At 37.1% G+C, this 288,358-nt stretch overlaps 14 protein-coding genes across 18 annotated transcripts; 9 read left to right on the forward strand and 5 right to left on the reverse strand.

Annotated features, from left to right (window-relative positions):
* Positions 1 to 8,944: 8,944 nt before the first annotated feature.
* LOC149822778 (uncharacterized) lies at positions 8,945 to 31,322 on the reverse strand. Of its 3 annotated transcripts, none has more exons than XM_089981256.1 (8): positions 31,123 to 31,322; positions 22,936 to 23,218; positions 22,715 to 22,807; positions 17,514 to 17,658; positions 17,309 to 17,419; positions 17,143 to 17,225; positions 16,941 to 16,998; positions 8,945 to 9,326 (listed from the first exon to the last, which is right to left on the reverse strand). In XM_089981256.1, the coding sequence occupies exons 2-8, from the start codon at positions 23,197 to 23,199 to the stop codon at positions 9,247 to 9,249; spliced, it is 834 nt and encodes a 277-aa protein (XP_089837382.1). In that variant the 5' UTR covers positions 23,200 to 23,218; positions 31,123 to 31,322; the 3' UTR covers positions 8,945 to 9,246. The 3 variants fall into 3 exon arrangements, with proteins under 3 accessions (XP_089837382.1, XP_089837383.1, XP_089837381.1); XM_089981257.1 differs by having other exon boundaries at positions 22,936 to 23,252; XM_089981255.1 differs by lacking the exon at positions 31,123 to 31,322 and adding an exon at positions 24,275 to 24,621.
* A 6,934-nt stretch (positions 31,323 to 38,256) lies between these two features.
* On the reverse strand, positions 38,257 to 43,868 carry LOC149822779 (uncharacterized). The gene is made up of 3 exons (XM_089981258.1): positions 43,731 to 43,868; positions 43,436 to 43,593; positions 38,257 to 38,731 (listed from the first exon to the last, which is right to left on the reverse strand). The coding sequence occupies exons 1-3, from the start codon at positions 43,803 to 43,805 to the stop codon at positions 38,635 to 38,637; spliced, it is 330 nt and encodes a 109-aa protein (XP_089837384.1). The 5' UTR covers positions 43,806 to 43,868; the 3' UTR covers positions 38,257 to 38,634.
* Positions 43,869 to 67,709: 23,841 nt separating this feature from the next.
* Positions 67,710 to 75,559, forward strand: DEG15 (protease-like protein). 2 transcript variants are annotated; one of them, XM_089980049.1, is made up of 14 exons: positions 67,710 to 67,890; positions 69,175 to 69,221; positions 69,507 to 69,696; positions 69,785 to 69,832; positions 69,949 to 70,032; positions 70,551 to 70,697; positions 72,248 to 72,370; positions 72,457 to 72,560; positions 73,389 to 73,474; positions 73,564 to 73,658; positions 73,730 to 74,438; positions 74,560 to 74,761; positions 74,948 to 75,039; positions 75,238 to 75,559. In XM_089980049.1, the coding sequence occupies exons 1-14, from the start codon at positions 67,819 to 67,821 to the stop codon at positions 75,489 to 75,491; spliced, it is 2,253 nt and encodes a 750-aa protein (XP_089836175.1). In that variant the 5' UTR covers positions 67,710 to 67,818; the 3' UTR covers positions 75,492 to 75,559. The 2 variants fall into 2 exon arrangements, with proteins under 2 accessions (XP_089836175.1, XP_089836174.1); XM_089980048.1 differs by having other exon boundaries at positions 67,789 to 67,890; positions 69,931 to 70,032.
* Positions 75,560 to 96,301: 20,742 nt separating this feature from the next.
* LOC149822781 (protein yippee-like At5g53940) lies at positions 96,302 to 125,176 on the forward strand. 2 transcript variants are annotated; one of them, XM_089981261.1, is made up of 6 exons: positions 96,302 to 96,382; positions 96,491 to 96,687; positions 113,627 to 113,670; positions 114,296 to 114,404; positions 114,489 to 114,544; positions 124,894 to 125,176. In XM_089981261.1, exons 2-6 carry the CDS (start codon positions 96,592 to 96,594, stop codon positions 124,955 to 124,957), a joined length of 369 nt encoding a protein of 122 aa, XP_089837387.1. In that variant the 5' UTR covers positions 96,302 to 96,382; positions 96,491 to 96,591; the 3' UTR covers positions 124,958 to 125,176. The 2 variants fall into 2 exon arrangements, with proteins under 2 accessions (XP_089837387.1, XP_089837386.1); XM_089981260.1 differs by lacking the exon at positions 124,894 to 125,176 and adding an exon at positions 115,082 to 115,447.
* A 1,600-nt stretch (positions 125,177 to 126,776) lies between these two features.
* LOC149822782 (putative CCR4-associated factor 1 homolog 10) lies at positions 126,777 to 127,505 on the forward strand. The gene has a single exon (XM_089980375.1). It carries the CDS (start codon positions 126,777 to 126,779, stop codon positions 127,503 to 127,505), a length of 729 nt encoding a protein of 242 aa, XP_089836501.1.
* Positions 127,506 to 138,065: 10,560 nt separating this feature from the next.
* LOC149822783 (putative CCR4-associated factor 1 homolog 6) lies at positions 138,066 to 138,809 on the reverse strand. The gene has a single exon (XM_089980376.1). The coding sequence runs from the start codon at positions 138,807 to 138,809 to the stop codon at positions 138,066 to 138,068; it is 744 nt and encodes a 247-aa protein (XP_089836502.1).
* Positions 138,810 to 142,529: 3,720 nt separating this feature from the next.
* Positions 142,530 to 143,345, forward strand: LOC149822784 (putative CCR4-associated factor 1 homolog 10). The gene has a single exon (XM_089980377.1). It carries the CDS (start codon positions 142,530 to 142,532, stop codon positions 143,343 to 143,345), a length of 816 nt encoding a protein of 271 aa, XP_089836503.1.
* Positions 143,346 to 154,490: 11,145 nt separating this feature from the next.
* On the forward strand, positions 154,491 to 155,174 carry LOC149822785 (putative CCR4-associated factor 1 homolog 6). The gene has a single exon (XM_089980378.1). It carries the CDS (start codon positions 154,491 to 154,493, stop codon positions 155,172 to 155,174), a length of 684 nt encoding a protein of 227 aa, XP_089836504.1.
* Positions 155,175 to 163,109: 7,935 nt separating this feature from the next.
* On the reverse strand, positions 163,110 to 163,652 carry LOC149822786 (putative CCR4-associated factor 1 homolog 6). Its single transcript, XM_089980379.1, has one exon. The coding sequence runs from the start codon at positions 163,650 to 163,652 to the stop codon at positions 163,110 to 163,112; it is 543 nt and encodes a 180-aa protein (XP_089836505.1).
* A 7,328-nt stretch (positions 163,653 to 170,980) lies between these two features.
* LOC149822787 (uncharacterized) lies at positions 170,981 to 173,008 on the forward strand. The gene is made up of 3 exons (XM_089980380.1): positions 170,981 to 171,146; positions 171,849 to 172,147; positions 172,313 to 173,008. The coding sequence occupies exons 1-3, from the start codon at positions 170,981 to 170,983 to the stop codon at positions 173,006 to 173,008; spliced, it is 1,161 nt and encodes a 386-aa protein (XP_089836506.1).
* Positions 173,009 to 191,825: 18,817 nt separating this feature from the next.
* On the forward strand, positions 191,826 to 192,197 carry LOC149822788 (putative CCR4-associated factor 1 homolog 2). The gene has a single exon (XM_089980381.1). It carries the CDS (start codon positions 191,826 to 191,828, stop codon positions 192,195 to 192,197), a length of 372 nt encoding a protein of 123 aa, XP_089836507.1.
* Positions 192,198 to 240,634: 48,437 nt separating this feature from the next.
* LOC149822789 (putative CCR4-associated factor 1 homolog 10) lies at positions 240,635 to 241,492 on the forward strand. Its single transcript, XM_089980382.1, has one exon. It carries the CDS (start codon positions 240,635 to 240,637, stop codon positions 241,490 to 241,492), a length of 858 nt encoding a protein of 285 aa, XP_089836508.1.
* Positions 241,493 to 265,182: 23,690 nt separating this feature from the next.
* Positions 265,183 to 265,980, forward strand: LOC149822790 (putative CCR4-associated factor 1 homolog 10). The gene has a single exon (XM_089980383.1). It carries the CDS (start codon positions 265,183 to 265,185, stop codon positions 265,978 to 265,980), a length of 798 nt encoding a protein of 265 aa, XP_089836509.1.
* Positions 265,981 to 281,143: 15,163 nt separating this feature from the next.
* LOC149822791 (protein RICE SALT SENSITIVE 3-like) lies at positions 281,144 to 283,221 on the reverse strand. The gene is made up of 7 exons (XM_089981262.1): positions 283,096 to 283,221; positions 282,942 to 282,992; positions 282,697 to 282,825; positions 282,447 to 282,552; positions 282,306 to 282,347; positions 282,163 to 282,219; positions 281,144 to 282,077 (listed from the first exon to the last, which is right to left on the reverse strand). Exons 1-7 carry the CDS (start codon positions 283,215 to 283,217, stop codon positions 281,268 to 281,270), a joined length of 1,317 nt encoding a protein of 438 aa, XP_089837388.1. The 5' UTR covers positions 283,218 to 283,221; the 3' UTR covers positions 281,144 to 281,267.
* Positions 283,222 to 288,358: the final 5,137 nt, after the last annotated feature.

The following is a 288,358-nucleotide window of genomic DNA, read 5'->3' on the forward strand; positions in this document are numbered from 1 at the left end:
TGAGATTTTGGCCAAAACAGAAGATTTTAAATGGTTTTCTTCAAAGACAGGTAAAAAGGTAGTGAAAAGTAGAGTTTTGATCCGACTAAGACTCTGGAAAAAGAGTCCTGATCCAACTAGGACTCTTAAATTTTTTTGAGATTTTTGATAAGTGAAGGAATTCAGAAGCGACACCACCTAAATGGGCCTCATCTGAGAATTAAAATCAATTGAAATTGAGTTTGAAATGAATCCAGATCATTTTCTAAGAAAGTATTTCAAAATATAAGGTCCCGGAGGTTGGAAAATGACAGAATGTTGAATAAAAATCCAGGTTTTAAAATTGTTTTTGAAAGAAAAGTTTTAAAAACCCGAATCTGGATTGAATATTTTAAAAACAGAAGTGCTGGATCTCGAAAATGAGATGGGATGACATGCAATGCTATGCGATGCAATGAAATGGTATGTCGAATGCATGCAATGATATGCAATGACACATGAAATGTAAGTACTGGATGAGGGTGAAAATTTGGGGTGTTTACAGGTTGTCGTTCATACACAGAATGAACGACATCCAAGGCACCTCTGACAGTAATTTAACATAGGTGTCTCTGAGATAAGGCCCAACTCCTAAAGAGAGCTTATTAGGTTAGACCAGCTCTGATGTTTGGATGTCGTTCATCCATTTGATGAACGATAGCCAGAGCACCATGATGGATAGGTTGTTCCCTAGATGGGTCCCACATATTTTTTGAGAGCCATTCAAGTTTTAGATGAACTGCATCGATGACAAAATAATGAACAACAAAAAAAAAACATGATGTTCTAAGTTTGTGTCTTGGTGGTGGGACATTGCAGGTTCAAACCCCAGTGTGGGATGTTGGATAATAACTGGTGGGGTCTGCCTAACCCCAGCTTTACCTTAAAAAAAAACTGAGCTTGGTCTGTAATTAGATATTTTTTTTAAGATAATTGAAAAAAAAACTGCCTCACTCACCGAGTTCTTTGAGTTTTGTGCATAACTCAAAATCCATACTAGAGCCATAGGCTAGAAAATTTTCTTTTTTCTTTTGCCTAACCCATTTCACAACATCAAAATCCATACTAGAGCCGTATGTCAATTTTTATTTTTTATTTTTGAAATATTTTTTGGAGGTGGCTTTAACATCAGCCTCTAACAGGTTGAAAATATCAAGTTCACATGTTATTGCTACTGCCTCTTCGTCTACTCTTAGTCACATATAAGCCTCATATAGGCTTGAAAAAAATTTGTTTTTTATACCAGAGTTCGATATTTTTTTTTGATAAAAACTGCTCTCAGGATCAGGGACCTAGCCCCACTGGCTCTGCTGACTGTACTTACTATCACTGTCCTGGCAGCGCAAAACTCTATGCCATTAAGCCAAATTCCTTTGGAGCAACCAGAGTTTGATAACTGTTTTGCCATTTTTGGAGCCTATCAGGTTAAGTCACCTCTAACAGTAACCTGTCTGAGATCACCCTAATGTCATTCATCCATTCAACGAAACACATCCAAAACACCATCGTTGGACTTAGGATCTCTTAGATGGGTCTCACCTTTTCCTTTCCCTTTTTTTTGTTTAGAACCATTGATGCCTTGAATGAATGACATCTAGAGTTTGCAAAATGGTATTTTCAAGGTCAAGCACTGCATGCATGAAATGACATCAGGGTGACTGTTGACCTATGTCACATGGGTGCAGGTGCGGCACAATTTCAAAAATTTTGGACACGGAGACACGGTTATATATATGTATATATATATATTTAATATATATATATATATATATATATATATATATATATATATATATATCCAGTGTGTGCATATATGTGGATATTGTCCTCTAAAGTTTGGCACCAGCATGAGTGTTTTTACAAACTTTGCAAATTGTACTTTTGCCCTTGCAGAAAGGAAGGTTTGGGGCCTCTCTCGGTGCAAATTTTTTGTTCTAGAGCTTATGTTTGAAACTCATGCTATATATATATATATATATATATATATATATATATATATATATATATATATATATATATATATATATATTTAAAAAAATATATCAAAAGATTAATTTTTTTTTTGCCTTAAAAATAAACATTTTTGGACTCAGTTAATGTTGATCGAGTCCAAAACAAGGACAGACTCGGCCTCGACTCGCCAAGTCTGACTCGGTGTTGACCGATCGAGTCTGGCCCGTGTCCGAAGCCCCACCCGTGTCGGGGCATGTAGACTCGGGTGCGGCGCCTCCCTAGCTGAGTCTGTGTGATCACTTAACTGCTGACATGTTACTGTCAGAGGTTGCTTTAACGTGATACACACTCTCAAAGAATGATTGCAAGCTAACCACATGAGCGACTCCTTTTATATATATATATATATATATATATATATATATATATATATATATATATATATATATATATATATATATATAACCAGGGATCAATTTGAGTAAAAACAACAAAAAATAGCAGCTAAGGTAGGAGGAGCGGTGGCATTTTCATAAGCATAATGGAGAAGCTATGGCGTGCACTGTGCCAGAATGTTGAAATTTATTTACTGGTTATTTTAAGCATAATATCAACATAGTGACAAATACAGCCCTCCCTCTACTGCACATTGGCAAGTCTCCGGTTGGTAAACCCATGGGAGGCTCAAGAGAAGTTGAGGCCCTAGGCATATTTAATTGGAGGCCCATATTTCTCCATGTTTTTTTTTTTGTCGTTGGAGGCCCTCAGCATGAGTCCACATGCATGTGCTATGTTTCATTGGAGGCCTTCAGAATGTGAAATATAAGCGTTATATATATTTTTCATTTGAGGCCCTAGGCAGTGGCCTCAAATATCAAAGAGGCCAGCCGGCCCGGGGTAAACCCTTGAGGTTTTCCTTGTCAATCGACGAGTGCACCCAGCTTCGATATTAGCAAAGGACAATCTTGTGAGTGTCAAACTTGTGATATCTTGTGGGCAGTGTCTCCAAGTTGGTAAACCAAAAGAATAAAAGCAAATTGCAATGGAGAGGTCCTTTTCTTTGGGCAGTTTCAATAATAAATGTGGTCACTTAAGTTGTATAATATCTACTCACACTGTTTTTTAGTTCACATTTCTTTAGAGAGGAAAAATAAAGATATATAAGGACAAAGAAGAAGATATTTTCATTTGTTTAACTAAATCATACCTATGTAAAGGTAACCCTTCAGTGCCAGCTCAATCTTGACCAAGCCCAAGCTTTTTGAGGGGCCACCAAAGTTGAATAAGGCAATTGAAACTTAATTAAGAAAGTTTCTTTTGGTGGGTGCATGACAAGACCTGAATCTTTAATTAAATGTGACTTGATCAGCAAAGATTGCATCAATGCACACTTGATATGCTTGGCATCATGTGTTGCAAGATCTTTTCTTGCACTGTGGTGTTTCTACTGATTGAAGGAAGATTGGTTTTCAATGACATCAGTTGTGCACGCCAATACTCTATTTTGATACAGGATCAGGTCAGAGTGTGCTCTGACGGTATTCGGTTAGAGCATTTCTGGGTGCCGTTGATTTCAAGATGAACAACATCCAAAACCTGCAATACTGGCACAGTTCTGCACGAGTAAAGATATTTCAAAAAAAGAAGGATCCTTTACTGGCGAAAAACTAGGCCGGTAAAAAATGTTTACTGGCACAATATTATGCCAGAAAAGTCCTTTTTACTGACGTATTTATTGCGCCAGTAAAAGCACAAGAACGTTTTACTGGCGCAGTTTTTGCGCCAGTAAAAACTTTATTTTTTTTTTCAAAAAATAGTCACAGCTTTTGGTTCGAATATTTAATTATCCCAAGAAATAAAAAACAGGGTGGGTAGCAGAACATATTACTCGATGGAAAACAGTGAATAAACCTTGCTACTGATGAAAAAGATGATCCACTACCAACATCAACACGATTCAAGAAAAAATAAGACATGAAGAACCAAAATAATGAAATACAAAGCACTCTACAATTTAGAACCCAAGGCAATGAAATCATAAATTTGTATACCTACAATTTATAACAAGAGATGGCCAGCAATCTAAAAAAAAGGAAGGAATATTTATATAACATGGAAGAGGAAGGTGAATAAAGGGGAAAACACATGACAAAAAAATTACCAGATAAAGATGTTGCTAAGTGCCCTAGAGGCTGCTCTTTCTTATATAACAAATTCTTTCCTTGTATTTATCTCTCACATGAAGAGCTTTGCAATGCAGAATCCAGTATTTATAGTAAACCTGCAAATATTTGTACAATGGTGATATTAAAAACTAGTAACATACTTGATACAATATTGTTATGATACAATAAACTACAAAAATAGAAGATTTTTACTCATTGGTACAGGAAACACACCTTAGTTTTACATTTGACCTCTGGTGCCTCATGTGGATATATAGGAGAAACATGGAAAGTGAACAAAAATATACCACCTCTGGCACAAAATAAGAACATAAATTTATGCCATGCATAGATTAAGGTGATAGAATTGTGACATAAAGATTACCAAGAAATATGTTTCGTTAGTAAATTATATGGAAGAAATGAAGTACAAAAAATGTTACAACTGTTCACTATTATTTTATACATAGATTGTGTCTTCAATGAAGAGGCCTTGCAGAAAGTTGTAAAGTCATTTCAAAGTCATCTATCATGCAAAAATGAGGACATGGAGTCCTACACACAAATGATGGAGAACATAGGATACAACATCACACTTTTCCAGCAAGAAAAACAAAAAAGAGACACTAAAATCATGCCTACTAGGAAAAGCATTAACATTAACATAAAAATTGATGCAATCAAGAGGGCATCTTACTGATAATATCCTTCATCAGGCCGAATGCTGATCTCAAAGTTCACCAGGTCATCCTTCCCATTGGGAAATGATATGCTGGTGGTTTTGGGCAGGTTGAGCTCACTGATATCTGGTAAATGCATGCTGAAGCAATTAGAGATCTTCAAAAGAGAGAATCTCAAAGATTAAAAAATCTTTAGTATTTGTAAAAACATTGAACACAGTGTATAAATCAACATATTTGAAAAGTTAGTGTTCATCTTGACAAAAATGTTAATTTCATAACTTGGACATAGCTGATAGGAAGCAAATGAACATCCTTTAAAAGCTCTTGAAGATGTGATAGTAGTGACAATTTTGATGCTGTTAAAGCCCCCAAAATCACTAACATCTAAAATCATATTGAGGGAACAGATCATGAAAAAGATAGCACGAATCCCTCAAAGAGCCCATTCATCAGCACCAACATCAATCATATCCAGAAAGGAACCACTCGCCACTACTGAGGTCCAGGCAATACAGCGTCTACATTTTTTAAAACATCTCCAGAACCAGCCAAAGAAACGATGTTCAATAATAAAATATTAGAATATAGGAACACCTACCCAATAACTGACAAATATTTTCCTTCAAGTTCATCACTTTACACACAAACCCAGGCATGCACCCACATGCACCAACAAACACTAACTTTATTCTTTAAAAAGACATTTTAGGATGCAATATTTTCAAAATAAATCATCAATATTAGTGGCCATGTGTGAAATATTGGAATTAAAGGTAAAAAAAGAAGTTATTTGCCTGAAGAACAATTATCATTAAATATACTTCCTCCAAGATGACTCCTGTTTGAGTTCCAAGGCAATTATAGAAAAATATGAACTTAAACAAGGCCGTCAGCAAGATTCATTTATGACCTCACACTGCTCTCTTTATATTCAGTTCCCCACATTAGTAAAAAGAGTAGAAAGCTATTAGCAATCCCATGATGTGCCATTTTTATATAGTAGTAATCTTAGAAAAGCTTTGCCCCAAGGGGGGTTGATGTAGTGGTGTGAGGCCTTAGGCTACTAGACGGGCAGTCAAGGTTCGATTCCTATGGACATCGCCCCTCTGTGCAATCCAATGCGTAGCATAAGCCTTGGGGGTAGGGGTCTTAGCCTCAGAATTTTAAGCTGCCCGCACGACGATAGTAGGTATGGCAGGTTGAGCCAGTGCGATCAGGTCTTTGTGCCGGGTGATGTCCCTTCAAGTTATAAATTCAAAAATAAAAAAATTAGAAAAACTTCATGAAATTGACTGTGTCCGTGTATCTACAGTACATGCTATCCATCATCCATATGACTTATCATAGTTAACTTAAATAATGGTTATTATGGCTCTTATTACAATTATAGTTATTCCGATTGTATAAATGAGGGCACTTTTTATGCAGCAGCGCTGCATGATACAACGCTGCTGCTGCGGCCAGCCACCCATCTCAATATTTCTCGAGATGGAGATTACACCCATCTCAAGAAATGCCAAGATAGGTGGCTGTCAGTCGTGCTGCATATAATGTGAACACATATAAATTAAGGTGCATAAGTCAATGTCTATGGTTCTTAAGCAAGATTTCAAGTATATTGGTCAAGAATAATGATTGTGAACCAAGTGTACAAATCCTAGTTACTTAGAACTAAGCCACAGATTTGGAGTTTTATCAATACTAATTATAGCACTAGGAGAAAGGTACCAGGTTTCCATGATTTAGGTGTGCAGGCCCTGAGTGCACTATTGAATACCATAGATCTTTAGTGATCCAATTGCATGAGTGTGCTTGATATAGGTCATTTGCTAGGAATGGGCGTTTTCATTATGTATTTTTTTTTTTTTTGAAAAAATGATATTTTAAGATCTGAAATTTAAAAATTTGTGGACAGTTTTTTTATGTAAACCCAAAAAAAGATTTACAGAAAATTCTAACCAACTACAAGTTTATCTAAGGGAAACATGAAATATAATGAAAATTGTAGGAAATTAACTAAAAATTGTTGAAAATTAACTAAAACAAAAAATAACATAAATAAATTGAAAATAAAACAATTCTGAATTCTGATGCAACTGTCCCTCTAATCCTGCCTATTACCTATATATAAGAGAAGAATCTTAATCCAAGTAGTCCTAAACTACTATTTTTTATAAACATTGATTGAAAAACTTGTCAATCTTAATGGACTACTAAATTGGGATATGAATCAAGTATTTAAATCCGATATTCATTACAAGATATCTAAAAGAAATCCAGAAGTATAAAACGAATCCAAATGAACTTTATTGACCCGGATAAGTTTCACCCTTGCTCTTGCACCAGTTTTTTAAGCACCCTGGAGTCAAATGATCTAAAGTCAATTCCTACTAATTAAATCAATTGTATAAAACACATCTTTAAGGTCAGATTTTTAAAAATAATTAAGAAAAGATAGAAAATGAGCATGGGCATCTCCCAATTTCTCATGGCACCAATCTCTCTTTATGTTCGTATTGAAGATTCAATATTGCATATTGGCGATAAGACGCATGTTTTTTCCTATTTCCACTTTCCAATCCAGTGCAGTGGCCAAGCCACATTGAGGCCAAGGTGGGCACGTACTCACCTTGACCAAAAATCCCCTTAATAAGGGGGTTACCCAATGAAAAGTCAGTTCGTGATGGCAATGCCCACCTTAATTTTTAACGTGACTCGGACCCCTACTCTCTCTCTCTCTCTCTCTGCAGTGGCTGCAGCCCATCTGCCGTTCGGTAGCACCAACAGGCCTCTCTAGCAGTGTGCACTTGGTGCCCTTTAGTCTCTCTCTCTATCCCTGCAATAGAGGGGTTTGAAACCACACTAGATTAGATTCCTGGCTCAGCCTCTGCAATCCACCCACCTACAAGGGCACCACTCATCTCCGGTGAGAAGGACTTAGTGAACATCACCTAAGTGTTCCGCTTGTCTGATAGGAGCAGCTAGTGCACGTCACCTTGGGTTCAAAACCCAATAGTATAGTTGTATAACTGGTAGGGGTCTGCCTAACCCCAGCTTGCCTTTCAAAAAAAAAATGTTAGGGTGTCACGACTTCAATGCCCATGGTTATGGTAGGAATCTACCTAAGCCTAGCAGGAACGCAGGCCCATTAAGTGGCTTGGTTTTCCCCAAAGGGTTGCTCATCAACAACAAAAAAAGACATTTACCAACAGCTAGGGGGGGGGGGGGGGGGGGGGGTGGATTCTTTTTTATATATGATGCCTTTTGGAGAACGTTGCAGGACTCCACCACTTCTTTCTCTCTCAAAGTGCATGTTTTTTTAGAGTGAATGGCTACGTTAGGGTGAAAAGAGACGGTAGACTCCATTAAGAAGCCTATCATGATTGAAGGCATTTCACATTTTTTTTAATAATCCAAGGAAAAAAGCCCTATCATCGACTGCACATTGGCTGGCCTCTGGTTGGTAAAACCCTTAATGTCCCCCTTCTCACCAGGAAGTAAACCCAGCTTTGACCTTGTGGCAAGGGACGCCACCCATGGGTTTCGAAATTGTAACGCCCCACCAACTTGGTGACATTCACAAGTTGCACCCCACCAGATGAGCGAGCCCTTGTGGGATTCAAGGCATTTCACTTGAGATGTAGTACCTTTTAATTTTTAAGATCGACTAACGGGTAGTGAAACTTTGATGTACCAATATCAAACAAGCGTGATACAACTTAGCATCTGGAGTTTAACCAAGCCAAGTCAAAAAAAAATACATCATCTTTAAAGTTGATTAGGAGTTAACCAGAAAATGTGGACAAGCCAGAACTACTTAATCCAAGTCTTGACATTGAAGATAGGTAAACTGATAGAACTTAGAGCAGGTTCAACAAAGTATTATAGAAACTCATGATGGCTGCAGAGATGGTAAATCCAACATCTATATTGGTTTTGACAAGAATACTAATAGGACTACCGTATTTGTACTTCCTTCAAGTCGAATGAATGACTTGATTGATCACAAGCCCACGCACAACGATGCAATTATCAGGGGTGCAGTCTACCACTGAGCTAAAGAAGCAGGAGCTGCAGTGGCTGCCCAATCTTCCACCTGGATTCGATTAGTTTCAAAAAACTCAATTTTAAACTAAGATCTTCCTCATTTCCATGCTAACTTTCCAAGAGCCCTGAATCACTTTAAGTTATCACAAAAGATGGATAAAGATATCACAGGTCGAGGGAAAAAAGAAAAGAAATTCCCGAGAAAAGTAGAGCTCAGCAAGATAGACTACAACCTATAGCAGAAAATGCACGCCAAAATTAAAGTGCAGACCCACAGACACATCCTAGCCAATCTCCCAATTACCCGAGCGTGGAATTCCATAGTGGCAGCACTTAAAAAAGCAATTGTGGGTCTGAAACTTGAATTACATTGAGATGGTTTACAAGATCTTCCATTTCAGTTCCAATGCATTGCAGATCCGCCCAATACAGCATGCAGCACTAAGTGGATATTCTGAAACTGCAACAAAAAGGAGGAAAAATGAGAGAAAAAAAAATTTCAGCACATTGTGGTTCCAGCAACAAGGAAAAGAAGCACAAAAAATTCCTTTTTCTCTTGGAAAAAAAATTCCATGGGAAAATAATCAACAAACAAGATATGCAAACCCTATCAACAAAATTTTTAAAAAAGTCAACCCGTCATTTCACTTTTGACAACCATTTGAAAGATGAAACCCAGAATAACTGGGTCTAAGAACAAGGAAAATACAAGATGAGAAGTTCCTAAATTTTCAAACCACGGTTAGCAAACAGCTGTGAGAGATGCAAAATATTCAGGAAAAGCATGAAATTTAGATGATAGCTAAGTACCAGAGGGCAATGGATAATGAAAGTTTATTAATCAAGTTTATAGGAAACACAACTTGGTTATAATTATAAGGCCTCTGCATCCCATATAATTGAAACTAGTTGAGCAGATACAAAGAAGAGATCAGGAATTAACATTAAAGGATGGCCATCTTCATAGCATAATGGAGGACAAACTGTGAGAACATTACCCCTGGAATGAGCTAAGGGCCTGATTTAACTCCCTGGGTTTTAGAACTATGATACTTTAAATATACCTAACCAATGCAAATTTAAAATATAAAAGTAAATATGAGGCTGTAGATGTGCTTATAATCGTTTATTTACTAGAAAACATGTGGTGAATCAAATTGTTTTGATGACAAGCTTGGGTTTTTCATTGCAAATTTTGGTTTCAATAGACTGTTGACTCTTAGATTCTTTTAAAAATTTGCCTTAACATAAGAAATTCCCTATGTCACAAGGACTCAGCATAGAGGCCGCCGCACCCGCATCAACGCGACGCGGGTGCTGGTGAGGCACCCAGTGTGGTCAATGTGAGCCTGGGTGTCGTCAACCCGCACCTAGGGTAATTTCTGTCCAAAATAGTTACACTAAAAAAAAATAATTATTTAAAGGTTTGTCATACAAAGCTTTGAAAGTTTGAAAAGTTGTGCATTAAATGTTTTGAGCCAAGTACATTCTTTTACTGTTTTTAAAAAGTTTTGTCATAAAAAGTTGAGTCATTAAATTCTTTTATACTTATTATAAATCTTTGTGATAAATGCATTAATATAAAAAGTGAAAACTGCATTGGAATGAATTTCTATATTAAATGGGGAGAACCGAATAGGCCGGATTCTGTATTAAATGTACTTTTGTATTAAATAGGGAGAACAGAGTATGTCAAACTTTTGTATTAAATGCATTAATAAAAAAAAGTGCAAATTGCATTGGAATGGACTTTTGTATTAAATGTATATAAATCCAAATATGATTAAGCAATACTCGATTAAAAATTTGATTAAGCAATACTTCTAAATTTTTTATTGTTTATGGTGAAAAACAGATTTTTTTATTGAGAGTTTTTTTTATGGATAAGTTTTATATATACATATATTAAAATATTAAAATATATATATACCCTCCCGCACCCAAGTTTTTTTTAAAATGCCGCATCGCCGCACCCGCACCTATGTGACATAGGAAATTCCTCATCCAATAGATGTTCTCCACTAAATAAACTATAGAGCTCATATATGTAGAGGTTGATTTATGAAACATGCAATCAACATCAAAAAATAAAATGCCATATATATTTATATAGGGAAATGTATTTGTACAAATATTTATAGGTACAAAAAGCTCTAGATCTCCATGATGCATGTTGTTTTGATTCAATTGGACCTCATAGATGGGTTCAGCATGTCCAAAATAGTGAGAAACAACTTTTGAATTGTGTTTTTCTGACAAAAAACGTATGATTTTATGACCCTAGGAAGGTATGGCACATTGTAGACCATTGATTTTTGAAGCCTCATAAAATCCTATCCACATGTAATCAGATGATCTAAGAGCCGATTCCCAATAAGAAAAACATGTAGCTCACATCTGCAAGGTCAGTTTCATGAAAAAAAACTAAAAAATGAAAAAAGGAGGCATTGTACTTCTAAATGACTAGCAAATATGGTACCCAGCCCAACACACACACACACACACATGTTAAGACATATGTAATAATACATCTACATATATATATAAATATAGATGTATTTACCATAATACCCGATAGGGGTATTATGGTCTTTTCACAAGTACCCAATAGGGGTACTTGTTTTATTTCTTTTGTTTTGCTGTTTTTATTTTTTTGTTTTTTTATTTTTTAAAATGTATTTTGGGATACCGAAAAGGGGCCCCACAATGGAGTCGTTGGGGCCCCCAACGGTCACAATTGTGACCGTTGGGGGCTCCCAACGACTCTATTGGGAGCCCCCTTTGGTCTCCCTTCTCTTATATATAGGGGGAACCCCCCTTGTATTTTGCATGGCTCTTAGAGAGCTCCTCTTCAATAAAAGAAATATTCTTTTATGTGTGTAGCCTTATTATAAGGCCCTTCGTATATCCCTTGGTGGATTTTCTCTCTTGTGCTTGTTTCATTTGTCCGTGTTGGACATTGTGAATGCTTTGGCATTCTTGAATTCTTCCGCATACTTCATTACATGGTATCAGAGCCATACGATCTTCTAAGGTAAAATCGTGTCTCTCTTTACTTCCTTTCTTTCTCACATCTTCATTTTGTAGCAATGGAAGTCAAGATCGATCTATCATTCAAACTCAATGGAAAAAATTACATGATGTGGGCATCCGCAATGGAGAATAATCTCAAAGGCAAGAAGCTTTGGGGTTATGTAATGGGAACCATTCCGAAACCCCAACTTAAGCTCACAAAGATAGAAGGAGATCAAGAGAAAGCACTTGAAAGTGATGCTCGTCTCAAGGCCATTGAAGATTATAATCACCAAATGGAAGATTGGGAGAGCAACCATGCAAAAATCCTAGCATGGTTTATGAATAATGTCGAACTCAAGGTATGTGCAAATATTGCAAAATTCCGTCGGGCAAATGAAGTTTGGTTTTTTATGAAGGGTATGTTTACCCAAAAGGATCTTGCAAGAGCTTATTTTTTGCAAGAAAAAGTAAGAACCACAAAACAAGGTAACATGAGCATACAAGATTATTATAGTGCTCTAAATCCTTTGTGGGATGAATTGGCTCTTTTAGAGCCTAAATGGGTGGCTATGGAGGATGTGGTACTAAGACAAAAACAAATGGAACAAGATAGATTGTTTCAATTTTTATTTGAGCTTCATCCCGAATTTGAACAAGTTAGATCCTCACTTCTCCATAGATCTACGTTTCCTCCCTTAGAAGAGGCTATTGCCGAGATTACTCAAGAAGATACTAGGCATAGCATGGGTAAAAGCATAGAGGAAATTCTTGTTGTATCTAAACTCGGCAATCATGTTAAAACATACAAACCACCTCATTTTGGTAAGCAAGAGAGTGGTGGAAGAAAAATGATTATATGTCATCATTGTTATGAGCCGGGACATATTAAACCCGTTTGCCCAAAGCTAAATGAGGCATTCAAGCCAAAGGTGGCTTCCGTTGAAGAATCATCCACCAAAGAAGATGACGGCAAGAACGGGGATCTCAAAGATACTCTTGGACAAATCTCCTTGGCTCTCCAACAAATTCTAAAGGCTACTTCTTCCACCTCCGGTGCCGCCATTGCCTCATCATCACCTCCCGGTACGTACTCTTGGATTTTAGATTCCGAAGCCTCTTTTCACATGACTCCTCATGAAAATGCATTAACCAATGTGCACACCAATTCAAAAATATCTTGTGTCTCTACGGCCGATGGAACTTTTCTCAAAATAAATGGAATTGGAACTCTTGATTCTAAAAATGTTCAAAATTTTCTTGTTCCAAAAGTTAGAATAGTTCCTAAATTAAATCTTAACCTATTTTCCGTTTCTCAAATAGCCGACCATGGATGTGAAATATCTTTCTCATCCCAAGGGTGCTTTGTGCAGGATCTCCGGTCCGGGAAGCGGATTGGGCAAGGCCATAGGAAGAGAGACCTTTATTTTATGGATAACTTAATACTTCCAAATATCTCATTTTGTACTTATGTCCAAGACAAAAATATTGAAACTTGGCATAAAAGGCTTGGACATCCAAGTTACTCTAAAATGTATCTTTTTCCTTTTGGAAACAAGTTTTGTAAAGAAAAAGATATCAATTGCAAAGATTGCATTTTTGGAAAAATGAAGTCTACTCCTTTTCCTATTAGAACCTTTGTGACAACAAGACCTTTTGAATTGGTGCATTCCGATGTATGAGGACCATCTCTGGTTCTATCCAAAGGTGGTTATTCGTATTATGTTACTTTTATTGATGATTATACTAGATATGTAGGGATTTATTTTCTTAACTTTAAATCGGAAGTTTTTAACTTCTTCAAAGAATTTCATGCAAAAATTCAAAATCAATTTCAAAATCAAATATCCATTCTTAGATCTGATTCGGGTGGAGAGTACTTATCAAATGATTTTCAATCATATCTAAAACAACATGGCATTTGTCATCAAAAATCTTGCCCAAGAACTCCTCAACAAAACGGTCTAGCGGAAAGAAAACATAGACATATTTTAGAAACCACTAGATCCTTACTCATTTCTAAAAATATTCCTAAAAGTTTTTGGGCCGAAGCCGTGTTAACCTCCACCTATTTAATCAATAGGATGCCATCTTCAAAATTGAACAATATCTCTCCTTATGAAAAACTTTTCAATATGACACCCGACTACAATCGCCTTCGTATTTTTGGGTGTAAATGCTTTGTTCTTTTACATAAAAAAAATAAATTGTCACCTAAAGCAATAGAATGCGTATTTTTAGGATATGGTGAAAATCAAAAGGGCTATAGATGCTTTGACTATAAGAACAATAAATTATTTGTCTCCAAAGATGTGACCTTTTTAGAAGATGAAAATGGATTTGAAATTTTGGAAAAACCAAATGAAATTGATTATATGTTTATCAATGATCTTTTAGAAGACTCAAATGATGACCTTTTGAGTCATCCAGAATTTTTAGAAAATACTCATGATAATGGTGTATCACCAACTAATGGTGACAATCTCCAAGTATACACTCGGCGTGAGGAAGCACAACCTATTAGTGCTTTAGAAAAATTCTTGCGGCTTAATGAACCCCTAGAAGAAACATCCCTTAGGCGTTCTTCTAGAGAATCAATTCCACCTAATAGGTTTGTCTCATATGAAACTCTCTCACCTAAATATAGAGCTTGTCTAATTGCCTTGCATTCTTACTATGAACCTTCCCACTATAATCAAGCAAAAAATATTCCTCATTGGGTTGAAGCAATGAAAGTTGAACTAGATGCTTTAAATAAGGCTAAAACTTGGGAAATAGTTCACCTTCCTCCAAATAAAAAAGCTATAGGATGTCGATGGGTCTACAAAGTCAAAACAAAAAGTGATGGTTCCCTAGAACGTTATAAAGCTAGATTAGTTGCTAAGGGATATTCACAAGAATATGGCATCGATTATGAGGAGACTTTTGCCCCCGTGGCTCGCATGACAAGCATTAGAACTCTAATAGCGGTAGCATCATCTAAGAAATGACCTATATTTCAATTAGATGTTAAAAATGTCTTTCTTAATGGTCAGTTGAATGAAGAAGTATATATGGATTCTCCGCCGGGAATTAATGTTAACCAAGGTCAAACTCTTCGGTTATTAAAAGCTTTATATGGTCTTAAACAAGCCCCTAAGGCTTTGTATGATAGATTTAGTGCTATTATGTTAAAATTGGGATTTCGTTCATGTTATACTGACACTGCTCTTTTTGTTAAACGTGCAGGTAATAGTATCATCATCCTTCTGCTTTATGTTGATGATATGATCATCACTGGCAATGATGAAAGTGGTATTCTTAATGTTAAAAATATGTTAAAACATAATTTTGATATGTCTGATATGGGTTTTCTCAGGTACTTTCTTGGTATAGAAGTAGCATACTCTCCTCGAGGGTATATATTGTCACAGATGAAGCTTGCTGCAGACATATGTTCCAAATCTGGGATTTCAGATGACAAAAAGGTGGAGACTCCCGAGGTTATCAATGCTAAACTTTGACTGGAGGATGGAGTTCTGTTGGATGATCCTACGCCCTACAGGCAACTCATTGGCTCCCTCACCTATCTGACTATCACCAGGCCGGATATTGTTCATGTTGTGCACTCTGCAAGCCAATTTCAGCATGCTCCTACATCTGTGCATATGAGTGTTGTGTTCCGGATCATTCGATACATCAAAAATACTTTGACTAAAGGGCTATTCCTATCCTCACTCTCTTCCTTAGACTTACTGGCTTATACTGATGCTGACTGGGGAGGAAACCCAAATGATCGAATCTCAACTACTGACTTTTGTGTTTTCCTAGGAGATTCGCTAATTGCTTGGAGGTGCAAGAAACAGCAGAAAGTCTCATTGTCTTCTACTGAAGCAGAATACAGGGCTATGGCAACTACTACAATGGAGCTTGTGTGGCTTCGAAGTCTTCTTCAAGATATGGGAGTCGAAATTACCGGCGCTTCGAAGCTTTGTTGCGACAACAAAAGTGCCATCTACATTGCCAGCAACCACACCTTTCATGAGAGGACTAAGCATATTGAAATGGATTGTCACTATGTACGTGATGAATATCTCCGTGGGACAGTTACACTGCCATATGTCACTTCAGAATATCAACTTGCAGATTTCTTTACCAAAGCCCTGCCTGCTCCTCGCTTCTTGTTCCTTCTTGGCAAACTTTCGGTCATTTCCCCGTAAAGTTTGAGGGGGGGTGTTAAGACATATGTAATAATATGTAATAATATATCTATATATATATATAAATATAGATGTATTTACCATAATACCCGATAGGGGTATTATGGTCTTTTCACAAGTACCCAATAGGGGTACTTGTTTTATTTCTTTTATTTTGCTGTTTTTATTTTTTTGTTTTTTTATTTTTTAAAATGTATTTTGGGATACCGAAAAGGGGCCCCACAATGGAGTCGTTGGGGGCTCCCAACGACTCTATTGGGAGCCCCCTTTGGTCTCCCTTCTCTTATAAATAGGGGGAACCCCCCTTGTATTTTGCATGGCTCTTAGAGAGCTCCTCTTCAATAAAAGAAATATTCTTTTATGTGTGTAGCCTTATTATAAGGCCCTTCGTATATCCCTTGGTGGATTTTCTCTCTTGTGCTTGTTTCATTTGTCCGTGTTGGACATTGTGAATGCTTTGGCATTCTTGAATTCTTCCGCATACTTCATTACAACACACACACACACATCTGCAAGAGTCTGCTTGTAGGTTTTCAACCATGGAGATCACATCCGCATGGTCGGATTCCCCAAAAAACACATGCATACCAATTTTTAAAGGTGAGAACATGTGGGTGGACCATTTAGTCTCTCTCTATTATATTATATAATATATATATATAGAGAGAGAGAGAGAGACCTCACACTGATCTCTCAGTTTTATGAAACAGCCATGTCACACCCAACTATATCTTGTTGTGTCATGTACCTCTTTTCACATTCATGTGATATATTTAAACAACCAGTTTGTTCTAAAGGCAGTAAACTTTTGTAATTTCCAAAAAAGTTTATAGTAACATATCATAAAAGTCCCAATACATTACCTGAAATGAAATCATCAATATAATCTGGATTAATTTTCCCATGGGCCATCGCACCAACCTGCATGAATTACCAAATTCAAGCCGAGACTCATGGTAAAACATCATAATGGCTGCTGATTTAAAATAACACAAAATGCTTCGAAGATTTTGAAGTCCAAATGAAGTCATTTGTGAAAGAAGAATTGCAATTATTAAAGCATACCACAAAAACAAGGTGGTCGTCATCTTTCGATGAATTCACATAATCACGCAGATTGACTACTCGTGGTGCATTTCGTGATAGACCTATAAGATACAGCAATAGTAAAAATGGACGGTAGGAAAATGAAAATCCTTAAGTTGACAAGTAAAGCAGCAAACATATTTACCTATTCGTCGGCAGTTGGGGGGCAAATAATTAGTTACAGGTTTTTTTATTGTGCGCAGAACTTTATCAGGTCCATTACTAGCATGTATACTCAGTTTCTGAAGCAGCTGCACTGCAACAATTATCAATCAAGGGGCAAGGAAATATCAGCTAAAGAAATGATATGTACCAGTATCATGCAAAATGACACATAAATATCAACTTACACATGAGACTGTTAAATCGCTTAAACGTTCTTGGTATACGTATTTGAGGATTAACTTGTATAAGAACATTGTTTTCTGTTTGCACATAAACAGATTGTAACCTTCCAGATTTATTAAGTGGACTATCAAGTACTGCAAGGAGAGCCTGTAAAAACAATAGAAAAATAACTGTTCCAGTTCAAATATAACAAACAAACTGAATGCATGCATATACCAGGATGAAAAATTAAGTGATTTGGGGAAGACCAAGATAGAAACAATAAAGGAATTAGGAAACAGGAACAAATAAAATGAACTAAAACACCAATAGTGATGGAGTGATGGAACTGGATTACAATTGCAATTTTTTATCAACATGTTTGTAGTTAGCATGAGATAGAAAGACATAATGACCATTCTTTGCTTCAATACACTCCCAGAACATAACCAAAACCAAAAATGGCTAGTAAATTGGATAGTTGCAAATGGTTGCTGATCGAAGGCTCTCTCCTGCTCTAGGTGGAAACTGGAAAACTCCAGACCTCCTCAGGATAAAGAGAAATGCGGATAATGGCGAAAACTGCAGAATGAATGTGCATTGATGCCAATAAAGTCATATTGTTTATCTTTTATACTGAGATCAAGCAATTGCAACATCATAAAACCTATACAATAACAGATATCAAGGAAAATAGAGCAGAAAAGTTCATCTAGTCATTCAAACATGTCTACAGGTGAGGCATGTGGCCATCTAATATAAATATGACGTCTATTTTAAGAAATTGAATAAGCAAGTGGTTTGCATACTTATGTGTTACGGACCCGCACATGCTCCAAGTTCGACCAGCCAGATCCGCCCCAGACCCGCACAGTTGGAGTCTCGCCCATCTGGGATTGCGCAAGAGAGAGAGAGTTCCCCTTCTCCCAGGATTCTCTGAGTAACCCACCCAGCCTGGAGTCCTGCCCAGGCTAGGACTCTGGTGGGCCGACCGTCCCCATTGTAGATGTATTTTTACCTTTTTATCCCTCTTTGTTTCTATAAATAAGCATGTACAATTACTAGATTTATTGAGTTCAACTTCTAAATTTCGTTCTTGGTTTTTATGACTGCTTATTCAGAGAAAGACTGCTTCTCCCTTCCAGCCGACGCCATCACTGCCAGACTTTGCCATCTGGCTCAATTTTCGCTCCCGCCAAGTGAGATTTCCATCTCTCTCCCTGCAATATTTCTCTCCTTGGCCGAGACATTGCCCAAGACTCGCCTCTTTCCCTTCACGGCTCACGTGACCGTGGTCGGGGACACGACTTTGCTTTACGCTCGGCCACGTCAGCCTTGGCTATGTCCTCCTCCCTAGGACACGGTCTCCCCCTTTTCCTTGTTGTGCACTCGCAATGTGTCAAACGCTACTCACATGCGTCCCTGCCTCCATCTGTAGTGCAAATCACTGAGTCGTGCCTCGCTCCGTGCATTGGATCCGTATAACTAATCCTCCCGTAGTTCGAGTTCTATCATTTGGTATTAGAGCCTTGTTCCTGCGAGCCATGCCGACCAACAGATTGTTGTGGTCGACGCAGCAAGGCCCCATGCCCTTCCTGCTTTTGCTTAATTATGATTCGACGCGCGTGTTAAATTTTTGAAGTATATTTTCAATTTTGTTGCATCGTATTTTAATCGTCTGGAGTGTTAGATTAGATCCAACGCTAATCTAACTTGAATCCGTAGGATTCGATTTTGTTTCTTGTGCCCGTGACGTTTTTGGGTCTCCAAAGAGCTAGACAACAGTCTTGACGATTTTGTAGAAGTGTGGCTAAATTTTTTCTCAGCCTGCATCAAACCGAAATGTATTTTGGTGCAACCTAGAAACTTTTGGGAGGATCTAACCAACCCAGGTGCTTGATTATTGTTCCGGAACATGTTTGTCTTGTGTACGAAAAACCTACACCTACCCGACCATTGCATGCGCGACGCTACCGGTACTGTTATCGTAACTCTTTTCCGTATCACGAGTCTATTCAGTGAGGGCCCACGCCCTTCTTGTTTCTGTAACCCTGAAAACCCGTGATATGACTCGAGCACAAGAGATGTATCATGAACTTTGCACAGCGTTCGAAAAGAGATCTACTCGAGTCGATGAGCACCTCGCTCAATTAGCCAAAGGCATGGCTACGTTCAACAGGAAGTTGGATGAGCGATTCTGACAGCTTCTCATACGTATGAATGAACGTGATAACGATCAGGACGATTGTAATGAGAAATCTGGCTCGAGCGTCCAAACCTCGGGGTCCACCAACGGACCTTATCAGGCCACCAACCCCGGTTGGAATTTCCTAAATTTGCAGAGGCCGACCTTACGAGTTGGTTATTTCGAGCTGAGCAATATTTTCGGATTGCCAAGACGCCCGAGGAGGACAGGGTGGCCTTCGCCTCGATCTATCTCGAGGAAGATGCCATCCGCTAGTATCACTGGTTGGTGTCCCAACTGAAGATGCTTACTTGGGAAGGCTTTTTTAGAGCCCTAGTGATATGATTTGGCCCCTCTGGCTACACCAATCAGCATGTCTCGTTGTTCAAGATCCGTCAGATGGCCATCGTTATCGACTATCATGCAAAGTTTGAAAGGTTGAGTAACCTCGTCAGTGGCTGGTCCAAAGAGTCGCTGATTGGGATCTTTATCGCGGGCTTCAAACCAGACCTACAAATTGAGGTTCAGGCCGCAAGACCTATATTCTTAATGCAAAGTTTCAAATTGGCACGCGTGGCTAAGGAGAAACTGTTACGGATGAGCTCGCGTTAGACCCAGCCAGGTGGGACGTCCAATCAGAAGAACACATCCCAAGGGAACCCGACCTCTAGCAGGACCGCATCTTACCTCACACAGGAGGCTGCCCCTCCTAGGCCTACCGAGCGGGCCATGGATCGCTCCCAACTGCCTAATCGAGAGTCTGAACCACGACTCAAGATGTAAGTCAAGTAGCTCTCTCGCGAATACATGGAGGAGCGTTACAAGAAGGGCCCCTATTATCACTGTGATGATGTATGGAGCAGGGATAATAAGTGTAAGGTCATGAATCTGTACTTGGTGATAGTGAGACCGAGGACGATGAACTCAGTGATCCCGAGTTGACTGACACGAGTGATGACACTCTAAAGGAGGTTCATGCTTTGCCTTGCTCACATAGGTAAACAAGCCTACCCAGTCTCATGGGTAACAGTCTTGTCCATGTGGAGTGCTCCAACTGGGCACCACTTTTTAGGTGCTTTTTGCCAGCTGTTGGCAGCACATTTTTGGTGTTTTTGGAATTTTGAGGTATGTGTCCAGTTTTACGTTGTCAATTTTTTTCTTTTTGATGTTTTATTATTTGTAAAGTGTGATAAAATCACTATAGTATCGCAATAATATCATGAGATAATCAAATTAAACAAGATTTTAAAATTCTTGTTGTAATATTGAGATAACTATGTTTTGCAAATATCTCGCCATAATATTGCGAGATTTTCAGTTTTCCAACGATATTTCTGACTATGAAATGGAGAAGCTAGTGGGTTACATTGAGAATGATCCAAATTAGTATGTGTGCAGACTTAATAAAGCCATATACTGGTTGAAACAGGCTTTATGTTCATGGTTTGAAAGCTTTTCTTTCGAGATACACAAGCATAGGTTCTACAATCACCTTCGGATCACTCCTTGTCTGTTCATAAAGGTAAAGAATATATGATTGTTCTTCTTACTTATGTTGAACATATAATTGTTACAGGAAGTTCAAACAGTCACATCAAAGAAATAAAAGAGGTGTTGAGCAAATGTTTCAAGATAAAAGATCTGGGTCAATTAAAGTATTTTTTGGGTGTTGAAGACGATAGAAAGAAAAATGGATTAGTTATGACTCAATACAAATACACAACTGACCTTTTGCGAAAGGCAGGTATAAATGATTGCAAACCACTGCTTACTCCTGCACCAATACACCAACGGTTCAATGTTGATGATGGAGATCTATGTGAGGATCCAACTAGATATCGGAGCATAGTTGAAATGCTTTACGTCACCTTTACTCAACCGGATATGGTCTATGTTGTTAACCAAGTATCACCAGACAAGAACCAGTCACATGGAAGCTGTGAAACATATTTTAAGGTGTCTGAAGAAAACATTAGGAGATGGATTGCTCTGTAAGAAGAGAGCTCAAAGAGAGGATGTCATCTCTGTCATGGCCTTTTCAGATGATGATTGGGTTGGGGATCCTAATGAGAGCAGATCGATTTCAGGGTATTGTGTCTTTCTTGGAGGTAACTTGATATCTTGGTCTAGTCAAAAGCAAAGAGGCACAATCAAGTATAGAGGCCGAAAATTGAGCCATGGTCACCGCTTCCTCAGAACTAGCATGGATAAAGAGTTTGTGGTATGATTTAAAGAGAAATTTCTTAAGTCGGTCTTGTTTTGTGACAATTCAAAGTGCCATCAAGATCTCATTAAATCTGATCCACCAAGGAAAAACAAAGCATATAGAGATAGATCAACATTTCATTAGAAGTAAGATTGAAGATCGAGAGCTTGAAGCAAGATTTGTTGGTTCTGAAAATCAGATAGCAACCTTTTTCATAAAAGGACTAATCAAGCAGATATTTTGGTATTTAAAGTCCAAGTTATCCATGGTGATCACCATGTACAGCTTGAGAAAGGCTACTCAGAGATAACGTATTTGGATCTGGGTCCTGGATTGGGTCCAGATCCATATGCTTTCAGAAATGCTATTTTAATATTTTCCTTTGGTCTAAGTTGCCCTTCATAAGTATTATGCTGTAACTTGTTAAGTGAGGGCAGTTTTGTAACTTTTTGTAATATTATTGATTCTTTATTAATGGAGGAAGCATACCACGATTACGCCGTTAGGAATCGTGCAGTTTTATGGCCTCTCCATAGTCTTCTTTTTCTTCTTCTCTTGGCAGTTCTAAGAACCAAAGATACCTAAATATAATATATAAGGTATAGGAATGTTGAACAAATTAAGATCAAATAATCATGAAAATTTAAAGTAATCAATTAAATTATTTCCCCAAAAAGAAAAAAGAAACAAGCTCAAGATTAGTCAAATTACAACTATCAAATATACATTACATAACATATATGCAATACTAAACACAATGAAGGAAAAAAAACATAAAGATTTATACAACTGGAACAAAATCAAATTGCAAAACATTGAAAAGGTTCACTAACCTGGTGAATAATGTCAGGTCTATAAGCCTGAGGATCACGGTTGTGCCTTTTCAAGAAACTTGCGTGATCATTTGAATTCAAAATCTGGTAGGTCTGGATAGACAGGCAATGTAATAAGACAAGTAAAAAGTATAGTATATTATTCAGTGAAATCACTGAATGGGTGTAAATTAACAAAAACTACAACAATAAGTCATAAAAATATGGAAAGAAATATCTACCTTTCCGACTTTTGCAACCTCCAATGAAGCCCTCTCTAGAATAAAAGTAACCCTTCGCTTAGTGTCCTGTTTAGTAGGCTGAACAGGTATTCCCGCAAATTCCTCAACTGGTAAGTCATTGAGGGTTTTTTCATCTTCTCCACCAACCATGTTTTCTTTATCTGTTTCTTCATCTTTCTTCTGGTTTATTTGCTTTTCTTCATCTGGTATCTTCTCTTCTTCTTTCTCTCCATCCCTCTTCTTACGTTTTGTACCTTTAACCATGACCAACTGTATCCTTCCACTAAAAAGATTCAATCGAATCAATGACTCCAAACCTGAACTCAATGATGAAAACACTCAACAACCTAATTCCAAGAATATGTAATTATGTTTACTATGCAAGATAAAAATCAACATCATAAAGAAATATCAGAGATTAAAATCAAACTTCATAACAAAACCTTTCAATATCTAGATTTTCTATTTAAAAATCTTTTCAGTGGGTACACAAAAACCAATTCTCATTCTTATTTTTCTTGAAAAATACAGCTTAATAAATGTGGAGGACTAACATCATAAAATCAAAGAAAATTGACAAAAAATGAACTCATGCACACAGAACACCAAACCAGAAACGAATTCTACAACAATAAATACCAAAACAGTAGGCAAACTCTCAGGTTAGCCATAAGACTGATCCCTTATTGATAGCACGAGTTACGGTATCAAATTATTTCTTATGGGTATTGAGTAAATAACAACATTAACATCAAAAGATGAAGGTAGAACCAATAACAACTTGTGAAGGGACTTGACATAAGAAGAAAGCCAAAACAACAAGTAACAGAAATATACCAATTTGAGTGAGAGCCTATGTCACATAGGTGCGGGTGCGGCGATGCAGCACTTTAAAAAAACTTGGGTGAGGGGTGCGGGGAGTGTGTGTGTATATATATAACAGTTTTAAGTTAACACTAATGAAATAAAAAGAATTATCATATCACATATCATCAATTCATCATGCATAAATTCATGCAATAAATCAAATTAACAATCTACAATTTAAAATAAAATTCATAAAAAAAAGTTGGCTGAACTCAAAACCCAAACCAAGCTTGGGTTCGGTTTTAGTAAACCCAGACCTGAGTTCACAAGAGCCGAACCCAGCAGGCCTGGGTTCAGCATAAATAAACCCAGGAGCTGGGTTCAGGTTCTGCTAAACCCAACAGACCTACGTTCAGCGGCTTCAGCCCTTGTGCCAATGAGAGGAGGAGGAGAAGGAAGAAGAAGAAAGAGAGGAGGAGGAGAAGGAAGAAGAAAGAGAGGAAGAGAAAAAGAGAGAGAGAGAGAGACGTACCTCGGTTCGTCGTCGTCATTGGAAGAGGAGGTGGCCCTTCGTCGTCGCCTTCACTGTTGTTAGAAAAGGAGAGGGAGCCGAGGAGGTGTAAGATAGAGTATTTTGGTACTTAGTCATTTTATGAGATTTTCGAAAATTTGGCTAAGTCTGGAAGAAAAATCGTTTGAGGCTCAATTTTTAGACTAATGTCTTTGAGTCCGGGCTTGGCCCAGGTCCCAATGACAAGGTCGTAACAAGCCAATAGAAGTAAGATAAAAAGTTTTATTTCTGACCTTTAAATTCAAGCGAAATTTAGGTTATTTTTGGGCAAAATTCAGAATTTGATATGCATGTAATATATCGTTGGATGCGTCTCGGAATTCTGAGCGCAACGATATTTTACTTTTCTGAATTCGAGTTCCGGTTTGCTAGAAAATCCTGTTTTTTATGAAAATTGAGCAATTTGTCGAATGGATCCAGGGTTGGATCGGATTGGATCCAAGGCCTAGGATCTGAATTATTATGGATTTGGGTCCTACTCAAATCTGGATTTGATCTAGGTCTTGCTCCAATTTTTGTTTTGGGTATGGGTTTAGATCTTGGATCCAAATCCAAATCCAAACCCAATGTCTTCCCAACTTTAAATTCAATATAAAGCCTTAATTTGGGGTTTATTAAGGTTAAGAAGCCTTTAGGGTTAATTTGGTTATTTTTGAAAGTTTTTAGATAATTTTATTAAATTAATAATTAATAATTAATTAATATCAATTTTGAATTTTTATTTTTGGGCTGAGTGGGACACTCTAAAAGAGTCCCTATTCTTACCTAAGAGAGGTTAAGAGAGAGTTTTAGAAGGGTTGGGAGTTTTAAGAAAAAGAAAAGTCAACTTTCTTTTAGAGTTTCAAAAAAATTAAGAAACTAGAGTCTCGGAGAGAGAGAGAGTTTCCATCTTTTTGGAAACTCTCTTAGAGAGGGCTGGAGAAGGGGGGGCGTCACCCCCTCTCCCAATCATTATATAAAGAGAAAAAAAAAAGGAAGAAGGAAAAGAGAAAGAAAGAGGGAAAGAAGAGGAGAGAGAGAGAAAGGGAAGGAGAGGAAAGAGAGGAAGAAGAAGAGGATCTTCTTCTCCATCCATCCAACCCCTTGTTCCACTATTATTTTTCTCGTTTCGTCGATCCACGCAAGGTACGGGTCTCCTCTCTTGAAATGAGTGAGAAATCGATTACCGATTCAATTTCCATGCAATACCTTGGTCTAAAACCATGGTAAAAGAGTAGATCTATGTGATCACTCTAAAATACACGAAAGAGGATTTATGGATCCCCTTCCATGGATGCGTTTTGATTTTTTATACCCTTTTGAAACTTTATTTTCTGTACAGTCATTTTTAGATTAAACCAGAATTTATTTCATGGTAGAAAATGGTTCTTTTTGGTGTTTACATGCTAATATAGTTGATGCATGAAAAAGCATATGAAAGCCATGATGTATGAATGTATTTTTGTAGAAAACGTGTAAATGGAGGCATGTGTTGATAGTTATATCTACACGTTTGATGCAAATATGTAATGATGTGTTCTTGTAACTTGGTTCGTTGTTAGATGCATGTCTGTCCTGAAAAATCTGTAAAATCGTGTTTGATGGATTGTGAATCGTGCATAACTGATTTCATGTAGGTATACCCGTGCAGATTTGACTTACGAACCAGTGGAACTATGTGTTTATGCACACATGAGTGAGGAAATCCTATATACATGCAGCCTAAGCTGAAAGTGCATAGGTGTGCCTCTTTGAACCTAAGTATTTGTGTTTTTGGCATGCTACATGTATGTATTACCCTGTTCATTTTTATGTTTCAAAAGAAAAATTTATAAACCTTTGTACATATACAAGATACGTAGCCATGATGGGTGCCCTGGTGGGCTGGCTGTCAGGCCAGCCGAATCTGGCCTGACAAGTCAGGCCCTGCCAGGCGTGGCTGGGGTCCGGTCGGGCTGAACCAGACCCAGCCCGATGCTGGCTGGGCAACTGACAGCCCAGCCGAGCCACTCGGCTGGGCATGACAGGCCGTGCCGGGCCCGATCTAGCCTGCGGCTGGACTAAGTGCAAGCCTGGCAGCTCCCTGCCAGGCCGTGCCAGGTCTGCATCAGCTCAGACCCAGCTGATTAGGTTCAGCTGGGCCTGGACTGAAACCCCCCCCCCCCCTCCCACCGACTGGGTCGGCTGGGTACTGTGGGGTCTTTTAAAAAAAAACATAAAAAGAAAAAAAAAACAGTGTATTTAACAATATGTGTGCATTTCAAAATAGTGTATATGTGCATTTCAAAAGAATAATAAAACAGCACAATAACAGTCACATGTATTGCCATGTCTATCAGAATTTAATGAGAATATGCAAATTCTATGTTTATGCAGAACCTAAGTAGCACATGCATTTATCATGATGATGTTTATGTAGAAATTAATCATAACATATATTGCCATGTTTATGCAGAGTTTAATGTGAACATGCATTGTCATTGCTACGTTACGCAGAGTTTAATGAGAACATACATCGATATGTACATGCAATTTATTGATATCATGCAACTAACATGAACATGCACACTCGATGGGAATATGCATCTACATGAGCACGCACCCTCAAAGGAAACATGTTTTGGCATTAATATGTGTACGCAATAAAAAGTATGCATGTGACATGATTATTCATATGAATCGAATAAAGACATGCTTATGAATATTCTTGTTTCATACGCATATTAAAGGTTTGTATATATAAAAGTGCATTGGGAGATGTGATTTGCATCATATATGGCATATGGTTATAGTTTTTGCATATGGTGCATCGATGATCTAAATGGATCATCACAGGCCTGGAGAGCCTCGAGCCTTGATTTGCTCTTTCCTTATTCACTTTTAAATGCATCGCAAAAATCATATTTTTTTTATTGCACTGTTCTATGTGTTTCCATGGGCGAGAGTCCCGTAATGGTTCTCGCAGGGGTAGATGCGAGTTTTTGCCTTTGCTTTTGCATGCTGAATTACAAAACTCAATAATTGGCTTTTAATAAAAAAATAATGAATAAGAACAATGTAATATACGTTCTTAGATCTCTCATCGAAAGAATGAGAATCTTAGATATTCGATTTTGGGAGACCACAAGGATACAAAAACTCCATGTGCACTAATGTCTACCCATGAACCCGATATTGATGTTATTTCTCCTGGCCATGGTTTTAGAGAGAGTTCGTTACTTTACCTGGAGGTGGTGTGTAGACACAACTGTTGTTTTGGTATACCAAGAAAGTGACACTTATGGGCGTGGAGGATCCTTAGTATCCCGACATTAGATGTGGAGGTCTAATGTTCCGAAGATGATTCGGTCGAGAGCTAAGTTTGGAACCTAGTAATAAAATACAACTAGTATGCTAAGTTAACCTGGGAACCCTACTTGACCTCGAAAAATTTTACCCGTTTGGTGTATCCGCGGGCAATGGTAATTAAAAAGAGGAACTTCAATTGTATGCATTTAATAGGACATGCATATGAAAAAAGAAAAACTCTAATGAAAGATAATAAAGTGTTCATGCATTGCACATAAATCATGCATATTCCTGTTATGCACTAGATCATGCATGTTTACATATTTTCTTAACTGTTAAATGTTGGTAAATGCATAATGTGTTCTCTAAAACATGTTCAATGTCATGTTTACTTAAATTGCGATCTCTGTTATTGATTAATGTTCCTTCATGCTTAATAAATGCTCCTTGTTGCATGAATGCTTAATTGAATTATGTAATTGTCGTAATTGCATTCCTCTGAATTATTGCATGAAATCTTATATGTATTCTTTATGCTCATTTATTTCATTAGAGAGATTCGTACGCAAAATTTTTGGATTCTGACGCCCTACTTCTATGGTTTTTCGCAGCCGTAGGGGATCAGTAAAGCGATTGGCTTTTGGGAGAGCTACGGGTGTCACGCATTTGCCAGACAGTTCACAGATAGACAACGTGGCTCTTCTTTTATTTTCTTTTAGTTTCATTTAGTTGTTACTGCACTCTGAGTTTTTCATTATGCAATTGTCTCATGACTAACGTTAATTATTCAATAAAAGTTTGGTTTGGTTTTGTATGGATGATAAGTGTAAGCTCTCGGATGGTTGGTTGTTTTATCCAATTGGGAGTAGAACTGTAAAGGCCCCGGGTTTCTGGGAAGATTTCCGCAATGGTTTTAAAAAAAAAATCCGCATTTTCAAGAGGTATGAGTTGGGGTCGTTACGGGAGGAGGGGGATTCGGGGAGGGGGAGAAGGAGGGGTCGGGGGGCACGATCCCCCCCAAACCAATTTAAAAAAAGAGACCAAAATAAACTCAATTAACGTTGACTGAGTCTATTTTGGAAAAATATAACCTTGGGTGTGGGTTGACCGAGGGGGATTTGACCGCACCCGGTGTGGCAAATTTTAATTATTGTCGCACCCGTGTCGTGTTGTGTTAATGCAGGTGTGACGGCCCTTTTAAAGAGTTCTTGTGACATAGGTGAGAGCTTAAGTCTCATAAAGACTAATTGGGCAGGGAAGACTCAGCCACGAGGAGGGAGTTTCCTTTTTCAGAGAAGTGACTGAGAGAAGGAGAGTTGTTGCCTGTTCACCCCTTTCCTTATTATGTTTAGAGACAAAGGAAGTTGGTCATTGGTTGGCAACCCTCTAACCTTTTTCTTTGTAGTTTTCCCTCATAGAGATATGGGGGTCATTGGTTGGCGACTCATTGAGGGCATTTGTACACTCTTGGATGTACATATGGTGTCTGATTGAGTTAATCTTTGTTTATTTTGTTATTAATAAAAAAATTTATTTTATTTCTTGATGTTCTTGTGAATATACAAATATGTTATTTCCTTTTTTTGGTTAAATAAATAATGTTTGTGCTTTAGTTCCTTTTTTGTTTGTCTTTCGGTTATGTCTTGGGTTTTCGTGCCACTTGATGACAATCTGACCCCAAAAATGTGCTTGAAATGGTCAGAAACAATTCTTGGAATGTGTTTTTTTTACTACAAATTATTGAAGGATGAAATTTAGTATATTGTAAGTCATTGATTTTTTACTCTAAAAAAACGTATATACACATCGGAAAAACATGATTCAAGGCTGGTTATTAATCACCCCAGCATATACATCACACCTAGAGGATCCAACCTTAAGAAGAAATATCTTAAATGGCATTGTTCACTTGTGGGTTAACTATGGTATAGCCTTTCTTTTATTATTCACTTTATAACAAATATCAATTTGTGAATCACAAATAGCAACTATGGTTCGTGTACATGAGGTCTCTCTCTCTCTCTCCAGCTGACGTATTTATCGTGATTCTTTTGTCATAAATTTAAAATGTTGCTAATAGTTGTGTGATTTACACCTTCTTTAGAAATACCCTGAAAGAATGATTACTGATGAGAAACAATCATATTGTTTTGAGATGCTAGGATTGAAAATTTAAAAATGAGAAAAGAAAACCAATGCAAGAGAAGAAAAGGGAAATGAACCAATCGATGAACAGGGAGAGATTAAAAAATGACAGCATAACTTTCACCCATGGACACATGCTGGAAATTTGTCTGTTGGCTGTCCTTCAAGGAGGCTGCTGGAGCTCAGCTTTGTGGTTTGAAACCCCAAAAATGAATGTGTTTTCATTTTAAAAACCTTTGTTAAGGACACACCCCAATATTATATTGACAATTTTTCCCTTATCTATCTATCTATCTATAGAGTAAACATTACCTCATAATATATATATACATTATGGGTAACGTTCTACCCTCATGGATAAGGAATCCGCTAGTGAAAAAATGTAACATTTTTATTTTCTTCAGTTTTTTTGCACATCTGATTCTCCAGATGTTATATACATATTAAGTTTAGCAGGATTGGATCATGTTTTTCTAATGTATATGTCAGATTTTGCAAGGGTTGAAAAATCAACAGCCTACAATGCACCAAATTTTCAAACCTCAAAAAGATATATTTTTAAGTAAAAAAACTACGATCCAAGGGTCGATGCCTACTGTTTTGACCATGCTGAACACATCCATGAGGTCAGATTTGGTTAAAACAACCTCCCCCCATTAATTCCAACTAGGGGATTCCTTAGCCACGAGGGTAATATATATATATATATATATATATATATATATATATATATATATATATATATATATATATATATATATATATATATATATATTTTTTTTTTTTTTTTTTTTTTTTTTTTTTGAGGCGTAGCGAAGAGATAACAATTTCCCAAAAAGTGTCATGCTTTATTATTAATTCCCAATGAAAACAAAACAGAGGTGGCAACACTTGATCAGTAGCTTGACTTCTGAATTCTCTCTGTCTTCAGTGTATTATGATTCTAGATACTTCACAAAAACAACGAGAATGTTTTTCAACAGACAACTCTTTCCTTAAGCTAAAGCAAGCAGAATCACCAAAATATTAGTTAATTCAAAATAGTTGTTATGATGATCAAACTGAGCCCAAATTGGATTGATCAAGTTCAGAACCCGACCAAACAAATTAACAAACTAAAAGTCTACAATTGATACATCTTTAGAGAATTCATCCACCGCCTTTATAAATTGATTCTGTTAATTTGCAACCTCGTAGACAACATCAACCCAATAACTTATCGTGAAAGGAAAAAACCACATTTGATCGTCAAATTCCAAGGCCATGAACTAATTCCGGACGGCAATTCGAGAAATTCTACAGAAACATGCGATTCAGTTGAAACTTTCCATGTCTATCAACAAATATGATCATAAATGAAAACTAGAACTAAAATGAGATGGTAGAGTGATTCATACCTGAAACTCGACCAAAACGCTACGGCAGGAGAATCTGATGGGAGAATAAGAAGAGTCACCGGGAGAAGGATGGTTGCTCGGGTCCCCAACGTGATGAGAACCGCCGAAGAGCTCGCAGAAAGACTGAGAAAGTTTCGGCTAAACCCAAAGCTTAAGAATAGGCAAATGGGTAATGAGACTACAAGAGAGAGAGGTCGAGAGACGAGAGAGAGAGAGAGAGAGAGACGACAGGGATATTAGGGTAGGGGTGGGCAACGGACCGAACTGGCACGGGCCAGGCCAAAGGCCCTGTTCGGGCTGGATCATTGAAAAAATTCGGGCCCACGGCCCGCCCATTAGATCCATGGGCCTAAACGAGCCAGGTGAATATAAACACATATAATATATAACTAGTAATGATACGGTGCTCCGGAGACCTACTCTCACCTAATAGAAGTTTTGGATTGTCAAATTTCTTAAGCTTTTTAGTTAATCAGACCCTATAGATATGATTTATAAGCATTATTTAGTAGAAAACAAGTTTTGGATCATGTGATTATAGCATATATATATATATATATATATATATATATATATATATATATATATATATATATATATATATATATATATATATATGTGTGTGTGTGTTTTAAGACCTTTCAACGGCTCACAATGTATCAAAATTTCATGACTTAAAAAATCCTACTTTTATATCCAAAAAACATGATCCAAAGTATGATTATGTAAAATAAACTATGTTGAGTACATCTATAAGGTTTAATTGAAAAGATGCAACCTACCACCATGATTTCTAGTATGTGGGAGTAGGTACTCCCGAGCACCTTAGCATCTCTCATATATAATATATATACATAATAATATATATTATACATATATATACATATTAATATGTAAAAAAAATATAGAATGTGCCAAAAAAATGATTTAGTGATGCGCAAAAGCATTGATGTTTTTTTTTAATCGGGAGCATCATATATGGCATTTAGGGGCACTTCAAAAGTGCCGCTAAATGTATTTTTGAAGGTTTTATGCTTTTGACTTTGTTTTTGCTATTTTTTGCATGTTGATCCTCCATCAGCACCATCAAGTTTGAGTCAAGAACGCAATGGATCAAGCAGCTACGAATTTTATTATATATATTCGGGCCAACCCATGGCCCAGCTCGTGTCAGCCTTCTTCTGGCCAGGCCAAGTCAGGGCTAAATCTACCGCCCGAGGCCTGACCCATTTCAGGCTGGATGGGCTGCCCGATCCAATGCCCACCTCTATATTAGGGTTTGCCTCCCCTAATTTGGGCTAAATGAGGGCTTTGACCGCCATTTGACCCAAAAATTATTTTGAGCGTGCCTCGCACCGCCTCGCCCTGAGGTGTATGCCTCATACCCTGTGAGGTGCATGCCTTAGGACACGGCGCGCCTTTTACAATGTGATATACATGTTTTACTTAGTGGTAATCAACTCTTGAATCATCCCATTCTGATACATAGGCAAGATTTTACAAGGCTTCCAAAAATCAGGAATTAAAAAATAATAAGCTGCACATGAACCGGTCAAGTGAAGTGAATGCCTACTTGAATATTGGGACTTGGACTCCCCACTTTAAGTTCAAGGTTGGCAGCAAGCTTAGGCCGCAATCACAATCCCTATGAATTTCATTAATCAATCTCTCTTCGGACCTCTAGGACCCTTTAAGGCATAGTGAGGCACTCCATCCTCGAATATGGAATACTTTTTGGGGTCATAAAATCATGTTTTTTCCATGAAAAAACACGATTCAAATGCTGAATCCCACTGCATGTTGAAGCCATCCATGAGGTCTGATGGGAGATTCAGAGCCGTTTGTACATAATGGCGACATTACTAATACATTACCCAATATAAATGTGTGTGTGTGCTGCTTAAAGTAAACACAATCTACTTGGAAAATCATAGATGCAAGTTGCATCCACTCAATCTCACCTTAGAGATGTGTTCAGCATGTTTTGTTGGCTAGGAAACACATGCTGGATCATATTTTTTCAATGTAAAAACATGATCTTTTGATCCTTGAAAATCGGCACATTGTAGGCCATCGTTGAGACCCTTAGAAAACCTACTTACATGTTTCAAATACATGATCTGAAACATATTTTCTACTAAACAAACTTTGTACATCACATTTATCAGGCTAGATCCACAAAAAGAATAGCAAAAAAGTTGAAAAAAATGATGTTTCCTACTGGATTCTATGTACAAACAACTGTAGCAAATATTTATCACATGTATATATATATATATACAACTGCAGCAAATATTTATCTTACCTTTTGAAAGTATGATCTTTGTAAGGTCCTAACGGGACCTATCGAAAAATGGGATAGGACCATCTTTCTTTTCATTCTTTTGACAGATTTCACCCAGATTTCTGCATTCCAACTTTATATTATGATAACATCATAATTCTGTCCTATATAAATTTATGACATTTGCTTCTTCAATTCAATCTTTTGCCATTAGCTGGAAAGTGTAATTTTCTTAAAAATGTTCTTGGAGATGTAAATAGGTCCATATAGGCATTCGCCAAAATCCACACTAGATGGAGCTTCATTAGAACCAAATCCATTTTGGACATAGATGACAAACTTTTACTGAATCAAGATCAATTAGTTGTCTTTATGTATTAGAGTATGTGAGCTGTGGTTTTTTGTTAGATATCTATGTTGGATTAACCACCACGAAAATCGTGGTGGTTATCCACGATGTGGATTCATCCCCACATTAGGGATGATCTCTTCCAATAAACCTGCATAGGATAAGGGGGAACTGTTACGTGAGCCGTTCCCCACCCTATGCCCTATATAAGAGGGTATCATGAGCGACCCTCATTAAGGAAAAATACAGAAAAATCGAGAGAGAGGGTTTTCTTCCAAGTTCTTACCTCTCCATACAGTCGATTTTCGATGTCTACTCACTGGCTGCCTAAAGGAGTATGCGCTCGTGGTGGCTGCAGCCCGGCTGAGCAGAGATAACCCCTTTGGCCTGAACGACCATCATCCTCCGGCAACGATCCTTCTCTGCTCCAGCCGGCAATGGCTGCCTCAGGTACACAACACCTCCTCTCAATTGTTTTGTTTAACACAGTTTTGATGTATTTTCTCTGTCTCAGCACAGGCCACCGGCATCAAGGGAGACGACGACGCCGGACGAACCCAACAATCTAACCAAACTTAATCCACTTGATTCTTGATCCATCCTATAAGTTGGATCATTAATGTAAAATGACTTAACTATATGGATTTGGTTTGCTTCATTAGACCCAAATCCATACCATCATTAATGTGATTTGATATTTTTAATGATGTAGAAGATTGAACATAGAAAACCCTTAAGTTGTCAATGCGGCAATGAGCAAGATGAACCAGTCTGTAATGTTTACTGTCTTGATCTTAGTTCTCTCAAGAACTAATAGAGGCCCAAATGGATCTTTGATTGCAGGAAAGGAGTCTTTTACAGGCTTATGGAAGCCATAATGGAGAGAGAGAGAGAGAGAGAGAGAGAGAGAGAGAGAGAGAGAGAGACAGCTGTCAATGGATTACGGCAGATGAGAAGATGTGGCTAAATAACATAATAGCCAAACTCAGGAAGCATTTTCATCGGATTAATCGGCCAACCTAAGTTCTTATCCTTGGTAAATCGTGATTAATCGGCATAAAAATCATTATGAACATTTTAACAATGAAAAAGCTAGAATTGAAATTATAAATTCTAAAAGAATTTGAAAAAAAAAAATCTTAAAATCGGTGGCATATGATTAATAAATGTTCACCTTGTCTTCCAAATTTCTAGCAAATTGTGATTAATTGCCAATTGAGATAAATCATAATTAATAAATTCAAACATTTTTTAATATCAACTTTAAATAAATTTTCAAGTTCAGTTTTTTCAAAACTATAACTTGAAAAAAAATCATCCGGGTACCTCCAAACCACAGGACGGGCGCCTTCGACGTCTCAAAGTCTCCTCTGCATGAGGTAGGGTTCCCGGGACGTCCATACGGTCTGAACAGCTTCATCGTAGAAGGGGGTTGTCAGCACTTAAGGTGATCCCACAAGAAGCTGAATTAATGCAGGAATCTACAGTGGATTCAGAACTGTTATGTGCCTCAACAATTGCATAAAGCCAACTTCTTGATTTCACGTGGAAACACCTAAATTTGGGTGACCAACATTTTGTTTTGTTTCCACCCACACCCACACACACATGTAATAAAAATTACATGTAATAAAAATTACATGTAATAAAAATTTTGCAAATATGTAAGTAGCATATTTGTGATTTTGTTGGTCCCTCTAAGTGGAGTTTCAAACTTAAATTTATGTGATTTCAGTATATATGCGAAAGTATGTTGTTTGTGAAAGATGTTTCACAAATATTTTTATGCGAAAGAATAGGATATTTGCGATTTTGATGATTTTAGTTTCACCGAGATTTTGCAAATAAATTTATGCAAGTTTGTGAGGTCTAAATTCACATAAAAAAACCTGTGATTCTAGATTTAAGTGAGTGTTTGACATATTAGACAGGTAGTGCAATTTTATCACAAAAATGCATAAATTTATAATTGTAAAAGGTAAAAGTGTGTGATTTTGGACATAGAGAGAATATAAAAAATTATAAAGTTTTTAGGAAATCACATCAAATTAGCTGTACAGTACAGTCATTTTTTTTATTTTTTAATGTAAAAATGATAAAAAAATATTTTTTTATGGAATAAGGTCTGGATCTGATTCATGTAGTTGTTATCGGGTCCGAGTATGGTTTCTCTTATAGTAGACCCGATTAGACTTAGGTCCAAATCTGATACCAAAACTGCAATCTGGTTTAAGTCTGGTTAGGTCCAAACCAAACCCGACCACTTGACACCCCTAGTTAGAACCACTGCTTTCAGAAAATTGGAGGTAGGCTGCACCAGCCTTTTCTCTTTTTTTTTTTTGGATATTTACATGGAGAAACCATCCCTAGGATTGAAGACCCAGCGGCATTAGTTCTGCCTGTCATACTCGTGGTTGTTGTCCTCGTAAAACTCTATGGGCTTACTCTTTTGTCTTAGGGAGTCACCACGCTTCTGCTTGTGCAAAGGGTGACACTCATGAGATTTGAACCTCGATCGCTCGCTTACCGGACTAGGCCCCATCCCACTACGCCAATCCCTTTTGAGGCAAAAGCCACTTTTCTCTTAAAAATAAAAAGGCGGCAAAAAATACACATATTATTAAGCTCTGTTTGGAAGCTAGTGTTGGAGCATAGACAAGAATGGTGATAAGAGTGAAGCTGTCAACTACATCTTTTGAGAAGATGTAGTTGAAATGTGGGTATGAGAGGCCATCTTTATTCCCATCTCACAAATCTGGGTTACCAAACAGCAATGGGACTAAGGGATTCAATGAATCCTCCCCTCCCATCTACATCTCAAATACAGCTCCTAAATAAAGACTCAAGGGTGCATCTGAATACCTCGGATCTTTGAGGAGAACCAAAGTTTTGTGGATCGAGGCATGGAGCCCACACCTTGATCCAACTGCCTTGCCAAACACTTTCATTGGCTTAACTTGAAGATTTGGAGTGGGCCCTACGTCCGATCCTGCTTCAAGCTGTTAATCGCCCAGATCCAACTGTGGGGGTCAGGCTAAAGAGTTTTTAGAAGGTAAGGAATGCCAACTTCACCACTTCACTGTAGCTGGGATGGGCGTTTATGGAGTTTATGCATTTGAAGAAGTGGCAGCTGCCAAATCCTGGATTTGGCAGCTACCACCTTGTAATTGTCAAATCCATGATTTAGTGTAAATACAAAGGAGAAAGGGCCTCACTTTCCATCCCAAATGCAAAAACGCCCATCTCAACGCCGAGATTCAAAACAGGACACCAAGGTAGTTTGACCAAGATTTTACCTCAGGACCACCAAATGCATAAATGCCCATCCGAGCGCCGAGACTCCAAACAGGCCCTTAGGTATTTCAGACTTCTAGATTCCTAACTCCATTTCTGGACTTTGATTTTGCTAGTTCTTAAATGTATATTTGTAGAAGGATATTCGTTAGTCACAAATATCGGTCTCCGATATATCTCGGTAAGGCAATTGCTTGTGATAATGTATTTAGCCCTATCTTTCTTTGAGCCTTATAAGTTCCTAACCCCATTTCGGGACTTTGGTTTTCCTAGTTCTTAACCATGTATATTTCTAGAGGGGTATTTGTTGCACGCATAGTTACAAATATCGGTCTCTGCCAAAAGAAAGAAGAGATATTTTTAAGCTATAAAAAATAAGTAAAAATAAAAATAACTAATAATATCACAAAATTATTGGGCTAATATCATACTAGATATAAATTTATGAAAATTTCAAAATATTGCTAGTTTTAGCTTTAATACAGAAATACTATCATGATATTTTCAAAATATCGCCAATATCTGTTGCCACACATTACCCACAGGGGGTTTCTCATGAAATGGACATCTATGAGAGAAAGTGATTCATGCCAGCAAAAAAAGGTTCTCGTTAATGAGCAAGCGCTACTGCTTTCTCGTTAGACATTTTGTTTCTTCCCATATGAGAAATCTCTCCCTTATGAAAGAGGAGAAAGAGGAGAAAGAGGCAGAAACAAGCACCCACAAGTTTGCAATGCCCTATGATTTTTGGATTCTGTGAATGTTTAATCACAATCACCAAACTTTTTCAAGGTTGTTTTTGTTTGAATCTTGTGAAAGTAGGCTGCAAGGTTGACCTTGTGATTCACAATCACAGTTTCTAGTTTCTCAACCTTTACTTTTTTTAAGTTTCTACTTTCTCACCTGTGACCTACTTTCTTAAGCTTCTACTTTCTCATTTGTGACCAAAGCAAACATGAGAAAGGAACCTCAATAGTCATAATCGAAAAAAAGAGGGTGAATACACCAAAGTTATCCTTTATCACAAACTACAAAAAGTAAAAATAATTTTTTTTTAAACTTTAAATACAGACAAAAGCGTCCACAGCTTTCTGCTTTTCTTAGTGGAAGCACTGAGGCCACCACGTCAAAATCATTTTGGCATTATTCTTATCTTCCTTGTCAAGATAGTAAAGCGGGCATCTACTTTCCAAACTGGCAGTACAAGGAGGTTAATGCTAAGGGGCAAACAAAAACAGATGGACAGGAATTGGAGTCGGTGGTGAGAGAAGCAAGAACCAAGCAGAGATGAAGTTCCTCTTCCAGTGCCCCTGCTGCTCATGTTTCTGCTTCATGAAGACCAAGAAGAGCAAACCCAAGGAAAAGGAAGGAAAAGAAGGCTGAGTTAGAGCAGAGCACAACCATGTAGACATAAATGTGGGTATAATGCCTTTTCTTTGAGTTTATTCCATGTGTAATAACACGTTATCGGTGTTGGGCTGAAGACTCCTGTGTCAATCAAAATGATGTGCATTTTCTGATGTGAAATAAGATGACTCCTTTGAGCTTATTTGCTTAAGTGGTCGCTGAAACAAAAAATATCCTCCTAATCTTGCTTTATTTGCTCAGTCTGCTCATTTGCTGACATACCCATCTCTGCCATCTGTTGTTCAACAGACACCAGACCCGTCTGTGAAAGAAACCTGTAGAAAATCAGAAATAATTGCTGTGACTGAACATAAACCAACATAATCTGAGGTTATTTATCTTTTACTCTCTTACATCTGAAAAAACTTGAGAATTCTGAATCTGATGTGACAACATTTTTCTATAGCAATTGGTTTCTGATGGAACTATTTTGAAAATTCTTACAGTCAATAACCCGGTGACCAATTCAGGAAAGGAGCAAAGAACAGCCACTTTGCAACACCCAAACCAGATTGACAATCTCAGGCACTCTAGTTATCCAAAAAGCATGACTCTCTCTCTCTCTCTAAACACTCACTCGCAGGAGGAGACTTCCACATTTGGTGCTCTACACACATCCTGACTGAATGTGTCAGATGTAGACCAAGTCCAGGTGCTCCCTGGAGGCCTGGACACAGATCCTACAAGCTAGAGACCAACATGTGAGACTTCTTTTTGAGGTCTGAATCAGGACCAAGCTCGATTTTCTGGAATATGACAACAAATACAAGTTGATTCGACACCTTCATCTTTCACAGATTCGAATCTAGATCTCGCAATTAAATAGTCCCTACACCGGGTCCCTGGATCTTGATATTCAGAGACAGAGATTGATCCACATTCACAGTCTGACCTATTTACTGGCCCTAGCATAATCACAGGCAAACTGTCAAATGTTCAGCACGTACTGATGAATCGCTTAGCTAGGTAAGCTAAGGTGCTCACGGAAAGATGAAAGGCTACCAACTTAGTGCCATGATAGAGAAATGCTGGGGCTATTTGGCTGATGCACAAAATGGTGTTTTCGCAAATGAATTATTTCAAACTAGGTGCTTATGATAAAAAAGAGAGAGAGAAAAAGAAGCAAAAGTGACTGTGCCATTTTAGAGAAACTTTGGAGCTATTGAGCTGATGCCCCAAATGAGGCCAGGCAAATAATTTTTTCATTTTTCAAGGTCTGCTGCTGACACCACCAAGGAAAATCTTCCAAGAGAAAAGAAGATTTCCCTTTAAAACTGCAAGTTTGAAAAATTAGAAGATTTAGTTTTCAGAAAATAATTCAGAAGGCCCGTTTTATACTGCTTTATCTACATATTTCTCTAATTCTGCCTTCATACACCATTACCCTTCTCCATGTCAGGTTCCCTGAACCCATCCCACCACAGAGACGATGGAGAATGCAGGAAATGGTGCCATTCATATCAGATGATACCGATCTAACATGGGTGCTTCTGAACCTCAAGGTACCCATGTTGTACCCCACGTGAACCTATATAACATATGTATAAAATAACAAAAAACTTGAAAACTTATATAATTGTAAATGCGTTTATAAATATATATATATACATATATATATATATATATATATACACGCGCCCCCCTCACCCAAGTTTTTTGAAATTATAGTGTTGCACTGTTACTTGGCACGGGATAATTACCCTCTCCAGAATTTTCTAGCATCTGTAGATAGAAAATGCTGCAAACCCCTGAAAACCTTGGATAGAAATGGGTTCCAAGGTTTTCAGAACATTTTCTATCCAGGGAATTGCATGGAGAATGGTAGGAATAAGCCATCCAACATGGGCAAATTTTCTTTTCCATCCACCTCATGTCCAAATAATAACTATGAAAAGGATGCCAAAGACGATAATGAAGCAGAGAGAGAGAGAGATTTTATTTGAAGGGTCAGTGACGAACAAACAAAAATTTAGGAAAACTAATCATCAAACGCCAATATTGTTCAAAAGCAAGATCCAAAAAAATTTACCATCAGATCTGGTTAAAACAAATTGGGTTTTCAAAAAGGTGTAATCCAGACAGTCCCTTGGTGTCACAAACGATTATTCTCCAATCCTAATGAATATATTTGCAAGGAGAGCAATTTTTTCAAACTTAGGACAAAATGAATAGCCTTCTCGCTAAGCTATTCTTCTTAGCTTGTTTAGCAGGCATAACTATCAATCAAATAGTAAAACATGCTTCAAAACCCTCAAATGCTATGAAGAGGACAATACCAGATTTTGAGAAGAAACCATGGCAAGCTTGAAACTGAATATATAAGTGCATCAACCACAATATAAAGAGCTGGTGCATTTCACAATTAAGGAAAACATTTATCAGATTTCAACCAGGATGGAGTACAATCACCGAGAGAGGACACTGATAGCTGAAAAGGTTTTACAACGTTACCTCTTATCTAGCTAGTGAAGTTGTGCAGAGACATACTGGATTAGGCTTACATCAGAGATGAATCTGCTCACAAGCTTTATACATAATCGATTGTACTCATAATCAAGTTGGGGACTCCATGATGGAAGTTGGTTTGACTCAATCTAACCTCGTAAATGTGTTCAGTATGCTTGATTGAGTGTGCACCAACCGTTGGAGGAAACAGGAAAAAATTACATAGAATCACAAGACAGAAGTAAATCAATACAAGCAAATATGATCACATTGTAAAAGATGCTGATTGAAGTCAATTGTCCTATCTTGACTTTGTTTCCAATTGGCAGCATATCGGTCTTTCTTCATATCACTTCTAAAGGACTTAATTCTTGACCAAGCGCTACTCAGGATAAAGCTATTAATATCTCTCGCTCTGTTATGGCAACTTTTCAATATAGATCCATCACAAAGCGTACAACATTTTTCACAAAAATTTGACACTACAGCATGGCTTGTTACTTGTGATTCTTCACAACTCGATATCATGCACTCCATTTTTCTATTTACAACTTTTCCTCAGTCTCAGTTACAAAAGTGCATTTGTGTATCACTGGCAGCAAGCAATGCACAAGAACTTTGTTGATTTAAAAAGGTTCTTCTTCCTTGATAGAAGAAGAATGATGATCATCATTGATACAACACAACGAAGGTAAACTTGACATTGGAGCATAAGAAGGTGCTTTTGGAGGGAAAGATGCTTTGCAAAGAAGAATACTGATTATGACGAGATATCAGCTCAAGTAGTAAATATTATTGGCATTTGTCAATGTTCTCTCAAATTGATGCAAGAAGAAAAACTTATGTATGACAATTAAAGTTGTGACCCTTATCATCAAGTATGCAGTATATCAAACATTTAGGTGACCAAGCCAGCATGCTAAATAAGATACATAGCCAACTTTTGAGCTCTGATGGGTAGATCAGACACTTTCTTGTTGGTTGATGGGTTTCACTGGTGGTATCCCCGTGTTTAGACAGATCAATAAGGTCAACAGTGATCAGTCATCACTTGCAGCTATATTATAAACCATACAATAAGGATACCTAATCATTTACATTATTTCTCACACAGACTTCCTCAAATAATGTGCCTACACCGCTGGCTCTATCGTGTTTCACTGAAACCACCTTGAATAAGAATTCTACCATAGATTCACACCTTTCTTTCATGTTAAACTTGAAGCAGAGGATCGCTCTTTCATTTCTGTATGATGTTGCCTATATTTGATGTTGTGGTCAAACAACCAGAGGAATTGTAGCCTAGTGCAGGCTTTTTGTTGACTGGCATGTTTGATATGGGTATGCTTCTACCCCACATCCTTCTTCATTTCGGCAACAAAATGCTATGTTGCCAAGGAACTATTTCACAAGCATATTATGTGGCTCATCAGAAGTCCACTACCAGAACAATTTGCTTTCTTCAGTATTACTCTGCCTTGCCTCTCTGACTAGTTATCCAAACTCTCATTGCCCTCTCTGTCAGCAAATAGAGTCTGAGGAGAGGCATTTAATTGTACATAAGATACTTTTGATTGTGCACGCAATCTATCAGTAGCATATGCTATTAGTCTTTATTAGAAGTTATTCCTGCCACTTATTATATTGTAAACAGCATGTATCCTCAAATCCAATTTAGTTAATGAGAAAATAATATCTGCCAAAACTCCCTTCTTTACATTTCCAAGTATTCAATCTGTCTAACCAATGGGAAACCAATACCATATGCAAAATTGATCGATTAGGTTGGTTCCTGGGTTTCCCATGATGTTAGAATATTGCTTCTATCGCTAATGAAAATTGACCAAAATAACCTTAACCTAAGAAATGGTGTTCTACATCAGCAGATACCCTAATTTACAGTTTGATCAACAATTCTTAATCCAGTAAGCATAAGTTAACCTGGAATACTAGTAACCGGATCTTAAAGGTGTTCTCCTTTTGGATTGTAAACCAACCGATTTTCAAGGCCTAGAATCCATTCAATAAATATCTCCTGGCTAATGCTGCCTTGCAGATCTGCATTATTGTGCAGAACAACATGTATGTCCGCAGCAAATTATTGTCCTAGATCAAGTTTGTGGTATCACTACAGTATCTCCTAATGCGTCCTATCAGCCCATAAATTTGGCACACAACTCCATTTTATTCCGCAGATTAAAATTGCTTGTGAATTCCATGGAAAAAATATTTCCTTGTAATTCAACAATAGTGACAGAAGCTCCATAAAGTAGTGCATCCAAGATGGTTATGATGGACCAAACTCAACTACTTAAGGTCATGTCCTACAGGCTATCTGAACTAATGTGTCAGAAATTCTTATATAAAATTATAGAGAGGATGTCAGATCCACTCACAAGTTCTTAAGCATCAAAGAAGGAATTATGAAACCAAACGAGAGATCAAGACTAAATTAACTAAGATTGCATAGGAAAATGAAGGGAGCATCTTATACCAGTTCAAGAACACTAGCTAAAAGTAGAACCAGTGCTTACCAATTCAGGAGAATAAACAGAAGTGCACCAAGACCAACAAGTACGAGAACATGCAAAATCAAACTCGGGTCATCTGATGTGAATGCTAGAAACAGCATAGTAGCAAAGCACACACCGAGTGACAAAAATACCACCTTAATAACAGACCAAGTTGAAGCCTGCAAACAAAATGAGCATGATCTTAGCAAAGATGAAAAAAGAAAAGAAACACATCATCAAATTGTTACAATTCGACATGATGAAACTTATTCATAAAGATGTGAAGTGTGAATCAATATGGAGGAAATGTCCATACATTGACACCAGAAGCCAGAGCACCCAAAAGTACTGCTTCTGCTGTAGGTACGTTGTTTCGAGAAGCTTGCTCCATTCAGAAGTTTTTAAATTAGAATTCCATAATCATATCCATATATCTGCTTTCTGCCATGACATTTGAGCTCTTATCAATGATTCCAACAATATCAATTCTTGATTTTCTTGAGCATCCACACAGATTCAATAAATAGTACACCTTAGAAAAGAATAACAATAAAAAGGAAAATGTTACATCCAAAATCATGTACTAGTAAATCTGCAATGAAAGAAGGTCTCTGCAGGAACAGAGACTACTACGAAAAGCCATGTAAAAACACAATGTACCAATTATTCTTCTCTAACAATTCAAGATGGAAGTTCAGATATCATTGAGATCTTAAAATGTGGGAAACAAACTCAGGTTCATTAGATAACCACAATGCTGCATCAAGGTCATGCGAAAAAAACAGCATTTTTTCGTTTTTGGTTTTTTTCAATGAAATGATTGAAATTCAACCACGGATAGGATGACATTCAGAATAATTTCTAGCAAATGTTCCAACTACCAAACAACATAAATTAACCAATGAAAAATCCCAACTACGCTGAATAAAAGGCGCTTTCTACTTGCTTCTTTTTGCATATAAATGATTGAAATTGGACCATGGAACAGAAAACGTTTCGGTATAGTTTCTAGCAAACTTCCAACTCCAAAACAGCACAACCAATTCAACCATATAGATGATGACTAAATATAAGATGATGGTGATATGCAGCAACGTCAAGCTCTCGAGACCAACTTTTATCTTCGAGCATGTGATCAGAGTTTGACAGTAGAAGAACAAAACCAGAAAAGTAGAGAAACAAACAGAGAAACATGGATACAATTTGCAAAACTTTCCTTACAGAAAATCCACTACGAATAGTTGCGAAGAACATTTTAGAAATCTAGAAAGCAAACCTGCAAGAGGATGGAGATACTACAACGGAGAAAATTTTGGGTTTCAAGGGTTTATTGAGATTTTCACAAAGACTCCCATATACAACAAATTTGTGGGTTTTGAGAATCGAAATGGGACGCTGAAAATGAGGGGAGAGAAGATTTGGGAAAAAAGAAGAAGAAGAAGAAAAGGCACCAACACAGACACAAACAATGGGGATGGGATTGCTGAAATAAAAGGAAACCAGCAAAGAGGTTATCAAAGAATGAAAAAGGGTACAGGAGCGCTCACCTTAGGATGTGTTTTCCCATCTGGATAAAAATTCTCAGGATTTGGAATCCCACAAAGTTACAAGATCCTCGGTTTGGGTGAGGATTAACAAACATCTTAGGATGAAATTCGATTGCTTGGAAAGTCGAACTGCCAATGGTCTCGATAGACTAGCAGTGGACCGGGTGGATACGGGGCCCCGCCCAGCCTCGCCGGGTTTGGACCTGCTAGTGGATTTCTTACTCCTTGTTCTCCCGCGCGGGTTATAGCCTGAGTACCAAACCACGTAAATATTGTGTTTTATCTTGTTATTTTTATCTTTTCCTTGTGGTTTGCATAACACTAGGTGAAACAAGTCGAAAGCCCACCAAAATGGTTAGATTCATACTTGGATCCGACTAAGAGGTTCAATATCAGGTCATATATAGGTTCGATCAGACCTTTCGTAGATGAGATAAGCATTAGATGAACTAGACTTAGGTCCATACTCGTTACACTTAGTGATTCATATTTTATATATTTTTTCATTCATTTTTTTGTTTATATATTATGCTTAAAGTATATATTATACAAAGAAATATATATTTTATCTATAGGAGCCATGCAAGCTGAGCTGAAAACCATGTGTTAGGTCTTGACTCGTTTAAGCCAAACGACCGACGCGTGGCTCAGCTGGCCGGTTATACGAACTCGAGCCACTGGTGTCAATGGGTCGGGTTTGAGCCAGACCCATCCCCTACCAAACCCTATAGGATCAAGGTTTGGTGATAAAAAAAAAAGGTCCGATTAGAAACTGGGTAGAACCCAACGGGTCCGATTAGTATATGAGCTGGGTATGGTTTGTAAAATTTCAAACTAGACTCATGTCCTACCCAAGTTCCAATTAAGACCTGTGATTTTTTAATATAAAAAATAAAAAAAACTAATATTTTACGGGGTATGGACCTCGTCTGGTCAAGTAATCTTTATAGGATCCGGGTATGGTTTTTCTTATAGCAAACCCGATAGGATCCGAGTCCGGACCCATACCCACACCTCAAAACATATATGGGTTTGAACTCACCTGGCCGACTCCGACAGTGATGATGGCTGACTCCGATGATGAAATGCATTTTATTATATTTTTTGAATAGTAAATTATTTTTGTTGTTATACTCTTCGAGAGTCTTTCTCTCATGCATTGGCAACAGACATACTCTTTTAGTGCAGTGTCATATGCACTAGTGGTGCAATTAAACTCTCTCGTAACCAAAAGGGGCACCTCTTGTTTGGTAGGAGCAATTAATGCACGTCACCTTGTATTGGGACGTTGCAAGTTCAAAACCCAATGGTATGAGTTCTATATATGGTGGGGTGGTGCCGTGGTGGTCTACCTAACCCCAACTTTCTTTATATAAAAAAAAAGACACTCTCTCGTCGTCTTAGAAAAGTGAGGTGCCCTCATGCAATGTTGCCAGTATCAGTCTGAATCGCATATGTGTCGACGGAAAATCGATACAAAAGAACCCACTTCATATTTTTAAATAAATAAAAAAATGCTTAAGTTGTTTTTAATATTATTTTAGTATTTTTATAATGCAGTGATCTTCATCGAAATTTGGTTGGACTTGAGTTAAGTATAAAAGTTCATAAACTGTACCCGGCCTATATGGTCCAACCGTCAGAGGTCTAGCCTTTTTTTGAAAAGAACGTTGAGGGGTTACCAATTTATATTAACGAATAAAAAATTACAAAAGATCTTCAAAAAATACTAAATCTGGTGGCTTATTTTTTCATAATAAATTATTTGGTGGCCTAACAAAGAAAAGAACATAACCCATGACGAACAATGGCCCTTTAAGCAAAACACCATCATAAACGAAAGTATTAGACAAACTTAGCACAGGGGCTGATGTATGATGACCTTATATAGCAGTCCTCACCGAATTATATTAGGTTTTCCTATGGATCATCTGATCATTTATGGTATCATTCGATGCATATTTATTATCGTGGCAGAATTTTCAAGCATAATGCTTGATCTTCTTGAAGACATTTTGGAGTATTCGCTGGATAGCAACTTGTAGAAGAGTCCTCACAGAACGACGATTCAACTGTTTAGAGTTTTGTGGATCAGCGATTTGTGGTTAGTGCTTTAAGCTACATAGCAATTTCTTTCCGAATGAACCTTAACAAAGGTAGACATTCTTTTTCAACAAAAGCAGAATTTGAGGGTATCTTCCTCCCACTCCCAAGAATAAAACTTTGTCTCTAGAATAAACAAGAAATGAGAGAAGGTCATTGCTTATAAAGGAGCACAAAGCAAATCTGACTGCCAGCGAACTGGAATCATCTTAACAAAAAATTATCAACTATCAAATTTGTTTTGGCAAACAAGGGATATATAGCTCCTCTAAGATACCGTCCAATCAATCATAGTGAATTGTTCTATGCAAGATGCCCAAACGAGATTAGTTATTAATGATTTACTTGACAACACTCCCTGGTGATAGGATGCATTCTTCAATTTTCAGATATTTCATCAGACTATGTGGAATGCAATATCCCAGCAAGGCTTGAACCACTTCCACCATTTCAACTCCGAAATAAAATGAATGTGAGGGACTCTATTCTTCTCAAAGATTTTGCACACAAATTTTCAAATCAATTCAATAGTGGGATACAAAAACATGTGGGATTGAGTCCCTTCTGAAAGAGAAATGAAAACAGTAAAGAACTCTCAAGACTCACTTGTATACCGTGAGATGAGAAACAATAATATATATTGAATGTTGGTTACAAGGATGCGTCGTTTGGATAGACGTAATAATACATGAAAACAAAGAGATTATCAGATTTCAAATGTGGAGACATTGATCAAAATGAGATCACGCTCCTTTTCGTTTCCTGATAATGCATTGAGTTGGTTGCAACCCACAAGAGTCGGGATTCCTTTCTTCATTTGTCTTATTTAGTTGGATAGAGTCCAACACTTTCGTGTTGGATGCAGTTTGGTTTCCTCAACACATCCCTACAAGCTCAGCGTGGGGTCGCACATGTTGAACTTGGTACAAATAGCAGCAAATTTGGCAAGAAGGAGAGGCTATGTTATACCATCAACTAGAGGAGATGGAGTGAACTTGAATGTGACCTTTGCTGATATGGTCACGAACAAAGTGGAAGTCTATTTTCACAAGAATGGTTCAAGCAATAAATACCAAGTTTGCAGCTAGGTACAATGTGCCAATATGATCACACCAATGTATAGGTGGTGATTGAGATGGAAAACCAAGCTCACTAAGTAGTGCCTTGAGCCAATATTATCACACCAATGTACTCGGCTTCAGTGTTGAATCGAGCCACAGTTTTCTGTTTGCAAGATGATCATGAGACAACATTTGGGCCAAGGAACACCATAAATTCACCTGTTGATTTACGATCGTCTGGGAAGCTAGCCTAGTCACCATATAAATAAGCAACAAGTTGTGTAGAGTTAGACAGTTTAAACAAAAGTCTATGATTAATTAATGGTGTGCTTGAGATAATGCAAGATGCATTTGACAACAAATCAGTGAGCTATCGTGGGTAAGTGCATGTATTGGCATACTTTGTTGACTGCAAACACAACATATGGATGAGTGATGGTGAGGTACCGAAGACCACGGGCAATGTTGCGATAAAGTGTAGCATCATGAAAGGGAGGAAAGTCATCTTTGGTGAGCTTCAATGATGAGCTCATAGGAGTGGTCATGGGCTTGGCTTCAGCCATGAAGGCCTTCCAAAGACTATTGAGAATGTATAGTCACTGACATATATGAAGGCATGCTTGAGAGTGAAGTACTTCAATGCCAAGAAAATAACTGAGAGCCCTAAATCTTTGATGGAGAATGCTGATCCAAGTTAAGCAATGAGTTGTTGGATAGCTAAAGATGAGTTGCCGATAATGATGATATTGTCAACATAGACCAATAAATAAAGAATTATCTAATTGGCTTGAAGAACGAATAGTGATGCATTAGATTGAGATATCAAGGAGCCATTAGCAACAAGATAAGAGTTGAGCCATTGGTACCAGACACGAGAAACTTATTTGAGCCCATAGATAGCTCGATCCAATTTGCACACATAGTGAGGAGAGTGCTTATTTTTAAAATCCGAAGGTTGGATCATATAAATGTCTTTTGAGAGAAATCCATTTAAGAAAGCATTGTTGAAGTCCAGTTGATGAATGGACCAATGAAAGGAGACAACAAGGGAAAGGACCAGATGAATCGTGGTGGGTTTGATAATGGGGCTATACATCTCAAAAAACTCAATACCCTCCTCTTGGTGAAAGCCCTTAACGACTAGTTGAGCTTTGTAGTGAGCAATGGAGTCATCTGCATGTTTAATTCGGTAGTCCCATTTGGAACAAACCACATTGTAATGAGACTGAGGCAGGACAAGATGTCAGGTGTGATTTTGAATCAGGACCTCCATTTGAGATTTTGGTTTTCTTTCTTGACCGAGGTGGTTCGGTTTCAAGTAATACTACATTGAGGCAAGTTAGTGAAAGGAGTCTCTTATTTCATGGGTCTCCACGACGTGCCTGCGATTTTGTTTAACTAGCTCATTATGCTTAGCAATGTGTGGGCAAGATAACCTCTAAAAAATTTCACGGGTTTGAAGAAAGTTTGCAAACTCATGACTGGTGAGCTCACCACCATTATCAGATTGAAAAGTCTTAATGACACATCCTACTTGATTTTCAATAATGTTTTTAAAATTCTTGAAGCAATCAAAGACTTGAGATTTGACTTTCATTGAAAAAACCACGAGAATCAAGAAAAGTCATCTACAATTAATAAATAAAACCAAAAACCTTCTCGAGACGCAATCGGGGCTGCTCCACATACATCAGTGTGTAGTTCAAGAGGGTGAGACATAAAAGATATGAAGCGCCCAAAAGGAAGCTTGTGTGCTTTCCCAACTAAGCAACTTTCATAAACTTTTATTCAATTATTCCTACTAACAAGAATATCATTTTTTGAATTTAGAAAAAAGATACTCTTTTTATTGGCATGATCGAGCCTTTGGTGCCATAGATCAAAGATGTTTTCTGTCCCGCATAGGCTGCCATCATTTGAGAGTAACTTTGATTGGATAGACCCACACTGGTTTTCAGACCCTTCAGGCCTATTATGCTTGTTTGTCGATCCTTAACAATGAATTAATATGGGGTGAATATGAATATGCAATCATTATTTTCAGTAAATTATCCCACAAATAATAGATTTTGAGCAATATTAGGAACATTCACACTACAAGAAAATACATTGTTAGCAACGAACTTTAGCGACAGAATATTTCTGTCGCTAGTTAGCGACGGATTAACGAGCGAAAAACATCGGTCGCTATAATGAATGAAGCTTACGAAAATAGCGACGAAATATAGTCTGTCGCCAAGTCCGTCGCTAATTAGCGACAGATTTTGTGACATATTATTTTGTCGTTACGGCCGCACCATTTGGTGACGACGTTTGCGACAAAAGTTGTTCCATCGCTAATTAGCGACGTCGCTAATTAGCGACGTCGCTAATTAGCGACGGATTTGGCGACAGAATATAGTTTATCGCTCGTTTCGTAAATTTGATTTACGTTGAGACGAAATTAATCCGTCACTAATTTTTGAATAACCCTAATCCGAGACAGCTTTTCATTTTCTTCTTTCACTGCTCCCGTCGTTCGCCGCTCCCGCCGTTCGCCGTTCGTCGGTCCCGCCGCCCGAAGACAGGTAAACGACCCCCCCCCCCCCCCCCCCCCGCGTTTTCCGGCAGGAGGTCGACCCTCTGCCTGCTCAGGCAAAGGGGCGACCCCTGCTGTTCGCCACTCCCATCGTTCGTCGGTCCCACCGTCCGCCAGTCCCGCCGCCCGGAGACAGATAAACGACACCCCCCCCCCCCTCGTGTTTTTCGGTAAGGGGTCGACCCTGGCAGAGGTTTAACCCCTTGCCGGAACAGGCAGGGGGTCGACTCTCTGCCTGCTCAGGCAGGGGGGCGACCCCCTGCTGTTTCGGCAGGGGGGCGACCCCCTGCTGTTCCGGCAGGGGGTCGACTCACTGGCGGAAAGGCTGGGGGTCGACCCCCTGCTCGAACAGGGGGTCAGTTAACCCCCTATGTTCCGTAAGGGGGTCGACCCCCTGCCGGAATAGCAGGGGAGTCGACCCCTTGCCGGAACAACCTTTTTTTTTTGTGGTGACTTTATTTTAAAACAGCGTTTTTTTGTGCAGATTTTTCAACGGAACCAGCTCGTGCTTAGCCACCTGTGGTAAGTAAGTGACAAAAACAATGCAAATCGGGTAAATACCCGTGGTGAGTAAGTGATGAAAGTGTATCACATGTTATTTAATTTATTAGATGTAACACTTTATTGTTCACAACACTCACTTAGTTGTTGATATTTAGGGTTGCTTTGTTGGAGTTCGAAGATCATGTTGGGCATGATTTTAATGTATAAATATGGAAGTGTTCTTATTTTTGGAGTACGGAGTCCATGCTAGGCATGGTAGTAGTTAATGAGATATTGAAGTGTATTTGTTGTAGGTACATGTTTGTCATTTGTTTGATATGAATGATTACAATGTATTGCAATGCTTGATGTAATTGTATTCATGCTTGCATGTAGTTACTTTCAATTTGATTATGACTTCCATGTGAAATTGTATAATGTATTGTAATACTTGATGTGAATTATTTGAATGTATTGTATGACATATGTTATTTGTTAGAATATGGTTCGTGGAGGTTACAGTGGTCGCTCATCCAGTAGTAGCCAGGCTCAGCCTTCATCTTCACGGGCTCTTGTGATAGGTATATCATTTAACTAATTGGATACTTGATTAGTTCAAATGCGCATTCTCAGAATTTCTAACATATTTTTTACAGATGATGTTTCGCCTCTACACAACCCATCTACACCAGTTGATCACACAAGTCATGAGCCAACACAGGAAGCAGGGTCTTCTCAGTCTGGCACAAGAAGACTCATTTGAATAGTGTATATCGATAATCGACTGTAAGTATTTTGTTTTCAATTATTGCATATCTTATAAATATTTTATATTGATATTTACTGTGTACCAATTCATGTGCAGCACGAGGTTTGAGCCACAAGAAGTAGTACGGGAGATTAGGAATTCACTTCTTTAACATCTAGCAGAACCGGTTGCTCAATGGAAAGAGTACCCAAAGGAGGTGTTAGACAGATTGTGGTCCTCATTCACGGTATATAGTTGTTTCTCATAGTTACTGTGTTTCATATTTAATTTTTTTAAGTAATGTCTACTAACTTTTTGAAAATATTTGTAGGCTTCGAATCGCTTCGCAATACAGTGGAAGAAAATGATGCAAGGAAGGTGTAACAGAAGGTGGTTGTCAATCGATTTGCAGACATGCTGCACAATATGAAGGCTGCAGCAAAAAAAACATTTGGCGTAATAGATGATCCACTACAGTGGAAAAGCCATGACCCTATTACTATCAGAAGAGATTATTAGGATGAAATGTGCGATGAGTGGGCTGGAGATGCATTTCAAAATCGCTCTGCGAAGGCTGCACAAAATCAAGCAAAAATGCCCGAAGCCCATCTACACACAGGTGAATCTAAGACATTTGGGAGCCACCTGAAGAAAATGGTAACTCATCAATATATAATATTGATTTTATAAGTATTGTTGCAAACTTGTGAATTAAATCTTTTGTCCTTTAACTTCGCAGGAAGCAGAAAAAGAAGGCATTGTACCATATAAGGATGTGGTTGTTGAAACACATAAACGGATGACCATGGGAGTCTTCGTATCAGAGAAGGCGAGAACGACAACGATATGTATTTATTCTATTAATAATCGTTGCAATTTGCAAATTATCATAATGTTATCATTAATTATTAATGCATACTTTAAACATTATTTTGTAGGAGGCATATGAGCAACAGATGGTAGAGCGATATGGCGATGACGCTACTCAGCATCCATCATTTGATCCTGCAGCATGGGTGACTGCAGCAGGTGAACCCTAAAAAGGTCGCGTGTTCGGGTTTGAGAGTAATATGAACACTTCACCAGTTATTGCTTCTTCCAGTTACGGCTCACAGACTTCTTCTGCCGACATAAGCTCCAAGCAGCAACCTATTCTTTCCGGTGATGATGTACGTCAGATCATTAAGGACATACTGAATGACTACTTTCATGACACCGTCGCCCCCTTTCTCCGAGATGAGTTCAACAATTTTGTGCTGAATAGGGGATCTTCGATTGCAAGTCCCTTTCAGGTATAATCACATATTCAGTTTTTTGTCTGCCTTAGAACACATATAAGCATAATCGAATCACATATATAACTTTTTTCCTACCTTAGAGCACATATGAGCATGATAGAATCACATATAGAGTTTTTTGGCTGCCTTAGAACACATATAAGCATGCTATAATCACATATAGAGTTTTTTTGCTGCCTTAGAGCACATATGAGCATGATAGAATCACATATAGAGTTTTTTTGACTGCCTTAGAACACATATGAGCATGCTATAATCACATATTCAGTTTTTTGACTGCCTTAGAACACATATGAGCATGTTATAATCACATATTCAGTTTTTTGACTACCTTAAAACATATATGAGCATGCCAAAATCACATATAGAGTTTTTTTATTGCCTTAGAACATATATCATTCATGATAGAATCACATATAAAGTTTTTTGCTTTGCCTGCCTTAGAGCACATATGAGCATTATAGAATCACATATAGAGTTTTTCTGTCTGCCTTAGAACACATATGAGCATGCTATAATCATATATTCAGTTTTTTGACTGCCTTAGAACACATATGAGCATGTTATAATCACATATTTAGTTTTTTGACTGCCTTAAAACACATATGAGCATGCCAAAATCACATATAGAGTTTTTTTACTGCCTTAGAACATATATCATTCATGATAGAATCACATATAAAGTTTTTTGCTTTGCCTGCCTTAGAACACATATGAGCATGATAGAATCACATATAGAGTTTTTCTGTCTGCCTTAAAACACATATGAGCATGCTATACTCACATATTCAATTTTTTGACTGCCTTAGCACACATATGAGCATGATCGAATCACATATATAGCTTTTTGCCTGCCTTAGAGCACATATAAGCATGGTAAAATCACATATAGAGTTTTTCTAGCTGCCTTAGAACTCATCTAAGCATGATATAATCTCATATAAAAAAATTTTAATGCCTTAAAACACATATAATTCATGATAGAATCACATATAGAGTTTTTTGTCTGCCTTAGAGTACATATGAGCATGATAGAATCACATATAAAGTTTTTTTATTGCCTTAGAACACATATGAGCACATGATAGAATCACATATAGTGTGTAATTTATTTCATTATATTTTGTTTATCAATACTGACTCTTCTTTTCTTGTGTAGGCTGCTAGCGATAATCAACGTAGCGGAGCTAAAGGGATAGATAAAGGCAATGAACAAGAAGACGCACAAAATCTTGGCGATGATTAGAGAACTATGTTGAAGAAGTTCTATTTTTTTTTGTTTTCAAATTGTAATTGTTGAATTGTAAATAATTAAACTTGTTAATTTTAAGGTGGAACGATTAATTATTGTAGATTCCTTTTATATGGAATTTTTTGTGTAGTTTGTTTTTTATTTACAGGAAATATAAATCGTACATGAAATATAAATTGTACCATTCTCGGTATTTAATTTTTAAATAATTTTTTTTATTTTTTTTTCGTGTTTGCGATGGATTAGCGACGGATGTTTCCGTCGCTATGCATATAAATCTAGCGACGGCTTAGCGACAAACGTAAATCCGTCGCCAAGCCGAAGTCGTCGTTTAGTACCGACGGATTGGCGACGGAATACATCGCTCGTTATTCTGTCGCAATTAGCGACGGACCTGGCGACGAATTTATTTTATCGTCAGTTAGCGTCGAAAAATTCACGACGTAAGCATACCGTTGCCTCGTCGTCGCTAATCTGTCGCTAAGCCGGTTAGCGACGGAATAGCAATGGAATGTGGTCGCCGCTAATCCACTGCTTTGTTGTGGTGTCATGGCATTTTTTAAGATAAATTTTGAACCATTAGAAGATAATACTAAGTTACGAGTGTGGGATATAGGAAGAGTTATACCATTGCCAATCATTATCGACTCACCGCATTGATAATGAGACTTGTTGTAGAATTGTTGATTGTCCGTAGCCAGGTGATTGGTTGCACTGGTGTCAAGATACCAATAGTCATTAGTGCTTTGTTGCAAAGGCATAACAGAGAATGCCTTTGGTATATTCCAACAATTCTTGGCTATGTGATCATGTCTTCCACAATACTTGCATATAATGATGCCTCTCTGATATTGAGACCTTTGAAAACTCTTATTTACGTTGGTTTGATTTTGATTTGAAGAAAAAAAATGGTCCTTGATCGCAACCACGACCTCTATAGAACCCACACTCTCAACCTCGCCCTTTTGAGGCATTAAAGGCAGTTTGTGTGTGTAACGCCCTCGAGATTTTCAACCCTTGGAAAATTATATAAAAATTTAAATTTTTTCTTTTCTTATTAAAATCATCAGCGAAAACCTTTTCAAACAAAAGTTCAAAACCTCAGGCTGGATACTTTGTACTCAAAATGATTATACTAAATTCAAAAGAGGATAACATGACACAAATATAATACTTTTACTCTAAAAAATTATGTATCATTTAAAATATTACAAAACCAATATAATATCATGTGTCTGAATTCAGTGCCCGAAAAAGAAAAATAATTGGCTCATTGACAACGTGGCAGCATCCCACATTCGCTCTGCAGCTATATCATATTTCTTTACCTCCAATTATCTGCCCATAGAAAGGGTCAGACTTGTGACAGTCTAGTAGGTATATACCAATTTCAAGTAACTCGAGATATTAAAATATATTCAAGTGCCATAATTTATATCTATCTATGCAACTCACATGTCACAATACGTTAACAATTTTGCATAGATTTATTCCACAGAAAAGTACATACTTTACAATAAGCATGCTTAAGTAGGCATAATATGTCATTCACCTAATAAGTACATATATTCGTTTGTAGGCATGAAGTGCTATTCACCTAATAAGTCCACATTCATTTGTAGGCGTGAATTGTTATTTACCAAATGCATTAACATATTTATTCTAATCATACTGTGGTCTATAATTGATCCAAATTCAGCATATAGTCATGCTACCACAATAAAAGGAAAGTCAAATTCATAGTTTTCCCAAATGAGTTATCGCAACAAGCTCATGTAATTCACACAATCCTTCAGAATCATTTTATTTAACTTGTTCATCCTTACAGTGTTTTGTCGCATCTTGAAACAAGTCTCTTGTCGAATCACCTGGTTTTGGACATGTACACTCTCACAGAGGTCGAACCGGTCGCATCCCCTGGTCTTGGACATGTACATCCTCATAGAGACTGGACTGACTACATCACCTAGTCTTAGACTTACCCTCACAGAGATCATCCTCTAGGAAAATGTTCCTCGATGGGTTACCTGATCTTGAAAAATTCATCGAGTGAATTCTGATGTCGTACATGCATAAACACAATGGACTGCTCACAAAATCAAATTCCACTATTCGGCACAAGAATGTATAAATTCAATTAACATAAAATTATTGGTCACCTATTTGGGCACCAACACATATCAATTCAGATGACCAATCACAAGGTCATGAGCTACATGTCTAGGCTTGAATATTCAATGGATCACATATTCAAAATAATTGTTGCATATCATTTCTATCTTGGTATAATTCAATCATTTCATGTATGCATCAATCCACATGCATCACATCAGTTATCATCGAATATCACATGTTCATAAATTGAACCACGAAGCATGTGTATATAAAATTAGTAATTCTATGCATGCACAATCGATACATCACACAATTCAAAACATATGTATTCCATAATATGAATCATCTAAACCTCAAGTATATGTAATTTCTATGCATTTTAAGTTATACACACGTAATTTATACATGTATGATAAAAAAAAATCGTAAATATACGTAAAAGCTCATACACATAGGTAAAGGTTGTAGTACATGTCAAAAGCATATACTATATGTTGAAAGCTCATAATATCGGTCAAAAGCTCATAATACAGGTTGAAATCTCATAATATAAGTTAAAAGCTCGTAATATATGTTAAAAGCTCGTAATACATGTTAAAAGCCCATAATATCGGTTGAGAGCTCATAATACAGGTTGAAAGCTCATAATACAGGTTGAAAGTCTATAATACAAGTCAAAAGCTCATAATACAGGTTGAAAACTCGTAATACATGTTAAAAGCCCGTAATACAGATTAAAAGCCTGTAATACAGGTTAAAGCTTATAATACAGATAGAAAGTCCATAATACAGGTTAAAAAAGTTTGAAAGATCATAATACAAGTCATGTGAATAAGCTATTATTTTCTGCATTGTGAAGTACATGCAATAATACACGTAAACCAAGGTACGCGAATAACTTATTTATTTTATGCATAGAGAAAGAACATAAGCACACACCAAATATATTTTTCTAGAAACAAATAATAGCATATTTTCTAGGGAAATACAAACATACGAGGTATTTTCCAATGAAATTCATTATATATATATATATATATATATATATATATTCTTGATATATATATTTCCATAAATATATATATTTTTTCCATGTATTTTACATGCAAAAATATATATTATTTTTTATTGCATATCGAACACATGTGAGGTTATCGGAACATAAAGAAATGATATGTGAGTACAAGTGCAACAAGAATATGAATTTAACATTGAACTACGAGCATTTGGTATAGGAACCTACCCTATAGAGTGTATCGACAAAAGAGAAAATTCTCAAAATATCCTAGGAGAATTTTTCTCAAAATGTTTATTTCTGACGATCCTTACATATGTGTAAGTACGTTGATGGAGGTGGAATTGATTTACATGAACCGAGACAAAGCCAAATGGGTCAACTAGGGGGATGGACCGGCACTACAAGAAAAATGTTAATTAGCGACGGAAATTTGCGACGGATTTTTTCCGTCGCAAATTAGCGACAGATTAGCTAGAGAAAACTTTCTTAATGAATCCGTCGCTAAGTAGCGACGGATTAGCGATGAAAGTTGTTTCATCGCTAATCCGTCGCTAATTAGCGACGAATTAACGACAACAAATATTTCGTCGCTAATTCTCAATACAAGAAAAACATTTTAGCGAGGGATTTAGCGAGGGAAAATTTCCGTCGCTAATCCGTCGCTAATTAGCGACGGATTAGCGACGGAAAATTTCCGTCGCTAATCCGTCGCTAATTTTCGATTTAAACCAAGCGCGAAATTTTCCCTCTCTCCCTGTTTGAAATTTAAATCGACCGCGCTCGATTTAAATCGACCGCGCTCGATTTAAACCGAGCGACGTCGGAGAGCTTATTGGAGAGCATGTACATGAGAGTGGAGGACGGTGACGCCGGAGGACAGTCGGCGAACGCTGGAGGACGTCGGCGCCGGTTGACGGAGGACGACAATGCCGATTCACGGAGGACGGCGACGCCGGAGGACGGTCGGCAATCGCTGGATGATGTCGGCGCCGGTTCACGGAGGACAACAACGTCGATTCACGGAGGACGGTCGGCGATCGCTGGAGGACGTTGGCGCCGGTTCATGGAGGACGATGACGCCGGTCCACAGAGGATGACAGCGACGCCGGTTCACGGAAGATGACGGTGCCAGTTCATGGAGGACGGCGACGCCGGAGAGCACCGGTTCATGGAGGACGGCGACGCCGGTTCGCGATGAGGCAGAGCGATCGTTATGTGCATGCAATGCCTGTCGGGTGCGGTATAAGTCCGGCTTAGTGCTGCCGGAATACCGCCCGACAAGGATCAATTTTTTTTTATTTTTTTTTAAAAATTTAGCGACAGATTAGCGACGGATAATGTCCGTCGCTAATCTGTCGCAAATTAGCGACGGAATTAACGACAGATAATTTTTTTCGCTAATTAGCGAGCAAAAAATCGCGATGGCCTCTATCCATCGCTAATCCGTCGCTAAGCCGTCGCTAAACAGTTTAGCGACGGCTTAGTGACGGATTAGCGATGGATAGAGGCCGTCGCTAATCCACGGTTTTCTTGTAGTGCGGGTTAGGCTAGAGGAGACCGAACCAGGTTAGGCTGGATTAGGCTAGAGGGGACCAAACCGAATTAGGCTAGAGGGGGTGGAAACCACCAAAATGGTGGTGTAGCTAGGAGACATGGAAGAGAGGGAATAAGGCTAGAAAGAGTGAAGGCTCTCTATTTATAGGGGAGGAGAGGAGCTTTGGTGTTGCCAAGCGGCAACACAAAGCCATACAAGTGTTAAATTGTTTAATACTTGTTAATTCTTTGCAAATTCATGGGTTGAAACCATGGGATGTAAGGGGAGGAGATTTGGATATGAGTTTGGGGTGAGACCTAGGTCTGATCTAATATAAGAATTCAACTAAACCTAGTTCTGGTTTGGTTGGATTTCAACTCCTAGTTGGCATCTAGTTCTTATAAACTAGTTCCCTATATTTTAGTTAATTTTTAATTAAATTTAAAATAATAAATTTATTTATAAAAAAATATTTTGTACAAGTCATAAATGTTTATGGAGCCTGGTCAACCAAGGTATGGATAACCATGACTCTCAGGTCACCACGAACCCCGACTTTCAACCAAAAATTATTAATATACCCTTGAACTTGTCAGGCATATTTTGAGCTCATACAAAATCCAATTTTAATGAAATTACTTCCGTTTTCTTCAAAATTTTGATGCAAACACAATCGTGTATTAAAAAATCATAAAATAAGTAATAAAAAATGTCCAAAACATAGATATTATAATCGATCAGAAATACTAAAAAAATACTGATTATTGTAACGTGGATTCTTGATCCTATGCCGGTTTGATATATGGCATGAGAACCCATTTTTTCTAATTCACAAGAAGATCATAACGGTCTGCAAATGAGTGAGAGGAGGACCTAGTAGTAACTGATGTAATGAAATTCTCATACACGAGAGGAAGCTCGTTGAGGGCTATTTGGACTAGATTATCATCATCGACATGATGGTTGGCAGTCGCGAGAGAATCAATAAGAAAATTGAATTGATCAAAATATAATGTTCTCTTTTTTTATAAACAGAAGATCTTTCTTTATGATCATGAATCTTAACGGAGACTGTGATATGTAGGACTTCTCAAGCAAGTTCCATGCTTCTTGTGCAGACCTGGATCACATGATTTAACCTAGAACGGGTTTGAAAATGGTCGCTTTGATCCAGCTAAGAGATAGCTGATCAGAATGATGTCATGCATAAAATTCAGGATTTGTTGCTTGCCTGTCTCCTTTAGTAGCTGGAAGAAACTGGATGTGTTGTAGGAAGGACTCGTCGACGAATTAATTTGAGCAAGTTCTGAATGAGCATTTTCGACTCCAGCTGAGACCTCCAAAGAAGATAATTTTTTCGGTTCAGTTTGATTGAAACCAAGCTTGCTATGGCATTCCATTGAGTCGCTAGAACATTGGAGCCCATTGAAGAACTCGCTAGAGCTTTTCAACTCTAATACCATGAAAGAGAAATAAAAACAGTAAAGAACTCTCAAGACTCACTTGTACATCGTGAGATAAGAGACAATAACATATATTGAATGTCAAGGATGCATCTTTTGGATAGACATAATAATACATGAAAATGATAAAAGATTATAAAAAAACATATCTGTCAAAAATAGATTACAAATGTGACTACAAATGTGGAAACGTTGATTCAAATGAGATCATATTCCTTTTCGTTTTTTGATAATGTGTTGGGTTGGTTGCAACTCATGAGTCAAGATTCCTTTCTTCATTTTTCTTATCCAGTTGGATAGAGTCCAACTTCCATGTTGGATGCAGTTCTGTTTTCTTAACATCTTTATCTTTCAAAGAGAGAAAACATCTATTAGGCAACACAATACCAAAGCCTTTTAATCTTTCTTGAGTAAGAAGTTTATCGTGACTAGCCAAATATATAACTAGGGGTGGCAATCGGGTCGGGTTGGCGGGTCAGCATACCTCAACCCGAACCCGACCCGTTTATTAAACGGGTCAGCTGTGGCAAACACGAACCCGACCCGTTTAATAAACGGGTAACCCGACACGACCCGCCAACCCATTTAATAAATGGGTCGGGTCGGGTAAACGGGTTTTCAGGTTCGCGGGTCAGGTTGGCGGGTCGGGTTGACGGGTCGGGTTGGCGGGTTGGCGGGTTGACCCACCCGCCTAACCCGTTTATTAAACGGGTCAGCCGGGTTGGCGGGTTGGCATACCCCCAACCCGAACCCGACCTGTTTAATAAACGGGTTATGCGGGTCGACCCGTTTATTAAACGGGTTGGCTTAAGCCCAACCCAAACCCGCCTAAGAGGCGGGTTGGCGGGTCGGGTTGGCGGGTCGTGTCAGAAATTGCCACCCCTATATATAACCCAAGAAGCCTTAGCAGTGATTTTCTTGGACCACACAATCCCATACTAATAATACGTAGAGGCGTCTTCTCAAACTACATCCCAAATTTCTTTATGACAAACTTTCACAGTACATTTAGAGTCATTCGAGCAAAGACAAAATTGGGCCACATGCTTTCAAAACCTGTGAAAGGAACATGACACTCCACATAAAGATCTAAGTCTTTCTTGACTACCCACTGGTTGATGTCTAGCCTAAGAAATGGTCGACCAGCCAAAAAATAATAATTTAAAAAAAAAATGAAATGCTGCTTGCCATTTTTTTACTACCCACTGGTTGGGTAGCGAGAAAATGGTCAGGATTGCTCTATCCAGAGAGAGCAAAACCATCCCAACCATTTTTTGACTAGTGGGTAGCTAGAAAATGGTGACACAACCCAAAAACTAAAAAAAGGTAAAAAAAACATAGAAATATAGTTGGACATCAATTTCTTTTTTAAAAGTGGCCTGAATCTAACCAGTTCCGTCTAGTGATCAACCAAGATATGGTCAAAATGTCATCGCTTACATGACAATGCCAATTCATCCGTTGGAATGGCTAGATTCACGTTTGACTAGGTAAAAGACTTTGGGGTGTTACTAAGAAGAGGGGGGAGTGAAGGTCGTGACCCCCATAACTCCCAGAGCAAAAGGACCTAAGAGTTTTATCCATCAACCAACTACTGTGTGTCGCCCCAAGGGGGGTGGCGTAGTGGGGTGGGGCCTTGGCTGCTAGTCGGGTAGTCAAGGTTAGATTTCATGGGCGTCCCTTCTCTACGCAAACCAATGTGTAGCATAGGCCTCGAAGGCAAGGGTCCTAGTCTCAGAGTTTTACATTGTTGGTTTGACGATCATAGGTATGGCAGGCTAAGCCAGCATAATCAAGTCTTCATGCTAGGTGTAAAAGAATGATAGCAACAGGAAAAACCTGCTTTCTTTCACACATATTTTGTTAATGTAGGATTGGTTAAATAATGATATGGTAACTAAATGTTACCCAGTTTACAAGGCTAAAAATAATACGTAAGTTACAACTACAAACTAGGAAACATTCATTGTGTTTCCTGCTTACATGATAACTGATAGCTATTTTTCAGGAGGAAGTTAAATTAATAGCTATATTAGAGGGATCGACCAACACAATCTAAGGGGCCGATCAGGATAATTGTGATTACTCCAAGATTTATCCTGGAGGATTATCTTTTGGAGTTATCAATTCATTTGACGAGTTGGTGCTTATCTTATCACACCCCTTTAAGCTCAACCGGGGGGGAGTGGTGAATTGCGCAAATGAAAGTGGTTTGGTTAGTCCATCCGCAAGTTGGTCATGAGAAGAGATGAACTAAATTTAAAGATGGCCTTTGCGGACGTGGTCATGAACAAAGTGAGAGTCAATTTCAACAATCATGGTCTAAGCATGAAAAACAAGACTGGCAACAAGCTAGAGAGCACTGATATTGTCACACCATAACACAGGTGGTGCACGAGGAGGAAATCCAAGTTCATGGAGGAGAGAGTGCAACCAAAGTAGATTGGAAGCAATGTAGACCAGGGATTTGTATTCAGCCTCTGTACTAGAGTGAGGCTATCTTTTACTTGTGGGATCACCAAAAAATTAGACCAAGGAAAACTATAAAGCCTATGGTAGATTTTTTATCATCAGGACAACCAGCTCAGTCTACATCCGAGTAGGTGCTCAACTGAAGAGAAGATGATGATTGAAGTAACAGCCATGATGCAAAGTTTCCTTCAAGTAGCATAAAATTATTTTGAATGTAGACCAGTGAGTACCAGTTGGTTAATGCATGTACTGACATACCTTATTGACAACAAATGTTATGTCGGGATGTGTAAGAGAGATATTTCAAGCCACCGACAATGTTGAGATATAATGTGGGATCTTGGAACAAAGTCAATCCAGCTTTGGATAACTTGGAGTGGGAACTCATGGGAGTATAAGCAGGTTTGACGTCAACCATGCAAGCTCTCTGAAGCAGATTAAGAGTGTATAATCGTCGAGAGAGAGTCATGCCAGTGGAAGAATATAATACCTCAATGCCAAGAAAGTAACTTAACCACCCAAGATCTCTGATAAAAAGTCCATGCCAAGATTGGAAAGCAGGCGAGTGGTCTTCGTTGAGGAGTTGCCAGTGATTATGATGTCATCCACATAAACTAATATATAGATGATGAGACCACCCTATTGAAAAATAAACAGAGAAGCGTGTCATTGGGAAATAACGAAGCCATGAGAGACCAAATACGAGCTTAGACGTTGGTACTAGGCCCGTGGAGCCTGCTTGAGACCATAGACAATGCGATCAAGCTTGCAAACATGATGAGGAAATTATGGATTCACAAAACCAAGTAGTTGGCTTATGTAAACATCTTTATCTAAAAATTCATTGAGAAAGGCATTATTAAAATCCAGCTGATGAATATGCCACTTAAAAGAAACAACAAGAGACAAAACAATCCGAATTGTGCTGGGTTTTAATGACGAGACTATATGTCTTAAAGAAATTAACCCTTTCCTCCTGGCGAAAGCCTTTGGCCACAAGGCGAGCCTTATAACGGGCAATAGAACCATCTGCATGTCTTTTAATGCAGTATAAGTTGACAACATTCAACTGGGGTTGTGGTGGGACAAGATGCTAGGTGCGATTATGTAAGCGGGCAATATATTCATCCTCCATGGCAGAACACCAATGTTGATACTTGATGGTCTGCTTGTAGGTGGTAGGCTTAGTCTCTAGAAGTCGAGCATTGAAAGTAGTGTAGGCAATGAGGTACAAAGATGCAAAGAAGGATTTGGGTTTAAGCGAACCCATCATAGAATGGGTCACCATTTGATGAATATGATCAGGTGGATGGTCGATAGTGGGTGCGGATGCAGAATGGACAGGCTCAAAAAGAGGCATCAATGGGCCAGGTGAGACAAGCACAGGTGTAGGCGAATCAAGTAGGTAATGAGTAGTGGGACCAGGTGCGGGAGACTCTGGGGATGAGTGTAGAACAGGCTGGTCAAATGCAGGGTCGGTAGCGGATGATGTGGGGATGACATCAGAGGAGGAAAAATGATTTACAGAGACCATCATGAGAGAAATGACCCACCGTGCGAGATCAGGCTCAGATACAGGAGACGAAAGGCATGGTGTAGTAGAGAGGGACTTATCACAGTACACATGATGAGTGACATAGGTGCGAGAGGTTTGAAGATGAAAGCAAATATAGCCTTTATGTCCGGGGGGATGGGGTAACCTAGGAAAATACAGGATTTGGTTTTCAGTTGGAACTTAGTGAAGTTGTATGGGGTAACTAGAGGATAACATATACACCCGAATACCTGAAGATAATGATAGTCAAGTGACTAGTTTAGGAGAAGTTCATAGAGAGATTTACGTTTAAGTACTAGGGTGGGTAGGCGGTTGATAATATAGATCGTTGTTCGAAAGGCATCAACCCAAAATTCATAAGATAAAGTGGTGCCGCTTAATAAACTGAGACCTGTTTCCACAATATGCCTATGCTTCCGCTCAACCAGCCCATTTTGCTAGGGCGTGTGAGGACATGAGAAGTGATAAAATATACCATTGCATTTAAGATAGTTCTCGAACTCACCACTTGTAAATTCACCGTCATTGTCTAATTGAAAAGATTTAATACTAAACCCAATTTGTTTTTCCATAATATATTTGAAACTTTTGAAACAGTCAAATACTTGAGATTTGTTTTCAAAGGAAAGAGCCACAAAAAATGACTAAAATCATCAACGATTAACAAGTAGAATTAAAAACCTTCACGAGAGATGATGGGAGCTGGTCCTCAGACGTCGGCATGCAATAGTTGAAGAGGTTGTGAAGTACATGATAAGGAATGTCCAAACGGAAGTTTACGGGCCTTTCCAACAAGATAGTGTTAACAAACCTTTGTACTCTTAACATTATTAAAGGAAATAACATTATTAGTTTTAAGAAAAGAAACAATCTTCTTATTTGCGTGCCTGAGACACTGATGCCATTGATCAAATGTATGCATAGGTTGCCATCATCGAAGTGCCACTCACTTTAATTGGATAGAGTCTCGTGTTGGTTTTCGATCCCTGAAGACGAATCTTGTCTGTCTGGTGATCCTTGATAATAAGTTCAAACGGTCAAGCACGTGAAGGACATTTTTTAAATCAAATGTAGGGCCTATAGAAGATAAAACAAAATCACCTACGTGAGAAATAGGTAATGGCTTATCATTCCCGATCATGATAGATTTGCTTCCTTGATAAGATGATTTATTGATGAACTGTTGGTCATCCATAGTTAGATGATTGATTGCACCGGTGTTAGGATACCAATGATCATCAATAGTTTGTTGTAATGACATAACAGAAAACACCTTGAGAATATCCCAGTAGTTTTTCGTAGTATTGACAGGTGACAGGGCCTCGTTGATTGTTTTGATTAGTGAGAGATTGATTGGAGTTTCTTGAAGGACCCTGGCCTTGACCCCGACCTTGATTTTAATGATTCCTATAGAATCCATGCCCGCGACCTCTTCCTCGAGAGGTCGTAAAGGCAGTTTGAGAGGACTCTTGGTTATCTACCTGTTTGGGCACGATGACTCACTTTTCTTGATTAATCAGGAGATTATACAGATCAACAAAAGAGTGGCGAGTGACTCCGGTGGTGATTGAAGTAACAAAGCTCTCGTATTCAATGGGCAAACCATCGAGAATGATTTGCACGAGATCAATGTCAACAACTGGATTATTTGCAGCAGTTAGGGAATCAACCAGAAATTTGATTTTGTTTAGATAGGTGTCTATGTCCATGCTTTATTTCTTTATGAAGGTAAGATCCTTCTTTAGGATCATAATCCTCAGTGGCGATTGAGAACTGTGGGATTTCTCTAGCACGACTGAGGCTTCTCGTACTGTTTTGGTTCTCATAATTTGACTAAGCACGAATTAAAAAATTGTGGCTTTTATCTAACTTAAGGCAAGTTGGTCAGACTTGTGCTACATATCGAAGGCAAAATTTGCTTCTCGCTTTTCGCCTTCTGTGAGGACGAATTCAAGTGGTTCAGGAGAGGAGCCATCAACAAACCTGAGAAGATCTTGCCTCATCATAACTGATTCTAATTGAGATCTCCAGATAAAGTAGTTTTCTCTGTTAAACTTGAATGACACAAGACTTGCGACGATGTTCCACTAGGTTGCAACAATACTGGAAGCTATTGAAATACTCAAAGGAGCTTCGTGCTCTGATACCATGAAAGAATGATAACAACAGAAAAAACCTGTTTTTCTCTCACACATATTTTGTGAGTACAAGATTAATTAAATAATGATATGGAATGTTGCCTAATTTACAAGGCTAAAGATAATACTTAAGTTACAACTACAAAATAAAAAATGTTCATTGTGTTTCATGCTTACATAATAATTGATATTTACTTTTAAAAAAGAAGTTAAAACAATCACATTAGAGAGATCGACCAACACAATCTCAGGGGCCATCAGGATAACTGTCAAGATTTATCCTAAAGGATTATCATTTGGACTTATTGATTCATTGGATGAGCTGATGCTTATCTTATCGTGGCGTTGTATAAATTAAAAAAAAAAAACAGCTGTATCGTGATGGGGGTTTCAAAATTGACTTGGCTAAAAAAAAGGTAGCATATAAATACGAACATACATAAACGATTATCGCTTTATCTATTGAGGTTAGAGCTGTCAATGCGTTGTGTTTGACTTAGACTCAATACGTGCCAAAATATATAAGGTTGGGGTTTGGTGATAAAGAATGAGCTTCGATTAAAAACTGGTTCAAATCCAAGGAGTCCTATTTGGTATGGTTTCTGAAATTTCATGCGAGACTGGTTTTAAGACCATGATTTTTTAATATAAAAAAGGTTTATCGCAGAAGAAACCTAAGCGGATCCGGGTCCAGACCAGGTACCCATATATCAAAGTCAGATCTGAATTCGGACTCACCTGGGTCCAAACCAGATCCGCCCCATCGACAACCTAATCGAGTCTACCAACGTGTCCGTGTCCCTGTGATATGACTTTTGGATTGTTGGTTCGGTTCCGGGTAAGTACATGCATATCCGATCCGTTACATCACGTGGTGAGGGCAAGAACAGCAGTGATGATGATGTTTGTTTGCGGGCGACGAACGGGGACGGCAGATTCTGCCTTCTTCACCCCTTACAAAAGCGAAGAAGCGGCCCAGAGAGAGAGAGAGAGAGAGAGAGAGAGAGAGAGAGACGATGCTGCTGAGCCACCCTTCCCCATGGACGACGACATGCGGAGGATCGTCGAAGTGGCTCAGAGCCTTTCCGTGCTCGTTCGAATCTGTGGCCCCGTATGCTCTTCTCCTTATCCTTCTTTCCCAGAGAATTTTAGGTGGTGTTTGAGGATACACCCAATTGTTCTGGAGTCGATGCTTGGATGAGTTGGGATTTTGGGAGTCCATATCTCAACTTATCCAAGCTCGTTCGACCCAAAAAGAGAAAGATGGGAACTATTTTTTCCCAGAGAATTCAGGTGGTGTTTGAGGATACACCCACTTAGCCAAGAGTCAATAGTTGGATAAGATGGTATTTTGGGAGGCAATATCGCAACTTATCCAAGTAAATTGGACCCAAAAGGAAAGAAAGACGGGAACTGTTGTTTCCCAGAGGATTCAGGGTGTGATTGAGGATACACCCACTCATTCAAGAGTCGATGCTTGGATAAGTTGGTATTTGTGAGGCAACATCTCAACTTATTCAAGCAAGTTCGACCCAAAAAGAAAGAAAGAAGGGAACTGTTTTTTCCCAGAATATTCAGGGGGTGTTTGGATGCACCAACTTATCCACGGATCGATACTTGGATAAATTAGGATTTTGGGAGGCAAAATCTCAACTTATCTAAGTGAATTCGACCCGAAAAGAAAGAAAGAAGGGAACTATTTTTCCCAGAAATTCAGGGGGTGTTTGGATGCACCCACTTATCCAGGAATCGATGCTTGGATAAATTAGGATTTTGGGAGGCAATATCTCAACTTACCCAAGTAAATTTGACCCAAAAAGAAAGAAGGGAGCTATATTTTCCCAGAAAATTGAGTTTTTTTTTTATGCACTCACTTATCCACGAATTGGTACTTGGATAAATTAGGATTTTGGGAGGCAATATCTCAATTTATCCAAGTAAGTTCGACTCCCTAAGGGAAAAAAGAAAGAAAGGCAGGAACTATCTCTCCCTTCCACTATATAGTTTTTGCGATGAACGGAATACCGGTTGAACCTCATTCATATGAAAGAACGAGGATGGTGAGTTGAAGAAAGGAACGAAAGGGTAGAAAAATATGAGAAATTTAAAGGGATTCGTGGTTGGGGTTCTGCAATGTAAGTTTTCTATTCAGTGTGGATGGATAAAAGATCTCCCCATGTTATACTATTAATCCTCGACGATGAATTGATTTGATCGATAAGATGCCTTTATTCATGGAATTATAATTTGATTCAGTGTCTTCCTGATTCAATCACTCCAATTTCATTGAATTTTAACATTATGAAGAAGGATTTATCATCTCGTTGGGATTAAATCCCTAACAAAATGAAATTCAATTGTGAGATTAATGGCTTTTTTTTTTTGGGCGTTTCAGGATCCAAGGGGTCGCAAAATGCAGGGCCATGCCTTCTATCATGCAGAGTGAGTACTCTCATCATGGTTTCTCTTCACTAATTATGGTTTCTTCTTCTTTGGCTTTTGATAATAGGTGAGTAGGTGTAGTTTCTCTATTTTGAGGACTTTAGATGGTGGGTAGTGTTTGAGACAGATTCTGATGCAGTCATGTTCCTTTGACAATCTGCCACTTTTCTCTATTTTAAAAGTTATTTGCACTTTTGGTGGTCTGATCGAAGTTCAAGGACACTGGTTTTAATTGTGTAGTTCTTGTATTGTTGGATAGTTGAAGAAGCTCATTGTCTTATGCAGCTCTGGAAAGACGACGGTATCGGCATCAGGGCTTCTGTTGCCTGACTCCTTTGCAAACCAGTTCCCAATTGAGCACTTAATTAGGCGTGGAGGAAAGAATCCACCCATGTCGGCACTGGTTGTTACCATCGCATCCTTGGTGGAACCTTTTCTTTCCAGTGGGAAACAACATCTTCATATTGAATCACAGGTCCAATAGAGCTCTTTGCTTTTCTATTTTAGGAGTTTATTGTTTTGATTGTGGAGAATTAGTTAATTGATATCTTTAATTATTGCAGGGATTACCACAATTGATTCCTGGTGCACAAATTGATGTGCTTACCGAGGTAGACGATTGTTTATGCAAACCTATATTCTCTTCATCTTTGATTCTGTGCAAGAATTTCTCCCTTTCTTAATTTGATTAGAAGCTCCAATTTGAAAGCTAAGAGTGGTTTTCCAGACCAGAGGGAAAACATCAGACAAGCATGGTGGTACTATGGATTATGATGATCCATCCTGGCTACCAGCAGAGCTTCTTATGTTGGTACGTTCTCAAACGATTTTGATAAGGTATTTTATTTTATTTGTGTTGTTATGCTAATAGAATTAGGATCTTACATTAATCTTTCATGGAATTATGATTCGTTTATGGTGCAAAATGCTACAATTAGAGTGTATTTGAAGGCATCAGTTATAAAAAAAACTTGGGACAATTTGCCAACTTGTGTGCTATATAATGTAATTTCCCAATGTGTCCTACTTTTCTGGGTAAGTGGGTACATCCAAAACACCCCTTTAACATTCAAAATTTGTTAAACTCATCACTTTTTACGGCTGATTTTGTTTGATGTTGTTGTGGATATCTTTCTGGTCTTAGTTCATTTCATTTTTTTTGTCAAGTAAGCTTCCTTGAGAACCTGCCTAGAAAACTTCATTGACAAGATATGCATGAGTGACATGGTGAATTTGACCCAAGCTCATCATAGTTTGTCTATTCTTAATTGTGAAGGTACCGTGGCGTGTATTTTATTGGATCTAAACATGTTTTTTATATACTTATAGATGGATGTTCCAGCATCATCTATTGCACTTACTTCCCTACTAAAAGGACATGGTGGTCATTCTGTGGATGGTTCTTGGGAGGTGGGTTGGTCCTTGGTTTCATCAAAGAATGTTCCACAATCAAATATCCATTCCCTGCAAGTTCAGGTTGGCCCTTCAACTGTGTAACTAAATTTCTAGTTGTCCTTTTATATTTATATCACTTGCATACAGGTTGTGTTTCACTTTTTTATTGGCCAAGACTTGGTATTTGAGTTCTAGCTTGTTTCTGTCCCATCCAAATACCTTCCAAGACCTCTTCTTTCAATAATGATCTTTATAAGCATGGCCTAAAAAGCATAATTGGTCCCATCTAACTTCACTGGAATCAGTTGGACCGAATCACCTTTGTCCAGAATCACCTTTGTCCATAATGCACTCCTATGCTATCGACTTGACTACTACAGTTGACCTACAGGCTGCTACTAGAAAATAGTTGCCACTCCGTAAAATAATAACTTTCAAAGCATGCACAAAATAGTAAGGAGACATCCTTCAGCATTCCTCTACAAAAAACAACATTAAAGTAACCAATCTCAAGCAATAATAAGCCCAAATCTGTTCAGGAATAACTAAGTTCCAAATCATTTGAAAAGTTCCCTTGTAAAACAGAAAATCTTAGAAAATTTTGTATGATTCCAAATCATGTGAGAGTTGTTTCTGAAATCCTCTTTGTGAGTGTCCTTGTGAATGAAAAACAATCCAATTTGATATCTCGAAGTATTCTTCCAGGCATCCTAAATGAGAAAGAATCCAACTTGATATCTCTAGGTATTCTTCCAGGCATCCTAAAAGTTGCTAATGAAACTCTATTACAAAGATAAACAACAGACTTGATGACCACAAATAAAAGGATAAAGAAAAGACAAAATATATCTTAACTCGTACCCATGTGACTATTAAATGTCAAAGAGAATGTAAAAGATGAAAATGCCCTCATGCACTGCACTGCACATAAAAACAACTATATGTGGTGCTATTTTGACATTTTTCATTCAAACAATGTAGGCTAGGTTGGATAGGTTCTTTTAGTCCTCAAAAGTCAAAAAGTTTTTAATATTAATAAATGAAAATTATTTGGCAACTTATAACCAAGCAAAATTTTTTGTCAAATGTCTAAGTCTTAAACAAGGGGGAAAGAAGCCTTTTGACAAAAGTAAGAAGCCACAGGGATATCCCCTCTTTTGTTGCCTTGAAAAGGCGAATATGGTTTCTACTTCTTCCAAACTACCTTGGTGCTAGGGTCTCAAAAACTAGCAAATGAGGGTGTCAGCAACCCATGACTCAGCATGTGTAACCTACTTGGTAGTGGATTAGATGGGTTAATGTGGTAACTCTGATCACATCTAACATGTGGGTGCAAAGAGTATTCCTCCACTTTTTCCCACTAATAAAGTTGCAACCAACAATGTGGTTTGTGCATTCATGATATATTAAATTAGCTCCTATGTAAATGATGTCTTTGTTGTCGTAAAACATCTAAATAGGGAGCTTTAGATTAACTCCAAATTCCTCAAAAATAATTTAATTTCATTCCTTCACGTGTCATGTACTATGGCTCTATATTTTGTCTTGAAACCAAATTTTGCATCTATTGTTTTATTTTTAAATTTAATGTTGGAAATAGCTAATAGATGTCTAACTTTGGTTTCTTTCAGGATGAAAATAGAGCTGCATATTATTCGCAAGAGAGTCAAAGTGTGAGAGGCATAGACAGTGCAAATGTGGCCATATCAACTATGAAACTTGCTTTTCTTAGACTTACTGGGATAGACACCAAGGCAAAACTTTGTCTATTACTCTTCTCAGTCACTGGGTTCTGAATTCAACAGGACACCTTGATAAACTGTCAACAGTTTGGTTTCAGGATCGACCACATGTCAAGATTTCACTGAGTAATAAAAGAGGTGATATTCTTCTGGCAATGGGCTCACCATTTGGAATACTCTCACCATTACACTTCTTTAATAGGTAATGTAGCTCATCGGCTATTGTGCTTGTGTGGGCATTTTTTGAACTGCTATTGGATTGATTAATCCAATCATACATGCCTTTTTGTTTTTAAAAAACTGATTATGCATATGAAACTGATGTCTGTTTGATTATCATTGTAAACAAAAGTTAGTACATAAATTTGCATAACCCACACTCTGAAGGGTCATCTGTACATGAGTTTCTGGGTGACAGGAGCACCAAAACAAAATTTTCATGATATGTTGTAGGGCTGACCATGCTCATGACAATTTATATATTGTACTAGATTACATTATTTGAAACTTTGGCTTTAGACGCCAGCATACGTCTGGTGTGGTTATCTCCACAGTTGTGTCTGCTTGAAGAGCATGGCCAATGGAAATTTGAAATTCAAGTTAGTTTCTTCTTCAATTGGATATGTGCATTTGTTTCAAACACTAGTCATCTTTCTGTACAAACTCAAGTGTCCTTGCGTGCAGCGGAAGAGGATTCTGCGCAAGGGGTTTCCACAGAGTCTTCTCCCACTGAAATGGAGGGGGGCAGGGTTACATTGAAAAGGGCCCTTTCTTTCTACATGGGTAGAGAGGGCAGCGTTTGCATTGCCGCAGTGGGGCCCATGAAATGCAATGATTTTCGTGCATTTCCGCAGAAACCTGAGGGTTTCCGCAGTAGGCAAATGCACCCAAAATATCTATCCTGGAAACAGTTGGCATCAATTTATAGGTTCATTACTGGGGTCAGTTTGATTTACAGATTTCATATTCTAGTAGCTATTATCAGGTCTTGATGTGGAATTCATTCCTAGCTTTTTCTACTTTTAACCAGTGTCTCTGTGGGTGTGGTTGCGAATTGTTGTCCGTCAGTTGCTTCACGCAGCTCACTGCTGATGGCTGATATAAGATGCCTGCCTGGTGTGAGCAATGTCACAAAGTTAAGAATTCTGATTCAGGTTTCTTTTGCCATTCTACCGGTTTCATGTTTCTCTTTTGACGATGTCCAGGGATGGAAGGTGGTCCAGTTTTTGGTAAGCATGCTTGTCTTGTTGGTATTCTAGCCAGACCCCTAAGACAACGTGCTGGAGGGACAGAAATTCAGGTAAGGCACTTACAAAGTTGGCCAGTTCATTTTTTATGCACTTTGATGAAGACAAACTTTTCTGTTCACAGCTTGTGCTTCCATGGGATGCCATAGCAGATGGTATAGATGGTCAACTTCAGAACAAATCTACAAGCTTTGATTTGGAGTCGTCTAGGAGTATTGTTTCACATAGTGAACACCAAGCAGCTATTACCAATGACTCTATAATGTTATCGCCAGATGCTTATATTGCAACCAATCCCTCTTTATTTCAACTTCAGAAGGCTGTGGCATCTGTCGTGCTTGTGACTGTTGGAGATGGAACTTGGGCTTCTGGTATTGTTCTCAATTCTGAAGGTCTGATACTTACAAATGCTCACCTTTTAGAGCCATGGAGGTTTAGAGAAGTGCCTCAAGTTAGTGGACCAGTTACAAACAAACTATGGACATTCCCCATTCTTACTGGAACAAAAGAGGCAAGTGATGGCATCGCGAACAATCAGAATTTGCTGCCTGTGTCTGCCAAAGTGCATAGCCCTGGGAATGATGTAATGGCATCTGTGCAAGATCCTATTTACCAGGGTTATGGAAGAATACGTGTTCGGTTGGATCATATCAACCCAAATATATGGTGTGATGCAAGAGCAGTATATCTTTCGAGAGGCCCGTTGGACATTGCCCTGCTACAAATAGATTCTGTTCCAAATAGTATTTGCCCTGTCAATCCAGACGTTGCTTGTCCACAACCTGGATCTAAAGCATTTGTGATAGGACATGGCCTTTTTGGACCTCGATCAAGTGAGTAGTACATCAGATTCATGCCTAGTTCCATGTTAGCCTTTATGTTTTCTTCTTCTCAACTGGAACTTTCTTCTCTTGCATTGACTTGATTGTTCTTCTACTGTTCATCCTATTGCAGACCTCCGTCCATCTGTTAGTTCTGGTGTGGTATCAAGAGTTGTTAAGATGCACGGTCCTCCTAAGGCCTCTGAAACTATGAGCGCTGATATAGAGGGGGAATGTATAGCTGCAATGCTTGAAACGACGGCTGCAGTGCATCCAGGTGGAAGTGGTGGCGGTGTTTTCAATTCTAAAGGACATCTGATTGGGCTTGTGACCAGGTATGGATGAAAGTGTGACCACTGCACAATGACTATCCATCTTTTTGGAAGTGAACACAGCCATTAATCAGTAATTATGTCAGCATTACTGGATATTAAGTGTTACCTTAGTATAATGTTCAGGGTTTAGTTTCCAGGAGAAAGATAAATAGATAATCTGAATAGCTGTTTGCCTCTTGGATGCAGCAATGCAAGGCATAGTGGTGGGACTATAATTCCTCACCTGAACTTCAGTATTCCATGTGCTTCTCTCGAGCTCATCTTCAAGTTTGCATCAGGTAAATAAAAATGGTTTTACACATGCTTTTTTAATTGTAAGTTTGTCACCATTGTTGTCAAGTTAATCACCCCGTAAATTGCCAAGGACGTCAAGTTAATCATTCCGTGAATTGCTGGGTTATTATTTTCATATCTTAAGAAGGTTTGTGGTTGAGAATGTGCTGGGAATCATGCAATGAATTTTTGGCTGGGCATAGATATGCAGGATATGTCAATCTTACAGCCTCTTGAAAAATCAAAGGAACTTGCAGCAGTTTGGTCATTGATGCCTCCAACGAATGCAAGACCTTTACTTCCAGAATCTATATTGGAGAAGAAAGATGGGGAGAAGGGAAGTCGTTTTGCGAAGTTCATCAAGGAAAAACATACTGAGAATTTTCTACAACGTCCTTCAGATGGACAAAAACAGCTTGGTGGAACTTCACATTATTGTAGAGACAGTAAAATGTAACAGTAAAAAACCTGCAAATATTTACAGTGATATTGATTTATATTTATGATTTTTTTTGTAGCAGCAAATTCCTTTTTGGTGGATAACAATGCCCTTACAAGTTTTAAAATTTCAAATGCTACAATCTAGGTCTTCTTAGTTTATAATATATATATATATAGTAACTATTAACTATTAATTTAGATTTGCCAATATCATTTGAAGAGAATTGAAATTGAGGGGAACTTCGTGCTTTGAGATTAGTATGAGTTTTGGTACTAGCAAGAACAGGATATTGTTAACTGTATAACTGGAATTCACGCAGAATGTTGATCCGTTTTACTATGAAAAAAATGTTCTAAATAAGTTGCAACCAAAAAGAAGTTTTCCATTAATAGGCTTATTAGTTAAGTAATCTCAGCTAGATTTCGGCCATCAATGAACTGGTCAAAACTTGAAAGCTGTGCTGATTGGAGTTCGAAAAGGGTTCCAACATTACCAACAAAATCAATATGTTGGATAAGTCGGGATAACAATGAAAGGGAGGAACTCCAGTTATTGGAACAAAATCCAAAGAACTCCATTGTGAAATTAGGAATGAATTTTAATTCCTCTGTTTGGATTGAGTCATTGAAGTGAAGTCCAGACTTGACTTTTATGATTGATGTGTAAATCATTGTCATCAATTGCTTATCATCATCATGGGCTTTTTGATAGTCATCATTGTGATCATGATCATGATAATCATCTTGTTCCTTTTCTTTTCATCATCATTGGTTGCTGTCAACAAGTCTTATTTATCTGATGGAACCTCCCATGCCTGGACCCAACATGGGGATCCAAATAGCTGCTCATGTTATATATAAAAGGTTGGGATACTACTAGTTGATATGGTTTTTGTGTCTGTGACTAGACTATAGTCTGATAAGTTATTTCATTAAGCTGCACCGTACTTATATGTATCTTTTATAAATCAAGGTTGTGCCCAATGAAGGCGAGTGTATTCTTTCCTCATTTGATTAAGATCCAAATTTCACACGTTTTGGGGTTCTCATGATCTGCCTTCAATGATAAAAGACATCTTATCTCTTGTGCCAAATCGTGTGGTTGATGATCTACATTCTTTGTCGTTGGTGCCATAAGAGAACCATGAACAAATGTTTGGACCTCATGTGGACATGGCAGGATATGAGGTGATGTACACCAGTCGGATTCAGGTTGGATGTAGGCAATTACTGAATCTGACCCAATCTGATGTAAATCTATTACCAGATTCACAAAAACTACGCTGCGATCTGTTTTAGTTTAATTTACAAACTATGAAAAATGCAAAAAATTAAATGAAACATAATCAATAATTCATTCATGAACGAGAGGGGGGATTAGTGCAAGATTGCTGCTATTCATCGATGCTGAGTTCCATTCATTTCTTTCTTTTTTTCCCTTGGTGTTTGTGGTTTGTTTCTTCTCCATCAAGTTGGCATTTTGTTTTCTTTTTCTTGGTGGTGGTGTTTTAATTTTCGTGTTCTTTGTCGCGGCGGTATGTACTTTTTTATTCTTTTCTTTTTTTTTTCATGTAAATAGCTGTTGTGAGCCCCGGGGATTGAGGTGGTGGGGGTGGGGCCTTGGCTGCTAGATGGGCAGTCAAGTTCGATTTCCATGGACGTCACCCTTTTGTGCAAGCCAATGTCTAACATAGGCCCCGGGGACAGGGGGTCTTAGCCTCCAAGTTTTATGCAGCCAGCTGGATGACTGTAGGTATGGCAGGCTGAGCCAGCGTGACCAGGTCTTCGTGCCGGGTGTGGTTTCTTTGGGTTATAAATTCAAAAAAATGAATGTTTGTGATGTTGGTCTATGTTTGGAATATGAATGTTATCAAGTCAGCCTATTGAAGAATTGCGGAACAGTTCAATTAAAATCTTTTTCCTCTTCTTTTTGTTTTATCTTCATTAATTATGAGGGTTCAGTTTCACCCCCTATGTCATTGCCCATCTTCATATCTCTCTTAAATCTTATGATGCAAGCTGTTTTGGTCAAATCTGACCTTATATATGGATTTAGCATGGTTGCTTTAATAAAAAATAACTCTTGGATCATATTCTTTTTATGAAGAAAAATAATTTTTTAAATCACAAAATTTCCTATTTTGTCAACCATTGATTTTTTTTAATCATCGAAAATTCCTGCACACAAGTCAGTTTTTGACGGTTTAATGTCAAACTGAAGACAATTATATGACGTGGTATTCAAATCAGCCTACTCCAACTCCTCCAAAATACCCATTGATCTGGTTAAATTTTTTTTTACCTCAGTAAATCTTATATTCACCTATTTTACCTAATTATTAACTACAATAACTCTCAGTTAAGAAACTAGGTGTGGGCAATGGGCCCACCAGCCCGCTAATGGACTGGGCTAACCTAGCTGTCGAGCAGCCCAGTCAAAGCCTGACCCTAAATTGATGGGATGGGTACAGCCCACTTTGGGTAGTTTTGATGCCTCATTCGTTAGACTTTTTTACATTTTTTTAATTTTAAAAAATTAGGTATTTTTGGGGGGCAACAATTTGTTTTCACTTGTCCCCTGTACCATCCCCATCATCATACCCCATATTGGAAACTCACTGATGAAAGTTAATTTTTTATCCAAATTGACCCCAAATATGTGATTTGGTGTACATGGTTCGTTTAATAAATATCAGTATTTGAATCGTCAGAACCCGATCTATGTCTAATGATGATTAAAAAAAATCAACGGCTATAAATAAGTTTTATTTTTTAATTTATAACCTGAAGAAACTACACCCAGCATAAAGACCTGATCGTGCTGGCTCAGCCTAACCATACCTACGGTCATTATGCTGACAACGTAAAACTTCGAGGCTAGGACCCCACCCCCATGACCTACGCTCCGCGTTGGCTTGTGCAGAGGCTCGACCCCTATGAGAATCGAACCTTGACTACCGGTCTAGCAGCCAAGGTCCCACCCCACTACGCCAAACACCCCTTGGGGCTCAGTTAAAATTGATGCTATTCCTGCCAGAGCAGATCCACGGCTATAAATATGTTGATTTAGAAAATCATTTTTTTTGGTAAAAAAATGAAACCAAGGGTTAATTCCTATCAGATAGATCGTGTTGAATTCATTCTTTTCGAGTAACGATTGGAATCAATTAGATCACAAACATATATAGAGGATGAGTGGAACCATCCATGAGGTTCGTTTACAGTGCTGGGTAAAACAGGAGTGGTTCAGGTGATAAGGAGTATCACGATCAGCTTGTCATGAGACAATCAGCACCGTTCATTGCCGTCACCTTTCACCATATACTCTATTAATCAGTGGGACCCACTTTGAACGGAAAATTGGTGACATCACCGGTCTCCGGGCAGTCATTGCTGCAGTGGCGGAGCCAGGGGTGGGCATGGGTGGGCGATCGCCCACCCCAGAATTAGAAACCGAGTCGAAATATGATACGACTCGGGTCTTCTTCTTCATTCCGCACGATTTGGTGGTTGCATTCTTTCCTTGCGAATGCTTGTCGAAGAAGATTAGAGCAGGGTGGTGCAGGAGTGGAGATCAAGCCTCCCTGCGATACAGAGTACCCTATGGCACCTAGACGCAGGAGACGGTGGACATGGGATGGAGCCAGCCGAGGGAGTTGCTCCGCCTCATGCTGTGGCGAGGACCGTCCCCTCCGAGAGGGAGCTGAGGAGGCACCTCCGTTGGAAGACCTTCGGCTTGCTGTTGGATCACCACCGAGAAGGAGGTGGCTCAACTACCGAAACAGGCTTTCGATCTTGATCTATGATCTTCACCACCACGGAGGCTTCGAGCCATTGCGCCACCGATAGAGGTCGATCATCACCACCCGAAGTCTGCCCACCCAACGAAAAACTTCTGGCTCCGCCACTGCATTGCTGGCGAGGCCAATGATTCTGGTGAATCTGCCGATACCGATTCTCAAGTGAATCGTTCTGAATCAGCACAAAAACAATTAAAAAATATGACACATGTTAAAACCATTAAAATAATATTAAAAAACAATTTTGATTATTTTTGTATTTAATTATTAAAAAATAGCCGATTCAGGTTAGTATCGTATCAATTTTCTTCTGATATGATACGAATCGGCCAAGGCTGCACTGATATTGACAACATTGTGGTGATGACGACAAACCAATGTTGTTAAAATCAGTTTGAATCGGCCGATTAAGATCGAATCGACCCTTAGCCGATTCACGTGTTATTTCAATTCATATTTTTAAATATTTTTTAAAAGGTTAAAAAATTGTTTAATATTTTCTAGTATTTTTTGTTGTTTAATGACACGCGTCATCTGATGGTAAAATGTTGATTCACAAACAAATTTATTTGATTCAATTCTTATGTTTTTTATTAAGAAACTAATTCACCTACTGAACCTATTTTAAGAACATTGCCACTAATTTCACCCAAGTGATCTACCGGGCCAATCAGGTGTCTGGTTTTATCCGATATCTTACCAAAATTGACTCAATTTAATAGCATCAGTAAGCCGAAACCATATCTGATTATAATAGGATTCGGGTATGGTTTTCATTTCTTGCTACCGAATTCACAAAATATCTGAATTCGATGGATATTCGAACCCGTTTACATGTACAAAAGTGGATCTGGTATGAGCTTTTCACCATCCGAATTCAAATATGTTTAGCCATCCGATTGGTCAAATATGGTTTTTGCCACATCTGATCCGAATCCAAACCATTTACATCCCTAAGTGTGGCCTAAATAATAAACTAATCCAAGGTGGGTGAGCATGTGTCGTTATGCCTCAATCGATCCGATTTGGGTCAAATAGTTAACTGAATATGAATCCATTCGGTTCAGTTCAATAAAGGAAATAACATCTGTTTAATAATCGGATTTGGATTTGGTACATAATCCAAACTGTATTAGATTATACATAACATATCTTATTAATTGCCGGATCCAACTTTCAGCATTTTTTTTTCATCCCACCAATTCCGAATTTGAATCAGAGTAAGTAATGTCTCATTTGTTGGATTTAGTTTGGCCTCATTTGCTTTGCTGGACAAATGCCAGCCGGATGCGCGTCTGGTTGGAGCAGCTAGTGCAGGTCACCTTGTGTTGGGACGTTGCAGGTTCAAAACCCAATGGTATAGTTGTACAACTGATAGGGGTCTGCCTAACCCAAACTTGTCTTTCAAAAAAAAAATGCCGACCGAATGCGCTAGGTGGTCTCTGTCCAGAACACAAGTTCTCGAACCCAAGGGGACCGACTTTTGCGTCCCACGCTGACACGTTATATCCCATAGCATGGGACGTGCATTGTGCTGTGCTTCCTGTGGTGCCTTGCACGTATGCGCATATCAAACACAGAACTCCTACTTGGGGCTGCTTTGTCCCTGCAGCAGGATTTGTCCAGCACATAAAACATGACCTTAGGGGTGTAAACAAATTGAGTCAAATCAAGTTTTAAGTTGTTCAGGCTTAGTTTATTAGAAAATATCAAATTCAAGCTCGAGCTTGTCTCAATTAAGCCTAGCCTGCCAAGCTTGAGCTTGATTTGGTTTTGTTTGTGAGCCTCGACATGGAGTTTGAGTTTAATTTTGTGCTTATCCTCTTTATTATAGAAGTCGATGATTTTTTTTTTTAAGATAAAAAAAGTATTTGGTTAAGATAGAATGATAACCAAACGACAAAATCTTTCAAAGAGCAACAAATAATAAAAAAAGGACCCTTTTAGATGCATACCATTTTGTAAAAAATGGTTTCAAAATAAATTTAAAATCTTTGTGGGTTTTTTCAAAAATTGTTTTGAGGTTGTTTATGAATATCCAAAGTTTTTTTAGCTCCATCTTCTATTTTATCCTTTAGTGTGATGTTCTATTGTTGGCTTTGTTGTCCTCTTTATAGACCTCATTTCATACATATGATTTTAAAAAATTATCTAAAATATTTTCTTAAGAATTGAATGTAATTATTTGACAAGCTAAATAGTTTAGTCTCCTATTGAAGAATAAGAATTCTTATAGGGCTTATATACACTAGGTTTGACTTCGAGAACATGGTCCTTTGAGGGCTTGTTAATTACAGTTGTATTTGCCTTTGACTTTATCGATTTTTAGGTCTAGGTATAGGCTTGAGGATATGCTTGATATTATATTAAAAAGATTTTTTTAAAAGTAAATAAGGTTTTTGAAAATCAGACTTTTGAAAAATGTGGGTACTCGACCTACAAGTTGATCGTCATTCCTCCCCCAAGTGATGAAAAATCATCTTCAAAAAGAACTCTACTTTGTTGCTCGATTCCTTTGCATATCTATTTTTCATTCTTTCTTTTCAGCCTCTTGCAAATAAGAAACGAGACTTTCATGATACTAGGAACCACCAAAGCTTAAGAAAAATACAAAAATACAAAAATACACACAAAGAACACATAAGACAAAATTGAACTTAAAACAATAAACAAGATAAATGAAAAAACAAATGAAATAAAGGAAGAGGGAGCTCACCACGAGTTTAGGTAGCCCTCATAGATGTCTTGATGAGTACAAGGTGAATCAAATAGAGCTTCCGCACTGCTGAGGCTTTATGGACCTGGGTCCATTAAAGTGAATCCAATGGGCTAAGTAGGTTGACCTAGAATAGTTGGATTGGGCTACATGGTTCAACAAAATTGGATTGACTTAGACTAAGGTGGACTCATAGTGCAAAGGGGCTCCTTACTCCAGTTTTAGATGGTTGGAATGAGAGGGAGAGACTCTATTTATAGGGTACAAAATGAATTTTAGACCAAGACAAATAGAATTTTGGATCAAGATATCTATATTCAACTGCTATGTATCAAGTTGTTTTTAATTGGGTGAAAAGTGAGATGACAGACCATGTTTGGTAGGGATTGCATGGATTATCATAAGGAGTTTGCATATGGAAGAAAAATGGTTTTGACATGATTACTATGCTTTTTCTAAGGTTTTAAAAGGCCTAAACTCGAAAATCCATAATTTAGGTAAGTTCGTTTGTGCCAAGACACATTGTTCTAAAAAAATAGGTCTGAAATGGCAAGTTTTGGACAATTCTAGTTCTTATCATAATTCTTAAAATATAACTAATTTTAGTGTCAATTAATTTATTTAAACGATAACAAATTTATCTTCAACTTTTATTTTAAACTCAAGACCCAAAAAATGTAATATAATAGGCCAAAAACGCGTTCTAAGTGGGGCCTAGCTAAAAATTAGGGTGAGCCTTAGACAAAATTTACTATTTTGGCCATGAATCTTTCTTAGAGCATCCATTTTGACCCAAATTTATTTTATTTAGAAGGTAAGACATTCTAAAATATTCAACTTTTTGGTAAAAATATCAAAAATGTCATCTTGTAGCTGAAAATCATATTACAAATCAAGTTTGCCCAGTTTTCGGACCTGAAACAACTCATTTGAGAAATCCAATTTACCCAAGATCTAAATGGATTGAAATTATGGTGTACCCCTTATTGTTATTGAGCATGCAAAGTATGATTGCTAACAAAAAAGTAGACACATCAATATAAAAAGACAAAGGTTAACACAAACACAAAGCTTTTTTGAAAGTCTTTTAAAAAGGATAACATGATGACAAGCATGAGCTCTACAACTTAAGGCATGTATGAAGCCACATGTGAGGTCATATTTATGATGATCTTTTATATGAGCAAAGAGGTCTTGGCCAAATGACACTAGGCTAAAATAAAAGCTCATATTTTGTTTCACACGAGGGACTTTCCTTAAATTTTGTAGGTGAACAAGAAGTCTTTATTGAATGAGGTCAAACAACAGATGAAACAAGTGCCTTGTCACATAAGATTGCATAGATAGACAGTAGACAAGATTTTAAAAGATAAAGTCTTTCTTTTAAAAAAGATGAGGACATAGGCAAACTTTGAAAAAATGTTTGAAGTTTTGACCAAAAGCGACTAAGTGTGGATCCCGAATTTTTTAAAACAAAAGGAAGGGGTTTCATAAGAAAATTTTTAGAAATGGGTCTGAATGGCTGGATCCAAATTTGAGAGTTTTTGGAGTCCATTCTTCAAGGTTGCACGCCTTTCCTCCTTTATTGAGCATATATCATCTATATTAGAGCTCAAGATCTTTGTCTTTGGGGTTGTGGCTTGTGAGTGCACATACCTCGTATGCGGATCTCGATGACGAGAAATCCACCAAGACTTAAAAAAAGGCGAAACAAACAAAAAATATGGGGATTCAATACTTATAAAGTTGTAATAAATAAACAAAATAAATATCAAAATGAATCAAATCTTACCTCAAGCTTAAGTAGCCCTTTCTACATTGTTGGCGAACGTGGTGGAACACAAGTAGCACTTCAGCTAGGTGTGGACTCCTAAAGAAAGGTGAGATAGGGGATCTAAGTCCTAGGCTAGGCTAGGTAAGCTTAACTAAGTTAAGTTTAGTTGTGCAAGGATTTTGACAGAGTAGGGCTATAGCTAGGGACTTGGACTCTAGATGTTGAAATAAGGAGGTAACCTCCTATTTATAGTTTTTCTTGTGGATCTAGATATGTTCCCCAAATATTCATGATGTGTCTTTTCGGATTCACCCCGTATTTGGATGCAGTGCTCTTATTACCTAGTTTTTGAATGGAGGGTTGAGATTTGTCCAAGGTATACTGCCTTAGAGGTAAGAGCTGACTTTTGTAAAGAGGTTTATGATTCAGAATATTTCATCCTGAGTTTGAAAGGAGGGTAGGATATGATTTATCAAAAGGATATACTTTCTAGAATTTGGTGACAAATGTTGACGACAAACACTAAGTGTCTTTAACAGTAGGAGCTGATGACACTTCATGAGATGGCAAACTCTTGACAATAAGCATGTGTGTCGTCTGAAAACCCTTGAAGACAAACATGGTAAAATGCTAATTGTTGACAACATATGGGAAAAATGTTGACACTTCATGTGTTGTTAGCTACTCATGACTTATTTTGGCTATAACTTTTGATTTTGATATTGAATTGACCTGATTTTTTGTTCATTGGAAAGTTGACATCCTTCATTTTAATTCTTCTTGGCTCTAAAGGAGTTATTTTAAAGGTCAAAAATAAGATTTGAAATTAACCTTGTTTTGGTGTAAGTTAAAAACATGAATTATTTTGTATGTAAAATATCTCAGTAAAATGGGGTATCTATAAATGCCCCGCTTTGTTGTCGAGTGCACGAAGCTGAGTCGATAATAAAGAAGTAGACATGTTGATTTTGGAAAAGAGCAAAAGATTGACTTTGAAAAAGTTTTTTTTAAAGGGATCTTGTAACTACAAAGACATAAACGACTTGACAGTGCAAGATAATAGCTAAAGGCATGTACATAGCTCAACACGAGGGTTTCTCTATGATGCCTATATATATATATATATATATATATATATATATATATATATATATATATATATATATATAGGCAAAAAGGTCTTGCCAAATGAGGTTAGACTAAAGACTAAGCTAGTACCTTGTCTCACACAAGGACTTTCTCTTGAACTTAGTTGTTGTGACCATGAAGTCTTTGTCGAGCGAGATTAGATAAAAGATGAAACAAGTACCTTGTATCTTAAAATCACACGAAAGATGGTTGATATGTTTATAAAGACAAAACCTTCAGATAATTTTTTTAGAGAAAAACATCAAAAAGACAGAGACATTTTTGAAAATGGTATATGTTTCATAGATGCACTTTAAAAAAAAAGGGTTTGGGTAAGGATGATTTAAGCGTTCGTCAAATGGGCTTCAATTTGTTTCATCAATCAGTGGGACAACCTATGGACCTAATGTTCATTGATCTTGTAACGCCCTAACTTTTTATAGTAAATTTTTTGGAATAAATTTTTTTTTTGAAATAGCGGAAGTGCGAAAAACACAAGTCGGGCGCATTACAGGGTAAAACAGAGAAGTACTAAACATACCATTCATTAATTGAAACATTAATGCCATTAATTACATCCCATAACAGAAATGTAAATCTACTAATCAGAGTTCAAACATAAAATACTGAATAAATGAGATCTCTTGGCTTTATCCAAAACGACACCCCGATGCTCCAATTAGTTGCTACCTGAAAAACATTTAAAGCAGAATGTCAGACTCCCCTGTCTGCGTAAGAAGTATTATATTTATATGTGGTGCTCAGTGACCTGTGTACAAATATGTGCAAGTACTGCAGATATAACTAGCATGAAAGTTTATAACATTCTAAGAAGATGATTATGCTTTCTAATTCATGATACAGAGCAAAGGATGACTGAACTAGAGGTATATTTATCCACATTAGTACAAGTTGTAGGTTCCACAAGTTTTACTAAAGTCAACTCAACAGAATGTAATTCTTCAGAGATAAGTTTCTAGTCAACTTAAATTATTTAATGCTTATCTTACTCTTACCCTGTGGGTACGCACAGACATAGACCTCGTAGCGGATCGAGACCATACGGGGGTCTATTATTTAATAACCCGTATGACTAGCCGTACGGATATCCAAAGGGGACGGTCAGTGACCGAGAGAGAACTCCCCAGTGGCTAGAACAAAAATTAGGATGCACCCTGTACTTCTGCAGAAGACTTGGATCTACCACCTAGAACATACTGGTAGTCCTGGTCCCCTAACTTCGTGGACTGGGGACCGGGTGAGACGCCTAGCTCTCACAAGAACAAGAATGTCCACGAAGCTTGTACCACCTACCCTCTCCAAGGTAGACCATGGGTCCAGTAACATACACCATCTTTCAGGTATACCCAGAGCCCTGGGAAACCAGTAACATATACCATTTTCAGGTATACCCAGAATCCAACATATTTAATTTATGTGTATAAATTTTCATTCTTGTTTGTTTGGATCCAGTAACATACATATTCTTTCAAATGTACCCAGAACCCTGGGAAACCAGTAACTTATACCATCTTTCAGGTATACCCAAAATCCCATATTTAATTTATATGTGCATATTTTTATTCTTGTTTGTTTGGATCCAGTAACATACATTTTCTTTCAGATGTACCCAGAACCCTGGGAAACCAGTAACATATACCATCTTTCAGGTATACCCAGAATCCCATATTTAGGTTATGTGTGCATATTTTTAATTTTATTTATTCTTATATGCAAGTCATTGCACCACAGGGGACTTTCAAAACCCCAACTCATACTCAGGTTGATCTTAGTATATGCACATTACCCATCGAATGCCTAAAAGGCACCAACCACAATTTCTCATAATTCTGGTTCAACTTTGTGTCGAGTACTTAAACATTCGGCATTTTCAGTTTTGTTTATAAGCTCGAGTGTACGTTTCGTACCCCCACTGGTTATGCCGCAACATGACATTATCCAACTTTATCATGTGTGTTCCATGTATTGGACATAATCCTAAAGTCTATATGTGAATCATATATTTAGTTTACCATCGAAACTATTTCCTTCATAGACATTTCAATTCATTTCACCTAAAAAGTCTTTAGAAAAACTTTTCTAAAAAAAAAACCCTTCATGAAAATCAATTTAGAAAAACTCTTTACTCAATTTTTCATGTTTATTAGTCGACCAATATGCTCACCGGTCGACCATCCTTTTTTGCTTCAAATCTTCTAAGCAAAACGTTATTTTTTTTATAAAATTAGTCGACCGAAAGTTTTATCAGTCGACCGGACAGAATGTCTGTTTTCTGGAAAAACTTAGCAGCAGTCGACTGAAGGTTTTATCAGTCGATTGAAACAGAATATCAATTTTCTGGAAAATTTAGCAGCAGTCGACTGAAGGTTTTATCAGTCGACTGATCAAAATGCCTATTTTTTGAAAAAAAAAATTAGCATCAGTCGACTGAAGGTTTTATCAGTCGACTGATCAGAATGTTTGTTTTCTGGAAAAATTTTAGCATCAGTCGACTGAAGGTTTTATCAGTCGACTGATCAGAAAGTCTGTTTTCTGGAAAAAATTTAGCATCAGTCGACTGAATAAAATGTCTGTTTCCTGAAAATTTTAGCAGCAGTCGATTGAAGGTTTTATCAGTCGACTGAACATATTATCAATCGACTAACTATTATTTCAGTCGACTAATTTTGCCATTTTTCTGTAACTTTTAAAAGGGTGTATTTTTTTATTTTTCAAACATTTTGATCATTCTAAATGAACTGTTTTGCCACCCCTTTCATCCTCAATGTATGAAATCTTTCAACTATAGATATGAGTGCATTCCACCCTCAAAAACATCAAATCCAATCAAATTACCCAATATGAATGATATATCTTTATTTTACCATGATGTGAAATAGCAATCACGTATACATAACTTCAGACTTGATTAAAATCATTCAATCTACAAAGTATGAAAGGTGTATTGAACAAGAAAATACAACCAAACAATAATTTCATGAATAATAATCCGAGATACTTAAGGTTCCATGCCATTCGCCTACTTTATTTTTGTTTCGATCTTGAATCCGTCATGACTAACACCCACACCAAAACTATATGCATTTTCCTACATAGATTCGAACTGTAGGTTTTGATATGAGTACTACATATCACCAGGCATATACATAGGAACAAAATGCCCTTACAAAGAACACCACAGTGCCCTAACGTTGGCCAAGGGTGAGAACCATTGGCTGAGCCACTACATATTAACCTATTGGCGAGTAGGTGTTTCAACTCATGCCACCTGGGTTTCGAGACCCTAAACATACCTACATATAGGTGATGCTTGTCGCGTAAACTCCATGATATTGCAACATAGATGCGCAACAAGGCATCAACCACTTACATACAAATAGCAATGCTCCTTACCTCTTTGTTGGAGCGTCAAGCGAACGAAGCAACGCTTCTTCCTTCGTTGGAGTAGCACACTACGTTTGCCAATGAAAGTCCAGTCGTGCAGCAATAGAAAACTCCACCACCAACTATGGAGGTCGACCACCACCGTGAGAGAGAGAGAGAGAGGGATACGTCTAATGTAACTCCTTACCAAAAATCTCTCATTTAACTTCTCTATTTAGGGGGAAGTTACTAAATTTTTAAAGCATTAAATCTTCACCCAAATCTCACGTTTTTGGTAGGTGATGTCTATTTCCAACAATGCCCCCTCCTCTCTTTGGCATAATTTCCTCTAACTTTCCTCACTATTTGCTTTATGGGTACCCCTCTTCCATGTCACATGGGATTCTCCTCAATCCTTGGTAGAGCTGGATGGAAAAGCCAAAGATTTAGGCTTAACATAATCCCATGTTTTTACCCTTTTCACCAAGGTAGAAATCATCACTTTCTTGTGAAAAAAAAATTTTGTGCACAGGGGGTTTTGAATTGAGGTTGCAACTCTACAACACTGTGTGTCCTACCATAACTCCACTTCTCCACTTGTTGTTTACTTTTGCGAAAATATTCTTTTTATGTCATATTGGGACATTTTTCCTTGTTGATGGATTTCTTCCATTTTCAAGTGGATTTTTCACCCGTTGGTTTTAAACTTGTACTCGCTTACTTTAAATGTGCTTCGGATCTCACGCTATCCTCCCGAAACCATCGGGTTTCCTTACTTGGACTCGTGAACCGGGTCGGTTCATCGGATCTCGCCAAGATCCGGATCCAAAACCACTTGTGAGAGTTTGTTATCGGTTTCATTCTAGAAACCACAAGTCATAAAAATTGTACTGCCTAACTTAAAATCTTACTATTTCACATAACAGATCCCTTTTATTCATTTAGAATTTCATAAATTTCACGGGTTTTACCGATCTATCTATATGTTGATATTATAATTAAGACTAGGTAAGTTTTTTTAAGGGTTGATTGAGTTCCTGCAAGAAAATATGTTAGTAAATAAAAAATGCAATGCATGACGACTAAAACGGCTTCTTCTTCTTCTTCTTCTTTTTTTTTGGTGGGGGGGGGGGGAGAGTCAACTACTGACAACACAACATCTGTCGTTAAGAAGTTGGCGATGACAATTTAAAACTTGCTAACGATAATCCTTGTGTTGTTAGAAATAGTGTCTCTTTAATTAATGACAAATAATGTGTCATTGTTCAAACTTTCATTTTTGTTGACGAAAAACCATGTATTGTTATTCAAACTTTCTCTTTTGTTGACGAAACATCATGGCTTATGAGACATTTTTAGGAATTATGCTTCTTTTATTGATGGCAAACCATATGTTATTAGCTAAGCTTCCTATTTTGCCGATGACACATCATGGCTCTTGAGACCCTTTTAGGAATCTTGCTTCTTTTACTGACAACATATGTGCTTGAGCTAATGACATATAGAGTATTGTTTAAGACAATCAATGTGTCAATATTTTTTTATGTGATTTTTTAAGGCAGAAACCTGCTTATAATGCCCCAAAATTCTAACCCAAAAAACATGTAATTTTTTTATGCAATTTAATATGAGGTCTCACCTATTTCATTGCCTTAATTGAACTAAACTCTAAGGAGCTAGCCTACATAAGCACTAGCGTTTAATCTCTTTAGAATTGAGTTCAAGAAAAGATGTCCAATTAACAAAACCCTTTATCAAATAATTTTGAAAATACAACAAAAATCATATATTGAAATCGGTTAAACATTCTGGATCATTCCATCATTACAACTGAATTATAATATGAATAGCATTTATCATTTAAATTTAATTTAGTCCCCCAAAAAATAATAATTAAATCATAGCATCTCAAGTATGAAATAAACAAAAATTATTTTTTCAAAACAATCCTGAAAAGGAAAAATAATTAGCTTTTTCAAAACAATAATTATTTATTCATTCAGATATGTACTTCAATTAAGAATTTATCCCAATCATAACGTGGCATCAATTGCAAAACAATTAAGTAGTCATTTCATTCAGAACATGCTATCAATTTCAAATGCATGTCATAGTTTAACTCAAATGCAAATATTATAACTATGCATGAATAATTAAATAATGCATGTACTTACCAATATAGGTTATCTTTCTTAAATGATGTATGTAATGCATAAACAAAATGCACAACCAAACATTATTTCAATATCCATTATCTATGGATACTAACACAAATCCATTACTTAGATCGAGAAACAGTTTAAGAGGGGGTATATTCAAACAATTATGGCTTAACCTTAATCATGCACTATTAACCAATTCTGAGTGAGCTACAACCATTGTCGAGAGAGAAATCCCAATACCTCTAACCTATATATCAGACTTCACTCATGAGTTACATACCTACCATATCACGACTACACTAGAGGTCAATTTTCTTATCTTCCTGGTGGGGGAGAAGCAACCTTCCATGCTTTAATTAAACTTCTGACGAAGCTAGAAGTACCGCTTACCCTCTCAATGTAAGCATCAATAGAATTAATGTGCATATTCAATATTTATTTTATTAATTTTATTGTCATTTATGAATGAACACAATTAACCAATTTCATGCTTAATGCCTCCAATTTGAGCACAATCATACATAATTTCAATGCATTATCCATATGCATGCCAAGCATACTACATTATTATACACAAACATAATCCATTAACATTCATATGCACATTTTATTATTATGCATTGACATCTTATATATTTGCATATTACAATATCATGCATTGCATATTGCACTAATATAATTCAATAGCATGCATTAGTATAATTCAATGACATGCAATAACATATTTTAATTTTATGAATTCGCATAATTTAGTTACATGCATGGGTCATTAACATTCATACACTTTATCATGTTGCAAGCATGCACATTACAACATAAACTCATCATACTGGTCATGGCATATGGCACCACATTAGGCAATATATATACCATATATTCAAAATCGGTCAACAACCTTACTAGGGTTCAGTTATGTAAAAATTATGTTGCTATTACTGCACTTAACCATAAACGTACAATCTAAGTTTGGATACTAAATTTTTATCAGAGGTACTCACATACGTTAGCTTTCAAACCATGAAAACCTCATATTAAGATTTATAAATTAAAAATTGAAAACCAAATAATAAAACCTATTTTTATTTCAAACTATTTTCACAGGTTCAATTTTGGCACAAGACTATCATCAATATTTAGTCATTGTAAAATTTTCAAGCAGAAAAAAAATCTATTTTTTTATTGGAGATTCCCACATATCTTAGCTTTTAGACATTGAAAACCTTATATCAAAATTCAATGTTAATAATTAATTAAAATCCTAGAAACAGACACTACTCGTGAGATGAGACATAATCTGTTTCTTGCATAGTCTAGATTTTACCGAACTTCCATGACTTCCTGTTACTCACTGAAAATAAAAAAAAATCCAAGATTTTTATCCCATGCCATACCACGTCTCTGATACATGTAAAACTTTTGTCCCCAGATCACTTATATTCTGAGAGATAAAAATCAAATACTATAATGTATCACAACAACATTACAAATTAAGCAAATTTTTTGTCTCATTTTGCGATGACCTTCTCTCTCAAGTCGTGCACCCCTGGTTTCCAATTTTTTTCTGAAAAATATTCTATGTGTGTATAAGACCTCCAAAAAATTTTATGATCATAGGGTTTGTGAGATCTACATCCATCTTTCAGACTGTTCAAATCCAAAAACACCAACATCGTATAGTCCCTTAACACAAGTAATTTACTTATTCTAATTATGCCAAAAAATAAAATGAATCATGTACATACATGGGTACAAACCCAAACAAGGTGCATACACGATTCATTAACATCTTTCATAATTACTATACAAACCAAATTAAGAAAAAATAAACTCTTATCATAAACAATACCCAATCCACACATTTTTGGTATAATTAGTTATAAGAATATTTTGATTTGCAAAAGCATATCCAACAACCAGTAAATGAATTTTCAGACCTAATCTTATTGTTTCCATCATTTTAACATTTCCTAAATGCACCGTTAAGCATGCTGAAATCACTAAAGCAAGAATTCTAAAATTTTAAAATGTGAGCTATCAATAATATAGCACGTTTTATGCAAGTCGCCTTTCTCTCTCTTTGTTTTTTTTTGAATAATTTTTTTTCTCAAGTAGGCGTATAGATCTCAGATTCACTATGAATATGAATTCTATATGTGTATATACAAAACCTACCTAAATCAATTCAAAGATTTTATTTCAAACATTCTAATTGGTTTCTTTTAAAAAATTGGGTATATGGTTTTTTCAAAAACCGATTTACCTAAAGTCAATTTTATAATCCCATACCCCTATGATCTATATATGATAATTATAGAGGTCTCATAGGATTGATATATCCCTTATAATCCTTATGCATCCATAAACACATGATTACTATAGCCTCTGAAAAAGATTTCTCAAAAAGAATGCGTTCTTCTCAAAAAACCAATTTTTTTACTGAAAACATTTTTGAAGAATCTAACTCCTCCAAGACCCATATTGAATCAGTCATAAGCATGTCATAGACTAATATCAATATGCATATCATAATTTGAAATAACTACATCATGTACATGCATATTGGTCTTATGCTCATATACATGGGCTAAAACATTCCTACCTTGAAAGTCGAAACTCAAGTAGGGGGTCTAATTACGTGGGTACATTGGACAGATGGATTGGATCTACTTGCTGGTCCTCTTTCTCTTAGCAGCAACACCTCCACCCTTTCTGGAGGACTCCACACGTGAGGGAGAAGAAGAAGAAACAAGAGAGGGAGAGAGTAGAGATGATATTAGGAGAGAGAGAGAGTAGAGAGAATAGGGGGGCATGTAGACCCTTCTAATAAGTGATTTGGAATTTCCATCTCCCATACTGTAACTTTCTAGTCCCCATTTAACCTTCCTATTTTTCAAAAATTTTCTTGCCTATATGACATTCTCCAAATTCCTAGGCTTAATTGGCATTTTAGTGGATTTAAAATTTTTTCAAAATATCTAATCTTAAGGTCCTAGTTAAAATTTTGGAAAGTTTTGAATTTTCTTTGACTTGCCTCAAAGTAGAGGCTCGAGCTAACAAAGAGGGGTGCACTAGTCCTACCATAGGATTCATCTTTACTATTTTAATCATCTTAACATTTCTATGGCTAAATCCCTTGATAATTAGCCTTAATTTCAATTTAGGAAACTTTGTAAATTTTGTTGACTTTTGTTTAAATTAGGTAGTTTCTTAGAATTTTAAAAAATTTCTAAGTAGGGAATTGCCAAAGAGGATAGGTCCAAATAGGGGTTGTCCCACCCTATTGGACTCTTACTTTTCATTAAATTCCAATTAACTATTAAATTTCCATTCCATTTTAAATTTCTTATTTAATTTTCTATTTAAAATTCTAACCCGATTTCTATATTGGATTCCAAATCTATTGTAGATCCAAATTATTTTAGGTAAACCCATATCCATATTTAGTTTCTCAAATTCAATCTAAATAAAAAAATCCAAATTCTAATTAAATTGAATTCAAATTACATTAAATTCTAAATGCAAATTCACTCTTAATTAAGTTCGAATTCAAATTCAACTAAGATTCAAATTCTAATTGATACTAAATCAAATACTAATTTCACCTAAATTAATGATTAAAATTAATCATTTGAATTATTTAATAATTATAAAAAATCATAACTATTGCACCCTTGTTGTCTTCAGTCTATCAAAAATCCCTATGTGATTTGATTTCCTTGGGTTTTGTCCGCATTTCCTTGGCTTAAACCATGGTGAATATTGAGAAATATAATGTTTTTTCATGCTTCGACGTCCTGGGATCAGTGCATGAGTATCATCTCATTGAAGAGGGTGACCTGGTAAAACATGTTCCCTCTCTTTTATGTTTGGTTCCCTTATGCTTTCGTCCCTTGGGACCCTTTTCTACTTCTAACCCTTTTTCTTCTTTTCGATAAAATAAGATCATTGTGTGCTCTGATCCTTTGTTGGGCTGATGCATGTGACTAAGAGCATGAAAAGGAATGATACTTTCTTCAACATGGAATGAATTATCCTTTTCTCACAAACTTATCCACCTTGAGAATACACACACATATGTTTTTGAAAAAAAAGATATTTTTATTGACTCTTGACGAATATAAAGAGATAACTAGTCATAGGGATTTATAATCACATGCCCGTTGTACATGATTGCCATATTTGGTTTTTTCAAAGATTAGGATTCTATATGCAACCAAACATGAGAAGTACCTGAGAGATCTTATGCCCTTTGGAAACGATAACATTGGAGATAAGCCTAGGTTTACTCTAGGTCAGTTCACCTTTTCATGACTTTCCTTAACTATTGCCCTCCCCATTTCCTTGCTTAGATGCAACATGATTTTTTTTATGCTCTTTCATATGTGGCCCCCTTTTGGCTAGTGTGTGGCCACTTTGGCTCTTTCATTCTGCATATCTTTATTCATGTTTTGGGCTGGTAAAATTTTCCCGGTCCCCTTACCCATCAGGTAGCACACCCAACATTGACCTTGCGGCAAAGGGATGCTTCCCATGGGCTTCAAACTATGGCCATCCGATGTTAATTGATCACTAGGACACATCTTGTGGGTTTAATTCACCTATGACCATCTCATGTAAAGCGACCAACAACAGTTGCCCTTAGCTAAGAAGACGAATCATTATGAGTAGTAGTTTAAATGGGTCATATCTAGGGGTGTCAATGGGCCAGGTTTACACGGGCCCGACCCCGACCAAACCCTATAGAGTCCAGGTATGGTAATAAATAAGAAGACCCAATTAAGATCCGGGTCTGGACTCGAAGGTCCGATTAATACAGGGATTCAGATATAGTTTGTGAAATTTTATACTAGACCCGGTACCGACCTGAGTTTCGATTAAGGTCCACAAATTTTCAATGTAAAAATGATAAAAAATATTATTTTATCGGGTATGGCCCGGGTCTGGTTCACGCAGTTCTTATCGTGTTTGGGTATGGCTTCTCTTACAATGGACTTGATTAGACCTGGGTCCAAACCTCATACTATACCCAAAAATCATGTCCAGGTCAGATTCTACCTGGGTCCGAACCAAATCCGACCCGTTGACACCCCTAATCATATCCAACAAGGAGGTTTTGCAATGTTTAGCTGTTTTGGATTTGATTTCAATTGGAATCTCTAGGTATTTAGCTGTTCTGAATCCAAACCGTTTGCATCAAGTAGGGATATATATGAGTCAGAATCCAGGATGGAGTTTTTGCAATTTTTATTTGTTTTGGATTTGATTCTAATCTGAATTCTCATTATTTAGCTGTTTCTATGCCACAGAGATTCATCAAGGACAAGTGAGGTGGGCTCGACTTGCCAGTTCAAAAATCTTTTGAAAAACAAGACAGAAGGACACCATTTTTTAAAAAATTTTAATCAATAAAAGCTATTTTTTGATATTTTAAAGGTAAAAAATGCTTGTTTTATTGAAAAGATACTAAGAAGCATTAAATATTATTAAAAAGATCAAGATAATGCTTTAAGTGTCGCATCAGTGTCTACATGCCCTCTCGTGTCATTAGGGACACACCCCAAAATGGCGTGTCGCTATGATATAAGCTGTTTCGGATCCTAACTGTTTGCATCCCAACCTACTTGTGAGCTGTTCCGTTATGTGTCATTCTTAACGAGAAACTGCACAACAAAATAAAGTGTCTCGTATCCTTTCGAACTTGTCCATGTGACAGCCAGGTATCTCATTCGACCCCGCGCACACAGAGAATGACGAACCATGCAGATAATCGCCACGGAGGCGATATACGTAGATGGACGGTGGGTGGGGCAAGCGTGGTATTTCCCTCACCCTGTTACGTCTCTATATGGTAGTATTCCGTGGATGTGCTGGTTTCTCGTTTCTGCCAATGACCCTCACAAAGGCCTTCTTCGACTATAACCAGGCGAATCTCCATTAGGCTCGGTCTGTATTCTTTGCTTGGTTGGTTTCGAAATGATGGGTTTTTACTTGGTTTTGAATGATGGGTATTTGGTTATAACTCCGTTTGCATGCTGTTGGCGATGATCTCAGGGGTGAGAAAGTAAAGGTGAGAAGGAGAAGAGGTTGGGTTGGAGGAAAAAAGTAGAAATTTTTTCGTTTCCTGTTGGTGTTTCGCGGTGGGTGATAGAGAAATGGGGAGAGTCCATCTGGTGGATTTGGAAGGGAAGATCTACAGGTGTAAATTCTGCCACAGCCACTTGGCCCTTCTGGAGGACCTGGTCTCCAAGGTCATCCTCTCTCTCTCATGAGTTTAATTGGGTACATGTTATATCCCTTGTATGGTGATTCTCATGTGCTCTGCTTTTGGATTTGGGGTTTGATATGGTTGTTAGCTTGTTGGTTTTCATGCCATCCTTTTTATACCATCTTTGCTGTAGAATTTGGGGGATAACATTGCTTGGTTCTCTTTGTGTTCAACTGTGAGACTTGTGGATGCTTTCTGTATGTTTTTTTTATAGATGGTGATTCAGTGGGCTGGAATCTTGTTACTGTGTGGATTTGAGACAACTTGGGAAGTTAGCCTCCATGTATTAGATGAGGATGGTGGTGGAGAACAAGGATTCTTGTGTGGGATAGTGCCCCCTTCATGATATCCTAGGGTCACATTAAAGGTTGTACTTTGAGAAAAGATATTCGAAGGCTTTTCTTAAAAGCATTTAATCTTCAAGTAAAATACGGGGAATCTATATTTGGGAAGACCTTTGCTATGACCACCGGCCATTGTGAGATCCCTTTCATACATAGTTTGAAAACCTAGTAGCTTCTGACTCAACTCATTTAGTATCAGATATGCCCAGTAATCCTAAATAGTGTATCATGAAATGAAAAGCAAATACAGAAGTGGAAAAGTGTTTGAGAAAACTGTTCAAAAATATTTCTGGCACATTTAGGTCACAGTGGCCATCAGTGCAGTGAGGATTTATGGGCAAAGGCAAAAATAGTTGCAAAAACATGGAAATTGCAAATAGGAGTAGAAAATTGATTCTTCGAACAAAACATGGAGTGAGAAATGGCGGTTTTAGTTTGTGGCCTAGATGAGGAATGAGAGATGGCAGTTTTAGTTTAAAATTCGGATAAATATTAGGTTAATCTTACAAAAGGAAACAATGAGAAAGATAAATTGTAAAAACTGGAGATAAATAATTCTTCCTACAGGAGTTTTTCTTGAAGAAAATAGGAATTCTGCTGGGGTTAGAATCATTGTAACTGGAAATGGTCCCTTTAAAGTTATGTAAGGGACTCTTTCCATTTTGCTTTTTGAGTGTTAAGGAGTTCCTCTAAAGATGTTGAAAATATGCTCAGATTCAATAAGAAGTTTTAGAAAACATACAAACAAATTCTGAAATACCTGCATCCAGGGGCGTAGCTAGGATTCATGTGAGGGGGGGGGGGGGTTGCAAACATGGGCGTAGGATTTTTTTTTGTTGTGATAGTTGGGGGTTCGGGGGCAGTGTCCCCGAAATTTTTTTTGAGATAAAATAAAAAATGGCTACAATTATTAATAAAATTTTATTTCATATGGACAAATCAAACTATCTATCGTCATCACAATAGTTTTAAGCCATATGTCAAGAAAACAAATAACAGAACGAGACCCTCCAATCCACAAAACGAATAGTCACAATTAAATAGAAATAGAGGCATCAATTCCCAATCAATCATCATTTTAACCGGATCAAACTCTTGATTACAGGAGAAAAACATATTATTCTTCAAAAAAAAAAGCAAAAACAAAGAAGACCAATATCATAAATCCCATAAGAAACGCAGAGGCGAGACCAAAACTTCTAAATAGGTGAAAAAATTCAACACCAACAAGAAATAAATATACGAAACACGCAACCGACTCAATAACTCGCATACCCAATAAGGAACCCAGACAGAATCAAGAGAAAACAACTCAAAAAAACGAAAACTCAATCAAGAATTCCACAAAAATCGAATCACAAAGGCATTGCAATAAGAAAGCGAGAAAAATGAAAGGGGAACAATCGGTAGAAGCATTACCTGCCAACGAGGGCAATCATAAATCGGTATCAACGAAATCCGTGGCTCCGGAGAACGAAGAGATCTTCAGATTGGCAACAAGATTATGGGGCACTCTATCGATGGGAATCACATTGTGGCACTGAGGCATTGATGGTCATACTGCATAAGAGCAAAAAATGATTGAAAAAACAATTGCATAAAAAGAAAATAACCATGTAGAGGAATATAATCAACGTAACTCAGTGCAAAAAGATACAGGTAAGTTGTACCTTGTAAGACACTAAGACTAGGTAAAAAATATGCAAAGCATGTAGCCATCATTGAAGGCAGACTCAAATACCATCTCATCATTTAGGTTATATGATACCATCAAGCTTCTAATGACGGCCATGAAAACACCAACTCAAGCTTAAAAAAGTTCAAATGTGACTGATAACAATTCCTCGTCTCAAAATATTAACAACAATCAAGTTGTTGGGCATGCATATTATATAAGTTATCATGTTGCATCTCAAGTATCCATTGGAACATTTACAAAACCTGATGGTGAAGTATTGGAAAGTTTACAGGCCACTATTACAAAGTTTACAATTACTAAGATTCTTTAACATAACCACCACCACTATCGCTAACATCATTTCTCAAATCAGGTGGATACGCAAACAAAACAACATATCACAAAATATAGCGTTTTGGCAACGTAGCTAAGCAAAAGCACAAGACCTCTCAGAAAGTTGGAAGCAATTGGGAAAATAAGCAAAACACTTTGCTAGCTAAATCAATTATCGTAACCAATGTCATCGTCGATAACAAGTGACAATCATCAAGAAGCAGAAGTGAATAAAACATGCACATATATTGGTAGCAGGGCAGGTGTGGGGGTGATATCATGATGGCGTCGATGAGAGAGAGAGAGAGAGAGAGAGAGAGAGAGAGAGAGAGAGAGAGAGAGAGAGAGAGAGAGAGTACCTGGGGGTTGAGGTTCCACCGGGGTCGAGCAGGGCCTCCGACGAAGGGGGCTCAGGTCCTGCATTACACAGAGGAGCTATGCATTTCTTAAAAAGAACCCCCCATTTAAAACCCTACCGGGTTTCGGATCCGGGTCGGGTCTGACTGGGCTACAGCCCAGTCCTGCCCCCCCGCTCCGCCTATGCCTGCATCAATTCATTTTATCCTAAAAAATACAAAAGTTGGACAACTGAAATATGGACATGAAATCTTCAGGTGTCCAGAAACTTTTTGAATTGTCAAAAGAATTCTCTTCTACCCTTTCCCCGGAGTTGATGACTATTACTTGGGAAGCATTTCAGAATTGAATGCTGAAAATTTGAATCAGCAATTCTGAAGTCATTTGAAGAATTCACACGAGAAACTTCAACTTGTCTCCACCAACAAATCATGGTGCCCATGTAGAAGATTCTGTTGACATCCAATCCTAATCAAAATATTTGGTGCCCATATATATATATATATACGTATATACATATACATATACATATACATATACATATACATATACATATACATATACATATACATATACATATACATATACAAATAAATAAATAAATAAATATATATATATATATATATATATATATATATTAACACCCCCCTCAAACTTACCCATGTAGAAGATTCTATTGACATCCAATCCTAATCAAAATATTTGGTGCCCATATATATATATATATATTAATGCCCCCCTCCCCCTCAAACTTATGGTGTCTCACCTTAAGTTTGCAATTACAAAACGAATCCCATTACGCAAGATATCATCGAGTTCTTCCATAACAAAAGTTCTTGAAGGGGCTTCTAGATCTTCCTTGATATGCTTGAAAGGTCTCTAGAATATTCAATAACGTCTATACTTTGAGAACCTCTAAATAGAGCTAAAAGAGCAATCCAACTATAACTCTCTCTCTCTCTCTCTCTCTATATATATATATTATGAAGAGAGGATCGTCAAACATGCCAAAAATACAATATATAGAAAATATTGAATATGGCAAAACATTTGTTCAAAATTATTTTAAGTAAGAATTTTTTTTGACATTAATTAAGAAATCATAGTTCTTAATTCATAAGAGAACATAATTGCACATTATCAAAAGGAGAGATGCATGCATAAAATGTCTCAAAGATAAGCTCATAAATCATTAATCATTTTAAACATTCATGAAAACATGTATTATTCAAAGCCAATACACACATATATCTATCACGAAAAGCACATTAATGCATAAAAAACATGAAATATGGATTTTCAAACAATATCAATGCCATGAATATATAACTCACAAAGGAGTTTAAATCATAAAATCCTACAAAGTGAAGTAAATTACTCATAGATAGATTTCCTTTTAAGAACGAATCATTTTTATGCAGCGGAAGATACAAGAAATGATTCAAGGCATTCAATAAAGATTAAGAAAAGACAAATATGACAAACATGGATCAATCAACTATTACATGTTAGAAATAATATTAACCATACAACTAATTCATATATGAATGAACCGTGCAATAGTTTAGAATTAATGAAAAAGTCACCTATGGACTAATTACAAGAAAACCTTTCAAGAGAAAACAACTTACAAAAAAATGAAGAGATTTAAAAATCTCACAAATATCAAGAAATGATATTTTGCAAACCTCAACAATAGTTCGACCACCACAAGCTATCACTTCACTAGACCTTCAAACCTCAAAATTCAAGTGTATCAACTACTAGAACAAGAACACAATACAAATATCAACCATTTCCAAATTAATGACCATGCAACAACAAACTGGTAATTGAAACTAAATACACCAGCTACAACTACAAGAAGTGCACATACCTCACCTCACAAATGATTGTAAAACTACAAATAACACAAATGGGTGCACATAATTCACTACATTGAAAAACATCTCTAAACCCACTCAAATTGAGGTCAATCACTTGTTAATTAGATACACCCCTAAACTGACAAGATGACAGAGGTGCACACACAACTCATCTCAACAACTAACTCGAAATTCCAACAACACTGAGTTCAAAGGTCAATCAACCATCAATCAGACCCGAGACGAGTGACAACACGCCACTCATAACCCTTGAGAATCTAGACTGATAAGATGAGATGAGGTTTACATATAACTCACCTAACGGCTAACCTTGACCTAATAACAACAAGGCCAAAAAAAAAAGGATGATGCATCAAACAAAATTCTGTGATGGTCGAATCAAAATGCCATAGTACGACAATAAAGAACTCACAAAAAGATCAATTTTAAATAAGGTGAGTTAAAAAACATAAATCGATTTTAAAGACACAATTTCAAATCAAGTACAATAAAAATTTAGAAATAAGTGCAATCATATGCAACACTCATGCCAATTTTTATAAACTTAAACAAGCAAATAATGAACAAGGTTCATGCCCAATATAAGCAATCTACATAGAGGAGATGAAATCACGAAGTTTGAGCATCCTTCAAAAGATGATGGAATTACAAATCCACCAATCAAGGTACAAATGCACTAAGGCACATTACAGGCAAAAGATCCAATAAATCTCCATAAAGAGACAAGAACAATGTAAAATATATGACTTTATTAAAAAATAGCCTTTAAGAAGCTAGATATAAATCATAAGTCTACTATGAGACAATTGAAGGCAAACTTATAGAGACTCAGAAAGAGCTATATAGAAGTTCAATAACATACGCAACTATCTCCAACCATGAACCCACATATGTCATACAAGAAATTTTATCACAATGCAACAAATATAAAATCTCTAAGAAGCATGTTATGAAATATCAATGCACAAAAAAAGAAACCACTAAGGATTACAAGAGTGCACAAGTGCTCAAATTAACAATCCACCAATGGGCAAAAGCACATAAAGTCACTAAGGGCTAAGCGACAAGCATACATGAATCTTAAAAAATATAAATTTTAAAAAGGCTCAAGAAGACGCCTAAACTCAATAACCCACTAAGGAAAAAATATAACACATAATAGGGAAACACATTTAATATTCATAAAATATGCATTCAAGTACATGATGACAATCCATGCTTATGCCATCCAATAATAATCATAAAGGTTACTCGTGGCATATACCTAAGGATATAATGCAATAATCCCTCCAACATTATACACAAATCATTAACTTGAAAATAATTTTACTTAATAAGGTATTTTAAAATAGAGCAATATCACTCAAACATACATAGAATAACACATTCACACGATGATAGGGCCTTATGAGAGCATAAAAAACATCTATGTTATAACCATTGACAATACTATACAAAAAATTTCAAAGATCCACAATCTCAATCATGGAGTTCACACAATTTATCTTAAAATTCATGCTTGGTCACATAATTAAAATCACTAAAGAAACATCACGGTATTAAAAATCCCAAAGAAAATCCATGTATACACATACATTAAGAGATATACAAGAAAAAATACAACAAAATTTAATATTTTGCAAAACATGAAACACATATAAGATTTTAAGAAACCACATATTTTTTGCAAAATATAAATTTTCAATATACATATCCATAATCTAAAACATATGTTTCATATATCAAAAGGAAACCATTTTTACATGTTCTAATTTCATTTAAAAAATATTTATTTTTAATATAACCCTTTTAAAACACCTACCATACATATGAAAATTGAAAAGCAAAAGATACATACTGGAAGGCAAAAACCTTGAATCTATACCATTCATTAATACAAAACTTTTTCAAGACCACAATGCTTTGCTCTGATACTATGTCACGAAATGACACAGATCCCGATGCACTCATAAATAAACACCAAGAACCAAAATAGAATGTATTTGAATACAAGCTTACCATAAGAAATAAAAATAGAACACAAGTATTATGAATGAACAATTTCATTAAGAATGAAATTCAAAAAATACAAAGAAGAAATTCAAAATCCAAAGAACTTCACTACAAAACACTCATAACACTCACAAAGAACCTAAATCTACCCATCACTCTCTCACCTTCGCTATGCACACACACTCACATAATTATAAGAGAAGAGGGAGGAAATGAGAGATTAGAGAGGGAAAAGGAGACCACACTAGTCGTTGGTCCAACGGCTAGTTTGACTAGCTGTTGAACCTAGTCCAAGTCAACCATGGCTGACTTAAAGTATATAATATATATTATATTCAAATATATATATATATATATATATGTATGTACATATATATAATATATAAATATATAAACATATGTATATACATACATATGTTAAGATATGTATCTTTTTGTATGAATATAATATTGTATAATTTTTTTTATGATAATTTTTATATTTCTTACATTATGATAATTTTTTTTTTATGATATATGTGGATTCATGGTAGCTGATAGTTATATATGTTATTGAACTTTTATATAGATAGCTCTTTATGAATCACTATATGTTTATCATCAATTTTCTCATAGTAGACTTATAATCTAGATTGAACTATCTCTCTATATAGCTTGCTTATATTGACCATCCATATGATTGCATTAATTGACATATCGTTGTGCATATGATTGCACTATATTCATTAGAAGTTTTCATCTACCTTTATTGGCTTTGATTTGAAACTTTGTTTTTTAAAATCGGTTCTTTTATATGAACTCACTTATTTGAAAATTGATTTCCGTGAGTATTTATTGCCTTCTTATGACATTAGTTTTGTCCATCGCAGATTTTTCTATGATGCATCATTTCTTTTTGGGCTTGTTGTTGGGTCAGAGTTAGCCGTTGAGGTGAGTTATGTGTGCACCTCAAGTCATCTTTCTTATCGGTTTATAATTATCTAAGTTTCTGAGTATCGTGTTGACACTTGTCTTGGATTCTATGTCACATGGGTGCGGGGGTGCGAAAAAAAATCGGGTTTGGATTCGACCCAGATCCAAACCTGATAAAACATAACATACCGTGATTTAAATAAGCATGCAGGGTAGGGTTTCATTCGTGAAACCCTCCCCCACGCTGCTCACTCTCTCTCCTCGTTCGCCTTCTCCCCCCGCCGCAGACTCCCTCTCTTTCGTTCGTTTTTCGGCCACCTGATGCCAGCAAGCCCCACGTCTGGCAAGCCCCATGTCTAGCGAGCCCCACGTCCGGCGAGCCTTGGCTTTCTGGCCACCCAACGCCCGTCCTTCCTGTGCCAGCGATGCGCCTTCCGGCCCCCTTTCAGGTGAGTTCCCTCTCACCTCTCTTTTTCCTCGTTGTCTTCTTCTTCTTCAGGTGAGCCTCCCTCGACGCCTTTTTTTTTTTTACATAAATGACCTTGGGTGCGTTGACCGCACCCAGGGTCCGGTTGACCGCACAGGGTGCCGCACCAGCACCTGCATCGCGTCGACGCGGGTGCGGCACCTGGTTAGCCGAATCCCTGTGACATAGCTTGGATCTGATTGATAGTTGATTGGCCTTTGAATCCTTGTTGCTTTTGTTGAATCAAAGATGTTTGTTAGGGTGAGTTATATTCACCTCAGTTTTTTGTCAGTTTAGATTGTCGACTTATAGTTTGGCTCTAATTAATGGTTATTTGATCTCTGATTTTGTGAGTGTGTTGTATCACTTATTTGTATTTTTTGGTCATTTTTATTATGATGGATGCTTACAATTGTGTTTATCTATGATGACTATTTATTTTTTAAACCATGGTGTTTTGAAAGTTTGTAAAATTTAATAACTTTGCCTTTATTTGTAAAATTTTCCTTATCTTCTTGATGGCATTAGTTTGATTTCATTACAAGCTATCTTACCTCGTATGTTTTCTCCTATTATGTCTTTTATTTAAGTGTCATTTTATGTATATAAAAGCTATTTTTCAATATGGGGAGTTATGTGTACCCATTGATGTTATTTGCAGTTTTACAATCATTTGTGAGGCATGCATACCTCTTGTGGTTGTATTGTTAGGGAGCCTGGATTGCTTGTGCATGACCACGAGAATGGTTATTACTGACATTTGTGTTCAGTTTTGATTACCAGTTTGTTGGTACATGGTAACTGGTTTTGGTAATGAATGGCATTTGTATTGTGCTCTTGTTCTAGTAGCTGATACACTTGAATTTTGAGCTCGAGTGAGGTGATTGCTTGTGGTGGTCAAACTATTGTTGAGATTTGCAAATATCATTCATTGTGTTATGTGGGACTTTTAAATCTCTCCATAAAATTTTTAAACTTTTACTACTCATTTGCCCTTTTATGGGAAATGGTTATTGAAATATTTTTATACATTTTTGCATTGAAGATGCTTTAATTGCATGATCAAGGATACTTTAAATTTGTTTCATGATTGGCTCTCTTACGTATTTTGCATAAATTTAATTAATGTCTTTCTATGCATTTGTTAATGAAAAATCTCTTATATTTTTTTACTAGTGACTCTTTGTGAATTGTTAGTGTGTATCTCCATTATGAGAGCTCTTTTGGTCCATAAGTGACTTTTTCATTGCTTTTATGCATTAGTTGTGTGGTGAATATTGCTTCTAAAATGTAATAGTTGATTGATCCTTGTTTTTTATATTTGTCTTTTTCTTATCTTTATTGAATGATCAAAACCATTTCTTATATCTTCCGCGGTGTAAAAATAATTCGTTCTTAAAAGAAAATCTATCTATGAGTAATTTTCTCTCTCTGGGATTTTTATGATTTAAACTCTTTTGTGAGTTATTTATTCATGATATTGATGTTTGTAAATCCATATTTTATGCCTTTTATGCATTAATGTGCTTTTCACAATGGATATATGTGTGCATTGACTTTGAATAATGCATGTTTTCATGAATCAAAGTGCTTAATGATTTATGAACTTATCTTTAAGATATTTTATGCATGCATCTCTCTTTTTTATAATATGCAATTATGTTCTCTTATGAATTAAGAACTATGATTCTTAAAATTATCTATTAAGGTGAGACTCTCTCAATGACTAGTGTTTAAAAATTAGTGATTTTTCAAAATTAATTTTTTTCTTTAAATGATCTTGAAAAATGTTAAATTTTCTTACTAAATATTTTCTATATATTGTATTTTTTGGTATGCTTGACCATTCTCTGTCTAATATATATATATTGTTATTTCTAGTTGGATTGCTCTTTTAGATCTATTTATAGGTTCTCAAAGTATTAGTATTATTAAAGATTTTAGAGACCTTTTTGAACATATCAAGGAAGATTTAGAAGATCCTTCAAGAATTTGTATTATGGAATATCATGATGATATCTTGTGTAATGGGATTGTCTTTGTAATTGCAAACTTACAGTGAGTCATCGTAAGTTTAAGGGAGGGTGTTAAGATATATATCTTTTTGTATATAAATATAATATTTTATATGTATATATGTGACTCGCCGGAGGTTGCCCCTTGTGACCGTTGTCCCCTTGTGACTCGCCGGAAACCCTCATCCCACCCCATCGCCACCACTGTCGCATGCTATCCAGCACCGACCTTCTTGTGCCCTCGCCGGAAACCTTCATCCCACCCCATCGTCGGTCACCACTGTCGCACGCCATCAAACACCGGACACCTTGTGCACTCGCCGGAAACCCTCATCCCACCCCATCGTCGGCCACCACTGTCGCACACCATCCAACACTGGCCACCATCGACGACCACGAGTCCTCTCGTTCCTCTTGTGCCCCCATTGACCTCTGACAACCACGAGCCCTCGCTTTCTCTCAGCACCGGCCACCCAGCGAGTGTCGCACGCCATCCAGCCCCCCCCTAGTGCGCACCTCGCTTGCTGGAGACTCACCTTCCCTGGCAACCCTGCGCCAGCGACCGCCCTCTTCCACGACGACGACCCCCTCTGTGCCCTTGCCGGAAGAGCCTCTTCCTGATTCTACGTAGGTAAGACCTGCGTGCTGAGTTCATGGGGTGTGAAGTGGATTCGGTTGGCCTGCGTGTGATGCCAGTGCTGTCGACTTCATCCCCCCTCAGCCGGATCCCTTCCGTGCCTGAGTCTATTACGGTTTGAGTCCCTCTACCCTCCTCCTGATTCTACGTTGAGAAATTTGTATGCTTGATTTGGCCTCCATGCCTGCGTTTAAGGAACTAAAATCTGTGGAACTTTTTTGGAATTGCAGACTAAGTGTTTGTTAAAATTCCTCAAATATGAATTTCGACCCAGGTGTGATGCGTTTTGAGTTGGTTTCTTTCTCTTTATTTTCTTGTTTGCTGAATTTACTTTTATGCTTAATTGTTTAACTATTTTTAGGTTGTGTATAACTGTTTAGTGTACATTGCCTGTCCCAAGCCCAGATAAAGGAGGCTTACGGTAGGCCAGTGACAACTAGCATAAAAACTTAGTCACAACTTATGCATATGAACCAATATGAGAATTTTGTTGGGGCGTTCACTACTGAGCGACACACTGTACTAGATAGGCCCGGAGGCAGTGATAAATGGGCAAGGGTTGTTAGGTCGTCGCCCAGAAGTGACGCGTCACACCGGCGCCCAGGTGTGGTGTCAAATAGGCAAGAATTCTCTCATTTTGTTGGACGGGTGGGGGTAAAGAAGACAGTTCAAGAACATAAACTTAGGTTAGCCACTTGAAACATAGGGTCTTTAACGGGTAAGCTGGTAGAGTTAGTAGATGTTATGTGTAGGAGAAAGATTGATATTTTATGTCTACAAGAGACCAAATGGGTAGGTGAGAAAGCAAAGGTGATAGAACCTTGGGGATATAAGATTTGGTATACAGGAATAAATAGGAATAAGAATGGAGTAGGGATTGTTATTAGTCGTGAGCTTATAGATAATGTAGTTGAGGTCCGTAGGAAGGGTGATAGGATTTTACTTATTAAATTAATATTATGTATGAATATTATTAATATTATTAGTGTTTATGCACCTCAAGTAGGTTTAGATGATTCCATTAAGTGTCAATTCTGGGAAGATTTAGATGGAGTAGTACAAGGGATATCGTATGGAGAAAAGTTTTTCATCGGCGGTAACCTAAATGGACATGTAGGCATTAGTCGGGATGAAATTGAGAGTATCCATGGAGGCTATGGTATAGGAGAAAGAAACGAAAGTAGAGAAAGGATTTTAGATTTTGGTTTGTCCTATGATATGATCTTAGCAAACACTTGGTTTAGGAAGAGGGAGTCTCACCTAGTAACATTTAAAAGTGGGGTTAATACGAGTCAGATAAATTTTTTCCTACTTAGAAAGAGAGATAAGGGGTTTTGCATCGATTGTAAGGTTATACTGGGAGAAAGTGTAGCTACACAACATACAATCTTAATTTTAGATCTTAGAATTAGAAAATGCCGCAAAAGGGATAGACATAGGATAGATTTTAGAATCAAGTGGTGGGCACTGAAAGGAGCTAAACAAGGAATGTTTGTAGAGCAGGTAGTTAAGGAAGCTGATTGGTGTACCGAGAAGGATTTAGAATCAATATGGAATAAGATAACGGGTTGCATGAGAAAGGTGGCTAAGGAGGTATTGGGTGAGTATAAAGCCGGTGCACTGCTAGGTAAGGATACATCATGGTGGAACAAGGATATCAAATTAGCTATTAAGGTTAAAAGAGAGTGTTATAGGAATCTAAGTAAGAGTCGTGGTAACGAGAATTTGGAGAAGTATATGTTAGCAAAGAAGGAAGCTAAAAAAGTAGTGCGAAATGCGAGGGATAAGGTCTATAAGGAGGTTTATGACAAGTTGGATACCAAAGAGGGCGAGAAGGATATTTACAGGCTTGCAAAGAGGAGAGATAGGAAATCGAGGGATCTGGGTATGGTTAGATGTATCAAAGATGAAACGCAAAGGGTTTTAGTCAAAGATGAGGATATTAAGGAGAGATGAAAAGATTATTTTGATAAGCTTTTTAATGGAAGTCATGCTCAGGATTTTGGAGACTTCTACATTCTTTTTCATGAGATGAATCGTGACTTCATGCGCAAGATTCAAAAGAAAGAAATTGCAGAGGCTTTGAAGAAAATGAAATCAAGAAAGGCAGTTGGCCATGATGGTATACCTATTGAGGCTTGGAAATGCTTGGGTGAGGAAGGCTTAGAATGGTTGACAAATCTTTTTAACAAGATTTGACGGACAAATAAGATGCCTAATGAGTGAAGGAAGAGTACGTTGGTGCCCCTATATAAGAATAAGGGTGATATACAAGATTGCACATATTATCGTGGTATAAAACTCATGAGTAATACTATGAAACTTTGGGAGAGGGTGATTGAGTATAAGTTCAAGAAGGTTGTCATGATATCGGAGAATCAATTTGGTTTTATGCCTGGTAGATCAACTATGGAAGCTATACATCTTCTTAGACAACTTATTGAGAGATATAGAGATAGGAACAAAGAGTTGCATATGGTTTTTATTGATTTGAAGAAGGCATACGATAGAGTACCTAGGGATGTTCTCTGGTGGTCAATGATGAAGAAAGGCGTTTCTCTCAAGTACATTAGTGTAATTAAAGATATGTACGACGGAGTAGTAACCAATGTCCGCACTTGTGGAGGGGTGACAACCAATTTTCCTATAACGGTTGGGTTACATCAAGGATCTGCATTAAGTCCTTTCCTATTTGCTATAGTGATGGATGAGCTTACGAGATCAATTCAAGAAAATGTGCTATGGTGTATGTTGTTTACTGATGATATTGTTTTGATTGATGAGACTAGAGCTGGGGTTAATGCTAAGTTAGAATTATGGAGACAGACATTGGAAGCCAGAGGTTTTAAGTTGAGTAACAGTAAGACAAAATATATGAAATGTCGATTTAGTAAGCAACTAAGTAGTGATGGGAGTGTAGTAAAGCTTGGTGAGCAGGAAATACCGGTGGATGATTGTTTTAAATAATTGGGATCTATCATTCAAAAGAATGAAGAAATTGATGGAGATGTAAATCATAGGATAAAGGTTGGGTGGATGAAATGGAAAAGTGCAACTGGAGTGTTGTGCAATCGTAGAATGCCATTGCGGTTGAAGGAAAAGTTTTATAGGACGACAATTAGGCCCGCTTTACTATATGGTATGGAATGTTGGGCTGCCAAGAGACATCATATTCAAAAAATGAGTGTAGCTGAGATGCGCATGCTTAGATGGATGTGTGGAAATACAATAAAAGATAAGATTCGAAACGGGGAGGTACGTAAGAAGGTAGGCGTTTCATCCATTGAAAATGAGATGAGAGAGAATCGTTTACGGTGGTTTGGACATATTTGGCGAAGGCCTAATGATGCTCAAGTTAGAAGGATGGAGAAATGGGATAATATATTAGTTAAAAGAGGTCGGGGTAGGCCTAAGAAGACTTGGATGGAGATGATAAGAAAGGATATGAATGCTTTGAACCTCACCGAGGACATGACATTGGATAGAAATGATTGGAGGAGAAGGATTCATGTGGAAGACCCAAAATGATTTTCTTTTTGGTTCATATCGCCGACCCCATTTTTTTTTGGGATGAAGGCGTAGTTGTTGTTGTTGTTCTATATATATATATTACCTTAAGTCAACTATGGTTGACTTGGACTAGCTGTTGTAAGCTAGTCCAACGGGTATAAATCTATCCAATAGCTGGAGTGGTCTCCTTTTCCCCCTTTAATCTCTCCTTTCGTCTCTCTTCTCTTATAAATGTGATGGTGTGTGCTTTGTAAAGTGAGAGAATGATAGGTAGATTTAAGTTCTTTTGTGAGTGTTTTGTAGTGAAGTACTTTGTATTTTTGAATTTCATTCTTTATATTTTTGAATTTCATTCTTAAATTATTTATTCATAATACTTGTGTTCTATTGTTATTTCTTATGATGAATTTGTATTCAAATACATTATATTTGGGTTCTTGGAATTCATTTTAGAGTGCATCGGGATCCATGCCATTTCGTGACAACATACATATATAAACAATATATAATATGTATACATACATATACATGTATACACAATATTATATATACAAAAAGATATATATCTTAACAACTTCCTTGTGCACAATGCATGAGATAAACAATTCAAGCAAAATAACTATAAAGATATAAGATATACATGCCGGATCAAGATCTCTCTTTAATCCAAGGCATACATCGATCACAATTCCTTCACGAAGCACAAACTCGAACCAAAGAGCCCGAAGACCAAATAAACAAAATACTAACGAAGTTTTTCTTCGCTTTGATACCATGTCACAAAATGGCATGGAACCTGAGGCACAAGAAACCAAACATAACAACCTAGATAAAATTCAAATGCATTATAAAGATGCATTTGGCTAGAAGAAACAAAATATAAAAAGTTAAATATTTTATTGTTGTGAAATAAAAACAAAAAAATATATAAGAAATACCTCACTACAACACTCATGCACACACACTCAATATACATACATTATCTCTCACACATACACACCCTTTATATAAGTGAGAGAGAAAAGGAGAGGACTAGCCTAACGGCTAGCTTGATCAAAACAGTTTGACCAAAAATACAAAATACAAAAATATTAGTCATTAAATAATGACTAAAAAATGCATATAAATGCAAATGATTAAAAAATACTTATTCTAACCTTACAAGTATACATTTAAGTATGCTTAATCTAAATACTAAATATCGAAGAGGTATACCTAGAAAACAAAAATGATGAATAACAAATACAAAAGAAGCACTGATAAGTATACCTAAGTATATTATATTTATCTTAACAACCATGTCCTTCTCAGATCATACTGACATAGGGTGTGTGATGCCCTTGTTTAGAAATATGCATTTCAGATTAAAGCCCTTCCTCTCTTTAATTGTTCTGGAACTCTTGAATTTGGTGGTGAGATAAAATTTCAAGCAGGAGCTCCCGTGGTCATTCCATGGTGTTTAGTTGTGTTGGATACCAAACCATCCCATGTTAATGATGACTCGGGTCAATATGCAGATAAGCAGCCATCCTCAAATGTAGGAGGCTCTCTTTCATATTGATGCCTAGGGTCACAAGAAGGTTGGGGATGCTTGCTCCACCTCCCATCCATGATGACAACATACATTCACTTCACATAGTCCAGGAATTGCTGGAGATGGGTGGAAAGGGACTGATTTCTTACTCTTGACAACAAAAGGTGATGCCAGTAGTTCCTCTCTCATGAGCATCAATAACAGTTTCCTTTTAGTTCTACCTCCTCTCCTGATAACCCACCCTTGATTGAGCTTCACCCATCGACCCTGCCCACCTGGTTTTGGATAACCTAATGAAATTGCCCATGTGATGCTATTTTAGATGAATTCTCGAGTCCCCACTTTGCATATGCAAGGCATACCATTTTTTTATGAGCTTCCACCTAAGAGCATCTTTTATTCTCTTATTTCTTAGGTCAACAAGGTAGTGTTGCATCTGCTTACTGCCTCCTATTGAGCTTCCATTGGAGAGTTATGAAGTAGGGACATTAGTCCTCCTAAGTAGTTTGTTCATCTTATCGTTACCCTCGGTTTTAAGACTAGTTAGTCATGCTTCTTTGGCATTTATTTGTCTCTCAATTATGGGATTGTATGTTTCCCTGGTGAACTGATGGTTCTCTTGGCTTCTTTAATGGCTGCTGCAGTTGTAGTTAACCTGCAAATGGAAGATTAAAAAGAGAGAGAGAGAGAGAGAGAGAGAGAGAGAGAGAGAGAGAGAGAGAGAGAGAGAGAGAGAGGAGTTTTTTTCGACTCCACTTTATTTAATAAAGCAACTTTACATAAAAAATAACCACTATGCCCTCAAGTCTTAATAGGTCTATAGTCATATACAGGTCAAAAAGGTATGGACATTTTATTTTATCATATATACTATTGCTTTCCTAAAATGCAAGTTATGTAACATATCTTTGCCAACAGCTTGTGAAATTGAGTAGCAAACTACTAAATGACAACTGAGGAATGCACGTGGTGATCCATCTTCCTAATCCAAATGCATGATTTTGATATCATTGGAATAGTTTATGTTTGTGTTACCTTTGGTTAGCCTAAACACTGCCTACCTTTTTCTTGTTGGTGTCGATTTTTCTTAATTGATTGCAAAGTACTTCAGTATCAACTATCGATGTATCATTTGCAGGTCAGCATACAGTAAAAAATAGTTTTTAGCTGATTTGTTAGTTTATGCTCATAGATTTTATCAATGGTTAATTCTGATTTATTCTTCTTATTCTTCTAGGCTTTTCACTGTCGTCGTGGCAAGGCATATCTTTTCAATAACGTGTGAGTCCCCTTCTCTTTGGGGTTGATTATCATGTTTATTTGTCATTCTGCTTAATAATCATGTGATGAATTCTTATACATTCATCACGAATCTTTAGCATTAGATGCATTTAGATATAGTATCTGCTCATATTGCGAGATCATAGCAAGTTGCAACTTAATTTGTTAAATATTTCATACTGTATAACTTGTATTTCAAATTGCCTGATTTACCAGTCCATGCTGGTACTTCTGGTTCTGCAATTTTGCATTATGTACTTTACAGGTTTGTGTATTTTGTATATGTTCCATACTCTTTTCTTCGTGTGCTCGTGCATTAGCAATCTTAAAATACACACACACATCCATGGTTACCATGGACATTCTAGGAATTATCTCTGTAATGCAAGATATGAAAATTTTGAAGCCTTAGCCGTATGGATGTAACCTTTATATTCAGGATATTTCTGAGTTCTCATGCGTAACCCACAGTATATATGGACATTCTTTTTATAAATTATGTTTCTCTGGTTATCTAGCAACACTTGTTAAATTTCACACCCAATTCCTGGACAAGTTTTTTTCATTTCTTTTATATAAATGAACCATTACTGATTATTTTCGTACTTGAACTTCATCTTTGTAGGGTGAATATTATAGTTGGCGAGCCAGAGGAAAGACTGATGCTTTCTGGCATGCACACTGTTGCGGATATATTTTGCTGTTGCTGTGGTCAAATAGTTGGTTGGAAATATGTAGGTTTCTATGACTTGTTAATATGCATCCTTTTCTCCGGTAATTGATCCATTGACCTATTTATCTGTCTAAATTTTGTGCAGGAGGCAGCTCATGAGCAGAGTCAAAAATATAAAGAGGGGAAATATATCCTAGAAAGGTACTTTCTGATATTCTGTGTTTGAATCCTACCAGTGCCTTTCCTTTCCAATTGTTGCTGCCCAACAAAATTATGTTAAAAAAAGCCTTTTTAAATGTCACTAAAAAAATACAAAACAAAAAGAGGAAAATGGAAAATGAATCAAATGGTTGTTATCCTGATTGGTGCTTTCAACGGATTCTTTCATACACTATGGTAGTCCACTTGGAAAGGAAAATTTCCTGTACTAATAGCTTCAGGTCCATAGCCATGGGTTCCAATGCACAAGATCTTTTAGCACTTCCCATTGGGGTCCTATCAAGTAGTATCACACAAAAAAATCAGTTACTTATGATCAGTACTTCATAGACAAACTTAGGATCTCAGAAAATTGTTTGCAACTGTCTGTCTTTCACAGGCATGAGTGGTTTCGGGTGCCTGGGTTATTTGATATCTTACCCACCGAAATCAGTCCACTTATGCTGCATGTGTGTGTTCTAAAATTGCTTATCATTTGATTCCGGCGTCACTAATGGTGCGTTTCTGAATGTTGAGTAGGGGGAGGATAGTAGATGGTGTAGACTGTGAATTTTACCTTGATACGCACATGGGTGGCAGCGATGCTGAGGATTCTTAGTGCATTTCTATGTATATGTGATAGTGTTGCAGCTTGTGTACATAGGAGTAGAGATGGATGATGTTAAAGGCTAGTTATTTTATGCATGTTTAAGTATCTTTGTTGTTTGGGTTTCCTACTTAGCCATCCTTTCAGTGTTGTAAAAACTGTGAGGACAATTTATGCATATTTAGCTTCACTTTTATTTCTATAACAAGTATGAATGTTCAAGTTACATACAATTTAATTATTTCCTTGGCTAGGAACACTGAAATTCAAGGGTGGAACAAACCCGTCTTCTACAGCATTGGCAGAAATTGTTTAAAGTCTTTCTTTTTTAAGATGCAAGGCTACTTTTATTATGAGTTGAGAAGTATTTTTATTTGAAACATAAAAGCTCACAACACACACACACACACAAAAGTGAGTGCACAAAGTTTAGCCCCTTCTTTTCATCCCTAATGTATTTTGCAATATCATAGGTTCTCAAATGAGTGGTCACAATTAGAAATACCCAAGTAGTTTTAGAGAGTAATGGAACAAGTTTTATTGTATATTTATTTATTGACATGTTTGTTGGAACATGGAACAGCTAAAATAAAGGCTAAAATAAATTTTGGTGAATATATCAAATTCTACTAAAGGCCATTGACATTAGCACAAATTCACCACCTCTTACCCCCCAGTATCGATTTTTTAAGAGAGAGAGAGAGAGAGAGAGAGAGAGAGAGAGAGAGAGAGAGAGAGAGAGAGAGAGAGAGAGAGGATCTTGCAGTCACCTTATGTAAGGATATCTGGAGAGAATGGCTTTAGGTTGTGTTTGATTTGCGGTACAAATCAGGCTGCTGGGACAAAGTGACCCCCCAGCAGGTGTCCCGTGTTTGATATGTGCATACAAGCATTGGCACCAGAGAAAGCACGGGGTTGCACGTGCATCGCATGTTTTGCGTTATAACGTCAGCGTGGGATGCAAGAGTTGGACCCCTTAGGTTCCAGCTTTTGATCAAAACCAATTTGGTTCCACTCATGCCTATCTTCATACCCCTCTTTGGGATTTCATTGATGTAAGTTGTTTGTATCAAATCTAACTCCATTGATGTGATCTACATCATTTAGAGATCACATCATTTAGTGAGTGAAGATCAACATTAAATTGCCAAAATCTGACCTTTGTGCTGGATTTTTTGGCGACTAAAAAATCAACTGCTGACAAAATGCAAAATTTGTGATTTAAAAATCATTATCTTTGGTTAAAAAAATAAAATCTAAGAATTCATATTAAACTGACCATGCTGGGTCCATCTCTAGGGTTAGATTTGATAAAAAACAAGTTGTACAATAAGATTTAAGAGGGGTATGGAGATGGGGATGACATAGGGGATGGTTGGAACAGATCTGCCAGGAATGCTACCTAAAATTATAAAATCCAAACAATGCAAAAAGTGTTGATGAATGAGTAGGCATCAAGGCCAACCATCGGTACATTTTACTGTTTGATACAACACAAAGCCACAACAATAGATCGGTTCATATTGAATCCCCACCGAACATCTCGCCCATCGACGTGTGTGCGGGCCACACTCTTAGTGTTCCCAAGTGAGATTTGCGCAAGGAGCCGCAGGGCAGTTGTTCTTTAATGCAGAGTGCGCATGGTATTCCATATGGCAAAACAGTTTCTCTCCTCTTACGGTCATATGATATAAAACAAAATCGCTGGGTATATTCAATTCCCACCACACATCTCACTTGGGAGTAGGGGTGGCAATCGGGTCGGGTTGGCGGGTTGGCGTGTCAGCATACCTCAACCCGAACCCGACCCGTTTATTAAACGGGTCAGCTGTGTCAAACACGAACCCGACCCGTTTAATAAACGGGTAACCCGACACGACCCGCCAACCCATTTAATAAATGGGTTGGGTCGGGTAAACGGGTTTTCAGGTTCGCGGGTCGGGTTGGTGGGTTGACGGATCGGGTTGGCAGGTAGTCAGGTTGGCGGGTCGGGTTGACAGGTCGGGTTGGCGGGTTGACCCACCCGCCTAACCCGTTTATTAAACGGGTCAGCCGGGTTGGCGGGTTGGCATACCCCCAACCCGAACCCGACCTGTTTAATAAATGGGTTATGCGGCGACCCGTTTATTAAACGGGTTGGCTTAAGCCCAACCCGAACCTGCCTAAGAGGCGGGTTGGCGGGTCGTGTCAGAAATTGCCACCCCTACTTGGGAGCCGTGAGATATGTGAGAGTGGGCCCATGCACACCTCCATCAACTGAGATGTGCGGTGGTGATACGGAATATAACGTCATATTACAATATAACAGTAAGTGCTCCTCGGAAAGAAAAAAAGAATGTCTTAAAATATAAAATATCTAAAAATTCAAATGGATTCAAGAAAGCTTAGCATCAAAGAGACAATCCATCATAATTGAGTGTCAAAAAAAAAAAATGTCAAAAAGTCCATCATAATTGATGTAGAACAGAAAACCAAGAAGAAGAAGATTTCAATTGAACTGTGCCGAATCCTTCAACAGGCGAGTTGACAACATTCACATTCCAAACACCTTGACAACATAACAAGCTCCCATTTACATGCAAGAAAAGGAGAACAAAAAAGAATGTACCTCAAACTCTGAGGGTCGCAAGAAAAACATAACCACCCAAGAAAAAGAAATTAACGAAACGAACTCTGAAGATCGCAAGAAAAGCACAACCACCAAAGAAAAAGATTAACGAAACAAACTCTGTAGGTCGCAAGTCGCAACGATGAAGAAGAAAACACAAACACCACGAAAAAAGAAAAGAAACGAACTGATCTCAGCATCGATCGCGATTTAGAGGTGTGAGAAAAAAGAAAAGAAACGAACTAATAGGCTAATCCTACACTACCCACGATGAATCTTGAACGACAAACACCAGCAAGAAACCAAACCTTTCAAGAAGATCCCCGCCAACCGATCGCGAAGACCTCATTGGCTTGATTCTCAGGGATGCCATTGGGAAAGTAGCGTCTCCTCAACGTCAAGAAAATCTGCAGTGTGAGGAGGCTACCAGGCCCACCCTAGTTAAAAGGATCCGCCTCCTCGATTCGCACACGGAGCAACGCGGCGACCTCATCAAGAGTCCCCGAGAGGCCGCAGGAGTCCATCAAGTGCCTCACGTCGTAGAACTTGGGGAAGTAGAGCCTAACCCAATCCAGAAAATCCTAGAGCGTGTCCGACACGCGCTCCCAGAACACCTTTAGCATCGTAGCCTTCATCTTTCTGTAACAGTGACATCATCAGGTTTGTTGGACCCCGCAGATTACACAATGAATGGTGATGATGAAGTGCCACACATATGGTGGTTTCAGAGCGACTTGTGCAGGCAAAATCAGGTCATATTGAAGTTTATAATTCAATCCCCATCACACATCTCACATGGAGAACATTGTAAGTGACTCGGCCGAGATGTTGGTGGGGATTCAGTATGACCCCCATCTGCAGTCGTGTTTTCTTGTTCTATCATTGGGGAAGATGACGTTGTTGGTCTTGAATTTTTGATGTCTTCTAACACAGTTCGGTTCCACTCATCCCTTATGTCATCCAGCATCTTCATATCCATCTTAAATCTTATTATACTAGCTGAACCTACAGATGGATTCAGCATGGTCAATTTATTAAGAATTGGCTTTTGGATCACATTTTTTTAATGAAAAACTGTGTTTTTTTAATTACAAATTTTGTATCTTGTCAACTATAGAATTGCCAAAAAATCCTGCAGACAAATTGGATTTCAGCAATTTAAATGATGTTTCTTTCTAAATAAATGATGTATCTTTCTAAATAAATGATGTAGATCACATATGTGAAGTTCAATTTTGATAAAACAACTTGTATCAATGAAATCCCATTAAGGGGTATGAAGATAGGGATAACATAGGGGTGAGGAGCCGTCAAACAACCTTTTTTGCACCTTCTTAGAATTTTAGCTAGCAAGAGGGATTAATGTTGTTGGTTTTTAGTACCAAGTAGAAGAAGGAGGGCAGATCACATCATAAGCATTATCACCATTGTTTGGTCACAGGAATAGTATAAAAACTTGCCCAGTTGACCCGATGACTCGGTTGACTTGGCTCGAATCACTAAGTCACCAGGTCAAAAAAACATGTTTAACTCAGCTTTAACAAAACTCGTCCGAGTCATGGGCGAGTCATGCATATATATATATATATATAATTATATGTATTATATAAAATATAATATGAATATTATGTATATTATATATAAAAATATGAATATATATATATATATATGTATTAATAAAATGATACATTAAATATATTATAAAAAATATCATATAATATATATTATCTATAATATATTGGTAAAATATTATAAAATATATATACTATATACATACATTTATATATTTTATATAAAATATAAAGTTAACATGACCCGACCGAGTCACGAGTCATTCAAAGACGAGCCGAGTGACGAGTCACCTGTTTTTAAAACCTTGGTCATAGGGCATCGCCACCATCCATTGCTGTTAATTTAGGCGTGTTATCTGGTTGGGCCTCTGCCACAAAGAATCCTCCAAAATAGATTAGATCTCCTCGAATTTGATCGAATCGCTTGAGATCTTATTTGATCATACAAACATCTAACAACATATCTATAGCAACTTAATCTGATAAAACTAAAATTCACCAAGAATCAAATTGGTTCTCACCATTTTGGTCATTCTTCACATGATTTTCACTAATCACAATTTTGTAATGGAATTCCCACGATCTGATGTTCTTCACATTAGATCTTCAATCTGATCCCGATCTAAACAGGAATTGAAGCAGATCTACATGTTAAAACTATCAAATCCATCGTCCTACTTGTTGATTCTCAAAATTCATGAGAAATAGCAAGAAATTGCAATCGGCTAGCACCATCATCAAGATTCTTTGTAGAAATCTATTTCGAACAATACTTTTGGTATTTTTTTATTAGTATGTGAGGAAAGCCATGCTATGATACTAGAAACAGTAACCAACAGAATTGGGCTGAAATGAGAGAGAAAGGTCAGCTATTGAGGATAGAAGAGATAAAAGAAGAATTCTCACTGAGGAAGAACCTTAATCAGCCATCTCAAGCCAAGAATGCAGGAGGCAAAATTGACTTTACAAAGAGAGACCTAAGAAAAATAATTCTTATTAAAGAAAGATAAAAAAGCATATAAGATAACACTAGCATGAGAGTATATATGGACCCCATGAGCGCAAATAATTAAAATACATTTTACTAAGTCCCATATAACTCCATAGACCTTTAATGGATCCTTGAATCCAAATACATTGCTCACCTAAGCTTAAGGATCCTGGAGCACCAATCATCTCGTGTGTCATCGGAAACATAACTATCGAGCGTGCATTGCTCGATCTTAGGGCAAGCGTGAACATATTGTTGGGTTCCTTTTATGACACTTTTGGGATTGGGGATTTAAAACCCACGACTACTGTCTTGCAGTTAGCTGATAGGTCTACCAAGCATCTGCGAGGGATCTTGAAAGACATGTTAGTCAAGGTCGATGACTTCTACTTCCCTGTCGATTTTCTTATTTTGGATATGGAGGGCACTAATGTCGCTCACCAGATCCCCATCATTCTGGACAGACAATTCTTGACAATTGCTCACACTCGTATTGATTGTCATACTAAGGAGATGGATATGTATTTTAGCAAAAAGTATTTTCGCTTATATATCTTTGATATTGCCACGAGAGTGACAGAAAATGACGAATGCTTTCACGTGACAGATGTCACAAGGAAACAATCTGATCCACAATTTGATGTGTGTCTTGATAGTTGCTCGGTTTATGACTCACCATCACTTGAGGCTAGTCTCCACATGAAAACTAAGCTCTGTCCTTTCACGTTTCAGAGTCATTTTAGGGTCCATTGGGGCAGAGTTGGAGGAAACATAGTGAGTAATGTCACAGATGATACTCTTTTATTCAGAGCCCCACATTGAGCATGACTTCACGTCCATTGATCTCATAGATGATGAAGGAAAACCAAAGATCCGTCTGGCTGAGGATGTAAAACCTAGCACTTTATGGGAGGCTGCCCATATTTGTGATGTACTATTAGTAGTCTTAGTAGTTTTTCTGTTTTAGATAGTTTTCTTCTTTTATGAGTTAGATGTCAGATTATGTATGCATTGCATTTTTGGTATATTTTTATGAGTTGCATAACAGGTAGACAGGTGGAACCTATGTAGAGTCATTTAGATGATGTATCAAGTAAGATTCTACAACATGAATCAGGTGACTTCTACTACTTCTCTATCATTTATTTTTGTTCTCATATGCATTCATTCAGTTTCATGTAAGCATGGGGGAGTGCCACTAAGGACATTGTCATTGAAGCATAGAGGAGGGTGTAGTTTACACACCAAAACTTTTTTTGTTTTTTTACTTGAACTTTTGATGACAACTCATAAAAATTGGTTTTTTAAAGAATGGGTTTGATCTTATATGAATTCTTTGCAAAATCTAATGTTTTTATAAAATTTTTAAGTCCCCAAAAAAAAAAAATTGACACTCATTTATAAAAACATGGTTGTTTATGTGGATTTCAAAGAAATGACGATAGATGTATGTTAGAGTTTATTTTGAATCACAAGTATGAATATGCACAGTTTTATTTTTAAAAAACTAAGCAAATGAATAATATTGCATCCATGGGCTCAAAAGGTGAAAAAAACATACATTTAGTTGTTTGGTATCTTTGCATTCTCTAGTAGCTGGGTTCAGACACAAGTTGAAGTGTTTGATTCCCATATCGAAAAGGATAATGAAGGAAGTCACTTCTGTGTCTAAGTTAATATTTATGGCCTATTTTGTTCAAGTAAGTAGAGCCTGCGGGTGTTTACACTTGGTGCTCTAAAGCTATCTGGTTTGGGAGTCACCGGCTTTAAAGCCTGTTACATAAACTTTATAGAGAGCCCAATAGATGTTGACATTGCACATGACAAGAAGAAAACTATACATAAACTATAAAATGGAAGGTCTAGTGACTCAAGTAATTAAGTCTGAAGGATACTTTGTATCTGGTGCCCTAAAGTCGTCCGATCTGGGAGTCACTCACCTAAAGCTCGTTACATGGGCCACCAGAACTAGAAATGTGATATAGTGCTCAACAAAAAGAAAGAAAAAAAATATGAAAAAGATTGAAAATCAAAGAAAAAGAAAAAGAGCACAAAAGAAAAAGTTCACTACTTAGATATAATTATTGAGAAAACTTATGCAGAAAATATATGAGTGAGGATTAGTAAATAATAACATGTACATATTTGATTTTCTAAGAATAAAACATAAATAATTATGATATTTAGAAAAGTGAAAGAAAAAGTTTTATCCTGCAGTGGCCTGTAAAGACTCTATTCATGTTTTGATAATGCAATGTCATGAAATATTTATGAAAACAAACTCTTCAATTGCCTAATACCTTTTGAAGTTGAATTTTTATGCATACATGAAAGAGATGTTTATGGGTAGCATCACTACAAACCCTCACAAGACCTTACTCGTCCACTGGGGTAACCCAGGGGTTGAAAGGGCTTGTTGCATATGTTAAATTCAACTGTGATTCCTACGAAAGTGAGTTAGCTTTTATTTTGATTAGTTTAGTATTTTAGCTTTTTGCTTCACTTTGCTCAAGGACTAAAAAATGCTAAACATAAAAGAATTTGATCATGCATATATTTTGTATTTTGTTTATCTATATTTATGCATGATCCATGAAAAAATAACATTAAGAACCTATTTTTATCTTTAGTTTCAAGAAACCACATTGAAATTAAAAATATCAAAAAATCATCAATTTCAAAGCTTGCCCTGCATTTTTTAGTGTTTTATTTAATTTAAAAGTTTTTAATTTGTAGTTTAATTAGATTAGGAGAGTAGTTACTAATTTTAATTAGCTTCGAAAAAACCTCTTTTCAAAAATACATTTTTTAGGAAGACTTGTTTTGGAATTTTTGATTTTTTTTAGACTTCCATAGAAATCGTGTTTTGACCTAATTTTTATTATAAGTATAACTTTTCCAGCCATGGAGGCTATTTTTCCTTCCTGAAAAAATGCAGACCTCTTCTCCCCTCTCTCTTCTCTTCCTCCTCCTTCTCAATCCCAACTAGTTCTCCCCCGTTCTCTTCTTTCCCCACTCGGATTCGTCTTGATTCTAACGTTTCTCTGTCGCTGGTTCTTCTTGCCTTACTCGATGGAAAAATGTGCTGATCAATGAAAAAACCACTTTTTTTTTTCAACCCCTCAATCGGAAGCGGATTCGATAGTTTGCTTCTTCTCCCCCCGTTTCACCGTAGTTTTAGTTTTTTTTTTGCATATCATAAACATAATATTGCATGTAGTTTTATTTGATCATTGCATATTCTGCATATTTAGTTTGGATTAGTTTAGATTCAACATCTGAAAAAAAGGAAAAGAAAAAAATATACAGCTTAATCTATTTTAGTCGAATTTCTTGATTTGCACATAGATCGTTAGATTAATATTTTTTTTTGTTCTTAGTGTTAATTCACGGCACATGCTATTGTTTTTATTTTTTTTCTATCAGAATCTGCAGCGTCTACTGTGTCTAGGAGTCGCTAGTTCAAGGTTTTCTTTGTTTTGGTTTTGTTAGTTTAGATTAAATTCTTTTTTTACTATGCATTTAGTCCAACATTTCTGTTTTGTTTTTCTTGCTTTTGTCCACGCAATGCGTGATTGACGTCTGTGCTGAGCTATTCATCTGATTTTAATTAATTTTGATTTACTCCAGCTTGTGTTAGCTTCAGTTTTATCATAGTTGTTTAAGCATAAGCCAGTAATGTCAACCACGCATTAGGTGTGATTGACGATACTTAATCCGTTAATCTCACTCTGGTATTAGTCTTGAATAGATTAAATTAGGTTGTTTCTGTTCATTTTTTTTTGTGTTTACAAACTTAATTTTATTATATTATCAATCGTCCGATTTCACTAGAGCAGGCACTAGTCAGTTTTTTCCTTTTTATGCCTGAATTAGTTGATACCCTTTATTTACATAGTGGTTTTGAGTATATGTATTTCATTAGTAGGTTAACATCTTTTATTAGTTAGCAATTAACGTTAGCTATTAGTTGTTATTATTTCACTAACATTAGACGTTACTTGATTTCATTATTCAGGGCATTAGCTATTAGTTGTTTTACTTATTTCATTCATCAATAGACATTGACCTCAGTAGTGTTCAATTGTTTTAGTTACTGCATTAGCCATGATTTCATGAGAGTTATTTGTTTTTGGTAATCCAGCATTAATTATACGTTGATTTCAAGTCTAGTCATTAGGTTATTAATTAAGTTTAGATTCACATTGTTTTTCTGATTTAGTATACTTAGTGCTTTAAGTTCTAGCATGTTTAGTTAGCTTGTAGTTAATTCTGAATTCATGTTTGTAGAAATTAATTATTTACCGTCTTGTTTTACTTTCATTAACTTCAGTTCATAGTATTATTGTTAATTTGGTTAGTCATTTGATATCTTTACATGTTGATAGTCGGTTTCATTTTTCCTTCTTTGATTTGAATTCATTAGTTGCTTATTTGATTTAAGTAGTTAGTTTCATAAATTGTTACTAGTTTGTTAGTTAGTTTTCCTATTTCGTCTTCTAGTGCCTTAATTTCTGTGTAGATTTGTTTTGTTTTTGTATCATTTTACTGTGTTTGTATTTTTTATTCTTGCAGGGAAGCGATCAGACGTGCGGTGAACCCTCTTTTGAGCCCTCGAAAGTACCCTCTGAGGTCTTGAAAAGAGCCCCTCAGGAAGCCCCTCAGAAAGCCATTAATCAAATACATACAAAAGTCAACAAAGAAGCAAAGTAGAGACTAAAAGACTTGAAGCACTGAAGACTTTTTCCTTTATTCCAGCTTAGAATTTATTTTATTTTATTCATTAAATTGGGGTTTGTAATAAGACACTATTATTTTATTTGTTTCAGCTCTTCGTAGGGGGCCACACTCTCTTATTTATTTATTTAATTAATTCTTTTATTTTTCAAGGCAATAAAGAGTAGTTAATTGTGTACTTGAATACAAAGTATTTTTCGTTTCTTGAGATCGACCCAGACTACACAACTAGTGTGAGTCAATTTTTAAATTTTTGGTGTCTGACTTTACTTGATTTTACATAAAAATATTGTTTTAAAAATCATTTTCCAAAACTCACACTAGTTAGATTCAAACTTAGTTGTCTTTTCTATTTACTTTAATTAATTATTATTTTATTATTTCTTAGATATTTCATGGTTGATTTTAGTTAGAAATTTGAGGATTTTATTATTTTTTGGCTCAATTAGCTTATGTATGAAAAGTATGATTAATATTTGCTAGAATTGAAACTTTTATTTAGTATTTTTTAAATAGCATGAATATTTAATTATGTTATAGAGTTTTTAGTGTTTTCTTGGGATAGCATTTAGATTTTTATTTTGTTTTTAAATAAGATGAATATTTAATTTAAGTAATTTTCTGTTTTTGTATTTTTAAATTAAAATTCTACATGCTTGGTTAACATAAATGCATGGATGATATAAGAATTAAAATGCAATCCAAAGTAGAAACTTATTAAATTGGTCACGCGCTGAATCCATCTATAGGGTTTGGTTTGATCATATTAAGATCTAAGATGGGTATGAATATGGCATATGATATAAGGGATGTGGAACCGAACTTCAGAGGAGTCATCAACATTAATGGTTGTCTTACCATATGATAGAACAAGAAAACACGACTATGGATCGGGTCATCCTAATCCCCACCCAACATCTCAGCTGAATAGTTTCCACCGTTCCCCATGCGAGATGTACAGTGGGGATTGACTTGTAAACTTCAAAGCACAATTTTTTGTTTGTTGTAAAAAATGCACTTCATCACCACTGTTCATTGTGTAATCTGTGGGGTCCACCAAAACCTGATGATGTTATGGTCACAAATAAATGAAGGCATCGACGGCCAAGGTTTCAAAGCACAAAAGAGTCGTGCCTAGTTATATCACCTGATCTGACCTCGTTACAGGGTGCGCACTTTCGAACTCCATACTCCAAAGACTCAGTGTGTGGTATGGAACTGCACAATCAAGATGCCCATTACCACCTCGGTACCACCATAACCATTCATTACGAACTTATATATGAGAGAGAGAGAGAGAGAGAGAGAGAGAGAGATCCGAATCATATCGGATAGAATATGATTGAATCGGGATCTGAAATGTATGTGGCAATATTGGATCTTAATAAAGAAGCATCCAGACAAGGTACTTGCATGTTAAAAAAGTGCAATCTGATCGAATTTTGCTCTGAGTCCAAATTAGATCCAACATGAATATAGATTCTAATATGAATCCAAATTCAGATCCCGAAATAATCTGATTTAACAACCCCAAATCTGATCGGAAATAACAGCTTAGACGTAGACGCTGGCTACCATATATCTCTCTATAAAAGTATAATCAAGAAGCCAACTACTAGTACCACCATCACCACCCAAAAAGAACATATATATCCACAGAGATAGATAGGAGAGATCCCTTCCCTGCCTTCTTTCATTTTTTCTTGGCATTTACGTACGCCATGGAACATAACACAGTCGTGCACGTGGGGGCTGACAACGTCCACCGAGAGCCCAGCGGCGACCTCTTACTGCTGCCCGAGGGAGAAAACACACCAGACACCATCTACGCCCACTTCACCGAAAACCTCAACACCGGCCGACTCCGCATCTTAGAGATCGGCCTCACCTTCTCCGACGAGAACGGTAACCTCCCCACCCACCCCCACACCGGCCAGAAGTTAGTCTGGGAGTTCGACGTCAAGGTTGCCAACTCCCCAAACGAGATCAACGCTGACTTGCGGCAGTATCTGATGGAGCGTGGCATCAACGTCGACGTTAACCTGCAGAACGGTATCGACCTGAACGTCCTCGGCTCCGAGTTCAGGGGATCGGGCTTGTTCATGAATAACGGAATCACGTGGGTGGTCTTAGGGGTGACCTTCAACTTCTGCCCGATCCTGAAGGTCGTCTGGGGGCACGTATGTAACACGCGGCAAAAGTTCCTGAGGTGGGTGAGATTCTTCTTCCCAAGATTGTACGATGTGAGGCACCTGATGATCTCCAACTGGTTCTCGGCTACAAGAGAAGACATCGCCACGTTGCTCCGGGTGAGAACGGTAACTTTCTACCTGGGTTGGAGCGGCAGCCTTATGACGATGAGGACGTTCATGTTGTTGAAGCACCAATACTTTCCCAACGGCATTCCGCAGAATCATGTCAATGTGATCCATGGGATGGGTTGGTTCTGAAGAGAGAGAGAGAGAGAGAGAGAGAGAGAGAGAGAGAGAGAGAGAGAGAGAGAGAATTTTCTTGAAAGGTCTTGGTTTCTTGCTGGTATTGGTTGTTCAAGATTCGTCGTGGTGGTGCAAGATTACTGCTGTTGATCAATCGCTGTGTTTATATTTTGTTGTTATCCATCAAGCTCCATGCATTCGTTTCGTTTCGTTTCGTTTTGTTTTTCTTTTCTTGGTGGGGTAGTCTGTTACAAAAGACGAGTTGGAGCAGTAAAAAAACTGCCGATTTTCATTGAATGGTAGTTTTACAATACAACGATATTTATACTTAGATACATCTTATGTACAAAGGAATAAAAGGATAACACAATCCGTTAACCACTACCTCGTTTGTAGGTAGGTGGTTAAGATATGAGATAACGCTGATGACGCCAAATGATAACGCCAAATGATATTTTGGTCATCATTTCAAATCCAAAAATATCATGATAATATCGTTAAACAAAAGTATCATGACTTTGTCATGATATTTGTTTTTTATTTTTTATGACCTAAAAATATATTTATTTTAGTTTTTATTTTTAAAAATTAATTATGTTTTTTTTGCCACTGTTTTGCTAGTACAAATGTGAGTAAAACAGAAATTTTCAATTTCTCGCTAAAGTTTGGCTGCAGTAACTTCGTGATCTTTAAACTTTTGTCATTAAGCCCATAAACGATCTACTGCCTTATGTCTCACTGATAAAGGTATAAAAAAAGTCAGACCTAGGTTATCATATAAATGTCAAGCTCAGCTTGTTCTTTGACTTTTGGGGTTCCAATGTTGGCATCTTTCCAAACTAACGACAATCTTACCGAGGCCTAACTTGATTGATGGTGGATGGTATTCAAAATGGTTCAGACTTAGGTGGGACCCAACCTGGATCTGATTTCAGGTCTGGTAGCCGATCCCAAAGGAAGCCATAATAAGAAAATCCATACATAAGTCCTATAAGGATTACATGATTCGGATCCAAACCTGACCCAGTAAAATAATATTTTTTAATGCTTTTTATATTGAAAAATATGGATCTTAATCAGAACTTGGGTTGAGCCAAGGTCTTGTAAGAAATTTCACAAATCATACTCTAATGCCAAATATTAATCAAACTCTTTGAGTTTGATACGGATTCTAATTAGCCCACTTTCTTGATCACCAAACACTAATCTTATAGGGTTTGGTATGGGTTGGGTTCGGGTCTCCGTGTCAAACCCTATCATATGTATATGTTCCTCAAGCAAACAAGACATACAAGTCCAACATATGACAAGACAATATGTAACATTTATAGTATGCATCAAGCATGAGTTACACATATCCATAGTAGTTATATATGCATCATGTATCAAATTCATACAAGCACACTAAATAACATAGAATGCACAAACCAAAGTATGATAACACACATTGCATACATATTATACATTTATAAGTACACGGACATTCAAACTCACACACAAGTGTACCCACAACAAACACATTCCATATTATGCTAGGTACAATCATGACAAGCATGATTTCTGAACTACAATCAAAAGAGTCCTAGATATCCACAACTAAGTGTGTGAGCATGGTGTTGCATACAACAAAATAAATTTATTGGGTGATGCATTTGCACCACGTCCTTACCATGGGCATTTACCAAATTTGTATTTCGCATTGTATTGCATTCAATGCATACTGACTTACCATTGTTTTAATACTTAGCCTAAGTATCACTTTTTTGATATATCCTACACTCAAATCAGTTGAACATATAGGCAACCATAGCACTCGTAGATATCCACAACTGCGTGTGTGCACATAATGAGGTTGAAACAAAATATAGGCATTTAAGCATACCTAACAGCCCTAGATTTTCACAACTATGTGTGGTGTGTGTGCATAATTTGTATTTACAATTCAGTTAAGAATTTAACGCCATACATCATACTTACAAGATAAAATAAGCATGCTCTCTACAAGTTCAATTAAGGTATTTTATATTAATAATGTGAAGAACAATGAATCGAAAGTTAAAAGACTAAGGGGTTTCAAAATCCACAATGACCACTCAAGCAATGATACGAGACTCACCGCTTGCCATCGATTCTATCATCGAAATACCATCTGAAGCATCCTTGGCCAATCAGACTTTGACAACCCTGGATAAGTTCATAATGTTTCCAGTAGAAAGTGATATCCTACGCTAATTTATTTCATGAAGAAGCATGAAAGGTTCAAACAATTTCCTACCAATTAAGTAGAAGAAAACAAATAACCAAAGAAATAAAAAGGAAGTACCACAAGATTCCAATTACTCACTAAAAAGCATCATCCCCAATTCTAAGAAACACCCCAACACAAGAAAACAAAAAATCACACCATTCTTAACCCATTCTCATATGCAATTTCTGCAACATCCCTTATGAAATCTAAACAAAAAACCAAACAACCGACACAAGCCCAAACTATAACCCAAACTTGGGTTTTACACCATACATGAAGGCTTTGAGGAGAGAACCTTATAGTGCTTTCTGAATATGCAAAATGGTATCATCATCAGAAGGAAGAACAAATGAAAACCCATCGAAATTGAATGCCAAAACAGGGTGATAAATGTAAATGAAAAAAAAATCCACCAACATCATGAGAGAAGTCCATCACCAATGAGAATAGCTGGAAAATAAAAAGCTCTGTGAATGTCTCACTGAAGGGATCTAGAAGGCCTTTGCCTAGGGATGCCTCCTGCATTCTCAATCGCACTCCACATCCGCCCCTAGCTCCCACAATGTTCATCCACCATCGAATGCAGATGTAAGCACCCCTACAAAGAACTGAGCAATACCGCGTTGCTAACCATCGCTCCTTCCCTTGACTGCTATGTGCAGAGACAATAGTTGCTTTGAGGAATGCATAGAAAACACAAGTTGTTGAGGATAGAAGAGAGAACAATCAGCAGATAAGATGATCCATAATCTATCACCTCCTCAGAGTGAGAGATAACAAGGTGTTTCCATGAATTAGAGAAAATGAGGTGAGACGAGAGGCGAGGCAATCTCAAACATGATCAAATGATTCCCTTATGTAAAAAACTCAGAAATGTGAGGCAACGTGTATGGGAGAGAGAGTGGGTCAGACTAGGGTGTATGCAGTCATCATCCAACCACTGCACATGCGATGACGGTGTCACGGGTGAAGGGTGGTGCAGTGGGTCATGATCATTGGTGGTGGCGGGAAGAGGAGTTGCAGAAGTGAGAGAAGGGAGCTCTACGAGAGAGAGAACAAAGAACACAAAAAAAAATAACCTAAAGTTTTTTATTAACATTTAGGGTTTATATATTTTTTTAATCCTTTGTGCGTAGTAGATGTTTGATCTAGATCGGCTCTGGTTCCCACACTACCACACTAAAACAAAATAACATAATAAGAATTAATTAATTAATTATTATTTTTTATTTCAAAAATTAAAAGGTTAGAATATGTATTCCAATGAATATTTAAATTTAAGAAAAGTAATCCTTATTATGAAACTGGGTTGACCCATTGGGTTCGAACTCACTTAGACACTGGGTCCAATAAAAAATTCATAATCTTTTCTAAAATTCATTTTTCTTATCCTATTAGCACCAAAATAGTTATATTAATTCTAATAGTTCATAGTTTTGGTATCTTCTAAAATCATGATTTGTTGATTAAAATATTTCTCATAAATTATTTTATAACCAAAATACCCTTCATTAGAATTTCTTTTGAAAACTACCAAAATACATGTTAAGTTTAAAGCAGTTTGAAAATACCTAGATGAGTTTGTGACTCACTAAAACAATTAGTTTTCATGACAATGTAAATATTTAACAATATTTTGTTTGAAGTGACTATTTTACCCTTATTGGTCAAAAAAATAATTAAACATATAAAATACCCATGATTGACATTTAAACTATAAAAATATATTTCTGACTCAAAGATAAAGCTGATTTCATTATTTATTAATAATACCTAAATTTTACAGGTTTTACATGTACGGTACAATAACTTCTTCACAAAGCGGGCATTCTTCGACTTGAAGGAACACTACTTTCCCAAAGGCATTCCTGAGGGTCGAGAAGACCTTGAGAGAGAGAGAGAGAGAGAGAGAGAGAGAGAGAGAGAGAGAGAGAGAGAGAGAGAGAGAGAGAGAGAGAGAACATTCACCATTCAACATTACCAAAATACATCCAACAGAATATTGGATGGGAGAGACAAAAGAGAAACATAAGAGCAAAACAACCACAATCTAGATGGTGATTGTGCATAGATCAGAGTACAAGTCGATCAGCCCCTCCTCCCTACTATGTAACTTAAGAGCCAGATACACATCAGACATGACCCGTTGCCGAAGCCTTCCGAAATCGAATTTGATGCCCCTGAAAAAGATGTCGTTTCTTTCGGTCCATATGACCCACCATGCTGAAAGCAACCAAACCCGCCACAATAATCTCCATTTTTTTTGTGTCGTACAATCCTGGGACCAAGCAAGAGGTCCCGAATAACGGAGCACGGACGAGTTTGAACAGATGGCGCACCCCAAGTTTGAAAAAATAAGTCTAGAACGACCGAGCAGAGCCAAAATAGGTGAGTCGTATCCTCTACAACCTTCTCGCAAAGAACGCACATGCTTGGAAATTGAATTCCCCGTTTCCTGACATTAATTTGGGTTTGAACACGGTCCAGAGCCACAAGCCACGCCAAAGCTTTTGCCCTTGGAGCTGGCCCCTTACCCCACATACAATCACTGGGAAACCAGTCCATCCCGGACGGCAACAAGGAATGGTAAACTTGCTTAATGGAGAACCTATCTCCGCTCGCCATGGCCCAGTGAAGCCACAACAGGGCATGGACCGGCCTAAGATCTCTGCCACTGAAGGATCGAAGTGTCTTCCGCCACTCCAGCCAGAGGGACGAGTGACACACTGAACTGGGTGTGGAAAGAAGGGATTCATGTAGACTACCATATTTTTGCCTAACAAACGTAGCCCAAGAAGATTGAGATGTGGAAGCTTCCCAAGCCCACTTCAAGACTAAAACGATGCTCCTCTTTCTCAGAGCTGGAATCTCCAAGCCGCCTCGCTGCCTCGGGAGAACGATCTGTTGCCAAGAAACAAGCGGGTACTTTTTGTGCGACACATTCCCAGACCAAAGGAAGTGCGAAAGCAAACGGTTAATCGTCTGCTCTACTATCGTCGGTATAATAGACATGCTCATTCGAAACTCTGGTAATCTGGCTAAAACATGGCGAATAAGCGTCACTCGTCCCGCAAAAGATAAATATCGAGCCTTCCAAGCCTGCAATCTCCCTTGCACCCGCTCTATGGTAGACATCCAAGTAGAAGTTCCTGCTGGCTGCAGAGAGTGCAACGATAGACCCAAAAAATTGACAGAAAGGTCAGATATTGGGCAGTTGAAGATCCTTGCAGCAGCCGATTGGAGAAGAGGATCAGCATTGAGTAAGACCAGAGCGCACTTACTCTCGTTCAGGCGAAGGCCTGAAATTGCAGCGAAGACTTTAATAATGAAGCACAATCTGGACATTTGATTAACATTCGCATGTCCAAATATTAAAGTATCGTCTGCATATTGAATTGTGTGACCAACAAAACCAGGAATGCCCAAGGATTCCAAGAAGCCTATTTCTTCTGCCCTTTTCATGAGAATAGGTAAACCATCTACCGCGATATTAAAAAGGATAGGTGCTAGAGGACAACCCTGTCGTACACCTCTAGCCAACTTGAATTCTTCCCCTCTCATTCCATTGATGCAAACTGATGATACAGATTTTGTGACCAACTCCTTAACCCATGCTATAAACCGGCTGCCAAACCCCATATTTGTTAGAGATTCAATCAGAAAATCCCATGCCAGACTACCATAAGCCTTGTGAAAATCCAATTTTAGCATGAAGTGCGGTGATCCAGTCGACTGTAAAGAGTGAAGAAGCTCAGTTGCACAAATAAAAGATCCTTGCAAACTTCGACCTGGAATAAAAGCACCCTGGTTCGGAGAAACAAGTTGATCAATGACAGCGCGCAATCGATTAGCCAACACCTTAGATATAATGCGATACAGAGCACCCATCACCGAAATCGGCCTGAAGTTGGATATGTCTGACGCCCCTTGCCTCTTAGGAATCAAAGAGATGACTGCCACATGATATGGTTTAGGCAACCTCGCATTACGATAGAATTCATCGAACAAGTGGAGCAGGTCAGTTTTAACACTTGACCAAAATGCTTTAAAGAAGTCGATGTGAAAACCATCAAGGCCTGGTGCCTTCCATCCCGATAATTCGCTAATAGCATTCGAAATCTCCACTTCAGTGAATCTAACCTGCAAAGAAACTGATTGGTTTGCCGCCAACCGCTTATAGCCCATATCGCCGATGACACCCCCGACGCCTAAGTCGGCCGAATACAACCTGGAGAAATAAGAAGTAATAGCTGGCAGGCAATTGTGCGGACCAAAATGACATTCATCGATCTCGATCGAGAGTATCCGGTTCTTACTGTATTTATTTGATGCGTTCATATGAAAAAAAACGTGTATTATCATCGCCATCAGCCAACCATGCAACTCTAGCCCTCAACTTCCATCTAAGCTCATCTCGTGCTCTCCATTCTGCAACGAGAGCAGAGAGTACGACGATACGCTCCTGCAACTGAAGCACTTGACCCTCCGGTACACCAACAAGATCGACCTGACGTTGGGCCAAATCGGAGAGATCGGCTTCCCACTGGCCGATGAACCTAAACTTGTTCAGGTTATTAAAACTTAGCCATTCCTTAATACGTTTCTGAAGACGAAGAAGCTTAGCATGGATGCGGATGGCCACCCAAGATCCCGTAGCAGGTTGAGCCCACGATTGACCTACCAACTGCTGAAAGTCTGGCACTCGAAGCCACCATTCCTCAAAGAAGAACCTACGACACACCTTGAAGCCTGCGCCCCACGAAACAGTCATTTGTCCATGATCGGACATGGTCCGTGGCAGCAGACAAGCAGTGACATCCGGAACTGCGTGAAATAGTTCTGGGGAGAGAAAAACACGATCAAGTATCCGCAAGCAAGGGCGAGACCTCATATTTGACCACGAGAATTTCTCCCCCACATGAGGTACTGAGTAAAGTTGGTTCCGCTGAACAAACTCCTGAAACCCCCTAATGGAGGGGTTGAGAAGAACCGGTAAACTAGAATCCTGCGTGGACAACAGGCAATTGAAATCCCCTCCTAAACACTGAAGAGCTCCAAATGTAATCAGAACTCGATCTAAGTCAGCCCAAAACATTGGTCGCGAAGTAGACACGACAGGACCATACACAAAGGTGAGAACAACATCTTGCAGCGACGACAACAAGTTTGCAGAAAGGGAGATTGAATAAAGACCAATATCTACTATAGCCACCTTAAGAGAAGCTTTCCAAAGAACCAGGATTCCCCCAGCAAACCCAACGGACGGCTTAAAAGCATATGCCGCACCTCTCCATAAGAAAGATACCACTGATAATGGAATATCCTCCATTTTGGTTTCACAAATTGCAACGACATCCGGACTTTCATACCTAATCCAATTAGCTAAAAAAAACCGCTTACGGGGGCAATTCATGCCTTTAATATTCCAAATACACATCTTCATGATAAATAATCAGACAACACCCTAGTACGCCTTTGCCTGGCTGAGCGTCGAACTGAGCTGGAGCCATTTGCCTGAATCTGGGCTTGCGAACGTGCCAATGATTTAGCTCTACGAAGACTATTTGTGACCCTGACTGCCGATCGTGCTCGAGGAACAATCTATTGTTGGATCGAAGAAAGTTGCCCGATTGAAATCTGCACTCCTAGTGCCTGCACAGCCTCGACGAATGACATACCCCATATGTCAAACAAGTCATCGACCCCCTGCGACTCACCCCCCGAACTTGACGAATCTGGGCAAGGTTGTGGATGCACTGGTTGCAAGCAGGAGGCCCCCGAGTTCCCCTGAACCGATGCTCCAAAACCCTCCATGGGACAACCCCCGTCTTGATCGGGCAAGCAGTCCGCCGAACTCAAAATGTGAGTTGGGTGCAGCATGCAAGGTGACAACGAGACCACACAGGTAAAACCCAAAACACACGTTGGGGCAGACCCCATGCACACCAGGACGCCTTTGCATGGTAGGAATATCGTCAGAATACGAATTGTAGAATCGACTGAACACAAGCTCCCATGATGATCGAAAAATGAACGGGCCCAGGATCCATCATGGGCGACAGATGCAGCACAACTCCCAGACGCAAGATCATGCTGGCGGCCCAATAGTTGAAGAGGCAAACCAAATGAACATATAGAGCCCGAAAAATTCTCAACGCAAGTGGACCCACACTCCATCTCGAAAGCAGTTTTACTCATTAATTCATCAGGGCGGATGAGACAGATTGTCAGTTTGGAAGGACGCTTCTCGATGGACGCTTTAGGATACGAGCGGTATAACTCTGACGAACGACCGACATCATGAGATGGACAGACGACACTGGATGCCTTCAACGGTACCCAAAGCGAACCTATCTTAAACGCCGAAAATGAAGAGGTACCTGCCTCCATGGTACACACCTGCGCCACATCACTGAAAGATACAGCAGGTCGACGAGGGTCATGAACCCGATGCCTGGCGTGTGATGAAGGTTCCGGCATACGAGACTTGCCGGAGAGGCAAATAATATGATGGTTTTTTGAACGATCCGAGCCACACCTGTGACAGAAAAGTCTTGAACGGAAGTTGCGATTGAAACATACAGTACACCACCAGTCTCCCGGCTTCGCCCGACACGTATCCGCCCGTCGCCTAAGGCTGCAGAAAGAAGGGTGCCATGTCGGCCAAACCAGATTCCACCCCTCTAGTACATCCTTGTGAGAGAGAGAGAGAGAGAGAGAGAGAGAGAGAGAGAGAGAGAGAGAGAGAGAGAGAGAGAGAGAGAGAGAGATGTTTGAGTTTGCTGTTGGTGGGTTTTAGATGTTCAAAATTCGTCATGTGGATAGTGTAAGATCAATGTTTTGGATGCATTTTATTTGTCTTTTTATTTTTTCATTTTTCTTAGAGGTTTGTGCTTTGTTTTATGTTTTCTGTCTTGGCACTATGTTCCTTTTTGAGTTTTATTTCTTTGCATGTAGGTGGAGGTTTGTGATGCGACCCATTTTCTTGAATTTGCATGCAATTCGATTAAACTCTTTTTATATTTTTACATTTAATGTCAGCATTTTTTGCATCTATTTATATTTTTACATTCGAAGACAAAACATGGATCCCATCATTTGAAATAGGATGGGTTCCATCATATATTCAATCCTGTCATGCCCAATCAATGGCTAGATGGTTCAGCTAGATGGAGAGGGGGGGGGGGCACAAAACATAAATATTTTGTAATGTGAAATCATCACAGGCAGTTAGTGGCCTTTCATCACAACTACTCATTGTGAAAAATAGTGGGACATGACTTCAACCTGCAACGTACCCGCTAATGCCTATTTAAAACAATGTTAAGTTGATGCATCATTGTGTTAATTGACTGCCATGGTTTTATTTTTCTGTTTCCTGAAAGGGGATTGTTTACATTGGGATCTGGTAGCCTTGAGAAGTTTGAGTTTTTAATTTCCTAATATGCCCTATTCATGTTTGTTACTAGTTCAGCTCACATTGAATATTCACTATGTTAAAAGTTTTGCTTGCATAAAAATCTGAATTCACATTTTTTTGTTGATGTTTTCTCTGCTCTCATGCATGTTGAAAAATTCATATTTTAGTCGAGATAGAAAAATCTAATGTTTTAGAGAACATTGATTGTGGTTAATTGTAATTTTATATATAAACAACATAAAGGAGTTAGCACCTCTTTGTTTGGGATCCTTCTTATCTTGTCAGCTTTATCACCAAAAGTTCCCCTTTGATCGTTATCTGCTCTTTGGATGGGACCACGACTTGGGAAGGCCAACGTAGGTAAGACACCTACGTTGCTGCTTGCATTAGACTGTTTGGATAGGGTCCAAGAAACGGTTACTGATAACCTCTCTCTCTCTCTCTCACAGGATAAACAAAAAAGTCTTAAAATGTAAAAGTATAAAATACAGAGGATAAAAAAAGCTTGGGCATAAAATAGACATTCCATCATAGTTGATAAGGAAGATTGTAAAGAAGAAGAAGAGCTCAATCGAATTGCAAATTTCAGAGAACAAGTAACATCACAAACAGTCCCTACATGCAAATAAGTAATACCTAAAAAAAGAGAGTACCGCCTGACAACGAACACCAAACAAAACACACACCACCAAGAGAAAAAAATGAAAAGGAAATGACATGAATGAAACTCATTCGTTCAAGGCATTGATCTTGCACTACCCAGACTGATCTCGAACATCTAAAACCTTTCATGAATGATACGACGAATCTCGAACATCTAAAACCTTTCATGAATGATACGACGAATCTCGAACATCTAAAACCCACCAAAAACAAACTCAACCTTTCAAGATCGATCATTCTCTCTCTAGAGTCGGCTGAGGGGATAGACCATGTTGGCTCGACCCTCGGAAATCTCTTTGAGAAAGTAGCCTCTATTCAAGTACATCAACGCCTGCTGTGCGAGGTAGCTGTCGTCCCGTCCATGTCTGAAGCGCAATCTCTTAAACACACCGTCCACCGACTGCGCGAAAACCTTAGTCCAGAACGAGAGGGCTCCACACACGTTTCTCACGTCGTCCAACGTTACCGAGTACCACCTAATCATCTCCAGAAATTCAACGCGCAGCTGCGGCATGCAGTCGAGAATTTTCATCATCGGCCACACGGCATCAATTCCCTTGCAACAGAGCTGGTCCAAGAGGACGCACGGTAGGATACCGTTCTGCAAGTTGACCTCGACATCAATGCCATTCTTAACCATGAGCTGCCGGAAATCGGCGTTGAGAGCTTTCGAGGGGATCGTCATCTTGACATTGAACAGAAAGATGCACTTCTCACCGGTGTCGGGGTGGATAGGGAGGTTGCCGGACTCGTCCGCGAAGGTGAGGCCGAGCTGGAGGAGATACAGGTCGTTGCTGAAGGGACCGAACACCGGCCGTTCATGGAAGCCGATAAAAATAGCATGGGCGGTAACGTAGGGGTACTGGATGACTATCTGGTGGATGAAGTCGAGGTCTCGATCGACGTTGTGGGCCCAGACCTGCCTGACTGTGACATAACCCAGGTCTCGATCGAGGTATATAATTTCACAAACTATATCCAGGTCCATGCATTAATCGAACATTCGGCTCCCGACCCAGGTCTTAATTGGGTCTTCTTATTTTGGATCCAAGTAAACCCGACCCATTGAACCCCTGCTCGTCAATATATAACAGTAATCCTATCCATATTAGAACCTGCACCTAGTACCCATGTGACATAACCCACCCATGAGTCCATGACACCGGTAGGCCCAATCATATGACTGAGTGCCAGCACTCTTTGTTAGGTGATGGATGATGTTAAAAAATGGTTCAGACCTAGGTGGGACCGAACCTGGATCTGATTTCAGATAATGTTGGTACTGGGTTTGGAATCCAGTTCAATAAAACGCACAAAAACAAAAACCATACAATTGAGTGATGTGGGACCCAACCTGGATCTGATTTCAGGTGTTGGTACTGGGTCTAGAATCCAGATCAATAGAACCCACAAAAAGAAAAAGCATACAATTGAGGCCAATAAAACAATTAGATAATATGATTTGGCCCTTTCTATTACAGGATGGTCAGAAAAATAATTATATTAATATCCACTGACTGCTAAGTAGATAAAAGTGTTTACAGTAGGAATATTCATAATATGCATCACAAATAGAAGAACAAGCATAGGCATGGTACCACAAAGAGCAAAATTTGGCCACACAAGCAGAAAAAAAAGGCATTATAACCATGATATCCTGATTCCGCACAATCGATGTGTTAATTCACCCAAAAAAATCATATTAGAAGTTTTTTTTTTTGTTCACGAACTATTGATTGCACTTAGTATGCCATGAATCCAAGGTAAAATGAAATATCATAGCTCATTCCCGTTAACATTTATGTATCTTATTGTTTCCAAAAGTTTCCTCCACATACCTTAAGATGCTACAGGTTTTTAATTTCTGGTCTCTCACAAAATTTTCCTTCCATGATAAATCTTTTAATGCATGATCATCAATTGCACAAACATTTGTTTCTTGCCAAAGTTCTTGTAACTAATGACCTATTTGCCTGCAATCATCACTTCACTCTATTTTATAAAAACCAAGAGGTAATCTAGTAACTTTGTAGGATGAGGCAGCCACACTTTATTTTGGCAAGAACCTTGGCATGAGAGAATCTCAAGCTAAGGGACATATATCCTCATGTTTATGAGCTCACAAGAGCCAAGTATGGCAAGGTGTGTGATTTTTGGTCTTCCACCATGAAAACGTGAAAAATTATGCTACGTAGTAACCCTTTAGAACTAGCTTTTCAACAATGGAGCGATCTCATGGTCTCCCTAGGGTACCAGTCTCTTTCACATCGAGAGGATGTGGCTTATTAGCCTCTTTCTAATGATGGGTTATTCTCCATCGAGTCTATGTACACTTTTCCTGGGTCTCCATCCACGCAGTGGGTTTCAAATTGGTCATTACTACTTAGTTGTAATTTCTAAATACTTTAACTTATTCCTTTTGGTTAGATTCAAGCTTAGTTGTCTTTTCTATTTACTTTAACTAATTATTATTTTATAATTTCTTAGATATTTTACTTGACAACCTTAATTTATGCTGATTCTATATTGGATATTATTTTTCTCAAAATTTTATATTGAGTATCTAATATTTCAAAATTCAATTTCAAGGCTATACTTTTCAAAATTCATTTCCAAGGTTTTATTTTTTCAAAATTCAATTACAAAACTATAATTTTTCAAAATTCATTTATAAGGCTTTATTTTTCAAAATTTATTTTCAAGGCAATATTTTTTAGAATTCAAAAATAACTAATTAAATTTAATCAATTCTATCAACTCAGCATTTTATATTCTAGAGATACAAATCAACGTTTTTCATATTTATAGGTGTATTAAAATACCTGAAAATTCATGGGTCTTATAGCCACAGACCCATACTGTCCTTAGGCACCAAGGCCACCTTCGACCGTCGCACACTTTGCAACCGCAATGTGCACAAGATGAGGTCCTCTCTCTTTCTTGCTCACTTTAATTAGTATTTTTTATTTTATTAACAAATAAAATTATGATTATTACTTGTTAGGATTTGGATTTAGGTTTTTGTTTTACCTTTTTGTTAATAGTTGCATTTTAATAACTAGGATTTGGGGCTTTTAGTGTTTTTGTTTCAATTAATATTTTATGTTTTTAATGAGATGGATATTAATTTGTTATTTCTGTATTTTTTTAATTAACATTATACAATATTCACATGATTGATTTTAGTTAGAAATTTGGGGGTTTTATTAATTTTTGGCTCAATTAGCTTATGTATGAAAATTATGATTAATATTTGCCAGAATTGAGGCTTTCATTTAGTATTTTTTTAAATAGCATGAATATTTAATTTGTTTATAGAGTTTTTTGTGTTTTCTTCCTATAGCATTTAGATTTTTATTTTGTTTTTAAATAAGATGAATATTTAATTTAAGTATTTTTGTGTGTTTGTATTTTTAAATTAAGATTCTACATGCTTGATAAACATAAATGCATGGATGATATAATTAGAATTAGGGTTGCGATTTTATACTTAAAAAAATGCAATCCAAAGGAGAATCTTATTAAATTGGTGACGCTGAATCCATCTATAGGATTGGGTTTGAAAATAATAAGATTTAAGATGGGGTATGAATATGGCATATGATATAAGGGATGTGGAACCAAACTTCAGAGGAGTCATCAAAGATTCAAGACCAACATTAATGGTTATCTTACCATATGACAGAACAAGAAAACAAGACTGCGGATCGGGTCATACTGTATCCCCACTCAACTTCTCAGCTGAATCGCTTCCACCGTTCCCCATGCGAGATGTGCAGTGGGGATTGACTTGTAAACTTCAAAGCACAATTTTTTGTTTGTTTTCAAAAATCACCACCATCCATGGCACTTCATCACCACCGTTCATTGTGTAATCTGTGGGGTCCACCAAAACCCGATAATGTTATGGTCACAAATAGATGAAGACTGACGGCCAAGATTTCAAAGCACAAAAGATTTGTGCCTAGTTATATCACCTGATCTGACGTCGTTTCAGAGTACGCACCTCAACTCCATACTCCAAAGACTCAGTGTGTGTGGTATGGAACTGCACAATCAAGATGCCCATTACTATACCACGGTACAACCATAACCATTCATAACAAACTTAATTATATATTCTCCCCTGAGAGAGAGAGAGAGAGAGAGAGAGAGAGAGAGAGAGAGAGAGAGAGAGAGAGAGAGAGAGAGAGAGAGAGAGAGAGAGATCATAATCAGATCGGATAGAATATGATTGAATCCGGATCTGAAATGTATGTGGTAATATTGGATCTTAATAAAGAAGCATCCAGACAAGGTACTTGCATGTTAAAAAAGTGCAATCTGATCCAATTTTGATCTGAGTCCAAATTAGATCCAACATGAATATAGATTCTAATATGAATCCAAATTCAGATCCAGAGATAATCTGATTTAACAACCAGCTTAGACCGGGATCCGACTAAACGCTGGCTACCATAACTCTCTCTCTATAACAGTATAATCAAGAAGCCAACTACTAGTGCCATAATCACCACCGAAATTTAACCTATATATCCACAGAGATATCTAGAGAGAGAGATATCCCTTCCCTGCCTTCTTGCCGTCTTCATTCATTTTCTTGGCATTTCACTTTTTCACGAGAGAGAGTGAGAGCTGTTGGGTAATAATCCCTTGCCTGCCTTCTTGCCCTCTTCCTTCTTTCATTTTCTTGGCATTTACGTACGCCATGGAACATGGCACAGTCGTGCACGTCTGGGCTGTCAACCTCCTTTCAGAGTTGCAGTACATCCGAAACCACATAGTCAACAACTTTCCTTACGCCACCATGTCGCCCATCTACGCCGACGCTAGCCACGACCTATTACTCCCGCCCGATGGCGAAAACACACGGGAGATCTACTACGCTCACTTCGCCGAAAACATCAACACCGGCCGACTCCGCCTCGTGCAACTGGGTCTCACCTTCTTCGACGAGAACGGCAACCTCCCCACCCACCCCCACACCGGCCGGAAGTTAGGCTGGGAGTTCCACTTCAAGGTTGCCAACTCCCAAAACGAGATCAACTTTGACTTGCAACAGTATTTGACGGAGCGTGGCATCGACATCTACGTTAACCTGCAGAACGGTATCGACCTGAACGTCCATTCCTCCTTGTTCAGGTGTTCGGGCTTGTTCATGACGGACCGCACCACGTGGGTGGTGTTTGGGGTGGCCTTGAACTTCTGCTGGATGCTGAAGGTCGTCTGGACGCACTTGTATAACACGCTGCAAGAGTTCCTGAGGAGTGTGAGGTTCTCCTTCCCAAGGTTCTACGACATAAAGTACCTGATGCTCTCCTGTGGCTTCTCGTTGCCAATGCATGAGGTCGCCAGGTTGCTCCATGTGGGATTGCAGGAGACGGTCACTTTTCAACAGGGTTGGTGCGGCAGCCTTAAGACGATGCAGGCCTTCTTGGAGTTGAAGCGCCAATACTTTCCCAACGGTATTCCGCAGAATCATGTCAATATGATCCACGAGGACCATGGGGCGGGTTGGTTCTGAAGAAAGAGAGAGAGAGAGAGAGAGAGAGAGAGAGAGAGAGAGATAGAGAGAGAGAGAGGATTTTCTTGAAAGTTTTTAGTTTCATTCTGGTGTTGGTTGTTCAAGATTAGCCGTGGTGGTGCAAGATTGCTGCTGTTGATCGATGCTGAGTTCCGTTATCGTCTTTTCCTTTTTCTTGTTGTGCTTGTATTTTGTTGTTCTCCATCAGTCCATCAAGCTTCATCTTTGCGACCATGTATAGCTGTCATTGATGCCGGGCTCCATGCATTCGTTTCTTTTCTTTTTTCTTGGTGGTGGTACGTTCTTTTCTAACGAAAGCTAGCCAACAGGCTAAATCAATATTTTCACTCTTAACCCTTTCTTGTAATAACCACCTAGACATCATGATAAGAAATTTCACAAATCTATAGTAGCCACCATATATTAATCCGACTCTTCAAGTTTGACCCGGATCCTAATTACCCCTGTTTGTTTATCACCAAACAGGTTTGGTCTGGGTCTGTGGGTCACAACCTACCAGTTGACAACCCTCGTCAATGACTCTCTGTTGTCCGTAGGACAGTTCAATTTCAAGGTTTATGTGGAAAAATCGACCGCAATAGCCCTTAAGCATTATGATAAATATCCACAATGTTTTTAAAATATCACAAAAAAAGCATATGATATTTTGGTCATCATTTCAAATAAAAAATATCACTGATAATATCGATAACCAAAAGTATCATGGATTTGCTATGATAAAAAATCATTATTTTTGGTTAAAAAAATAAAATCTAAGGGTTGATTGATATTAAGTCGACCATGATGAGTCCGGGTCAGATTTGATAAAAAAACAAGTTGCACAATAAAATTTAAGAGGGGTACGGAGATGGGGATGACATAGGGGATGGTTGGAACAGATCAGACAGGAATGCAACCTAAAATTCTAAAATCCAAACAATGCAAAAAGGAGTTGATGAATGAGGCATCAAGGCCAACCATCGGTACATTTTACTGTTTGATGGTTTAATTTCCCACTTAAACCTTGAAATTGAACAGGCTTACGGACAACATAGATTCCTTGATGAGGGTTGTCAACTGGTTGGGTTTGACACGGAGACCCAACTCAAAGGGTTAATTATAATCTGGGTCAAACTCGAAGAGTTTGTTTAATATATGGAGCAGAGTGTGATTTGTGAAATTTCTTAACAGACCCTGAACCAACCGGAGTTCAGATTATGATTCATATTTTTTCAATATAAAAAAATATTATTTTACTGTTTTTGGTTTGGGTCTGAATCATGTAATCCTTTTTTGTTATTTTGGCTTCGATTGGACTCGATTCCAGACCCGGTACCAGCACCTGAAATCAGATTCAGGTTCGGTCCCACCTAGGTCTGAACCATTTTCAACACCATCCGCCAGCAATAAACTTAAGCTGACAACATTGGAACCCCAAAAGGCAAAGAACAATGCGATCTTGACGTTTATATGATAACCCCAGCCTTTGGTCTGACTTTTTTCTTTTATCTTACTATTGATTTAGTCTGAGCAAGTTGGAAATTTGGCTCTTATCTTATGCATATTGTCCGGGTTATTACAAGAAGCATTTAGTCTGTTGGCTAGCTTTCGTTAGAAAAAAGAACGTACCACCACAAAAAAAAAAAAGAAACCAAATGAAACAAATGCATGGAAGCCGGCACCGACAGCAGTGATCTTAGGTCGCAAAGATGAAGCTTGATGGAGAACAACAAAACACAACCACACCAAGAAAACAGAAAAGACGATAACAAACCCAGCAACGATCGACCAACATCAGCAATCTTGCACCACCACCACCACGAATCTTGAACGACCAACACCAGCAAGAAACTAAAAACCATTCAAGAAATTGTGTTTTATTAATTACACAATTTTGTATTTTGTCAACAGTTGATTTTTGCATCACCAAAATTCTTGCAAACAGATTGAATTTCAGCAATTTAAATTCTGTTTTTTGCTAAAGAAATGATGTAGATCACATATGTGGACTCTGATTTGATCAAAACAACTTGCATCAATAAAATCCCAATAAGGGTTATGAAGATAGGGATAACATAAGGCATGAGCAACAGATTTGCCTCTAACAACCTTTTTTTTTGTGCACCGTTTAGAATTTTAGCTTTTAGGAGGGGTTGATGATGTTAGTTTTCAGTTAGCAGTAAAACCAGAGCAGATCCGGCCACTGTCCATTGTTTTCAATTTAGGAGTGTCAACTGGTTGGACCTCTGCCAAAATGGATGGGTTCAGAGTTCGGACTTAGATTGGGCTTAGTTATAAGGCATCGATATCATATATGAATTGAGATATAGTCAGATTTTTAATTAGAAAAACCATACTCTGATAAAGATTATAAAAACTTGGCCCAAGTCAAAAATAATATTTTTAGGGTTATTAATATTAAAAATTTGCAAACTTATTCTGGTTGGATCCAAGTTTAATATAAAATTTCATAAAACATACCCGGGTTGTTTAATAATCAAATTTCATGAGAACAAGCAAAATAATCAAATCTTATAGTTTGATCTCTCCCACCAAGTTCCATACTAAGATGGAACTATCAAACCAAGGTTATTTTTTGAAACAAAATATCCTATTGCTCTCTTGGGTGAGGTGAGCGAAGAAGAGCAAGAATCATACTCATTCAAATAGGCTTTTACTGAACCTAAGTGACATCAAGTCACTATAGAAGGAGTAAAGGCCCTACATCAAAACCAAACCTAAGCCTTTGTCTTTTCAAAAAATGCTACAAATCTAGTTAGGTGTAAATGAATTTATAAGATTAAAATGCATTACAATATACCCATAGCCAAATATAAAACTCGTCTTATTAGCAAAGGGTACATTCAACAAGAGGGAGTTGATTACTTTGAAGCATTTAGCCCACTTATTAAACCTATATCAATTTGAATGATTCTCTCAATTGCAGTCAATTTAGGACGGTTGATCCATTAGTTGGACGTAAATAACATTGTAAGAGGATTTGAATTTGAGTAAACATCTTAAATTTAAAAATAAGAGTCATCCAAACTTTGTGTGCAAACTTAACCGTGCTCTTCATGATTTAAATAAGCTTCTAGGATGTGGTTTGAAAGACTGCACATTTATTTAAAAATGTTAGGTTTTACTGAATCAAAAGTTGATCCATCCTTATTTATCTGTCATAAAAATTGTATACATACATTTGTCCTATTTTATGTTGATGATATTATTATTATAAAAAACTCATGTAAAAATATTAAGTAGATTATACAGGATTTTAAATGCAAATTTTCTATCAAAGATTTAGGCGCTTTGCACTACTTTCTTATAATAGAAATTGCTTATGAAGCCTCAAGAATTGTGCTCTGTCAGAGAAAATATATATAGACTTCTTGCTCAAAATAGAGATGATATATAAATTGTAAACCAGTTATCACTCTAACAACACCAAAGGTGATTTTGTCCAAGCATGGAGGAACATTATTAGAAAACACCACTCGATATGTAAGCATAGTTGACACCTTACAATATATCACTTTTATCAAACCTGATATTGTATATTCAATCAATAAAGTCTATCAGTTTATACATAAACCAAATCAAGATAATTGGGTTCATAGAAAAAGGATTATGCGTTATCTCACAAGAACTATTAATTTTGACCTATAAATCAAGAAGTCATATTTTTTGTAGTCATCTGTGTTTTCTCAAAGCCTCAAGAATTGTGCTCTGTGAGAGAAAATATATTATAGACCTCTTGCTCAAAATAAAGATGATAGATTGTAAATGTTCCGGACCGCCATGTTTTTCACCTTTTTGCTCTGATGTATATACCTCTTTGGCACTCTAGAGTGCCCCACAAGGCCTTACGGCCTAAGTACCCCATGTATTCAGACCCTCTCTTCCCCTCTTGATGTACTTTGCTTTCAAGTATCTATAAAGAAGCTTTTTGCATCTCTCTCTCTTTGTGCTTGTGCATACACATACTCTTGCTTCCGCTCATGCGCGTGTGTTGTGCATTGCTTGTGCGCTTAAAAGGCCTGCCTTCGGTGTGTGTGATTGCCCGAAGCTACGTCACGGGGGCCTTCGCTTCCCAGCCCGTGACAAGTTGGTACCAGAGCCTTGTCGACATTGGGAGTAACAATGGCGCCAAAGAAGATTGCCATGACTCCTTCAAGCAGTGTGGTTCCTGCTGAAAAGGATTTCATGGCCAATGATCGGGTGTCAGCCATCTCGCGCGATGTGGCGGAGCTGACTGGGTCAGTGACCAACATGGAGAAGTTGGTTAATGAAACTTGTGTCGCTTTCAGAGATCTCAATGCAGAGATCAAGACAGCAGTAGAGGGAGTGGAAGACTCGGTGGAAAGTCTTGCCACTAAACTTAACTACTCGGTGGAGGACTTTTCCACCAGATTTGATGATTTGTTGGGTCAGTTCAATATCATGGCTGCTGAATTGGATGTTGTTCGACGAAAGAATGAACAGTTAGAGCGGCAGTTGAGAACTGCCCCGGCTGGCGATGTTACAACATATGTGGAGAGACCACGTTACAGGCTACCTGAGCCCGCCAAGTATAAAGGCACGCGGGACTCAAAGGATCTCAAGAATTTTATCTACGAGATGGACCAATTTGTAAAAGCTGCGAGGATAGAAGAGGACGCAGATAGGCTGCGCACCACAACAATGTACTTTGTGAATGAAGCGACCCTTTGGTGGAGACGTCGCTTAGGTGATGTTCGATGGGGATTGGTTGCTATAGTCTCATGGGAAGACCTCCAGAAGGAAATGCGAGACTACTTTCTACCTAAAAATCAAGAAAAAATGGCCCGTAAAAGGTTATTGGCATTGAAACAGATAGGGTCAGTACATGACTATGTCAAGGCATTCTCTTCGATAATGTTGGAAGTAGAGAGAATGGATGATGAGGATCGGTTGTTTTACTTTGGCAATGGGTTGCAAGGATGGGCAAACCAAGAACTTATCCGGCATAACCCCGCAAGACTAGCTGAGGCGCTTGCGGTGGCAGAGAAACTTGCGAAACTGGATAGAAATGACCCTGCATTTCAAGGCAGACAACAGGGAAATGATCGCAACAACCGAAGGGACAATCGAAGAAACGACTAAGGACAAAATGCTGGTCGGGGAAACCAGCAGAATCATGGCCGTCAAGATGGCCAAAATAATAATCAGAATTGGAATAACTTTCAAGGTGGTAATTATCGTCGCCGTGACTGCCGCATCTGCCATGGGGATCATTGGCAGGATACATGTTCCAATAGAAACTGCGGTCAAGGGAATGAAGATAACTGCGTACCCCGAGTTGCGAATGCTGTTCAGGGTGAGGAAGATGATCAACTTGCAAAGGCGCCAACAGTTGGCGCAATGCATATGATGAATGCAGTAAAGGTCATAACTAGTGTGAAACCGACAATATGCAAAGAATTGATGTATTTGGAACTTTTGCTCAACAGAAGACTCACCAAGGCATTGGTAGACACAGGTGCCACACATAACTTCATCTCGCACGAGGAAGCAGAACGGTTGGGATTACAGTGGGAAAAAAAAGAGAGCCTCATGAAAGCGGTTAATTCAGAGGCTAAAGCCATCTACGGTGTCGCTCGGGATGTACCAGTGCGGATCCACAACTGGTCAGGAAGGATCGCGTTATCAGTCGCACCCATGGATGATTTTAAAGTCATCCTCGGCATGAAATTCTTGAGAAGCAACAAGGCAGTGCCGATGCCCCACCTCAACATTGTCAGCTTTGAGAGTGAGAGTCAGCCCTGCATGGTTACTGCGATGACAGGGAAGCCTTGTGAGCGTTTGGTGTCTGCGCTCCAGTTGAAGAGAGGCATGAAAAGTGGTGACAAGACTTTTCTTGTCACAATCCGTACTACAGATGAGGTAGAAAAAATTGCGGATGTCCCAGAGGCCTTAGCGCCAGTATTAAAGGAGTTCAGTGATGTTATGCCCGCCGAGATGCCGAAGAAGCTACCTCTGAGGTGTGAGGTAGATCATCAGATTGAATTAATACCGGGTGCACGGCCACCCGCAATGGCTCCTTATCGCATGGCAATTCTTGAGCTGCAGGAATTACGCAGACAATTGGATGGTATGCTCGAAGCAGGAATCATCCAACCATCCAAAGCTCCTTTTGGAGCGCCCATGCTTTTTCAAGCAAAGCACGATGAGTCGAAGCGGTTGTGCGTCGACTATAGGGCACTGAACAAAATGACGGTGAAGAACAAGTACCCGCTTTCTTTGATCGCAGACTTGTTTGATGAACTTGGAAAAGCGAAGGTCTTCTCTAAGTTGGATTTGTGATCGGGCTACTGACAAGTGAGAGTTGCAGAAGTGGATGAGGCAAAGACTACTTGTGTATCGCGATATGAGGCGTTCGAATTCCTTGTCATGCCCTTTGGCTTGACGAACGCGCCCGCTACCTTTTCGACCCTAATGAATAAGATCTTCTACTCGCACCTCGACAAGTTTATCGTCGTCTATTTGGATGATATAGTAGTGTATAGCGACTCGATGGAGCAGCATGTTCAGCACCTTCAGATTGTGTTTCAGACTTTAAAGGACCACGAATTGTATGTCAAGCGAGAGAAGTGCCTATTCGGCCAGAAGGAAGTCCATTTTCTGGGGCATATTGTTAAAGGAGGCACTCTTAAAATGGACCACAAGAAGATTGAAGTTATTCAAGCATGGGAGCCGCCCTCTAAGGTTCCTGAGTTGCGCTCTTTTTTGGGGCTTGCAAATTATTACTGACGCTTCATCAAAGGATACTCGCAAATTGCGGCTGCGCTCACAGATCTGTTGAAGAAAGACAGACCATGACTATAGTCTGATGCCTGACAGAAGGCTTTTGATGGGTTAAAACATGCCTTGACAGAGGAGCCAATGCTGAAGTTGCCTGACTGTCGGCAACCCTTTGAAGTGCAGACCGATGCGTCTGACTTTGCTATTGGTGGGGTGTTGCTCCAAGAAGGACATCCCATCACATTTGAAAGCAAGAAGTTGAACGATGCTGATGGTCGATACACGATGCACGAGCGTGAAATGTTGGCGGTCGTGCATTGTCTCCGCACATGGAGACACTATCTCTTGGGATCACAATTCGTTGTGCGCACTGACAATGTTGCGACAAGCTACTTCCAAACTCAGAAGAAGCTGAGTCCAAGGCAAGCACGTTGGCAGGATTTCTTGGCAGAATTCGATATGGTCCTCGAGTATAAGCCAGGCAGGACCAATGTTGTGGCCGACGCCTTGAGTCGAAAGGCGGAACTTGCAGCTTTGCTCGCTGGGGAGGGCAGTGTGAGCCAACCGACGAGCGATCTTCTTGAACAAGTGCGAGAAGGTTCGAAAAGTGACCAAATGGCTCAACAACTGATTGCATTGGTGAAGGAAGGAAAGACGCAGAGATTCTGGCTAGAGGACGGTTTGCTCCGCGCTGCGGGCGATCGTCTATATATTCCGCGACAAGATATCTTGAAGAGGTGCTTGATGCACGAGTGCCATGATACTACTTGGGCGGGTCACCCAGGACAACAGAGGACCTTGGCATTGTTGGAACGTGCATTCTATTGGCCGCAGATGCGCGATGACGTAGATGCCTATGTACGGACTTGCTTGATTTGCCAACAAGACAAGTCCATCAATCAGAGACCCGATGGACTACTGGAGCCCCTACCTGTGCCTAGTCGCCCGTGGGAGTGCATAACCATGGACTTCATTGTTAGCTTGCCGAAAGCACAAGGTTGCAGTTCGATTTATGTGGTTGTGGATAGGTTCTCGAAGTATGCTATCTTCATGCCTGCCCCTGCCACCTGCTCAGCCGCTGATACTGCAAAGTTATTCGTGCAAAACGTAATTAAGCATTGGGGAATTCCAGAGAGCATCGTCAGTGATCGTGATGCACGCTTCACTGGCAAGCTTTGGCGAGAAGTGTTTCACTTAATGGGGACGAACTTGCATTTCAGCACAAGTTTCCACCCCCAAACCGACGGACAGACAGAGAGAATAAACGGCATGCTGGAGGAATACCTGTGGCACTTTGTCAGTGCCAACCAAAGGGATTGGGTTGATTTACTTGATGCGGCTCAATTCTGTTACAACATTCAAAAGAGCGAGTCGTCCGGCCATAATCCATTTGAAGTCGCAACTGGACAACAGCCGCAGACTCCACACTCCCTTGCTGCGTGAGGACGTGGAAAAACACCTTATGCATACCAGTTTGTCAGAAACTGGCAAGATCAGACAGAGTTGGCGAAGGCATATCCAAACAAGGCAACCAAGCGCATGAAGAAATGGGCAGATGAGAAGCGTCGCCCAGCAGAATTTCGAGTTGGAGACAAAGTGTTGGCCAAACTCTATCCTGACCGCACAGCTATCGTTCGGGGCCACCACCGAGGCCTTATTCGCAAGTATGATGGCCCCTTCACCATTATCAAACGTGTGGGAAACTTGGCGTACCGGCTAGACTTGCCAGCAAACTTTTAAGTGCACCCGATATTCCATATATGTAACCTGAAGCCATTCCACGAAGATGAAGGAGATCCTCAACGGAGCATGCCTCAACGTGCTCCGATCCCGCAACGAGCTCCTTCAACAATTAGTGTACCAGGCAGAGATCCAGATATCATCCTCAACCATTCCAACAACTATCTAGGGGAAGTAAAAAAGTACTTAGTGCAGTGGAAAGGATTGCCAGAATGTGAAGCCACCTGGGAGAAAGCCAGCAGCATGTTTCAGCATCGACAACTTGTAGAAGGCTACCATGAACAATTGGCGTCGAGGACGACGCCAACTTAGGCGGGGGAGCGTGTTCCGGACCGCCATGTTTTTCACTTTTTTGCTCTGATGTATATACCTCTTTGGCACTCTAGAGTGCCCCACAAGGCCTTACGGCCTAAGTACCCCGTGTATTCGGACCCTCTCTTCCCCTCTTGATGTACTTTGCTTTCAAGTATCTATAAAGAAGCTTTTTGCATCTCTCTCTCTTCGTACTTGTGCATACGCATACTCTTGCTTCCGTTCGTGCGCGTGTGTTGTGCGTTGCTTGTGCGCTTAAAAGGCCTGCCTTCGGTGTGTGTGATTGCCCGAAGCTACGTCACGGGGGCCTTCTCTTCCCAGCCCATGACAGTAAACGAGTTGTCACTATAGCTGCACCAAATGTGATTTTATCCAAGCATGGATAAACATTACTAGAAAAACACCACTCGATATGTGAGCATAGTTGGCACCTTACAATATATCACTTTTACTAGACTTAATATGGCATATTTAGTCAATAAAGTTTGTCAATTTATATATGATCATATTTAAAAAGCTCAAAAGTCAACAAAACTACGTGGCATTTATCCAAAGTGCAAATAGACGGCCACGATGTCGGCATGAGCAAAAACGCTCATGTTCAGCATGACCTGATCTGCTTTTGACCCGAACCAGTTAAAACCCTAATGATGATTCTCAACTTAAAGCAAAATGAATCGGCCAACTTTTAACCATCAGCTAAGGCATGTTATAAAATAATAACAGACTTAAATAATTTTATCTTAGTCTCGTATATCTGAAAGGCTTTAAAAAAGAAAAAACAACGAATCTTGTACAACCAACACAACTGAGAAACTAAAACCTTTCAAGAGGATCTTTTCTCTCTCTCTCTCTCTCTCTCTCTCTCTCTCTCTCTCTCTCTCACACACACACACACAAAGACAAATTCCAAAGATCCTGTAGAACACATTGGCATGATTCAGAGGAATGTCCTTGGGAAAGTATAGGCGCTTCAACACCAAGAATGGCTGCAACGTCTTTAGTCTCTCTCTCTCTCTCTCAGAGAGAGAGAGAGAGAGAGAGAGAGAGAGAGAGAGAGAGAGAGAGAGAGAGAGAGAGAGAGAGAGACGAAAAGCGATCAACATTACTTAAAAGTGAAACTCAACAAAGCGTTGAGTCCCACAAGCACACATACAACAACACAACATTAAAACACCATTTACACAAAAAACAGAAAAACCCAACACAAAACATAAAACTCATCAAGGACCACAGACATCTAGATGAGGATCGGTTGGAGGTAGAGGCAGGTCTTTGAGATATATGCGTAAAATAGCATAAACGTCAGCCAAGACCCTATGAGTCAAACCGTTAAGGTTGAATGGGACATCCCGAAAAATAGCATCATTTCTGGCCATCCATATGAACCACCACACTGTAAATAACCAAACTCTCCAAATAGTTCTCTACTTTTTTTCACGTATAATTATAGCAGGGCCGATGATAAGATCTAACACAAAGCAGTCCTCTCGCACACCAACTAATGGAGCCCTCCAAGTTTTAGAAAGGAGAGAGAGAGAGTTTTGTGAATACCAAGTGTGAAGTTCGTACTCTAGCTCGAGGTTAGATCAGGTAATAAATGAAGCACAATTCTTTTGTGTTTTGAAAGCAGGGCCTTCCACATCCTAGCAAAGAGTGCTGGCACCCAGTCAAGTGATTGGGCCTACGGGTGTCATGGGTGGGTTATGTCACATGGGTACTGGGTGTGGGTTCTAATATGGATACGATTACTGTTATATATATATATATATATATATATATATATATATATATATATATATATATATATATATATATATATATATATGCGAGCAGAGGTTCAATGGGTCGGGTTTACTTGGATCCCAATAGGATCAAACCCTATAAGGTTTGATAATGGTGACAAATAAGAAGACCCGATTAAGACCTGGGTCCGGAGCCGAATGTTCGATTAATACATGGACCTCGCTATAGTTTGTGAAATTATATATTAGTCTCACAAATTTTCAATGTAAAAATAATAAAAAAATTTATTTTATCTGGTATGGTCTGGCATGAGTGCATTTCTCTTTACTGTTTTTACTGCTTTCCCATGTTCATCCCCATCTTGTGGTTTATCTGATCAGAACGTATTCGGTTATTAATCTTTACTTTATATTTCCTATAAAAAAATTTATTCCTGACTCCTACCACCATCACAATCCATGACGAACCTATATATCCTCTCGAATCCCCCCCCCCCCCCCCCCGCCCAAGGATTATGCAACCCCCTTCCTGGTCTTCTTCCTTCTTCTCTTTCTTAGTCTTGTTTTTTAACATTTTTTCCAACACATGGAACCCGTCACAGTGAGGCAGGTCTGGGCCCACAACATCGTTCGAGAACTCGACTTCATCCACCAGATAGTCATCCCGTACCCCTACGTTACCGCCCATGCTATTTTTATCGGCTTCGATGAACGGCCGGTGTTCGGCCCCTTCAACAACGGCCTGTATCTCCTCCAGCTCGTCCTCACCTTCACGGACGAGTCCGGCAACCTCCCTATCCACCCCGACACCGGTGAGAAGTTTATCTTTCTGTTCAATGTCAAGATGACGATCCCCTCGAAAGTTCTCAACGCCGATTTCCGGCAGCTCATGGTAAAGAATGGTATTGATGTCGAGGTCAACTTGCGGAACGGTATCCTACCGTGCATCCTCTTGGACCTGCTCTATTGCATGGGAATTGATGCCGTGTGGCCGATGGTGAAAACTCTCAACTGCTTGCCGGAGCAGCGCGTTGAATTTCGGCAGAGGATTAGGTGGTACTCGGTAACGTTGAACGACGTGAGAAACGTGTATGGATCCCTCTCAATCTGGACGTCGGTGGACGATGTGTTTAAGAGATTGCGCTTCAGACATGGACGGGACGACAGCTTCCTCGCACAGCAGGCGTTGATGCACGTGAAGAGAGGCTACTTTCTCAAAGAGATTCCCGAGGGTCGACCCAACATGGTCTATCCCCTCAGCCGACTCTAGAGAGAGAGAGAGAGAGAGAGAGAGAGAGAGAGAGAATCTTATGATCGATCTTGAAAGGTTGAGTTTGTTTTTGGTGGGTTTTAGATGTTCGAGATTCGTCGTATCATTCATGAAAGGTTTTAGATGTTCGAGATTCGTCGTATCATTCATGAAAGGTTTTAGATGTTCGAGATCAGTCTGGGTAGTGCAAGATCAATGCCTTGAACGAATGAGTTTCATTCATGTCATTTCCTTTTCATTTTTTTCTCTTGGTGGTGTGTGTTTTGTTTGGTGTTCGTTGTCAGGCGGTACTCTCTTTTTTTAGGTATTACTTATTTGCATGTAGGGACAGTTTGTGATGTTACTTGTTTGTTCTCTGAAATTTGCAATTCGATTGAACTCTTCTTCTTCTTTACAATCTTCCTTATCAACTATGATGGTCTGTCTATTTTATGCCCAAGCTTTTTTTATCCTCTGTATTTTATACTTTTACATTTTAAGACTTTTTTGTTTATCCTGAGAGAGAGAGAGAGAGAGAGATTATCAGTAACCGTTTCTTGGACCCTATCCAAACAGTCTAATGCATGCAGCAAGGCAACCCAGATCCAGCAACGCAGGTGTCTTACCTACGTTGGCCTTCCCAAGTCGTGGTCCCATCCAAAGAGCAGATAAGGATCAAAGGGGAACTTTTGGAGATAAAGAAGGATCCCAAATAAAGAGGAATCCTGCAAAGATAAACCAAAATGTAAACTCCTAAGTAGTTATAAAAACTGTAAGGAAAGGTCTCTATCTACCTAGGACGTAGGCACACATTGCCAAACCAGGTAAAAGTATGAAAGGATTAGGTGACATGCCAAAGCACAAATATTTTGTGATGTGAATTTATCACAGGCCGTTAGTGGCCTTTCATCACCACCATTCATTGTGTAAGGATCTTCATCAAAACGCTGACGACTTGTATTTAGTGGTGAACTGTTTGGAATCATATCAGATCTTGCCAGATCCGAATTTGTTTTGAAATATATGTAGTAAATCTGAATTTGAATTAGGTCTTAAGAAGTAAGATTGAATCTGAATCCAAAATGCATGTCGTAATAAAGATCCAGAAATTAATGGACAAAAACAAGCTAATTATAAATATAAAATTCAATGGGGTCAGACTTTAAATCGAATCAATTTCAGGTCTGATTTAAAATGCTGATTTGAATCTGACCCATATCCAAAAGTAATTCAATTAACAGATTTGATTATAGGTTTGGATCTTAATTAACTATATATATGGAGAAAAAAATGTTGGATTCCGATAGAATATGCAGTCAGATCTGATTTGCTTGCTACCCTACCATGTATAGAAACTATGTGGGGAATGAGGATGTTATTTGGACCCACAGTTCTTATGGTGAAATTCATATGATATAGTCGATAATACTGAATACTTAGCCCACATCTCACTTGGAAACCATGAATCTCACCCGAGGTATACGAGAGTAGGGCCCACACACACTTCAATAAGCTGAGATAGAGGCTGTAATTTGTTTATATACAATAGTAATTTGGTTATGTACAGTATGGTTACAAAGGTTTATGGTCAACATGAAGTGATAGGATCATGTCAAAGGTGTACCTTTTGAGGGATATTACTGTTCCATCACAGGTGCATTGAAAGCCATTCATCTATCCATGTGATGAACGGCAACTCAAACACCATGGTTGGATAATTTACCTCACAGATTGGTCTTAACAAAATTTAAAGATGTTCATCTTATAGATGGGCAATCAAATTAAAATTTGTAATAGCATTTTAATATTTTTATGACGTGTCCACTGCTGGTTAAAAGTTGTCAGATACATTTCCATTAAGTTGAGAATCATTATTAGAGTTGTAACTGGTTGATCTAAAATTAAGACCCAAATCTCACCCAATCTAATTGGGATTCAGGTCCATTTAGAAGTTGTGGACTCATAAGGGTTAACCGGTTCGGGTACATTCTGAGTCAGGTACAATCAATCGGGTTTTTTAATAGACCCATTTTGATTTGGGTTGAGTTAGGTTTGGGTCTGGGTATCGATAAAAAAAAGTATGCCCCATATAAGTAAATGGGTTCGGCTTTTAGCTCAGGTTTTGATATGGTTGGTATTATAGACCCCATTTTTATGAGGAGGAACCCTTGTTGAGAACCAGGTCGTTTAGTGGGCCCCACCCCTCAAGGGAGACCTTGAGGGGGGGTAATCGAAAATGAAGCACTCATGAAGCCCACTAGTTAAAGGTACTAAACATATGTAAATTGATAGAATTAATTGTTTATTAAGAAGTTTACATGCTTAAAATAATAAGTTTAGTAACTATTCTAATTAATTTCAAATTTTAAATATAAAAAATATTTTTGTACAAATTAATTATTTCAACTTGAAATAAAAAAGATTCAAATGAGATATCATACTAAAAATGTATCAAATTCAATGAGTTTTTCAGTATTATTAAGAATGGTAAATGAGCCAAATGAATTAAACAAGGCATGTTCAGTCTCGGCTCATTTGCCAGTGGATTCAATTAGTGGCTCTTCTAATCTTCATTTATAGCCTGTCAGAGCTTGACAAGACCATCCAACCATGAGCAGGCTCGTGTAAAAACAATGATTCATGTTATTTATAATGGAATATATATATATATATATATATGGTCAAAATAATATTTTTATATATTATACTTAAAAATTTATTTCAATTCAATTTTTATTGTTCTATGATCTTTAGTGATACACAACACATATTGAAATTATTAAAATGATTGAGTTCTTTATTTTTACCTCAAAGAAACCACTTTGCAACCGTATATCAGAATTCAGTGATTTTTGATGTGTAGTGATTCGGAGTGGCCTATGAGACATGGGTCATGGACACGTGGCCTACCACCAATGTACGCAACTATCTATTTGCTCTAAATAAACTTAACAAATTCCAACAAAGGCCTTATAAATGGTGATGCTTCAAACTGAACTAAGCATTATGGGGCCTACATGAGTGCAAGCGCGAGCGATATTAGCTCACTAGAGCCAAGTTGGGGAATGAAATGACCAAAAAAAAAAACCCAACTCGAGAAATGGGTAAACAACTATCATATATATATATATATATATATATATATATATATATATATATATATATATATATATATATATATATATATATATCCTAATCAATGATGTGCTAACTCCTTTATGTTGTTTAGATAAGATTACAATCAACCACAATCACTATTTTCTAAAACATTAGATTTCATTATCTCAAGTAAAATATGAATTTTACAACATGCCTGAGAGCATAGAAAACATTCAAGAAAAATGTGAAGTCAGATTTTTATGCCAGCAAAATTTTTAACATAGTAAATATTCGATGTGAAAACAACTAATAACAAACATGAATAGGGCAGCTCAACAAACTAAGAACTCAAACTTCTCAAGGCTACCAGATCCGAATGTAAACAATCCTGTTTGAGCAAACAAAAAAATAAAACCATGACAGTCAATTAACACAATGATACAACAGCTTAACACTATTTTAAACAAGCATTAGGGGGGTATGTTGTAGGTTGAAATCATGTCCCATTGTTTTCCACATTGAGTTGTGATGAAAGGCCACTAACTGCCTGTGATGATTTCACATTACAAAATATTTGTGTTTTCGATTATGAATTCGATCTAAAATTAAGACCCAAATCCCACCCAATCTAATTGGGATTCAGGTCCATTTAGAAGTTGTGGACTCATATGGGTTAACCAGTTTGGGTACATTCATAGTCTTGTACAATCAATTGGGGTTTTTAATAGACCCATCTTGATTTGGGTTGGGTTCGGGTGTGGGAATCCCTAAAAAAAGTAGGCCCCATATCAGTAAATGGGTTGGTTTTTAGCTTGGGTTTTGATATGATTGGTATTATAGACCCCATTTTTATGACGAGGAACCCTTGCTGAGAATCAGGTCATTTAGTGGGCCCTACCCCTCAAGGGAAACCTTGAGGGGGGTTATCGAAACTGAAGACCTCATGAATTCCACTAGTTAAAGGTACTAAAACATATGTAAATTAATAGAATTAATTGTTTAATAAGAAGATTACATGCTTAAAATAATAAGTTTATTAACTATTCTAATTAATTTCAATTTTTAAATATAAAAAATATTTTTATACCAATCAATTATTTCAACTTGAACTAAAAAGGATTCAAATGAGATATCATACTAAAAATGTATCAAATTCAATGAGTTTTTCAGTATTATTAAGAATGGTAAATGAGCCAAATGAATTAAACAAGGCATGTTTAGGCTCGGCTCATTTGCCAGTGGATTCAGTTAGTGGTTCTTCTAATCTTCATTTATAGCCCATCAGAGCTTGACAAGACCATCCAACCATGAGCAGACTCGTGTAAAAACAATGATTCTTGTTATTTATATTGGAATATATATATATAATAGTTAAAATAATATTTTTATATATTATACTTAATAGTTTATTTCAATTTAAATTTTATTGTTCTATGATCTTGAGTGACACACAACACATATTGAAATTATTAAAAATGATTGAGTTCTTTATTTTTATCTCAAAGAAATTACTTTACAACCGTATATCAGAATTCAGTGATTTTTGATTTGTAGTGATTCAGAGAGGCCTATGAGACATGGGTCATGGACAGATGACCCACCACCAATGTACGCAACTAGATATGTGCTCTAAATAAACTTAATAAATGCTAACAAAGGCCTTATACATGGTGATGCTTCAAACTGAATTAGGCACTAGGGGGGCTACCTGATCACAAGCGCAAGTGATATTAGCTCACTAGAACCAAGTTCGTGAATGAAATGACAAAAAACAAGAACCGAGCTGAAGAAATGGGTAAACAATTATGACAATATATATATATATATATATATATATATATATATATATATATATATATATATATATATATATATATATATATATTGATGCAAACTACGTGTCGGGTGTGACACTAAAGAACATCCAAGCACAAAATCCTATGATACTATGGGAAATGAGCTAATCTAGGAAAACGAAGTGACAACCTAGAAAATTTAAATTAGGTATGCTGACAAATATATATATATATATATATATATATATATGTCCTAATCAATGAGGTGCTAACTCCTTTGTGTTGTTTATATATAAGATTACAATTAACCACAATCAATGTTCTCTAAAACATTAGATTTCATTATCTCAACTAAAATATGAATTTTACAACATGCCTGAGAGCAGAGAAACGTGCAAGAAAAATGTGAACTGAGATTTTTATCTAAGCAAAAATATTAACATAGTGAATATTCGATGTGAGCTCAACTAGTAACAAACATGAATAGGGCAGATTAGGAAATTAAGAACCCAAACTTCTTAAGGCTACCAGATCCCAATGTAAACAATCCCCTTTGAGCAAATAGAAAAATAAAACCATGGCAGCCAATTAACACAATGATACATCAGCTTAACATTGTTTTAAACAAGCATTAGGGGGTATGTTGTAGGTTGAAATCATGTCCCACTGTTTTTCACAATGAGTAGTTGTGATGAAAGGCCTCAAACTGCCTGTGATGATTTCACATTACAAAATATTTATGTTTTGCCCCCTCCCCCCCCCGGCAAAGTTAGAATCAGAATACCCAATGATCTTTAACTGGTTATATTTGTCTTGGCATCCCGCAAAGTCAGAATCAGAATACCCAATGATCTCCAACTGATCTAACTTCCTGTATGTGAGCATGTAACATTTTGTTCTCTGCAAATACTGTATAACCCGTTTGGTTGCTTTTCAATGATCCATACCTAGGTTACTAAGATATCTGACTAACATCCCAACAATGTGTGCTAAATCAAGATGTGTATATACATGAGAATATATAAGACTCCCCACAACAAATGCATAAAGAATCTGTTCCACAACCTTAATTTCAGACTGGTGTTTGGGGCATTGAGCAAGACTAAATTTTTCTCTTTTAGTAACAAGTGTATCTCCTGGTTTGCAATCCTTCATGCCATATCTTTCTAGAATCCTTTCAATATAGCACTTTTGTGATAATCCAAGAATACCCCGAGAATGATCTCGATGTATTTGGATCCCTAATATAAAAAAGGCATTCTCGAGATCTTTCATTTCAAATTTCTTTGTTAGAAATCTCTTGGTTTCGTGCAGTATGCCTATATCATTACTGGTAAGCAATATCTCATCCACATACAAAATTAAAAAAATAAGTTTACTCTCATTGAACTTATGGTATATGCATTCATCAACCATATTCATCTCAAAACCAAATTAGAGGGCAACTTGATGAATTTTATGATACTACTGACAAGAATTAATGATAATTTTATAATAATGTTTATCTTGTTGTAGCATCAAATAATGGTTGCCCTTTCAATAAACTCATGAACACAATGGTGTAGTAGAAAAAAATATCATCATTTGTTGAAATAGGCTTGACATTGTTGTTCAGTGCATTCTTGGACAACATATTTTGGGTCAATGCCTTTAGAATTGCAACTTATCATATCAACAAGCTTTCTATATCTAATCTTAATCAAAACTCCTCATACAAGCTCATTCTCAAGCATGTCTATGGGTATGAACATTTGAATTTTTTTGGGTGCACATGTTATTCATATTTGGTCTCATATGCTAATTCCAAACTTTTTCCTAAGTCTAAGCCCTATGATTTCTTGGGAGTATAAAGATTGCCTTTGTTATTTCTCAATAACTATAAAAACCTTTGTCACAGGGTATGTTGTCTTTGATGAAGATAAATTTTTCAATATTAGAAAAAAAGAGCTTCTCACATCTCAAGAACTGTAAATTTGGAGTCAAAATCAGAAAGTCAATCCTCCTAAAAGTCCAACACAGGGTTTACCTTTAGTTCCAATTCTTTTGCTTAATCTCATAGGTTACCATTGAATTGTCATGCATAATTAGAATACTAAACTATCCACCAACCTATCTAATCAAATGTCCAAGGGTCTCCTAATTGTTGCATGCCTAATAGGCTAACTCCTCTCGAGACTCCTATCATTGAATCACAACCTGAGCCTAAAATTCCCATAACAGTCCAGCCTAGTCAACCAAGTGGATCCAATGACAAGTGGATCAGATTCAGGTTCGGTCCCACCTAGGTCTGAACCATTTTCAACACCATCCACCAGCAATCAACTTAAGCTGACAACATTGGAACCCCAAAAGGCAAAGAACAATGCGATCTTGACGTTTATATGATAACCCCAGCCTTTGGTCTGACTTTTTTCTTTCTTTTTTTTCTTTTATCTTACTATTGATTTAGTCTGAGCAAGTTGGAAATTTGGCTCTTATCTTATGCATATTGTCCGGGTTATTACAAGAAGCATTTAGTCTGTTGGCTAGCTTTCATTAGAAAAAAGAACATACCACCACCAAGAAAAAAGAAACCAAATGAAACAAATGCATGGAAGCTTGACGGAGAACAACAAAACACAACCACACCAAGAAAAAAGAAAAGACGATAACAAACCCAGCAACGATCGACCAACATCAGCAATCTTGCACCACCACCACGAATCTTGAACCACCAACACCAGCAAGAAACTAAAAACCATTCAAGAAAACTCTCTCTCTCTCTCTCTTTTCAGACCCAATTTGCTGCGTGGATGACATTGACAAGATTCTGCGGAATGCCGTTGGGAAAGTATCGGTACTTCAACGCCATGAACGTCCGCATCGTTATAAGGCTGCCGCTCCAACCCACGTTGAAAGTGGCCATCACCTGCACTTTCATCCAAGGCTCCGAGAACCCGTAGAAGACCATAAAGAACCCTGCGACATCATCCATTGTCCCCGAGAAATCGCAGGCGATCATCAGATGCCTGACGTCGTACAACCTTGGGAAGAAGATTCTAACCCACCTAAGGAACTCTTGCTACATTTTACACACGTGCCCCCAGACGACCTTCAGGAGGAAGCATAATTTGTAGAACACCCCTAACACCACCCACGTGATGCCGTCATTCAAGAACAAGCCCGAGCACCTGAACTCGGAGCCGAGGACATTCAGGTCGATGCCGTTCTGCAGGTTAACGTCGACGTCGATGCCATACTCCGTCAGATACTGCCGGAAGTCAGCGCTGATCTCATTTGGGGAGTTGGCGACCTTGACGTGGAATGCCAAGACGAACTCCTTGCTAGTGCGGGGGTGGGTGGGGAGGTTGCCGTGCTCGTCGAAGAAGGTGAGGCCGATCTCCAAGAGGCGGAGTCGGCCGGTGCTGATGTTTTCGGCGAAGTGGGCGTAGATGGCGTCCGTTATGTTTTCGCCCCCGGGCAGTAGTAAGAGGTCGCAGCTGGCTTTGACATAGATGGGATGCACGGTGACGTAGGAGTAGTTGTGGATTATGTGGTCTCGGACGTACTCCATCACTATGTGGACGTTGTCAACCCTTACTTGCACGGCTGTGTCATGTTCCATGGCGTAAGTAAATGCCAAGAAATCGAAAGAAGGTAGAGCGCAAGAAGACGGAAGGAATTACCCAGCAGGTCTCTCTCTCTCTCTCTCTCGTGAAAAAGTGAAATGCCAAGAAGATGAAAGAAGGAATCGGTCAAGACGGCAGGGAAGGGATTACCCCCCCCCCCCCCCCCCTCCTCTCTCTCTCTCTCTCTCTCTCTCTCGTGAAAAGTGAAATGCCAAGAAAATGAAAGAAGAGAGCAAGAAGGCAAGGAAGGGATGTCTCTCTCTATCTACCTCTATGGATATATAGGTTCGTTTTGCGTGGTGATGATGTTAAGTAGTTGGCTTCTTGATTATACTGTTACACTTTCAGAGAGAGAGAGAGATTATACTGTTACACACACGTTGAGTCTTTGAAGTATGGAGTTCGAAGGGAGTACCCTATATAACGAGGTCAGATCAGGTGATATAACTAAGCACGAATCTTTTGTGCTTTGAAATCTGTGATGTCGTAGCCTTGATCTATTTGTAACCATTACATCATCAGGTTTTGGTGAACCCATAGATTACACAAAATGAACGGTGGTGATGAAGTGCCATGGTTGGTGGTGATTTTTGACAACAACAAAATTTTGTGATTTGGAGTTTACAAGTCAATCCCCACCGCACATCTCACATGGGGAACAGTGGAAACGGTTCGGCTGAGATGTTGGGTGGGGATTCGGTATGACCCGATCTGCAATCGTGTTTTTTTGTTCTATCATATGGTAATACAACCATTAATGTTGGTCTTGAATCTTTGATGCCTCCTCTAAAATTTGGGTTCCACATCCCTATATCATCTACTTATTCAAGTTGTTTTGATAAAATCTCACCCTATAGATGGATTCAGCATGGTTAATTTAATGAGATTGTCCTTTGATTGTATAGTTTTTTGAACAAAATCCTGTGTTTTATTAATCACACAATTTTGTATTTTGTCAGCAGTTTATTTTTGCATCACCAAAAATCTTGCAAACAGATTGAAATATTTCAGCAATTTAAATACTATTTTTGCTAAAGAAATGTATGTGGAGTCTGATTTGATCAAAACAACTTGCGTCAATAAAATCCCAATAAGGGTTATGAAGATAGGGATAACATTAGGCATGAGCAACAGATTTGCCTCTAAGAACCTTTTGTTTTTGTGCACCTTTTAGAATTTTAGCTAGCAGGAGGGGTTGATGATGTTAGTTTTCAGTTAGCAGTAAAACTTGAGCAGATCACGCCACTGTCCATTGTTTTCAATTTAGGAGTGTCAACTGGTTGGACGTCTGCCAAAATAGATGGGTTCAGAGTTCGGACTTAGATTGGGCTTAGTTAGAAGGCATCAATATCATATATGAATTGAGATATAGTCAGATTTTTAATTAGAAAAACCATACTCTGATAAAGATTATAAAAACTTGGCCCAAGTCAAAAATAATATTTTTAGGGTTATTAATATTAAAAATTTGCAAACTTATTCTGGTTGGATCCAAGTTTAATATAAAATTTGATCCAAGTTTAATATAAAATTTCATAAAACATACCGGGGTTGTTTAATAATCAAATTTCACGAGAACAAGCAAAATAATTAAATCTTATAGTTCGATCTCTCCCACCAAGTTCCATACTAAGATGGAACTATCAAACCAAGGTTATTTTCTGAAACAAAATATCCTATATATTGCTCTCTTGAGTGAGGTGAGCCAAGAAGAGCAAGAATCATACTCGTTCAAATAGGCTTTTACTGAACCTAAGTCAAGGCCCTATGTCAAAACCAAACCTAAGCCTTTGTCTTTTCAAAAAATGCTATAAATCTAGTTAGGTGTAAATACATTTATAAGATTAAAAGGCATCACAATATAACCATAGCCAAATATAAAACTCATCTTATTAGCAAAGGGTACAATCAACAAGAGGGAGTTGATTACTTTGAAGCATTTAGCCCGGTTATTAAACCTATATCAACTTGAATGGTTCTCTCAATTGCAGTCAATTTAGGATGGTTGATCCATTAGTTGAACATAAATAACATTGTAAGAGGATTTGAATATGAATAAACATCTTAAATTTAAAAATAAGAGTCATCCAAACTTTGTGTGCAAACTTAACAGTGCTCTTTATGATTTAAATAAGCTTCTAGGATGTGGTTTGAAAGACTACGTATTTATTTTAAAATATTAAGTTTTACTGAATCAAAAGTTGATCCATCCTTATTTATCTGCCATAAAAATTGTATACACACATTTGTCCTATTTTATGTTGATGATATTATTATTATAAAAAACTCATGTAAAAATATTAAGCAGATTATACAAGATTTTGAATGCAAATTTTCTATCAAAGATTTAGGCTCTTTGCACTACTTTCTTATAATAAAAATTGCTTATGAATCCTCAAGAATTGTGCTCTGTCAGAGAAAATATGTATAGACCTCTTGCTCAAAATAGAGATGATAAATTGTAAATCAGTTAACACTCTAACAACACCAAAGGTGATTTTGTCCAAGAATGGAGGAACATTATATATTAGAAAATACCACTCAATATGTGAGCATACAATATATCACTTTTATCATACCTGATATTGTATATTTAATCAATAAAGTCTATCAGTTTATACATAAACCAAATTAAGATAACTGGCTCATAGAAAAAGGATTATGGGTTATCTCACATTAAATTGGCGATGGATTAGCGGTGGATATTATCCATCGTTATTTTTTAATAAAAATTTAAAAAAATTTGAAATATTTTGAAACTCGAGAAAAATTTCTCGTTATACATATAAAAAAAAAATACACATAAAAAATACATATACAGGTGAAACAAATTTAACACAAGTTCTCAGTTAAGCAAACTTTAACAACCAAATACAGTGATTGCCATGTTATAATTAGTTACAAGTACGTCAAATAAATTAAACAAACAAATCTAATCCTCACCAAGATTTTGGGCATCAACCTCCATGCCTCCATCAACTCCTCTATGCTGATCATCTCCAGCATCCTACAAGAGAACCAAAATGTTAGTATTTATAAGTAAAATATAATGAAATAAATTATACGCAATGCACCTAATCTAATACAACAAAGTAAATGGTTGAATGACATATAGACTAACAATAAACTGAAGGACATTAATAGAATTCAAATATATGTTCTAAGACTAGAAAAAAAATTATAGTGATTCAATCATGCATATATGTGTTCTAAGGTTGCCAAAGAATGTCACAGTGATTCACGTATGCATATATGGTTTATAAGGCTATCAAATAAATGTATTATGTATCACAATCATGCATATATGTGTTACAAGATAGTAAAAAAACTTTCATAATGATGAAATCATGCTTATATGTATTCTAATGTTGTCAAAAAACTTTCATAGTGATTCAATCATGCTCATATGTGTTCTAAAGCAGTAAAAAAACTTGCATATTGATTCAATCATGGATAAATGTGTTCTAAAAAAAAATTTATAGTAATTCAATAATGCATATCAGTGTTCTAAGGCAGTAAAACAATTTCATAGTGATGAAAGCATGCTTGTATGTGTTCTAAGGTTGTCAAAAAACTTTCATAGTGATTCAATCATGCATATATATGTTCTAAGGTTGTCAAACAACTTTCATATTGATTCAATCATGCATATATGTGTTATAAGGCAGTAAAAAAACTTTCATATATGTTAATATCATGCTCATATGTGTTATAAGGCAGTAAAAAAACTTTCATAGTAATTCAATCATGCTCATATGTCTTCTAAGGCAGTCAAAAAACTTTATATGTGATTCAATCATATGTATCATGTTCTAAGGTAGTAAAAATTTTTTATAGTGATTCAATCATGCATATATGTGTTATAAGGCATTAAAAAACTTTCATGTATGCTAATATCAAGCTCATATGTGTTATAAGGTTGTCATAGTGATGAAAGCATACTTGTATGTGTTATAAGGTTGTCAAAAAACTTTTTTAGTGATTAAATCATGCATATATGTGTTGTAAGGTTCTAAAAAAACTTTCATAGTGATTCAATCATGCGTATATATGTTATAAGGGTGTCATAAAAATTGTATAGTGAATCAATCATACATATATGTGTTATAAGGTGTTAAAAAAATTCATAATGAGGCAATCATGCAACTTTGTACTTTTCTGCTCTTAACTCTTCCTAAGAGTACATGCAACAATCATCACTTGAATACTTGCAGTCCCCAAATAAAAAGGCCAAAATTAATATTGAAAACAAAGAAGACGTAATAAGAAATATTTTAATTGATAAGCATACCTTAAGTTGCTTGACAAGCTCTGGTTGATTGATTTGGCATGATACATTCCATCTCTCATGGGGCAAAACTATATATGATTCTTCTCTCCCTCTCTGTAAACTCTCTTTTCACCGACCCACCACCCTCTTTTACCGTGGACGGAGGGATGTTGCTGGTTCAAAGAGGGTTTACAGAAAGGGAAAGAAGAAGACCCATGCATTGTAAAGGATTCAAAGAGAGTTTGAATAGAGGGGAAGGGTAGAATACTCGTACATATTATTTTTTTAATAATTTTTCACTTAAAATAGACAGAAAAGCAGTTTCGTTAAATGCTATGTGGCATGCATACGAAAAGTGTAAGGGATGGTCACCATTTTAGCATGAGCCTTATGCTCATTTCCAACATGACCTGATCTGCTTCCGTCCAAAAGTCACCAAACATCGCCTTAATGATACTGGCTATTGTGCAAACTTTAGTGGACATCATCATCACCAAATTTTCTAATGAACACTGAAATTCCAGAAAGTCACCCATGTTAGAACATTTATACTTTTGCTCGAATACCTCAAAGCCAACACACCCACACCCAAGTTTTTTTAAAGTGCCACATCGCTGCACCCGCACCTATGTGACATAGCTTTTATGTCATTTTTTCTTTTCACCAGCTTCATCACTAAAATTACAATCTATATATTTTGTTTTTGTTGTATTAATTCTTTATTTATTTTTGTTCAATGTCCTCATCTAAAATTCTAGTTTTGTTTGTACATTTTCTTTGTCTTGGCTAACAAGCACTATTTCTCTGCAAAAACCATTTCTTTACAACTAGAATATTGGTGTGCATAAGGGTATATGAACTGAGATATGAAAGGCAAAAGGTTTAAATTTTCAATATGTCTACATACAACCAGACAACAGCATTGAAGCATGCATCCTGACTTAGCTATCACCATGCTTTCCGTTTCGTGTTTACAAAAGTAGATACCACAAATAATTGATGTAAAAGCCGATTGGGATGGTTTCCACAGACCAAAGAGTAACTGTAACTTATTTAGCTTTTAAGTAATCATATTCTGTAGTGTGAACTTGTAAATAGTGATGATCAATCTCAATTGAAAAACTAGCTAGTATCCATTAGACTTGCACACATTGCAAAAATTAATGGATAATTAAGAAATCAAGAGCTATATATCATACTTTCAAGAGACATGATGAACAAAAGGTAGTGCCCCAATTGCAAAAACATAACTGACTAAGGGTGCAAACAGATTGCATTTGTAATTCAATTCAAATATGATATATTATTTTCAGATATGGATCTTTAAGATAATATCTCAATGTTCTTTTAGATCGGACTTGGATATGCTTAATTAGATTAATTTTGTGCTCGGATGGGATTTACATCAGTATTTTATGTTGGATCTATTTTCTGATTCGAACAAAATCCAATCATGTTTTTACTGGATTCAGTATAACCATATATATTCCAGATCTTGATTCAACCCTACCTCATCATATATCATTCACATCCAACTCTGATAAAAATCTGTCATGCAACTCAAAATCAGAGTGGGTCTTGAATGATCTAGCCCATATCCGACCCGTTTGCACCCCAAGCACAGACTTTCATACATAAACTAAGATGTTGATATTTCATACAAAAAGGACATGGCTTCCATCTTTTTACCATTTAAATCAGCTATCTGGCAGCAAGAATTCTTCCAAACAATACACGTGACAACACTGTAAGAATTAACTAAATTAGGTGTGCCAATTCTAGATTATAGAAAAAAGGACAAAGCTGCAAAGTTGGATGTTTCATTTTAATAACCCCATCCTGACCAGGAAATGATAATTTCTGCAAAGATTCTAAAAGTAAAAACTTACATGTTTCTCATTGCACAACGCTAATGCTCGTCCCAAGAGCATTGCACTGTTTTCTTCCCGGCCTTGCTTCACCGACTGAATAACAGCAGGGGTAATATAAACACCTGCACAACCAAAAGCCCCAAATGGGAATTCCTCATCCAAATACATTTTGCCAAGATTATGATCTTTCAAAAAAAATCTAACAAACACATGGGGAGAAACCAATTGCAAATCCTTTTTCCCATTTAGTATATGTCTGTTTCCCACCAAAAGAAAAAAAAGAATGGGCGTGTTTGGCATCCCATGAAAATCATGACCAAGTTCAGGTCTCGTTACCTGGTCCAGCAGGGAAGAAATACTGCTGGAAAGCTTGAGTGACATTCATAATCATCAACCTGCCAAAGTCATGGTTGCCATGGCTGAACAGGATGTCCAGTGCCCATCTAAGGGCATAGAAGCTGCCCCTGTTCTCATCGAACCCAACCAAGATCTTCATCTTCTTCAACACGGGTGGTGGTAGCCCTTCCTGTTTCTTCTCTTCTTTTGCTTCAGCCCCCTTCAGCTTTGCTTCTTCGCTTGATTCCATGCCTCTCTATCTCGCTATGCACTCTCTGTTTTTTGCAATGCACTATCTGTTTTTCGCTATGCGTTCACCCCAGGGCAAAACTATATACAATTATTCTCTCCGTCTCTGCAAACTCTGTTTTCACCGACCCACCTCCCTCTTTTACCTTGGACGGAGGGATGTTGCTGGTTGAAAGAGGGTTTGCAGAAATGAAAAGAAGAAGACCCATACATTGTAAAGGATTCAAAGAGAGTTCGAACAGAGGGAAAGGGAAAAAGACTTGTACATTTTATTTTTTTAATATTTTTTCATTCAAAATAGACGGAAAAGCAGCTCCGTTTAATGCCAGATCCGTTTAATGCCACGTGACATTCATCCATAGAATATGGGGGATGGTCACGATTTTAGCACGAGGCTTTTGCTCATTTCCATCCTGACCTGCTTCCATTAGAGTCGTAACTAATAGGAATTCCTAACTAATAAGACTTCCAAGAAGATCTTCACTCTCTCTCTATAAATATGATATTTTTTTTCTGGCTGCCTCAAAGAAGTTCAATATTTTCTCGGGAATTTTTTGGAGAGTTTGGCTGAAGAGAAGAGATAGAGAAGAACAAGGAGATGGCCAAAGAACCAAGGGTAGGGTTCAGGTTTGTCCCCACTGAACAAGAGTTGGTGGGGTACTTCCTCCATGAAAGGAAGAAGGCTGCTAATGATGACTCGTATGAGTTCAAAGACTTGATCGCCAGTGTCGACGTCTACTCCATGGCGCCACCTCAACTCATAGGTTCTCTCTCTCTGTCTCTCTCTATTGCATATCCAACCAAAGTCAGCGTACAATAATTTTGATTTTCATAGTTAAGCATATAGACACACACAAAAACCTGTAACAGTGGATGGAAAAACATTGGACGTGTGTTCAACGTCTATCTGATCATTTTAGTTGTAGTCTTTGACTGCTGTGCTCTGGGCGAAAATACAGACTTTAGATGTGGCTAAAGGCTGTTTTTTTGCCTTAATGTGCACCCGACCCAATAGTGGACGATTTGCCTTTATTATTCTCTCTCTCTCTCTCTCTCTAACAAAAATTGTAATAGGAATAGACCTTTTTTCAATTTGATGTTGGGGCTGATTCAGCCCTCCTTATGCTGTATTGGGATAAGTAGGGGATGAATAATTTTACACATTTTTTTTTGTATTTTTGTTCTTTTATACATCTAGGCATTTTCTTGGAAAAAGAAGATTCATCTTCAAGTCTTGTATAGTGCTGCAAAATTCTTAAACTTCAGTAGTACAAAAGAAGAATAATAAAAACACGATCCTTGTGCCTTTCTGCAAATTTGTAGATTAGTATTACTATTGAAGTTATGGAGTTTTGATTAAGGATACCGGTCTCTCTCTCTTTCTCAATATACATATATGTTTTTTTTATTTTGTTCAGTTTTGTGAAAAGATTTTTTATGCGACTTTATGATGATAATGAATACAGAGAAGGCAGTGTATGGGAAGGAACGGTGGTACTTCTTCACCCCAAGATCAAGAAAGTATAAGAACGGGAACAGGCCATGTCGGTCTGCTGGGGATGGCTACTGGAAAGCCACCAGTGGCGATAAGTACATACTTGATGAGAACGACCGAAAGATTGGAACAAGAAAGACGCTTGTATACTACCAAGGGAAGGCTCCCGACGACACCAAGACTAACTGGATCATGCACGAGTTTCGGACCATCGATGATTCTGAAACCAACACCAGTACATCCCTTAAAAGGAAGGCTGGTGATATGAGGGTGATCTCTCTCTCTCTCTCTCCTCGTGTGTTCTATGATAGGGTGCTCCCAAAGTACCTAATGTAGCTTTAGATTCTCAAAATTAATACAACCATGACTTCTATTATCAGGGAGTAGCCGTAGCATTACTCTTTTTTAATAACTAATAACCAATTGTTGTTGCAGTTGGATGATTGGGTTCTCTGCAGAGTGTATGAGAAAGAATGTGAAAGAGGTAAAGCTGAAGTTATTATTACTAAAGAGGATAACAAGAGGGGTTGCCGAAGGAAGGTTGGGGACACCAAAAATTTGAAGACAGGGGATGCAAGTCAGACACCAACGAAGGAACGGAAAGAAGCACTTAAGCCTGATATTGGTAACCTTGGTGGTGTTCAAGCTCCTTCTATGGAGGGAATCATGCCCAATTTTTCTCCTAAAGCTAATAATCAACCACTCGCTTTCATGAGCACCGAACATACTTGGGGGCCTCCGTGTTTGCCTAGTCAACATTTGAGAATGCTTGGGCCACCCATGGAGGCAACAACTAGCGGTTCATGGAATGTTGACACACCTTCAACAAACACCCAACCAAGCCCACCAGCACCACACATTCAACAAGGCTCAGTGCTGTCAAATGTGGAGGTTGATCGCTTTGCACCAACAAATGATGAGCACAATAGTTGCATCGTGAGTGGTTTTCCTGAACCAAACCATTATAGTAGTTCGACTGAGATGGCTGACCCTGCAACAATCATGCCAAAGCTGGAAGCTTCTGAGAATGCTGAGTCAAGCCATCTGTCTGGACTGGAGTTGTCTTCGGATGACAATTCTTGTCACTATCTAAGTTGCATCTATCGTCGTTTCAGCCGGGGAAATCCTTAAAACATTTTGTTGCTTTGTTTACTACTATTTGAATTTCACATGATTTATTTTAGCTCTGTAGTTTCTCCTATAGTATTATTACAAGTGAGCTTGTTAATTAGAAGTGATTGTTTAATGATATGGACCATATATATTTTAATTATTCCTTCATTTTTATCAGTTTAACCATAATATGTCGATTCATTAACCAATTAATATGCTACAATACTCATTTACAAGGCTAATTCATGGACCTGAGATTATCTCCTATATCCTCATCCTAAATATTATAAATGCAGAATAAGGGGCACTAGGTGCTAAAAATTATAGGCTTTGAACTTTTTCTTAAACGATACTCTCACCTTGTGTTATAATAGTGTCATTAAAAATTTGTTTGCCCGTCTTCATGAAGTTTACAATTTTTTTTTTGTTATTTACATGTCATATTGTGAATTTTACCAACAGTTTACCAACAATCACAAAAAGGTGTAACAACCTCTTCCTCTCTCTTAAAAATTGATATAAATAAGAAAAATGAAAAGAATGGTGAAATCCCAGCCCCCCTCTCTGACCCCCACAATGTTAACATATCTCAACATAATCACGTTTTTACCAAGTCACAAAAGCGTGTAACCACTTCTTTCTTTCTTTTAATAATTGTCATAAATAAAAAATCAAAAGAATAGTGAAGTACTTTCTCTCTCTTTCATTTTCACACACACACACATATATATATATATATATATATATATATATATATATATATATATATATATATATATATATATATATATATATAAACTGAATATATTAGGCCCATCTCGTTTTGCCTCATTCTACCCCATAGGTTTTAAGTGTTTTATGATAAATCAAAACCGTTAGATGTGTTTAGCATGCTCGATTTAGTGGAAAAAAACTCTTGGATCATGTCTTTTTTTATGAAAAAAGCATGTTTTTCTGAGTAAAATAAAAACGGGTACCTTCATAGCCATTGATATTGGATCACTGGAAAAACCTGTATACAAGTCAGATTTTGGGGATCCAAAAGCCGGTTTCCACTAAAAAAACTACATATCATATCTACCGTGTTTGAGGTGAGAAAAAATACTTAAAACTATGAGTTTTGAATTGTCCTAATGAGACCTAACGAAAAAGAAGGCCTAAGGAACACATTTCTCTCTCTCTCTCTCTCTCTCTATATATATATATATATATATATTAGTAATGATAAGTAGCTCCCAGAGCACATATTCCCACCTAATAAAAGCTTCAAATTTAAAAAATTTTGAGGTTTTTCTTTGATCAGACCATATAGATATGATCTACGATCATTATTTTAGTGAAAACCAAGTTTTGGATCATGTGATTATGGCAGTGTAAGGCTTTTGAGATCTTTGAAAATCAACGGCTCACAATGTACCAAAATTTCATGACTAAAAAAACTTATTTTTATTTCAAAAAACACGATCCAAGGCATGATTCCCATCCAGTAAACTAGAGAAGAATTGTATATAGTTTTGCCCAGGGGTGGAGGCATGGTGTCAAGCAGAGAGTGCATAGCGAGAGAGAGAGAGGCATGGAGTCAAGCGAAGAAGCAAAGCTGAAGGAGGCAGAAGCAAAAGAAGAGAAGAAACAGGAAGGGCCACCACCACCCGTGTTGAAGAAGATGAAGATCTTGGTTGGGTTCGATGAGAGAGAGGGCAACTTCTAGGCCCTTAGATGGGCACTGGACACCCTGTTCAGCCATGGCAACCATGACTTTGGCAGCTTGACGATTGTGAACGCCACTCAAGCTTTCCAGCAGTATTTCTTCCCTGCTTGACCAGGTAACGAGACACGAACTTGGTCATGATTTTCATGGGATGTGAAAACACGCCCATTTTTTTTTTCTTTTGGTGGGAAACAAGCATTTACGAAATGGGAAAAAGGATTTGCAATTGGTTTCTCCCCATGTGTTTGTTAGATTTTTTTTGAAAGATCACAATCTTGGCAAAATGTATTTGGATGAGAAATTCCCATTTGGGTCTTTTGGTTGCGCAGGTGTTTTATATTACCCCTGTTGTTTATACAGTCGGTGAAGCAAGGCCAGGAAGAAAACAGTGCAAGGATCTTGGGACGAGCATTAGCGTTGTGCAATGAGAAACATGTAAGTTTTTACTTTTGGAATCTTTGCAGAAATTATCATTTCTTGGTCAGTATGGGGTTATTAAAATGAAACATCCAACTTTGCAGGTCATTCTGGTTTTAAGGTCTTGGAAAAACTTGAGAAACATAAGTCTGGTTTATTTTCCGATAATAAATTTGCATTATGCTTATTGTCTGCCATAAGCAAATTTCACAAGTTACCATTTGGTAAGGCTGAGTTTTGCGCACCAGCTCCATTAGAGCCCATTCATGCAAACCTATGAGGCCCTGCACCTGTGCCAACTTGTGAACGGTAAATGTTTTATCTGTTGATGTTTTTTTGAAATTTTCATGGTTGTTTTCTTTGTTCAAAAAGTCAGATGACTTCTCATGTTTCATAAATTTCAAAAATATTGTTGAGAAGCAAATTGATGGTCAAGTCAAGATTTTGACAGTGCTGGGGTTGGTGAGTTTGTTGGTTTTTATAATGATTGTGGCATCAAAAGAGGACTGTTTTGTCCTCACACCCTAGAATAGAAGGGTGTAGTTGAATCAGGGTTTGGCTTTATTGTGTGATGCATCTTTGGATCAAAAATTTTGGGTTGATGCATTCTTAATTGTTGTCTATTCGATTAATTGTGTTTCTACACCAAACCTCAGTCACAACTCAATTTTTTTAGGTGCATGTTATCCACATATGGTTTCCTGTACTAAGTTTAAAATTGACCCAAAGTCCAAACCCTATATTTTTCTTGGTTATGGTTCTAATTATAAGGGTTATAACACATGCTATTTTTTATGGACAATTTCTTCATGCTGATAAATGAGAACCTATCATTTCCCAAGATGTGTCTACTTGGATTCAGAGTCAACGAACCCATTTACCTAAGAATCCTACAACCAGTAAAACTTTAGAAAAGAACTATGAGAGTACTCCCATACTTTATGACCAACCAATAGTCCACTTGTAGTTGTTGATCCACACCCATGGCCAACCAACCAAGCACTATTAGCTCTCATAACCAGCACCCAATGTTTGTTCTCTGTACACAAGTGTCATAACCATCTCATGTGAAAGGCATCCTTGAGCGAGGCCAGGTCCTTGATCCCCAAGCCCTCTTGATCAATGGGTTTGGTGATAGAGGTCAAAGAAGCAAGTTGCGGGCCGATCTAGACCACCCCCGCCTCCCAAAGAAAGTTGAGTGTTTTTCCAAGCCTCTTCTCAACACTTTTTGGTAAGTGAAAAAAATGTAGCATATAAGCAGGGATCGCGAGCAACACATGTTGAATCTACACAAGCCTACCCGGTGCCACCAAAGTACGACCTGCCCAACTTTATGCCCTATTTGCAACCTTGTTTTTCATACGTGACCAATGAGAGTCCCTCAAAACTCTAAGGTATAGAGGAAGACCAATATAATATATTAAAAGCAAAACTGTTCTACAAGAAAAAAAGGAGGATGCGATATCCAAAGTTACTATTGTAATACTTATAAATTAATAATAATAATTTAATAAATAAAGATGAATTTTATGTCTAAAATTTGGGTTGAATTCCTATTTGAATTTGAATTTTATTTGGAATTTAATTTTAATTTGGAGTTGAATTTCATTTGAGATTTAATTTCAGTTTGAATTTGAGTTTCAATTTTAATTTTAATTATAATGTGAATTTAATTTGGATTTGATTTGAATGTGAATTTGAATTTAAGATTTAATTGAATTTTAATTTTGAATTTAATTAGGATTGGATTTTAATTTGGATTTGAAATTAGTTTGAATTATTTAAGAAAATTAGAGCCATAGGGTGGGACATCCCCTATGTGGGCCCCTCCTACTTGTCCTGCTCTTTCTACTTTATCTAAGGTTAAACTAATTAGTTAGTTTCTTAATTCTATCAAGAGTCCTAGTTAGCTAATGTGTTAATTGTTTTTTATTATATGTAGGAGTCGTAATTAGCTTAGGATTTCATAAGTTAATGTGAAATGTAATGTCAATTGCAAGTAAGTAAGCTAGGAAGGAGTTTCCATATGGGATTAGGAAACCCCACATAAAGCTATAAAAGTGGCTCCTATCTCTCCCTCCTCCCACACCCCCCCATAATTTTGCTCTCTCTCTCTCTCTCTCTCTCTCTCTCTCTCATCCCTATTCCTATTTCTTTTTCTATCTTCTTCCTCTCACACCCTCTATCTTTGGAAGAGGAAGTCACTGTTTATGGTGGATGCATATTGGTGGTGCATATAAAGGAGAAACCAAGGTTAAACTGATATAGGTGAGTACCATAGTTGAAATCTCTTTTGTTTTGGCTTTCAACCTTAGTTCTCGATCAAAGTTTGGACTTAGATCAAGTGTTTCCTGCATTTGTAGCCATCGTTTGGTCATGAGTTATTTTTGGGAGTTGTTTCAAATGTGTGAAACCGTAAAACATGAGATTTTTATGAAAAGGGTATGAGAGATCTCTACCAAACATGTTTAGATTTAGGATTGAATCATATAATCCGGATCTTAATTCAAGTTCATGGTTTAGAACCATAGATTGAGTCTATGAATGAGTCGTGCATTTGTTTTCTATGAGACTATGTAAAACTATACTCTAAGGTATACTGTAAAACCCGAGATTTTTTCTTGATAATTAAAGTGAATAAATAATGAATTATTGGTGTATTCATGACTATAATTGTAAATTCTTGATTTTCTTGAAATTCTTAATTTTTTGATATCCTTGATTTTCTTGATTTCAATTAATTATGAACCTTTGTCTCAAGTTATGAAGATTACTTCAAGAATAATTAAAAAATATAAAATATATAGACTAAACAAGAAAGTAAATGATTTGTATATTTTTAGATTATGAATTTTGAAAATTGAATTCAAATTTAATAAATATGTCTAAAATGTTATAATTAGATTTGAGTTTGATTCAAATCTAAATTAAGACTTAATTGAGTGTTAAATTAAAGTTAAAAAATATAATAAATTCTATTTTTGTTGAAATTAAATCTATGATTCTAAATTTAATTCAAAAGTCATACATATGATTCTGTAGGGCATTTTTAATAAATAAATAATATTTTTTACAAGAAAGAAGCTTAAAAATATAAATTAGCCAGTGAATTTAACTAATGATATTTAAATCAAACCCAATTAAATTGAATATAATTCATAACATTTAGATCAATTAAATGATAGATTATATGGGATATAACTCAGGATATCTTGAATCCTATATAATTGGATTTGACCCATAGAGTTGGACGCTATAAAAAATATTATTATTATTCTGACAAAAATTTCGGCCAATCAGTGGCTCACCTATTAAATCAGAGTTGACCTTCATGTTTCACATTTCGAGGGCATCGAAATCGACTATTTACATGCACAAATTGCTATTGATTTGAACATTTTATCAATGACCAAAGTTCATGCCTAATTATAGGTAAAAAAATAACGTTTTTGGATATCGATTAAATTTTTTTGTCAATTCATATGCGTATGATTAAATCTAAGACCACCACAATTATCTATATTTTGAGGGCTATCAAATCCACTATTTAAACATTCAATTCTGATGAATCGTTGGGTCTGTAGACCTCCCGAAAGGTTACCATGTCACTAGAGCACAAGACAAGGTAAAAAAGTTCATACTTTTCTTTTATAGCATAAGTAATTTCAAAATTTATTGAATTAGAACTTATAATTTATTATTTTATTTTATTAATAAAATAAATTAAACTCCGCCTGTGTATAACTGTTTAGTTTTACACTGCCGGTCCCAAGCCCGGATAAAGGAGGAGGGTTGCGGTAGGCCTGTGACAGCCAACATAAAAACTTAGTCATACCCTATGAATATGAACCAATATGAGAATTTTGTTGGGGCGTTCCCTACTGAGCGACGCGTTGTACTCTATAGGCCCGGAGGCAGTGATAAATGGGCAAGGGTTGCTAGGTCGTCGCCCGGAAGCGATGCGTCACATCGGCGCCCGGGTGTGGTGTCAAATAGGCAAGGGTTCCCTCACTTTGTTGGACGGATGGGGGTAAAGAAGTTAGTCCAAGACCAAAAAATTAGGTTAGCCACTTGGAACATAGGGTCTTTAACTGGTAAGTTGGTAGAGTTAGTAGATGTTATGTGTAGGAGAAAGATTGATATTTTATGTCTACAAGAGACCAAATGGGTAGGTGAGAAAGCAAAAGTGATAGAACCTTGGGGATATAAGATTTGGTATACAAGAATAAATAGGAATAGGAATGGAGTAGGGATTGTTATGAGTCGTGAGTTTATAGATAATGTAGTTGAGGTCCGTAGGAAGGGTGATAGGATTTTACTTATTAAATTAGTATTAGGTCCGGATATTATTAATATTATTAGTGTTTATGCACCTCAAGTAGGTTTAGATGATTCCACTAAGCGTCAATTTTTGGAAGATTTAGATGGAGTAGTACAAGGGATATCTTATGGAGAAAGGCTTTTCATCGGCGGTGACCTTAATGGGCATGTAGGCATTAGTAGGGATGGATTTGAGAGTATCCATGGAGGCTATGGTATAGGAGAAAGAAACGATAGTGGAGAAAGGATTTTAAATTTTGGTTTGTCCTATGATATGATCTTAGCAAACACTTGGTTTAGGAAGAGAGAGTCTCACCTAGTAACATTTAAAAGTGGGGTTAATATGAGTCAGATAGATTTTTTCCTACTTAGAAAGAGAGATAGGGGTTGTTGCATCGATTGTAAGGTTATACCGGGAGAAAGTGTAGCTACACAACATAGAGTCTTAATTTTAGATCTTAGAATTAGACAATGCCGCAAAAGGGATAGACATAGGATAGATCCTAGAATTAAGTGGTGGGCACTGAAAGGAGCTAAACAATGAATGTTTGTAGAGCGGGTAGTTAAGGAAGTTGATTGGTGTCTTGAGGAGGATTCAGAATCTATGTGGAATAAGATAGCGGGTGGCATGAGAAAGGTAATTAAGGAGGTATTGGGTGAGTCTAAAGGCGGTGCACCGCTAGGTAAGGATACATCGTGGTGAAACGAGGATGTCAAATTAGCTATTAAGGTTAAAAGAGAGTGTTATAGAAATCTAAGTAAAAGTCATGATAATGAGAATTTAGAGAAGTATATGATAGCAAAGAAGGAAGCTAAAAAAGTAGTTCGGAACGCGAGAGATAAGGTATATAAGGAGGTTTATGATAAGTTGGATACCAAAGAGGGTGAGAAGGATATTTATAGGATTGCAAAAATGAGAGATAGGAAATCGAGGGATCTGGGTATGGTTAGATGTATCAAAGATGAAACGCAAAGGGTTTTAGTCAAAGATGAGGAGATTAAGGAGAGATGGAAAGATTATTTTGATAAGCTATTTAATGAAAGTCATGCTCAGGATGTTCTAGACTTTTTCATTCCTTTTCATGAGATGAATCGCGACTTCATGCGCAAGATTCAAAAGAAAGAAATTGCAGAGGCTTTGAAGAAAATGAAATCAAGAAGGGCAGTTGGCCCAGATGGTATACCTATCGAGGCTTGGAAATGCTTGGGAGAGAAAGGTTTAGAATGGTTGACAAATCTTTTTAACAAGATTTGGCGGACAAATAAGATGCCTAATGAGTGGAGGAAGAGTACTTTGGAGCCTCTATATAAGAATAAGGGTGATATACAAGATTGCACAAACTATCGTGGTATAAAACTCATGAGTCATACTATTAAACTTTGGGAGAAGGTGATTGAGTCTAGGTTGAGGAAGGTTGTCATGATATCGAAGAATCAATTTGGTTTTATGCCTGGAAGATCTACTATGAAAGCTATACATCTTCTTAGACAACTTATTGAGAGAAATAGAGAGAGGAACAAAGATTTGCATATGGTTTTTATTGATTTGAAGAAGGCTTACGATAGAGTACCTAGGGACGTTCTCTGGTGGACAATCATGAAGAAAGGTATTTCTCTCAAGTACATTAGTATAATTAAAGATATGCATGAAGGAGTAGTAACCAATGTCCGCACTTGTGGAGGGGTGACAACTAATTTTCCTATAACGGTTGGGTTACATCAAGGATTTGCTTTAAGCCCTTTCCTATTTGCTATAGTGATGGATGAGCTTACGAGATCAATTCAAGAAAATGTGCCGTGGTGTATGTTGTTTGCTGATGATATTGTTTTGATTGATGAGTCTAGAGTTGGGGTTAATGCTAAGTTAGAATTATGGAGACAGACATTGGAAGCAAGAGGTTTTAAGTTGAGTAAGAGTAAGACATAATACATGGAATGTCGATTTAGTAAGCAACGAAATAGAGATGGGAGTGTAGTGAAGCTTGGTGAGCAAGAAATACCGGTGGATGATTCTTTCAAATATTTGGGATCTATCATTCAAAAGTATGGAGAAATTGATGGAGATGTAAATCATAGGATAAAGGTTGGGTGGATGAAATGGAAGAGTGCAACTAGAGTGTTGTGCGATCGTAGAATGCCATTGCGGTTGAAGGAAAAGTTTTATAGGACGACTATTAGGCCCGCTTTACTATATGGTACGGAATGTTGGGCTGCCAAGAGACATCATATTCAAAAAATGAGTGTAGCTGAGATGCGTATGCTGAGATGGATGTCTGGAAATACAATAAAAGATAAGATTCGGAACGAGAAGATACGTAAGAAGGTAGGCGTTGCACCCATTGAAAATAAGCTGAGAGAGAGTCGTTTATGGTGGTTTGGACATATTCGACGAAGGCCTAATGATGCTCCAGTTAGAAGGATGGAGAAATGGGAAAATATATTAGTTAAAAGAGGTCGGGGTAGGCCTAGGAAGACATGGATGGAGGTGATAGTAAAGGATATGAATGATTTGAACCTCACCGAGGACATGGCATTGGATAGAAATGAATGGAGGAGAAGGATTCATGTGGAAGACCCAGAATGATTTTCTTTGTTGGTTCATATCGCCGACCCCAATTGTTTTGGGATGAAGGCGTAGTTGTTGTTGTTGTTGTATTAATAAAATAAATTAATAAATAACATCTTTTTCATGCCCCTTAAGACTTTTCTTCTACTTTCTTGGGTTCAAAAAAGACCTTTACGTGATTCCAAAGGGTGTATAAGGCCCTTCTCTAGCTGGTAGAAGGTGTGAATCGGTCAGATCATATAAAAAGAACTGTCGGATCCTACGAAAAATATTTTTGTAACAAGAGGTAGGTGATTTATGCTTTTCTTGCAAGAACAAAATTCTTGGCATGAATTACAATAGCTTTTCATGAGTTTAAACCATGATCAAACTCTCCTAACCGTGAGTTTGACTTAGATCTAAAGATCCATGAAAAAATAACGTTTTCCTCAAAAGAAAACCCTCTTTGAAATCAATTTATTTTCATAAAAAATTGGTTTATCAAAAAAGAAATCTGTAAAATTTATAAATAATTGAATTATGCTATGATTTTCATGCAAGTATCGATTTGTATTGGCAGGATATATTGTTGTAGATATTTTTTAAATTTTTTGTGAATTTCTATGGCCGAAATCTTGAGATATTGCGATTTTGGCAATATCGGGTTTTTTAGAAAAGAAATCGGTAAATTTAGAAAGAATATGTATTTTGTGGTTAGATTCATGCAATATTTGATGGTTTTTGATAGATTATGATTAAGTAGATATTTTGTGATTTTTGTAGATTTTTTTAAATTTGTATTTCATGTATATTACTGGTTTTAGTTAATTTATTATGTATTTTGCCAAAATTATTCTTGAGAAAACAAAGCATATGCGAGATGGGCATATTTTCTAGCCAAAAGGATGAGGAAAAATATAATTTATCTCAGATAAAATATGTTAGATCTACCTGTGTATTTTATTGTAGTTTTTATTTTTTAAATTATGCAAGAAAAATCATGGGTGTAAGGATTCAGGTGGCTCGGTTTGACCCGACCCGAATGCATAGACCCAAAATTATAGTTTTCTAGCCAGACCTTCGACCAGTAAAACGTTTGTACCTCCATCGTTCGGAGAAGTTTTGACGAACAATTTATTGCATTGGAAAGCTAACAAAAATTTTCATCTATTGTAAAATTTTGGGCTCTGTTCATGGACTGAGCATAGCCCTGTGACAGTCAGAACAAAATATGACATGTCTATAGTAAAATGTTCATAACTCCCTCGTACCAAAGAATTTTCATGAACGGTTTACGGCTATAGAAAGTTGACAAAATTGTATACATACTATGAAAATATCAGCTATATTCACTGAACATAAATTTTTATATGAACTCTGTAACAGTCAGTCAGAGTTAAAGATTTTGCTAATCATGACCGATGTTGAGACCCAGGGTCGACTTTTGTGTAGTATGCATATATGATTGTACAAGATTCTTCATATTGAATAACATGCATCGTGCGTGGGAGTATGCAGGTCTGATTTTATGTAAAAGTTTATTTGTCCAGCCTAAGACATGAATTGCTAATGCGATGGTTAGGCACGAGGCCTAAAAAAGCTTATACATTAAGATGAAGAATCAAAGGGTCCAATAAATGCAAGTTTATGTTTACATTTTGAATATTGTGTTAGTTGCATGTATGCTCATGTTATGATAATGATGATAATGTTGATGCTCAAATTTATGTTCTTTATTGCATTGGCCATGTATGTGCATATACGCTAACTGAAGCATGAAAATGAATAAGATTTTCATCTACGCATATGCTCAAGTTTATGTTACATAAGTATGATTAAGTGAATATTCTAATGCTTTATAAGAATGCATCCATTGCTCATAAAGTGACTTAAGTTTTAATGTTGCATAAAAAATATGTATGTAATCAAGTATCATGTGACATTAAAACTCAAGATACTTGCTGAAAGAGTGACAGGTGGTATAAAACTTCGTGGGGTAAGTATGTTTCGAGCAGAGAAGGTTGCTCATCTCCTCCCATGATTTTGTGGGAAAACCTTTGCATTAGACTGTTGCGCAAAGAGCATGGTACTCATGACGAAAATTGGTGCATCAGGTTGAAAGGTAATAAGAATTTCTCTCGTATTAACGTCCCTCACTCCGTCCTGATGAATGGGTCTGATCAGGCTAAAGCCACCCTGTATGTAAAACATTGTCTGAGCTATGGTCTTGATCTCAGAATCTAAGCCTGTATCGTATCAGTAGGGCTAAGAAATAATAACATAAGATGTATGTGCATTAGTCAAGCACCACATGCATCATTTAAGAAAGAAAATTTAATTAAAGATAAAAATTTATGCACGTATTGAAGGCCTTCAGCATATGGTAAGTCATGCATATTCACTATTCATGCATTTTAACTTCTTGAAATGTATGAATTGATGCTCTCTTGTTTAATTTGGTTGATTGAATAAGTATGACTAGTTGTATAGTTGTTTCAGTTAATTCCAAATGGTAAACTATAAAATTTCTACTGAAATTCCTGCTTTGTATTCCTGTCTTACAAGTTTAGTATATCTCACTTTACTGAGACATGTTTTGTCAGACCCTATATGGTTTAATATTTTTTAGGTAATAAGGAGTAGCTTACATACGAAGGCAGGAGGTTACGACGGAGACTGCGCCTACCTTTTCTTTATATTTACAATATTTCTAGACTTTGATTTATTATTTGATTATTATGTCAATGGACAAAAGTAATTAATATTTTGAAAGATTGTGGACCTTGATTCATTTTCTGCATAACGAGATCTATTTCTTTTAAGTTCTCACAATCGTATGGTTATGCATGAATACAAAAAGTAACATGCCAACTTTTAGACCCGATGAGTTTTTTTACTGTTATATGTTAAAATATTTAAAGAAAAAATGTTATTTTTGAGTTATACAAATTGGGGTGTTACATATGCGGTTTGTAATTTCAGATTGATCTAACTTTGAAACTTGTATTCTTTTGTGTGTGTAACATGTTATATGTTGAATTTATGATAGATGTGTATCAATGCTCATATCAACCTAGATTCACCTAGGTAATGATATGATTGTGTGCATGGAGATTTAAAAATAAAAGATCATTTTTGAAAACTAATTTTTATTGTCTTTATCGAGAAAACATGTCTGCTACGTAAAACATTAGATTTCTTATATTTGATTCGTGACATGAATTAAATCTCTACATTTATATCATGACTATATGTGTATATGAATGAATATGATGTGTTTTTATGAATCAAAATCATTAGATATATTTTCTTGGTATTTTTTATGAAAAAGATAAAGTTCTTGATATGTTTTCTTGAAAACTCTATATTATACTATCTATTTATTCTGACCAGCCTTAAAAGAATCTGGTTCTCCAAAATGGTGAACTGATAAATCCTAAAAATTTAGAGAAATATTTCAGACGTATAAAAGAAATCCTCCCAAAAAAATTGGGCACAAATAATTTGAGATTGGGAAATACGACCTTTGCAAGTTGACATAAAATTTCTATTCCGATAAAAAATTTATGTAGTCTTCATGTTTTTGTAAAATTCATATCTCCCAAATTATTCTTAATTTATGACTAATATTTTATATATGTTAGTTTGTATATTGAAAAGCGCATGATCAAAATCTTGTTGGTTGATTCTTTATAATTTAAAAATTAAAAACCATAAAAGTTTCGTCTAAAACCCATTTTTTTTAGAAAATAATCTATTAAATAACAAAAATAACCCGTATTACATAGTTTTTAATTCTCTGTTAGAAATTAAGTTTTACTCAAGGTTTTTGGAGACTTGAGTGAGACATATCCAGTTACTAAAAATCTTAAATTTTATATCATTCTATGTGATGCATGGCTAATGTTTCATTAGAACAACTAAACTGAACAAGACTTTTCTATAAACAAAATACAATCTGTGGTTCTAGAATTTTTATTCCCTGATTTAGAATGAGTTTAGGTTTATATTTTTTTGTAGATAGCCAACATGTATGTAAATCTACAGTAAAAATTTTAGATCCAAAATTATTTTATATGATTCATGGCAGAATTTCTACTGACTGAAAAAAAATTGTGCACAGTCTTAAATTGAGAAATTGTGGTTGCATGTATGTCATGGTTTTAAAAGTGATGGTTCTATAGGTGAACTAGTTGGGTACACAACCTTTTGGTGTATTGTATGTGGGCCTATTGAGGCTATATAATTATGACATGACTTATACATATTTTTTGATTGCTATGCTATAATTTTTGTTATAATGCTAAAAATGAAGTGCTTGATATGTTAATGTGCTTGCATAATGTTATGATATGCTTGCATGATGTTATGATATGCTTACATGTAGTGTGACATGAAATATATGAAGCATGATAATGTGCTTATGTGCATTTGAAGTGATATATATGTGACCTAAATGCATGATTAAATGAATATTATAATGCATACATGAGGTGACTTATGTGTGGATGTTAAATTTGAATTATTGTATATGTAAGAAATTACTGATTGGCCTATTTGAGCATGAGAATACATGTGTGAATTGCATTTATGTGAATCCGATGAGACTGAATTTATAATTAAATGAGGCCTAATTATACTTATGTGCCCGAAAGGTGGCTATGCTTATGCCCGAATTGGTAGTTATTAATCCTGTGAGTGATTAATTGTGATTATGTATGAATAACAAGAAAATTAACTAAATAAAATAAAATATGCATTAATTCCCTTAAGACTTACCAAGATAGGCTAAGCAATACTCTAGGCTTTATGCAATTTGTTTAATAGCACAAAAGGTTGTTTTTTCCTAGCCATGAAGAGAGAGGACTAGGCTACCACTACAACTGCAGGGTGATATGCAAGTATTTTATTTAAACAAATTCTAATATATCAAGTTGGAGGTTTAGGGACTCTCTCAAGAAAAGTTGCCCTATATCCTGAAACAAGTGAAGATGTATAAGGGTAGGTTTAATAAGCCATAAATTGTTTGAAAATACCCTTGGGTCATTGCTTCTTATATGTTGAGGACCACTCATAAAAGTTTTTGATAGAGAAACAATCTTGTGTTGTGTATGTAGCTAAAGCATTTCATGCATCATCAAATGAAGATAATAATAAAGATAAGAAGCTATCCATGCATTAAAGAATTGACGAACCTCCCGCTCTTATAGAGCAAAGTACAGCCGATCAGAAGGCTGCCTCTGAGAAGTGGGAGCGCTCGAACAGACTTAGCCTGTTGCTTTTGCAATCTCGGGTGGCTAAGAATATTCGAGGTGTCATTCCTCATTGTAGGACGGTTAAGGAATTTCTGGGAGTCATTGAGGCTCAATTCGTCACTTCTAATAAGGCAAGGGTCAGTACCCTCATGTCTAAATTAGTATCTATGAAATATGCTGGTGACAGTCACATCCGACAGCACATTTTGGAAATGACGAATATTGTGACTCAACTGAATGACATGAAGTTCGCCATCTTTGACTCTTTTTTAGTTCATCTGATCTTAACCTCGTTACCTACTGAGTATGGACCCTTTAAAATCTCCTACAACACATATAATGATGAGTGGTCTTTTAATTACCTCTTGAGTAAGTGTGTTGAGGAAGAGGAGAGATTGAAGGGTGAGAGGGTGCCAAGTGCACATATGGCCTCTCATAAGGAAAAACAGAGGTCGAGGCCAAATAAAAGCTCCTTCAAAAAGAAGAATCAGAAGAGAGCCACTGAGGAGAGTTCAAACTCTCATGCGAAAGCCAAATCCCAGTTAGGTGACCCTTCTATAAAGTGTTTCTTCATAAAAAAGAAAGGGCATAAGAAGGTGAACTGTTTGAAGTTCAAGAAGTAGCTCGAAAATAAAGGTAATAAGTCATTCGTTTCTCATGAGTGCAATCTTATTCATGTTTCATTGCATAGTTGGTGGATTGATTCTGGTACCACGGTGCACATTGCCAACTCTTTGTAGGCATTTCTGAACAAAAGAGAACCAACGGAGCATGAAAGAAGCATCTTCTCAAGAAATAAGATGTGTTAGCATGTCAAGAGCGTTGGAACCTGCAGAATTGTGTTGGAGTGGGGATTGTATTGGATTTGGTCGATACATTTTATGTTCCATCTTATAGTCAAAACCTAATTTCAATTTTAAAACTTGACAAGTTTGGTTTTGCTTTTAAATTTGAAAAATCTGAACTTATTATTATGAAAAATTCAATGAATGTAGGTTCTGCATATATGTGTGATGGTTTGTATCGATTAAGAACCAAACTCCAAATTCAGAAATCTCACTTTATTGAGAACACAATGATTGACAATAAACGTGGCCTAAAGGATGATCAATCCTATTTACTTTGGCATCAGAGGTTAGGACATATCTCGAAAGAGAGAGTCCAAAGATTCGTGAAAGAAGGAATCCTTGGATCCCTTGATTTTACGAATATAGAGCCATGTGTTGACTGCATAAAGGCTAAGCAGTTTAACACATATAAGAAAGATGCCAGACGTAGCAATGAAAAGTTAGAAATAGTGCATACGGATGTCTGCGGCCCTTTTTCACCATGTTATACGGGTGAAAAATATTTTGTTACATTTATAGACGATTACTCACGGTATATGTATCTCTACTTATTATCTGAAAAATCAGAGGTCTTTCAGGTTTTTAAGGACTTCAAAAAAGAAGTAGAGAAACAAACCGGTGAAGTTATTAAGGTTGTCAAGTCAGATAGAGGTGGCAAATATTATGGTCATTTCACTGAGATGTGACAAAAGGAAGGTCCATTAGCGCGGTTTCTAAAAGAGAAAGACATTGTACCTTAGTATACCATGCCTGGGAGTGCTTACCAGAATGGTGTAGCTGAAAGGAGAAACCGTATGCTTAAAGAAATGGTTCGAGCGATGTTGAATCACTAAAACCTTCCTTTGACCTTGTGAGGTGAAGCTCTTAGGACTGCAGTGCATATTTTGAATAAGGTTCCTACGAATGTTGTTCAAAAGACTCCTTACGAGTTATGGACAGGTAGAAAACCTTCTTTGTCATATATGCACATATGGGGATGTTCAGCAGAAGTTAAATAGTATAACCCACATATAAAAGCTTTTGATCATAGGACAACTAGTGGTTTCTTCATTGGTTATCCAGAAAGATCAAAAGGCTTTAGGTTTTATTGTCAATCTCATACACCACAGATAGTGGAAACTGATAAAGCAAGATTTCTTGAAAATGGTACTGTTGGGATAGATGCGTCTTAAAATATTGATTTTGAGGAAATGCAGGATTCAGGTTCTACACCTGCTGAGGATAATGATCTGATTTTCTCTATCATTATTCCTTCGAGTAATGTAAGAGAAAGTTTAGTCAAGGAACATCAATCCCAACTAGATCCAGTTGTTGATGAGGATATACAACAATAACAAAATACATAGGCCCATTTTGAACCATATGTAGCACCTGTATGGAGGTCCACCAGAATTAGAAAATCTGCTATCCATCCAGACTATGTGGTGTATTTAGAAGAGTCAAATGATTTCATAGACATTGATGAAGATCCCTTCACACTTGCAGAAGCCATTGAAAGTGAAATATCAACACATTGGATCAATGCCATGAAAGAAGAGCTTGACTCTATGGCAAAGAACCAAGTGTGGGATCTTGTACCTCAACCTGATGGAGTTAGACTTGTTGGTTGTAAATGGGTTTACAAAACCAAAACAGACTCTAAAGGTCATGTGGAGAGGTACAAGGCTAGGCTTGTTGCAAAAGGTTTCACACAGATAAAGGGCATTGATTATAATGAGACTTTTTCTCCTGTCTCAACTACAGAATCATTAAGAATAATCATGGCCCTCGTAGTTCATTTTGATTTAGAGCTACATCAGATGGATGTGAAAACTGTCTTCCTGAATGGGGATCTGGATGAGGAGGTATACATGCAACAACCTCCTGGTTTCAGTATAGATGACTCGAATAACTTAGTTTGCAAGTTGAATAAGTCAATTTATGGACTTAAACAAGCCTCCCACCAGTGGTATAAGAAGTTCAATCAGGTAATAATGAACTTTGGATTCACTGAAAACATTGTTGATCAGTGTATTTACATTAAGACTAGTGGGAGTAAGTTCATAATTTTGGTTTTATATGTTGACGATATTCTTCCTGCAACTAATGATTTGAGTCTTTTACATAAAACAAAAGACTTTCTTTCCTCTCATTTCGATATGAAAGACATGGGTGAGGCCACTTATGTCCTTGGAATCGAGATCCGTCGTAACAGAACTAAGGGTGTCCTTGGCCTATCTCAGAAATCCTATATCCTTAAGGTTCTTAAAAGATATGGGATGGAGAATTGTTCTTCTAGTTCGGCACCTATAGTGAAAGGGGATAAATTGAGTTTGAAGGATTGTCCTCAGGATGATATTGTGAAGGCTCAGATGGATGATGTCCCATATGCATCAGCAGTTGGGAGTTTACAGTACGCGGAGACCTGCACTCGACCTGATATAGCATTTGCTGTGGGAATGCTTGGTAGATATCAGTCAAATCCAGGCATTGCGCACTGGAAGGCAGCGAAGAAGGTCATGCACTATTTACAAGGAACGAAAGACTATATGTTGACCTACAGGAAAGCGAACCACCTAGAGGTCGTTGGATACTCTGATGCGGACTTAGGAGGGTGTATTGACAGTAGAAAATCCACTACTAGATACATTTTCCTTCTAGCGGGTGGTGTTGTCTCATGGAGAAGTGGAAAGCAGTCTACCACTGCTGCTCATACCATGGAGGCAGAATTTATTGTTCTATACGAGACTACGTCACAGGCCATTTGGATAAAAAACTTCATTATGGGTCTTGATATAGTGGACTTTATTGAGAGACCACTAAAGATCTTTTGTGACAATGAAGCAGCCGTGTCTTTTTCAAATAACAACAAGAGCTCAACATCGTGTCGACACATGGAGTTAAAATATTTTGTTGTTAAAGAAAGGACTGACAATCATCTGGTATGTATTGATACAATTGGGACGAATGAAATGACTGTGGATCCCCTTACTAAAGGGCTATCACCGGGATTGTATTCCCAACATGTAAAGGGAATGGGTCTTTTTTATTCCTTCTGATGTATGACAATACATTATGTAATCACATTTGTGTTTATGTTTTGATTCTCTAAAGTTTTGTGTTATTGTTGATTTTGCATAAAGAATCTCTCATATGGGTTAAAGAGAATAACAGAATAACAATATTAAAGGACCAATAGAATAGGTGAGAGACAAACCTATTCATAAAGGTAATTTCTTTACGTACTGAAAGTGAATTGTAGTGTAGTACAAGGAAATATGACATTTCATAAAGAGGTGTTCATATCCTTGACTCATATGATTCATCCTTGTGATAAAGGGTGGCATGTGAACCCACATGAAGAATTAAATCGAGATAACGTTATACACCTTGATTTAATACACTTTTGGTGTCAATGGGTCAAGTGGGAGAATGTTGAACATTATGGGTTATGGGTCCAACCCGCAGTCCGACCCGGTTTGACACTCTCTTAGTGGGTCACGTAAGTGGCTGAATAATGGAGATAGTGGGTGGGAGTTACGTGAATGTGAAGAGACCACATTCACGTAACTGCCCAATTCCTCCATTATATAAAGGGCTTAGGGGTTACGAAGATGATGAGAATTCGTAACACTTCCCTGCCCAAAATTCAGTTTTGCATTCAGATTTAGTAGAATAGGGTTCTGCTCACCGTTGACACAAGGCCTGGGCTCATTGTGGGCGTCGACCGGCTGAGAAGAACGCCAAACTACCTACACGGACAATGGCGAATCCAGGTACGCTCCCTGTCATGTTGTTTTTACAGGGTTTCGCCCAACACCTGTATCTCCTCCAGCTCGGCCTCACCTTCGCGGACGAGTCCGGAAACCTTCCTATCCACCCCAACACCGGTGAGAAGTGCATCTTTTTGTTCAATGTCAAGATGACGATCCCCTCGAAAGCTCTCAACGCCGATTTCCAGCAGCTCATGGTAAAGAATGGCATTGATGTCGAGGTCAACTTGCAGAACGGTATCCTACCGTGCATCCTCTTGGACCAGCTCTATTGCAAGGGAATTGATGCCGTGCGGCCGATGATGAAAATTCTCGACTGCATGCCGCAGCTGCGCGTTGAATTTCTGGAGAGGATTAGGTAGTACGACAGCTACCTCGCACAGCACGCGTTGATGTACTTGAAGAGAGGCTACTTTCTCAAAGAGATTCCCGAGGGTCGACCCAACGTGGAGTATCCCTTCAGCCGACTCTAGAGAGAGAGAGAGAGAGAGAGAGAGAGAGAATCTTATGATCGATCTTGAAAGGTTGAGTTTGTTTTTTGTGGGTTTTAGATGATTGAGATTTGTCGTATCATTCATGAAAGGTTTTAGATGTTCGAGATCAGTCTGGGTAGTGCAAGATCAATGCCTTGAACGAATGAGTTTCATTCATGTCATTTCCTTTTCTTTTTTTCTTGGTGGTCTGTGTTTTGTTTGGTGTTTGTTGTCAGGTGGTACGCTTTTTTTTAAGTATTATTTATTTGCATGTAGGGACAGTTTTTTGTGTTAGTTGTTCTCTGAAATTTGCAATTCTATTGAACTCTTCTTCTTCTTCTTTACAGTCTTCCTTATCAGCTATGATGGTCTGTCTATTTGATGCCCACGATTTTTTTATCCTCTGTATTTTATACTTTTACATTTTAAGACTTTTTTTGTTTATCCTGAGAGAGAGAGAGAGAGAGAGAGGTTATCAGTAACCGTTTGTTGGACCCTATCCAAACAGTCTAATGCAAGCAGCAAGGCACCCCAGGTCCAGCAAGGTAGGTGTCTTACCTACGTTGGCCTTCCCAAGTCGTGGTCTTATCCAAAGAGCAGATAACGATCAAAGGGGAAATTTTGGAGATAAAGCTGACAAGATAAGAAGGATCCCAAACAAAGAGGAATCCTGCAAAGATAAACCAAAATGTAAACTGTAAGGGCTTAGGTTCATGAAAGCCATAAAGGAAAGGACTCTATCTACCAAACCTGGTAAAAGTATGAAAGGATTACGTGACATGCCAAAACACATATTTTGTGATGTGAATTTATCACAAGCCGTTAGAGGCCTTTCATCACCACCATTCATTGTGTAAGGATCTTCATCAAAATGCTGACTACTTGTATTTAGTGGTTAACTGTTTAGACTCATATCAGATCTTGCGAGATCCGAATTTGTTTTGAAATATATGTAGTAAATCTGAATTTGAATTAGGTCTTAAGAAGTAAGATTGAATCTGAATCCAAAATACATGTCGTAATAAAGATCCAGAAATTAATGGACAAAAATAAGCTAATTATAAATATCAAATGCAATCGGGTCAGACTTTAAATCGAATCAATTTCAGGTCTGATTTAAAATGCTGATTTGAATCTGACCCATATCCAAAAGTAATTCAATTAACAGATTTGATTATAGGTTTGGATCTTAATTAACTATGTATATGGAGAAAAAAATGTTGGATTCCGATAGAATATGCAGTCAGATCTGATTTGCTTGCTACCCTACCATGTATAGAAACTTATGTGGGGAATGAGGATGTTATTTGGACCCACAGTTCTTATGGTGATATTCATATGATATAGTCGATAATACTGAATACTTAGCCCACATCTCACTTGGAAACCATGAATCTCACTCGAGGTATATGAGAGTAGGGCCCACACACACTTCAATAAGCTGAGATAGAGGCTGTAATTTGTTTATATACAATAGTAATTTGGTTATGTACAGTATGGTTACAAAGGTTTATGGTCAACATGAAGTGATAGGATCATGTCAAAGGTGTACCTTTTGAGGGATATTACTGTTCCATCACAGGTGCATTGAAAGCCATTCATCTATCCATGTGATGAACGGCAACTCAAACACCATGGTTGGATAGTTTACCTCACAGATTGGTCTTAACAAAATAATCATTATCAGAGTTGTATCATTATTAGAGTTGTAACTGGTTGATCTAAAATTAAGACCCAAATCTCACCCAATCTAATTGGGATTCAAGTCCATTTAGAAGTTGTGGACTCATATGGGTTAACCGGTTCCGATACATTCAGAATCATTCGGGGTTTTTGATAGACCCATCTTGATTTGGGTTGGGTTGGGTTCAGGTCTGGGTATCGCGCAAAAAAAGTAGGCCCCATATAAGTAAATGGGTTCGGCTTTTAGCTTGGGTTTCGATATGATTGGTATTATAGACCCCATTTTTATGAGGAGGAACCCTTGCCGAGAACCAGGTCATTTAGTGGGCCCCACCCCTCAAGGTTCCCTTGAGGGGGGTTATCCAAACTGAAGCCCACTAGTTAAAGGTACTAAAACATATGTAAATTAATAGAATTAATTGTTTATTAAGAAGATTACATGCTTAAAACAATAAGTTTATTAACTATTCTAATTAATTTCAAATTTTAAATAAAAAAATTATTTTTGTATCAATCAATTATTTCAACTTGAAACAAAAAGGAATCAAATGATATATCATATTAAAAATGTATCAAATTCAATGAGTTTTTCAGTATTATTAAGAATGGTAAATGAACTGAACGAATTGAACAAGGCATGTTCAGAATCAGCTCATTTACTAGTGGATTCAGTTAGTGGCACTTCTCATCTTCATTTATAGCCCATCAGAGCTGGATAAGACCAGCCAAACATGAGAAGGCTCGTGTAAAAACATGGATTCATGTTATTTATAATAGAATATCTATATATATATAATAGTTAAAATAATATTTTTACATATTATACTTAATATAGTTTATTTCAATTCAATTTTTATTGTTCTATGATCTTGAGTGACACACAACACATACTGAAATTATTAAAATGATTGAGTTCTTTATTTTTATCTCAAAGAAATTACTTTACAACCGTATATCAGAATTTAGTGATTTTTGGTGTGTAGTGATTCGGAGAGGCCTATGAGACATGGGTCACGGACACGTGACCGACCCACCAATGTACGCAACTAGATATATGCTCTAAATAAACTTAATAAATGCTAACAAAGTCCTTATAAATGGTGATGCTTCAAACTGAATTAGGCACTAGAGGGCCTACCTAATCGCATGCGCGAGTGATATTAGCTCACTAGAACCAAGTTCGTGAATGAAATGACAAAAAACAAGAACCCAACTCAAGAAATGGGTAAACAATTGTGACAATATATATATTGATGCAAATTACGTGAGGGATGTGACACTAAAGAACACCCAAGCACAAAATCCTATGATACTACAGGAAATGAGCTAATCTAGGAAAACAGAGTGATAACCTAGAAAATTTAAATTAGGTATGCTGACAATATATATATATATATATATATATATATATATATATATATATATATATATATATATATATATATATATATATATATATATATATATATATATATATATATATATAATGTCCTAATCAACGATGTGCTAACTCCTTTATGTTTTTTATATATAAGATTACAATTAACCACAATCAATGTTCTCTAAAACATTGGATTTCATTATCTCAACTAAAATATGAATTTTACATGTATGACACTACAAGAAAAATGCGTATTAGTGACGAATGCTATCCGTTGCTAAATACATTAGCAATGGATTTTGCAATGGATTAGCGACAGATAGCATCTGTCGCATAACCCTAGTCGCTAAACTGCAACAAAATTTATCTGTCACCAATCCGTCGCTAACTAGCGATGAATTAGCGATGAATCATGTATGTCGCTAATCTATCACTAATTAAAGATTGATTTGGTTATGCGACAAAATTTAATCTATCGCTATCATTTAGCGAGGGATATGTATTCTTCGTTAATGTCCGTCGCCAATTTGGTGACGACCATTAGCGACAGCTTAAATTCCATCGCAAATCGATGACTGCTTTAAATTGGCGATGGATTAGTGGCGGATATTATCCATCGTTATTTTTTAATAAAAATTAAAAAAAATTGAAATATTTTGAAACTCGAGAAAAATTTCTCGTTACACATATAAAAAAAAAGTACGCATAAAAAATACATATACAGGTGAAACAAATTTAACACAAGTTCTAAGTTAAGCAAACTTTAACAACCAAATATAGTGATTGCCAAGTTATAATTAGTTACAAGTATGTCAAATAAATTAAACAAACAAATCTAATCCTCACCAAGATTTTGGGCATCAACCTCCATGCCTCCATCAGCTCCTCTACGTTGATCATCTCCAGCATCCTACAAGAGAACCAAAATGTTAGTATTTATAAGTAAAATATAATGAAATAAATTATACGCAATGCACATAATCTAATACAACAAAGTAAATGGCTGAATGACATATAGACTAGCAATAAACTGAAGGACATTAATAGAATTCAAATATATGTTCTAAGACTAGAAAAAAAATTATAGTGATTCAATCATGCATATATGTGTTCTAAGGTTGCCAAAGAATGTCACAGTGATTCACGTATGCATATATGGTTTATAAGGCTATCAAATAAATGTATTATGTATCACAATCATGCATATATGTGTTACAAGATAGTAAAAAAACTTCCATAGTGATGAAATCATGCTTATATGTATTCTAATGTTGTCAAAAAACTTTCATAGTGATTCAATCATGCTGATATGTGTTCTAAAGCAGTAAAAAAACTTACATATTGATTCAATCATGGATAAATGTGTTCTAAAAAAAAAATTATAGTAATTCAATAATGCATATCAGTGTTCTAAGGCAGTAAAGCAATTTCATAGTGATGAAAGCATGCTTGTATGTGTTCTAAGGTTGTCAAAAAACTTTCATAGTGATTCAATCATGCATACATATGTTCTAAGGTTGTCAAACAACTTTCATATTGATTCAATCATGCATATATGTGTTATAAGGCAGTAAAAAAACTTTCATATATGTTAATATCATACTCATATGTGTTATAAGGCAGTAAAAAAACTTTCATAGTAATTCAATCATGCTCATATGTCTTCTAAGGTAGTCAAAAAACTTTATATGTGATTCAATCATGCATATTATGTTCTAAAGCAGTCAAAAAAAATATAGTGATTCAATCATGATCATATGCATTCTAAGGCAGTCAAAAAACTTTATATGTGATTCAATCATGTGTATCATGTTCTAAGGTAGTAAAAAAATTTTATAGTGATTCAATCATGCATATATGTGTTATAAGGCATTAAAAAACTTTCATATATGCTAATATCAGGCTCATATGTGTTATAAGGTTGTCATAGTGATGAAAGCATACTTGTATGTGTTATAAGGTTGTCAAAAAACTTTTTTAGTGATTAAATCATGCATATATGTGTTGTAAGGTTCTAAAAAAACTTTCATAGTGATTCAATCATGCGTATATATGTTATAAGGGTGTCATAAAAATTGTATAGTGAATCAATTATACATATATGTGTTATAAGGTGTTAAAAAAATTCATAGTGAGGCAATCATGCAATTTTGTACTTTTCTGCTCTTAACTCTTCCTAAGAGTACATGCAACAATCATAACTTGAATACTTGTAGTCCCCAAATAAAAAGGCCAAAATTAATATTGAAAACAAAGAAGACGTAATAAGAAATATTTTAATTGATAAGCATACCTTAAGTTGCTTGACAAGCTCTGGTTGATTGATTTGGCATGATACATTCCATCTCTCATGGGGCAAAACTATATATGATTCTTCTCACGCTCTCTGTAAACTCTCTTTTCACCGACCCACCACCCTCTTTTACCGTGGACGGAGGGATGTTGCTGGTTCAAAGAGGGTTTACAGAAAGGGAAAGAAGAAGACCCATGCATTGTAAAGTATTCAAAGAGAGTTTGAATAGAGGGGAAGGGTAGAATACTCGTACATTTTATTTTTTTAATAATTTTTCACTTAAAATAGACAGAAAAGCAGTTTCGTTAAATGCTATGTGGCATGCATACGAAAAGTGTAAGGGACGGTCACCATTTTAGCGTGAGCCTTATGCTCATTTCCAGCATGACTTGATCTGCTTCCGTAAAAAAGTCACCAAACATCGCCTTAATGATACTGGCTATTGTGCAAACATTAGTGGACATCATCATCACCAAATTTTCTAATGAATACTGAAATTCCAGAAAGTCACCCATGTTAGAACGTCTATACTTTTGCTCGAATACCTCAAAGCCAACACACCCACACCCAAGTTTTTTTAAAGTGCCACATCGCTGCACCCGCACCTATGTGACATAGCTTTTATGTCATTTTTTCTTTTCACCAGCTTCATCACTAAAATTACAATCTATATATTTTGTTTTTGTTGTATTAATTCTTTATTTATTTTTGTTCAATGTCCTCATCTAAAATTCTAGTTTTGTTTGTACATTTTCTTTGTCTTGGCTAACAAGCACTATTTCTCTGCAAAAACCATTTCTTCACAACTAGAATATTGGTGTGCATAAGGGTGTATGAAGTGAGATATGAAAGGCAAAAGGTTTAAATTTTCAATATGTCTACTTCCAACCAGACAACAGCATTGAAGCATGCATCCTGACTTAGCTATCACCATGCTTGCCGTTTCGTGTTTACAAAAGTAGATACCACAAATAATAGATGTAAAAGCCGATTGGGATGGTTTCCACAGACCAAAGAGTAACTGTAACTTATTTAGCTTTTAAGCAATCATATTCTGTAGTGTGAACTTGTAAATAGTGATGATCAATCTCAAATGAAAAACTAGCTAGTAGCCATTAGACTTGCACACATTGCAAAAATTAATGGATAATTAAGAAATCAAGAGCTATATATCATACTTTCAAGAGACATGATGAACAAAAGGTAGTGCCCCAATTGCAAAAACATAACTGACTAAGGGTACAAACAGATTGCATTTGTAATTCAATTCAAATATGATATATTATTTTCAGATATGGATCTTTAAGATAATATCTCAATGTTCTTTTAGATCGGACTTGGATATGCTTAATTAGATTAATTTTGTGCTCGGATGGGATTTACATCAGTATTTTATGTTGGATCTATGTTCTGATTCAAACAAAATCCAATCATGTTTTTACTGGATTCAGTATAACCATATATATTCCAGATCTTGATTCAACCCTACCTCATCATATATCATTCACATCCAACTCTGATAAAAATCTGTCATGCAACTCAAAATCAGAGTGGGTCTTGCATGATCTAGCCCATATCCGACCCGTTTGCACCCCAAGCACAGACTTTCATACATAAACTAAGATGTTGATATTTCATACAAAAAGGACATGGCTTCCATCTTTTTACCATTTAAATCAGCTATCTGGCAGAAAGAATTCTTCCAAACAATACACGTGACAACACTGTAAGAATTAACTAAATTAGGTGTGCCAATTCTAGATTATAGAAAAAAGGACAAAGCTGCAAAGTTGGATGTTTCATTTTAATAACCCCATCCTGACCAGGAAATGATAATTTCTGCAAAGATTCTAAAAGTAAAAACTTACATGTTTCTCATTGCACAACGCTAATGCTCGTCCCAAGAGCATTGCACTGTTTTCTTCCCGGCCTTGCTTCACCGACTGAATAACAGCAGGGGTAATATAAACACCTGCACAACCAAAAGCCCCAAATGGGAATTCCTCATCCAAATACATTTTGCCAAGATTATGATCTTTCAAAAAAAATCTAACAAACACATGGGGAGAAACCAATTGCAAATCCTTTTTCCCATTTAGTATATGTCTGTTTCCCACCAAAAGAAAAAAAAGAATGGGCGTGTTTGGCATCCCATGAAAATCATGACCAAGTTCAGGTCTCGTTACCTGGTCCAGCAGGGAAGAAATACTGCTGGAAAGCTTGAGTGACATTCATAATCATCAACCTGCCAAAGTCATGGTTGCCATGGCTGAACAGGATGTCCAGTGCCCATCTAAGGGCATAGAAGCTGCCCCCGTTCTCATCGAACCCAACCAAGGTCTTCATCTTCTTCAACACGGGTGGTGGTAGCCCTTCCTGTTTCTTCTCTTCTTTTGCTTCAGCCCCCTTCAGCTTTGCTTCTTCGCTTGATTCCATGCCTCTCTATCTCGCTATGCACTCTCTGTTTTTTGCAATGCACTATCTGTTTTTCGCTATGCGTTCACCCCAGGGCAAAACTATATACAATTATTCTCTCCGTCTCTGCAAACTCTGTTTTCACCGACCCACCTCCCTCTTTTACCTTGAACGGAGGGATGTTGCTGGTTGAAAGAGGGTTTTCAGAAATGAAAAGAAGAAGACCCATGCATTGTAAAGGATTCAAAGAGAGTTCAAACAGAGGGAAAGGGAAAAAGACTTGTACATTTTATTTTTTTAATATTTTTTCATTCAAAATAGGCGGAAAAGCAGCTCCGTTTAATGCCAGATCCGTTTAATGCCACGTGACATTCATCCATAAAATATGGGGGATGGTCACGATTTTAGCATGAGGCTTTTGCTCATTTCCATCCTGACCTGCTTCCATTAGAGTCGTAACTAATAGGAATTCCTAACTAATAAGACTTCCAAGAAGATCTTCACTCTCTCTCTATATATATGATATTTTTTTTCTGGCTGCCTCAAAGAAGTTCAATATTTTCTCGGGAATTTTTTGGAGAGTTTGGCTGAAGAGAAGAGATAGAGAAGAACAAGGAGATGGCCAAAGAACCAAGGGTAGGGTTCAGGTTTGTCCCCACTGAACAAGAGTTGGTGGGGTACTTCCTCCATGAAAGGAAGAAGGCTGCTAATGATGACTCGTATGAGTTCAAAGACTTGATCGCCAGTGTCGACGTCTACTCCATGGCGCCACCTCAACTCATAGGTTCTCTCTCTCTGTCTCTCTCTATTGCATATCCAACCAAAGTCAGCGTACAATAATTTTGATTTTCATAGTTAAGCATATAGACACACACAAAAACCTGTAACAGTGGATGGAAAAACATTGGACGTGTGTTCAACGTCTATCTGATCATTTTAGTTGTAGTCTTTGACTGCTGTGCTCTGGGCGAAAATACAGACTTTAGCTGTGGCTAAAAGGCTGTTTTTTGGCCTTAATGTGCACCCGACCCAATAGTGGACGATTTGCCTCTCTCTCTCTCTCTCTCTCTCTCTCTCTCTCTCTCTATATATATATATATATATATATATATATATATATATATATATGACCAAATAGGAATAGACCTTATTTCAATTTGATGTTGGGGCTGATTCAGCCCTCCTTATGCTGTATTGGGATAACTAGGGGATGAATAATTTTACACATTTTTTTTGTATTTTTGTTCTTTTATACATCTAGGCATTTTCTTGGAAAAAGAAGATTCATCTTCAAGTCTTGTATAGTGCTGCAAAATTCTTAAACTTCAGTAGTACAAAAGAAGAAGAATAAAAACACGATCCTTGTACCTTTCTGCAAATTTGTAGATTAGTATTACTATTGAAGTTATGGAGTTTTGATTAAGGATACCGGTCTCTCTCTCTTTCTCAATATACATATATGTTTTTTTTTTTTTTTTGTTCAGTTTTGTGAAAAGATTTTTTATGCGACTTTATGATGATAATGAATACAGAGAAGGCAGTGTATGGGAAGGAACGGTGGTACTTCTTCACCCCAAGATCAAGAAAGTATAAGAACGGGAACAGGCCATGTCGGTCTGCTGGGGATGGCTACTGGAAAGCCACCAGTGGCGATAAGTACATACTTGATGAGAACGACCGAAAGATTGGAACAAGAAAGACGCTTGTATACTACCAAGGGAAGGCTGCCGACGACACCAAGACTAACTGGATCATGCACGAGTTTCGGACCATCGATGATTCTGAAACCAACACCAGTACATCCCTTAAAAGGAAGGCTGGTGATATGAGGGTGATCTCTCTCTCTCTCTCTCTCTCTCTCTCTCTCTCTCTCTCTCTCTCTCTCTCTCTCTCTCTCTCTCTCTCCTCGTGTGTTCTATGATAGGGTGCTCCCAAAGTACCTAATGTAGCTTTAGATTCTCAAAATTAATACAACCATGACTTCTATTATCAGGGAGTAGCCGTAGCATTACTCTTTTCTAATAACTAATAACCAATTGTTGTTGCAGTTGGATGATTGGGTTCTCTGCAGAGTGTATGAGAAAGAATGTGAAAGAGGTAAAGCTGAAGTTATTATTACTAAAGAGGATAACAAGAGGGGTTGCCGAAGGAAGGTTGGGGACACCAAAAATTTGAAGACAGGGGATGCAAGTCAGACACCAACGAAGGAACGGAAAGAAGCACTTAAGCCTGATATTGGTAACCTTGGTGGTGTTCAAGCTCCTTCTATGGAGGGAATCATGCCCAATTTTTCTCCTAAAGCTAATAATCAACCACTTGCTTTCATGAGCACCGAACATACTTGGGGGCCTCCGTGTTTGCCTAGTCAACATTTGAGAATGCTTGGGCCACCCATGGAGGCAACAACTAGCGGTTCATGGAATGTTGACACACCTTCAACAAACACCCAACCAAGCCCACCAGCACCACACATTCAACAAGGCTCAGTGCTGTCAAATGTGGAGGTTGATCGCTTTGCACCAACAAATGATGAGCACAATAGTTGCATCGTGAGTGGTTTTCCTGAACCAAACCATTATAGTAGTTCGACTGAGATGGCTGACCCTGCAACAATCATGCCAAAGCTGGAAGCTTCTGAGAATGCTGAGTCAAGCCATCTGTCTGGACTGGAGTTGTCTTCGGATGACAATTCTTGTCACTATCTAAGTTGCATCTATCGTCGTTTCAGCCGGGGAAATCCTTAAAACATTTTGTTGCTTTGTTTACTACTATTTGAATTTCGCATGATTTATTTTAGCTCTGTAGTTTCTCCTATAGTATTATTACAAGTGAGCTTGTTAATTAGAAGTGATTGTTTAATGATATGGACCATACATATTTTAATTATTCCTTCATTTTTATCAGTTTAACCATAATATGTCGATTCATTAACCAATTAATATGCTACAATACTCATTTACAAGGCTAATTCATGGACCTGAGATTATCTCCTATATCTTCATCCTATATTTTTCTTGGTTATGGTTCTAATTATAAGGGTTATAACACATGCTATTTTTTATGGACAATTTCTTCATGCTGATAAATGAGAACCTATCATTTCCCAAGATGTGTCTACTTGGATTCAGAGTCAACGAACCCATTTACCTAAGAATCCTACAACCAGTAAAACTTTAGAAAAGAACTATGAGAGTACTCCCATACTTTATGACCAACCAATAGTCCACTTGTAGTTGTTGATCCACACCCATGGCCAACCAACCAAGCACTATTAGCTCTCATAACCAGCACCCAATGTTTGTTCTCTGTACACAAGTGTCATAACCATCTCATGTGAAAGGCATCCTTGAGCGAGGCCAGGTCCTTGATCCCCAAGCCCTCTTGATCAATGGGTTTGGTGATAGAGGTCAAAGAAGCAAGTTGCGGGCCGATCTAGACCACCCCCGCCTCCCAAAGAAAGTTGAGTGTTTTTCCAAGCCTCTTCTCAACACTTTTTGGTAAGTGAAAAAAATGTAGCATATAAGCAGGGATCGCGAGCAACACAAGCCCACCCGGTGCCACCAAAGTACGACCTGCCCAACTTTATGCCCTATTTGCAACCTTGTTTTCCATACGTGCCAAATGAGAGTCCCTATTATAATATATTAAAAGCAAAACTGTTCTACAAGAAAAAAAGGAGGATGCGATATCCAAAGTTACTATTATAATACCTACAAATTAATAATAATAATTTAATAAATAAAGATGAATTTTATGTCTAAAATTTGGGTTGAATTCCTATTTGAATTTGAATTTTATTTGGAATTTAATTTTAATTTGGAGTTGAATTTCATTTGAGATTTAATTTCAGTTTGAATTTGAGTTTCAATTTTAATTTTAATTATAATGTGAATTTAATTTGGATTTGATTTGAATGTGAATTTGAATTTAAGATTTAATTGAATTTGAATTTTGAATTTAATTAGGATTGGATTTTAATTTGGATTTGAAATTAGTTTGAATTATTTAAGAAAATTAGAGCCATAGGGTGGGACATCCCCTATGTGGGCCCCTCCTACTTGTCCAACTCTTTCTACTTTATCTAAGGTTAAACTAATTAGTTAGTTTCTTAATTCTATCAAGAGTCCTAGTTAACTAATGTGTTAATAGTTTTTTATTACATGTAGGAGTCGTAATTAGCTTAGGATTTCATAAGTTAATGTGTAATGTAATGTAAATTGCAAGTAAGTAAGCTAGGAAGGAGTTTCCATATGGGATTAGGAAACCCCACATAAAGCTATAAAAGTGGCTCCTATCTCTCCCTCCTCCCACACCCCCCCATAATTTTGCTCTCTCTCTCTCTCTCTCTCTCTCTCTCTCTCTCTCTCTCTCTCTCTCTCTCTCTCTCTCTCTCTCTCTCTCTCTCTCTAATCCCTATTCCTATTTCTTCTTCTATCTTCTTCCTCTCACACCCTCTATCTTTGGAAGAGGAAGTCAGTGTTTATGGTGGATGCATATTGGTGGTGCATATAAAGGAGAATCCAAGGTTAAACTGATATAGGTGAGTACCATAGTTGAAATCTCTTTTGTTTTGGCTTTCAACCTTAGTTCTCGATCAAAGTTTGGACTTAGATCAAGTGTTTCATGCATTTGTAGCCATCGTTTGGTCATGAGTTATTTTTGGGAGTTGTTTCAAATGTGTGAAACCGTAAAACATGAGATTTTTATGAAAAGGGTATGAGAGATCTCTACCAAACATGTTTAGATTTAGGATTGAATCATATAATCCGGATCTTAATTCAAGTTCATGGTTTAGAACCATAGATTGAGTCTATGAATGAGTCGTGCATTTGTTTTCTATGAGACTATGTAAAACTATATTGTAAGGTATGTTGTAAAACCCAAGATTTTTTCTTGATAATTAAAGTGAATAAATAATGAATTATTGGTGTATTCATGACTATAATCGTAAATTCTTGATTTTCTTGAAATTCTTAATTTTTTGATATCCTTGATTTTCTTGATTTCAATTAATTATGAACCTTTGTCTCAAGTTATGAAGATTACTTCGAGAATAATTAAAAAAGCTAAAATATGTAGACTAAACAAGAAAGTAAATGATTTGTATATTTTTAGATTATGAATTTTGAAAACTGAATTCAAATTTAATAAATATGTCTAAAATGTTATAATTAGATTTGAGTTTGATTCAAATCTAAATTAAAACTTAATTGAGTGTTAAATTAAAGTTAAAAAATATAATAAATTATATTTTTTTAAATTAAATCTATGATTCTAAATTTAATTCAAAAGTCATACATGTGATTCTGTAGGGCATTTTTAATAAATAAATAATATTTTTTACAAGAAAGAAGCTTAAAAATATAAATTAGCCAGTGAATTTAAATAATGATATTTAAATCAAACCCAATTAAGTTGAATATCATTCATAACATTTAGATCAATTAAATGATAGATTATATGGGATATAACTCAGGATATCTTGAATCATATATAATTGGATTTGACCCGTAGAGTTGGACGCTATAAAAAAATATTATTATTATTCTGACAGAAATTTCAGCCAATCAGTGGCTCGCCTATTAAATCAGAGTTGACCTTGATGTTTCACATTTCAAGAGCATCGAAATCGACTATTTACATGCACAAATTGCTATTGATTTGAACATTTCATCAATGACCAAAGTTCATGCCTAATTATACGTAAAAAAATAACGTTTTTCGATATCGACTAAATTTTTTTGTCAATTCATATGCGTATGATTAAATCTAAGACCACCACGATTATCTATTTTTTGATTGATATCAAATCCACTATTTAAACATTCAATTTTGATGAATCTTTGGGTCTGTAGGCCTCCCAAAAGGTTACCATGTCACTAGAGCACAAGACAGGGTAAAAAGTTCATACTTTTCTTTTATAGCGTAAGTAATTTCGAAATTTATTGACATAGAACTTATAATTTATTATTTTATTTTATTAATAAAATAAATTAATAAATATTAATCTCTTATATTAGAGACGAAACTCTTGTCTAAGCCTATCTATAAATAGAGGCCCTGGTGAGAAGGATTAGTAAGGTTAGTTTTCTCTTCTTTCTTCCTCTCTTTTCCATGCCCCTTAAGACTTTTCTTCCACCTTTTTGGGTTCAAAAAAGACCTTTACGTGATTTCAGAGGGTGTATAAGGCCCTTCTCTATCTGGTAGAAGGTGTGAATCGGTCAGATCATGTAAAAAGAACTGTCGGATCCTACGAAAAATATTTTTGTAACAAGAGGTAGGTGATTTATGCTTTTCTTGCAAGAACAAAATTCTTGTCATGAATTACAATAATTTTTCATGAGTTTAGACCATGATCAAACCCTTCTAACCATGAGTTTGACTTAGATCTAAAGATCCATGAAAAAATAACGTTTTCCTCAAAAGAAAACCCTCTTTGAACTCAGTTTTTTTCATAAAAAACTGGTTTCTCAAAAAAGAAACCTGTAAAATTTATAAATACTTGAATTATGCTATGATTTTCATGCAAGTATCGATTTGTATTGGCAGGATATATTGTTGTAGATATTTTTTAAATTTTTTGTGAATTTCTATTGCCGAAATCTTGAGATATTGCGATTTTGTCAATATCGGATTTTTTAGAAAAGAAATCGGTAAATTTAGAAATAATATGTATTTTGTGGTTAGATTCATGTAATATTTGATGGTTTTTGATAGATTATGATTAAGTAGATATTTTGTGATTTTTGTAGATTTTTTTGAATTTTTATTTCATGTATATTATTGGTTTTAGTTAATTTATTATGTATTTTGCCAAAATTATTCTTGGGAAAAAAAGCATATGCGAGATGGGCATATTTTCTAGCCAAAAGGCTGATGAAAAATATAATTTATCTCAGAAAAAATATGTCAGATCTACCAGTGTATTGTATTGTAGCTTTTATTTTTAAAATTATGCAAAAAAAATCATGGGTGTAAGGATTCAGGTGGCTCGGTTTGACCCGACCCGAATGCATAGACCCAAAATTATAGTTTTCTAGCCAGACCTTCAACCAGTAAAACATTTTTACCTCCCTCGTTCGGAGAAGTTTTGACGAACAATTTATTGCATTGAAAAGCTAACAAAAATTTTCATCTATTGTAAAATTTTGGGCTCTGTTCATGGACTGAGCATAGCCCTGTGATAGTCAGAACAAAATATGACATGTCTATAGTAAAATGTTCATAACTCCCTCATACCAAAAAATTTTCATGAATGGTTCGCGGCTATAGAAAGTTGACAAAATTTTATACATACTATGAAAATATCATCTATATTCACTGAACATAAATTTTTCTATGAACTCTGTAACAGTCAGTCAGAGTTAAAGATTTTGCTAATCAAGACCGATCTTTAGACCCAGGGTCGACTTTTGTGTAGTTTGCATATATGATTGTACAATATTCTTCATATTGAATAACATGCATCGTGTGTGGGAGTATGCAGGTGTGATTTTATGCAAAAGTTTATTTGTCCAGCCTAAGACATGAATTGCTAATGCGATGGTTAAGCACGAGGCCTAAAAAAGCGTATACATTAAGATGAAGGATCAAAGGGTCCAATAAATGCAAGTTTATGTTTACATTTTGAATATTGTGTTAGTTGCATGTATGCTCATGTTATGATAATGATGATATAGATGTTTCAATGATGTTGATGCTCAAATTTATGTTCTTTATTGCATTGGCCATGTATATGCATATATGTTGATTGAAGCATGAAAATGAATAAGATTTTCATCTACGCATATGCGCAAGTTTATGTTACATAAGTATGATTAAGTGAATATTCTAATGCTTTATAAGAATGCGTCCATTGCTCATAAAGTGACTCAAGTTTTGATGTTGCATAAAAAATATGTATGTAATCAAGTATCATGTGACATTAAAACTCAAGATACTTGTTGAAAGTGTGACAGGTGGTATAAAACTTCGTGGGGTAAGTATGTTTCGAGCAAAGAAGGTTGCTCATCTCCTCCCATGATTTTGTGGGAAAACCTCTACATTAGACTACTGCGCAGAGGGCAATGTACTCATGAGGAAAATTGGTGCATCAGATTGAAAGGTAATAAGAATCTCTCTCGTATTAACGTCCCTCACTCCGTCCTGATGAATGGGCCTGACCAGACTAAAGTCACCTTGTATGTAAAACATTGTCTGAGCCATGGTCTTGATCTCAGAATCTAAGCCTGTATCGTATCAGCAGGGCTAAGAAGTAATAACATAAGATGCATGTGCATTAGTCAGGCACCACATGCATCATTTAAGAAAGAAAATTTAATTAAAGATAAAAATTTATGCATGCATTGAAGGCCTTCAACATATGGTAAGTCATGCATATTCACTACTCATGCATTTTAACTTCTTGAAATGTATGAATTGATGCTCTCTTGTTTAATTTGGTTGATTGAATAAGTATGACTAGTTGTGTAATTGTTTCAGTTAATTCTAAATGGTAAACTATAAAATTTCTACTAAAATTCCTGCTTTGTATTTCTGTCTTACAAGTTTAGTTTATCTCACTTTACTGAGACATGTTTTGTCAGACCCTATATGGTTTAATATTTTTTAGGTAATAAGGAGTAGCTTACATACGAAGGCAGGAGGTTACGACGGAGACTGAGCTTACATTTTCTTTATATTTACAAGATTTCTAGACTTTGATTTATTATTTGATTATTATGTCAATGGACAAGAGTAATTAATATTTTGAAAGATTGTGGACCTTGATTCATTTTATGCATAACGAGATCTATTTCTTTTAAGTTCTCACAATCGTATGGTTATGCACGAATACAAAAAGTAACTTGCCAACTTTTAGACCCGATGAGTTTTTTAACTGTTATATGTTAAAATATTTAAAGATATTTAAAAAAAAAAATGTTATTTTTGAGTTATACAAATTGGGGTGTTATATATGCGGTTTGTAATTTCAGATTGATCTAACTTTGAAACTTGTATTTTTTTTGTGTGTAGCATGTTATATGTTGAATTTATGATAGATGTGTATCAATGCTCATATCAACCTAGATTCACCTAGGTAATGATATGATTGTGTGCATGGAGATTTAAAAATAAAAGATCATTTTTGAAAACTAATTTTTATTGTCTTTATCGAGAAAACATGTCTGCTACGTAAAACATTAGATTTCTTATATTTGATTCGTGACATGAATTAAATCTCTACATTTACATCATGATTATATGTGTATATGAATGAATATGATGTGTTTTTATGAATCAAAATCATTAGATATATTTTCTTGGTATTTTTTTATGAAAAAGATAAAGTTCTTGATATGTTTTCTTGAAAACTCTATATTATACTATTTATTTATTCTGACCAGCCTTAAAAAAATCTGGTTCTCCAAAATGGTGAACTGATAAATCCTAAAAATTTAGAGAAATATTTTAGACGTATGAAAGAAATCCCCCAAAAAAAATTGGGTACAAATAATTTGAGATTGGGAAATACGACCTTTGCAAGTTGACATAAAATTTCTATTCCGATAAAAAATTTGTGTAGGCTTCTTGTTTTTGTAAAATTCATATCTCCCAAATTATTCTTAATTTATGACTAATATTTTATATATGTTAGTTTGTATATTGAAAAGCACATGATCAAAATCTTGTTGGTTGATTCTTTATAATTTAAAAATTAAAAACCATAAAAGTTTTGTCTAAAACCCTTTTTTTTAGCAAATAATCTATTAAATAACAAAAATAACCCGTATTACATAATTTTTAATTCTCTGTTAGAAATTAAGTTTTACTCAAGGTTTTTGGAGACTTGTGTCAGACATATCCAGCTACTAAAAATCTTAAATTTTATATCATTCTATGTGATGCATGGCTAATGTTTCATTAGAACAACTAAACTGAACAAGACTTTTCTATAAACAAAATACAATCTGTGGTTCTAGAATTTTTATTCCCTGATTTAGAATGAGTTTAGGTTTATATTTTTTTTTGTAGATAGCCAACATGTGTGTAAATCTACAGTAAAAATTTTAGATCCAAAATTATTTTATATGATTCATGGCAGAATTTCTACTGACTGAAAAAAAATTATGCACACAGTCCTAAATTGAGAACTTGTGGTTGCATGTATGTCATGGTTTTAAAAGTGAACCAGTAGAAAATAGTTTTGTTCTATAGGTGAAGTAGTTGGGTACACAACCTTTTGGTGTATTGTATGTGGGTCTATTGAGGCTATATAATTATGACATGACTTATACATATTTTTTTATTGTTATGCTATAATTTTTGTTATAATGCTAAAAATGAAGTGCTTGATATGTTAATGTGCTTGCATAATGTTATGATATGCTTGCATGATGTTATGATATGCTTACATGTAGTGTGACATGAAATATATGAAGCATGATAATGTGCTTATGTGCATTTGAAGTGATATATATGTGACCTAAATGCATGATTAAATGAATATTATAATGCATACATGAGGTGACTTATGTGTGGATGTTAAATTTGAATTATTGCATATGTAAGAAATTATTGTTTGGCCTATTTGAGCATGAGAATACATGTGCGAATTGCATTTATGTGAATCCGATGAGACTGAATTTATAATTGAATGAGGCCTAATTATACTTATGTGCCCGAAAGGTGGCTATGCTTATGCCCGAATTGGTAGTTATTAATTCTGTGAGTGATTAACTGTGATTATGTATGAATAACAAGAAAATTAACTAAATAAAATAAAATATGCATTAATTCCCTTGAGACTTACCAAGATAGGCTAAACAATACTCTAGGCTTTGTGCAATTTGTTTAATAGCACAAAAGGTTGTTTTTTCCTAGCCATGAAGAGAGAGGACTAGGCTACCACTACAACTGCAGGGTGATATGCAAGTATTTTATTTGAACAAATTCTAATATATCAAGTTGGAGGTTTAGGGACTCTCTCAAGAAAAGTTGCCCTATATCCCAAAACAAGTGAAGATGTATAAGGGTAGGTTTAATAAGCCATAAATTGTTTGAAAATACCCTTGGGTCATTGCTTCTTATATGTTGAGGATCTGTGTACCACTCATAAAAGTTTTTGATAGAGAAAAAATCTTGTGTTGTGTATGTAGCTAAAGCATTTCATGCATCATCTAATGAAGATAATAATAAAGATAAGAAGCTATCCATGCATTAAAGAAATATTTTAATTGTTTTGGTAAGTTCATGCATTGATTAACTGTTCATGTATAAATATGTTATAAATATGTGAATTATCGAATGTTATTCTTTCGAAGTACATGTGTTAATTATCAAAATTTAATCTAGCTTTGATTAATGCATGTTGTAATCAAGTCATTAAGTATCTGGAATTACTTGATGATATTTTTGTTTGTATACTATTTGGGTGAATTTTTTCATACTTTGTGGATGATGTTCTCACCCGAAGTAATTTTAATATTTTAGGTGATGATGATTGATTGGGTGATTTTGTTTCAAACTTGAATGATTGGACTATGTCTAGACCTTGTTTTGTGATGTTATGGGGTTTGTTGCTGGACTTTGAGATTTGTCTTATTGATTTTGAAACTACCTGTGTAACGCTCTGAAATTTCCAACTTAAAAACTTAGAATTTTAACCCCATTTTTTTTTAAATAGCATAGCAGAAATAGTTTGGGTTTTCAAAGAGTCAAACAATTCTGGCAGTGTTGTAGAGATGAGAAAGATGTTTGAAACATGGTTGCATAATCATGAAAGTCATTCTATGCATTGTAAATAAAATAAGTTATTAAAGTTAATACATCATGAAGGTTTAATCAAAATATCCCATAAGAATGAGATAAACAAAAGTTGGTTCCAGGATCGAGACTTAGTTAGGGAGGTTTGGTTCAGGGTCCTGCCACACATCCATCTCTTGCACTGCCTCATTCTTCATTACCTGCACTCAAAACAAACGAGGTCAAACTCTTGCGAGCAGGTAAGTAAAATTAAACATCGTGCATTATGATAAGTCATCAATATCCATTATGCAGTATGTAACATGCTAGAGTCATATATAATGATCATGAATTGATAACAGTAGCAAAATGATAATAAGACAGTAATAAGAACATCATGATTTCAACAATATAATCAAATAAATTGCAGCTAGCTATGTCAGTATGTGAGCAATATTAGTATTAAGTTTCGATAGTTTTACTCGTCCAGGTATGCAGAGGTGGTCATCACGACAACAAGAGTTACTATGGTATTTATTATGCAATGGGTGAATTTGTCATAGCTTATGCTGCCTGGATCCCTGTTTTCATGCTGCGGCCTCCTAAGACCGAGAGAGATAACCGGTTCATAGGCAAATTAGATTGCAATCCTTTCTGCTGCAGCATCTAAGGTACACCCTCAAGTGATGGGACCTCCATGCCTTGAGTGATGGAGATTTGAGGATGCTTTGCTCTTCATTTTTTCAATTCGGTATGATATGTAGTTATAAAACTCTACATGCGACATTTGTCATTGAGGTGTACCATCCACCCTCTCTTGGTGAACCTGTCTGTGAATGAGTGACTTGAGCAACTCAATCTTCATTATAGGTGTTAGTAGTCATTCTCTCGTGTCATACGAGGTTTAAAGGCTTAAAAGCCCCATACTCCCTGCAGGGTAGTATGTCATGACAAGGTCTATGACCAACCCAAATCACGTACCCCCTTGGAAAAGGCACCTTGTCAGTGATGACAATAATATCAAATTTCATGTGTGGGAGTTAGCACAAGTAGTGAGACTTCATCTAACGGGGTGCAGTCACCCAGCTCTCAATAGAGCACTATTGCCATTTGCAATCTAATTCATTCCACACACATATGAGATGTTCGTCATGCCTCAATGCAATAATAATTAGCATGCTATGTTAAGTGCAACAATATTTCATCTTACAAAGACATCATGTTTGAGAGTATGAACATTAATATCACTGGCCTATATGCAACATGTGCTACTTGTGCATTTCATATGTCATGTACACTTTTTCTTGCCTAATTCTTTTATGTTAGTAGGTATCATACATTATCACATGATACTTGGCTTTAATGTATAGACAAATATGTAATTCAAGTATAAGTTTTATGTCTAAGCTAATGCACCTTCGTCATATTTATAAGCACACGTATGTATGTTTTACATGCAACCTTATTGTATTGGCCCTTAGGCTTGAGTTCATAGCGTATCTTTGCATACGTAAACTCTTTTCAACATTTGGCTATAGTTTAATTATAGACAAGCCTTAGCCTTCTCAAGGCAATGATATTCGCGAATCGTATGATGATGGAAATCATAATAACTTCTATGTAGGCTTCTTGGTAGCCTCAATTATTTGAGTATTGCACCCTCAAGGTGCGTAGTATTGCATCAAATCCTTTGTAAGGATTTGCACAAGACTCATATTACCTCAAGATTTCTTTGGTAAAATATTTTTGACATTTTCCCAAGGTGTGGTTGGGAGAATACGAACTCATTGAATATCATTAAGTAAATGTCAATTTACAAAGCTTTTCTTGGATAAATCCTTCATTCGAGTTGATTCAAATTCTAGATCCAGTTGAGAAGGATCCAAGATCTTATTTAGAAAATCTGAATTAAAATCCTTTTGAGAAGGATCCAAGATCCAATTGAGAAAATCCAAATCCATTTAAGATGGATCCAAGATCCAAAATTTGAAATCCAAATCCATTTACGATGGTTCAAAGATCCAATTGTAGAAATCCAAATCCATTTTAGATGGATCCAATATCCAATTTTAGAAATCCAAATCCATTTGAGAGGGATCCAAGACCAAATTTTAGAAATCCAAATCCATTTGAGAGGGATCCAAGATCCAAATTTAGAAATCCAAATCCACTTGAGATGGATCCAAGATCCAAATTTAGAAATTCAAATCCACTTGAGATGGATCCAAGATCCAAATTTGAAATCCAAATCCATTTGAGATGTATCCAAGATCCAATTTTAGAAATCTAAATCCAAATCCATTTGAGATGGATCCAAGATCCAATTTTAGAAATCCAAATCCATTTGAGATGGATCCAGGATCCAATTTTAGAAATCCAAATCCATTTAAGATGGATTCAAGATCCAATTTTAGAAATCCAAATCCATTTGAGATGGATCCAAGATCCAAAATCAAATCCATTTAAGAAAGATCCAAGATCCAAGATCCAATTAAGAATATATAAATCCAATTAGAAAGATCCAAAACCAAATCCATTTTAGAAATATCTAAGATCCAATTAAGAATATCTAAATCCAATTAGGAAGATCCAAAACCAAATTCATTTGAGAAAGATCCAAGATCCAAGATCCAAGATCCAATTAAGGATATTCAAATCCAACTAGAAAGATTCAAAACCAATTAGGAAGATCCAAAACCAAATCCATTTGAGAAAGATCTAAGATCCAAATTTTGAAATCCAAATCCATTTGAGATGAATCCAAGATCCAATTAAGAAGATCCAAATCCAATTAGGAAGATCCATAAATCTTTTATTGGATGTGATCAAGAATCTTGTTTTCAATTAGAATGAACCACAACTATCCAAATTGTTTTTGCTTGGGGATGCCTCTAGAGATCATGGTTGTACGGATTTCTCAAAAAATCAAATTTTGATATCACAAGAACTTTGAGCATTCATTCACCCATATTCACATGAATCAAATTCAAAAATTGAATTAGGATCAAGACATATCTTTCATACGAATTTTCAAGAGTATAATTTATCTCTTGTCATTAGCTCATGAATTTTTAAAAAAACTTTTAAAAGCTTGAATGAAACATAAGTTGCAAAATTCTAAAATGCATGAATGCATATATCAAGAAAAATTGCTTTGTAATACAAATTAAGAATCTTTATGGTGATGCACTATCATTAGGACATGCAATTCATTCATCTTTTCATAGAAGCATCATAAAAAAAATCATGTATCATGAATAAGGATAAAAACAAAGACAAAATCGAAAGCATAATAAAAACTTATTTCATAACCCTACATGTGTTATAGAAACACTTGCCTATATGTATGAAAATAGGAATTAGGGAAGAGAATAGAAATTGAATAATATCAAGATGCATAAGGGATCATTTCACTTACCTTGACTTAAGACCTAGGCTTGGACCTCCTCTTGCTTGGGCTCTTTCAAAGCACTATGAGAATATGAAAGAGTTCGTAGAGAGGCACCATTCACTATTCTTAAGTGAAGAAAGAAGAGAACTCAAAAACTAAAAACTAAAACTAAAACTAAAAGGAGAGAAGAAAACAAGAGAGAGAAGGAAGAGAAGAGCTCTTGGATGCTTGAAACTTTCCATTTGATGGGGTATTTATAGGGGAAGAGTCATGATTACTTTTGAAAAGGAGGGTTGAGATGAATTTCAAGGAATCAATGGTAGACATTAACTTATCTTACTTTTCCAATAATTTTCTCTCAAGCATAACTCTTGACCCTATTAGTAAGACCTATTAAGCTTGCCTTTCTAGCTTTGATGGAGATATTTCTAGTTTTAGTAGATATTTCTTTGAATTTTAGAAAATCAGTCTAATCATTAGTGTACTTGCTTAGTTTGAATCTAATTGCTAGTTTCTACCTAATGTGTACTTCTTAGTTACTTTAATTTTTATATTATTTCTTGTAGTTAGATTCTAACAATTGAGTTGCCATTTACATTTACTCTAACAATGTACTTTTTATTCCTTATAATATTCTTACTTACTTTATGAAAATCCTATATTGAATCTCATATTTTTCTAAAATTCAATTATAATGCTATACTTTCGAAAATTCATTTACAAATTCATGCTTTTCAAAAATTCAAATACAAGGTTATATTTTTTCAAAATTCATATAAAAGGTTACAAAATTTCCAAAATTCTCATACAAGGCTATATTCTCCCAAAATTGAAATACAAGGTTAGATTTTTTCTAAATTCAAATATAAGGCTATATTTTCCTAAAATTCTATTTTTGACTAATCATTCTATGTTTAATTAGTTCTATTAGTTCCTTATTCTAGATCTTAGAAACTTGAATTATAATTAAAAGAAAAATAATAAGAATACCTAAAATTTTGTGGGTCTTACATCCTACCCCTCTTAAAAATGATTTCATCCACGAAATTTGATCTTGAGCTATGCAAACAAGTTTGGATACTTTTCTTTCATACTAGCCTCTGGCTTCCATATTCATTCTTCGGTGACATGGTGCTTCCATCATACCTTGACTAACGAAATAGTCTTTGATCGTAGGACTTGATCTCGATGATCAATGATCTCAATTGACTGTTCTGTCACAGTCAAATCTTTTTATACCTCCACATCCTCAAAATTAATGACATGGGATGGGTCATGAATATACTTTTGTAACATTGACACATGAAAAATATTGTGAATCTGGGCATACTGTGGTGGTAGTTACACACGATATGTTGCTTCGCCAATCTGTTCTAAAATCTTGAATGGTTCAATGTATCATAAGCTTAGTTTTTCCTTCTTTTCGAATCAAAATATGCTCTTGGTAGGAGATACTTTTACAAAGACCGTGTTTCCTTCCTTGAAAATTGGCTCTCGGCACTGTTGGTCTGCATAACTCTTCTGCCTGTCTTGGTATGCTTTCAATATGTCTTGAATTTTTTGGACTTATTGAGTGTAGTGTTGTAAAACTATTGATGATTCGATTGATTTTTCACCAATGTCATTTCAGTAAGTTGGTGATCTGCATGGTCTTCCGTACAAAGCTACGTACAAAGCCATATCAATGCTTGTATGCTAGCTGTTGTTGAATGCAAATTCAACAAAACTTAGGTTCATATCCCAATCACTCTTCTAATCAAGCATACAAGCTTGTAGCATGTTTTCTAAGGTTTGAATCATTTTTTCTTATTGGCCATCAGTCTGTGGATGAAACACAGTACTGAACTTGAGTTTTGTACCTAAGGCTTATTATAGTTGACCCCAAAATCGTGATATAAATCATTGATCGCGGTCCGAGATGATTGAGAGTGGTATTTCGTGTAATCTCACGATCTCCTTAATGTATAGGTCATCTAAGCTTTCTAATGGTTGATTGATTCTGATAGGTAAGAAGTGAGCAAACTTAGTAAGTCTGTCAACTATAACCCAAATCGCGTTGTGTTTTCAATGTGTCCTAGGTAGACTTACCACAAAGTCCATGGAAATGTCTTCCCATTTTCATTAGGGAATCTCAATCCTCTGCATCGTTCCTCCTGACCTTTGGTGCTCGATCTTGATTTGTTGACAAGTCAAGCACTTAGAGACATAGGTTGCTATATCTTGCTTCATGTCGTTCCACCAATAATTTTGTTGTAAATCCTTGACCATCTTAGTTCCTCCAAGATGTATGGTATACTTGGTTTTATAGGCTTCATTAAGAATTTCTTGCCTCAATTCTGGGTTAGTTGGAACCCAGTGTCGCCCTCTCATATGAATACTTTCATCATTTTCAATATGAAAAGATGTACCTTCTTGTAGTGCTTGTGCTTTCAACTTTTCATATTGCGCATCCTGCTTCTGCTCCACTTTGATTCGAGAGATGATATTTGATTGTATAGTAAGACCTGACAATCGAATGATTCCATGATCGCTTAGAAATGGTTTCCATGTGATGCAATATTCCATGAGCTTCCAGCTGCTTGCGAGACTGGATAAGATGCTGCTAGACTTACGACTGAGCGCATCTGCAATGACATTTGCCTTTCCTGGGTGATAAGATAAGGTAAATTCATAATCTTTGATGAATTCTAACGATCGTCTTTGTCTCATGTTCAACTCCTTTTGAGAGAAGAGATACTTGAGACTCTTATGATCTGAGAAGACTTCAAATTTATCTCCTTACAAGTAGTGTCGTCAAAGCTTTAATGCGAACACTACTGCTGCAAGTTCCAAATTATGGGTTGGATATTTTTGTTCATGAATCTTTAATTATTGTGATGCATACGCTATAACTTTATCATTTTGCATGAACACACAACCCAAGCCGGTTCTATAGGCATCAGTATAGATGACAAATCCACCTCGACCCGAAGGCAAAGCTAAGACTGGAACTATCGTAAGCTTTGTCTTCAAGATTTGTAAACGTTCTTCACACTTGTCCGTCCATTCAAACTTGATTCCTTTTCTTAGGAGTTTGGTCATAGGTAAGGCAATTCTAGAGAAGTCTTGAATGAATCGTCGATAGTAACCTGCTAATCCGAGAAAAGTCCTAATGTCACTGATATTTTTCGGCTGCTTCCAATCCAGTACAACTTCTACCTTAGTAGGATTCATGGATATTCCATTTTCAGATATCACGTGACCCAGAAACATCACTTCTTTGAGACAAAATTCACACAGAAAATTTTGTAAACAATTGGTATTCTCTAAGGACTTCTAGTATGATCCTTAAATGTTCTCAATGTTTCTCTATACTCTCTGAGTAGATCAAGATGTCATCTATCAATATAATCATGAATGTATCCATATATGGTCAGAATGCTCAATTCATGAGATCCATAAAGACTACTGGAGCATTAGTGACTCCAAACGGCCTTACCACGAACTCATAATGTTCATACCTTGTGTGAAAGGCAGGCTTCGGTATATCTTCGTCCTTAATCCTTAGTTGACGATACCCAGTTCTAAGGTCAATCTTAGAAAATACTCTTGTCTTTTGCAGCTGATCAAACAAATCCTTAATACAGGGTAATGGAAACTTATTCTTGATGGTAGCTTAATTGAGCATCTTATAGTCGAGGCACAATCTCATTGATCTGCCCTTTTTCATAAATAATACCGGTGCACCCCATGGTGATACACTCGATCAAATGAATCCATGATCCATCAGCTCCTGTAATTACTTCTTTAACTCTTCGAGTTCTGTCGGTACCATCCGGTATGGTGGTTTGGAAATTGGTGTTGTTTTGGGTAGTAACTCAATGTTAAATTCCACTTCTTGTGGTGGTGAAAGTCCAGGTAGTTCTTCTGGGAATACATCAGGGAATTCCCTTACTACGTCCAATTCTTCCATTGACATAGTTCTAAGCTCAACTAGGTTGATATTAACAAGGAAAATAGTGCATCCCTTCTAAATGTACCTTTGAGCTTTCAAGGATGATATAACTCCACTCTGTTATGTGGGCGTAGTCAATTTGAATTCTATATTTGGACAATGTGGCTTTGTCAAAATGACTTTTCCTTCTTGACACATAACTTGTGCATAGTATTCGAACAACCAGTCCATGCCCAATATGACATCGAAGTCAGTCATATCGAGTAGAATTACATGAACAGGTAAATTCTTTCATGCTATCAGTACTTTTACATTTGGTACATATATAATGCATAGAGAATGTTCACCCATTGGAGTATGTACTTCTAATGGAAAATTCATGGTTTTAATGGGTACATCTAATTGTCTCATAATTTTTTTTGAGATAAAGGAATGAGTGGCACCATAATCGAATAAAGTAAGGGTTGCTCGCCCAACAATTAGTATTATACCTTTCACCAATTCGCCCTTGACCAGTTGTTCTGCGGTGGTGGCATACACTCGCCCTGCCACTGCTTTTTGACCAGTTGGTCTTTGTTGCATTTGATGCTGTGGTGGTCGCTGTGCTGGTGGCTGCGACATTCCTGCTCCACTTCTCCATTCATCGAATAACTTTGTTTGACACTCCTTTATATAGTGGTCTTCCTTGCCATGATATAAGCATCCTCCGATTCTACAAGGACAGGGTTGCCCCGGATGATAATTCTTACAATGAGACCAAGGTTGTGTTTGTCCTTGTTGTCGTTGTTTCTATTGTTGAGGCCTTGTGCCTCCTTGTTTCTTTGATCTCTTTTTTGGTGGTATGAATCTTTTACCACCTGATTGCTTGAAGAATCTCTTTCTAGGCCAGCTCTTCTGACCTAACGGTTGCTTAACCCCTCGATTGTTCTAAGTTTTCTTGGAATCGTTCTAATCTTGTTCTAAGAGATTAGCTACTTCTATAGCTTCATCCAAGGTTTTAGGTCAATGTGTATAGACCCTTGTCCTTAAGCTTTGTTTGAGCCCTTGTGAAAATTTTATGGCACACTCTTCTTCTGTGTTGTAAACGTTTGAACAATATCGTTCTAACCTTAAAATTTTGGTGGTGTATTCTGCAAGAGTAGTTCCTCATTACTGAAGATCCAAGAATTCTTGCATCTTTCTGCTCCTTTCGTGCTTTGGAAAATAGGCTTAATAGAATACTTTGACAAATTGTTCCCATAGCACGGGTCCATTGTGAAACTTGACTTCCAAAATGGCAGCCCACCACATTTTCGCATCTTCTTTGAATTGATAGGTTGCAAAATATACTTTACTATCCTTATGGACTTATAGGACTTTGAAAATCTGTTCAATCTCTCGTACCTAGTGTTCTGCCACTTCTGGGTCAAACTTTTTGGTAAATGAAGGAGGATTCATATCCATGAACTTCTTGTACGGAGTTCCATTTAAAGAAAAGGGTACGGTTGTTGAACACTCTTGTGCAACTTGTTGGAGGTTATTGCCCATAGTCCTCATTGCTTATACTTGTTGTTCTACAACCCCAGTGATGTTGGTGAGTGTGTCCATAATCGTATTACACCTTCCTTGCCACGCTATCTACACAAGAAAGTCCTATGTTAAGCAAAGTTAGGTTTTCTTGTCTTGGTGTGCTATTGTTGAGGTAATGTCATGTGTATCAGTGTTAGTCATTCACACCAATGATACGTAAAGTAGTCATATATTTATATTGACCTAAATCCCTTCATTACAAAAGCAAGAAAAAAGAAAGACATAGATATTACTGTCGGTACTTGGCTATATAGTGCCTACAAAATTTTTTGGAGTTACTAACTCCTAATAAGTGGAATACTATCACATTTATAGATGGCTTGTGTGGTGCCTGCAATATTCCACCCGGCTTACAATGCACCTTTTTTTGGGCACATGTGTTGTTGGTGTGTACTGTGGAGATTCAGGGTGTGTGTTGCTTTTCCTAGGGGTATACTCGTCGGTGTGTAAATTAGTAAATCTGGCCTTGGTTCCCATAACATCGGGTTCGGGTTCTCCACTATTAGAGGAATTGGTATAGGGTTATTTTGTGAGAGCACATCTACTTGCATCTCAACATTATCCTGCCACTTCTCATGTTATTGTCTTAGTTGACACTCATTTATGATATGCCCTTCCATTCCACAATAGATGCATTCATAAAGTTCATGCAGACATATCTGTCTAGTGTGATCCATTTTGTGTCGTTTAAATACTTGGGCTTCTTGTAACAAAAGTTACATGCTATATGACATAGTAATGATGACTTGATTCAGCTGATCGACTTCTTAAGCCAGGTCATGCATAGCCTCAATCATAATCTGACATTTGTCTTTCTACGACATCTAAACAAAATATGCTACTAATTATAAAGACCAAAAATTCAATAATACTTACAGTGCAATGGCTGATGTCGGCAAACCTTGAACCAATTTTCCTTAACCTTTGCTCTGATACCAACGCTGTAATGCCCCAAAATTTCCAACTTAAAAACTTAGAATTTTAACCCCATTTTTTTTTGAAATAGAATAACGAAAATAGTTTAGGTTTTGAAAGAGTCGAACAATTCCAACAGTGTTGCAGAGATGAGAAAGATGTTTGAAACATAGTTGCATAATCATGAAAGTCATTCTACACATTGTAAATAAAATAAGTTATTAAAGTTTATACATCATGAAGGTTTAATCAAAATATCCTATAAGAATGAGATAAACAAAAGTTGGTTACAAGATCAGAACTTAGTTAGGGAGGTTTGGTTCAGGATCCCACCACGCATCCAGCTCTTGCTCTGCCTCATTCTTCATTACCTGCGCCCCATAACAAACAGGGTCAAACTCTTGCGAGCAGGTAAGTAAAATTAAACATCATACATTATGATAAGGCATCAATATCCATTATGCAATATGTAACATGCTAGAGTCATATGTAATGATCATGAATTGACAACAATAACAATATGATAATAAGACAATAATAAAAATATCATGATTTCAACAATATAATCAAATAAATTGCAGCTAGCTATGTCAGTATGTGGGCAATGTTAGTATTAAGTTTTGATAGCTTTACTCCTCTGAGTACGTAGATGTGGTCATCACGACAATGAGAGTTACTATGGTGTTTATTATGCAATGAGAGAATTTGCCATAGATTATGCTGCCCGGATCCCTGTTCTCATGTTGCGGCCTCCTAGGACCTAGAGAGATAACCAGTTCATTGGCAAATTGGATTGCAATCCCTACTGCTGCAGCATCTAAGGTACACCCTCAAGTGATCGAATCTCCATGCCTTGAGTGACGGAGGTCTGAGGATGCTTTGCTCAGGTATGACATGTAGTTATAAAACTCTACATGAGACATTTGTCACTCGAGGTGTACCATCCACCCTCTCTTGGTGAACCTGTATGTGAATGGGTGACTTAGGTAGCTAAATCTTCATTATAGGTGTTAGTAGTCATTCTCTTGTGTCATACGAGGTTTAAAGGCTTAATAACCCTATACTCCATGCAGGACAGTATGTAATGACAAGGTCTATGATTAGCCAAAATCACGTGCCCCCTTGGAAAAGGCAACTTGCCAGTGATGACGATAATATCAGATTTCATATGTGGGAGTTAGTACAAGTAGTGAGACTTCATCTCACGGGGTGCAGTCACCCAGCTCTCAATAGAGCACTATTGTCATTTGTAATTTAATTCATTCCAAATACATATGAGATGTTCATCATGCCTCAATGCAACAATAATTAGCATGCTATGTTAAGTGCAACAATATTTCATCTTACAAAGGCATCATGTATGAGAGTATGAACATTAATATCACTGACCTATATGCAACATGTGCTACTTGTGCATTTCATGTGTCATGTGCACCTTTGCTTGCCTAACTCTTTTATGTTTGTAGGCATCATACATCATCACATGATATTTGCCTTCAATGTATAGACAAAGATATAATTCAAGTATAAGTTGTATGTCTGAGCCAATGCACCTTTGTCACATTTATAATCACACGTATGTATATTTTACATGCAACCTTGTTGTATTGGCCCTTAGGCTTGAGTTCATAGCGTATATTTGCATACATAAACTCTTTTCAACATTTGGCTATAGTCTAAGTATAGACAAGCTTTAACCTTCTCAAGGCAATGATATTCGCGAATCGTATGGTGATTGAAATCGTAATAACTTCCATGTAGGCTTCTTGGTAGCTTCAATTCTTTGAGTATTGCACCCTTAAGGTGCGTGGTATTGCATTGAATCCTTTCTAAGTATTTGCAGAAGACTCATATTACCTCAAGATTTCTTTGGTAGAATATTTTTTACATTTTTCCAAGGTGTGGTTGGGTGAATATGAACTCTTTGAAATTCATTAAGTAAATGTCAATTTAGAAAGCTTTTCTTGGATAAATCCAACTTCATCTGAGTTGATTCAAATTCTAGATCCAGTTGAGAAGGATCCAAGATCTTATTTAGAAAATTCGATTTCATATCCATTTGAGAAGGATCCAACATCCAATTGAGAAAATCAAAATCCATTTAAGGTGGATCCAAGATCCACATTTTGAAATCCAAATCCATTTAAGATGGATCAAAGATCCAATTTTAGAAATCCAAATCCATTTGAGATGGATCCAAGATCCAAATTTAGAAATCCAAATCCATTTGAGATGGATCTAAGATCCAATTTTAAAAATCCAAATCCATTTGAGATGGATCCAAGATCCAATTTTAGAAATCCAAATCTATTTGAGATGATCCGAGATCCAAATTTAGAAATCCAAATCAATTTGAGATGGATCCAAGATCCAATCAAGAAAATCCAAATCCAATTAGGAAGATCCAAAACCAAATCCATTTGAGAAAGATCCAAGATCCAATTAAGGATATCCAAATCCAATTAGAAAGATCCAAAACCAAATCCATTTGAGAAAGATCTAAAATCCAATTAAGAATATCCAAATCCAATTAGGAAGATCCAAAACCAAATCCATTTGAGAAAGATACAAGATCCAATTAAGAATATCCAAATCCAATTAGGAATATTCAAAACGAATTAGGAAGATCCAAAACCAAATCCATTTGAGAAATATCCAATATCCAAATCCATTTAAGAAAGATCTAAGATCCAAATTTTAAAATCCAAATCCATTTGAGATGAATACAAGATCCAATTAGGAAGATTCATAAATCTATTAGTTCAAAAACCCAATAGTCATTGCAAAAATTTGATTTTTATTGAATGAGATCAAGATTTTTTTTTTTAATTAGAATGAACCACAACTATCCAAATTGTTTTTGCTAGATCATGGTTGTACGAATTTCTCAAAAAATCAAATTTCTATATCACAACAATTTTGAGCATTCACTCTCCCATATTCACATGAATCAAATTCAAAAATTGAATTAGGATCAAGACATATCCTTTCATACGAATTTTCAAGAGTACAATTTATCTCTTGTCATTAGCTCATGATTTTTTTTAAAAAATATTTTAAAAGCTTGAATGAAACGTACCTTGCAAAATTCTAAAATGCATGAATGCATATATCAAGAAATTGCTTCATAATACTAATTAAGCATTTTCATGGTGATGGACTATCGTTAGGACATGTAAGTCATTCCTCTTTTTATAGATGCATCATAAAGAAAACCATGTATCTTGAATAAGGATAATAACAAAGACAAAATCAAAAGCATAATAAAAACTCATTTCATAACCCTACATGTGTTATAGAAACACTTGCTTATATAGATGAAAATAGGAATTAGGGAAGAGAATAGAAATTGAATAATATCAAGATGCATAAGGGATAATTTCACTTACCTTGACTTGGACCTCCTCTTGCTTGGGCTCTTTCAAAGCACTATGAGAATATGAAAGAGTTCGTAGAGAGGCACCATTCACTATTCTTAAGTGAAGAAAGAAGAGAACTCAAAAACTAAAAACTAAAACTAAAAGGAGAGAAGAAAACAAGAGAGAGAAGGAAAAGAAGAGCTCTTGGATGCTTGAAACTTTCCATTTGAGGGGGTATTTATAGAAGAAGAGCCATGATTACTTTTGAAAGGGAGGGTTGAGATGAATTTCAAGGAATCAATGGTAGACATTGACTTATCTTACTTTTCCAATATTTTTCTCTCAAGCATAACTCTTGACCCTATTAGGAAGACCTATTAAGCTAGCCTTTCTAGCTTTGATGGAGATATTTCTAGATTTAGTAGATATTTCATTGAATTTTAGAAAATCAGTCTAATCATTAGTGTACTTGCTTAGTTTGAATCTAATTGGTAGTTTCTACCTAATGTGTACTTCTTAGTTACTTTTTAGTTACTTTAATTTTTATATTATTTCTTGTAGTTAGATTCTAACAATTTAGTTGCCATTTTCATTTACTCTAACTATGTATTTTTTATTCATTGGAATATTCTTAAATATCATCAACATAAAATAGAACAAATGTATGTATACCATTTTTATGATAAATAAATAAGGATGGATCAACTTTTTATTCAGTAAACCCTAATTTTTCCAAGTAAGTATGTAGTCTTTCAAACCAAATCCTAGAAGCTTGTTTAAATTATAAAGAACACGATTAAGTTTGCACACAAAGTTTGAATGACTCTTATTTTTAAAGGCAGAAGGTTTACTCATATTCAAATCCTCTTGCAGTATACCATGAAGGAAGGCATTATTTACGTCCAACTAATGAATCAACCATCCTAAATTGATTGCAGTAGAGAACCATTCGAATTGATATAGGTTTAATAACTGGGCTAAATGATTCAAAGTAGTCAACTACTTACTATTGATTGTACCTTTAGCTAATAAGACGAGTTTTATATTTGGCTATGGTTATATTGTAATGCCTTTTAATCTTATAAATCCATTTACACCTAACTAGATCCATAGCATTTTTTGAAAAGACAAAGGCTTAGGTATGGTTTTGATGTAGGGCCTTGACTTTTTCCTCTGTGGCGCCTGATGTCACTTAGGATCCATGAGAGCTTGTTTAAACAAGTATGATTCTTGCTCTTCTTGTCTCACCTCACTCAAAAGAGCAATTGGATATCTTGTTTCAAAAAATAATCTTGGTTTGATAGTTTCATCCTAGGATGAAACTTGGTGGGAGAGATCAACTATAAGATTTAATTATTTTGTTTGGACTCATGAGGTTTGATTATTAAACAACCTGGGTATGTTTTATCAAATTTTATATTAAACTTAGATCCGACAGGATTAAGTTTGCAAATTTTTAAAATTAATAACCCTAAAATATAATTTTTCTGAGTATGACTTGGGCCAAGTTTTTATAATCTTTATCAGGTCCGGGTATGGTTTTTCTAATTAAAAATCTGATTATATCTCAATTCAGATATGATATTGATGCCTTCCAGCTAGCCCAATCCAAGTCTGAACTCTTAACCCAAACATTTTGGCAGAGGTCCAAACATTTTGGCAGAGGTCCAACCAGATGACACTCCTAAACTGACAACAATGGACAATGTCGATGCCCCATGACCAACCAACAGTGATAGTGCTTATCACCTGATCTGCTCTCGTTTTACTGCAAAATGAAATCTAACTTCATCAACCCCTCCTGTTAGCTAAAATTCTAAAAGGTGAACCCAAAAAAAAAATGTTGTTAGAGGCAAATCTGTTCCGCATACCCTATCTTATCCCTATCTTCATAACCCTTATTAGGATTTTATTGATGTAATTTGTTTTCATCAAATTGGACTCTACAGATGTGATCTACATCATTTCTTTAGCAAAAAACAACAATTTAATTAATGAAATTCACTTTGTTTGCAAGATTTTTGGTGATCCAAAAATCAACAGTTGACAAAATACAAAATTGTGTAATTAATAAAACACTGGATTTTGTTCAAAAAATACAATTCAAAATATCTTATTAAATTAGCCATGTTGAATCCATCTATAGGGTTAGATTTTATCAAAACAACTTGAATAATAAAGATTAAGATTGGTATGAAGATGGTGAATGATATAGGGGATGTGGAACCCAACTTTAGAGGAGTCATCAAAGATTCAAGAGAAACATTAATGGTTGTCTTACCATATGATAGAACAAGAAAACATGAATGCAGATTGTGTCATACCGAATCCTCACCCAACATCTCAGTTGTATCGCTTCCACCGTTCTCCATGCGATATGTGCAGGGGGGATTGATGTAAATTTCAAACCACAAATTTTGGTATTCTCAAAAATCAACACCATCTGTGGCACTTCATCACCACCGTTCATTTTGTGTAATTTGTGGGGTCCATCAAAACCTGATGATGTTATGGTTACAAATAGATGAAGGTTGTGATGACCATATTTCAAAGCACAAAAGAATTGTGCCTAGTTATATCACCTGATCTGACTTCGTTATAGAGTACTCCCTTCGAACTCCATACTCCAAAGGCTCTCTCTCTCTCTCTCTCTCTCTCTCTCTCTCTCTCTCTCTCTCTCTCTCTCTCTCTCTGTGTGTGTGTGTGTGTGTGTGTGTGTGTGTGGAACTGCACAATCAAGATGCCCACTACTACCACGGTACCACCATAACCATTCATAATGAACTTATATATCCTCTCCTGGAGAGAGAGAGAGATCAGAATCAGATCGAATAGAATATGATTGAATCCGAATCTGAAATATAAGTGGTAATATTGTATCTGATAAAAGCAGCATCCGGACAAGGTACTTGCATGTTAAAAAAGTGCAATTGGATAGAATTTTGATCTGAGTCCAAATTAGATGCAATATGAATACAGCCAAAGACCCATTGGGGACGTTGGGCCAAACCCTCTCTCTCTCTCTCTCTCTCTCTCTCTCTCTCTATATATATATATATATATATATATATATATATATATATATATATACACACACAATAATTTGAACGTCGAGTTCTTATGACAAAAAATGATAAAAATAAATTATCAAGTCCATCAAAGATCCGAAGGATTGCAAATATATGATCACATGGCTCAGCTCACATCGACACCCACACTATGCTTTGTGTACCTCATTCGCTTCCTAAGAAAAACATGAGAAATAAAAGTGTTAGACTACCGCCAGTCCGAGTAAGCAACATTCTATAGTTGTATATGTATATAGTGTCGTTTGTGACATTAAAACAATTAGTTTTCATGACAATTTAAATATTTAATAATGTTTTATCTTAAATAAACTTTTAAAAAACTATTTTACCCTTATTGGTTAGAAAAGAATAATTGAGCATATAAAATTCCCATTATTGACATTTAAAAAATAAAAACACATTTCTAACACAAAGATAAATCTAATTTCTTTATTTATTAATAATACTTAAAATTTTAGGCTTTACATGGACGATACAACTTCTTCACAAAGCACATGTTCTTCGACTTGAAGGAACACTACTTTCCCAAAGGCATTCTAGCAAACCCTGAGAGAGAGAGAGAGAGAGAGTATGATCGATGTTGAAAGGTTTGAGTTTGTTGGTGGTGGGTTTTAGATGTTCAAAATTCGTCATGTGGATAGTGTAAGATCAATGCTTTGGACGAGTTTCATTCGTGTCTTTTCTTTTTTCATGGTGGTTTATGTTTTGTTTTGTGTTTGTTGTCTTGGTGCTATGTTCTTTTTTGGTTTTTATTTCTTTGCATGTAGGTGGAGGTTTGTGATGTGACCCATGTTCTTGAATTTGCATGTAATTCATTTGAACTCATTTTAAATTTTTATATTTAATGCCAGAATTTTTTGCATCCTTTTATATTTTTACATTTGAAGACGAAACATGCAACATCATTTGAAATAGGATGGGATCCATCATATATTCAATCATATCTGCCCAATCAATGGCTAGATGGTTCTGCTCAATGGAGAGAGAGGGGGAAGCACAAAACACAAATAATCGCAGGCAGTTAGTGGCCTTTCATCACAACTACTCATTGTGAAAAATAGTGGGACATGACTTCAACCTGCAACATACCCCCCTAATGCTTGTTTGAAACCGTGCTAAGCTGATGTATCATTGTGTTAATTGACTACCATGGTTTTATTTTTCTGTTTGCTGAAAGGGGATTGCTTACATTGGGATCTGGTAGCCTTGAGAAGTTTGAGTTCTTAATTTTCTAATCTGCCCTATTCATGTTTGTTACTAGTTGAGCTCACGTCGAATATTCACTATGTTAAAATTTTTGCTTGCATAAAAATCTGAGTTCCCATCTTTTTTGCATGTTTTCTCTACTCTCATGCATGTAAAATTCACATTTTAGTTGAGATAGCAAAATCTAATGTTTTAGAGAACATTGATTGTGGTAGCACATCATTGATTATATATATATATATATATATATATATATATATATATATATATATATATATTTGTCAGCATACCTAATTTAAATTTTCTAAGTTTTCTCTCCATTTTCCTAGATTAGCCCATTTCCTGTTGTATCGTAGGATTTTGTGTTTGAACACCATTAGGGTGTTCTTTAGTGTCACACCCCTCACGTAGTTCGCATTAATACCTATATTGTTATAGTTGTTTAGTCATTTGTAGAGTTGGGTTTTTGTTTTTTGTCATTTCACTCGCAAACTTGGTCCTAGTGAGCTAATATCGCTCGCGCTTGTGCTCTGGTGAGGCCCCGTGCTTTAGTCCGGTTTGAAGCATCACCATTTATATGGCCTTTGTTAGCATTTATTAAGTTTGTTTAAAGCATATAGGCTAGTTGTGTACATTGGTGGTGGGTCACGTGTCCATGACCCATGTCTCGTTGGCCTCTCTGTCAGTGTTGTGAGAGGCGTACGCCTCAGTACCTGAAGCGAACGCTTCAGAGGCGAAGCGCACACTGAAGGTACTGAGGTGTTGCAGTGATGCGCCTAAGGTAAATATCTGATTATTCAGGTAACTTTTATTATATGAAAGGCCACACCCCAAACAGTTGAAACATGTTAAGTCAATAGATTTCAGAAAAATGGTATTTAAACAAAGGACCCACGTGTTTAGACATCCATTTATATTAACCAAAACAGCAAGAACTGCAAGACTTGGTTGTGAGAGGCGTACGCCTCAGAGGCGAAGCGCAGGCTCAACGCCTCGCTTCGCCTCATCGCATTTAACAACCTTGCTCTCTGTATCACTAACACATAAAATCACTGAATTCTAATATATGATTGCAAAGTAGTTTCTTTGAGATAAAAATAAAGAACTCAATCATTTCAACAATTTCAATAGGTATTGTATGTCACTCAAGATCATAGAACAATAAAATTTGAATTGAAATAAACTATGAAGTATAATATATAAAAATATTATTTTATATATATATATATATATATATATATATATATATATATATATATATATATATATATATATATATATATATATATTCCATGTATAAATAACATGGAATCCATGTTTTTACATGAGCCTGCTCATGTTCGACTCATCTTATCAAGCTTTGCTGGGCTATAAACTAAGATGAGAAGAGCCACTAACTGAATCCATTGGTAAAGGAGCCAAGTCTGAACATGCCTTGTTCAGTTGGTTCGGCTCATTTACCATTCTTAATAATACTAAAAAACTCATTTGATTCGTTTTTATTTCAGGTTGAAATAATTGATTGGTACAAAAATATGTTTTGTATTTAAAATTTGAAATTATTTATAATAGTTAATAAAATTATTATTTTAAGCTTGTAATATTCGAAATAAACAATTAATTCTATTAATTTACATATGTTTTAGTACCTTTAACTAGTGGGCTTCGTGAGGGCTTCAGTTTGGATAAACCCCCTCAAGGTTTCCCTTGAGTATGGCCCACTAAATGACCTGGTTCTCAGCCAGGGTTTCTCGTCATAAAAATGGGGTCCATAATACCAATCATATCACGACCCGAGCTAAAATCTGAACCCATTTACTCATACAGGTTCTACTTTTTTTAGCGATACCCAGACCCAAATCAAGATGAGTCTATTAAAAAACCCGATTGTACATGACTCTGAATGTACCCAAACCCATTAACCCATATGGGTCCACAACTTCTAAATGAACCTGAATCTCAATTAGATTGGGCGAGATTTGGGTCTTAATTTTAGATCCAATTCATAATCGATAAGAGTCCAACCAGTTACAACTCTAATAATGATTCTCAACTTGATGGAAATGTATCGGATAACTTTCAACCAGCAGCAGACACGTCATAAAAATATTAAAATGCTATTACAAATTTTAATTTAATCGCCCATCTATAAGATGAACATCTGTAAATTTTGTTAAGACCAATCTGTGAGGTAAACTATCCAACCATGGTGTTTGAGTTGCCGTTCATCACATGGATAGATGAATGGCTTTCAAGGCACCTGTGACGGAACGGTAATATCCCTCAAAAGGTACACCTTTGACATGATCCTATCACTTCATGTTGACCATAAACCTTTGTAACCATACTGTACATAACCAAATTACTATTGTATATTGAAGTGTGTATGGGCCCTACTCTCATAAACCTCGAGTGAGATTCATGTTTTCCAAGTGAGATGTGGGCTAAGTATTCAGTATTATCGACTATATCATATGAATATCACCATAAGCACTGTCGGTCCAGATAACATCCTCTTTCCCCCACATAGTCTCTATACAAGGTAGGGCAGCAAGCAAATCAGATCTGATTGCATATTCTATCTGAATCTAACAAAATTTTCCAGATATATATATATATAGCTACTTAAGATCCAAACCTATAATCAAATCTGCTAATTGAATTACTTTTGGATATGGGTCAGATTCAAATCAGCATTTTAAATCAGACCTGAAATCGATCGATTCGATTTAAAGTCTGACCCCCATTACATTTTTTACTTGTAAATAACTTGGTTTTGTCCATTTTTTCTGGATCTTTATTACGACATGCATTTTAGATTTGGATTCAATCTTCTTAAGATCTAATTCAAATTCAGATTTACTACTTATATTTCAAAACAAATTCGGATCTGGCAAGATCTGATATGAGTCCAAACAGTGCACCACTAAATAGAAGGCGTTGGCGGCGTTTTGATGAAGATCCTTACACAATGAATGGTGGTGATGAAAGGCCACTAACGGCCTGTGATAAATTCACATCACAAAATATTTGTGTTTTGGCATGTCACCTAATCCTTTCATACTTTTACCAGGTTTGGCAATGTGTGGTAGATAGAGTCCTTTCCTTTAAGGCTTTCATGAAGCTAAGCCCTTACAGTTTTTATAACTCTTTAGGAGTTTACATTTTGGTTTATCTTTGCAGGATTCCTCTTTGTTTGGGATCCTTCTTATCTTGTCAGCTTTATCTCCAACAGTTCTCCTTTGATCGTTATCTGCTCTTTGGATGAGACCACGACTTGGGAAGGCCAACGCAGTGCTGGATCTCGGGTGCGGTGCCTCATGCATTGGAGTGTTTGGATAGGGTCAGGCACGGTTACTGAAAATACATACTCTCTCTCTCTCTCTCTGACAGGCAAAACGAAAAAGTCTTAAAATGTAAAAATATAAAATACAGAGGATGCAAAAAGCGTGGGCATCAAATAGACAGACCATCATAGTTGATAAGGAAAGACTGTGAAGAAGAAGAAGAGTTCAATCGAATTGCAAATTACAGAGAACAAGTAATATCACAGACTGCCCCTACATGCAAATAAATAATACCTAAAAATGAGCGTACCACCAGACAACCAACACCAAACAAAACACACACCACCAAGAAAAAAAAAGAAAATGAACTCATTCATTTTGATCTTGCACTACCTACAATGACACGACGAATCTAAAACCCACCAAAAAAAAACTCAACTTTTCAAGATCGATCATAAGATTCTCTCTCTCTCTCTCTCTCTCTCTCTCTCTCTCTCTCTCTCTCTCTCTCTCTCTCTCTCTCTCTCTCTCTCTAGAGTCGGCTGAAGGGATAGACCACGTTGGGTCGACCCTCGGGAATCTCTTTGAGAAAGTAGCCTCTCTTCAAGTACATCAACGCCTGCTGTGCGAGGTAGCTGTCGTCCCGTCCATGTCTGAAGCGCAATCTCTTAAACACACCCTCCACCGTTAGTTATGGATTGTGATGGTAGTAGGAGTCAGGAATATTTGTTTTTAAGGGAATATAGAGTCAAGATTATTGACCAAATACGTTCTGATCGGATAAACCACCAAGATAGGGATGAACATGGGAAAGCAGGAAAGACAAATGCACTCGTGCCAGACCATACCAGGTAAAATAATATTTTTTATCATTTTTACTTTGAAAATTTGTGGGTCTGGTATATAATTTCACAAACTATAGCCAGGTCCATGTATTAATCGAACCTTGGGGGTCTGGATCTAGGTTTTAATCAGGGTTTTCTTATTTGTTACCACAGGTTGGGTCCAAGTAAACCCAACCCATTGAACCCCTGCTCGTCAACACACACACACACACACATATATATATAGTATCCATATTAGAATCACTTGACTGAGTGCCAGCACTTCTTTGTTAGGATGTGGAAGGCCGTGCTTTCAAAACACAAGATTTATGCTTAGTTTTATAACCTTGATCTAACCTCGAGCTAGAGTACTAACTTCACACTCGGTATTCACAACTCTCTCTCTCTCTCTCTCTCTCTCTCTCTGAGCGTGATAGCCTAAAGACGCTGCAGCCGATTTTGGTGTTGAAGTGCCTATACTTTCCCAACGGCATTCCTCCGAATCATGCCAATGTGTTCTACAGGACGTTATTCTTTCATTTTCTTTATTTCTGGTGTATTAACGGTTGGAGGTACTTAAGATGTATCTTCGGCTGAAAATATTGCTATTAATATATTTTATTTTTATTCTCAAAAAAAAATGTTCAATAGTAAAAACCGACTTAATGTACAGAAATTCATGTTAGTAAAATATGAAAAATAACTTATATAATTAGCATACATAACAAATCCTATATATAATAATTAAAATTATGCTTGACGTGTGCTGATAAAGATGGTTGTATGCACGATAAATGTTGACAACAACAATGATGATGATGGCAATAAAAAATGACAACCTCAATCATCATCACCATCACAACCTCACCATGTCCCCGGTTAGCTTGAAAAATAAAATTGCATTAGATGTAATGCTTGATGAACGAACCTGATTTATTGGGCAAAAACTCACAAGGCTACAATTTTCTATAGGGTTTCATGGATGATCATGCATATAAATCATGTCAAAAAAAGTGTAAACAAAAGACCAAAAAGCGAAGCTTCAATCACATGCAACCCTATTGCTTTAAGCGTAAAATGAACTATCTCACCCTTTACATTAAAGAATTAAGTACAAACTCTTTAAGCCTTATTTTATTGTTTAATAAGTTGCAATCCATATATAAAAATTACTCATCACTGCTGGGTATACTTAAAGATGTTTAAAAATATTTATTAGTTTTACTCAAAAGTGGGCCATTGTATTTCAAATTCACACAGGTTTAATAGTAGGTATGTACACCAACCCATGAAGCATAATTGTATTCAAAGGTACAATGTCTTAGTTTCACCAATTAAAGTTAATTCCTTAAGAATTGTGTAAGTAAAGTAATTCTTAGTGTTATTGTTTTCACCAAATTAGAACAATAATGACTTTATCAATATAAGTATTTTGTCCAACAATAATAGCCAACCCGTAAATAAAGCTCGCATGGGCAAACCCTTTCCCCACAATTCATCAGAGGGCAGCCAATATACTGTGACCACGGATACATATTCATACCGTACTGCACACCAAAAGAAAGAAGAAAAAATATAATCAAACTCACCACAACAAATTGAATATGATTAGTTGATACAAAAAGGAGAGAGAGAGAGGAAGAGAGAGAAAGGTGAGGTGGTGTCTAAGACTCATTGCTAATCCTTAATTCAAAGGGTTCCAACATTCTGAAATCAGAAAAATCCATCTCCAACACGATTAATCAAGATTGTGCTGTGGATTTTAAAATAGAAAAAAATAAAAAAAATGAATACCCAACTCTAACATGATGATGGAGTACATGAGTACTCCATGGCGATATGCACTTTGGTGACGGTTATCCACAAGGAGATTCGATGCATTGAGGCAAGGTGGAGATCCCACGAGTTGTGTTCCTGGCGATTTGGGTGCTCAGCAATCATATAGATATCTGAAGAGAAGGTTCAACTCTGTCTGCTTCCAGCGAGCACAATGGGTTCTAACAGCTTCAGAGGTAAGGTGAGGGTTTGGGCTCCGGTGTGATAGAGGTTAGGCAAGTGGGATTTCAGTGACCGTGCAAGGCTTCCAGTGAGGAGGGAACCCTGGTGGTGAGCGTGTATAGGGTTTCTGGCAAGGAGAGGAACTCCGATGAGAGGGAGGGATAGAGGGAGAGGAGAGTAGGAAGCCCATGCATGGCAGGTTATGGAGAACTAGGTCCGGTGACACCAGGTTTCATTGAGCATGCAAGGCAGGTTCTGGGTCGATGTCATGCTAGAGAGAGAGAGAGAGAGAGTCATGTTTTTGGAAGGTGTTCCTTTTATTGAGTGGGAACTTGGAAGTCAGATGGTTTGCAGTCGTTCGATTACATTCAATCGGACGTTGGAAGCCAATTCTGACTAGTTCTCACATTTCTCAGTTCTCATATTCTAGGGACTCCATATTTATATATAGGAAAAACTCGTAATGTTGGATGGGTTAAAAGTTGAACAACATTGGAAGTGTATTTATGTGTTTATTTTGCATAAAAAAAAAAGACCATTAGTAGTGATCATCACTGTCGCTAATTCGCTGGGAGAAAAATGACTTTTAGCGGTCATCACCGTTGTTTTTATGCAAAAAATGATGTTTTGCTTTTGAATGTGTTCACCTTCAGGCCAGATTGGTCGGTCCCATGATTTGTCTTTAACCGGACAACATAGGGGATTAGTGCACAGAAATGAATTCATTTTTTAAGGTGCTGCTTCAAAAATGCCGGTTATTCAAAGTAGAATCTCAAGGGAAATACGGAAAACATCAAGAAGCATGGTTGAGCCTTAATGCTTCCAGACCCTATGTATAGTGAGCTCGATTGTTTACTTTGGACAGTTCACAAACTCTGTGTAATGTGTAACAATATTGTACAGAACAAATAAATACTGAATAACCACAAACTCTATGTAATGTGGTTATTGAACATAACGGGTGATTCAGATATATATGACTGCAATTGCTTTTGGTAACCCATCATGGTGAACCCAATTGGGTGTGGGTACCTGATCCAAGTTATGCCAGGTCAAGAAATGGAATCTGAAACATGATCTGGATGTATTTTCAGGTAAACATATGGAATCTCAATTCTGACCCATAGGAATTAAAAGGTATTTAAAACATAGATTTATACTTAAAAATGCATAGGTAACTTGGATCAGCTAGGTCAAGTAAGGTTGCAAGTTACTTAAGTCGAGTAGGTTCATCTGGTCAAAAAATTTCATTTTCATGTCCAGATATTTATGATCAGATCCTTCCATTGACAGCCTGAGCTAACTTGTGGGTTTCAACTTTGGTCTGTAAAATCATCCATGTGTGTTCATTCAGGGTTTTACCTAGGCATGTCAACGACTAGGTTTCAAATGAAAAAAGATAAAACTGAATTTGGATATGACTAGTCTAAAACCTGATGTTTACACTTAATCAGATTCAGATATTAGTTCATATGACTATTTTTGGCGCTTGTGTGTGAAGTTCATATTTCTTTGAAGTATAGTTTGTTCATAGTTTACTTATAACTTCATTGTTTTCACTTGAAGGTTACCTTTGTATGTAGGGATGACAGTGGAACCGGGGGAAATGGGGCCCCACTCTGCTTCGCCCTATTTGGACTGAGGATGGAGGACATGAAATGGGGATGTGGGTTAAAATCAATACCCGTGCAGGGATGGAGGTCGGGATGGACTTACGCTTCCCCCCTGCCCCAATCCCCGCTTGCTCCCCAATCCTTATTTGGGGATGGCAATAGACCGAGGAAAAATAGGGACCCCATTAGATTTGTAACCAGATATGTAGCACCTATGTTATCACATCTCACAATTAGAAAACCATAGGGAAGAACATTCCGTTCTACCATTGGTTGTTTTAACTAGACAAGTTTAGATACAATACCTACAATAGCTTTATATTCTGCTTTTGTACTTGACCTAACAGTTATATGTTGTTTGGTGGTGTTACAAGACAATAAATTGATTCTTATATAAGTCAGATAATCACTTGTAGAGCATCTTGCACGATCAGTTTCAAAAAACACAAATTACTACAAAAATACAACTTCTTGATTTATAGGTCAAAATTAATGGGGTTTTTTAGATGACATAGAATTCTTTTTCTATGAGCCCAATGATCTTGATTTGATTCATGTATAAATTGACAGACTTTATTGACTTAATATGCAATACCGAGTCTAGTAAAAGTGATATATTATAAGGTGCCAGCTATGCTCTCGAGTGGTGCTTTATAGTAATGTTCCTCTATGCTTTGATAAAATCACATTTGGTGCAGCTAGAGTGACAACGATTTACAATTTGTCATCTCTATTTTGAGCAAGAGGTCTATAATATATTTTATCTAACTGAGCACAATTCTTGAGGCTTTAAGAAAATGCAAATAACTACAAAAAAGATGACTTCTTGATTCATAAGTCAAAATTAATGGTTCCTTTAAGACAATGCAGAATCCTTTTTCTATGAGCCCAATGATCTTGATGTGGTTTATCTATAAACTGATAGACTATATTGATTGAATATGCAATATCAGGTCTAATAAAAGGGATATATTGTAAGGCTCCAACTATGCTCACGTATTGAGTGGTCTTTACTAGTAATGCTCCTCCGTGCTTGGATAAAATTACCTTTGGTGCTGCTAGAGTAACAACTAGTTTACAATCTATCATCTCTATTTTGAGCAAGAGGTCTATAATATATTTTCTCTGACAGGGAACAATTCTTGAGGCTTCATGAGCAACTTTTATTCTAAGAAAGTGGTGCAGAGTGCCCAGGTCTTTGATAGGAAATTTGCATCCAAAATCTTGTATAATCTGCTTACTATTTTTACATGAGTTTTCAATAATAATAATATCATCAATATAAAATAGAACAAATATATATACCATTTTTTTATTATAGATAAATAAGGATAGATCAACTTTTAATTCTGTAAACCCTAACTTTAGTCCTTCAAACCACATCTTAGGAGTCTCTTTAAATCATAAAAAGCACGGTTAAGTTTGCACACAAAGTTTGGATGACTTATTTTTAAGGTTAGGAGAATTACTCATATTCAAATCCTCTTGCAGCATACCATGATGGAAGGCTTTATTTATGTCCAACTAATGGATCAACCATCCTAAATTGACTGCAATAGAGAGAACCATTCTAATTGATATAGGTTTAATAACTGGTCTTAATGTTTCAAAGTAATCAACTCCCTTATGTTGATATTACCCTTTGCTAATAAAACAAATTTTATATTTGGCTATGGTTATATTGTAATGCCTTTTAATCTTATAAATCTATTTACACCTAATTAGATTTGTAGTATTTTTTGGAAAGACAAAGGCTTAGGTCTAGTTTTGATGTAGGGCCTTGACTTCTTCTTCTGTGGCCTGATGTCACTTAGGTTCAATGAGAGCCTGATTGAACACTCTTGATCTTCTGGGCTCACCTCACTCAAGAGAGCAATATGATATTTTGTTTCAAAAAACTAAACTTAGTTTGATAGTTCCATCCTAGGATGGAACTTGGTGAGAGAGATACTATAAGATTTAATTATTTTGTTTGGACTCATGAGGTTTGATTATTAAACAACCCGGGTATGTTTTATGAAATTTTATATTAAACTTGGATCCAACAGGATTAGGTTTGCAATTTTTTAAAATTAGTAACCCTAAAGTTATTATTTTTCTGAGTATAACTTGGGCCAAGTTTTTATAATCTTTATCAGGTCCGGGTATGGTTTTTCTAATTAAAAATCTGATTATATCTCAATTCAGATATGATATTGATGCCTTCTAGCTAGCCCAATCCAAGTCTGAACTCTTAACCCATACATTTTGGCAGAGGTCCAACCAGTTGACACTCATAAATTAACAACAATAGACACGGGCGATGCCCCAATACCAACCAACGGTGATAATTCTTATCACCTGATCTGCTCTCGTTTTACTGCAAACTCAAAACTAACATCATCAACCCCTCCTGCTAGATAAAATTCTGAAAGGTGCACAAAAAAAAAGGTTGTTAGAGCAAATCTGTTCCTCATACCCTATGTTATCCATATCTTCGTAACCCTTATTGGGATTTTATTAATGCAATTTGTTTTCATAAAATCGGAATGTGATCTACATCATTTTTTTAGCAAAAAATTGCAATTTAAATTGCTGAAATTCAATTTGTTTGCAAGATTTTTGGTGATACAAAAATAAACGGTTGACAAAATACAATATTGTGTAATTAATAAAACACTTGATTTTGTTCAAAATATACAATCCAAAGAAAATTCTTATTAAAGTGGCCATGCTGAATCCATCTATAGGGTTAGATTTTATCAAAACAACTTGAATAATAATGTTTAAGATTGGTATGAAGATGGTAGATGATATAGGGGATGTGGAACCCAACTTTAGAGGAGGCATCAAAGATTCAAGACCAACATTAATGGTTGTCTTACCATATGATAGGACAAGAAAACACGACGGCAGATCGGGTCATACTGAATCCCCACCCAACACCTCAGCTGAATCGCGTCTACCGTTCTCCATGTGATATGTGCAGTGGGGCTTGACTTGTAAACTTCAGACCACAAATTTTTGGTGGTGTCAAAAATCACCACCATCCGTGTCACTTCATCACAACCGTTCATTTTGTGTAATCTATGGTCCACAAAAAACCTGATGATGTTACGGTTACAAATAGATGAAGGCTGCGACGGCCAAGATTTCAAAGCACAAAAGTTTGGTGCCTAGCTATATCACCTTATCTGACCTCGTTATAGAGTACTCCCTTCAAACTCTCTCTCTCGCTGTGGAGTGTAACAGTATAATCAAGAAGCCAAGTACTAGTACCATCATCGCCACCCAAAATTAACCTATATATCCACAGAGATAGATAGAGACAGACATCCCTCTTGCTCTCTTCTTTCATTTTCTTCGCATTTCACATTTTCAAGAGAGAGAGAGAGAGAGAGAGAAAGAGACCTGTTCGGTAAACCCTTCACTGCCTTCTTGCTCTCTTCTTTTATTTTCCTGGCATTTCACTTTTTCACGAGAGAGAGAGAGCGAGACCTGTTCGGTAAACCCTTCCCTGCCTTCTTGCCTTCTTTCATTTTCTTGGCATTTCACTTTTTCACGAGAGAGAGAGAGAGAGAGAGAGAGAGAGAGACTTGTTGGGTGATCCCTTCCCTGCCTTCTTGCCCTCTTCCTTCTTTCATTTTCTTGGCATTTACGTACGCCATGGAACATGACACAGTTGTGAACGTCCGGGCTCACAACGTCCACTTAGAGATGGAGTATATCCGAGACCACATAATCGACAACTACCCCTACGTCACCATGCATCCCATCTTCACCAAAGCCAGCCGCGACCTCTTATTGATGCCCGAGGGCGAAAACACAACGGACACCATCTACGCCCACATCGCTGAAAACATCAACACCGGCCGAGTACGCCTCTTGGAGATCGGCCTCACCTTCTCCGACGAGCACGGCAACCTCCCCACCCACCCCCACACCGGCGAGATGTTCGTCTGGGCGTTCCACGTCAAGGTCGCCAACTCCCCAAATGAGATCAGCGCTGACTTCCGGCAGTATCTGACTGAGTGTGGCATCAATGTCGACGTTAACCTGCAGAACAACATCGACCTCAACGTCCTCGGCTCCGAGTTCAGGTGCTCAGGCTTGTTCATGAATGACGGCATCACGTGGGTGGTGTTAGGGGTGTTCTTTAAATTATGCTGGATGCTGAAGGTCGTCTGGGGGCACGTGTGTTACACGCGGCAAGACTACCTGAGGTGGGTGAGATTCTTCTTCCCAAGGTTGTACGACATGACGTACCTGATGATCGCCTGCGGCTTCTCGGGGGAAATGGATGATTTCGCCGGATTCCTGATGGTCTTCTGCAGGTTATCGGACAGAATGGATGATGTCTCGATGTTACCTGGGATGAGAAGGCTGCTGATGGTCATTTTCCAACAGGGTTGGAACGGCAGCCTTATAACGATGCGAACATTCATGGCGTTGAAGAATCGATACTTTCCCAACGGCATTCCGCAGAATCATGTCAATGTGATCTACGGGGTCAATTGGGTCTGAAAAGTGGAGAGAGAGAGAGAATTTTCTTGAAAGGTTTTAGTTTCTTGCAGTAGTTGGTGTCTTTTCTTTTCTCCTGGTATGTTTGTGTTTTGTTGTTCTCCATCAAGCTTCATCTTCAAGACCTCAGATCACTGCCATCTCAATGTCGTGCTCCATGCATTGGTTTCGTTTGATTTCTTTTTTCTTGGTGGTGGTACAGAAGAAAGCTTGTTCTTTGCCAACAGAAAAAAGTCAGACCAAAGACGGGAAGTTATCATATAAACGTCAAGATCAGCTTGTTCTTTGCCTTTTGGGGTTCCAATGTTGACATCTTTACAAACTAACGACAATCTTACCAAGGCTTAACTTTATTGCTGTGGATGGTGTTGAAAATGGTTCAGACACCTGAATCTGATTTGAGGTGTTGGTACCGGGTCTGGAATCGAGTCCAATAGGAGCCAAAATAAGAAAATCCATACCTAGGTCCTATAAGGATTACATGATTCAGACCCAAACTATACCCAGTAAAATAATATTTTTTATGTTTTTTATATTGAAAGAATATGAATCTTAATCTGAACTCCGGTTGGTTCAGGGTCTGGTAATAAAATTCACAAATCATAGTCTACTCCATATATTAATCAAACTCTTCCAGTATGACCCAGATTATAACTAACCCTTTGAGTTTGGGTCTCCGTGTCAAACCTTACCTGTTGACACCCCCTCATCAAGGAATCTATGTTGTCCGTAGGCCTGTTCAATTTCAAGGTTTATGTGAGAAATTAAACCACAATAGCCCTTAAATTTTATGATAAATATCCACGATATTTTTAAAATATCACAAAAATCTCATATGATATTTTGGTCACCATTTCAACTCCAAAATATGATTATAGTATCGATAAACAAGTATCATGATTTTGTCATGATATTTGTTTTTATATGACCTAAAACTATATTTATTTTTTTAAATTAATTCATATTTTTTGCCAATGTTTTGCAAGTGCAAATGTGAGAAAAACAAAAAATTTCAATTTCTCACAAAAGTGTGGCTGCTGTCACTTCGTGCTCTTTAATATTTTGTCATTAAGCCTATAAGAGATCTGTTGCCTTATTCTCACTGATACTAAGAGCTATGGATGTCAACCGTTCATAACGGGGTTGGATACTTGATCGAAGCCAAAACTATATATATATATATATATATAATCGGATTTGGTATATGAAGGTGTTTTCCATTAACAATCAGACTTTTAGATTCAATATAGGTTTCCACATCACAATTCGAATTTGAGCCGGAAGCAAGTATGAATCTGATTATGTAAAAGTATGTCCAATATGAAAAGAAAGTTCACACATATGGAACAGGGAACATGCATACACAGGGAACACGCATTTTAACGTGACCAGCTTGACTTATGTTTACGAAACTCTCTCTCTTAATTCATGCAGAGAGGAGTGTGACTCTCTTTATTTAAATAAGATTTCATTTTATTAATTTCAATCTCCTTAAAGTGCTTACAAATATGATAGTCATAATTGATGTGAGATCTTTATCGTGTAGGAGTCTTATTTAGTTCAAGCTTCTTCTTCTCACAAGCCACTTCGTCAAGTAGCTTTTTAGAAATATTATTGTATAGATCCATACAAATACTCTTGCGCGTTCCTTCTTGAGGAGTCTTGGACATCTTCTTTAGATGTGGATCTATTATTTTAGCATGCCCCCTTAACCCAAATTTCATGAGGTTGAGGTTGTTCCTAAAGTGATTAAACTTTGGGCTAGCTAATGGCTTGATCAAGATGTCTGCAACTTGATCTTAGAAAGAAACAAATTGAACTTCAATTTCTCCTTTGAAAACATTTTTCTACACAAAATGAGAATCATTTTCTCCTTTAAAAGACAAGATTTGCAGCCAAATATGTAACACCTAGTTTATCACATCACACAATTGGAATACCGGAAGAATATCCAATTTTGTCATTAGTTGTTCTAGCCAGACAAGTTTAAATGCAGCACCTGCAATAACTTTATATTTTGCTCCAATACAAGACCCAATAATTGCACGTTGTTTGAGAGAGCTAAAATACAATAAATTGGTTCATATATAAGTTAAATAACTACTAGTAGATTCGTGATCATTCGGGCATCCAGCCTAATCAGTATAAAAAAACACAGATAACTTCAAAAAAACTTCTCAATCTGTGGGACAAAATTAATGGTTCCTTTAAGACAACGCAATATCCTTTTTATATGACCCCAATTATCCTGATTTGGCTCATACATAAATTTACAAACTTTATTAACTTAATATGTAATATATCATGTTTAATAAAAGTGCTATGTTATAAGGCACCAACTATGCTAATGTGTTGAGTGGTGTTTTCTAATAATATTCCTCCATGCTTGGATAAAATCATATTTGGTGCAACTAGAATGACAACTGGTTTACAATCTATCATCTCTGTTTTCAACAAGAGATCTATAATATATTTTTTTCTCATAGAGCAAAATTCCAAAGGCTTCATAAGAAACTTCTATTCTAAGGAAGTAGTGTAAATGGCCCAGATTTTTGATAGGAAATTTATCCAAAACTCTGTATAATCTGCTTAATATTTTTACATGAGTTGCCTGTAACAATAATATCATCAACATAAAATAAAATAAACGTATGTATACCTTTTTTATGACAGATAAATAGGGATGGGTCAGCCTTTGATTCTGTAAACCGCAACTTTTTCAAATAAATGCGCAATCTTTCAAATCACATCCTAGGAGTATGTTTTAAATCATAGATATCATGGTTAAGTTTGCACATAAAGTTTTGATGACTCTTATTTTCAAAGCTAAGAGGTTGACTCATCTTCACCTCCTCTTATAGCATACCATGAAGGAAGGAATTATTGCAACAAATTAATAGATCGACCACCCTAAACTGACTGCAATAGAGAGAACCAACTGAATTGATGTAGGTTTAATAACTGAGCTAGATGTTTCAAAGTAATCAACTCCTTCCTATTGATTGTACCCCTTGGTAGCAATACAAATTGTATATCTGGCTTTGGTTCCATTGTAATGCTTTTTAATCTTATAAATTCTTTTACACATAACTAGATTTGTAGCCGTTTTTGGAGTTACAAGGGCTAAGGTTTAGTTTTGATGTAGGGCCTTGACTTCATCTTCCATGACTTGATGTCAGTTAGATTCAGTGAGAGCCTGTTAGAACGAGTATGATTCTTGCTCTTCTTGGCTCACCCCACTCAAGATAGCAATAAGATATTTTGTTCCAAGAAGTAACACCTAGGTTTGATAGTTTCATTATGGGATGGAACTTGATGGGAGAGATCAACTATAAAATTTAAACTTGAAGATGAGATTCTAGAGCATGGCCACTGTTCATTGGATCCACTTGGTTGACTAGGCTGGACTGATATGAGAATTTTAGGCTCAGGTTGTGATTCAAAGATAGGAGTTAGCCTGTTAGATGTGAGACAATTAGGCGACTCTTAGACATTTCATTAGGTAGGTTGGTGGATAGTTCACTACTCTGATTATGTACGACAATTCAATGGTAACCTATGAGATTAAGCAAAAGAACTGGGACTAAAGGTAGAACCTGTGTTGGACTTTTAGGAGGAGTGACTTTTTGTTTTTGAATCCAAATTTACACTTCTTGAGATGTGAGAAGGTTTTTTTCTAATATTAAAAAATTTATATTCATCAAAGACAACATGCATTGTGACAAAGGTATTTACAGTTATTGGGTCATAACATAGGCAACCTTTATAGTCCCAAAAAATCATAGAGCTTAGTGTGTTATTGCAAAATTTTTCTTCTTGATTTCCTCTTTTCCTTTTCTTTGCCTTTCTAACCTCTTTTCTTTTTTTAAAGAGGAATAAAAGATAGAAAATAAGAGAGAGAAAAAAATAAAGAAGAGAGAAACTCTTTTGCAAAGGTCTCACTTGACCTTAATTTTGAAAAATGTTTTGAAATTACTCGCCTCCGTTTTGAAAATTTGTGGGAAAAATGGAAAGACAAGATTCGCTGGTCGGTACAAGGTTCGACCGTTCCTGGCACCTTTACCAAGGGTAATTGAACCAAGGATCAAATTTATGCCCTTTTGCTTTGCTAAAATATTATCTAAAAATTTATTCTAAGTCTAAATGCATAAAGAATCATTCTTGTGCAATGTGAATGCAGAAATGTATGTTTTTTAGAAGAATGATTTAGAAATCTTGTGATTTTCCAAATAATTTTGAAAATATAGTGAAGAAATGGTTTTTGAAGGGTTTGAATCTAACTTAGAACTTGAAAATAGGCTTGAAAGAGATTTGAAATTCTAAGTTTTGGGATAATCAAAGATTTGAAAATAAATATTGAAATAAAGAAATGAAGAAAAGGGGGAGATTTGAAACTGAGATAGAATTTTTGAAGTAAAAAATGAGTTTTTAAAGTCAAAATGAACTTTGAATTTGGAATTTGAAATTGAGATTGAATTTGGAACTGGAATTGAATTCCAGATTTAAGGTTTGAAATCAGAATGGAATTTGAATTTAAGAAATTCGAATGGAATTTTTAAAATAGAATTGAATTTACGAAGTTCAGATGGGATCTAAAAATGGAATTGGATTTGAAATCTGGAGTCAAATATGGAATTAGAAGATGGATCTGGATTTTGGAAATTCAGATGAGATTTGAAGATGGATCTGGATTTTGGAAATCCAGATGAGATCCGAAGATGGGTTTGGGCTTTGGAAATCTAGATGGGATTTGAGAATAAAATTGGATTTTGAGAACCCAGATAGAATTTTGAAATTAGATTTGAGAAATCCAAATAAAATTTGAAGATAGATTTGGATTTTGGAAACCTAGATAGAACTTGAAATTGGATTTATGAAATCCTAGATCAATTTTTGAAATTTGGGAAGAAGGATAGAGAATAAAACTTGATTTTCAAACTTGAATTTTAAAATCAGGAGATGAATCAAGAAATTTCAAAGTTGAATTGAACTTTGAAATTTGATTTTGAATATTAAATTAAATTTAAAATTGAATTCTGGTCCTGAAAATGAATTTGGAATTTCAAAGCTGAATTGAACTCTGAAATTTGATTTGAGTTGAAAATTGAATTTTTGAATTTGAAATTTCAAAGTTAAATTAAACTTTGAAATTGGGATGTTGAATTTTGAAGTAAAATAGAATTGAGAATATGAAGATGAATTTGAATTTATGAATAAGAATTGAAGATTAATTTGAGAAATGAAGAAGATATTTGAAGGATTGTCTCAAAATCACTTGATTTTTGAAGAAAATTTTGAAATAATCTGAAAATATGATGTGATTTTATTCTAAATGATGAAATGAATTAAAGAATTTTTGAAAAATTGAACATTTGAAAAGCATATTTCATTCTTTAAATGAATTGAAATAAGATTGAAGATATAATACATCTTTGACTATGGTCATAAGATGTATTATATAATAATCGTATTTAAATTCAAGTGAAGAATAAAACACATTTTTGGTGTCTTTATAGAGTTTAAAATGAAATTAACTCTCAATATATCTTGACTATGGCCATTGATATACATTTTGAGTTAATTTTAAGTTAAACTCTGGTAAAGGAGAAAAATATTTAGAAATATGATGATTTTTGAAAAGAGACTCAGTGTGGATCCAGTGTTACTCCATAAAAGATGAAAATCCTAAGTTTTGTTCACACATTGACTATGGTCATTGATACAAATCATCAACATAGGATTTAATCACCTTTTATTAGAATGGTGCACATGCCATTCGTGTTGAATTTTCGAAATAAAAGGAAAATCATATGAAACAAATAATTCATGATATTTACATGCTCATGCTTTCTAATCTAAGTTAGGAATATAAAATTCTCATTGATGTCTATCTATTTCAACATTGACTTAGAAAGTCCCTAAACTAAGAAAGAAAAGCAATGTTTTCCATAGATTCCTGCAAAATAGGGTTAGTTTAAAGCAAAACACAAAGTATGAAGAGAAATTCAAAGGCTACGTTACAACTAAAATGTATATATGATGATGTTTGAATGCTAATGAGAATGCATATGCAATGTCTTATGATGATGAGAAAGCATATATTTAGAATATATGTAGTGTACTAAGCTAATGAGAAAGTATATATGTCTAATGAGAAGTATATGTGGGACTACTTGAGGAGCTATAGCATCTTATGAATGCTATGAATGTCTAAGGGACCATATCTTCATGTAAATGCTATGAATGCCTACAGGACTGTAATATCCAGTAGATGAAAGTGAACGTATGTGTAATGAGGTTAACTCATGACAAATATTGCGGATGTTAGCAAAGTGCGTTTTGAAGGATGATTTACAGACAACAAACAAACATATATTTGCAGTGTAATTTTCATCAAGTATAACGTATTTGTCAAGAAACTTACAACAAGTGTTAGCAAAGTGCATCCATAGGACAATTTTCAAGCGGATGTTAGCAAAGTGTGTTTTGAAGGATGTTTGTGATATTTGTCAAGCGGATGTTAGCAAAGTGCGTTTTGAAGGATGTTTGTGATATGCATATTGCAACAACTTCCTAGTATATGCAAGGAAGTGGCTGGAAGTGAGGTGAATGATGAATTGCAGGGGATTGGAAATGCAGAAAGTAAAAGGAAATGGAACAGATGCTATGCTCAAACTTAGTGCGGTGGATGCGATATACCTGATATGCAGTGAACAGGTGTAAAATGCGGGGTACACTATGAAATTACAGGATAACATGGGAACGCAACAGGGAGATAAGCAAGTGATATACACAATGCAGTGGATATAAAGGGTGTTGAGTGATAGTGGAGATGCTCTGAAAAGTGTAGTGGTTGAAGATATTGCAAGACATAGTAGTGAAGGGTTAATACTCGACAATTTCTGAATTGGATCAAATTCAATACAGAAATTCAGTTTGGCACAATTTGAGATCACTTTATAAGTTTGATGGGCATGAAATATGAAAACATTTTGACAAGCATTACAGAAGAGTTTGATAATAGATCTGAGTCTAATTTACAATTGGTATCTAAAAAAAAATGGGAGAAGAAGAAGAAACACCTAAAGTCTGTAACGAGCATATGGGAATTCTGTCTGGGGATGACTACTGTGGGAACATGGGCAAGATTAAGATTATGTAATTGGATAATCTGACCATATCTATCGACTGCTCTGATTCTAATTTTCTTACAAAGGCAGATAAAGTTCTGGAAGAACATACCTCTAGATATCCTGCTATTGATTCCCAAAGTGGTGGAAGTATTGAATGTGAAGATAATAGTGTAGAGAACACAACTTCAGTGTGACACGTGTCAACGTGGCTTCAATCAACTTATCAAGATTCCTCAAACCGCCACAGCAAGCTGATTCCAGTCAGCTACATATGCGATATATCAGAATGCAGGAAACAACGTGCTTGCACTTAAAGTGATGACCTTTCTGAGTATACATTAGGTCTGATATCCTTGAGAGCACAACTTTTGCTTCTCACTCATGGCAGACATCTTAATTACCACGAGACCCCTAGCCTTTATCAATTCTTTCTTTGATCCAGGCAAGAAGGGCCTCATCGGTGGGGAGCTTAAGATCATCTCTAGTGTTCTTGCTTTTTATCAGAAAGACTTACAGAAATATCTTTAGAAATGTCAATCAACTGATGATCAACAAGATTAACATGAGGGGAACCACCATTGTACTGCAGATTGCATTAATGCAGATGCACTTGAGACTTGAAACCCTTGGTTATAATCAATGAGAGGGGTTGTAGTGTATCTGTGAAAGCTTCCGCATGCTTTTTATTGTGCTTATGCCACAACAGGAGAATTTGCTAAAAGAGAGACAAGAAGGCAATATATGTATTTGATCTAATTCCTGAAAATAGACTAACAGATTGTAAACAAGAAAATCAATGAACAGAGCATATCATCTCCGATTTATTAACGACACAAATCTCTTGGATTTCATAGCAGCAGTTGTGTCGATGTAGGGGTGACCAGCACAGTAGATCAAGAGGCACAAGTGTAGCAAAATGAGAAAGTTATATCAAATGTAACAGGGGTAAGAACCAATACATCTGATGAAATCGCAGAACCTAGCAGGAAACACCTATGCTAAAATTTGATAAAGAATAGGCGTGAGATGCAGCTTTTTCATATGATGAGATGCTATTGATGTAATGAAATCCCCATGTGGATCTGGTGTTTAATGACATGCTGGGAAAAACAAGATATCATTGGATTTAGCAAATGCAATTCAAATTTATAAAACATATAATGTGAATGAATAATCGATGATGAATCACACAAGCTTACTGGATCTAAGCAACATGAACAAATCTACAGAACAAGAAGACCTATAAATAAATTACAAAAAAAACTATATATGTGTTAGAATGGGATCATTCCATTAATATCGCAATTCAGAGGCAACAAAAATAAAATCAATAATGGATGTTGTAAATGGAGATTTTACAGAGAAGCGTAAAGGGGAAGGGTTGCCTACCTGAGATCAGCGGAAATTGAGATTCATATTCCTAAATAAAGAAGGAAAATAGCCTAATTCCTCAATTTCCCAGTAGCCATTCTTCGACCTCTGACTCTCGTGAAGATCGGTCATATTTGAACCTGAAGTTTTTAAGACAAAACTAGGCGTTGTACTAATTCTATCATAGATAGATTTGAGTCCTTCATGTTGTGATTTTCCACAGTAGGCAGGCAAGCATCCACCACAAACATACATCCAGACGCAGCTTCAAACTGTGGGACATATGTTTCCAGTTGCAGAGGCTAGCACAACAAGGTGGTCACGATGACCCCTGCCGATGGTGCCTCCAGCTACATCATTCCACTGTAATGCCGAAACCCATTTAAATACAGAAAATTTCTGGAAACAAGACAAATCTTTGGGAATTTTAATTTCTATAAGTATATATAAAGGAAAAAAAATCAATGGGGCAATTATTTCAGGGAACAGATCACCTAGGAGAGGATGCTAATCCCCAAATTTATGTAGTAAACAGGAGCATGAATTCAAGATAGATTGCAGCAGAGGGAATACATGTACCTATGCTATCTGGTTTTGGATCACCAGAGATTGAATTCACCTATGGATCAAGCATTGTTCAACAACATAGTAGGTCGATCCTGACTGCTTAACGCACAACAGATCGATCTCCCAAGTTTTGGCGAATCACTAACCATTATCAACCAAAACGCAGCATAGGACCCGAAAACATTGACAAACTGATCAAAGTCATAAATCAGGAATTTACAAGAAAACAGAAGGATCCCAATATAATGTATTGAAGCTATTAACACAGGGAAATGGAGAAAATAGCAGTTTGATTAGCATTCTATGCCCATATTTTGGGCAAGACCATATCTCTTGGCATTCATCTTGAATTACCTAAAGTTTTTTTTATTCGACTGTCAGCACACACAGAGATCAGATCCTACGAGCGATGAAAGTTTCATCACGTTGGGGCTTCCAACTAATGTCATAATAAAAAAAAAGGTGCCTAACCACTGCAAATGTTGTAACATTAAACACAGAAGCAATCAAATGCTAATGTATGAAGAATATCACCAACAACTTAACATGCAAGGCATGGACTACAGAATCTCAAATAGATCTTTGTGGATGAGACCAAAAGAGAGATGTTGAATCGCATCAAAAGCAAATAGATCTGGATTGGATCTAAAACACAAGAAACATTATACGACTGAAATGCATTTCATAAAGCAAAATAAATAAAAATAAAATAAAATAAAATGATGAAGAATCATTGGATCTAATATCTAAACGGGGACTTGAAGCAAGAAGATCAGAAGTAACTTGTAGATGAAAAATAAGAAATCAATAATATCTATAGAAAATTAAGATCAAAAGATAATGAAAACAGGAAAAACTATAAACAAAGAAGATCATAAATGGAAGATTAAAAGAAGGGAAAATCGGATGTAGGAATACATAGATTCCATCGATATCGCAATGCCTAGGTCGATATTGCTAGAGGCAAATCGATACTACGCATGTTGCTTCTTGGTAAACAATAACAGGAAAACACAACAGAAACAAAAATATAATGGGTGTCAAATCCTAACAAAGAGGTGTAGATGAAGAACTTTCTTACAGATGGGAAGAAAGGGCGATAAATAGGAAAAATCAATGTGAAAATGGAAGGGAAGAGGAATACCTACTGTGGTTTTGCGGAGGTTCTGAGGGAGAGCCAAAACTTCTTCCCCCAACTCTTGAGAGGAAGAACTAGAGGAGGAGAGGGATCGAGAAGAAGAGATTCGGGTGGAGGGGTGAAACGTGATTGATCAGAGAGGGAGAAGAAGGAAGGTGCAATGGTGAAGACGGATCGATAGGGAGAAGGGAAAATGCTGGTGAAGAAGCGATGGATGAGGGCTTCCCTTCTGTGCCCATTTTATAGAGAGGAGAAGAAAACTCTGGAAGGGGTTGTCGTTGGAGATGAACGGGAGAGGAAGAAGATGCTCGATCGATCGTCGATGGATTGAGAAGCGCTTGGAGGGTTAGCGATAGAGAGAGAGAGAGAGAGAGAGAGAGAGAGCTTGTGAAGGAGGAGAAGGCGAGCAGCTTTCGTAACAGAAATCCGTTCGCAGGAATTTTTCAAAAATTCAAAAACAAGGCTCTTTTAAAAGATAATTTTCTCAAAAGAGGTTTTTAAAACCATTTTTTTGTAATTTTCTTTGTGTTTTGATTTTTTTTTGTTCTTTTCTTCATATTTTCTATATTTTTTGTGTTTTTGAAATAAAACTCTAAAAAATGAAGGAAAAATAAGGGATTTAAAACTATTTTTTTGTGTTTTTAAAAAAATATTTACAAAAAAGATGGGTTTTTAAGAATTTGGGATTTGAATTTTGAAAATTTCTTCAGAATACGGGTTTTTGATCCGGGTTTTGAAGAAATATTCGAGTTTTAAACCTTGAATTGAGAAATACAGAGCAGTGGATCCAAATGGATACCGGATGGACTGTTTGAGCCTTTCAAAAATTATTTTTGGCATTTTTGTAATTTTAGTTTGAAAATTGAATAACGAGGCTTAGATTGGGATTTTAACATTGGGTCTGGATCCAAAATTGAGTCAAATATATAAAATGAATTTGGATTCTAGTAAAATCTGAGAAATAACCAGAATTTAATTTGAAATTGACTCAATTTACTCAAAAAATGCGGGCCAGGGGCAAAAAGGGAATATTTACAAGATTTTGAAAAATTTGGGGTGTTCACACTTAGTCCTATGGGCAAGTTTGAAATTATCATATGGGACCAAATATGGATAAGACGTGCACCCAAAAAAATTCAAATGTTCATACGCGTTTGAGAATGAGCCTATATGAGGATTTTTTATTAAGATTAGATATAGGAAACTTGTTGATAAGATAAGTTAAAATTTTAATGGCATTGGCCCAAAATCTATTGCCCAAGGATGCATGGGACAACAATGTCAAGCCTATTTCAACAACATGACGATATTTTTTCTACTACACCATTATGTTCATGAGTATAAGGACAAGACCGCCATTGTTTGATGCTACAATAAGATAAACATTATTATAAAATAGTCGTTAACATATTGTTTACCACCATCACTATGAAATATCCTTGTTTGGCTCTCATTTTGGTTTTCAACAATATTTTTCAAATTCATAAAAACATGTGAAAGCATTTGATTTCTTGACAAGCGAGAATAACCATAAAAATGTTAAAAAATCATCAACAAACAACAAATAAAACGTATACCCTTCATGGAACAGTATTGGTGCAAGAGCTTGAGCAAACAATTTAGCCTTATTGAATGATAAATTTATGAATCTTGTTGATTACACAAGATGAACATAATGTAATCTTATTATTCATAAGTAAAATAGACTTATCTTTTTTTATGTTTTTTTCAAGACCTTAGAACCAAGGTAATCCAATCTACAATGTCAAACTTCGTCAAAAAAAATTAAACATCTTATTACTAACTTTATCAAAACTAATTATAGGAGATTGGTTTTCTTTTTAATATTGCTTAGTCATCCATAGGTAAAGTTCTCCCTTAATCGATGATTTTAGGCGAATAGTCTCACATTATAGATCCTTCACACAATATTCATTAGCATCAAATTAAAACAAACAGTGATTATTTCTTGTAAACATAGTTATTGATAAGAGATTTCTCTTAATACAATGCACATGAAGGATATTTTTTTGCATCAACATTTCATTTTCAAATCTCTATGAAGGATTACTTAAACTTGAAATAGTTAGGTACATCTCACTCCCAACCATGATGCTATTTGAGCCCTAACGTTCACTCTTACCAGTGATGTCTTGTTCTTCAAAGGTGATGTGATATGTAGCCCTTGCATTTGGGTACCTCGCTAAATCCTTCATGTTATTCAGGGCCATGGATGCAAATTCTTTTGAAATATCATAGCATGCATGGGTAATAGACCTCATTGATTGTCTTTATTAAAGTTTTTAAAAAATTTCAAAAGATTATCCAGCTCCTTTAGAGTGGCCTATGCTTCAACTAGAGGCACCACATCTTTCACAACCTCATTGAGAAAAGAAGGTCGTGATGGACAAGTCTTCTTGTGAAGAATGCTTGTTTATCATTTTTAACCTCTTCTCTTGATTTAATAAGAGTTCATAAAATTTTACAAAATAAGGCAATAAACTTCGAGTGAAAATTGAAGTAACAAAATCTTATAGTCTTTCGAGAGTCCATTCAATGCATAGTGAACCAAATTTTCATCAGATAAAGATTAACAAATAGTACATAATAAGTCAGCAAGGAATTACTCTATCATACTCTTTTCTTTGTTTTGAGCACCTTGAGGGTCCTTATTCAATTATTAGATGTGTATACTTGACTGAGAGGAAGGTCTGAATCTATTATCACAACACAATCAATATATTGTTCTAGTGGGTGTTATTATATGTTGTCCCCAGGTTAATTTGGATCAAATAATATTAAAAAACAGTCTTTTACACCATATGCCAAATCCCTTAAAATTGTTTTGAATGAGGAATTTTGCATCAAACCCTTGATCCACCAAGTTGAGCGGTGGATATTGAAAATCATCGTCAATTGCAATTTTCAATATCACCCAATCACATCACTTTCTTTCATGAGTGTTTTAGCCATGTAGTCGAGAGAGAGCCCCTTTCCTAGGAAAGGGACTCAAATACTCCATTAATGCCATTCTATTTCCTAGGAACCATATCCATAGGTGTGGCTTTGCTTGATTTTTATCTAATCTTGTGTTGACCATTTAACGTGTAGTGAACCAAATTTTCATCAAATAATGGTTTACAAACAACACACAATAATTCAACAAGTCGACAAAGAACTTAATATGGGTCGGATACTCTATGATACCCCTTTCTTCTTTCCAAGCATCCTAAAGGTCCTTTTTCAGTTATTGGATGTGTGTACTTGACTGAGAGAAAAATATGAATCTATTGTCTTAACATAATCAACATATTCTTCTAGTGGATGTTATTACATGTAGTCCTAGGAGAATTTGGATCAAATCATATTAAAAATCACTATTAATGGTGATTTTCAGTGTTTTACACCCGATGCCAAATCCCTTAAAATTGTTTTGAATGGGGATTTTGCATCAGAATCTTGATCTACTAGGATGAGAGGTTGATATTGAAAATCATTGTCAATTTCAGTTTTCAATATCACCTGATCTCATCTTATCGCAATGCTTTCTCTCATGAGTATTTTAGTCATGTGGCTGGGAGAGAGCCTCCACTTTCCTATAAAAGGACTCAAACACTCCATTGCTCTCATTTTATTTCCTAAGAACCAAGGCCTTGGGTGTGGCTTTGCCTGTTTTTTATCCAATCTTGCCACGATTGTGAGGCTAACTGGACGTACATTTTCTTGGTGCTTGCTTGAATGTATCAAGAGTTGATTGCCAATTTTGGTTTATGGAATTAGCATACATTATTATATCTTTCCAGAGTTATCAAAATTGTTTTGTTAAGTGCCAAAGCTTTTTTTGGGATTGGAAAAGCATTTGCCTTCCTAAAATGAGGAAAAGTTTTGAGAAACCTGCTTTTAAAGTATGAGGAACAAGCTTCTCTTTAATGGGATGTTTGCTTCTCTTCTAACTTTTTGAATGCTTCTCTTTCACTTCTTGTTGTTTCTCTCTTGCTTCCGCTTGACTTTTTATATTTTTATATTTAAATATTTTTTTTATAACAAATTTGCATATTGATTACACATTGCTTTCTACTCCATTTTATGTCATTTCTTATTGGCTTTCACTCTCATTTCATATTGATTTCTATGTGTATTTTTTATATTTTTCATCTACTTTCATAATAGATAGCTTTATAACCATATCTTAGTCCTTGATTCATGCTATTTTTAACATCTTCTTTTTTACTTCTATTTATTGCATGGCTTCTTGCATTCCTCTCTCTCTCATGGATATGACCGACAATTTTTTGCATCTCCAAACCGTCATACTTATATATCAGATTTCGACTATCCAAAACTCGTTTCACACTAAATAAACAATGTAAATGGCATTTATAGGGTTGTAAATGAAAAAAGATAAAACCTAAAAAAGGGATTTGCTAATTCATTCATACGTATAAACGATTATAGCAAATCTATTACCATATATGACAATAAATTTGCTAGAATTATTCATAGCAAATGACTTAGGACCTCATTGTGGAAGTTGTTTTGATTTAATCTGACTTCATAAATGAATTCAGCATGGTTGATTTGTTAGAGATTGACACCATAGATGTGTGTGTGATGATCTATTGTACGTACAATCGAGGGAATATTTACTTTTCATTTTTTAGTAAATTTAATCTTGTAGATGTAGTATACATGGTGAAGATTGGCACTTGGGTCACTTGATTTTGAATTGAAAGAAGAATCTTTTATTAATGTAAAAATCAACTATAAATGCATAAAATAAATTTGATTTGAAATTGCAGTTATAAGATTACAACCATATATATATAGAGAGAGAAGTGTATCATCAAAAACCTAAACTGTCCAACGTTAAATCAGATGAAACTGCATTGTTGATCGTGTGCATGATAAGCGACCCATTTTTTCCTTATGTTTTTCCGACTTTTAGGGTAAGGGTTTCGCCCAAACCTTTAGCTAGACCTTCACTAAGGGTCTTGAAAACAAAAAAAAAGTAATATACGTAGAAGCACCATGTTTGATGCCCATTGAGTTTGATGATACGTTATATATAGAGAGGGTGGTGTATGTTCTCCCCTGATGATTCACTGAATCCCACGTCTATGTTTGGGGGTCCGAATGAGTGCCACGTATGTAAGCACATGGGGCTCATATTCCCGTGTGTGTTGACATCACTTAGCATCGGAGTCTGGTGCAGTTGCAAAGACTTAAGTACCCTTTCTTGCTATTCTTGCCATAAAATGATGGTTTGAGAAAATGACATGGTTGAAAGTTATCACTCTCTTCCTCAGCAGAAAGTCCAAACTGGGCTTCAAAATGGTAAGATTTTACCTCTGAAACCTAAGGATCCAGCCTACGATGAGTGGGAGATAAAGAACCACCTTGTCATGTCCTGGTTGTTAAACTCCATGGACCCCAATATAGATGAGGGATTCCTATTTCTCGACACTACCAAAAACATATAGGACTCCCTGAGAGATATTTACGATGAGCAAAACAACCTCGCCCGAGTTTACCAACTCCAGCAGGATATCGCTCACCTGATCAAAGGTGATAAGTGGTTTCACTCATACCTTAACTCCTTGTGTGCCATGTGGTATGAAATGAATCTATATCTTCCAATCACTAACAACATTGATATCATCAAGACGTGTGTCAAGGAGGACAAGGTATTCAAGATCCTTGTCGGCCTTGGACAAGATTATGATAATATGAAGAGTTAGATCCCCGTGTCTTGGGAATTACCTCACTTCAATAAAGTTTTTTCCATCATCTAGCATCACGCCAAAAAGTCATGGGATCTGAATCCAAGACACACATCAAAATGCATGAGAAAGCCACTTTTTCAAGCAACTCTAGAGGGAGCTTGGCCAAACCTCCACCTGAACATGAGAGAAACGACCACTCACGGGGCCTAGTGAAGCCTCGTTGCAGTCACTACAAGAAACTTGATCACATAAAAGATACATATTGGAACCTTCATGGGCACTCTGAGCAACAAAAGCCACACACCAATAGCAAGGGCTCAAAAGCAGGAACCACCATGGATGACCTCACGCAACTCCTATAACAAATCAATAAATTTAACCTAGCGATAATACTCAAAGATCAACAAAAAGAAGCTACAAGTAATATGTTTGTGCTTAGCTCTAGACTTATCAATTTCAGGTGGTTCATCGACACTGGTGCTACTCACCACATATGGGCAAGGTCGATCTATTGACACATCTTTGATCGACCAACAAAGGCCCCATTAGCATCGTTAACAGATCTCAGATCCTCATTCAGAACATTGGTGATGTCTCTCTCCTTAACATCTTAGGCCCCTCAAAAGCCTTATACATTCCATCTTTTCCCTCTAGCCTCATATTTGTTAGCAAGATCACAGAAAGTCATAACTGTGTTGCAATTTTTTCCTCTAAGCATATGGTTTTTTAGGATATGAATACAATGAAGGTAATTGGTAAAGGACACGCAGTAAATGGGCTCTATCTTCTTGATACGAAAATTCAAGCACACGTTGCTCGCAATATGACTAACATGGACAAGAAGTGGCACTTCAGACTCGAACACCCTCTCACCAAATTTTAAAAAGGATATTCCCTGATATCCCACTATCTCAAATGTTGTGTGATGCATGTCAGTATTTCAAACAAACCAGAATTTATTTTCATTTGTCTAAAACAAAAAGCAATGTGAATTTTTCACTTATTCACTTTGATGTATGGGGGTCGACCTCTATTGAATCATACTCTAGTTTCAGATACTTTATAACTTTTACTGATGATCGCTTACATGCAATGTGAGTATATTTTGCTCAAACACAAGGATGGAGTCTTCAATAGTTACAGGGAATTCGAGAACATGGTTAAAATCCAGTTCATTTCCAAAATCAAAACCTTTCATCCGGACAATGGGACATAGTACATCAACACCAGGTTTGTTGAACACCTTACCAATCGTAACATTATACACCAAACCAGCTGCATCGGCACACTCCCAACAAAATGGTGTTGCCGAGCATAAAAATAACACTCTCTTAAACATATCCAAAGCCTTCATATTTCATATGAATATCCCCAAGCGCTTCTGGGCAGATGCCATATCCACTGCCTGCTATCATATCCACTTCCTGCTATGTGTCAAACTCACTACCCAGCCAAGCCATCAACTACATGACCACCATGGAAATGATTAGGGAAAAAAGTCTATCCTTGTCACATCTATAGGTGTTCGAGTGTAAGTGCTTCATCCACCTACAAGAATGGCACAGGGACAAATTTGAAAGAAGAGTAACTAAATGCATATTTCTGGGGTATTCTTCTGTAAAAAAAGGATGCAAGTGCTATGACCCTCTGAGCAAGAAACTTTTTTTCTCCTGAAATGTTGAGTTCTTCTAGGAAGAGCTCTACTACCAAGATAAAGACTCATCTTTTTTCGACCATGAACTTCAGAGGGAGTGCACACCGCAGGATACTACCTCGGGCCTACTCGCCATAGATGTCAAATATGTATCCATTACCAAGATTGTCAACAATACCTCATCTGAGTGTTCCAACAGTGATGTTTTTTCTAGTTTGAGTGCATAGATGCCTGCCAAGAGCCTCATTGAGCACACTGTCATACCATGAAAATCTGGTAGAGCTACCATATGTCTCAACAAACTGAGAGACTTCTACACCTACTTCGCTTCCAGATCTACCGATCACTCTATCGAGAGGCATGTATCATTCGACAACTTTTCAAACACATATCTCTCATACCTATGCAACGTATACTCCAATATGGAGTCATCAACATTTAGAGATCCTAATGTCCAAGAAGTGTGGATAACAACCATGGATTAATAACTTGTAGCTCTAAAAAAGAATGAGACATGAGAAGTCATCCCTCTCCCTCCAGGCAAGAGACTGGTGGGTTGCTGATAGACATACAAAATCAAGTATCACAATGATGGAACTATTGAACGGTATAAGGCAAGACTAGTCGTAAAATGATACACCCATGTGGAAGGGGCCAACTATTATGCGACTTTCGCTCTTATTGCCAAAATGAATTTTATCAGGATTCTTTGTTGTCGCAAATCAAAGATGGCTTGTATATAAACTTGATGTCAAGATTGCTTTTCTACATGAAAAACTTCAAGAAGAGGTATATGTAGAGGTACCATAAGGACACCCCCGTATGAGCAACAAAAACCTTGCCTACCAATTAAAGAAAGCCATGTATGGTCTCAAGCAGTCATCTCACACATGGTTCACCAAACTCAGCAATGCCCTCACACATTTTGGTTTTCAAAGAAGCCCATATGAGTACTCCATGATCAGCAAAAAGAGCATCATAGGCATCATCATTATCCTTGTCTACGTAGATGATATCATCATAACAATGGATGATCCCAAGTTAATTAATGCAGTAAAGGACCATCTCCATCAAAAGTTTAAAATCAAAGACTTTGAAAAACTTTGCTACTTTCTCGGTATAGTAGTTGCGCAGTTAGATAAAGGAATGTTCTTGTGTCAAAGGAAATATGTCATGGACTTACTCAAAGAAGTCAGCATGCTTGGAGTCAAGTCCATCAATACGTCGATTGACCAAAACCACAAGGTCAATAAGGATGAGGGAGAACTCGTACGTGACATCAACAACTTCCAAAGACTCATGGGAGGTCTAATCTACCTCACTATTACAAGACCTGACATCACATATGCGGTCAATCTTATCAGCCAATTCATGCACGACCTAAGGATCCCTCACCTGGACATCGCTCATAGGATCCTGAGATACATCAAATCATTACCAGGCAGAGGAAACCTCATGCACAGGTATGATCATATGAAAGTCACAGGATACTCGAATGCCGACTATGTAGGAGATCCAAATGACATAAGGTCCACTACAAGAAACTTGTGGATTAGCGACGACCTAAATTCGTCGCTAATCCATCCCTAATCTGTCGCTAAATAGTTTAGCGACGGATTAGCGACGAAAAACTTTCATCGCGAATTTTTCGACGCTAAGTAGTGCCAGAACTTATCCGTTGCTAATTTGTGATGGATTAGCGACAGATATGATCCATCGTGAGTCCTTCGCTATTTTAAATTAGCGATGGATAATATCCGTCGCTAATCCGTCGTTAAATTTTAAAAATAAAAAATAAAAAAAAATTGCTCGCTGCCGGCGCGTTCTCCGGCAAGGAGCAATTTTTTTTTCACAGAACCGGCGCGTTTCGGCAGGCTGCGACTCCGCGCGGATCTGGGGGGAGTTCATCTTCAAGTTCCAGGTCTGCCACAAGAACCAGCCAAAGAGCTTCACGACGGGGGCGCATTCCGGGGGGAGCTCCTCTTCAAGTTCCAGGTCTGCCACGAGAACCAACCGAAAAGCTTCACGACGGGGGCGCTCAGCTTCAGCTGCGACTCCGCGCGGATCTTCACGAGATGCAGGGGGAGGAGCAACGAGTACAACATCTTCGCGACTCCGACAGGCGTTTCGCGACTCCGACAGGCACTTCGCGACTCCGACAGGCGCTTCGGGACTCGGACAGGCGCTTCGCAACTCCGTGCGGATCTTTCGTGACTCCGCGCGGATCTTCGCGACTCTGACAGGCTCCAGTGGCTCCCCAACATCAGCCTCCTCTTCGACTCCGGCAGGCTCCAGTGGCTCCCCAACAGCAGCCTCCTCTTTGTCGCCCCCTTGACGTCTCGGCTCCTGCAAAGCCACGACGGCTCCATCTGCGACTTCTCCATAGGTGGGGATCGACTCTTTGTGCGCGTCGTCAAGTGGGGATGGTTTAAATCGAACGGGAGGGGAAAACAAAATAGAGGAAAAATTTTGAACGGAGGGAGGGAAAATTTCGCGCCTCAGGTGGGACGAAAATTAGCGACGGAATTAGCAAGGGAATTTTTCTCTCGCTAATTCCGTCGCTAAGTAGCGACGGATTAGGGACGGAAAAATTCTCTCGCTAATTCCGTCGCTAATTAGCCTTTTTTGTAGTGTTTTTGGCGACGAAAAAATGTTGTCGCTAATCCCTCGCTAATTAGCGACGGCTTTAGCGACGGAGATATTTCCGTCGCTAATTTTGCAAATATTTCAAACGTTAGCGACAAATAGTTTTCACTCGCTAATCCGTCGCAAATTGGCGACGGAAAAAATCCATTGCAAATTCCCGTCGCTAAGTAGCATTTTTCTTGTAGTGGTCCACATCAGAGTATTGCACGTTTATGGGAAGAAATCTAGTTACATGGAGAAGCAAAAAATAAAATATTGTAGCTGGATCTAACACAGAAGTTGAATACCGGACAATGGCCTCTATATCCTGCGAGCTTATATGGATTAAATCTCTCTTACATGACATGGGATTTTCCAACCTCGAGCCCATGAAACTAAGATACGACAATCAAGCGGCCATCCACATCAGGGAAAATCCAGTTTTCTATGAACAGATAAAGCACATTCAAGTTGACTATCATTTTGTGAGAGAGAAGATTCAAGAAGGGATCATATACACCCCACAGGTCAAAAGCATTGACTAATTGACTGATATCCTCATTTAAGTTGTTAGCAGTGATAAACTTCAAGACATTGGAGCCAAATTGGGACTAGTCAATATTGAGTCCCGACTTGAGAGAGAGTGTTGAAAGCGCCATCCTGATCACGATGTGATCACATCGTGTTCCTTCCAAGTCCTGATAAGGACGCTACCCAAATAACCGAATTTAGCTCGTTTGGTTCCACATTTGTTGCCTACTGCCACCAGACGCCTTTTATCAGTTGGTTATCCTTATCTCTATTCATTGTGTATCCGCACCGAGTTTGTAATCCTCGGTTCATTTGGTCCCTAACACCACGCATATATATCCATGTTGTAACTGGTGACTGATTTCCTCCCGTAGATGTAAGCTTAACGTCAAACCACGTTAACCCCTGTGCTCTCTTCTCCCCTTCTTTTATTTCTTTTACTTTATCAGAAAGAGTCTACAATTCACTTATTTTGGACTTGTTGCTTCTTTCTCACTTTGTTGCACCAGTCTTGGAATGACACCTTTAGGTAATAAGATTGCTTATCGTTCCATAGAGATGTGATTGCGCCACACATCAAACCAAGGGGTGACCACAGGATATTACTTTGGTGCACTTGGGTGTTTACAGCTTGGCGTGCGATCTGGCTAGAGAGGAACCAACCCACCATTTTCAGAAAAGTTGTTGATTTAGAAGGAATTTACTACAATTTGCGCTGGGAAATTGGTGCTCGGATCAGACTGAAATGGCATCGCCTCCCCACAGATTGAGTCGGGTTATCTTCTGATTGATGTTGTTCTTTCATTTTCTTTCTTTTTGTTGTATTAACGATTGGAAGTAGTGATATCTCAGAACTCCTATCCATCGGTACTTTAGATGTATCTTCTGCTGAAAATATTGCTATTAATATATTTCCTTTTTCTCTCAAAAACAAACTTCCAATAGTAAAACCGACTGAATGTACAGAAATTCATGTCAGTAAAATGTGAAAAATAACTTATATACACTAGGGTGTCAAAGGGTCGGGTATGACCCGAACCTAACAGGTACCGGAGTTGGTAGGGTCAAGGTTTGATGTCAAAGGAAGAGATACAGTTAATTATTCCGTTTGGACTCATGAGGTTTGATTATTAAACAACCCGGATATGTTTCATGAAATTCTGTATTAAATCTGGATCCAAGCAGAGTTCTGATTATGTTTGCAAATTTTTAAAAGTAATAACCCTAAAAATATTACTTTTCTGAGTATGGATTGGGCCTGGTTTTTATAATCTTTATCGGGTCCGAGTATAATTTTTCTTATAAAAAATCTGATTATATCCGAATTCAGATCTGATATTGATGTCTCCTAGCTAGCCCAATCCAAGTCTGAACTCTGAACCCACCCATTTTTGCAGAGGCCCAACCAGTTGACACCCCTAACTTGACAGGAATGGACAATGGCGATGCCCCATGACCAACGAACAGTGATAATGCTTGCTCTCGTTTTATTGGGTACTGAAAACTAACGTCAGCAACCCCTCCTGCTAGCTAAAATTCTAAAAGAGTGCAAAAGAAAGGTTGTTATAGGCAAAATCGATTTCACTCATCCCCTATGTTATCCCTATCTTCATAACCGTATTGGGATTTTATTGATGCAAGTTGTTTTGATCAGATCGAACTCCACAGATGTGATTTACATCATTTCTTTAGCAAAACCCAGCATTTAAATTGCTGAAATTCATTTTTTTGCAGGATTTTTGGAGATTAAAAAAAAACAAAGGTAGACAAAATACAAAATTTTGCAATTAAAAAAAACACAGGCTTTTATTCAAAAAATGCAATCCAAATAAGAATCTTGTTAAATTGGTCATGGTGAATCCATCAATAGTGTTAGGTTTGATCATCAAAACCACTTGAATAATAAGATCTAAGATGGGTATGAAGATGGCAGATGATACAGGGCATGTGGAACCGAACTTCAGAGGAGTCATCAAAGATTCAAAACCAACATTAATGGTTGTCTTACGATATGATAGAACATGAAAACACGACTGCAGATCGGGTCATACCGAATCGCTTCCACTGTTCCCCATGTGAGATGTTTAGTGGGGATTGAATTATAAACTTCAAAGCACAAATTTTTCGTGTTGTAAAAAATCACCACCATCCGTGGCACTTCATCACCACCGTACATTGTGTGGGGTTCACCAAAACCTGATGATGTTATCGTTGCAAATAGATGAAGGTTACGACAAAGGAGATTTCAATGACTAGTTATATCACCTGCGCGTACTCCGTTCATGTTTCAAAGACTCCCTCTCTCTCTCTCTCTCTGTGGTGTGGAACTGCACAATCAAGATGCCCACTACTACCACGGTAACGAACTTATATATCCTCCACTGGAGAGAGAGAGATCCGAATCAGATCGGATAGAATATGATTGAATCCGGATCTAAAATATATGTGGTAATATTGTATCTGATAAAAGCAGCATCCGGACAAGATACTTGCATGTTAAAAAAGTGCAATTGGATCGAATTTTGATCTGAGTCCAAATTAGATGCAACATGAATACAGTTTCGAATATGAATCGATTGAACAACCCCAAATCTGATCATAACGCACATTCAAATCTTGCTTTCAGGATCCAAATCCAGAAATAACAGCTTAGACCGGGTCGACTAGAATCTGGCTACCATCTCTCTCTCTCTCTCTCTCTCTCTCTCTCTCTCTCTCTCTCTCTCTCTCTCTCTCTAACAGTATAATCAAGAAGCCAACTACTAGTACCACCATCACCACCCAAAAAGAACCTATATATCCACAGAGATAGAGATCCCTTTCTTGCCCTCTTCTTTCATTTTCTTGGCATTTCACTTTTTCACGAGAGAGAGAGAGAGACCAGTTGGGTAATCCCTTCCCTGCCTTCTTGCCCTCTTCATTCTTTCAGCTTCTTGGCATTTACGTACGCCATGGAACATAACACAGTCGTGAACGTCGGGGCTGACAACATCCACCAAGAGCTGGAGTACATCCGAGACCACATAATCGACAACTACCCCTACGTCACCGTGCGGCCCATCCTGGCCAAAGCCAGCCGCGACCTCTTAATGGTGCCCGAGGGAGAAAACACAGCGGACACCATCCACGCCCACTTCACCGAAAACCTCAACACCGGTCGCCTCCGCCTCTTGGAGATCGGCCTCACCTTCTCCGACGAGAACGGTCACCTCCCCACCCACCCCCACACCGGCCAGAAGTTAGTCTGGGAGTTGCACGTCAAGGTCGCCAACTCTCCAAACGAAATCAACGCCGAGTTCCGGCAGTATCTGACGGAGCGTGGCATCGACGTCGACGTTAACCTGCAGAACGGTATCGACCTGAACGTTCTTGGTACCGAGTTCAGGTTGTCGGGCTTGTTCTTGAATGACGACATCACATGGGTGGTGTTCCGGGTGGCCTTCAACCTCGCCCCGATCCTGAAGGTCGTCTTGGGATACGTGTGTAACACGCGGCAAGAGTTCCTGAGGTGGGTAGGATTCTTATTCCCAAGGTTCTACGACGTGAGGCACCTCATGATCTCGTATTGGATCTCGACTACAATGGAAGATATCGCCAGGTTGCTCCAGGTGAGAAGGGTGAGTTTCAACCTGGGTTGGAGCGGCAGCCTTTTGACGATGCGGACGTTCATGTTGTTGAAGCATCGATACTTTCCCAATGGCATTCCGCAGAATCATGTCAATGTGATCCACGGGACCGGTTGGTTCTGAAGAGAGAGAGATGATTTTGTTTTAGTTGCTTGCGGGGGTTGGTTGTTCAAGATTCGTGGTGGTGGTGCAAGATTGCTGTTACTGATCAATCGCTGCTGAGTTTCGTTAACAGTGTTTTCTTTTTCTTGGTGTGTTTGTATTTTGTTGTTATCCATCAAGCTCCATGCATTCGTTTCGTTTCTCTTTTCTTGGTGATGATTCTAACGAAAGCTAGCCAACAGGCTAAATCAATATTTTCACTCTTAACCTTTCTTGTAATAACCTAGATCGACATCATGATAAGAAATTTCACAAACTATAGTCGCCACCATATATTAATCGGACTCTTCAAGTTTGACCCGGATCCTAATTACCCCTGTTTCTTGATCACCAAACAGGTTGGGTCTGGATCTCTTAGTCACACCGTACCAGTTGACAACACTCATCAAGGAGTCTATGTTGTCCGCAAGCCAGTTCAATTTCAAGGTTTAAGTGGAAAAATAAACCACAATAGCCCTTAAGCATTATGATAAATATCAACCAGATTTTTAAAATATCACAAAAAAGCTTATGAGATTTTGGTCATCATTTCAAATCCAAAATATCATGATAATATCCTTAAACAAAAGTATTATGACTTTGTCATGATATTTGTTTTTTTATGACCTAAAAATATATTTATTTTGGTTTTTATTTTTTAAAATTAATTCCCGCTTTTTGTCACTGTTTTGCTAGTACAAATGTGAGAAAAAAACAGAAATTTTCAATTTCTCAGTAAAGTTTGGCTGCAGTCACTTCGTGATCTTTAAACTTTTGTCTTTAAGCCCATAAGCGATCTATTGCCTTATGTCTCACTGATACTAAAAATATAAAAAAAGTCAGACGTAGGTTATCATATAAACGTCAAGATCAGCTTGTTCTTTGCCTTTTGGGGTTCCAATGTTGACATCTTTCCAAACTAACGACAATCTTACCGATGTCAAATTAGCTATTAAGGTTAAAAGAGAGTGTTATAGAAATCTAAGTAAGAGTCGTGATAATGAGAATTTGGAGAAGTATATGATAGCAAAGAAGGAAGCTAAAAAAGTTGTTCGAAACGCGAGGGCTAAGGTATATAAGGAGGTTTATGACAAGTTGGATACCAAAGAAGGCGAGAAGGATATTTATAGGCTTGCAAAGATGAGAGATAGGAAATCGAAGGATTTGGGTATGGTTAGATGTATCAAAGATGAAACACAAAGGGTTTTAGTCAAAGATGAGGAGATTAAGGAGAGATGGAAAGATTATTTTGATAAGCTTTTTAATGATAGTCATGCTCAAGATCTTGGAGACTTCTCCATTCCTTTTCATGAGATAAATCGTGACTTCATGCGCAAGATTCAAAAGAAAGAAATTGCAGAGGCTTTGAAGAAAATGAAATCAAGAAGGGCAGTTGGCCCAGATGGTATACCTATCGAGGCTTGGAAATGCTTGGGAGAGAAAGGTTTAGAATGGTTGACAAATCTTTTTAACTTGATTTGGCGAACTAATAAGATGCCTAATGAGTGGAGGAAGAGTACTTTGGTGCCTTTATATAAGAATAAGGGTGATATACAAGATTGCACAAACTGTGGTATAAAACTCATGAGTCATACTATGAAACTTTGGGAGAGGGTAATTGAGTCTAGGTTGAGGAAGGTTGTCATGATATCGGAGAATCAGTTTGGTTTTATGCCTGGAAGATCAACTATGGAAGCTATACATCTTCTTAGACAACTTATTGAAAGATATAGAGAGAGGAACAAAGATTTGCATATGGTTTTTATTGATTTAGAGAAGGCTTACGATAGAGTACCTAGGGACGTTCTCTGGTGGACAATGATGAAGAAAGGTGTTTCTCTAAAGTACATTAGTATAATTAAAGATATGTATGAAGGAGTAGTAACCAATGTTCGCACTTGTGGAGGGGTGACAACCAATTTTCCGATAACGGTTGGGTTACATCAAGGATCTGCTTTAAGCCCTTTCCTATTTGCGATAGTGATGGATGAGCTTACGAGATCAATTCAAGAAAATGTACCATGGTGTATGTTGTTTGCTGATGATATTGTTTTGATTGATGAGTCTAGAGCTGGGGTTAATGCTAAGTTAGAATTATGGAGACAGACATTGGAAGCTAGAGGTTTTAAGTTGAGTAAGAGTAAGACTGAATATATGGAATGTCGGTTTAGTAAGCAACGAAATAGTGATGGGAGTATAGTGAAGCTTGGTGAGCAAGAAATACCGGTGAATGATTATTTCAAATATTTGGGATCCATCATTCAAAAGTATGGAGAAATTGATGGAGATGTAAATCATAGGATAAAGGTTGGGTGGATGAAATGGAAAAGTGCAACTGGAGTGTTGTGCGATCGTAGAATGCCATTGCGGTTGAAGGAAAAGTTTTATAGGACGACTATTAGACCCGCTTTACTATATGGTACGGAATGTTGGGCTGCCAAGAGACATCATATTCAAAAAATGAGTGTAGCTGAGATGCGGATGCTTAGATGGATGTGCAGAAATACAATAAAAGATAAGATTCGGAACGAGGAGATACGTAAGAAGGTAGGTGTTGCACCCATTGAAAATAAGATGCGAGAGAATCGTTTACGGTGGTTTGGACATATTCAGCGAAGGCCTAATGATGCTCCAGTTAGAAGGTTGGAGAAATGGGAAAATATATTAGTTAAAAGAGGTCGGGGTAGGCCTAGGAAGACTTTGATGGAGATGATAGGAAAGGATATGAATGCTTTGAACCTCACCGAGGACATGGCATTGGATAGAAATGATTGGAGGAAAAGGATTCATGTGGAAGACCCAAAATGAATTTCTTTTTTGGTTCATATCGCTGACCCCAATTGTTTTGGGATGAAGGCGTAGTTGTTGTTGTTGTTGTTGTTGACAATCTTACCGAGCCTTAACTTGATTGATGGTGGATGGTATTCAAAATGGTTCACACCTAGGTGGGACCGAACCTGGATCTGATTTCCGGACTGGTAGCGGATCCCGAGTCCAATCGAAGCCACAATAAGAAAATCCATACCTAAGTCCTACAACAATTGCATGATTCAGACCCAAACCTGACCCAGTAAAATAATATGTTTTATTTCTTTTATATTAAAAAATATGGATCTTAATCAGAACTCGGGTTGATCCAAGGTTTGGTAAGAAATTTCACAAATGCTCCATATATTAATGGAACTCTTTGAGTTTGACCCGGATTCTAATTAGCCCACTTTCTTGATCACCTAACACTGATCTTATAGGGGTTTGGTATGGGTTGGGTCCGGGTTTCGGTGTCAAACCCTACCAGTTGACACCCCCTCATCAAGGAGTCTATTTCAATGTTTAAGTGGGAAAATCAACTACAATAGCCCTTAAACTTTATGATAAATATCTACGATGTTTTTAAAATATCAGTCTCCTGACCGATCAAATTTATGTTGGTGCCATCACAGACAATCATGAGTTCTTCATCTATGACTACGACTGTGGCACCCTGCTTTTCTTCTGAGCTTTTCTCTCTGCTCTGCTCCTTGAACTTGAGCTTCATGTACTCCCACTTCATATGCCCCTTCTTATGGCAATAATAACACTCGACGTCTTTCTTTGAGCTCGAGTATGAGTGGCCTCCAGATTTGCCATGGTAGTACGGAGTCTTGCTCTTACTCCTGCTTCTCTCCCGATTTTCAATCACAAGTGCCTCAGAGGTAGAAGAACCTGATGACTTTCTCCTGCTCTCTTCATTAAAAAGACTGCTGGTAACTTGGCTCATCGTTACCGTTCCATTAGGTGTGGAGTTGCTAACTGTGACCACCAACGTTTTCCAACTCTCAGAAAGGGAACTAAAGAGCAATAATGCTTGCAGCTTATCATCAAAAGCGATTTTCATTGTGGTCAACTGATTTACAATGCTTTTGATTTCATTCAAATGCTCTGCAATAGAGTTGCCCTCTTTAGAGGTTCACTAGGTTCTAAAATAGAAAGGCCTATTCATTGTCGTCTTTCTGTTGTAAAGTCTTTCTAGTTTGGTCCAAAGACCATGCGCCGAAGCTTCTGTGGATACATGATGAAAGCCACTATCATCTATTCATTGCCGAATGAAAATGATTGTCTTTAGGTCTAGCTTTCTTCATTGGTCATCTTTTATCTCTTCTGGTTTGCCGCTAACACCCTCTATGGGTTCATCCAAATCTTTACAAACCAAGAGGTCTTTTATTTTAGTTTTTCATGTCACCCAGTTTGTATCATTCAAATTGATCATGTGACGAACGTTGTTCTCCATGACTTTACACACAAATAACGAATCAAAGCTTTGATACCAAATGTTGGGGATAAAACAGACGTACCGAGTTTCTCCACAAGTGTGAATCAATGAAAACAATACAACGATAACAGTGGAAGAAATAAAATCAAAACAACAGTGGAAATAAAAGAACACACAACGATTTATGTTGTTTGCTCTCAACTGAGGTATGTCCACGGCGATCAATAGGTCAGCACCATCCACTATCTTTAAACAAAGATTACAAAGTTTCCAAAAGGCATAAGCCTTACAAACACATAAGGTGTAACGAAATGAACAAGAGGATATACCTCACTGAAAAATAAAGAATGAAAGATCTGAAGAACTAGCTTGACAAAGTTGTCTTGAAAAAAGTGTAGCAACACTTCTTGCTTTGTTCTCTTCGCACAATTTCGTTGCTCTAAAGTGTTTCTCACACTCTCTCTCTCTAATGTTTTGCTAAGTCGTATATGCTAACGCTCATCTATCCCTTAAATAGATGATGAGACCCATAATAAATACAAAAGACTAAACATTTTACACAACTTACGATGCGCCTGAACCGCCTTATCACAAATCGCTATCCAATAAGCATTGCAAATTGCTATCCAACGATACCCATAAATCACTATCCAGTGATGCCATAAATCGCTATCTAGCGATATCACAAATAGTTGTTCGGCTGAAGCACATAACGCTTACCACAAATCACTATGCAACTGAAGGCACTCACCACAAATCGTCATCGACAAATCGATGATCCTCAAACTCTGAATAGTTGAATCGTCATTCAGCTAAGAGGACTTCTACAAATCGCTATCCAGCGAATACTCTAAATCGCTATCCAGCGAATACTCCAAATCACTATGCAGCGAATATGAAAATCATCCTCGAGAAGATCAAGCTTCGTGCTTGGGAACTCTGTAATGATACTAAATGTGCATCAAACAACTAATGTTGCCATAAATGATCTACTATTAGACGATCCATTTTCAACATAGATGGGTCCCATAAGGAGGGAAACCCAACAGGTAGTGGGTCCGAATCGAGTCCAATTGAAGCCATAATAAGAAAATCCATACCTAAGTCCTATAAGGATTACATGATTCAGACCCAAACCTGACCTAGTAAAATAATATTTTTTGTGTTTTTTATATTAAAAAATATAGATCATAAATGCTCCATATATTAATCAAACACTTTGAGTTTGACCCGGATTCTAATTAGCCCACTTTCTTGATCACCAAACACTGATCTTATAGGGTTTGGTATGGGTTGAGTCTGGGTTTCGGTGTCAAACTCTACCAGTTGACACCCCTCATCAAGGAGTCTATGTTGTTCATAGGCCAGTTCAATTTCAAGGTTTAAGTAGGAAAATCAACTACAATGGCCCTTAAACTTTATGATAAATATCCACGATGTTTTTAAAATATCACAGAAAATGTATAAGATATTTTGGTCATATTTCAAATCCAAAATATGATTATAGTTGTAAAACCCCCCTTGGACAAAACCGCCGGAGGGGATAACCGAAAAAAAAATTAAGGGGTAGGTTCGACCTGGGTGCGACCCAGACCGAACTCGGTCGGTTTGAGTCGCATCCAAACCGAGCCGACCAAGTAAAAAGAAAAGAAAATTTTTTGTTGGTTGAACCGGTTCGAGTCGAACTGGTTCAGACCAAACCGGGTGTAGCCGAACCGGTTTATATTAGAGAATTGATTCAGACCAAATTGGGTCTGAGCCGAACCTATTTGGATAAACCCGAGTCAGGCCAAACCGATTCAATCTAACTGAATCTGGGTTCTTAGTTTAAATCTAGTTTGATCTGGACCTATTTTGGATCAGTTCTAGATCCATATAAGAATTGGGTCTAGATCAAACTATTCTGGATCTATTCAAACAGTTCTGGATTCAGTTAAAATGTAAAGATCCAATCAGACTGCTCTGAATCCAGTTAGATTATACTAGATCCGATCAGATTATTTTGGATCCAGACAGAATGTTCTAGATCCAGTCAGACAGTTTTGTATCCGGATGAGTAATGGATTTGGATCTAGTTGAACTATATTGGATCCAAATTATCAATGGATTCAGATCGAGTAATTCTAGAATTTTACCAAAATTTGAAATAACCATAATACCCTTTTGAGTATCTGAGATCTATTTTGGTAAAATAAATATAACTTCGCACCCCGAACTCAGAATTGAGTGAGGTTTGGTGCATTGGACTTGTATCAAAGAGAGAAATCTACTTATTCAGTAGTTTTTGTTAAATTAGTAACATAAAATTGAGGTTTCATGAGTCAATTTGAGAGGGGTATTTTAATAATTCTACAAGTGGTTTTATGCATTAATGTGAGCATATTTGTGTAATAACCAGATCCTACTGTTAGAGCACTTTGAGACTTGATTTTGGTGAAAGCATAGTGTTCTCACTTGAGGTAAAGGACATTATAAGTAATTTTAGAGATAAAAAAAAAAATTCTACGTTGCATGTTATTGTAATGTTATGAATAAAATGAGTATCATGATAGTCTTTGAGTGAGATCATGACATGCTTAAAAATTTCCTTGCCTGACATTCTGAGTTGAATTCATATACATGTTGTTGTGATGTGCATGTTAGTTGTGGTTTATCATGCATGTTAGAAAGAGATTAAATCTGTGAACGCATGTCTATGTGGTTATTAATATCATGCATTGTGATGAGATTATGTTTAGATTAGAGTTTCATTTATTTTATTCATGATGTGTGAATGAATATTGAGATCAGCATGCATAACCCCTTACATCCCAAAAGTGACGACCTGTGGCAAGGGCTACCTGGTTCAAGACCAGGGTGCAGCCACTACGGAGAGTGAGCCACCGGTGATTTAATGATGTAGAGACACTACATCATTGTGTATTTAGTGAGAGATAGTGTGAGTCCTATTATCATTATGAGATTAAAGATTAAGATCCATCGTGACCAATTTATGACATAACTCGTGAAAGAACGAGTGAATTATGAGTTTGAAAATATGGTTAAATGTGTTGAATATAGTTATGACTTAGGGTTATACTCATACTGAGTTGGGACTCCAGAGGACCATGGATGGTTGATAACCATCATGGTTAGGATGTAGCATAAACATTACCGAGATTGAGAGTTTGACCTCTCGACCAGCTACCGGCGGGGTCCCCATGGTGGTTCACTACAGTGTCTGGTGATTTAGAGACCACTGAGAGTGTATGGTTTATTGTCTAGTCAACATGTAGAATCAGGGTGTTCTACGGGATTGCTACGCCCATAGACAATTATGGTCGATATAGCCGACGTAGTGATAGTTGTTTTGAAAGAGTGTTGAAAAAGTTAATAGGGGTAATTAAAATATACTAACTTGTGTGGTGTGTCGAAGACTAAACCAAGACTAGGGGCTTAGAGCTCACTATAGTTGTAAGTTTAAGTGTTTATTTACTTATAATGATTTATTACTGGGTTGTAGACTCACTCCCAAAGTTTAATTACAACTATAGGTTTCAAGCACACTAGTAGAGATCGGGTTTAATCGACTTTTTTTTCTTCTTCAGCAGAGCATTGGTAGTATTTATCTTTCATGTCATTGAACAATAAGGTATCTGTTATTTGATTTTGTTATGAATGATGAACATTGTAAAGAAAATGATTTATTGGAATAAGAATAAAGAAAAAAATCTTAATCATGTTTTCTCTGTATGAACTTTGAATTATTTCCCTCGGAGAAGTAATACCAACCAAACTCGGACTCCTGAACTCCAAGATCGGGGTGTTACAATAGTAGCGATAAACAAGTATCATGACTTTGTCATAATATCTGCTTTCAAATTTCACAAGCCACAAGGAAAAGAATCAATGGAGCCTTTCAAACTTTTATGTGGTTCGAAAAAGCTCAAAAAGAAAGAATGCACTTAATATCTTGGTAAATAACTATCACCCGCACTAAAGGCGAGTGAGGTTGGAAAGTGGAATAGAGCTCTCTTGATAAAATGGTTGTGGCTATTGATTAATGTAGATGTCACCTGGGCGACGGTGCTTAAACACAAATACTCTCTAAAGGGCGGGCCATGAAAATAGATGGGTGGGGCAAAGTAGGTTAGTAGATTTGGCATTTAGAAAGGTTGGATTAGATCACTTTCCATCTTCCTTGAATTATACTGAATTGAGAAATGAAGAAAAAACTAAGTTTTGGAAAGATGCATGGTTTGATTGCACTTTTCAAAACCTAAGTAGGAAGAAAGAGATTATTACCATGATATCCTAATTCTGCAAACCGATGTGTTAATTCACCAAAAAAAAAGCATAGTAGATGTCCTTTTTTGTTAATGAACTATTGATTGCACTTAGTATGCCACGGATCCAAAGTAAGATGAAACATCATAGCTCATTCCCATTAATCAATCGTCTTCCTCCACATACCGGAAGTTGAACCTTAAGATGCTACAGTTTTTTAATTTCTGGGCACTCACAATTTTTCTTCCGTGATGAATCTTTCAATACCTTATCACCAATTGCACAAACATTTGTTTCTTGCCAAAGCTATTGGTCCCGATGACCTATTTACCTGCAATCATCACTCCACTCTATTTATAAAAACCAAGAGGTGAACAAGTAACTTTGTAGGACGTGGCAGCCACACTTTATTTTGGCGAACCTTGGCATGGGAATCTCAAGCTAAGAGGCATATACCCTCTTGTTTATGAGCTTGCTAGAGCCAAGTATGGCAGGTATGCGATTTTTTGTCCTCCACCGTGAAAATGTAGAAGACTGTGCTATGCACTGACCCTTTAGAATTGGCTTTTCAACAATGGAGTGATCTCATGGTCTCCCTAGGAGATCGGTCTCTCTCATACTGAGAGGATGTGGCTTAGTGGCCTCTTTCTAATGATGGGTTTTTTTTTCACCGCGTCTATCTACACTTTTCTTGTGTCTCCATCCATGCATTGGCTCCCAAAGCATCCCTTGTGGGGAGCTAGGCTTTCAACAAGAGCTTCTCTCATGGAGTGGCTAGTTCTTTATGATGCAGTTAACACGGATGTTAAGCTCAAGAGGCTAGGCTACCTCCTTGCTAGCCACTGTCCGCTATGCTTGTGTGCGGAAGAGTCTACAATGCACTTATTCTAGACTTGTTGCTTCTCTCGCACTTTGTTGCACCACTCTTGGAATGACATCTTTAGGTAATGGGATTGCTTATCGTTTCCTAGACATGTGATTGGACCACACATCAAACCAAGGGGTGACCACTAAATATTCCTTTGGCACGATTGGGTGTTGACAGCTTGGATAGCGATCTGGCTAGAGAGGAACTAGCAAACACATCTTTTCCAGAAAAGTTGCTGACTTAGAAGAAATTTACAACCATTTGCACAAGAAAATTGGTGCCCGGATCAGACTAAAATGGCCTCGTTTGAGCTATCTTCTGATTGGTGTTGTTCTTTCATTTTCTTTCTTTCTGCAATATTAACAGTTGGAGGTAGTGATATCTCGTCACTCCTATCCGTTGGTACTTTAGATGTATCTACTGCTGAAAATATTACTATTAATATATTTCCTTTTCACTCAAAAACAAAATTCAATAGTAAAACCAACTTAATGTATAAAATTTCATGTCAGTAAAATGTGAAAAATAACTTATATAATTAGCATACATAATGAATCCTACATATAATAATTAGAATTATGCTTAATGTGTCGATAAAGATGGTTGCACGAGACAAATGTTGGCAATAACACTGATGTGGAACATGGTGATGATGACAACATAGGTTGATGATGAAAACACCATAACAATAAATAGCAATGAAAAATGACAACCTCCATCACCATCACCATCACAACCTCAACATGTCCCTGGTTAGCTTGAAAAATAAAATTGCATTTGATGTGATGCTTGATGAATGAACCTGATTTATTGGGAAAAATCACAAGGCTATAATTTTCTATAGGGATGCATGGGTGATCATGCATAGGAATCATGTCAAAAGAAGTGTAAACAAAAGACCAAAAAGAGAAGCTTGAATCACATGCAACCCTATTGCTTTAAGAGCAAAATAAACTGTCATCATAATGAATTTAGGAAAACATGTGAGAATTGTGAATAAAATGGGAAAAGACATGTGAGGAACATCACCCATTACATTAAAGAATTAAATGTAAACTCTTTTAGTCTTATTTTATGGTTTAATAAGTTGCAATCCATATATATAAATATTACTCGTCAATTCTGAGAGTACTTAAAGATGTTTAAAAATATTTATTAGTTTTACCCAAAAGTGGGACATTGTATTTCAAATTCACTCAGGTGTAATAGTAGGTGTGTATACCAACCCATGAAGTATGATTGTACCCAAAGGTACAATGTCAAATTGCCTCTGGTTCAATTTCTTAAGAATTGAGAAGGCAAAGCAATTCTTAGTGTCATTGTTTTCACCAAAGTAGAATGATAATGACTCTATCAATAAGTATCTTATCCAACAATACTAGACAATCCGTAAATAAAGCTTGCATGAGCAAGCCCTTTCCCCACAATGCATCAAAAGGCAGCCAATGTACTATGGAGACCGATACATAATCGAATGCACAAGATATACAAACCACAAAAAGTAAGGAACAAAAAAAACAAATCATACCACCCTACACACCAAAAGAGATAAGAAAAGAAAAATAATCATCTCAAATAATCAAATGCACTACAACAAATCGGATATGATCAGCTTATACAAAAGAGAGAGAGAGAGAAAGGTGAGGTGGTGTCTAAGACTCATTGCTAATCCATAATTCAATGGGGTCCAATATTATAAAATGAGAAAAAGTGATCTCCAAAAAGATGATAGAGTACATGAGTACTCCTGGCGATATGCACTCTCGTGATAGTTATCCGCAAGGATATCCAATGCGTTGAGTCAAGGTGAAAATCATGCGAGTTGTGTTTGTGGTGAGTTGGGTTCTCAGCAAGCATATAGATATCCAAAGACCAAGTTTAGATTTGGCAGCTTCTAGTGAGCAGGGTAGGCTTTGACAACTTCAAAGCTAAGGTGAGAGTTTGGGATCTAGTGTGATAGAGGTAAGGCAAGTGGGATTCTAGTTGTAAGGCTTATAGTGAGGAGGGAACCCTGGTAGTGAGCATGTAAGGCTTCCTGCAAAGAGGGGAACTCTAACGAGAGGGAGAGAGGGAGGGAGGGATAGGAGAGGAGGAAGCCTTGGCAGTGAGCATGTAGTGTGGGTTCTGGAAAACTAGGTATGGCAGCACCAGGTTCTGATAAGCATGGAAGGGTGGTGTATGTTCTCCCCCGATGATTCACTAAATTTCATGTCTGTGTTTGGGGGTCCAAATGAGAGCCATGTATGTAAGCACATGGGGCTCGTATTCCCATGTATGTTGGCATCCCTTAGCATCAGAGTCTGGTATGGTTGCAAAGACTTAAGTACCCTTTATTGCTATTCTTTCCATAAAAAAACGGTTTGAGAAAATAATAAAAATGTCCTTCATTCAAAAAAAGGGAAACAAACGATTCAAAAAAAGGACAAACATGTCCTCTATCTAGAAAGTCGATGATGATGTTGACTCTTTAAAGTCTACACAACGAAATGAACCTTAGTCGATGATCTGATGGTGATCCGGCGAAATGATAGTGAGTCGGCAATCCGATGGTGATCCGACGAAATGAACCTGAGCCAACAAAAATGTTTGTTTGACTTTTCATCGTCATCTTCTTCTTCTTCCTTCTTCGTAAAACACTATAAAACCCCCTTTTTCTCTCTCTCTAGATAAGAAATCAAGGGAGGCAAAGAGCCGACAATCCGATGGTGATTGTCATCTTCTTTCTACTAGTAGTGGCAGGAATGTTGCTCTTGTTCAGCGGGCAATCGACTGTGGCGGCTCCTCCTCCAACTTTGAGGGACACTTATAATAGAATCTTCCTCCAGTACACCTACAACGGAGTACAGCCTCCAGCTTCCCCATCATGAACCTCAAGACTGCTATCGGAATGGCTGGCGACTACAGTGATTTATAGTGTTATCGGGTCTTCAACAAGTCCCTACAGCGATTTATAGTGTTGTCAGGTCTCCAACGAGTCCCTACAGCGATTTATAGTGTTGTCGGGTCTCTAACGAGTCTCTACAAAAATTTATAGTGTTGTCGGGTCTTCAACGAGTTTCTATAACGATTTATAGTGTTTTCGGGTCTCCAATGAGTCCCTACAGTGATTTATAGTGTTGTGGGGACTCCAACGAGTCCCTACAACGATTTATAGTGTTGACGGGTCTTCAAGGAGTCCCTACAGCGATTTATAGTGTTTTCGAGTCTTCAATGATTCTCTACAGTGATTTATAGTATTGTCGGGTCTAACGAGTTTCTACAACGATTTATAGTGTTGTCGGGTCTCCAATGAGTCCATACAGCGATTTATAGTATTGTCAGGTCTCCAACGAGTCTCTACAATGATTTATAGTGTTATCAGGTCTCCAACGAGACCCTACAATAATTTATAGTGTTGTCGGGTCTTCAATGAGTCACTAAAATGATTTATAGTGCCTTCCGCAAATCACTATAGTGATTTATAGTGTTATTCAATAAGTCATCACGCGTAAATCGCTATTTGAATCAAGTCCAACTTGTCGGGGGTGTATCTCCCTAACCGGAGATTGGATTTCCAATCCGTAAAAAACGGCACATTTTTTATTGAGTATACTTTATTTTTGCTAATTTTCATCATTTTTTATGGTCATTTCACGCAGCGGGATCCAACAGCACAACACCTTGTTTCTCTGATGCAGGCAAGGAAGACTCAGTGATTTTGTCTATAAGATGGCCTTCTTATGACAAAATGAGGACGCATCTTCGTGTCACGGTGAGGAAGTCTCTGCAGATAACTGCTTAAGGAGTGTCATGATACACTTTGGGCTGACCGTTCTGGTCAGGAGCGGACCTTAGCACTTCTTGAGTGCGGCTACTATTGGTCGCAGATGAGGGACAACGTTAAGGGGTATGTGTAGACATGTCTCATCTGTCAGCAAGATAAAGGGACAAACCAGAAGGTTGTTGGTCTCCTTGAATCTTTGTCAATTCCAGAACGTCCTTGGGATAGCATCTCCATGGACTTCATTGTTAGTCTACCAAAGATAGAGGGCCTCAGTTCTATTTGGGTTGTGGTGGATCATTTCTCAAAGTATGATGCCTTCATTCTATCTTCTAAGGAGTGCCCTGCAAAAAAGACTGCAGAGTTGTTTGTAAAGCATGTGGTGAAGCACTGGGGTGTACCAAAGTGCATTGTGAGTGATCGTGATGCTCGCTTCACAGGCAAGTTTTGGCGCGAAGTATTTCAGCTACTTGGCTCTGATTTGTTGTTTTCAACAAGCTTTTATCTGCATACAGAGTGCATCAACGAGATACTTGAGCAGTATCTTAGGCACTTTGTTAGTGTCAATCAAAAAAAATGGGTGAAACTCCTTGACGTGGCACAGTTTTGTTACAATTTGTAGAAGAACGAGTTTTTAGGCTATAGCCTGTTTGAGATAGCCACGGGGCAGCAGCCACTGACCTCGCACACTCTTGCCGCACAAGAAAAGGGAAGGTCATCCTTCGCCTATCAGTTTGTTCGCGACTGGCATGAGAAGAATGAGTTGGCAAAGGAATTCTTACACAAGGCAGCAAAGAGAATGAAGAAGTGGGCAGACAAGCATCGTCGGTCTGCTAGGTTCCAAGTTGAGGACCAAGTCTTGGTGAAGTTATATCCTGGGTGCACAGGCATCTTTCGCAGACAGCACCGAAGACTACTTAGAAAGTATGAAGGACCCTTCACCATCACAAAAAAAGGTGGGCAAGCTAGCGTATAAGCTAGAGTTGCCCCCAGACTTCAAGGTGCACCTAGTGTTTCACGTGTGCAACCTCAAGCAGTTTCATCCAGACGATGGAGATCCAGAACGCGGTGTGCCACAATGCGCTCCCATCATGCAGAGGGCCCTAGCAGCACAACAGGCCGAGAAGCGCCTTAGTAAGATCCTTTGTCACAAGGTCAACTACTTGGGCGAAGCAAGGAAATATCTAGTGTAGTGGGAGGAAACAGCGGAACCAACGTGGGATCCTGCATTCCGAATGAACAGCCGCTACCCAGCTGAAGTCAAGGCTTACCATGAAACAGATGGCGTCGAGGATGTCGCATGATTTGAAAGAGTGAGCATGTTCCTTTGCGACTTACATTGTAAAGTTGTGCTTAAAGTCTGTTTTGCTTTTATTGAGTCTGATGTAAGCTGCCCGGTTTAGGTGAATCAATACCCCGAAGGGGCAGCCTGTATGCTTGAACTGTAATAGCCCTCAGGCAAAATTGTAAATGAATTAAATGGTTTGAGCTTTCTTTTGTTCACCCTCGTTGTGATTGCTTCTTGTGATTGCAATTCTTCTTCATTTATTCTTTATTGCTCTCTTGCACTCTGATTATAAGCTTCCGTGACTGACAAGCGAGCTGACAAATAGGCTTGCGGTGGTAAGGAAGGACCGTTGCGTCGCGCTGGCTCATTGAAGGAAATAGGCCTGTGACAATATGTCTATAGCTTATATTTAAGATTTTTTTCAAGCAAAACCAGATTTTTCAAAATCTCAGGAGATTCTTCCTTGCCAAGAATTTCTCAAGATTTGAGACATTAGTGGTCCCCAACTTTGGCCCATATTTTTCACCTATCACCTTTTTAGAAGCAAAAAGATACACACATGAATGGAAAAATATGGGAAAATTAAAAGGGACTGAAATTTTTTCTGGATCCTTATGCTAGAAACTGAAGAATAAGTGTGAAACAGCACTGCTTTAGCCAAATGGTGGCACATCTCATGCAATAAGCAAATCTCACACAAATGACAATGGAGAAGAAAGGAGAATGAACCAAGCACTTTTCCCCACCTTATATACACACACCTTCCCCTCCATTATAAGCAAGAAGCAAGAAAATAAAAGAAACAATTGGTTGTTGGTGAACAAGCTAACATGTTTGCTCAATCTAGGAATGTTTCCATAATATCTGAGTACATTCCAGCCTCTGGTCCCCTATAGCCCAATGCCTGACCATGATGGTTACTCTCCCCAGATGAGGCAGCCATCCTTGCAGGCATTGTAAAACTCCTTTTGAACTTGTTCTCCATCCTCCTGAACCTATCTCCACTGCTCACACCATGGCTTTCCAAGCTCAAGTACTCGCTCGCGCTTACGTGCTCGGCACCGATGCCGTTCGAACTTCCGGCGATCACCTTCGAATCATCCACGTTGGTGCCCACACTTGCAGTCGAATTCGGACTCGAATTCAAGGTCTTCGCTACTACAAACTGCTGCAATTGTTTAGTCCTCCTTTGAGCAGAGACACCCAGTTCACCAATGTTATCTGCACCAAACAGAAGCTTGTTGTCGTCTGCTCGGCCGGTAAGCGCGTTGAAGAATGATAGGCCGTTCGGCCATTTGATATCGGTGTCGCGATCGCCAATCATTTCTTCAATCGGCGGTTCGGATGCGTGGGGGAGGAGGAAGAGATGGGGTTCATCAGTTGGTGGCAAGCTGGTCCTTGCAGCATTGGGAAAGTTGGGAGGAGCAATGGCTGTGGTGGATACTGTGGCAGAATGTAGAGACCTCTGGTTCCAGTTGAATATAGCAGGGGGGCGGTTCGTCATGGTGGGTTTAGCCATGTTGGAAGGTGAGAATGATGAACCATTTCTAGTTGCGGAGAAGAGTTGGGAGATGTAGAACCCAGATTGGTATCCAAGAGACTCAAAAGTGTGCCTCATCCTCAAAACAAAGTGCAGATCTTCAGGTACCTGAATATCCAGATAGATTCAGCAAATATGTTCAACACAAAAGCATCTCATAGTGAACTTAATTAGTGAAAACTTGATAACTCACAGTCTTGCAAGACCCAAGTTGCAGAAGTCCATGCCCAGCTTGAATCACAGCAATGGTCTAAAAAAAGGTCCCACAAAATCAGGGTGGGAGCAAAAAGATGGTTATCTAAATGCGGAATTTATTACTAAGAATTAAGTTGGTACCTGAATACCAGATGCAAACTGATCTGTCCATTCAGAAGGGAGCTGTGGGGATTAAAAAAAAGTTAAAAATGGCAACATATATTAGCGTTTTTCCTTATAAAAAAATGTTTAATTTCAATTTTTTTTCTTTTGGATTCTTACAGCATCAAATGAGCTCTGCCAGTAGTTAGAGATGTTGGGTTCACATTCAGAAGGTTCCTTAAATACCCATTTATGGCATTTATCAGAAGCAACCTTTCCCATCAAACTGTTCATGATAAAAACCATCAATCACTCATTCTGGCAAAAAAATTACACATCCCATGGAAACTAACCAAAAGTAAAAATATGCTATACTACATTAAATATTTTTCTACATCATATATCTTTTTAACACCTACCCAGTACCCACCCTTCTCCATAATTATACAACTGAATGGACATCTTGCTAAAGGCTTTTCTAACAGGATCATCCCCATCAAGATCTTCCAGACACTCTGCTACTCTTGGCTTACAAAACCCATCTTCCCACATCAGCATCCTGCAACAAAAACAACAGAAACGAATCCTTGTCTTTTCACATCTTAACACTAAAAGGAACCGTTTTATCCTTTTTTGCTTTCAAGGAAACAAAATTTTCTCTCAAAAACAACTTACAAGCTACCATTGTCATCTCCAACTTTACATCCATTACCACCTCTAGACCTCCTGTAAATACCACAAAAGAACAAAATAATCAATCTTAGAAAAGTCTGTTTTTCATCAAATTGACCATCCTCTAGAGAGAGAGAGAGAGAGAGAGAGAGATTACGGTCGAGGTCTAATGGTCCAGAAGACAGAGTAGGTCCAGTCAGAATTCATGCAGACATTTCTGAGAGCTTCATGGAGTGCCATCATCCCAACTGCCTCCTTGCTCCTGTCTGAGCCCACCATTTTCCTTTTCTTTTTTCCCTTCTTTCTGCTAGATCCTTTGTGGTAAGAAAGGAAGAGACTTAAGATTTATTCTGCAACTAAAACTACTACAGAATTACTTGGTTGTAATTCTGAGAGCCTGCTTGGTAATCTCTGCAAGCAAGCAAAAGAGAGAGAGAGAGAGAGAGAGAGAGAGGTTGTTTATGGCTTTATGCTCAAGTGGGGGACAAGCTTTATCTTCTTTGGCCTAAAGAAGAGTGCCCAAGTTAAAGCCAAGGAAACTTTAGCCCTTTGGTTTTTAGCAAATTACAAGCACATACATTATCACTGCCATGAAGGTTTTGATTAGCACCTTTAATGGAAATGAATATCCAATTTGGAGGGTGCCCCACATCCTTGTCCCCAGATATCTATAATTGAAAGCAAAAGGAATCACCATCACTAAACTTTGCCTGTCAGACTATTAATCGAGAACAAGTCACATACGTATATGCCCACACCATGTTCTCTGTCTTAACAGTAGCAGTGGCAAACTTTGTCTTTCCTTTCCCTTCTTTCTTTTTCTCTTAGGAGCCCTTGTAGATACATACGCTCTTGTATTGCCCCTTAATTGTTGTTTTTTCTAAGCAAGCACCCTTCTGCGTCTCTTGTATGACATGACTAAGTGCAAATCTTAGTAATTGAAACAGATATAGACATAAGCTCGGGTCGAGAAGGTGCTGTTCTCTTCATGCTAGGTTCGACTCCTATCGGGTGGGTGAGTGCCTTTAACTGGTGGGCTCCGTAATAGCTTGGGTGTCGATGAACCCACCTGAGGTTTACTTTGCAGTTGGGCGCGCTAATTCAGTGACCCAGCTTTCGGTGAGGTTTTCATCATCAAAAAATTGAAACAGAGAGAGAGTTGGAATAGTAGCATTCCCCCAGTTCACCAAAATCTGACCACAGGGTGAGGTATTGAACATTGAGATCCTTCAATGGAATAAAACAATCATTTCAAACTATGCTCATGATTTGTGTGGGAAGTGATTTTCTTTTTATTTTCTAATGAAAACCCAAACGATTTCATTTCCTTTTAGAGTAGGATGTCTTCTGTCTTACACCAAGAATCTAGGCATCTTTTTTTTTTCCCTTTCATGATACAACCAAGAAAGTTTTCCATGTACCAACAGGGCCTCCGCTTGTCTGGTAGGAGCAGTTAGTGCACGTCATTTTGTGTTGGAAAGTTGCAAGTTCGAACCCCAAATGGTATGGTTGTATAATTGGTAGGGTCTGCCTAACCCCAGCTTTCTCTGTAGAAAAAAAAAACAAAGGAAAGTTTTTCATGTAACGGAAAGACAGGAAAAAGGAGTGTCTTTGCTCACCTAGTAGTGCACACTACCTCTAGTTTATCACTTTTTTTTTGTGTGTGTGTGATAGGCAAGCTGGGGGATAACTCCTGTGAGATTGGAGTCAAGATCTATATTTTGATAGTGCTACCTAACCATCCAGCTATCTCATTGGACACATGCACCTGATTATCATTTACCTCTAAATAGCTACAAAAACATGCCGAAATCTTGGCTCTATCAAAGCAACAGATTGAGGTGTCCCTAAAGTAAAAAAAAAACTTCTTTTTTAATTAACTATATATATATATAGGAAAATAGAAACCTAAAAAATGAGCAGTTTTAAATGAAACATGCTATTGGATTTTTTATGTTTCTCGAAATTTTAATTGTACGGATGTGATCTATATGCTTTTTTTTTATAGGAGTCACTTCTTGGATCATTTTGATTCTGATATATTTTTATAAGGTTTCAAAAAACAATGGCTTATATTTTTTATGAATTTTTTAGGCTCCAAATAGCACTTTTTCATCCAAAATGTATGATCCAAGTGTTGATTTCTAGTAAATCAATCATGCTTAACACATTTATGGGGTCAGAATTTCAAAAAAATATCAAAAATCATATATATATATATATATATATACACTATTGTTAGGATGTGAGGCAGCCCCATGAGGTTCAAACCAGAGACCCCTCAATTATGATAATGCGACCTAACCATCCAAGTAAATTGGAAAATATTTTCAAGATATATAAGCCATTTTTGTTAATTTCAAAATATTATTTTCTTTTAAAATTGTCATGATATTTTGAAAATTTCAGATGTCTAGGAAAACACTGGCATATGTAAAATATATATAAAAAGCATAAATCCAAAAACTTGTTTTTATCACTAATGTTGTAATGATGGTGTGATATTCTAAAAATGCAAAAAAAAAATATTTTTATCTTATTAATATCATGATAGTGTGCTATTTTTAAAAATAAGATAAATGTTTTTTAAGCATATATCGAGTTTAAAAATATAAATGCAATAAAAGCACAATATTTTGGAAAATACCATCAATATTTTTAGCATAGAGTTAAAGATGCCAAGAAGTTCATGGACGGACTAGAGTAAATTCCGAGTTACTAAAAATAACAAGCCAATAAGGCTGGCGAGGGAGACAAAAGATATGAAAAATCAAAGATGTGGTCCTACGAGGGTTATTGCAAAAGAAGGGGTGGGAAAGTAAAAAAAAACATGGAAAAAAAAAGAGGGAAAAAGGTGTTTGGTGTATGGCATGGTGGTAATTTTAAGGAAAGTACTGGGTCTAGGGTTGTAAATGTGTCAATGATATGGGAGGGGTGCCACGTGCGCACGTGCGATGGCAGGGGAGGGGTCGGTGGCATAAAGAAAGGACGTGTGGTGGGGGAGGGAGGGAGGGAGAGGGTCCTACGGGGAAAGTGTCCCCTCTTCAAAGGACATCCTCAGATAAACAAATCTGCCCTTCCGCATTGACCGCTGCCACACCCACACCTACCTTTTGCCATTGCCCGACCGTATCTTTTATGTGGACCTCCCCCACCTCCTCCCAAACCCTAACCCCTCTTTTTTAGGTTGGGTAGCCAACGGGTCAGGTATTGGACTCATCGAAGTGTACCCGAACCTGCCTAAATAACAATTCATCCAGTTCGGATTCGGGTTTGGGTTAAGGTTCAGGTTTTACTAAGTCATAAAAATAAAATCTCAAACCCAAATTCATATAATTTTAGAGATTTACTATTAATTACTAAAATTACATATAAAATCAAATACTCGGGTCGAGTCAAGTACTGAGAAGAAAGTCAGGTCAAGTTTGATAGCTAAGCATGGTGACTCCCTGAAAGCCCACAGAGTTTTACGCTGCCAAGACGGAGACCATAAGTATGACAGGCAAAGTTAGCGCTAGGGATGGCAGTGGATCGGAGGAAAATGGAGCTATCTCGCGCTTTGCCCCATTTAGACTTGGGATGGATGACATGAGACAGAGATGGAAGCGGGGATGGAGTTTAAAATCAAAAGCCGCGTGTGGATGGAGGTGGGGTTGGACTTACGCTTTTCCTGTCCTGCCCTGATTCCGTTAGTAAAATAACTAAAATATATTTAATGATTTAATACAATTTCATATAACTTTCATATATATATATATTATATATATATATATATTCTTAATTTCTAACCTTAAAGCTAAAACGACCCTTTCCTTTTTTTGGATGGTCGCTTCTCCACTAAGTTCTCCTTTCTCTCTCTCTCCTTCTTTTAGGACCATTCGGCGGTTCAACTTCCTTTTTTAGGGATGGCAGTGGACCGCGGAGAAAGAGGGTCTCACCCAGTTTGGACCAGGGATGGAAGACATGAAACATGGATGATGGCAGGAATCGAGGTTAAAATCAAAATTTGTGCAAAAATGAAGGCAGGGATGGAGGGCAGAATTTTGATAGGGGGCGAGGGTGAAGACCTTGTCCCCCACACGCACCCCGGTCCACTGCCATCCCTAGCCAGCCCGGTTAAGTTTCTGTTCTTGGGAGCAATTTCTCCGTGTAAATATCAAAAAGTTGGGTAGCCGACAAAAATCATAACCTAAGCCCGTCCTGCATATTGCTTGAATCAGGTGCGGGTTGACCCGAATATTATTCGGGTCAGCACTTTTATGCCTACACTTGAGAATTCGGGTTTTGGTTGGGTCAAATACCTGGTACAGACCTTTTGACAACTCTACTTTTAGGTAGGGTTGTCAATGGACCGGTTTAAGTGGATCGAACCATAAAGAACCTGGTGGGTTTCGGTCTGGTGATAAAGAAAGATGATAGATTAAAAAATTGGGTCGGACTCAAAGGGTCAGATTACGTTAGTGAGCCAGGTAGATTTATCAAAGCCAATCCAATCCAAATATTAATCAGGCTTGGATTTAGTATGTGGATTGCACCTCAAATCCATGCCTAACCGAACTGAATCTGATGGATTATTCTACCGGATTACATAAAATATATATGATGAGTTAATCGGATTTGGATTTGGTATTCTTTTTTTTACATCCAGCTCCAAAACCTAATAGCTTGATGTGGGATCCATTGATGCATAGATCACACCTGAGTTCGACCCATTTACATCCCTTTTTATCAAAGAGACAGAGGTCGGGGGGGTATGTATTATCATCAGGGTATGCGTGCAAAAGGATCGGATGCCGAATCATGCCAAAATCCGAATCTAAATCCAAAATGTAAAGTGCTAGGTCCAAATTTGAATCCAGATCTCAATCAAATCCAATGAGGTAAAGTTGTCCCATATCCAAAATATACGTGGTAACACTGGATCTGCTAAAAAAGAAAAGAGACAAGGTATTTACCTTTGAAATTTGCAATTGGGGTCGAATTTGGATTCAAATATGAATTAAATCTGACTTAAAGTACTCTTCTGAATGCAAAAATAATCCCATTTAACGTGTCTAAATCTGATCCGAATGCATATTTGGATCATATTGTAAAGATTCGAATTCAAAAATAGCATGTTAAACTCTGACCTTATATTTCACTCCACTTGCACCCTTAGGTCAATAGGTCAAGGGACCTTTTGTAAAGTTATAGATGGGGCCCACAAATTTGATGAAAAGAATAGTTGGGAATGGAAACGGGTACCCCTGACCCGATCTGCTCCAAATACTAAACAGATTCATGAATAATTGTCTCACTCATGGTTTTAAAACTTCTTGTCGTTCTTGACTCGGCTGGGTCATGTTAACTTTATATTTTATATAAAATATTTTATCAATATATTATATATTATATGATATTTTTATAATATATTTAATATA

This window comes from Nuphar pumila, chromosome 11 (assembly GCF_984573655.1).
Source record: "Nuphar pumila chromosome 11, dmNupPumi1.hap1.1, whole genome shotgun sequence".
NCBI lineage: Eukaryota > Viridiplantae > Streptophyta > Magnoliopsida > Nymphaeales > Nymphaeaceae > Nuphar > Nuphar pumila.

Excerpts from the sequence above, each read along its gene's own strand:
- DEG15 (XM_089980048.1), top strand. The coding sequence starts at position 67,819 with ATGGACGACGACATGCGGAGGATCGTCGAAGTGGCTCAGAGCCTTTCC. Across the intron at positions 67,891-69,174 it reads TCGTTCGAATCTGTGGCCCC|GATCCAAGGGGTCGCAAAAT; the intron begins GTATGCTCTTCT and ends TGGGCGTTTCAG. Across the intron at positions 70,698-72,247 it reads TCCATTCCCTGCAAGTTCAG|GATGAAAATAGAGCTGCATA; the intron begins GTTGGCCCTTCA and ends GGTTTCTTTCAG.
- LOC149822790 (XM_089980383.1), top strand. The coding sequence starts at position 265,183 with ATGGAACATAACACAGTCGTGAACGTCGGGGCTGACAACATCCACCAA.
- LOC149822781 (XM_089981260.1), top strand. The coding sequence starts at position 96,592 with ATGGGGAGAGTCCATCTGGTGGATTTGGAAGGGAAGATCTACAGGTGT. Across the intron at positions 113,671-114,295 it reads GCATATCTTTTCAATAACGT|GGTGAATATTATAGTTGGCG; the intron begins GTGAGTCCCCTT and ends TCATCTTTGTAG. Across the intron at positions 114,545-115,081 it reads GGGAAATATATCCTAGAAAG|GGGGAGGATAGTAGATGGTG; the intron begins GTACTTTCTGAT and ends AATGTTGAGTAG.
- LOC149822785 (XM_089980378.1), top strand. The coding sequence starts at position 154,491 with ATGGAACCCGTCACAGTGAGGCAGGTCTGGGCCCACAACATCGTTCGA.
- LOC149822784 (XM_089980377.1), top strand. The coding sequence starts at position 142,530 with ATGGAACATGGCACAGTCGTGCACGTCTGGGCTGTCAACCTCCTTTCA.
- LOC149822778 (XM_089981256.1), bottom strand. The coding sequence starts at position 23,199 with ATGGTTAAAGGTACAAAACGTAAGAAGAGGGATGGAGAGAAAGAAGAA. Across the intron at positions 16,999-17,142 it reads ACGACCACCTTGTTTTTGTG|GTTGGTGCGATGGCCCATGG; the intron begins GTATGCTTTAAT and ends TAATTCATGCAG. Across the intron at positions 9,327-16,940 it reads TATTGATGATTTCATTTCAG|TTTCAGAATATCCACTTAGT; the intron begins GTAATGTATTGG and ends TTTTTGTTGCAG.
- LOC149822788 (XM_089980381.1), top strand. The coding sequence starts at position 191,826 with ATGGCGAATCCAGGTACGCTCCCTGTCATGTTGTTTTTACAGGGTTTC.
- LOC149822789 (XM_089980382.1), top strand. The coding sequence starts at position 240,635 with ATGGAACATGACACAGTTGTGAACGTCCGGGCTCACAACGTCCACTTA.
- LOC149822787 (XM_089980380.1), top strand. The coding sequence starts at position 170,981 with ATGGCCAAAGAACCAAGGGTAGGGTTCAGGTTTGTCCCCACTGAACAA. Across the intron at positions 171,147-171,848 it reads GGCGCCACCTCAACTCATAG|AGAAGGCAGTGTATGGGAAG; the intron begins GTTCTCTCTCTC and ends TAATGAATACAG. Across the intron at positions 172,148-172,312 it reads GGAAGGCTGGTGATATGAGG|TTGGATGATTGGGTTCTCTG; the intron begins GTGATCTCTCTC and ends TTGTTGTTGCAG.
- LOC149822791 (XM_089981262.1), bottom strand. The coding sequence starts at position 283,217 with ATGGTGGGCTCAGACAGGAGCAAGGAGGCAGTTGGGATGATGGCACTC. Across the intron at positions 282,826-282,941 it reads GGAGATGACAATGGTAGCTT|GATGCTGATGTGGGAAGATG; the intron begins GTAAGTTGTTTT and ends TTTTTGTTGCAG. Across the intron at positions 282,078-282,162 it reads AACTTGGGTCTTGCAAGACT|GTACCTGAAGATCTGCACTT; the intron begins GTGAGTTATCAA and ends CTGGATATTCAG.
- LOC149822786 (XM_089980379.1), bottom strand. The coding sequence starts at position 163,652 with ATGGAACATGACACAGCCGTGCAAGTAAGGGTTGACAACGTCCACATA.
- LOC149822782 (XM_089980375.1), top strand. The coding sequence starts at position 126,777 with ATGGAACATAACACAGTCGTGCACGTGGGGGCTGACAACGTCCACCGA.
- LOC149822779 (XM_089981258.1), bottom strand. The coding sequence starts at position 43,805 with ATGGAGCAAGCTTCTCGAAACAACGTACCTACAGCAGAAGCAGTACTT. Across the intron at positions 43,594-43,730 it reads CTCTGGCTTCTGGTGTCAAT|GCTTCAACTTGGTCTGTTAT; the intron begins GTATGGACATTT and ends TTTTGTTTGCAG. Across the intron at positions 38,732-43,435 it reads CTGTTTATTCTCCTGAATTG|GTTTCTTTCACAGACGGGTC; the intron begins GTAAGCACTGGT and ends GATTTTCTACAG.
- LOC149822783 (XM_089980376.1), bottom strand. The coding sequence starts at position 138,809 with ATGGACCTGGATATAGTTTGTGAAATTATATACCTCGATCGAGACCTG.